At 47.4% G+C, this 285154-nt stretch overlaps 2 protein-coding genes and 1 pseudogene across 4 annotated transcripts; 2 read left to right on the top strand and 1 right to left on the bottom strand.

The window, feature by feature from the left end:
• Nucleotides 1–6676: 6676 nt before the first annotated feature.
• LOC116983744 lies at nucleotides 6677–6827 on the top strand (annotated as a pseudogene).
• A 62160-nt stretch (nucleotides 6828–68987) lies between these two features.
• Nucleotides 68988–135788, bottom strand: LOC116989093 (disintegrin and metalloproteinase domain-containing protein 12-like). Its single transcript, XM_033046303.1, has 12 exons — nucleotides 135696–135788; nucleotides 133059–133124; nucleotides 130201–130278; nucleotides 129035–129204; nucleotides 124372–124456; nucleotides 121631–121773; nucleotides 107541–107718; nucleotides 100020–100112; nucleotides 94171–94366; nucleotides 93221–93329; nucleotides 75234–75423; nucleotides 68988–69077 (listed from the first exon to the last, which is right to left on the bottom strand). The coding sequence occupies exons 1-12, from the start codon at nucleotides 135786–135788 to the stop codon at nucleotides 68988–68990; spliced, it is 1491 nt and encodes a 496-aa protein (XP_032902194.1).
• A 28706-nt stretch (nucleotides 135789–164494) lies between these two features.
• LOC116982817 (disintegrin and metalloproteinase domain-containing protein 12-like) lies at nucleotides 164495–283130 on the top strand. 3 transcript variants are annotated; one of them, XM_033036298.1, is made up of 24 exons: nucleotides 164495–165027; nucleotides 205671–205783; nucleotides 210770–210846; nucleotides 215720–215828; nucleotides 218307–218383; nucleotides 220389–220563; nucleotides 229057–229122; nucleotides 232287–232358; nucleotides 233583–233749; nucleotides 235362–235446; nucleotides 242623–242765; nucleotides 247124–247301; nucleotides 247440–247532; nucleotides 253130–253325; nucleotides 258268–258376; nucleotides 260737–260929; nucleotides 261922–261999; nucleotides 263343–263457; nucleotides 267066–267131; nucleotides 270211–270276; nucleotides 272163–272280; nucleotides 272817–272867; nucleotides 274001–274067; nucleotides 282782–283130. In XM_033036298.1, exons 1-23 carry the CDS (start codon nucleotides 164829–164831, stop codon nucleotides 274056–274058), a joined length of 2604 nt encoding a protein of 867 aa, XP_032892189.1. In that variant the 5' UTR covers nucleotides 164495–164828; the 3' UTR covers nucleotides 274059–274067; nucleotides 282782–283130. The 3 variants fall into 3 exon arrangements, with proteins under 3 accessions (XP_032892189.1, XP_032892198.1, XP_032892207.1); XM_033036307.1 differs by having other exon boundaries at nucleotides 274001–274070; nucleotides 282784–283130; XM_033036316.1 differs by lacking the exon at nucleotides 267066–267131.
• The last annotated feature ends 2024 nt before the right edge of the window (nucleotides 283131–285154 follow it).

Here is a 285154-nt window from a genome sequence, read left to right as displayed (position 1 = left end):
ACCTGGCAACCTGCCCGCCTCCACTCCTTCAAATCCTTCTCCTCCTATTATGGCATACCCACTATATCTTTTTCCATTTATACATCGGGAAGAACCGTCTATAAACCGCCTTTCTCCCTCTACCAGAGGCTGCTCCTCCAAATCCTTCCTGCTCTTGGTCTGTAGTTCTATAACTTCGCTACAGTAGTGTTCTGGTCTCTGCCCTTCCTGCTCGTCGTCCGCCGAGTATAAAAACTGGGAAGGGTTTAAATTCTTATCGGTCAGAATTGTCAAATCGTCTTTTTACATAAGTATCACTTCGTACTTTAGGATCCTGGAGTCAGTCAACCACCGGTTGGACTTCTGAGTTAGTATTGTCCGGACCGTGTGGGGAGTGGATACTACCAGGTCACCTCCAAATGTCAATTTTCTACTTTCTTCCACTAATATTGCTGTTGCTGCGACCGCTTGAATACATACAGGCCACCCTCGTGATACCGGATCCAAGAGTTTAGAAAGGAATGCGACTGGCTGTCGCTTCCCTCCTCTCTTTTGTGTCAGTACCCCCAACGCAATTCCATTCTCCGCATTATGAAAGAGATGGAATGGTTGATCGATGGACGGGAGGGTCAGTACTGGTGCGGTGATCAGGCTATTCTTTATTTCTCCAAATCTCTGTTCGTCCTCAGAATCCCATTGTGCTTTATCAGTCTCCTCACACAATTTATCATACAAGAACTTGACTTGTCGGGTGTAATTGTCTATCCATAATCTACAGTATCCAATTAACCCGAGAAACTTCCTGATTTCTTTTTTGTTCCTTGGCATCGGCAGCCCGGTGATCCCAGCTATTCTTTCGGGGTTTATTCTCCTTTTCCAGTCACTAATCAGGTGTCCTAGATATTTAACCTCCTGTTCTACAAATTGTAGTTTATTTTTGGACACTCTCAATCCCTTTTCCCCTAAAAAGTTTAAGAGGGTTATGGTTGCATCCCTTACTGGCTCTTCTTCTCCGCCTGAGAGTAACAAATCATCTACGTACTGCAATAATTGTGTCCCATTGGTCCTGGGAACATCCTCTAATACTTGTTCTAATATTTGCCCGAACAGGTTCGGGGATTCAGTAAATCCCTGAGGGAGCACAGTCCATCGATACTGTTGCTTCCTCAGTGTGTCTGGGTTTTCCCACTCGAATGCAAAGAGGTCTCTACTTTCCTCAGCCAGGGGGCAGCTCCAAAAGGCGTCTTTCAGATCTACCACACTGAACCACCTGTGGTTAGGGGGTATACGTCCCATTATGGTATAAGGATTTGGGACTACCGGGTGTCGAGCCCTAACTACCCTATTCAATTATCTTAGGTCCTGGACCAGTCGGAACGTTCCGTCAGTCTTTCTTACAGGGAGTATTGGCGTGTTGTAGGGGTCATACAACTCTCCAATACTCCATCCTTCAGTAAGTTTTCTATAATTAGCTGCAGCCCTTTCCTTCCTTCCATTGAAATCGGATACTGTCTTACTTGTACTACTTCACTTCCTTCTCGCAAGGCTATCCTCAGAGGTGGTATTCTTAGCCCTCCCCTATTTCCCTCTCTTGCCCACACCTGGGGTCCCTGGTTCTCGCCCCCCCTCACGGGAGGAGCAGATGCCCTGACCACGGGGGTTCTTTGGGTTGGGTTCCAACGCCACTTATTTCTCAATCCGACTACTCTTCGGATGTCTCAATAAGCCAGACGCACACCCCCCCCCCCCCCCCCCCCCCCCCTCACCCCATCCGTGCAACATCCGCCCCAATGGACTATCAGGCGGAATGTGCGGCTCTTCACCAGTTTGAGCTTTTTTCCCCGGGCCCTTACTTTGCCCGTTCCGGTTACCCATCCCTGTCAGACCTTTTCCCGTCCAACAGAACCCAATCGCCCGAGTAATACTTAATAGTCAATATTCTTACCTGAGTCCTGTGCACAGAAATAGCTCGATTGATTGATCCCTTTCACCGGATTCCCTCTTGTTTCCAGAGTCTCTTGTCCGAATATCACTCGCTCAAACCGCTGACAGCAAGCAAGGAGATCAGAGACTGCTGAAATCAGCAGGGTGCACCTTCCCTTCCTTTCGTGCCTCCGTCAAGCGGCCGGAGTGGCGATCGCGGACGAGCCCCCAACTTGTGAGATATATTGTTTGTGCTCACAATCACTACTCAGAGACTAAATCGTGGAAACAAGAAATGCTTTATTTGCGAGTCTGCAGAATCGGGTGCCTCTCCAAGTTGAGACACCCCGAGCAAAGGAAAAACGTCTTGTTTTATACAATTCAGTATACAGTCTTTATTGATCGGACGCCTCCCCTTCTGACCCCTTCCAATCAGGGTACCAAGGTTCACAATCTTCCAACCCTCCCCTCCGTGCATCATCAATCATTCCCTCTCCTCCCACATCATACATCGCATGTACATTTAAATTAGGTTCTTTGTCATGAGGGGCGTAAAGTTAATATTCATTTAACTTATTAAGCATGCGCAGTATCTGTGCCCTAACCTAATTAATTGCCTTTGACCTAAAGAATAGCTTCTGTGTTGTCAGCTACATTCCTTACCTCATCTTGTTATTCTACAATGTTATCAACAGCTCTGAAGGTCTGACTGTTTGTTCGAATCACAAGGTTGGTGTTTCCAGTTACTCGGCCCATCACAAGGTCGGTGACTACAACCCTTCGGCCCCTCACAATGGTGGTGGTTTAATCATCTTATCCCTCACACGGGCAACCGGGAGCAGTGCAGCGGCCAATGGGCCTCAGCTCCGAGTTTCCGGGAGCAGTAAGCCTGTCACCGTGCCCCAGCCACGAGAGACGGGGAAGCGGCGCACCCAGAAGGGGGTAAAACGAGCACCCCCCCCCCATCGACACCTCGGATTACGACACGGGAAACACAACCCGTTGAGGAGGCCGGGTATCTGAGCCCAGGAAAGGTGAGGAAATTCACCGAAGCGGTGGGCATGAGGGAACAGGAAAATGGCCAGTGACTCTAAAGGACAATGGAGCTCAAACTGGCATCTTTAAACGTGCGCAGTGTGAAGAGCACTGCGCGATGTGTAAATGCCTTACAGTACCTGGCCAAGGTCAAGGCAGATTTGACTTTTCTACAGGAGTGCGGGTTGCCAGACCTCCGCTGCTATCGGAGGTGGTCGCGATGGTGGCCCCACGGACTGTCGGTGTGGTCGGGGGGCAATGATTGTCGTGCTTCCGGCCTGGGGAGCTTGCTGCGGGGAGGGAACTTCGCCATCACTGAGGTCAGGGAGGTGGTTGCGGGGCGTCTCCTCGTGGTGGATGTTATGTACCGTGGTTCTCCGCTCCGGCTGATTAATGTGTATGCCTCACCCGTGCGGAGCGAGCGGCTGGCCGTTCTCCAGCAGCTCCCAGTGCTGTTGGCCACGTCCCGGCAGCTCGTTCTGGCCGGTGACTTCAACTGCATCATTGATGCGGCTGGACGATCCGGCAGTGCCGACAACAGACTGGACAGCACGTCCAAGTTCCTGATGGAAACGGTAAAAGACGCAAAGCTGCACGACGCCTTCAGCGACCCTGCAGGCGGGTCCCAGCCGCGGTTCACCTGGTCGAGATCGGACGGTTTAGCCCGATCCCGGATAGACTTCGTCTTCACGACGAAGGCCGTCACGGTGAGACACACCGACCTCACGCCGGTGTTCTTCTCTGACCACTGCCTCCTTCAGGCTTCCTGTCACCTACAGGAGGACCGGAAGGCAGGCAGAGGGACGTGGAAGTTAAATGTGAAGCTGTTGACCCCAGAGAACGTTGAGGAGCTAAAGAGGGACTACGCACGTTGGAGAACGGTGAGGCCCCTCTTTGACTCCCCGACACTCTGGTGGGAAGCAACCAAGGAGAACATTAAGAGGTTCTTCATAGCCAAAGGGGTTCAGAGAGCAAGACAGAGTCAGAGGGAATTGTGCCAACTCCAGACAGAATTGCAACAACTGCTCCTTCTGCAGTCGAGGGGGGTGGATGTGAGGGAGGAACTTAGAGAGGTGAAGGACCGGCAAGCTCGGCTCTTTACCTCTGAATCCTCCAAGATCATCTTCCGATCCAGGGTCCGCCATGTGGAGCAGGATGAGACGTGCTCACGTTTCTTCTTCCATAAGGTTCACAGGGGGAGCTCTGTGATCAACAGCCTTAGGGAGGAGGACGGCTCGGTAGCATCCTCGCAGACAGACATGATGAGGGTCTGCAAATCCTTTTACTCGGAATTGTATGACCAAAAGGCCACAGACAGCACCGCCTCCCAGAACTTCCTGTCCTCTATCACGGAGGTCTTGGAGGACAGCAAGCAGGAGAGTCTGGACCAACCACTGACCCTAGAGGAGCTGACTGGCTCCATCCGCTCCTTTGACTCAAGTAAAACTCCCGGAAGCGATGGCTTACCGGCCGAGTTGTATTCGGCTCTGTGGGACTGGGTGGGCCTGGACCTGCTGGAAGTGTACAACGACATGCTTCTAGCCGGCAGCATGTCAGACTCCATGAGGAAGGGCAGCATCACCGTAATCTACAAGCAGAAGGGGGAGAGGAAGGATATAAAGAATTGGAGACCCATAACATTGTTGAATGTAGATTACAAGATCCTGTCTAAGGCCATCGCCAACCGGGTTAAGTCTGCTCTGCGACGGGTGATCCACCCGGACCAAACCTGTGCTGTACCTGGCAGGAAAATCTCAGACAGCCTAGCGCTGCTGAGAGATACCATCGCCTACGTGCAGGACAGACGGGTGGATGCCTGCCTAGTCAGCTTGGACCAGGAGAAGGCCTTCGACAGGATATCGCACACGTACATGAGGGACGTGCTCTCCAAAATGGGTTTTGGGGAGGGAATCCGAAATTGGATCAAACTGCTCTACACCAACATCCGTAGTGCAGTCCAAATCAATGGGTGGGAATCAGACAGTTTCCCTGTAAGGTCTGGAGTCAGGCAGGGTTGCCCTCTCTCTCCTGTCTTGTTTGTCTGCTGTATTGAACCTTTTGCCGAGTCCATCAGGAAGGATGCGAGCATAAGAGGAGTGACATTGCCAGGCAGTGGGGGCATTCAGGTCAAAACCTCCCTGTACATGGACGATGTCGCCGTCTTCTGCTCGGATCCAAGGTCGGTCCGCAGATTGATCAGCATCTGCGACCAGTTTGAGTCGGCCACGGGAGCCAGGGTGAACCGCAGGAAGAGCGAGGCCATGCTCTTTGGCAACTGGCCCGACCGATCTTCCATCCCCTTCACCATCAAGCCTGACTTCTTGAAGGTGCTGGGGATCTGGTTCAGGGGGGCTGAGTCGAGTAACAAGAATTGGCTGGAGCGGATAGCCAAGGTGGGGAGGAAGCTGGAGCTGTGGAGGCAACGCTCCCTCTCCATAACCGGGAAAAATTTGGTCATCAGGTGTGAGGTGCTCTCGGGTCTGCTGTACTTGGCACAAGTGTGGCCTGTCCCTCCCTCCTACGCCACGGGGATCACCCGGGCCGTCTTCCAGTTCATCTGGGGGTCGAGGATGGACCGGGTGTGACGGGTCACGATGTACAAGTCGGCAGACAACGGGGGTAAAGCGTGCCCAACGTCGCCCTCATCCTGATGGCCACCTTTGTGTGTGGCTGCATCAGGCGGAGTGTAGAGCCAAGGCACGTGGGCACTAAGTGTCACTACCTGCTGAGGTTCTACCTGTCCCCGGTGTTGCGAAGGATGGGCCTGGCGCAGATGCCACGCAATGTGCCAGTCAGCTGGACATTGCCGCCCCATCTGTCGTCTGTTGAAAGGTTCTTCCGGACCAACACCTTTGACCACAAGTCCATCGGGCAGTGGTCAGCACGGAATGTCCTGCAGACACTGCAGGGAAAGGACTCGATGGATCCGGTGGCGTGGTTCCCAGAGCAGACTGCCCAGCTTGTCTGGCAAAATGCCTCATCGCCAGAACTGACCAACAAGCACCAAGACCTGGCTTGGCTGGCGGTGAGGGGAGCCCTCTCAGTTAGATCCTTCCTGCACCGTCGGAACCTCACTACCAGCACACGCTGCCCCCGGGACGGTTGCTATGGAGAGGAGACGGTTGCCCACCTCTTTGCAGAGTGTGGGTTTGCAAAACGAGTCTGGAGAGGTATGAAAGGGTCCCTGGAACGATTTATCCCGAACAGCTCCGTCACAGAGGACTATGTGATTTACGGACTGTTCCCAGGGACACATTTAGAGACTGACATCGAGTGCTGCTGGAGGGTCATCAACTCGGTGAAAGACGCTCTTTGGTCTGCCCGAGCGTTGCTCACCACCCAGCAGAGCGAGATGTCCGTCAGGGAATGTTGCCGACTGGCCCACTGCAGACTGCAGGAGTACGTGCTAAGGGACTCGCTGAAGCTTGATGCAGCCAACGCCAAGGCTCGGTGTGGGAGTGCCACAGTCTAGGGTCCTTCCGCTGCTGGACATGGGGGGCACAGTATGGTGGAGACGCCGCTCAAATTAAATTAAGGGAAATTTTTGCACTGTGTACACATTGTATATATTTATTACTTGGACAGGGGCCACAGAGTGGCACTGGTGGGGGACTGTTTGGTGAAATTTGACAAATGTAAAAAAATTGTGCTGGAAAAAATTTGTATAGTCTCCGAAAATGTCGGATGAATTTTGTTTGAATGGTTCAGAAATTGTATATATTTTCCAATTGAATAAAGTATATTTTGAAAAAAAAAAAAAAAAAAGGTTCTCCCAGGACGAGGCTATCCCATTGCACTTCGGGTGTGCTGACGCCTGTGATGTCCCCAAATGCGGGATACTCGACTGCAAAATTTGTGGTAGTGGGGGACTGCGTTCGCGCTCTCCCCTGATTTACAAATGAAAAATAGAGTTACTGTGCACCAAAGATACTAGAGGAGCAAGATAGACCACTCCTACGAAATCCAATGGACTGACATGTGGCACGTAATGGTACTTCCGCCACTTTAGGAATAAGACTCCGTTATGCCTCTCGCAGTTTAATCCACATCAGTCCATTGGATTTTGCAGGAGTTTATCTTGGTCTATCTTAGACCATTATGATCTTTGTTTATAATAAATAAGGTGCTTTAAAGAAAAAAGTGAAACTGCTTCTAAAGTGAGTGACTGATTGATTGATTGATTATACCTTTAATAATCCTTTACAGGAAATTACAGTGCCACGATAGCTTCAAGACAGACATAACACCACACATTTCCTCAAATGGCTTCCATACTTAACAAGTTAAAATACAAGTTAAAATACAATTAATTAAAAAAAAGTGCAGTTATTTATGCGCATTATATAACCTTATAGCAGCTGGTAAACAGGACTTCCTATGTCTCTCAGTTTTGCACATTGGTGCAATCAGCCTCTGACTGAAGATGCTGCTCTTGATCACCTTCAGGGCATGGAGTGGGTGAGTGGGGTTGGTCATTATTGAACCCAGTTTGTTCAGAGTTCTGGCCTCTGCCACCTGCTGGACCGTTCGTTGCTCAGCCCCGACCACTGAGCCGGCCTTCCTGATTAGCTTGTCCAGTCTGTTTTTGTCCGCTATGCGGGCGCCATCTCCCCAACAGGCCACAGCAAAAAACAGAGCACTGGCCACCACTGAATGGTAGACACTGCACAGTAGGGGTTGGCAGATGTTAAATGACCTCAGCCTCCTTAAAAAATACAGTCGGTTTTGTCCCTTCCTGTACACCGCCTCCATATGACACTTCCAGTTCAGCTCACTGTCAAGCTGCACCCCAAGGTACCTGTGGTTAGCGACCACCTCCACCTCAGTGCCCTTAATGGTGATTGGTGTTGCTTGAGTCCTCCTCCTCCCCCTCCTGAAGTCCACAACTATCTCCTTGGTCTTTTTGGTGTTAAGATGGAGGTTATTGTGTGCACTCCACTCCACAAAGTTACTTATTATGTCTCTATACGCAATGAAAGGTCTCTGGACCATATGTATGCTATGATCTTTGGTTTAATCAGTGTTGTGGGGGAACGGTATGTGTGTGTTTCTGTGTGTGAGTGGCAAGATAGAGATAATAGATTTCAAAGTTCCTCATGTATCAGAAGCAACTTTGATTTAAAGCAACTCATGATGTACAGCCGTTTTCATGATGTACATAAGCCATAAAGGCAATTATATTTGCCTTTATTTTTTTTGCCTATAAGATATAAGGAACATAAGCCATAAATATTGCCTATATTTATCTATATTACTAAAAGTTTGATCTTGACCGCTTTTGGCCCACTGTGGTGCGATTTCCGAGAGAGCGCCGCCACCTATGGCCGTCATTTTTGGACACCTCGCTCAGAGACCCCCTCCGCCTTCCTGGAACAAAGGATTTTTCCTATCGATGAAAAATCAGAGATATTAATGTTTTTTTTAAAAATCCCCTTTCTCTCTGCTGCCCCTGCTGGCAGCAGGGGGAGGGACTATAAAACCCGGAATTGTCATGCCTCAGTCAGTCTCTGCCAGACCCAGGAAGCGAGAGGGTCACGGCTCTCTGGGCTGCGAATAACACTGAACGCACGGCTACTCCACGGTGAGTCCCCTTGATGCGGCTGTAAAGTTTGTGTTCACAAAATTAATTTTGGTTGTCAGGTGTGGCTGCAGCCCAATTGTTTGCCGCGCCTTTTAAAAACAAGTTTTTTTAATAAATCGAATTTTGGTTGTCAGGTGGCTGCAGCCCAATTGTTTGCTTCGCCATTTAAAAAAGTTTGTGTTCACAAATGAATTTTGGTTGTTAGGTGGCTGCAGCCCAATTGTTTGCCTCGCCTTTTTTCAAAAGTTTGTGTTCACAAAATGAATTTTGGTTGTCAGGTGTGGCTGCAGCCCAATTGTTTGCCTCGCCTTGGCTTTTAAAATCATTGCAACAGTTGGCTGCCAGCCCAAGAATCCATTCGGCGCACAATGTCTATACTAACCCTCTGGAAACTACCTTCTGCCCGCAACACCCATACTATCGCAACAGACAGGCCCCCCCCCCCCCACCCCCACCCACTGGCGAGCAATATTGGAATTGGTGGAATATATATATATATAGAAAATAGGTGCAGGAGTAGGCCATTCGGCCCTTTGAGCCTGCACCGCCATTCAATATGATCATGGCTGATCATCCAACTCAGTATCCCGTACTTGCCTTCTCTCCATGCCCCCTGATCCCTTTAGCCACAAGGGCCACATCTAACTCCCTCTTAAATATAGCCAATTAACTGGCCTCAACTACCTTATGTGGCAGAGAGTTCCAGAGATTCACATCTCTGTGTGGAAAATGTTTTTCTATATATGTATATAAATATATAACACACATATGTATATTTCTCTAGTTTCTTTCTTGTGATCTCCTCTTAATTTTGTTGAACCATTTTGTTCTTTCATTCAACCTCTCAGAAATCCTAATATTGTGAATAAAATATCAATGAACACATACCAAGATATTTTTTTATTCTATATTAGTGTAATGATCTGTAGTGTATACATACCTACATTGATGCAGAAGTGCGAGCTTTAGACACAAATACTGTGTATTGCTACCATAGTTTAGTTTTTAATTTAACATATATTTGAGGAAAATCTAACATATATTTGAGGGAAATGAGTTACTGTATTTCCCGGCAATGAAGACGCACCACCATTTGAGTTTCTAAATTTTGACAAAAGGCTGGCGGGACAGGATCGAGGGTTTGGTTTAGTCCAGGGGTCCGCAGCCTTTTTTACATGGGGGCCAGGACCCTCCGGGACTAGCTGCAGGTCGCCTGCGAGCCCCGGGTTTAGCTGCAGGTCCGCAGTCCGGTCCCGGCGGCCGCTCGCAGCCACCCGAGCTACCAAGTGAGTTTTTAAAAGTGAATATCTCATAACTACACATCTGTGGGTTAGCAGTATATTGCATCAATCCACTCAATTTAAAATAATTCTACATCAAAATTCATAAACAAGGATAATACTTTTTATTTCTGTCATTTATGGTAAGATTTGCATAATTTACATTGTTTTTTGTGTGAGATGTACAGGGTGTTCAGAACAAAGACGGCAGTTTTTTGACAAGTACTCCGTAGTTCAGTGCAGGAGATCTTGTCAACGAGTATTCTGGACCCACTGTTGACATCTGAAATTACAGTAAAATATCATATAGAATTAACTTAAGAATAAATCTGATTATAACTGCATAACTACAGAATGGATGATATGTAGGTATGTTGCAAAGCCTACTTGAAGCGTCGTTGAAAATCTGTCGCTGCAAGTGTGCGCGATTTTGGCGCCGTTTAGAGGGGGCGGGTTTAAAACGCGATTTTCTCTAAGCTGTTCCAATCGAAAATGTTCAGCCTAGTTAATTATTAACGAAAAATCACTGGAAGACCCCGTCGCAAAAGCTATTATTAGGTTTAAAGGCCTTGAATAATAGTTATAGTAGTTTAAAAATCAATCTCTAAACCCGCGACCGCCAGCAACCGCAGGGTCTCATAAAGCAAATAGCAGAAGTTAGGTTGTATATTTTTACATTAAAAAGGGCTTCTAAAGATCCCTTTATACAAAGTTTAATATTGCGAGTAGCTCAATTTGGGCCCATTATATCCCGCAGTATATTTCTGGGCATTTGGGGGCACAAATCTACCGCAATGTGAACGTTCTAAACCAGCGCGTTCCACAGGGACCCACTGGAAAGCTGATTTAAATGGGCATTTATTTACAACAATTAAACACTAAATTCCTTCCATTTGGCCTATAAATTAATGTAAATGAGATTTAAAAATCATGTTTTATTGTGAATTATTTGTGAATATTATTTGGACATTTAGGCTATTTAAAAATGTTAATCATTTATTAAGAAATGGATAGATGTTTAGATCTAGTAATTGAAGTCTGAAATTAGCTACAATTAGGTAACTAACTAATTATATGCTTTAATTTCAGGTCATCCAAGTAAGATTATTTTATATTTGTTTCAGAATGCTTCAATCTATGATAACTGAAAATTTCATTCAGTTCTCTTAATTTTTAAGAAAGTTATGGGCTTTTGACTGTTCACGATCACAGCTTTTTTGTTATGTCCATAGAAAATCAATAGGGAACAAGATGCTCATTTCCCAGTATGAAAATGGCCATAACATTTTAAATACTTGAGATATGAAAGTGAATTAGGTGTCAAATTAAACTTATTTTTATGCTTTATCTGATGGGATAAATTACAGACTTGATTTTTAAAATCTCAAAATTTTGTAACATTGCTATGATATGTCACTTAAATGCAATTGTTTTCAGGGGTGGGGAAAGACATGTATATTGAACATGCATTTTTCCTCTAATAGGTCAATTTATCTTCAATGTAGAAGAGCTTACAATACTATGCATGCCTTACAACAAGAACAAAACCAAAAATGTACAGCAGTGTAAAAATTGATACCTTTATAATTGTTTAAGAAGGAACTGCAGATGCAGGAAAATCAAAGGTATCTTTATTATTGTGGTAAGTCTAGATCTATAAAAGAAGACTTTCTAATTACTTGTTCATGTACCAAAAAATGATGTCTTATATAATATAATACATTATATAATCCCTCCCCCAACTGATCCGCAATTCCGTGCCCCTCACCATCTTCCAGTCCCGCCTCAAGACCCATCTCTTCACCTCTGCCTATTATCGCGCCACGTCCCCCTCCCTTTTCATCTGTGCATTAATTGCCTTATTATTGTGTTTTGTATTGAATTCTGTCTTTACTTTGTGTACTAGTCATGTCTCTACTATTTATTTCATACCCCTTACATGTTTTTCGTCTACCTGCAAAATTTTTGTACGGTGTCCTTGAGACTCTTGAAAGGCGCCCATAAATAAAATTTATTATTATTATTATTATTATTATTATTATTATTATTATTATTATTATTGTCGGGATCATAAGAATAGTATATGTTACAGTCATCATACATTGGGAAGGAAATTAAGGCTTTAATGTGTGCTCCTCGTGGCATGTCTTTGTTCCGAATCACACCATTTATCATGTATTTTAAACACCACTGATCCATATAATCATATAACAATTACAGCACGGAAACAGGCCATCTCGACCCTTCTAGTCCGTGCCGAACACGTATTCTCCCCTAGTCCCATACACCTGCGTTCAGACCATAACCCTCCATTCCTTTCCCGTCCATATAACTATCCAATTTATTTTTAAATTATAAAAACGAACCTGCCTCTACCACCTTCACTGGAAGCTCATTCCACACAGCCACCACTCTCTGAGTAAAGAAGTTCCCCCTCATGTTACCCCTAAACGTCTGTCCCTTAATTCTCAAGTCATGTCCCCTTGTTTGAATCTTCCCTACTCTCAGTGGGAAAAGCTTATCCACATCAACTCTGTCTATCCCTCTCATCATTTTAAAGACCTCTATCAAGTCCCCCCTTAACCTTCTGCGCTCCAAAGAATAAAGACCTAACTTGTTCAACCTTTCTCTGTAACTTAGTTGCTGAAACCCAGGCAACATTCTAGTAAATCTCCTCTGTACTCTCTCTATTTTGTTGACATCCTTCCTATAATTAGGCGACCAAAATTGTACACCATACTCCAGAATTGACCTCACCAATGCCTTGTACAATTTTAACATTACATCCCAACTTCTATACTCAATGCTCTGATTTATAAAGGCCAGCACACCAAAAGCTTTCTTTACCACCCTATCTACATGAGATTCCACTTTCAGGGAACTGTGCACAGTTATTCCCAGATCCCTCTGTTCACCTGCATTCTTCAATTCCCTACCATTTACCATGTACGTCCTATTTTGATTTGTTCTGCCAAGATGTAGCACCTCACACTTATCAGCATTAAACTCCATCTGCCATCTTTCAGCCCACTCTTCCAATTGTTCGAATCCCGCTTGGAGTGCATACTGTCGTTGTGTCCTTGGGCAAGACACTTCACCCACCTTTGCCTGTGTGTGAGTGACTGGTGGTGGTCGGAGGGGACGTAGGCGCAGAATGGCAGCCATGCTTCCGTCAGTCTGCCCCAGGGCAGCTGTGGCTACAGAAGTAGCTTACCACCACCGAGTGTGACTGAGGAGTGAATGAATAATGCGATGTAAAGCGCCTTGAGTATTAGAAAGGCGCTATATAAATCCCATCCATTATTATTATTATTATCTTGGTATCATCTGCATACTTACTAATCCAATTTACCACACCATCATCCAGATCATTGATGTACATGACAAACAACAGTGGACCCAACACAGATCCCTGTGGCACCCCACTAGTCACTGGCCTCGAACCTGACAAACAACCATCCACCATTACTCTCTGGCATCTCCCATTCAGCCACTGTTGAATCCATCTTGCTACTCCACCATTAATACCCTACCATTGAACCTTCTTAACCAACCTTCCATGAGGAACCTTGTCAAAGGCCTTACTGAAGTCCATATATACAACATCCACTGCTTTACCCTCATCAATTTCCCGAGTAACCTCTTCAAAAAATTCAAGAAGATTAGTCAAACATGACCTTCCAGGCACAAATCCATGTTGACTGTTCCTAATCCGACCCTGTTTATCCAGATGCTTATATATATTATCTCTAAGTATCCTTTCCATTAATTTGCCCACCACTGACGTCAAACTAACAGGTCTATAATTGCTAGGTTTACTCTTAGACCCCTTTTTAAACAATGGAACAACATGCGCAGTACGCCAATCCTCCAGCACTATTCCCGTTTTTAATGACATTTGAAATATTTCTGTTATAGCCCCTGCTATTTCTACACTAACTTCCCTCAATGTTCTAGGGAATATCCTGTCCGGACCTGGAGACTTATCCACTTTTATATTTCTCAAAAGTGTCAGTACTTCCTCTTCTTTGATCCTCATGGTTTCCATAGCTACTCTACTTGTTTCCCTTACCTCACATAATTCAATATCCTTCTCCTTGGTGAATACCGAAGAAAATAAATTGTTCAATATCTCCCCCACCTCTTTTGGCTCTGCAGATAGCTGTCCACTCTGACTCTCTAATGGACCAATTTTATCCCTCGTTATCCTTTTGCTATTAATATAGCTGTAGAAACCCTTTGGATTTACTTTCACCTTACTTGCCAAAGCAACCTCATATCTTCCTTTAGCTTTTCTAATTTCTTTCTTAAGATTCTTTTTACATTCTTTATGCTCCTCAAGCACCTCATTTACTCCATAGCCTTTCTCCAATCAAAAATCTCAACCCTAGGTCCAGTTCTGACCCTCTCCATAATTATATTGAAACTAATGGTATTGTGATCACTGGTCCCGAACTGTTCCCCAACGTATACCCCTGCCACCTGACCCGTCTCATTTCCTAACAGGAGGGCCTGCACCGCCCCTTCTCTAGTAGGTACTTCTATGTATTGCTGCAAAAAACTATCCTGCACACATTTTACAAACTCCAACCCATCTACAGAATGTGTTTCCCAGTCTATGTGTGGAAAATTGAAATCTCCCACAATCACTACCTTGTGCTTACTACTAATATCTGCAATCTCCTTACATATTTGCTCTTCCTATTCTCGCTCCCCATTTGGCGGTCTATAATACACCCCTATAAGTGTTGCTACCCCTTTCCCATTTCTCAGTTCCACCCAAATAGCCTCCCTAGACGAGCCCTCTAATCTATCCTGCCAAAGCACTGCTGTAATATCTTCCCTGATAAGCAATGCAACACCTCCACCTCTTGCCCCTCCATTTCTATCACATCTGAAGCAATGAAATCCTGGAATATTTAGTTTCCAATCACAGCCCTCCTGCAACCATGTTTCACTGATCGCCACAACATCATACTTCCAGGTGTCAATCCAGGCTCTAAGTTCATCCACCTTTCTTACAATGCTCCTAGCATTAAAATATACACATTTAAGAAACCCACCATCTATTATTCTCTGTTTATTGTCTTTTTCTTCTCTCTCCCCTACATTTTGGGTCAGAGTGCTACCATTCTCTGCCTCCTGCCTTACACACTGACTGCTAGCTTTCCCAATTCGAGTCCTTCCCCCCAACCATACTAGTTTAAAGTCTCCCCAGTAGCCTTTGCAAATCTCCCCGCCAGGATATTGGTCCCCCTCGAGTTCAAGTGCAACCCGTCCTTTCTGTACAGGTCGCACCTTCCCCAAAAGAGGTCCCAATGATCCAGAAACTTGAATCCATACCCACTGCACCAGTCCCTCATCCCGCATTTATTCTCCACCTCGCTCCATTCCTACTCTCACTGTCGCGTGGCACAGGCAGTAATCCTGAGATTGTTACCTTTGCAGTCCTTTTCCTTAACTCTCTACCTAACTCCCTAAATTCTTCTTTCAGGACCTCTTCTCTTTTTTCACCTATGTCGTTGGTGCCTATATGTACCACAACCTCAGGCTCCTCTCCCTCCCATTTCAGGATTTCTTGGACACGTTCAGACACATCCCTGACACTGGCACCAGGGAGGCAAACTACCATCCGGGACTCCTGTCTGCGTCCACAGATCGCCTATCCGACCCCCTGACTATAGAGTCCCCTATTACAATTGCCCTCCTCTTCTTTTCCTTACCCTTCTGAGCAACAGGACCGGTCTTTGTCCCAGACTGCGGTGTTCTCTGAACCTGTCAGCTGCGTGGGTTTTCTCCAGGTGTGCTGGTTTCTCTCGTTTCCCACACTTTGTGTATAGGTTTGTAGAATAATTTGCTTCTGTGATCCGTGTACATTGTGTATATTTAACATCATTTATCCTGTATTTTAAACACTATATTTGAAACCGGCTTAAACACAAGCCGACTCGGGATCTCCGCGGCTTGAAGGTCCTGAATCGGCCACCTCCTACCGGAGACCGGGGCATCACGATGTTATAGGCCGCGGGCCGACGGTCGGAGCTCTTCTCCGGCGAGCAATCGCAGACAACGCGAGGGAAAGTGCACATTGCCCCCGTGACTAGAGGTTCCACACACCGCGGCTTCAGAATGTTATAGTCCGTGGGTCAGCGATCGGAGCTCTTCATCTGGCGACCCCCGGCTCCGCGATCTGAGCTATAGGAAGAGATCGGCCTCAAGACAAAGTTATAATTTATTTCTTACCATCCGTCCTTAGTGGGGAACCTGAAGAAAGACAAGTCGGGTTGAGCACTTTATAGCAGAACAGCACGCTACGCTTGTAGATGTGGACACCATGACAGACGCCGATTTTAAAAAAATCATATATTTGATTCCCAAAATGGCGCGAAAAAGATGACCCATGACTCCCATGACCAACTACGGCTTTTTTGCCTAATGGTCGATCTTGCTCCTCTAGTATCGTTGATGCACACAAACACCATATATGCTGGAGGATCACTGATGTTGTGATAGAGCTGCTGCCTTACAGCGCCGCACACTCTGATTCCATTCGGACTGCGGTGTTCTCTGAACCTGTCAGCTGCGTGGGTTTTCGCCGGGTGTGCTGGTTTCTCTCGTTTCCCACACTTTGTGTATAGGTTTGTAGAATAATTTGCTTCTGTGAATTGTCCCTTTGTGTGTAGTGGTAGTGCTATCGTACACATACTTGAGCTGGCCGATGATCAATACTTGTGATCATTAGGCTGAATGGTCTTGTAATGGCAATTTCAAAATTTTCAATGTCCAATTTTCTGTTGCCATTACTACATGGGTAATGGGCCTGTCCCACTTCCACGACCTAATTCACGATCTCTGCCGAGTTTCCCTTGACTCATACTTGCAGCATGATCGTCACAAGGACGTAGGTAGTTCATAGCAGGTCGTGATGCTATTCGTAGGTACTCGTGGCATCAAGTAGGCCGGGGCGTTTTTTCAACATGATGAAAAATGTCCACGAGTAAAAAAGTCGGGAATTAGTTTGTGAAAGTGGGACAGGCCCTTAAGTGGGAGTGATGTTATGCAGACGAAAAGAACGGATCTTCCAGTCGTAATTACCAACTTAATTGAAGTGGTTGTACAGACAAAAAGATGAACATACCAGATCCTCTTTATTCTTATACAAATTGTAGCTTTCCGTTCTTACTATCTGGTGAGAACTGTGTTCTCTCCACCCTGTCCAACTCTGATATATGTAACACCCATCTATGTATCAAATACAGGGTTCAAAATAATACTGCTAAAAATATCTAGACAAAATAATATAATATGCCAAGAGTAACTAGGTTAAGCATGAGTGGCTCCTACACACCGACCCCTAATTGTTCTGCATATATAACTAAACAATTACCAATAAACATTAAAAGAAGTTATAAAAGCTTTACATATTATCAAAAACAATAGGATGTATTATGTGTTGGCATTTAATCTTCTTTGATGATTCTTCAATCTTCTCTTCCTTCTTCTTTGGCTTCTTGTAGCAGACATCTTTGTTATCGGTCTTTCCAAGATGTTGCTCTTAGTCTGAAGTCGTACTGTACGCACAAGATCTTGTGCATCTGGTATGGTCTCCAATATTCTGCCCATTAGCCAGCAGCCTCGTGATGCAGTGGAATCAACCACCACAACGATGTCACCTGGAATAAAGTTTCTCCTTCCCTTGATCACCGTTGTCATTCTTGGATTAGAGGCAAATATTCTTGTGTCCACCGTTTCCAAAAGAGATCTGCCATATATTGTATCTGTCTCCATCTGTGTTTAATGTACAAGTCTTCCTTCACAATACTACCAGGTGGTAGTATTGGCTTGGTCTTCAACAGAAAGAGATGGTTTGGTGTAAGTGCTTCCAGGTCCATTGGATCATCAGAATTCTTGGCAATGGGTCGATCATTTAAAATTGCTTCAACTTCACAAAATAAAGTTTTGCAATCCTTCATCGTCCAGAACTTGTCCTTGGTTCTTGCTCCTCCAAAATATTCCAAATTGAATTTAAACTGGAGGTGGCGGAGGGTGGACTTAAGCAAAAAAGGATTCTTGGAGAAGTAGAGCTACCTTAAATTTAGTTACGTCTGGTTGAGTAACTGGTAGGGTGAAGACTATTGTTTAAGAACAGAGCGCAGCACATTTCGAACCATGCGGATCAATCGTTCCCAAACACCGCCGTGATGGGATCCTGCTGGGGGGTTAAAGTACCACTTTATCCCTCGCTGAAGCATGGCATTCTGGATCGTCAACTTCAATAGACAATAGGTGCAGGAGTAGGCCATTCGGCCCTTCGAGCCAGCACCGCCATTCAATGTGATCATGGCTGATCATCCCCAATCAGTACCCCATTCCTGCTTTTTCGCCATATCCCCTGACTCCGCTATCTTTAAGAGCCCTATCTAGCTCTCTCTTGAAAATATCCAGAGAACCAGCCTCCACCGCCCTCTGAGGCAGAGAATTTCACAGACTCACAACTCTCTGCGGGGGAAAAAAAAGTGTTACCTCGTCTCCGTTTTAAATGGCTTACCCCTTATTCTTAAACTGTGGTCCCTGGTTCCGGACTCCCCCAACATCGGGAACATGTTTCCTACCTCCAGCGTGTCCAAACCTATATGTTTCAATAAGATACCCTCTCATCCTTCTAAACTCCAGAGTATACAAGGCCAGCCGCTCCATTCTCTCAGCAAATGACAGTCCCGACATCCCGGGAATTAACCTTGTAAACCTACGCTGCACTCCCTCAATAGCAAGAATGTCCTTCCTCAAATTAGGGGACAAAAACTGCACACAATACTCCAGGTGTGGTCTCACTGGGGCTCTGTACAACTGCAACCTCTTTGCTCCTATACTCGACTCCTCTTGTTATAAAGGCCAACATGCCATTCGCTTTCTTCACTGCCTGCTGTACCTGCATGCTTACTTTCATAGACTGATGAACAAGGACCCCCAGATCCCGTTGTACTTCCCCTTTTCCCAACTCATCGCCATTTAGATAGTAATCTGCCTTCCTGTTTTTGCTACCAAAGTGGATAACCTCACATTTATCCGCATTAAACTTCATCTGCCATGCATCTGCCCACACCCCCAGCCTGTCCAAGTCTCCCTGCAAGTTCAAGTTCAAGTTCACATTTATTTCCACATGCACCAATGATGGTACAGTGGAATTTGACTTACCATGCAGCCATATAATTAAAAAAAGCACAATACACAATAGAATACAACATGAACAACATGAACATCCACCACAGTGGAATCAACATTCTACACTGTGGTGGAATGCAATAACGTTCAGTCAGTCCTCCTCCTTTGTTCATTCGTGGTCGGGGCCATGAACCCTCCGCTGTCGCCTCTACGGATGGTCCGATGTACAGGCGCTCTCGTCGGGATGCCTGAAACTCCGACGTCGGGATGGATGGACACTCTGTGGCTTGGAGGTCCCAAATCGGCCGCTTCCTACCGGAGACCGGGGCTTCATGATGTTGCAGGCCGGCGGTCAGAGCTATTTGCCGGTGATCCACGGCAAGGGATCCCAAACTCTGCGATGGAAAGTCCACGCCGCGCTGCGGCTAGAAACGCGGCTTCAGGATGTTATAGTCTGCGGGCCAGCGATCGGAGCACTTCTTCTGGCGACCCCCGGCAAGGGATCGCCCGGCTCCGTGATGGAAAGTTCGCGCTGCACCCGCTGCTGAAGCTCTAGGCCCCGACTCCGGGCGAGGTCGCTCCAATACAAGCTGTTAGGCCGCGAGGGAGGGCGAAATGCAACGAGGAGAAAAGTCTCATTTCACCAAGGTAAGTGGCAAAAAAAGTTTCCCCCAATTCCTGCCCCTTCACACTAAAACACACTTAAACACACCGGAAGTGGCGGCGCTGCCTTAGCAGCTGCGGCTCGCCTGCAGTCCGTCTTTTTTTTTTTTTTCTTTTCTTGTCCTATTTTAGTTAATTAATTTTAGTTATTAGGTTGTGTATGTGTGGGGGGGTGGGGGAAACTTGTTTTAGTCTCTTCCTTCAGGGGAATGTAACCTTTTCTTGTCATATCCCCCGTCTCCGTCTGCGCTGAGGCCTAATGGCGGAGATGGTGGCCTCCAACTGGGACAGACCCTGAGGCAGAGCCAGCCAGGACTTACCAACGCGAAGCTGGCCGACTTCTGGGCTGTTGCGGCGGCGGCCCAACTTCGGGGCTGTGGCAGCGTTCCGGCGGCGGCGGCCCAACTTCGTGGCTGGGGTGGCGTTCTGGCGGCGGCCCGACTTCGGGGCTGTGGCGGCGTTCCAGCGGCGGCGTCCCGACTTCGTGGCTGGGGTGGCGTTCTGGCGGCGGCCCGACTTCGTGGCTGGGGCGGCGTTCCGGTGGCGGCCCGACTTCGGGGCTGTGGCTTACAGAGAAATTCTGGTCCCTTGATCCATCTCATACAGCTTAAGAAGTGTGCTGACAAACAAAATATATGGTGTTTTCTATGAAGTATGCTTAAGTAAATTATACATGTATGTGTGCTTTTATTGAATTGGTAGATTAATGGTGCTTTCTTTGAAGTATAAACTCTATGCCAAAGGTACATCAAGTGTGTGCTGTTGAGGGAGACTACTTTCTTTCAAGTGTGTGTGAAAACCAAATGACAAACTCAATTGATATAAAAATAACTGTTCTTTCCAAGAAAAATGGGAGAAAAAAATGCTTTATTTCAAGTGTGCTTGTTGATGTCAACATTGTCGAGGCAAATTGAGATATTTTTTTCCAGGCCTTGCAGTGAACTCATAAAAGAGACAAAGGAGACGACAAAATTGCATGATGAAATATTTTAAATGAACATGCATGTAATTTGAGTTTGTTATCATCTTAAAATTACAAAGTGTGCTTTTACTTCCGTGTTTGTGATTCAATGATTTGCCAATTTCTTACAATTTCATTCACGATAAATGCTGATGAGCCAAGTTACTTTTTTGTAAGTGTTGATTGTTCATATATGTCCCATACGAAAGCTCTACTATCTGCACCTACTGTGAGACTACGGATTCATTTAAATTGAAAAGTGCACAACAGGGAATTTCATCAGTTTTGGGGACTTGAATTTCAGAGTTGGTTATTGTAGATTGATGGTGCATGTGAGCCAATCACACACAAGCCAGCACCACTAACTCCACCCCTCCATAACACTTATACTACCGCCCCATTTCCGGCACTTCAGTTCGAGCAGCCAGGATGTATTGATAACCTAAGGTACACAAAAAAGCTGGAGAAACTCAGCGGGTGCAGCAGCATCTATGGAGCGAAGGAAATAGGCAACGTTTCGGGCTGAAACCCTTCTTCAGATGGTTTTGTATTGATAACTTCAGATGTATTGATAACCTGTTGTCCTAAGTGCTTCCAAGTGCTCATTAAAGATGTGTTTAAATCACACAATGACTTTGGCTCATGTTTACATGATGTCAGAAGTGGTCTGACCCTCATTTTCTGTATAACGGTTTTTTAATTTTTATTATTTGGTGAGTTTTGTTTTACTTTTACGATGGCCTCCTCTTGTCGAAAACCTGACCCTCTTGCCTTTGATGCGGATTTGAACTTGATTACCAGGACTACATGAACATTGCACAGCAAAATGAACCAGATGCTGTCAAGGCTTCTCTCCTGCACAACCTTGCGGGTCCAGATGCTAACCCTGGCGAACGGGTAGACTCGTTTATTTCTGAGTTGATGTACCTAGCCCAGCGTGGGAGGTTCGAGCTCATGCCAATTGATCAGCTAACTGATCAGCTAACGAGGGACATTTTAGTGAATGGCATGAGTGATTTAAAGCTCAGATCAGAGCTTCTGAGACGGGCAGATTTGACGCTGGACGAAGCTGTGCACGCGTGCAGAACTGCTGAATTCATCGACCCCATAGACGGCTCGCATGAAACTAAAACCATCAATGAGACGGACCTCACTAGGCAGCGAACAAACACAGATAACAGACGATTTACGACCCAAGCTATTCAAGCAGTTCACAGCGGTCCACAGCAGAGATGTCCCAACTGCAATTACTTATACAACAGACAGTCAGCCTGCCCCGTCCTCAGGAAAGCATGCAATTACTGCAAAAAGTTGAATCACTTTGCTTCAATTTGTAGGGCCTCAATCCGGGCTTGGGGGAGGAATTCGCCAAGCTCCAAGTCTAATCTCAATTTTTTGCAACTAGACAGCAACAGTGTTACTCCCCAATTTCAACTCGAAGCTGCTCCAGACTACAGCCCAATTAATTTCCAAGATGACTCGACTGTTTGCTCTTTACAGCATGTTGTTGCCAAGAACTCAGAACTGACCGTGACGATATCTGTAAATAATGTGGACTTTGGCGCGAAATTAGACACTGGATCTAAAGTAAACACAATGTCAATCAATCTCTTCAACAAGATTAGAACTAACAAGCCTCTTATCAAGGACAAATCCACTCTACATGCTTTCGGAGGGGAGGTATTGGTTCCTCTGGGCAAAACCAACTTGAAATGTGTACTGAAAACATCTACGAGGGATTTAACCTTTTATATCCTGAACTTTGATTCAGCCACCCTGCTTGGCAATCGTGCCTGTCAGCTTGGGCTGATTTCCTTTGACAAAACTGCAAATTTCATTTGACCCGCTGAGTGAATTCCCTGATCTTTTCGACAAGTTTCGACAACCTAGGCAAGTTGCCTGTAACCTACAAGATTATTACTGACCCCAATGTGACGCCCGTCATCCGAACCCCGCACCGATTGTCATTTGCCATGACTGACAGGGTTCACTCTATGCTGAAGGACATGGCCTCCATAGGCGTAATTGAAGCAGTCAGCGACCTCACTGCCTGGGTCTCGACCATGATTGCCACATTCAAGAAGGGAAAGAACGAAATCCGTCTGTGCATCAACCTGAAAGACCTGAACACTGCCATTAAGCGCCCACACCATCTCATGAAGACTGTCGAGGATGTTGCGGCAAAGGTCGGAATACCCACCCTATTTTCTGTCCTTGATGCAAAGAACTCTTTCTGGCAGATCCCGCTGGACAAGAAGTCATCAAACCTCACTACATTTGCCACCCCATTCGGCTGATATAGGTTTCTGAGAATGCCATTCGGAATCAACTCCGCCAGTGAAGTCTTCCAGAGAACCATGGAGCAATTATTCGAGGGCCTACCTTGTGCTATCATTGTTGACGATATCCTCGTATATGGCAAAGACGCAGCAGAACACGATTACAATCTCAGGCTCATCTTGGAGCGCGCTCGCAAGATCAACCTCAAGCTCAATCCTGACAAGTGTAAGTTCCGGGTACCAGCGGTTTCGGCCACTCAGAACTGCTGTAGCTTTGGGAGCAACAACAGCAGCAGCAGCAGGAGGAGATTAGCAAGAGATACGACTGATTGGTTCTAGCCCAAGTGGGAGGAGAGAAGTGAGTCAGTGCTGGGAAAACAGTTGAAAACAGGAATTTGGTTTGTAAATTGGTAAATCAGGCAATTTATCAGTCAATTTAAGTAAGACTGCTCTTAGTGAGCGGCAGTGAGTGAGCGGCCTTGTGAGTGAAGTGCCCTGTGAGAAAAGTGTGAGTCTTTGGCTCGAGAGTCTTCGGAGAGGAGGCTGAGGAGAGGAGACTACGCAAAACACTGCAGAGAGAGAGACGAAAGAAGGAGATGTCAGGCAAGCTGATTCACTGTGATGCTTGCAGTATGTGGGAGGTCAAGGACACCGCTGGTGCCTCTGGCTGCTACAAATGCGAAAAGTGCATCCAGGTAGAGCTCCTGAAGAGCCGTGTTGGGGAACTGGAGAAGCAAGTGGATGACCTCCGGTTCGTCCGAGAAACGGAGTCGTTCCTCGACAAGTCTTACAGTACGATTGTTACACCTAAGGTACTGGAAGAGAGAAGGTGGGTGACAGTGAGAACGGGAGGGAAGCATGGAATGCCAACGTCCCCGGGGGTTGTACCTCTTGTGAACAGGTTCACCCACTTAGAAGCTGTCGGGACAGAAGAGGTGTTTAGACTGGGCGGCGGACTGGCTTGTGATGCGAATAGGGCTGTTGAGCCAAAACCAAAAAGGCCTAAGGCAGGCAACACCATTGTAGTGGGAGACTCCATTGTGAGAGGTACGGACAGGGGTTTCTGCGGCAACAGACGGGATGCGAGGATGGTGTGCTGCCTTCCTGGTGCCAGGATCCAGGATGTCACGGACAGAGTGCAGAAAATCCTCAAGGGCGAAGGTGAACATCCGGAAGTGGTAGTGCATGTCGGCACAAACGATGTCGGAAAGAAGGGGATGAATATTCTGCAGCGTGACTTTAGAGAGCTCGGAAAAATGCTGAAAAGCAGGACCTCCAGGGTTGTTATCTCCGGTTTGCTTCCAGTTCCTCGTTCTGGCGAGAGCAGGAACAGGGAGATACGGGACCTGAACGTGTGGCTGAGGAACTGGTGCACGGGGCAGGGATTTAGATTCTTAGATCACTGGGATCTGTTTTGGGGTAAGGGGGAACTGTACAAAAGGGACGGATTGCATCTTAACAGGTGTGGGACCAGCATTCTGGCAGGCAGGTTTGCCACTGCTACACGGGTGGTTTTAAACTGAATAAGGGGGGTGGGGTGTCGAATGGGCTAGTGGAGGATGGAGTTAAAGGGAAAGGGTTTCTTAAATGTGTAAGCGTAGAGACAGAGGGGTGTAAAATGAGGGTAGAAGCAATAGGTAGCAAGGTGAAAAGTAAAAGTGGCAGGCCGGAAAATCCAGGGCAAAAATCAAAAAGGGCCACTTTTCAACAAAATTGTATAAGGGGTAAGAGTGTTGTAAAAACAAGCCTGAAGGCTTTGTGTCTCAATGCAAGGAGCATTCGTAATAAGGTGGATGAGTTGAATGTGCAGATAGCTATTAATGACTATGATATAGTTGGGATCACGGAGACATGGCTCCAGGGTGACCAAGGCTGGGAGCTGAACATCCAGGGATATTCAATATTCAGGAGGGATAGAGAGAAAGGAAAAGGAGGTGGGGTAGCGTTGCTGATTAGAGAGGAGATTAACGCAATGGAAAGGAAGGACATTAGTTTGCAGGATGTGGAATCGGTATGGGTAGAGCTGCGAAACACTAAGGGGCAGAAAACGCTGGTGGGTGTTGTGAACAGGCCACCTAACAGTAGTAGTGAAGTTGGAGATGGTATCAAACAGGAAATTAGAAATGCGTGCGACAAAGGCAAAACCGTTATAATGGGTGACTTCAATCTACATATAGATTGGGTGAATCAAATTGGCAGGGGTGCTGAGGAAGAGGATTTTTTGGAATGTATGCGGGATAGTTATCTAAATCAACATGTAGAGGAACCAACGAGAGAGCAGGCTATTTTAGACTGGGTATTGAGTAATGAGGAAGGGTTAGTTAACAGTCTTGTTGTACGTGCCCCCTTGGGCAAGAGTGACCATAATATGGATGAGTTCTTCATTAGGATGGAGAGTGACATTGTTAATTCAGAAACAATGGTTCTGAACTTAAAGAAAGGTAACTTTGAGGGTATGAGATGTGAATTGGCCAAGATTGACTGGCAATTAATTCTAAAAGGGTTGACGGTGGATATGCAATGGAAGACATTTAAAGACTGCATGGATGAACTCCAACAATTGTTCATCCCAGTTTGGCAAAAGAATAAATCAGGGAAGGTAGTGCATCCGTGGATAACAAGGGAAATCAGGGATAGTATCAAAGCGAAGGATGATGCGTACAAATTAGCCAGAAAAAGCAGCATACCGGAGGACTGGGAGAAATTCAGAGACCAGCAGAGGAGGACAAAGGGCTTAATTAGGAAAGGAAAAATAGATTATGAAAGAAAACTGGCAGGGAACATAAAAACTGACTGCAAAAGTTTTTATAGATATGTGAAAAGAAAGAGATTAGTTAAAACAAATGTAGGTCCCTTGCAGTCAGAAACGGGTGAGTTGATCATGGGGAACAAGGATATGGCGGACCAATTGAATAACTACTTTGGTTCCGTCTTCACTAAGGAAGACATAAATAATCTGCCGGAAATAGCAGGGGACCGCGGGTCAAAGGAGTTGGAGGAATTGAGTGAAATCCAGGTTAGCCGGGAAGTGGTGTTGGGTAAATTAAATGGATTAAAGGCCGATAAATCCCCAGGGCCAGATAGGCTGCATCCCAGAGTACTTAAGGAAGTAGCTCCAGAAATAGTGGATGCATTAGTAATAATCTTTCAAAACTCTTTAGATTCTGGAGTAGTTCCTGAGGATTGGCGGGTAGCAAACGTAACCCCACTTTTTAAGAAGGGAGGGAAAGAGAAAACGGGGAATTACAGACCAGTTAGTCTAACATCGGTAGTGGGGAAACTGCTAGAGTCAGTTATTAAAGATGGGATAGCAGCACATTTGGAAAGTGGTGAAATCATATGACAAAGTCAGCATGGATTTACAAAAGGTAAATCATGTCTGACGAATCTTATAGAATTTTTCGAGGATGTAACTAGTAGCGTGGATAGGGGAGAACCAGTGGATGTGGTGTATCTGGACTTCCAGAAGGCTTTCGACAAGGTCCCACATAAGAGATTAGTTTACAAACTTAAAGCACACGGCATTGGCGGTTCAGTATTGATGTGGATAGAGAACTGGCTGGCAAACAGGAAGCAAAGAGTAGGAGTAAACGGATCCTTTTCACAATGGCAGGCAGTGACTAGTGGGGTACCGCAAGGCTCAGTGCTGGGACCCCAGCTATTTACAATATATATTAATGATCTGGATGAGGGAATTGAAGGCAATATCTCCAAGTTTGCGGATGACACTAAGCTGGGGGGCAGTGTTAGCTGTGAGGAGGATGCTAGGAGACTGCAAGGTGACTTGGATAGGCTGGGTGAGTGGGCAAATGTTTGGCAGATGCAGTATAATGTGGATAAATGTGAGGTTATCCATTTTGGTGGCAAAAACAGGAAAGCAGACTATTATCTAAATGGTGGCCGACTAGGAAAAGGGGAGATGCAGCGAGACCTGGGTGTCATGGTACACCAGTCATTGAAAGTGGGCATGCAGATGCAACAGGCAGTGAAGAAAGCGAATGGTATGTTAGCTTTCATAGCAAAAGGATTTGAGTATAGGAGCAGGGAGGTTCTAGTGCAGTTGTACAGGGTCTTGGTGAGACCACACCTGGAGTATTGCGTAAATTCTTAAGGGGTTGGACAGCCTAGATGCAGGAAGATTGCTCCCGATGTTGGGGAAGTCCAGGACAAGGGGTCACAGCTTAAGGATAAGGGGGAAATCATTTAAAACCGAGATGAGAAGAACTTTTTTCACACAGAGAGTGGTGAATCTCTGGAACTCCCTGCCACAGAGGGTAGTCGAGGCCAGTTCATTGGCTATATTTAAGAGGGAGTTAGATGTGGCCCTTGTGGCTAAGGGGATCAGAGGGTATGGAGAGAAGGCAGGTACGGGATACTGAGTTGGATGATCAGCCATGATCATATTGAATGGCGGTGCAGGCTCGAAGGGCCGAATGGCCTACTCCTGCACCTAATTTCTATGTTTCTATGTTTCTATCTTTACTCCTGATGGCCTTAAATCCGATCCGAAGAAATCTGCTGCCATCACAGAGATGCCTGCCCCCACAGATGTGAAAGGCCTGCAACGTTTTCTGGGCATGGTAAACTATCTCGGAAAGTTCATTCCAAACCTCAGCGAGTTATGCTCCACACTGCGGCAGCTGACCAAAAAGGACACTGCATGGTCATGGTTCCCGCAACATCAGATTGCCTTTGATGTTTTAAAATCCAAACTGACCAGTGCACCTGAAACGTCCGGTGACGATCACATGCGATGCCTCGAAATTTGGGCTCGGCGCAGCCTGCTTGCAACCATCTGCTCATGGCACCCTACTACCTGTCGCGTATGTCTCTCGCACCATGACCGACACGGAGCAGCACTACGTGCAAATCGAAAAGGAACTGCTGGCTGTCGTTTTTGCCTGCACCAAATTCCGTGATTTCGTCCTTGGCAACACATTCACGGAATCCTGAACAAGCCCCTCCATGACGCGCCTGCTCGCTTGCAGCGCATGATGCTGCAGCTGCAGCGGTATGACTTCACCATTACCTACAAGAAGGGTAAGGACATGCACGTTGCTGACACTCTCTCCCGTGCACCTCGGGCATCTTGCGAACAACACCCCCATGAACAGGAGGATTTCATGGTCCTCGGTGTCGACCTCGTCCCCAGTAAGCAACTGCGCGCCCTGGCCGCGCACACTGCCACTGACGATACGCTTCAAACCCTCTCCTCCATCATCAAAACAGGCTGGCCTGACAAACGATCCGACACGCCAACAGAGGTACAGCCATACTTCCTGGTACGTGATGAACTGGTGGTACAGGATGGTGTTGTGGTTAAGGGTCACAAGGTGGTGATACCCTCGTCACTGCGAGATGAATACTTCAAAGAAGCACACAGGGGTCAACCAGGGACTGATTCTACACTGGCACGCGCTCGTGATCTGTTCTACTGGCCGGGGATGGCCGAGTACATTCGGGACCGCATAGCCTCCTGCCCCACTTGCAACAACCTTGCGCCTCATCAGCAGCGGCAGCCCCTTCTGCAACAACCACCACCAGCACTGCCCTGGACGTCGCTGGCGGCAGACATTTTCGAATGGTGCGGAAAGCACTACCTCGTTCTGGTCGATTCCGTTTCTAACTGTTTTGAACTTGACGAACTGACCTCCCTCACGTCTGAGATGGTCATCAAGAAGCTGCAGGGACACTTCTCCACCTATGGCATTCCTGTTTGCCTGAGAAGTGACAATGGTCGGCAGTTCACCAGCCACATGTTCCAGCTCTTCGCAGACCAATGGAACTTCCAGCACGTCACGAGCAGTCCCGATTATCCACTGATAAGGCTGGAGCGGGCACGCATTTCAAAGTCGGACGTCTACCTCGAGCTCCTGAATCACAGAAACATTGGCAGGGACGGTACCCTGGGATCGCCGGCACAGTGCCTGATGTCAAGATTGACGAGGTCTCCGGTCCCCACCGCACAACAGCAGCTGGTTGCTCGCGCGTTGGAGCCTGCCACTATCCAGAGACTTCTCCAAGAGAGGCAAAACATCCAGAAACGATCATACGACAGCTCCAGCAGACCACTCAAGCCTCTACTGCCAGGCCAGGTCGTCCGTTTACGAACTTCGACTGGACATTCCCGTCTGGGCACTGTTGTCAGCCCGACTAACGAGCCACGATCCTACATGGTGGACTGTGAGGGAGCGGTCTACCGGAGAAGTCGACAACACCTGCTTGCTGTGAGGGAGCCCCGCCCACCGCCTGCTGGTCCCTTAGTTCCGCCGCTCCAGCTCCAGTTGCCTTCTGCGATGTCTCCTACCCGTCCCCGCATGCCTTACACCCCTCCTCATCCCTCGGTCTCCACTAACCACGGGGTCTCACCTACCGCATGTTTCCCCTTTAGGTCCCCGCAAGCCTCTCCCGCGCCTTTCTCGCCTCCTGGAAATCCGCCCATCTTTCAGGAGAGGGAGGGGAGGGTTGGGTCCGCACGCGCTCGGACTGTGTTAGCAGACCACCAGACAGATATGGCGAGTATGTTTAACTCCATGGCATGGGTGCCCTTTCCACACTTAATCCCAAGGGGGAAGGATGTAGATTGATGGTGCATTTGAGCCAATCACACACAAGCCAGCACCACTAACTCCACCCCTCCATAACACTTATACTACCGCCCCATTTCCGGCACTTCAGTTCGAGCAGCCAAGATGTATTGATAACCTGTTGTCCTAAGTGCTGCAAAGTGCTCATTAAAGATGTGTTTAAATCACACAATGACTTTGGCTCGTGTTTACAGTTATCATGTACTCCAGTGGTACAGTGTGACTTAGAATCAGGCATTATTGCCTGACAGCACCAATCACACGCTCCACATGAATGCGTAAATGTGCCGTTTCACGCGTTTTTCCCACATCCAGCGCAGATAGTTGTGCTTTCCCTCGTGTAAATGCAAGAATTTCTGCTTCACAACCATAAAATCCGGCATCATCTTTGATGTCAAAACCGTGATCAGCTAAAATGACAACTAAAATGGTCAAAAAAGTTAGATGAACGTGTGGTTATTTTATTTGTGCCTCAGCCCCCCCCCCCCCCCCACCCCGCCCACCATGCCGCAGATAAAAATGAAACGACTCACATGGGGTTACACCTATCAAATATTTAATGGAGTTATGGTGTTTATAGTTCGACCAAGTCTGGGTGTACGGCTCCAAGCTCCTAGGTCTATTACAAAATACTTTGAAGAAATCTATAATCACTGCCACACACTTTTCAAATGTCTGCCAACCACATTGACGGTATTTTCCAGGTAAGAACGTACGTGTTGCGTGTGTGACGAGTGTATGCCGGAGGCTTGCTTGTCCTCCAGAACGCTTGAGTGACTCTGTGGGTCACCCACTTTGACCTTTTGACCTACCGTGCAATCACTCTATGGAGTCAATAATTTAAATAGATACATTTGTGGATTTGGGCAACCTGCAGTACCATGTGGCCTGCTGACATATTTGTGGATACATTTATTTATAAATCTCATTGAAATGAGATGGGATGGCGGAAGAACTGAAGGAAATCCACATTAGGCAGGAAATGGTGTTGGGTAGACTGATGGGACTGAAGGCTGATAAATCGCCAGGGCCTGATGGTCTGCATCCAGGGTACTTAAGGTAGTGGCTCTAGAAATCGTGGATGCATTGGTGATCATTTTCCAATGTTCTATAGATTCAGGATCAGTTCCTGTGAATTGGAGGGTAGCTAATGTTATCCCAATTTTTAAGAAAGGCGGGAGAGAGAAAACGGAATTATAGACCAGTTAGCCTGACATCGGTGGTGGGGAAGATGCTAGAGTCAATTATAAAAGATGAAATAGCGGCACAATTGGATAGCAGTAACAGGATCGGTTTGAGTCAGCATGGATTTACGAAGAGGAAATCATGCTTGACTAATCTAGAGTTTTTTGAGGATGTAACTAGAAAAATGGACAAGGGAGAACCAGTGGATGTAGTGTACCTGGACTTTCAGAAAGCCTTTAATAAGGTCCCACATAGAAGATTAGTGGGCAAAATTAGAGTGCATGGTATTGGGGGTAGAGTGCTGACATGGATAGAGAAGTGGTTGGCAGACAGGAAAGAAAGAGTAGGGATTGACGGGTCCCTTTCAGAATGGCAGACAGTGACTAGTGGGGTACCGCAAGGCTCGGTGCTGGGACCGCAGCTAGTTACAATATACATTAATAATTTAGATGAAGGGATTCAAAGTAACATTAGCAAATTTGCAGATGACACAAAGCTGGGTGGCAGTGTGAACTGTGAGGAGGATGTTATGAGGATGCTGGGAGACTTGGACAGGTTGGGTGAGTGGGCAGATGCATGGCAGATGAAGTTTAATGTGGATAAATGTGAGGTTATCCACTTTGGTGGCAAGAACAGGAAGGCAGATTATTATCTGAATGGTGTCAGGTTGGCAAAAAGGGAAGTACGACGGGATCTGGGTGTCCTTGTTCATCAGTCACTGAAAGTAAGCATGCAGGTACAGCAGGCAGTGAAGAAAGCATGTTGGCCTTCATAACAAGAGGAGTTGAATATAGGAGCAAATAGGTCCTTCTACAGTTGTACAGGGCCACAGTGAGACCACACCTGGAGTGTACAGCAGCTGGGCTTGTACTTTTGAGTTAAGAAGGATGAGAGGGAATCTCAATAGACAATATGCCAGGAGGTTAGACAGCTGCAGGTCAAATAAGGTTGCTGTAGTAGGGGATTTTAACTTTCCCAATATACTGAGAAAATCATAGCGTGAAGGGTTTAGATGGAGTGCAATTTCTCAAAGGTGTTCAGGAGAGGTTTCTACAGCAATATATAGAGGCCCCCACATGTGAGAGAGCAAGACCTGATCTAGCCTTGGGAAAACTGGGAACGGCAAGTGAATGATGTGTTCGTGGAGGAGCCATTTGGGACCAGTGACCACAGTTTGATTAGGTTTACGTTAGTTATGGATCGGGACGGAGAAGGCCCACGTGTTAAAATACTCAATTGGGGTAAGACCAACGGTATGATAGACTTTTCAGCAAAGCATCCAACAAGGCTTCACATGGTAGGCAGCTCTGGAAGCTTGGATTGCATTGGATCCAAGGACAGATAGTTCAATGGATAGAAAATTAGCTTCATGGAAGAAAGCAGAGGGTGATGGTGGAAGGTTGCTTCTCAGACTGGAGGCCTGTGTGTGTGCCTCAAGGTTCAGTGCTGGGCCCGTTAGTGTTTGTCATCTATATTAATTATTTGGATGAGAATATACAGGGCACAATTAGCAAGTTTGCAAATGATACAAAAGTGAGTGTTTTGCAGATAGTGAAGATGTCTGTGAAAAATTGCAGCAGGATCTGGATCAATTGGCCAGGTGGGCGGAGGAATGGTTGATGGAATTTAATACAGAGAAGTGTGAGGTGTTGCCATTTGGGATGTTGAATAAGGGCAGGACCTACACAATGAATGGTAGAGCTCTGGGTAGTGTTGTAGAGCAGAGGGATATAGGAGTACAGGGGCATGGTTCCATGAAAGTGAAGTCGCAGGTAGATAAGGTGGTCACAAAGGCTTTTGGCACTTTGGTCTTCATCAGTCAGAGTATTGGGTATAGAAGTTGGGAGGTCATGTTGCAGTTGTATAAGACGTTGGTGAGACCGCATTTAGTGTATTGAGTTCAGTTCTAGGCACATTGTTATAGGAAAGATATTGTCAAGCTGGAAAGAGTACAGATAGGATTTACCAGGATGTTACCAGTGCTAGACGGTCTGAGCTATAGGGAGAGGTTGAGTAGGCTGGGTCTCTATTCCATGAAATGCAGGAGGATGAGGGGTAATTTTGAAGTGTATAACATCATGAGAGAAATAGATTGGGTAGATGCACAGAGTGTCTTGCCCAGAGTAGGAGAATCGAGGACCAGAGGACATTGGTTCAAGGTGAAGTGGAAATGATTTATCAGAATGATGCTTGGATTAGGCAGTAATAACTACACGGGAGACTATTCAATTCAATTCAATTCAATTCAATTCAACTTTATTGTCATTGCACAAATACGAGTACAGGTACAACGAAATGCAGTTTAGTGTCTGGTCATAGTGCAAGATAGTAGAAATAAAAATAAAATACTGGTTAACAATGTGTGGACTGTGGATGAATTAAACTGGTACATAGGCAAATAAATGTATACAAATGGGAGAGTCTAAAGATAGCTAGCGACGGGACTGTGAGTTCAGCAGTGTAATGGTGTTATTGAAAAAGCTGTTCCTCAGCCTGCTTGTGCGAGACCTGAGGCTCCTGTACCGCCTCCCTGATGGTAGGAGGGCAAAGTCCATGGTTAGGGTGAGAGGGGTCCTTGATGATTTTCCCGGCCCGTCTCAGACACCGTTTGCGGTGGAGGGCATCCATGGCAGGGAGCGGGGCACCGATGATGTGCTGAGCGTTTTTCACCACCCGTTGCAGTGCCTTCCTGTCAGCTGTGGTGCAGCTGCTGTACCATACCGTGAAGCAGGTGGTCAGGATGCTTTCGATGGTACAGCGTTAGAAGTTGGACAGGATCTGGGGGGACAGGTGAGCTTTCTTAAGCCTCCTCAGAAAGTAAAGGCGCTGCTGCGCCTTTTTGATCAGTTTGGTGGTATTGAGGGACCAGGACAGATCCTCTGAGATGTGTACCCCGAGGAATTTGTAGTTGGAGACGCGCTCCACCTCAGTCCCGTTTATGTGGATGGGGGTATGCCTGCCACCTCTGGTCTTCCTGAAGTCAACGATGATTTCCTTCATCTTCTTAGAGTTGAGGACGAGGTTATTATTGGTACACCAGGCTGCCAGGTTCTGGACCTCCTCCCTATAGGCTGATTTGTTGTTGTCGCTGATCAGTCCCACCACCGTGGTGTCATCGGCAAATTTTATGATGGCGTTGGAGCCATACTTAGGGATGCAGTCATGGGTGAAGAGGGAGTAGAGGAGAGGGCTGAGCACACAGCCATGTGGCACGCCAGTGTTCAGTGTTAGAGTGGAGGAGGTGAGGTTGTTGATCCTAACAGACTGTGGTCTGTTGGTGAGGAAATCCAGTGTCCAATTGCAGAGGGAGGTGGTGATGCCAAGAAGATATAGAAGAATATAAAATTAAGCTAGTCTTCGATTGGATAAACAGTTGGAACCTTTTTCCCAGTATAGCAATATCAAATACCAGAGTGCATGGCTTTAAAGTGAGGGGCTAAGTTTTATTTTACACAGAGACTGGTGAATGCCGGCAACGCATTGCAGGGGTGGTGGTAATGGAGGCAGATATGAAAATGGCATTTAAATGCCTTTTGGATAGGCCTATCCAAATAGTCTTGTAAATACCATCATTTTATTGGCCTTAACCACCACCCCTGGATATGCAGGGAATGTTCATGGATTATACTTATGTGCAGGCAGATAAGAGTTTGGCGGCATCATGTATGGCACTGACATTGTAGGCCAAAGGGTCTCTTCCTGTGCTGTACTGTTCTATATTCTCACTGTATTTGTGTAATTCCCATTATATACAAAACAGTGTCTAGCCTTGCCAAAGAGGTCCCCAGACACGCCCATACATCCAACACCGCGAATATGGAATTCAGTCAAACACTCCATTTAGTCCTGCTTTTGATTACAAACAAAAACAAATGGTTTTATCATTGTTTGGTCACTTTATTGCTCAGTTGTATTTTCCAGGAGTAGCAGTAATACGTCAACGAAAAAGCATAATCATTTGGCATGTTAATATTTACATGGCACAAGAATTATTGTTGAATAAATAATCAGTGTTTACAATCACTATGTGTAAAAATTGCTCATCGTATCACACTGATACTTTCTTGTAAATGTTTGCTTCAGTGGCAGATTGATCAGATTCACCAGGATTGTTTGATCAGCAGCCCTTCCCCAGGTATTCTGGAGTTAAATACAAGGTGATGTGATGCCAGGTGCCACACACTAATCACTTGCTGGAGTTATCTGGTCCATGTCTGAATCTGTGGAGAAAAATTTGTTGTATTAATTGGAAGGTAGACAAAAATGCTGGAGAAACTCAGCGGGTGAGGCAGAAGGAATAGGTGACGTTTCAGCTCGAGACCCTGCTTCAGACTGATGTCGGGGTGGGGGGGGGGGGGGGGGGGCAGGAAGAAGAAAGGAAGTGGCGGAGACAGTAGGCTGTGGGAGAGCTGGGGAGGGGAAGGAGGGAGAAAGCAAGGACTACCTGAAATTGGAGAAGTTGATGTGTAAATAATAATGGGAAAGCAGTTTGGCAAAGAGTGTGAAGAGTGACAACGTCTTTCCCTCTTTTGTGGTTTATTCTTGTGGAGGTTATTAATGAAGAAAGAAATCACTATTGCAGGCACGTTGATCTATTGGGCAGACCCCCCGTCACATTCTCAACGGCAACCTATGACTATTTGAGCAGCTGCAGTTGCAGGAATGTCTGACTTGTACGGACCAGATGTTCATAATTCCACAAAAGATCCAGAAATGACACAATTGTGAAGTTTTAAATAGAAGAATGCTGAACTAAAAACTTTTATTTTAAGTGGAAAGATTTTGGAGATTTTGTCCACGACCACTGCACCAAACATTCCACATATAATAGTTAAGATTGCAGCGTAAATTGGTGCTCATCAACAATACAAGGAATAACACGTACTAGACACAAACTCTGATGCAAGGTTGCGGAAGCATCTTTGGCTGCCACCAGTTAAGACTATTGTCGTGGAAGGAGATATTGTCCAGAAAGAGCAGGCATGGGGCTGAGAACTTGATGCTCTCAGATATTCTGTATCTTCACCATTGGCTGGGAGTCACCAATAACATACAACGTTACAAATAGTATTGCTCATCCGAGCACAAGTTAGAAACATAGAAAATAGGTGCCCTTCGAGCCTGCACCGCCATTCAATATGATCACGGCTGATCATCCAAATCAATATCCCATACCTGCCTTCTCTCCATACCCCCTGATCCCTTTAGCCACAAGGGCCACATCTAACGCCCTCTTAAATCTAGCCAATAAACTGGCCTCAACTACCTTCTGTGGCAGAGAATTCCACAGATTCACCACTCTCTGTGTAAAAAATGATTTTCTCATCTCGGTCCTAAAAGACTTCCCTCTTATCCTTAAACTGTGTCCCCTTGTTTTGGACTTCCCCAACATCGGGAATAATCTTCCTGCATCTAGCCTGTCCAACCCCTTAAGAATTTTGTACGTTTCTATAAGATCCCCCCTCAATCTTCTAAATTCTAGCGTGTACAAGCCGAGTTTATCCGGTCTTTCTTCATATGAAAGTCCTGCCATCCCAGGAATCAGTCTGGTGAACCTTCTCTGTACTCCCTCTATGGCAAGAATGTCTTTCCTCAGATTAGGAGACCAAAACTGTACGCAATGATCCAGGTGTGGCCTCACCAAGACCCTGTACAACTGCAGTAGAACCTCCTTGCTCTTATACTCAAATCCCTTTGCTATGAATGCTAACCTACCATTCGCTTTCTTCACTGCCTGCTGCACCTGCATGCCTACTTTCAATGACTGGTGTACCATGACACCCAGGTCTCGTTGCATCTCCCCTTTTCCTAATCGGCCACCATTCAGATAATAATCTACTTTCCTGTTTTTGCCACCAAAGTGGATAACCTCACATTTATCCACATTATACTGCATCTGCCCACTACATTTGCCCACTCACCCAACCTATCCAAGCCACCTTGCAGCCTCCTAGCATCCTCCTCACAGCTAACACTGCCCCCCAGCTTCGTGTCAACCCCAATACGATGTGCTTCAAGTTTGCATACCAATCTCCTATGTGGGACCTTGTAGAAAGCCCTCTGGAAGTCCAGATATAACACATCCACTGGTTCTCCCTTATCCACTCTACTAGTTACATCCTCGAAAAATTCTGTAAGATTCGTCGGACATGATTTACCTTTCATAAATCCATGCTGACTTTGTCCAATGAATTCACCACTTTCCAAATGTGCTGCTATCCCATCTTTAATAACTGACTCCAGCATTTTTCCCACTACCGATGTCAGACTAATTGGTCTGTAATTCCCTGTTTTCTCTCTCCCTCCCTTTTTAAAAAGTAGGGTTACATTAGCTACCCTCCAATCCTCGAACTACTCCAGAATCTAAAGAGTTTTGAAAAATTATCTCTAATGCATCCACTATTTCTGCGGCTACTTCCTTCAGTACTCTGGGATGCAACTTATCAGACCCTGGGGATTTATCTGGCCATGGCCCTGGCCCCGGTCCCTTACTATTTCCGGCAGATTATTTATGTCTTCCTTAGTGAAGACAGAACCAAAGTAGTTATTCAATTGGTCTGCCATGTCCTTGTTCCTCATGATCAATTCACCTGTTTCTGACGGCAAGGGACCTACATTTGTTTTAACTAATCTTTTCCTCTTCACATATCTATAAAAAATTTTGCAGTCAGTTTTTATGTTCCCTGCCAGTTTTCTTTCATAATCTATTTTCCCTTTCCTAATTAAGCCCTTTGTCCTCCTCTGCTGGACTCTGAATTTCTCCCAGTCCCCTGGTAGGCTGCTTTTTCTGGCTAATTTGTATGCTTCATCTTTTGTTTTGATACTATCCCTTATCCGGAAGTGGCGGCGCTGGTGAACGGCTGCGGCTCGCCTGCAGTCCGTTTGTCTTTACTTTTTTGTGTTGTTTTTTTTCGTTTTGGCTAGTTAAGTTTTTGGTTTTTAGGTTGTGTTTATGTGAAGGGGGGGGGGTGGGGGGTTGAAACGGGGCTTGCTGTCTCTCCCTTCGGGGGAATGCGACTTTTTTGTCATATCCCCCTTCTCTGCCTCCGTCTGCGCTGAGGCCTAATGGCGGAGCTGGCGACCTCGAGGCTCCGGAGGCAGCCAGTCAGGACTCACCCTGGGCTCGCTCCCGTGAGGGCGGCCCAGCTCGGGGCTGGAACGGCGCTCCCGTGAGGGGCTGTGACGCTCCCGTGAGGGCGGCCTGGCGAGGGGCTGAGACTCTCCCGTGAGGGGCTGTGGCGCTCCCGTCGGAGCGGCCCATCCCGAGGGTGGAATGGCGCTCCCGTCGGAGCGGCCCAGCTCGAGGGTGGAATGGCGCTCCCGTCGGAGCGGCCCAGCCCGAGGTGGAATGGCGCTCCCGTCGGAGCGGCCCAGCTTGAGGGAGGAACGGCACTCCCGTCGGAGCGGCCCAGCTCGAGGGAGGAACGGCAGTCACGTGTGGGCGATCCGGCTCGGGGCTGGAACGGTGCTCCGGTGGCTGGGACGGCGTTCTGGCGGCTATGACCTGAGTCCGGGGTTCAGCCGCGGGCTAGCGGCTGCGTCCACTGGACTGGAGGGCGGCAGCTTCGACCACCCCGGGCCGCGGTGTTTGAGCCGGCCCGTTTGCGGGGTTCGGTGAGCCGCGGGACTGTTTGTGCCATCGCCCGGTGGGGTATCGCCTCAGCGCAGAGGGAGAAGAGGAGGGAAGAGACTGCAGCCCTAAGATTTTTGCCTCCACCACAGTGAGGAGGTGCTTGGAGGATACACTGTGGTGGATGTTAATTTGTGTTTAGTGTTGTTTATTATTGTATGATTGTATGTATGACTGCAGGCACGAAATTTCGTTCAGACCGTAAGGTCTGAATGACAATAAAGAAATTCATTCAATTCAATCAATCAATTCAATTTCCCTTGTTATCCACGGATGCACTACCTTCCCTGATTTATTATTTTGCCAAACTGGGATGAACAATTGTTGTGGTTCATCCATGCAGTCTTTAAATGCCTTCCATTGCATATCCACCATCAACCCTTTAAGAATCAATTGCCAGTCTACTTGGCCAATTCACGTCTCATACCCTCAAAGTCACCTTTCTTTAAGTTCAGGAGCCTTGTTTCTGAATTAACAATGTCACTCTCCATCCTAATGAAGAACTCAACCATATTATGGTCACTCTTGCCCAAGGGGCCACGCACAACAAGACTGCTAACTAACCCTTCCTCATTACTCAATACCCAGTCTATAATAGCCTGAATTGTCAGGAAAATGACAAGATAAAGTTTCAATATTTAAACTATATTAACAACAGCAGACAACCACCATATCCATGCCAACGTGACAATAAAAAACCTCAAGTACTTGTCAGTCGTAAAATAATTCAGCATTCGGGCCGCCCATTCCAGCTCATACATAGATTGTCCTTTATGGCTCTTGCTCTTTCTCTTGTAGTATTGGCCTTAATAAACTGATAAAATGCCTTTGGATTTGCCCTAATGGGTGAGATCTTTATGAATACTTCTCATCTGTATATACCATGGAGAGAGAATAGAAACGTGAGCAATGGCTGCCTCGCCAACAGTCTGTCTGTCCCTTCCTTATCTCTTGTTTCTTTAGTATGTGTTAAATGTATATTTTTAGTGTTCTTTAGCTTGTTTTATGTGTGGGGTGGGGGGGAGCTCCAAGCCGCAGGAGCTTCGATCGCCCCGATGCGGGGGCTTCGATCGCCCCGACGGATGGTTCACCTGCCCCGGAGAAAAATGAGGTAAGAAGATTAGACTTTATTACCTCCCATCACAGTGAGGAATGTGGGAATCCACTGTGGTGGATGTTTATGTTAACTTTTATGTAGTTGTGTGTCTTGTTCCTTTTGTTTGTATGGCTGTATGGTAATACGAATATCACTGTACCTTGATTGGTACACGTGACAATATAAAACCTTTGAAACAACAGTGAAATGGTGAAACATGTCAACATGTTGGTGTTGGTTGTCTCAAAGAGCATTAAGGTGGATAAATCCCCATGACCTGACCAGGTGTTTCCTAGCACATTATGGAGAAGATTTCTGGGAACCTGGCAGAGATTTTTGAATATTCATTAGTCAAAGATAAGATACCAGAAAACTATCCCATATTTATATAATTAAAAGTTTCATCTTGACCACTTCCTGTTTGTACTGCGTATTGATTTTAGAAAAAACGCTACCACTTCCGGCTGTGATTTTTGGCCATCTTACTCAGTCCCCCTCCGCTGCGCAGGACAAGAGGATTTTTCCCATCGATGAAAAATAAAAGAGTTATTAGTGTTTAAAAAATGTTGTGATTCTCTCTCCTGCCAATCACTGCCATGATGGCCACGCCCCTTCTGGTGGGAGTGGGAGGGACTATAAAACACGGAAGTGTGGGCGTGGCTCAGTCTCTGCAAGATGGGGGAGGGAGAGGTCGCCTTGGTGGCCTTGCACCCTGCTTGAAATGGTAGAAAACTGCTTTTGAATTTGGTGGCCTTGCACCCTGCTCGAAATGGTAGGAAACAGCTTTTGAATTTGGTGGCCTTGCACCCTGCTTGAAATGGTATGAAACTGCTTTTGAATTTGGTGGCCTTGCACCCTGCTTGAAATGGTAGGAAACTGCATTTGAATTTGGTGGCCTTGCACCTTGCTTGAAATGGTAGGAAACTGCATTTGAATTTGGTGGCCTTGCTCCCTGCTTGAAATGGTAGGAAACTGCATTTGAATTTGGTGACCTTGCACCCTGCTTGAAATGGTAGGAAACTTCATTTGAATTTGGTGGCCTTGCACCCTGCTTGAAGTGGTAGGAAACTGCTTTTGAATTTGGTGGCCTGCACTGCTTGAAATGGAATTTCAAGGAATAGCCGTGAGTCAACTGCCAGCCCACCAGCTGTGAGTGAGTGAGCTGCCAGCACACCAGGCTTGAGTGACTGATCTGCCAGCCCAAGAATCTATTTGGCCCACAATGTCCATACCAGCCCTCTGGAAACCTGTCCCTTCAACCCACAACACCCATACTAGCGCTCCAGAAAGCCCCCCTCACCCCCGCACTGGCCACCAATATTGGAATTGGTGGAGAGGTGGAATATTGCGTTGGGGGACCCGCCCTCCCGTGTGATGCTGGGACCCAACCTCTAAACCTTTCGTATCCATGTACCTATCCAAATGTCTTTTAAATGTTGTTATTGTACCTGCCTCAACAACCTCCTCTGGCAGCTCATTCTAAGTACCCACTGCCCTTTATGTGGGAAAAAGTTGCCCCTCATGGTCCTATTAAATATTTCCCATCTCAGCTTAAACCTGTCCCCTCTGGTTGTTAATACCCCAGCTCTGAGTAAAAGACTGTACATTCCCATTATCTATTCCCCTCTTAATTGTATGCAGATTGATCTTCCCCTGACTCAAGGCAGATTGATTGACTGACTGACTGTATTGCACAAATGGGTTTCTGTGAGAACACATGTCTATTTATATTGATGAAAACATCACTGAAAATTGATCTGTCCCCGTGCTGTGAAAGGCAAATGTATAACATCTCTCAGGACATATCCCTTTCAGGACATCACACTAAATACTACATTCATTATTAAATATCAATATATATATATTTTAAAAGATTTTGTAATGTTTTTAATCATATTAATATGTATATTAAATATACATATTGACAAGCACTGAAGAAGGGTCCTTACCTGAAACATCACATATCCATGTTCTCCAACAATACTACCTGACCCGCTAATTTACTCCAGCATTTTGTGTCTAACTGGTATAAACCTGCAGTTTATTTTTATTACTAAATATTGCATGCTGTTATGGTCACCACAGTAGAATGAAAGTCAGTGCATGAGAGGTGATGCAGGACAGATTTGCCACGATGTTGCCTGTGATGGAATATTTCAGTTATGAGCAGAGACTGGAGAGGCTGGTTGATTTTCATGACAGCGGGGAAGGCTGAGAGGCACCTTAGAGAGGTGTACATAATAAAGTTAATCAATGATTGGAGCAGAATTAGGCCATTCGACATTATCTACTCCGCCATTCATTCATGGCTGATCTATCTTTCCCTCGTAACCCCATTCTCCTGCCTTCTCCCCAAACCCCAAATGATAAGGGCCAAGATGGGATAGATAGTAAGAGCCATCATGTCACAGCACCGAGGCCTAGGTTCAATCTTGACCACTGGTGCGGTCTGTGTCAAATCTGTATGTTTTCCCTATGGCCACCTGGTTTCCTGTGGGTGCCTGTTTCTTTCCCACATCTTAAAGATGTCCAGTTAGGTAAATGTGAAAAGAGTTCAAAGTAAAAGCAGCATTGTAATCGTTAGGCAACTATTAGATTGCATGGGAGCCAAGGAGAGATAGATTAATTTTTAAAGACGTGACCAAAAAGATTGATGAGGGCAGAACTGTAGGTGTTGTGTACATGGACTTCAGTAAGGCGTTCCATAAGGTTCCGCATGGTAGGCTGCTTGTTCTGGATGGTTAGATCTAATGGGATCCAAGGAGAGAGAGCTGAATGGATAGCAAATTGGCTCCATGGAAGGAAGCAGAGGGTAATGGTGGAAGGTTGTTTCACAGACTGGAGGCCTGTGACTAGTGGTGTGCCACAGGGTTCGGTGCTGGGACCATTACTGTTTGTCATCTATATCAATGATTTGGATGGGAATGTACAGGGCAAGATTAGCAAGTTTGCAGATGAGACAAAAGTGAATGGGTTTTAAAGGTAGTGACAATGATTGTGAAAGATTGCAGCAGGATTCTGATGGATTGGCCAGGTGGGCTGAGGAATGGTTGATGGAATTTAATATAGAGAAATGTGAGGTGTTGCATTTTGGGATGTCGAACATGGGCAGGACCTGCAGAGTGAATGATAGGCCTCTGGGTAGTGTTGTAGAGCAGAGGGATCTAGGAGTACAGGTGCATGGTTCCTTGAAGGTCGAGTCACAGGTAGATAAGGTGGTCAAAAAGCTTTTGGCACTTTGGCCTTCATCAGTCAGAGTATTGGGTATAGAGGTTGGGAGGTCATGTTGCAATTGTATAAGACGTTGGTGGGGCAGCATTTAGAGTATTGTGTTCAGTTCTGGGCACCAGGTGATAGGAAAGATGTTGTCAAGCTGGAAAGGGTACAGAGAAGATTAATGAGGATGTTGCGAGGACGAGAGGGTGTGAGCTATAGGGAGAGGTTGAGTAGGCTGGGACTCTATTCCATGGAGCGCAAGAGGATGAAGGGTGATCTTATAGAGGTGTATAAGATCATGAGAGGATAGATTGGTTAGACGTACAGTGTCTTGCCCAGAGTAGGGTAAAGGATCAAGGGCCAAAGGACATAGGTTCAAGGTGAAGGGGAAAAGATAGGAATCTGAGGGGTAACTTTTTCACACACAGGGTGGTGGGTGTATGGAACGAGTTACCAGAGGAGGTAGTTGAGGCTGGGACTATCACAACATTAAAGAAACAGTTAGACAGGTGCATGGATAGGGCAGGTTTGGAGGGATATGGACCAAACACAGACCGGTGGGACTAGTGTAACTGGGGCATGTTGGCCGGTGTGGGAGAGTTGAGCTGAAGGGCCTGTTTCCACACTGTATCACTCTATGACTCTAATAACGTTTAAGTAAACATTCTACAAAATGGAGGATAGCTACATATTATACAAAAAAAAAACTGATTGGGTATTGTGGGACAGCCATTTTTCACCCAGCGGTCTCTCAGAGCCAGGCCTCTTCACAGTACTGCAACAGTCTGATCAGGACTCATAAGGTCATGAAATAGTTATTGTTCTTATTCAGGGACAGAGCCTAGGGCATTCTACAGATGCACCATAGAAAGCATTTTATCGGGATGCATCACAGCTTGGTTTGGAAACAACTCCATCCAAGACTTCAAGAAATTGCAGTGAATTGTGGACGCAGCCCAGACCATCACACAAACCAACTTCCCTTCCATTGTCTCAATTTATACCTCATGCTGCCTTGGCAAGACAAGCAGCATAATCAAGTACGAGTCGCACCCTGGCCACTCCCTCTTCTCCGCTCTCCCATCAGGCAAAAGGTACAGAAGTGTGAAAACGCACACCTCCAGATTCAGGGACACTTTCTCCCAGCTGTTATCAGGCAACTGAACCATCCTACCCCAACCAGAGATCAGCGCTGAACTACTATCTATCTCTTTGGTGACCCTCGGACTATCCTTGATCAGAATTTGCTGGCTTTACCTTGCACTAAACGTTATTCCCTTATCATGTATCTATACACTGTAAATGGCTTGACTGTATTCATGTATTGTCTTTCTGCTGACCAGATAGCACGCCACAAATGCTTCTCACTCTACCTTTTCACGTGACAATCAACTGAACGAACTGCTTCAAATGAGGAAGAGACCAAAGAGTTGTCATTCTTCTGTCCATGAGATGACAGAGCTATGCCATTAGATTTGCAAAACACCTGGTTGGGTAATCCTATAATGTATGTAATCAATTCTTAATATTATTATTTTATATTCACGTTTAAAAGTGATAGGAGCAGAATGAGGCAATCTACTCTACTCTGCCATTCAGTCACGGCTGATCTATCTTTCTCTCTTAACCCCATTCACAAAGTTAACAAGTTAGAGAAGTAGAATTAGACCTTTCAGCCCAACGAGTCTACTCTGCCATTCAATCATGGCTGATCTCTGCCTCCTAATCCAATTTTCCTGCTTTATACCCATAACCCTTGACACCCGTTTTAATCAAGAATTTGTCCATCTCTGCCTTAAAAATATCCACTGACGACCACCACTACAGCCCTCTGTGGCAATGAATTCCACAGATTAAATACCCTCTGAGTAAAGAAGTTAATTCTGAGGCTATGATCTCTGGTCCGTGGCTCTCCCACCAGTGGAAACATCCTTTCCACATCCACTTTATATTTGCCTTTCATTATTCTGTAAGTTTCAAAGAGGTCCCCCTTCAACCTTCTAAACTCCAGCGAGTAAGAGCTCATCATATGTATGTTAACCCACTCATTCCTGGAATCATTCTTGTAAACCTCTTCTGGACCCCCTCTAGAGCCAGCACATCCTCAGAAATGGGGCTCAAATTTGCTCACAGTAATCCAAATGCGGCCTAACCAGCGCCTTATAGACCATTCTCCTGCCTTCTCTCCATATCCCCCGACACCCGTACTAATCAAGAATCTATCTATCTCTGCCTTAAAAATATCCATTGACTTGGCCTCCACAGCCTTCTGTTGCAATTAATTCCACAGATTCAGCACCCTCTGACGAATGAAATTGCTCCTCATCTCCTTCCTAAACGAAAGTCCTCTAATTCTTAGGGTATGACCTCTGGTCCTAGACTCTCCCACTAGTGGAAACATCCTCTCCACATCCACTCTATCCAGGCCTTTCACTGTTTGGTAAGTTTCAATGATGTCTCCACTCATCCTTCTAAACTCCAGTGAGTACAGGCCCAGTGCCGTCAAAAGCTCATCAAATGCAATCTTCCACTCATTCCTGGGATAATTGTCAGTACTCAATACTCTCCATACTCCAAATGCGGTCTGACCCTCGCCTTATAGAGCCCTGTTTTTGTATTTTCGTCCTCCTGAAATAAATGCTAACATTGCGTTTGCTTTATTTACTACTGATTCAACTCAAATGAGCTTTTTGGGAATCCTGCACTATAACTCCCACGTACCTTTTCACTGATTTCTAGATTCTCTCCACATTTAGAACACAGTCTATGCCTTTATTCCTACCACCAAAATGCATGACTCCACACTTTGCTACATTATATTCCATCTGCCACTTCTCAGCCCACTCTCCCAACCTGTCCAAGTCATTCTGCAGAGACCCTGCTTTCTCTACACTACCTGTCATTGTATTTATCTGTCACTCCACCTATCATTGTACCATCTGCAAATCTAGCTACAAAGCCATCAATCCCCTCGTCCAAATCATTAATATACAACGTGAAGAGTAGCGGCCCCAGCACTGATCCCTGTGGAACTCCACTAGTCACTGGCAGCCAACCAGAAAATAAAACCTTTATTGCCACTCTTTGCCTTCTGCCATCCAGCCAACCTGCTATCCATGCTAGTATCTGCCCTTTGATATCAAATTAAACTGGAAACACTTGGAAAATGGTATATTCAGTTCTGTGGAGCTGATTGCCTGAGAATTTTGGCAACTCCCCGAGAATGTTGTATGGAACATAGAACATAGCACAAGCACGAGCCCTTCAGTCCACAATGTTTACCATGTTAAACTGATCTCATCTGGCTGTACATGTTCCATACCCTCTATTCCCTGCACTTACATCTGCTTATCTAAAGCCTCTTAAACGGCACGATGTCTCCTGCCTCCACCACCACCCCTGGCAATGTGTTCCACACACCCACCACTCTGTCCTGCACATCTCTGTATAGTTATTCCCTCTAGTGTTGGACACTTCCACCCCAGGAAAAAAAGTTCTGACTGCCTAGCCTGTCTGTGCCTCATAATTTTATAGACTTTTATCAAATCTCCCCTCAATCTCTGACGTTCCAGAGAAAACAATCCAAGTTGATTCAATCTCTCCTCAGTATCATTTCCACCTCACACATAGACCGATACAGCACAGGCCCTTTGGCCCATGTCAGTGTCGACCATGCTGCCAATTTAAATAAATCCCACCTGCCTGTATGTAGTCTTTATCCCTCCATCCTCTGTGCATTCATGTGCCTGACTGAAACGTTGTTATGTTATTATTATAGCTGCTTCACCACCTCCCTGGCACCCACTACTCTGTAAAATTAAATCTTGCCCCACACATCTCCTTTAAACTCTCCCACTCTTCCATTTGACATTTCCATCCTGGAACAAAGACTATTGACGATCCTACCCCATCTATGTCCTCTCTATTTTTAACAAAAACTGATTCTTCCCAGCTGTTATTAGGCAGCCGGATGGTCGTCTCATCAACTAGAGCAGGGGTTCCCAACCTTTCTCGTTCCGTTTACCCCTGGCAACTTTAATAGCACATAATAATGTTATTTCACTTATTTATGAACAACTAATAATGAACAGATACCGGTATACCAGAACCAAACACAGTCAGTCAATGAGGCAAAATATGTACAAATCCAGAATCAACAAATGTACCCAGGTTGTGAACCCTTGAATTAGAGTGTAGCCCTGACCTCGAACCTACCTCATTGGACACCTTTACTCAGATTTATGAGACTTCAATGTTATATCTTGCACTAAATGTTGCACCTTTACCATGCACAATGGCAGCTTGATTGGATTAATATATAGTCTTTTTGACTGGATAGTGGACAAACAAAAGCTTTTCACTGTACTTTGGTGAAGGTGACAATAATAAATTAAACTGAAATAATCTTGCATCATATATTTCCAATATATTATTTCCAATTTGATTGATTCAATCTATATGAAGATGATAATCAGCCATGGTTTTACCCATCCTCATTAGTTCTTGAGTGCTGAAGATTGCAGTGTGACTTGCTACTCAATGAGCTTGTCTTGGTCCTCATTGTAAAGGTTCAGGAGGCCACAGATCTGTCTGTATACCTTGTAGACTCCATACTGAGTATAGAAAGACAGACAATTCTATAACTCAGATAACCCAATTTCTCTGTGACATTGGCTCAGCTTGGTTTTTTTTGTTCGATTTTCCCTTTTCTTCCCTTGTGTTTCTATCCTGAAGAGGAGGAAGTGCACAACATGAGCAGCTGGGCGGGCCTAACTGATCTACATCTCATAACTCCTGGAGTCTTTGGAGAATGTTCTCACTCTAATAACTGCTTCCATTCACTCATTGATCACATAACCTGGTGTACAGCTTATCCCTGTGCTCACAACCTCTCCTCCCTGCCCACTCGAAAGCTTCACACCCTTTTATATCCATTCCAATTCTGACAAAGTCTTCAAACTAAATGCTCGCATTGTTTCTATTCCCACATATATGGCCTGACCTGCTGAGTATTTCCAGCATTTTCTCTTTGTATTTTTGGTGTTGAGATTGACCAGGCTGGTGAAAGTGTTTAAAAACAAGAGGCAAAAAGCTCCCGGGGGTAGCCATAGAAGCAGATACATTGCAACTTTTAAAAGGCACTAGTCTAAGTGGGACCCGTTGGACCCCGTTCCCCCAATGCAATATTCCACCACTCACCCATAGCACCCAACTGCGCAGGTGCGGCTGATTCCCCTCATCTCCCAGCACTCCCTACCCCTCCTCTTCACCCTCCCTCTTCTTTCCCCTCTCCTCCTCCCATCCCACACTCCCACCCTCACGTTTCGCTCCCTCCCTCCCTACCCCCTCCTCTCCCTGTATCTCCCCACTCCCCCACTTCTCACCTCCCCCATCCCACTTCTCCACTGAACACAATGTTTAAATAACATTAAACAACAATCCTCGCCCTCTTCTTCTCCTCTCCCCCACTCGCTCCCTCCCCTTACAACAATGTAACAAATCTCTCATTGCAATGGGAGTCCTTTCATTTGTTAACATTGAAAAGGGCAGGGCAAGTTTTAAAGTGAATAGTTTGATTTTTTTAAGTGAAAAGTGAATTTTGAACAGTTTAACATGTGAATAACTTGTAAAATATAACATCAATCTGAATGAAACTTGATACAACAAACCACATGACAATGGTGAGTAAGGTGGGCCACAAATTGTAGTGCTATCGTGTACCGTTTTGGTGTAATTTCAGGATCACACTCATCACAGACACGCACACAGACAAACAAACAAGTGGAGAATTTTAGTAATATAATATAGATAGATAGATTTTGACAGCTGTATGGATGGGAAGGATTTAGACTATAGGCCGAATGCAGGCAACTCAAGGGCCTGTTACAGCAGGGCTCTTGCTTAACTTTTTTTCCTTGTTGCCAGCCGGGCAACCTTGGCAGCTTTTTAGGTTGCCAAATAACAATTTAGGTGGTCATTTAAGACGGTTTGCATGAAGCGTGTGATAATGTGCTTGGACGAAGTGCGTAGTTACCAGTTGGAATTATGCTCAATGAAGCATTCACATATTGTGTTCAAGAAGGAACTGCAGATGCTGGAAAATCGAAGGTAGACAAATGTGCTGGAGAAACTCACCGGGTGCAGCAGCATCTATGGAGCAAAGGAAATAGGCAACGTTTCAGGCCGAAACCCATCAGTCTGAAGAAGGGTTTCGGCCCGAAACGTTGCCCATTTCCTTCGCTCCATAGATGCTGCCTCATCCGCTGAGTTTCTCCAGCACTTTTGGCTACATTCACATATTATTTCTGCTTCAAATAAAGTCACAAACTAAACATATTCACCAATCAAGACATTATATATACCGCAATGACATGCAGCAAAATTATAATACAATATCTCAACTCTTTTTACATATTGCAATTGATGCAAGCATGTTTTCTGTGAAGGATCGAAAATGACCATGACATGGCCCTAGCATGGGGCGTTATTGCTATTGGCATAGCAACATTCTCGCTTCCCACATAATTTATCCATAATAAAATATACAGGTTGCAAAGACATTTCTAAAGGCATTTTATGATAATAGCTGTTAAAACCGACTATACCCATCTGACAGGTTAAAAATTACACTAACTGACAAGAGATGGCCAAAGGACTTAACTGCAGCAAATGTTCTTTTGGTAATATGTTTAAAGGTGTCTAAACATATAATAACATTGGGAATTAAAACACATTTGATTGCATTCCGTTATCAAACATAGTCAATGTTCGCTCTGAAGACCATGATGCACAATAGGGTCAGGGTGTGTGTGAATCAGTGCGGGGTGGATAGATGGCGGTGGGGGGTTTGAGAAGGCAATCGGTGCAGAATGGATGGAATGAGGCAGGTGAATTAGTACGTGTTGGTTGGAGTATGTAAAATTGTGAGGGGAGATGTCAGTGGTGTTGAATGGGGGGTCAGTACGGAAGGATGAGGGGGCGGATCAGTACAGGATGAATGGGAGTAGACAAAAATGCTGCAGAAATTCAGTGGGTGAGGCAGCATCTATGGAGCTAAGGGAATATGCAACATTTCGGGTCGAGACCCTTCTTCAAACTGTTCCCCCCATTCTTCTTGAATGGGGGGGATCAGTACAGGATGGATTGGGGGGGGGGGTCAGCACAGGTTGAATGGGGGGGATCAGTACAGGATGAATTGGGGGGGGGGGGTCAGGACAGTGGATCGGAGGGTCTGTGCAGGATGAATGGGAATTCACTACAGGATGAATGAGGGGATCAGTATAGGATGAATGGGGGATCAGTACGGGATGAATGAGGGGATCAGTACAGGATGCATGAGGGGATCAGTACAGGATACATGAGGGGATCACTATAGGATGAATGGGGGGTCAGTAAAAGATGAATGGGGGATCAGTAAAAGATGAATGGGAGGATCACTACAGGATGGATGGGGGGATTGGTGCAGGGTAATTGGAGGGTGGGTCAGTACGGGATGAATGGGAGGATCAGTGCAGTATGAATGGCGGGAGGGGGGGAGGGGCGTGGCAGGAGAATCAATGCGAGGTGGGTAGGGTGATGAATAGATTGGGGGGGGGGTAGATGGGGAGGGGAGCACAGGGGATGTCAGTGAGGACTGAATAGAGGAGGAGGGAATGGGGATCAGTGCGGGATGTAGAGGAGGGGTCCCAGGATAAGGGAGGTGGAGGGGGGCGTACAAGACAGCAGGTGCAGAGGAGGTGGGGAGGAAGGAAGGTCAGCGCTCCTCGGACAACATCGCCCCGCTGCCTTGGCCGTCCCTGTCCAACGCCAAAGTGCCGCCGCCTCCACGCCACTGCCTCCCCTCCTCCGCCAGCTGACAAGGTGCGGCGCCGAGCGGTGCAGCTCAAAGATACTATAGCTATAGGATCTGTCGTGCAGCTGCTTCAGACGGCGGAAGCAGGCCTCTGCCTCCCCCTCACTCTCTCCCTCCTCCCGACCTCGGCCTGTGGGAGGGGTTGTGAAAGCGCCGTTGGCGGATTTGCAAGCAGTGGCCGACATCCCCTCCCGCACGCCGAGGCCGGGTGGAGGGGGAGAGGGAGGTTCCTTTCGCCGGGCGGGGTGCGGGAGGAGGAGGGTCGCTGTCGAGGCCGCTGTTGCCGCTGCTGCTGCTGTTCTTAGCCCGTCATTCGCTCGGATCCTTCGCCACCACGCACCTAGTATTTTTGCCCCACAATCAAAGATACTAGACGAATACAACCGCCGCCGCCGACACGAAATGTCACGTTTCTATTCTCCAGAGATGCTGCCTGACCGGCGGAGTTACTCCAGTTTTTTGTGTCTATCGGTATAAACCAGTATTTGATTGCTTAGCCGGGCAAAATGAGTCGGCATTTAGGTTGACCGGCTGCACTTTGAGTGGTCAATGGCACCCGGGCAACCGTTAATTTCGAGCCCTGCTGTTTCTGTGCTGCACAGCACTATGGCTTGTATGTTTCATGTTCTTTATGGTTGTCATTAGAGTAGATAGAACCACTTGGCTGCACAAGACAATAACATGACCTTTATTGCATTCACTTACCAGCTCAGAGTGTGATGTGGGAGTGGACTTCAGCAGAGACAACCAATGGAGCACTAAATAGAGAGGAAATGTTAATGAATGTGTTACCGACTGCACGGGTTAATTCCCTAAATTGACAATGCTAGGGAGTTGCTGCACCTGGCCCACCTCTGGACATCACCTGGCCAGACGATTCCTGGTCTAGCTGACCCTCCACCACCAAGAGACAGGCTGTGTAACAGAGTGTGGTCATAGCGATGAGTAGTATCAAAACATTTGTCCACTGCCAAAGGCTATTAAAGGATTTAACATTCAACAACCCAACAGTAGAAGTGTGGAAAAGTTCTGAATGTTATGAGAAGTCTGGTTGGGTGTGAGTGGGGGGCCAACAGGGAGACAATGCTGCTAATTTATCAGGCCATGATCAGATCTTCTCTTGACTATGGGTGTTTTGTGTATGGGTCTGCGTCTAAAACTGTTCTGGCTAGGCTAGATGTGTTGCAGGCAAAGGCTTTGAGGCTTTGCTGTGGAGCCTTCAGGACTTCCCCAGTCCCTGCCCTGATTGTTGAAATGGGAGAAATGCCCTTATGGTTAAGGCGCATTAAGCTAGGGTTACATTACTGGGCTAAACTTTGTGGGTGTAATGATACCTTCCCAGCAAGGTGTTTGTTGCAAGAGGTAGATGATGGTAACAAATATAACACATTTTTTGTCATTATAAATCAGTGGGTTAAGAAGCTGGGTTTGGAACAAGGGGGTATTATAGAGCATACAATATGGCTACCTGTGCCCTATTGGGTTCTTCCTGAACTGTTTATTGAGCTTGCTTTTCTTCAGGAAAAAGATAAGCGCGAGGTGACTCCAAGAATAGTGGAATATCTTAATTCAATCAGTGAGAGCACTTTGATTGTTTTTACAGATGGATCTAAAGATCCAGTTAGTGGGAGAGCTGGGTTTGGAGTGTATGTGGAGCAGCTTGGGTTGAAGATTGGCCGGCGCATTTCTGATGGAAGCTCTGTTCTCACGACTGAATTAATGGCAATTCAATGGGCTCTATGGTGGATTGAGGAAGCCAGTTTTAGTGAAGTCATTATCTGTTCTGATTCTGCAGCTGCTCTTGAAACTTTAAGAGTAGGGAAATCTAAAGCACGTCCTGACATTCTAAATGAAATCATGAGTGTGTTTTTTAGAATTGGGTTTGCGTGTAACATCACTTTTTGCTGGGTTCCCGGGCATGCTGGGGTGAGGGGGAATGAGCAGGTGGACCTCATAGCAAAGGAGAGTTTAAGAAGAGAAATAGATATCCATGTATTATTGGGGAGAGTGGAACTGAGAGAAATAATTAAAGAGGGCTTAACAAAAGAATGGCAGAGAGGATGGGAAATGGAAGTCAGGGGTAGACACTACTTTTCTATACAATCTGAAGTTAGGAAAATATGTTTCTGTACATCTTTGTCCCGTAGGGACTCAGTTAAACTGTGTAGATTGAGGTTGGGACACTGTGGGTTAAATTACTATTTGTGCATTGTAGGGAAACATGTTTCTGGCTTGTGTGAATGTGGGAGTAATGAGACAGTTAAGCATGTTTTCCTAGAATGTAAAAAGTACAGGGTAGAAAGAGAAGTATTGTTTGTTAGACTGACAGGACTTGGAGTTGAGGCTTTTTCTGTTTCATCTTTGTTTGGACACAGTGAGAAACATCAACTGATATCCAGGGCTGTTCTTCAATTCCTGCAAGTTACAGGACTGTATGTAAGGATTTAGTTCAAACTTTGACCTGTGGAGCGCAGTAATACGCTTAGCAGCGTCTACACTGCCGGAATCCTACAAGAAGAAGAAGGAGTACCCAACAGTATAAACACTGAATTCTCCAATTTTAGGTAACCTCTAAACCTCTAATCTACCCCCCGCCACGCCCCTCTCCCATCACCTTAAAGGGTAGGCCATTTAGAACGGAGATAAGGAAACACTTTTTCACACAGAGAGTTGTGAGTGTGTGGAATTCTCTGCCTCAGAGGCCGGTTCTCTGGCTGCTTTCAAGAGAGAGCTAGATGGGGCTCTTAAAAATAGCGGAGTCAGGGGATATGGGGAGAAGGCAGGAACGGGGTACTGATTGTGGATGATCAGCCATGATCACATTGAATGGTGGTGCTGGCTCGAAGGGCCGAATGGCCTATTCCTGCACCTATTGTCTATTATGGGCTGAGGACACTATTCCTTTGCTGTGCTGTTGTAAGTTCCATGTGTTAGTGATAAAGACTTATCATTACCATGAGGACTGGAAGAGTTTGATTGAATGACACCAATTCACGTGCGATACAACAGCAACAAGACAACAGGAATAGGTTTGTCCCTTTAACAGCTGGCGAGAATGTTCATGTGAGAGGGGAAAGATTGAACAGGATGCTGAACGGCAACTATTTTTACACAGAAGGTGGTGAGTATATGGAACAAACTGAAACGAGCTGCCAGAGGAGGTTGTTGAGGCAGGTACTAGAACAGCATTTAAAAGACATTTGGACAGGTGCACACATGGATAGGAAGGTTTTAGATGGATATAAGTCAAACATGGGGAGGTGGGACTAGCGTAGCATCTTAGTCGGCATAGGCAAGTTGGACCAAAGGTCCTTTATCCGTGCTGTTTAACTCTGTGACAATAGACAATAGGTGCAGGAGTAGGCCATTTGGCCCTTCGAGCCAGCATCGCCATTCAATGTGATCATGGCTGATCACCCACAATCAGTACCCCGTTCCTGCTTTCTCCCCATATCCCCTGACTCCACTATCTTTAAGAGCCCTATCTAGCTCTCTCTTGAAAGTATCCAGAGAACCGGCCTCCACCGCCCTCTGAGGCAAAGAATTCCACAGACTCACAACTCCCTTAATCCTCTGTTGCTCACACTCTTCATCCTTTACCCTTATATTCCTCCACATTTGTAGCCGTTTCCAGTCAGTATGTTTTAACCTTACCTGGAACTAGCACTTTGAACAGTTTTCACTGCAGCTCTTCCACTTGGTTTAGTCTTCTTCTTAACTTTGCAGTTCCGGAGGGTGTATCCTAAAATTGGCACTCCCAATGCGGGTGCCATGATTATAATGGCCAGGGGAATCAGATTAACCTTTTCTAATGAAACAGAAGAGAGATTATATAGTTAGCAGCCTCCAAGTGCATTCCAATGAGTTGCTTAACATTTGGAATCATTGACCTGAAAGACGGGTGGATCACATTAAATTTTGCCAGTGGATCACAACTGTCAATGGTCAATTATTTAAGTCTGGACATCATGCTGGGAAGTCATGGGCTGACTGAATACTGGACAGCACTAGATCCAGCGCTACTCCTTGTCCACAGATGAGAGTACATGGAGTTATACAATCAAGCCCTTTGCCATCAAGCCCTTTGGCCATCTCGTCTGTGCCAACCAAGATCCTAATCTCTATGCTAATCCCACTTGTCTGCAGTTGACCTATTTCCCTCGAATCCTTTCCAACCCATGTACCTGTCGAAAATTGATTGCCTAGGATCCAGGGGGAGCAAGCCGACTGGATAGAAAATTGGCTTCATGGAAGGAAGCAGAGGGTGATGGTGGAAGGTGCTTTATCAGCGAATATAGTGATGATCACAAAACACAGCAGGATGTTGATCAGTGCGGCAAGTGGGCTGCAAAACAATTCATGGAGTTTCATGCAGGTAAGTGCGAGGTGTTGTATTTTGGAAAGTCAAACCAGGGCAGTACCTTCACAGTGAATGGCGGGACTCTGGTGAGTGTTGTAGAGCAGAGGGATCTCAGAGTGCAGTGACATAGTTCCCAGAAAGTGGCCTCACAGGTAGATAGGTTGGTCGAGAAGGCTTTTGGATCATTGGCCTTCATCGGTCAGAGTGGTGAGTATAGAAATTGGGATGTTATGTTACAGCTGTACATGATGTTATGTTATAGCTGTACAAGATGCCTCCCGTGGTCACTCCAAGACCATGGGCGGCAGACAAGTGGGTCACGGTTAGGAGGGGCAAGGGGCAGAGGCAGAACTAGAGAGTACCCCGGTGGCTGTACACCTTGGCAATAAGTACACCTGTTTGAGTACTATTGGGGGCGACAGCGGCCGGGCCTCCGGCACAGAGACCAGCCCTGTTGCTCAGAAGGGTAGGGAAACGAAGAGGAGGGCAATAGTAATAGGGGACTCTATAGTTAGGGGGTCAGACAGACGATTCTGTGGACGCAGTCAGGGGACCCGGATGGTAGTTTGCCTCCCTGGTGCCAGGGTCTGGGATGTGTCTGAACCAAGATATCCTGAAATGGGAGGGAGCGGAGCCAGAGGTCATGGTACATATAGGTACCAATGTCATAGGTAGAAAAAGAGAAGAGGTCCTGAAAGAAGAATTTAGGGAGTTAGGAAGAGTTAAGGAGAAGTACCGCAAAAGTAACAAACTCAGGATTACTGCCTGTGCCACGCGACAGTGAGAGTAGGAATGGAGTGAGGTGGAAGATAAATGCGTGGCTGAGGGACTGGTGCAGAGGGCAGGGATTCAAATTTCTGGATCATTGGGACCTCTTTTGTGGAAGGTGTGACCTGTACAAAAAGGGCGGGTTGCACTTGAACCCGAGGGGAACCAATATCCTGGCGGGGAGATTTGCAAAGGCTACTGGGGAGACTTTAAACCAGAACGGTTGGGGGGAGGGACTCAAATAGAGAAAGCTAGTAGACAGTGTCTGAGGCAGGAGGCAGAGAAGGGAAGCACTCAGACCCAACATGTAGGGTAGAAAGAAGAAAAAGATAATAAACAGAGAATAAAAGGTTTCTTAAATGGGTATATTTTAATGCTAGGAGCATTGTAAGAAAGGTGGATGAGCTTAGAGCCTGGATTGACACCTGGAAGTATGATGTTGTGGCGATTAGTGAAACATGGTTGCAGGATTGCTGTGATTGGAAACTAAATATTCCAGGATATCGTAACTTCAGGTGTGATAGAATTGGAGGGGCAAGAGGTGGAGGTGTTGCATTGCTTGTCAGGGAAGATATTACAGCAGTGCTTTGGCAGGATAGATTAGAGGGCTCGTCTAGGGAGGCTATTTGGGTGGAACTGAGAAATGGGAAAGGGGTAGCAACACTCATAGGGGTGTATTATAGACCGCCAAATGGGGAGCGACAATTGGAAGAGAAAATATGTAAGGAGATTGCAGATATTAGTAGTAAGCACAAGGTAGTGATTGTGGGAAATTTTAATTTTCCACACATAGACTGGGAAACATTCTGTAAAAGGGCTGGATGGTTTGGAATTTGTAAAATATGTGCAGGATAGTTTTTTGCAACAATACATAGAGGTACCTACTAGAGGAGGGGCAGTGCTGGACCTCCTGTTAGGAAATGAGACAGGTCAGTTGACGGAGGTATGTGTTGGGGAGCACTTCGGGTCCAGTGATCATAATGCCATTAGTTTCAATATAATTATGGAGAAGGTCAGAACTGGACCAAGGGTTGAGATTTTTGATTGGAGAAAGGCTTGAGGAGATGCGAAAGGATTTAAAAGGAGTGAATTGGGACATTTTGTTTTATGGGAAGAATGTAGTAGAGAAATGGAGGACATTTAAAGGTGACATTTTAAGAGTACAGAATCTTTTTGTCCCTGTTCGGTTGAAAGGAAAGAGTAATAATTGGAAAGAGCCATGGTTTTCAAGGGAAATTGGACACTTGGTTCGGAAAAAGAGAGAGATCTTCAATAAATATAGGCAGCATGGAGTAAATTAGGTGCTTGAGGAGTATAAAGAATGTAAAAAGAATCTTAAGAAAGAAATTAGAAAAGCTAAAAGAAGATATGAGGTTGCTTTGGCAAGTAAGGTGAAAGTAAATCTAAAGGCTTTCTACAGCTATATTAATAGCAAAAGGATAACGAGGGATAAAATTGGTCCATTAGAGAGTCAGAGTGGACAGCTATCTGCAGAGCCAAACGGGATGGGGGAGATATTGAACAATTCATTTTCTTCGGTATTCACCAAAGAGAAGGATATTGAATTATGTGAGGTAAGGGAAACAAGTAGAGTAGCTATGGAAACTATGAGGATCAAAGAAGAGGAAGTACTGACACTTTTGAAAAATATAAAAGTGGATAAGTCTCCAGGTCCTGACAGGATATTCCCTAGGACATTGAGGGAAGTTAGGGTAGAAATAGCAGGGGCTATGACAGAAATATTTCAAATGTCATTAGAAACGGGAATGGTGCCGGAGGATTGGCGTACTGCGCATGTTGTCCCATTGTTTAAAAAGGGTTCTAAGAGTAAACCTAGCAATTATAGACCTGTTAGTTTGACGTCAGTGGTGGGCAAATTAATGGAAAGAATACTTAGAGATAATATATATAAGCATCTGGATAAACAGGGTCTAATTAGGAACAGTCAACATGGATTTGTGCCTGGAAGGTCATGTTTGACTAATCTTCTTGAATTTTTTGAAGACGAAATTAGGGAAATTGATGAGGGTAAAGCAGTGGATGTTGTATATATGGACTTCAGTAAGGCCTTTGACAAGGTTCCACATGGAAGGTTGGTTAAGAAGGTTCAATTGTTGGGTATAAATGCAGGAGTGGCAAGATGGATTCAGCAGTGGCTGAATGGGAGATACCAGAGAGTAATGGTGGATGGTTGTTTGTCAGGTTGGAGGCCAGTGACTAGTGGGGTGCCACAGGGATCTGTGTTGGGTCCACTGTTGTTTGTCATGTACATCAATGATCTGGATGATGGTGTGGTAAATTGGATTAGTAAGTATGCAGATGATACTAAGATAGGTGGTGTTGTGGATAATGAAGTAGATTTTCAAAGTCTACAGAGAGATTTAGGCCATTTGGAAGAGTGGGCTGAAAGATAGCAGATGGAGTTTAATGCTGATAAGTGTGAGGTGCTACATCTTGGCAGGACAAATCAAAATAGGACGTAAATGGTAGCGAATTGAGGAATGCAGTTGAACAGAGGGATCTAGGAATAACTGTGCATAGTTCCCTGAAGGTGGAATCTCATGTAGATAGGGTGGTAAAGAAAGCTTTAGGTGTGCTGGCCTTTATAAATCAGAGCATTGAGTATAGAAGTTGGGATGTAATGTTAAAATTGTACAAGGCATTGGTGAGGCCAATTCTGGAGTATGGTGTACAATTCTGGTCGCCAAATTATAGGAAGGATGTCAACAAAATAGAGAGAGAATAGAGGAGATTTACTAGAATGTTGCCTGGGTTTCAGCAACTAAGTTACAGAAAAAGGTTGAACAAGTTAGGTCTTTATTCTTTGGAGCACTGAAGGTTAAGGGGGGACTTGATAGAGGTCTTTAAAATTATGAGTGGGATAGACAGAGTTGACGTGGATAAACTTTTTCCATTGAGAGTAGGGAAGATTCAAACAAGAGGACATGATTTGAGAATTAAGGGACAGATGTTTAGGGGTAACATGAGGGGCAACTTCTTTACTCAGAGAGTGGTAGCTGTGTGGAATGAGCTTCCAGTGGATGTGGTGGAGGCAGGTTCGATTTTATCATTTAAAAATAAATTGGATAGGTATATGGACGGGAAAGGAATGGAGGGTTATGCTCTGAGTGCAGGTAGATGGGACTAGATGAGAGTAAGTGTTCAGTAAGGACTAGAAGGGCCGAGATGTCCTGTTTCCGTGCTGTGATTGTTAGATGGTTATATGTTGATGAGGCTGCATTTGGAGCATTGTAGATGGGCAAAAAATGGCCAACCTACAATATCTTGGCAGGAAAGACAGCATCTCTGGTGAAAAGAAATAGGTGACGCTTCACCCCAACATTGAAAAGACGGACTGCAGAGTTAATGAGTTATGAACCAACTGATTTCTAGTTTAGCGGTTCTTGGTTTCTTGGTTCTTGGTTCTTGGTTTCTTGGTCCTCCAAAATATTCTAACTGGAATTTAAACTGGAGGTGGTGAAGGGAGGGCTTAAGCCAGAAAGGGTTATTGGGAAGAAAGAGCTACTTTAAATTTAGTTGCATCTGGTTGGGTAACTATAGTTGGGTGGAGATTATTCCATGCTTTAATTGTGCGGGGGAAGAAGGAATTGCTGTATACATCTGTCTTTGTAGCTGGGATCACAAATTGGATCGAATGCCCTCATCTGCTCCTAATTGGTTTGGGTTTGGTGTAGGTCTTGTAGTCTATGTCGAGCTGACCATTTAACATTTGTAAAAACAGGTCAAACGGTGAGCTTCACGTCTGTCTTGGAGAGGGTTCCACCCCAGAGAATTCAGAAGTTTGGTAACACTCGCTTCTCTCTCATAGGTGTTAGTAACAAATCGAGCTGCCTGTCTTTGGATACGTTCGATGGAAGAAATGTTTTTATTTGTGTATGGGTCCCATGTTACAACTGCGTAGTGCAAATGAGGTCTAACGAGGGTGAAGTATAGCTTCTCCTTGACAGAAGTTGAACAATGATGAAAGTTGCGCCTCAGAAAGTTTAGGACACCTGTTGCTTTCACCGTTGCATGATGAGTCTAACCATTCCAACGCAGATCATTCTGCAATTTGATGCCAAGATACTTGGTTTGTTTGGATTCTTCAAGGGTGTCACCAAGTATATTATAAGATGTTTCGCCTGGATTCCTCTTTCTGGTGACACGCATAGTTTCACATTTGGAAGGGTTTAACTGCATGCCCCATTGTTGTGACCACTCAACCATAGTATCGAGATCCTTTTGGAGAGCATCTTCATCATCAGCTGACTTAATTGGACGGTACAGCAAACAATCATCAGCGAATAGTCTGGTCGTACTTGCGACTTTTTCATGGATGTCATTTATGTAAAGCAAAAATAGGTGTGGGCCAAGTACTGTGCCCTGGGGTGTACCACTCAACACTGGATGCCAATTGGAGCTCTTTCCGTTCACACACACACGCTGAAGACGTTTTGTCAGGAAACTGGAAATCCATCGTTTCGTGTTGGAACGAATACCATAGAAGTCAAGCTTCCGAAGCAGTCTCTGGTGTGGGATGACATCAAATGCTTTAGAAACAACATGCCTTAAGAACAACAAGGCCACGGGTGCAGATGGGATCCCAACTGGGATCTGAAAGGAAGGTGGACCGGAGCTCCTGTACCACATCCACGCCCTACTCCTCAAGGTCTGGGAAAAAGAAGAACTTCCCTCAGAACTCAGGGATGCTCTAATAGTGACCATTTTCAAGAAGGGGGACAAGGCTGAAAGTGGAACCAACAGGGGCATCTCGCTCCTGTCAACAACAGGCAAAGTCCTTGCTCGTGTGCTCACAAACCGACTTCTACCTCTGTCTGAGGAGATACCCACAGAATCACAGTGTGGCCTCCGCCCATCCAGAGGTACAGCAGACATGATATTCACAGTGCGCCAACTCCAGGAAACATGCCATGAACAACGGCAGCCTTTGTACATGGCCTTCATAGACCCGACAAAGACTTTTCACTCGGTAGACCGCCAGGCTCTTTGGAGCATACTATCAAGGTACGGATGTCATGACAGGTACATCAGAATATTGAGGCTTCTACATGTTGGCATGTCGGTCACAGTGCTCAGCAACTGTGGCTCTGAGTCTGAGCCCTTCACTGTGGAAACGGGGGTCAAACAGAGATGCATCATCGCACCCACCCTGTTTGTCGGCTTAATTGCGGCCATACTTCATCTCATTGGTGAAGAGCTGCCACAGATGATCCCAATCCTCTACAGAACTGACGGTGGGCTCTTCAACCTTAATAGGTTGAAGGCCAAGAGCAAAGTCAGTAACACCCCCATCTTGGAGCTTCAGTACGTGAATGACTGCGCCATTACAGCACACTCTGCAGAAGGCCTGCCAAGGCATACAGAGCCATGGGCCGAACCTTAAACACCAAGAAGACCCAGATCCTACATCAACCTCCACCCAACCAGCCGTTTACCCAGCCCACTATAAAAATGGATGACAACACTCTTGAAAACGTTGACCATTTCCCCTACCTTGGCAATATTCTTTTCCATATGTTATTATAGATGTTATTGTGTATAAAATCATGAGAGGAATAGATCAGGTAGATGCACAGAATCTCTTGCCCAGAGTAGGGGAATCGAGGACCAGAGGACATAGGTTCAAGGTGAAGGGGAAAAGATTTAATTGGAATCTGAGGGGTAACTTTTTCTCACAGAGGGTGGTGAATGTATGGAACAAGCTGCCAGAGGAGGTAGTTGAGGCTGGGACTATCCTAACATTTAAGAAACAGTTAGACAGGTACATGGCTAGGATAGGTTTGGAGGGATATGGACCAAACGCGGGCTGTTGGGACTAGTGTAGCTGGGACATTGTTGGCCAGTGTGGGCGAGTTGGGCTGAAGGGCCTGTTTCCACACTGTATCACTCTATGACTCAAGTGTAGCTCGGACATGTTGGCCAGTGTGGGTAAGTTGGGCCAAAGGGCCTGTTTCCACACTGTATCACTCTATGACTATTGTAAATGGGACATTGTTGGCCGGTGTGGGCAAGTTGGGCCAAAGGGCCTGTTTCCACACTGTATCACTCTATGACTAGTGTAGATGGGACATTGTTGGCCGGTGTGGGCAAGTTGGGCCAAAGGGCCTGTTTCCACACTGCATCACTCTATGACTCTAGTGTGGCTGGGACATTGTTGGCCAGTTTGGGCAGGTTGGGCTGAAGGGCCTGTTTCCACACTGCATCACTCTATATCTCTATGAAGGGCCTGTTTCCACACTGTATCACTCTATGACTATGACACTTCTGCGTTTTCAGTATAATTATCTCTTTTCAGATTTCCACATCTGTAAATGTTTTCCATCTGTCATTTGTTGATCCTTCAGCTTCATTTTACATTCTATCCTTTTGGTAAATGAACAAAGCTGTAAAAACACGACAGGTTCACGATGATGAGAAAGTGATGAGAAACATGGAAGGGAGAAGAATGATGAACTTTCAAGAACCTAACTCGCTGCTTCTTTTTCTTCTTTTGTAGGTGTTTCAGAACCACTTTCCGTACTGCCTCCATGCCCCTTCTTATTGCAAAAGGGAGGAGCCCAGCCTTTTTCACAGTGACAATTGTTATTCTCATTGCAAACCTGAAAGACAATAAAAGCGATTAATATCTCTTCCAGATAGTTACTTAAATAAGCAATAAGTAACACACCTTAAAAGAAGTGAATATTATTGCCGCCACCCTGTGGAAAGTCACAGCAGTGGCGAATGTCAGGGAACTCTGTGGGATAACACCACAGGAAGTGAACTTTATGCTTCAGCATCAGTGCAGGATTGGAAGGTGGTGTTGCCCAATTATTTCAATGCTCAGATCTGCTTCTAGCCCCTTATTGGAAAAACTCTCTACAGTTGGGTCTGAACGCAGGAACAGTCTCCTTGGCTCACGATGTCTGTGCTAAATCAGGATGCTAATTTAAACTAATCCCATTTCCCTACACATGGTCTGTATCCCTCTATTCCCTTCCTGTTCATGGGCATGTCAAAATGCTACTTAAACATAATGTTGTCATTGTCCTAGAGTCATAGTACATAGTCTTAGATGGGACATGTTGGCCAGTGTGGGCAAGTTGGGCCAAACGGCCTGTTTCCACACTGTGAGACTATGAATCTAAGTAGTTTTTACACAGAATAGTATATGCCAAGAATGTGCTGTCGGGGGAGGTGGCATCTACCATTCTGTGTAAAAACTACTCATAGTCTCACAGTGTGGAAACAGGCCGTTTGGCCCAACTTGCCCACACTGGCCAATAGGTCACATCTACACCAGTCCCACCTGCCTGCAATTTGCCTATACCCCTCTATTTGAGTGAGAACGTATATGGCATGATTAGGGAGTTTGCAGATGATAAAACACAGGCTGGTATTGTAGATAGTGAAGATGGTCGTCAAATATTGCAGCATGATCTTGATCAGTTGGCCAGGTGGGTTGAGGAATGGTTGATGGTGTGGCGGCTCTCAAGGGTCGTGCCATCATAGTGTCGAACCCCTCGGCACAGGAGTGGTTCAGTCCGGAGGCGGCCCTTAGCCAGAGGGTTTAAAGGCAGGGGTTTGGATGCCATCTTCCTCTCGTTTGGACTTCCCTACAACCGGGAGGAACATAATAAAAAGTGCCTCTCAAAACACTGTACTTCGTGCTTCCTTTTGAGACCCACGCACCACATTGGTGACCCCCGACACTCCATTGGCGTCATGATGGAGAGAAGAGAAAGCCCTACCTCCTCACAGGCCGGCCCGGCCATGTCTCTGGACGCGGTCTCCGTGAAACTGCCCAATTTCTGGGCCACCCGGCTGCTCATCTGGTTCCAGCAAACGGAGGCCCAGTTCAACCTGCGGGGCATCACGGTCGATGCCACCCGCTTCTATTACCTGGTGGGGGCCCTCGACCAGGACACGGTTGAAGAGGTCACGGACTTCCTCGCAGCCCCCCCGGACACTGATAAATATCTCGGCCTCAAGGAGCTCCTGCTCCAGATTTATGGCCTAAGCAGGATGGAACGTGCTGGTAGGATCCTGCATATGGGGGGCCTGGGCGACCGACGGCCATCTAGCCTCCTAAAGGATATGGTGGCTCTGCTGGACGGGCACACGCCGTGCCTGTTGTTCGAGTATACCTACCTGCATCTGCTGCCGGCCTACGGTCTGCAGCTCACAGACGTCTCCTTTGCCGACCTCAGGGCCCTCGGGAGGCGCGCCGACGCGCTGTGGATGGCGCGCCCTGATGACGTCAGCGCGCTGGCCGTCAGCAGAGACGGGGTCGTGTTGAGGCCGACGCGCCCTGATGACGTCAACACGCTGGCCGTCGGCAGGCGCGCCGATGACGTCACCCCGGCAGCTCCCGATTTCCTCCGGTGGGGCGGGGGAGCTGTGGAAGGAGTGACAGCTCCAGCCCGACGGCCCGCACGATCGCCCCCAGCGGCAGTGAGGGGTACTGCACCTGCAGTCCAGCGCCAGCAAGCTGCAGGCACCACCAGCAGGAGCAGCCAAGCTCCAAGTAGCACCAACACGAGGCGCTGGTGCTAGTACCACCAGCGCTGGGGTGCTGCAGCACGACAATGCCGCCAGCCGTGCACGTTCCCGGGAAACGCCTGGGCCGGCTGCCAATAGTCCCCGCGGCGGCTGGCCAAATTCACCGCCTTTTCGCCTGGGATCGGCGCTCCGGGACCCGCTTCCTCGTGGATACTGGAGCGGAGCTCAGCGTCCTGCCCCCTTCGCTGGCCGACATTCGTTCCGGTAAGCGGGGGCCCGTCCTCACCGCGGCGAATGGCAGCCCCATCCGCACATATGGAGTGCGCATGGTTCCAATCGTGTTCGGCTCCTGCCATTTCTCGTGGTGGTTCACCATTGCCGACGTCTCCCAACCATTGCTCAGGGCCGATTTCCTCCGGGCGCATTCCCTCATGGTGGACATCAGGCGTCAGCGTTTGGTCAACGCCGCTACGATGGAGCCGATCACGTTGCGTTTGGATCAACCGGTGGGACGGCCCCTGGCGTCCGTGGACTCCCGCTTCGCACGGATCTTGGTCGCGTTCCCAGACATTCTGACCCCACAGTTTCGATCATCGACCCCCAGCCACGGAGTGGTGTATTTTATCCTGACTACCGGCCCACCACTCCATGCACGAGCACGCTGACTGCCGCCGGATAAACTGCGTCTGGCACGGCGGGAATTCCGCACAATGGAGACCTTGGGGATCGTCCGTCCTTCGAGCAGCCCACTGGGCGTCCCCACTCCACATGGTCCCTAAGTCGAGCGGGAGCTGGCGACCTTGCGGGGATTACCGACGGCTGAACGCCGCAACAACACCGGATCGATACCCCGTACCCCACATCCAGGACTTCACCGCCCATTTGGCTGGGGCCACAATTTTTTCAAAAGTGGATCTGGTACAGGGTTATAACCAGATCCCGGTTCACCCGGATGACGTACCCAAGACGGCGATCATCACGCTATTCGGACTTTACGAGTTCACTCGGATGCTGTTCGGCCTCAAGAACGCTGCGCAGGCCTTTCAGCGCCTAATGGACGGGGTTTGTCGCGACCTCGATTTCGTGTTTGTGTATCTGGACGACATCCTGGTGGCCAGCCGCTCGCACCAGGAGCACTGCGCCCACCTTCGCAGCCAAGCAAGGCGCGGTTCCCCTGCCTGACAGGGTCGACGCCATCCGTCGGTTTCCCCTCCCACGCACGGTGCGTGGCCTGCAGGAGTTTGTCGGCATGGTGGCGTTTTATCATCGTTTCGTGCCATCCGTGCCCCACATCATGCGGCCTCTGTATCAACTTCTGGCGGGTGGGCAGAACAAGAACGTTGAATGGACCCACGAGGCAGGGGCAGCTTTTGACGGCGCGAAGGAGGCCCTTGCTTGGGCCGTACTGCTGGTGCACCCGCGGGAAGATGCCCCGACTGCTCTCACGGTGGACGCCTCGGAGTCAGCGGTTGGTGCTGTGCTGGAGCAACTGACGGGCGGAGGTTGGCGGCCCCTGACCTTCTTCAGCCGGCACCTCAACCGTGCGCAGACAAAATACAGCGCGTTCGATCGCGAGCTCCTCGCTCTGTACCTGGCAGTGCGCCATTTTCGCTACTTCCTAGAGGGCCGCCCGTTCACCGCCTACACGGACCACAAGCCGCTCACTTGCGCCCTGGCGAAGGTTTCCGACCCCTGGTCCGCACGACAGCAGCGGCAATTGGCCTACATATCGGAGTATACGACATCCATCCGCTACATCGAGGGGAAAGAGAACCGGGTGGCCGACGCATTGTCCCGCCCCGCTATCAACGCCGTGTTCGAGGTGGTGCCCGGAATTGACTATTCTGCTCTGGCAGAGGCACAGCTCACGGACGATGAGGTGCCCGCCTAGTTTGGCTTCCGCCTTGAGGATGTCCCTCTCGGTCCTGGGGGAGTGACAATCCTGTGTGGTGTGTCGTCCGGTCAGCCGCGCCCCATCGTCCCTGCCACCTGGCGCCGGAGGGTGTTCGAGGTGATCCACGGACTGGCTCACCCATCAATCCGGGCGACAACGGCACTAGTGGCCGCTCGTTTCATGTGGCACGGTCTGCGCAAGCAGGTTGGCCATTGGGCTCGCACCTGCATTCCGTGCCAGACGGCAAAAATCCAGCGCCATGTCCGTACGCCTCTCCAGGAGTTTGGTCTACCTCACCGGCGATTCGACCATCTCCACATTGACATTGTAGGGCCTCTCCCGCCGTCCCGGGGCATCACCCACCTCCTTACAATGGTGGACCGCTTCACGCGGTGGCCGGAGGCTATTCCGTTGGCCGATACATCAACGGTTACGTGTGCTCGTGCGTTGTCCGCGCACTGGATTGCTCGCTTCGGGGTGCCGGCGCACATCTCCTCAGACCGGGGGCCACAGTTCACCTCCGAGCTGTGGTCAGCCATGGCTCGCTTGCTGGAGGTGCGGCTACACCACACCACGGCTTACCACCCGCAAGCTAACGGTCTGGTGGAGAGGTTCCACCGGCAGCTAAAGGCAGCACTGAAGGCACGACTCTCCGGCCCGGACTGGATGGACGAGTTGCCGTGGGTCATGCTGGGCATCCGGACTGCTCCCAAAGAGGACTTCGCCTCATCATCAGCGGAGCTCGTGTACGGGTCGCCACTCACGGTGCCCGGGGAGTTCGTGCCGTCGGTGCCGGGGCAGCAGGGAACGCCCTCATCCACCCTAAAGCGCCTTCGCGAGCGAGTTGGCAGGCTCGCACCCGTCCCGACGTCCCGCCATGGGACATTTCGCCCACACGTGCCATCAGCCCTCAGGGACTGCCCTTGCGTCTTCCTGCGCCACTCCATCTGTCCTCCCGCCGGTCCCTCGACCTGTCCCTCCACCTATGCCTCCGCAAGCCCCACGAGCGGCTGACTTCCGCACGCGGGCCGGCCGGGTCGTGCTCCCGCCGGTGCGTTTCGTGCCTCTGGTTCTGGGGGGGGGGGGATCCTGTGGCAGCTCCCAAGGGTCGTGCCATCATAGTGTCGAACCCCTCGGCACAGGAGTGGTTCAGTCCGGAGGCGGCCCTTAGCCAGAGGGTTTAAAGGCAGGGGTTTGGATGCCATCTTCCTCTCGTTTGGACTTCCCTACAACCGGGAGGAACATAATAAAAGGTGCCTCTCAAAACACTGTACTTCGTGCTTCCTTTTGAGACCCACGCACTACAATGGAGTTTAATGCAGAGAAATGTGAGGTGTTTTGGGACGTCTAACATGGGCAGGACCTACACAGTGAATGGATATTCAGGGACTGTTGAATCAATCTGAAGAAGAATGCTGACCCGAAATATTGCCTGTTCACTTCCTCCACAGATGTGTAGGAAGAAACTGCAGATGCTGGTTTACACCGACGATAGACACAAAATGCTGAAGTAACTCAGCAGGACAGGCAGCATCTCTGGGTAAAAGGCATGGGTGACATTTCTGGTCGAGAACTTTCTTCTTTCTGGGGAGTGTTGTAGAGCAGTGGGATCTAGGAGCGCAGAGACATAGTCCCTTGAAAGTGGTGTCACATCTCCATAAGTTCACTACTCAGCCTCCTGCACTCCAAGGAATAAAGTCCTACTTGCCCAGACTTTCCCTGCCTCTCACGCCCTTGAGTTCTTATGAAACAAAAGAAGAGACTGTTTCCATGCTGTATGGCATGGTAACTCTAATGCAAGATTTCATCTCACATCTTTTAAATTATTTAATCTCACATTTTTTAAATTATTTTTTCTGTTCTGCCTCATACTGTGTCATATTCTAGTTTTGCTCACTCATTTAATATCACACTTTACAGACACTGGGTAAAATACTCTGTGCGTGTACCCGATCTATGCCCTTCATACACCTCTATAAAATTAACCCTCAGCCCCATGCACTCCAAGAAATAAAGTCCTAGCCTGTCCAAACTCTCCCAACAGCTCAGTCCCTGGAGTCCTGGCAACATCCTCGTGCAATGTTGTGTAACTGTGTTAAGGTGAGAGGGGAGATATTTGCAGAGGTCGGTCACAGCAAGTTTTTTTATCCAGACAGTGGTGGATGCCAGGAAGTCACTGCCAAGGGTGGTTGTAGAGGCAGATAGCATTTAAAAAGGCCTTTGATAGGCACATGGATATACAGGGAATGGGAGGGATATGGATCGTACTACCAATACTATCTGCGAATAGTTTAACCTGGCACAATGTTCAGCAGAGACATTGTTCCTGTGCTGTTCTGTTTAATGTTCTCTGTTCGTCCAGAACTCTCTGAAACTCAAGTCCATAACACCATGAAAGTGGCAACACATAGATAGAGCGGTAAAGAAGGCAGATGGTATGCTTGCTTTCATTGGTCAGGGCATTGAGTATAAGAGTCATGATGCAACCTTCTACGCCTTGGAGAATTGCGTGCATTTCTGGTCACCCCATTACAGGAAGGGTGCAGAGGAGGTTTACAGAATGATGCCTCGAACACTGTAGGTTCAGGGGAGAGCTGATAGAAGTATATATTCATGAGAGGTATAGATAGGCAATCGGAACATTTTCCCATGATGGAAAATGTAAATACTAAGGGGCAGAGCTTTCAAGTGAGAGGGACAATGTTTAAAGGTGCAGGGCAATCTTTATTCCCCAAAGGATGGCGAGTGCCTGGAACACACTACCGGCGAGATACGTCAGTGGCATTTACAGTCAGAATCACACAGCACAGAAAGCATGTCCATGCGGTCCAAGATGCCCCATCTACATCAGTCCTACCTGCCTGCGTTTGGCCTATATCCCTTTCCTATCCATGTCCCTGATCTTAAGAGGCATTTGGGCAGACACATGGATATGCATGGAACAGCGGGATATGGATTATATGCGCGCAGAGAAGAGTTGCTCTTGGCATTGTGTTCAGTACAAACAGTGTGGGTCTCAGTCTCTGTGTTGTGTTCAGTGTCGTACCCCTTTGTTGTTGCACGTGTCGTGACAGCTTTTGATATTGAACTGCGCTTCATCCTGGCACTTGCGTTCCATACAGGCCTGTGAAACAGAGAATGAAAAGTTAGCGCAGTGTTAATGGAGTGTCATTAGCTTTTACAACTGTTCATCAGGACACAAGCAGCAGCAGGCCTTTTGGCACTGAAGCTTAATCTACACTAACCAATTGTTAACACTAACCAATTGTTCAAGCGCTTTTGTTTGCAACATGCGCCTTTATTTAGTTCAACAAAGAAACTGACAAGTTACTAAAGAACACTAACTATATTCGGGTTGAGACTCTTCTTCAGACTACTGAGCTAGGGTACTGTCAGATTCACATCTACCCCATTGTGGACATTGAACTTTGTCTGTGGAACTGATGCGCTACAACTATATTCTGCACTCTGTATCTCCCCCTTTGTTCTACCAATGAGTTTGACCTGATAGTATTGATCTATAATATTTAATGATCTAATTGAATAGCATACAAAACCAAGCTTTCACCATCCTTGGTACATGTGATAATAATAAACTTAAATCTTCCTATCAACATAATCACTCACTTCAACTGCTTTCCCAAAGATTACGTGTGGTATTGCTCCTCTCTACAGTGGGACTGGGTATATACTTGTTCAAAATGATCTCTAGAATACAGTTCATAGTGTCATAAAACAAGGAAACAAGCCCTTTGACCCATCTTTCCAATGCCAACCAAGATGCCCCGTCTACACTAGACTCACCTGCCCACATTTGGCCCATATCCTCCTAAACCTCTCCTGTTCGTGTGCCTGTCGAAAAGTATTTTAAATGTTGTTATAGTACCTGCACCAGTCCAAGGCCTGCTCAACCTCTCCCTATATATCTGGCCCTCAAGTACTGACAACATCCTTGTAAATCTTCTCTGCACCCATTCCAGCTTGACAACATCTTTCCTGTAACATGGTGTCCAAAACTGAACACAATACTCCAAATGTGGCCTCACCAATGCCTGTACAACTGTAACACAACCTCCCAACATCTATACTCTACTCTGACTGATGACGCCCAATATGCCAAAAGCTTTCTTGACCACCCTATCTACCTGTGATGCCACTTTCAGGGAACTATGTACCTGCACGCTAGATCCCTATGTTCTACAACACTCCCCATAGCCCTGCCGTTCAATGTGTAGGTCCTGCCTAGGTTAGACCTCCTAAAATGCAACAGCTCACACTTATATATTTAAATCCATGATGGCAGGGCTCTTGTGTATTACAAGACGTTGATGAGACCACATTTGAAGTATTGCATTCATTTTTGTTCACCATGCTGCAGGAAAGATGTTGTAAAGCGAAAGGGAAAGATTGAGCAGGCTAGGACTTTATTCCTTGGAGCGTAGGAGGATGAGGGATGATCTTATAGAGGTGAATATGGTCATGAGGTGAATAGAAGGTTAGATGCACAGTCTTTTACCTTGGGTAGTGGAATCAAGAACCAGACGACAGGTTTAAGATGAGAGGATAAAGATTTAGAAATGGAAACATGGCCTTCAGCCCAACTTGCCCATGCTGACCAAGATGCCCCATCTGCACTGGCCCCACCTGCCTGTATTTGGCTCATACCACTTTCAATCCTTCCTATCCATATACCGATCCAAATGTCTTTTAAATGTTATAGACAATAGGTGCAGTGGTGGCTATTCGGCCCTTCGAGCCAGCACCGTCATTCACTGTGTTTATTGGCTGATCATCCACAATCAGTACCCTCTTCCTGCCTTCTCCCCATATCCCTTGACTCCGCTATCTTTAAGAGCCCTATCTAACTCTATCTTGAAAGCCTCGAGAGAATTGGCCTCCACTGCCTTCTGAGGCAGAGAATTCCACAGATTCACAACTCTCTGTGTGAAAAAGATTTTCCTCATCCATTGTTGTGATAATGTAGGCCTCAAAGGTTGCTCTTAGATTCCTATTATATCTGAAGTAGGGTATCTTAGTTGACATGGGCAAGTTGACCAAAGGGCCTGTTTCCATGCTGTGACACCTAGCACAGATGTTAGACTCATTGGCCTGTTGTTCCCAGCCTTTTCCTTGCTGACCTTCCTAAATAGAGGCACAACATTAGCCATCCCGTAGTTTTCCAGTACTTCACCATTTCTAATAATGATTCATATCTCAGCCAAAGCCCCTGCAATTTCTTTTCTCTAGCCTTCCACAATGTCCTTGGATATATCTGATCAGGCCCGGGAGATTTATCTACCTTCATACAGATTGGTATGTCCAGCACATTCTTAACCATAATACAGATCCTCCTCAAGACATGTGTGTAAGAGAGAACTGCAGATGCTGGTTTAAATCGAAGGTCGACACAAAATGCTGGAGTAATTCAGCAGGCGAGGCAGCATCTAAGGAGAGAAGGAATGGGTGATGTTTTGGGTCGAGACCCTTCTTCAGACTGATGTCAGGGGAGGAGGCGGGACAGAGATAGAATGTAGGCAGAGAGGCAGAGGTTCACTTGCATCACCTCCTACCTCATCAACTGTATCCGCTGTTCCACAACTTCTCTACATCGGCGAGACCAAGCGTAGGCTCGGCGATCGTTTCACTGAACACCTCTGCTCAGTCTCTTAACCTACCTGATCTCCTGGTGACTCAGCACTTCAACTCCCCCTCACGTTCCCAATCTGATCTTTCTGTCCTGGGCCTCCATTGTCAAAGTGAGGCCCAGCGCAAATTGGAGGAACAGCACCTCATATTTCGCTCGGGTAGTTTACACCCCAGCAGTATGAACATTGACTTCTCTAACTTCAGATAGCCCTTGCTTTCTCTCTCCCTCCCCTTCCCCTTCTCAGTTCTCCCACTAGTCTTAATGCCTCTACCTACATTCTATCTTTGTCTCGCCCCCTCCCTTGACATCAGTCTGAAGAAGGGTCTTGACCTGAAAAGTCGCCCATTCCTTTTCTCTTGAGATGCTGCCTGACCCGCTGAGTTACTCCAGCATTTTGTCTTGACCTGTCCTCAGTCTCTTGGTCCTTCATGGTAAAATTAGAGGAGAAATATTTGTTGAAGGACCTTGCTCATCTCCTGCGGCTCCACACAGACCTTTCCACTTTGGTTTTGGAACAGGCCCTATAGTCTCTCTCTGGTTATCCTATTTCCTTAATGTACATAAACCTCTTTGGATTTTCCTTAATATTATCTGCCAGAGTTATATCCTGCCCCCTTTTTGGCCTCCTGATTTCCTTCTTAAATCTGTGCCCTAAACTCCTCGAGGGATACTCTTGATCCCATGTGTAGGAAGGAACTGCAGATGCTGGATAGACACAAAATGCTGGAATAACTTAGCAGGACAGGCAGCATCTCAGGAGAGAAGGAATGTGTGACTTTTCGGGGCAAGTCCCTTCTAGTTGAAGAATAGTCTCGACCCGAAACGTCGCCCATTCCTTCTCTCCAGAGATGCTGCCTGTACCGCTGAGTTATTCCAGCATTCCAGGTCGATCTTTAAACCAGTATCTGCAGTTCTTTCTTACAATGCAGATGCTGTTTCAGACCCTACTTCAGGGTCTCGACCTGAAGCGTCCTGAATTTGAGGAAGGACATCCTTGTGATTGGGGCAGTGCAGTGTAGGTTCACAAGATTGATCCCTGGGATGGCGGGACTGTCATATGAGGAAAGATTGAAAAGACTAGGCTTGTATTCACTGGAGTTTAGAAGGATGAGGGAGGTATCTTATAGAAACATATTAAATTATAAAAGGACTGGACAAGCTAGATGCAGGAGAAATGTTCCCAATGTTGGGCGAGTCCAGAACCAGGGGCCACAGTCTTAGAATAAAGGGGAGGTCATTTAAGACAGGTGAGAAAAAACGTTTTCACCCAGAGAGTTGTGAATTTGTGGAATTCCCTGCCACAGAGGGCAGTGGAGGCCAAATCACTGGATGGATTTCAGAGAGAGTTAGATAGAGCTCTAGGGGCTAGTGGAGTCAAGAGATATGGGGAGAAGGCAGGCACGGGTTATTGATTGGGGATGATCAGCCATGATCACAATGAATGGCGGTGCTGGCTTGAAGTGCCGAATGACCTCCTCCTGCACCTATTTTCTATGTTTCTATTCCATTTCTCCAGAGATGCTCTCTGACCCACTGAGTTAGTCCAACTTTTTGCGTCTTTTGTCTTCATCCCAGTTGCCCCCATCTGCCCCATATTGGTGTCTGAACAGGTACACAAGGTTTATTCCCGGGATGGCAGGACTGCCATATGCTGAGAGAATGGAGCGGCTGGGCTTGTATACTCTGGAGTTTAGAAGGATGAGAGGCATTCTTATTGAAACATATAAGATTATTAAGCGTTTGGACACGCTAGAGGCAGGAAACATGTTCCCGATGTTGGGGTAGTCCAGAACCAGGGGCCACAGTTTAAGAATAAGGGGTAAGCCATTTAGAATGGAGATGAGGAAACACTTTTTCACACAGAGAGTTGTGAGTGTGTGGAATTCTCTACCTCAGAGGGCGGTGGAGGCCGATTCTCTGGATACTTTAAAGAGAGAGCTAGATAGGGCTCTTAAGGATAACAGAGTCAGGGGATACAGGGAGAAGGCAGGTACGGGGTACTGATTGGGGATGATCAGCCATTATCACATTTGATGGCGGTGCTGGTACGAAGGGCCGAATGGCCTACTCCTGCACCTATTGTCTATTGTCATATTTAGAATTTTAATTTGTGGGCCTGCCCTGTCTTTATCATAATCATAATCATACTTTATTAGCCAAGGTACTGATTCTGGATGATCAGCCATGATCATATTGAATGGTGGTGCTGGCTCAAAGGGCTGAATGGCCCACTCCTGCACCTATTTTCTATGTTTCCCAAGTTGCTGGAGTAACTCAGCGGGACTAGCAGCGTTTCTGGATAGAGGAATGGGTGACGTTTCGGATGGAGACCCTTCATCAGACTGTAGAAGGGTCTCAACCCGAAATGTCACTCATTCCTTCTATCCAGAGATGCTGCCTGACCCGCTGAGTTACCCCAGCATTTTGTGCATCTTCGGTTTAAACCAGCATCTGCAGTTCCTTCTTACACATTAAGTGTAACTTTCTCTCCCCAGTATTCCCTGAGGTAAACTTCCACTCATTGTTAACCATCCACTCCCCTCAGTAATTGAACGATTTTATTTCTAACAGTTAGTTCCCACTTCCACACGAGATTGATCCCTGGGATGGCGGGACTGTCATATGAGGAAAGATTGAAAAGATTAGGATTGTATTCACTGGAGTTTAGAAGGATGAGGGGGTTCTTATAGAAACATACAAATTATAAAAGGACTGGGCAAGCTAGATGCAGGAAAAATGTTCCCAATGTTGGGCGAGTCCAGAACCAGGGGTCACAGTCTTAGAATAAAGGGGAGGTCATTTAAGACTGAGGTGAGAAAAAACGTTTTCACCCAGAGAGTTGTGAATTTGTGGAATTCCCTGCCACAGATGGCAGTGGAGGCCAAATCACTGGATGGATTTAAGAGAGAGTTAGATAGAGCTCTAGGGGCGAGTGGAGTCAAGGGATATGGGGAGAAGGCATGCACGGGTTATTGATTGGGGATGATCAGCCATGATCACAATGAATGCTGGCTTGAAGGGCCGAATGGGCTCCTCCTGCACCTATTTTCTATGTTTCCACAGAAAACTCAGTGAGCTGAAATTCTGTGTCTCTTTCCACAGATGTTGCTTGATTAGATGAATATCGCCAGCATTTGGAAACTGGGAGTGTAAATTGGGAGCAATGTCACAGAGATTTACAAAAATATCCCTGGATATATTTCTGACCCATTAGCCCAAATCATCCATGCTGACAATAAATAAGAATATGCGGAGTGGGGATGGGATGCAGTCTAATGGGCCTGTCCCACTTAGGCGATTATTTAGGCAACAACAGGTGACTAGTTTGTCGCCACATGTTTGCCGGTGGTCGCCGGGAGTCGTCTCCTCAGTCGCGCAAAAGTCGCAGTGTCTTTCTGGTCGCTGCTAAATTTCAACATGTTGAAACATTTTCGACACCAATGAGCATAGCTTGACTTCTCCTGACGTGGGTGCTGACGTAGGTTGGCGCCAGGATGACGTAGGTTGTCGCCGGTTTTTCGGCGACCTGCTATGACTATGGCAGTTGCCGGCAGTTGCCTAAAAATATCGCCAAGTGGGACAGACCCATTAGACTATGGACAGAAAACTTTAACAATATCCATTTTTGGTTACCTTGTTCGGTGCACACTTGGTGCCTTCTAGTATTAAATTCGGATTACTGGCATCACTTAAGAAAGAATGTGCTGTGCGGCAGACAATGGTTCCACCTTTAGTCATAAGGCTGTTGGTTACCACTTTTGTGTTGAATCCCAGATTTGAAACTGATCCACCCTGACACTGGAGTTTTCCACACAATATATTTCTGTAGGGCAGACAAACAATTTAGATTTCTACTCCAGAAACTTGGCAAATACACAAATGAAAACAGAAATTGTGTTGCTGCAGAACAATCTGTTGGGTGAAGACGGCGTTCGCAGCAAGCTGCCTTCATTGCCAAGAGTATTGAGTACAGGAAAAGACACACAGTGCTGGAGTAACTCGGTAGGTCAGGCAGGATCTCTGGAGAACATGGATCGGAGGGTTTTAACTAGATTGGCTAGGGGATGGGATCTCGCGTAGGATGTGAGAGGCTAGATATTGATATGGGGGGTGGTGTGGGAAAGGTTAGCGGACAGACTAGGCAGGTGAAAGGCAGAGAGAGAAGAAAGAGGATTGGTTTAAACTGCTCGCATTTTCATGCAAGGGGCTTGACGGGTAAGGCAGATGAGCTCAGAGCGTGGTTAGGTACGAGCGACTGGGACGTTGCAGTCATGACTGAATCCTGGTTAAGGGAGGGGCAGGACTGGCAGATCAATGTTCCAGGGTACTGGAGCCTCGCAGGTGTGAGGGAAAAAGAGGAAGGGGGGTTGTATTGTTGGTTAAGGAGGATGTCACGGCTGTGTTCAGAGGTGACATTATGGAAGTTCGTCTAATGAGGCTATATGGGTGGAGCTGAGGAACAAGAAAGGGATGATCACCTTGTTGGGGGTGTACTACAGACCCCCGAATAGTCAATGGGAATTAGAAGAACAAATGTGCCGGGAGATTGCAGACAGCTGCAGGTCAAATAAGGTTGTTGTAGTAGGGGATTTCAACTTTCCCAATATACACTGGGAAAATCATAGCGTGAAGGGTTTAGATGGGGTGCAATTCCTCAAACGTGCTCAGGAGAGTTTTCTTAAACAGTATGTAGAGGCCCCCACACGTGAGAGGGCAACGCTGGATCTAGTGTTGGGAAATTGGGAAGGACAAGTTAATGAAGTGTGTGTGGTGGAGCCTTTTGGGACAAGTGACCACAGTTCGATTAGGTTTAAGATAGTTATGGATCGGGACGGAGAGGGTCCACGTGTTAAAATGCTCAACTGGGGTAAGGCCAACTTTGAGGGTATGAGAGAAGGTCTCGCTCAAGTTGACTGGAGCAGGTTATTAGAGGGGAAAGAAACATTGGCAAAGTGGGATGTTTTTAAAAGTGTACTGAAGAGAGCTCAGGATCTGTACGTCCCCGTTAGAGTGAAGGGCAAAGCAGGCAAATGGAAGGAAGCTTGGCTGACGAGGGAAATTGAGACGTTAGTCAAAAACAAGAAGGATGCATGGGACAGGTATAGGCAGCTGGGATCATGCATTCCCTGAAGGAGTTTCAGGAGCTAAGGAGTAAACTAAAAAAGGAAATCAGAAGGGCAAAAGGGGGCCAGGAGATTGCTCTGGTGGGTACATAAGGGGGAAAAGGATAACTGGAGATAGAGTGGGACCTCTCAGGAATAAACGCGGTCACCTCTATGTGGAGCCACAGGAGATGGGCAAGGTCCTCAATGAGTATTTCTCTGCTGTATTTACCGAGGAGAAAGACAGTAGAACAGAGGAAATTGGAGCAGTTACTGGAAGTGCCTTGAGAGCAGTCAGGGTTACCGTCGAGGAAGTACTGAAGGTACTGTCGTGTTTGAAGGTAGACGAACCTCCAGGGCCTGATCAGATATATCCAAGGACATTGCGGGAAACTAGAGAGGAAATAGCGGGAGCCCTGGTTGAAATTTATGAGTCAGTTATTAAAGATGGGATAGCAGAACATTTGGAAAGTGGTGAAATCATTGGACAAAGTCAGCATGGATTTACGAAAGATAAATCATGTCTGACGAATCTTATAGAATTTTTCGAGGATGTAACTAGTAGAGTGGATAAGGGAGAACCAGTGGATGTGTTATATCTGGACTTTCAGAAGGCTTTTGACAAGGTCCCACATAAGAGATTAGTATACAAACTTAAAGCACACGGTATTGGGGGTTCAGTATTGACGTGGATAGAGAACATGGCTGGCAAACAGGAAGCAAAGAGTAGTAGTAAACGGGTCCTTTTCATAATGGCAGGCAGTGACTAGTGGGGTACCGCAAGGCTCAGTGCTGGGACCCCAGCTATTTACAATATATATTAATGATTTGGACGAGGGAATTGAATGCAACATCTCCAAGTTTGTGGATGACACTAAGCTGGGGGGCAGTGTTAGCTGTGAGGAGGATGCTAGGAGGCTGCAAGGTGACTTGGATAGGCTGAGTGAGTGGGCAAATGTATGGCAGATGCAGTATAATGTGGATAAATGTGAGGTTATCCACATTGGTGCAAAAACAGGAAAGCAGACTATCATCTAAATGGTGGCCGATTAGGGAAAGAGGAGATGCAACGAGACCTGGGTGTCATGGTACACCAGTCATTGAAAGTAGGCATGCAGGTGCAGCAGGCAGTGAACAAAGTGAATGGTATGTTAGCATTCATAGCAAAATGATTTGAGTATAGGAGCAGGGAGGTTCTACTGCAGTTGTACAGGGTCTTGGTGAGACCACACCTGGAGTATTGCGTACAGTTTTGGTCTCCAAATCTGAGGAAGGACATTATTTCCATAGAGGGAGTACAGAGAAGGTTTACCAGACTGATTCCTGGGATGTCAGGACTTTCATATGAAGAAAGACTGGATAGACTTGGCTTGTACTCGCTAGAATTTAGGAGATTGAGGGGGGATCTTATAGAAACTTACAAAATTCTTAAGGGGTTGGACAGGCTAGATGCAGGAAGATTGTTCCCGATGTTGGGGAAGTCCAGGACAAGAGGTCACAGCTTAAGGATAGAGGGGAAATCCTTTAAGACCGAGATGAGAAAACATTTTTCACACAGAGACTGGTGAATCTCTGGAACTCTCTGCCACAGAAGGTAGTTGAGGCCAGTTCATTGGCTATATTTAAGAGGGAGTTACAGTGGCTTGCAAAAGTATTCATACCCCTTGAACATTTCCACATTTTGTCACGTTACGACCACAAACGTAAATGTTTTTTATTGGGATTTTATGTGATAGATTAAAACAAAGTCGTGCATAATTGTGAAGTGGAAGGAAAATGATACATGGTTTTCAAATTTTTTTACAAATAAAAAACTGAAAAGTGTGGCGTGCAAAAGTATTCAGCCCCCTGAGTCAATACTTTGTAGAACCACCTTTCACTGCAATTACAGCTGCAAGTCTTTTGGGGTATGTCTCTATCAGCTTTGCACATCTAGAGACTGAAATTTTTGCCCATTCTTCTTTGCAAAATAGCTCAAGCTCAGTCAGATTGGATGGAGAGCGTCTGTGAACAGCAATTTTCAAGTCTTGCTAGAGATTCTCAATTGGATTTAGGTCTGGACTTTGACTGGGCCATTCTAACACATGAATATGCTTTGGTCTAAACCATTCCATTGTAGCTCTGGCTGTATGTTTAGCGTCGTTGTCCTGCTGGAAGGAGAACCTCCACCCCAGTCTCAAGTCTTTTGCAGACTTTAACAGGTTTTCTTCCAAGATTGCCCTGTATTTGGCTCCATCCATCTTCCCATCAACTCTGACCAGCTTCCCTGTCCCTGCTGAAGAAAAGCATGATGCTGCCACCACCATGTTTCACAGTGGGGATAGTGTGTTCAGGGTGATGTGTAGTGTTAGTTTTCCGCCACACATAGCATTTTGCATTTAGGCCAAAAACTTCAATTTTGGTCTCATCTGACCAGAGCACTTTCCTCCACATGTTTGCTGTGTCCCCCACATGGCTTGTGGCAAACTGCAAACGGGACTTCTTATGGCTTTTTTTCAACAATGGCTTTCTTCTTGCCACTCCTTCATAAGGGCCCGATTTGTGGAGTGCACGACTAATAGTTGTCCTGTGGACAGATTCTCCCACCTGAGCTGTGGATCTCTGTAGCTCTTCTAGAGTTACCATGGGCCTCTTGGCTGCTTCTCTGATCAATGCTCTCCTTGCCCGGCCTGTCAGTTTATGTGGACGGCCATGTCTTGGTAGGTTTGCAGTTGTGCCATACTCTTTCCATTTTCGGATGATGGATTGAACAGTGCTCCGTGAGATGTTCAAAGCTTGGGATATTTTTTATAACCTAACCCTGCTTTAAACTTCTCCACAACTTTATCCCTGACCTGTCTGTGTGTTCCTTGGGCTTCATGATGCTGTTTGTTCACTAATGTTCTCTAACAAACCTCTAAGGCCTTCACAGAACAGCTGTATTTATACTGAGATTAGATTACACACAAGTGGACTCTATTTACTAATTAGGTGACTTCTGAAGGCAATTGGTTGCACTGGATTTTATTTAGGGGTATCAGAGTAAAGGGGGCTGAATACTTTTGCACGCCACACTTTTCAGTTTTTTATTTGTTAAAAAATTTGAAAACCATGTATCATTTTCCTTCCACTTCACAATTATGCGCCACTTTGTGTTGGTCTATCACATAAAATCCCAATAAAATACATTTATGTTTGTGGTTGTAACGTGACAAAATGTGGAAAAGTTCAAGGGGTATGAATACTTTTGCAAGCCACTATAGATGTGGCCCTTGTGGCAAAAGGGATCAGGGGGTATGGAGAGAAGGCAGGTACGGGATACTGAGTTGGATAATCAGCCATAATCATATTGAAGGCTCGAAGGGCCGAATTGCCTACTCCTGCACCTATTTTCTATGTATCTATCTATGTCCTTAAATACAGGAGAGGTGCCGAATGACGAGGGTGGAAAATGTTGTGCCTCTTTTCAAGAAGGGCTGCAGGGAAAATGCTGGGATCTATAGGCCGGTGAGCTTAACATCTGTAGTTGGTAAATTACTGGAGAGTAGATTATGAGGAATAGGATATGCAGGCATTTGGATGGGCAAGTGATAAGGGACAGTCAGCATGGTTTTGTACGCGGGAGGTCGTGTCTCACAAATCTGATTGAGTTTTTTGAAGACGTTACCATAAGATTGATGAGGGCAGAGCTGTAGATGTTGTGTACATGGACTTCAGTAAGGCGTTCGACAAGGTGCCGCATGGTAGGCTGCTCTAGAAGGTTAGATCGCATGGGATCCAAGGAGAGATATCTGAATGGATAGCAAATTGGCTCCATGGAAGGAAGCAGAGGGTGATGGTGGAAGGTTGCTTCTCGGACTGGAGGCCTGTGACTAGTGTTGTGCCTCAGGGTTCGGTGCTGGGCCCGTTACTGTTTGTTATCCACATCAATGATTTGGATGAGAATATACAGGGCAAGATTAGCAAGTTTGCTGATGATACAAAAGTTAGTGGTTTTGCAGATAGTGAAGATGGTTGTGAAAGTTTGCAACAGGATCTGGATCGATTGGCCAGGTGGGCGGAGGAATGATTCATGGTATTTAATACAGAGAAGTGTGAGGTGTTGCATTTTGGGACGTCGAACATGGGCAGGACCTACACAGTAAATGGTAGGCCTCTGGGGAGTATTGTAGAGCAGAGGGATCTAGGAGTACAGGTGCATGGTTCCTTGAAGGTAGATAAGGTCGTCACAAAGGCTTTTGGCATTTTGGCCTTCAACAGTCAGAGTATTGAGTATAGAAGTTGGGAGGTCATGTTGCAGTTGTACAAGACGTTGGTGAGACCGCATTTAGAATATTGTGTTCAGTTCTGGGCACCATATTATCGAAAAGATATTGTCAAGCTTGAAAGGGTTCAGAAAAGATTTACGAGGATGTTGCCAGGACTATAGGGAGAGGTTGAGTAGGCTGGGCCTCTATTCAATGGAGTGCAGGAGGATGAGGGGGGTCTTATAGAGGTGTACAAAATCATGAAAGGAATAGATAACACAGACTCTTGCTCAGAGTAGGGGAATCGAGGACCAGAGGACATAGGTTCAAGGTGTAGTTTAAAAAATTTAATAGGAATCCGAGGGGTATCTTTTTCACACAAAGGGTGGTGGGTGTATGGAACAAGCTGTCAGAGGAGGTAGTTGAGGCTGGGACAATCCCATCATTTAAAAAAAACAGTTAGACAGGTACATGGATAGGACAGGTTTGGAGGGATATGGGCCAAGCGCAGGCAAGTGGGACTAGTGTAGCTGGGACATTGTTGGGCGGTGTGGGCGAGTTGGGCCGAAGAGCCTGTTTCCACACTGTACCACTCTGACTATGGATATGTGATGTTTTGGGTCAGAACCCTTCTGTATATTGGCCATAGCTGATTTACAACTGATTCATCTTCGTAAAGTTATGATGTTAGGAACTGAAATAGAAATTATAAATAAAAATGTAGAGCTAGGGTTAGGATTAGGGTTAGGGTCAGGGTCAGGGTTAGGGTTAGGCATTTTCCTCTCAGTGGAAGAGGGTTAGGGTTAGGGCAGGGGTCGGCAACCTATGGCCCACGGGCCAGATCCTGCCCGTAACCCGAAAACATCCAGCCCGCAGGCGACTTTTTTTTCTGAGGACTTCGGTGACGGAGCCGGCGCTATGGGGGTGCTGAAGGTGGCCCTGAGCCGAGCTGAGCAGCAGGCGGCAAGAGAGGGGGTCAGTCAGTCGGTCGGGCTGTCGGCTGGCCGGTGGGTGCTGTGAAGGGTCGGTCGGGTGGCCGGCGGGTGCTGTGAGAGGTCGGTCGGGCTGTCGGCCGGCCAGTGTTGCAGCGAGCGAGCGGGCGGACAGTCGGAGCTGGCGCTATGGGGGTGCTGCAGGTGTCTCCTCTCCACCATTTCCAATATTGATCGCCAGTGGGGGGGGGGGGGGGGATTTCTGTTGCGCTTGTATGGGTGTTGCGGGCCGAAGGTACTGGTTTCCAGAGGGCTAGTATAGATATTGCGGGCCGAATGAATTCTTGGGCTGGCAGCCAACTGTGGAAACGATTTTAAAAGCCAAGCCAAAGCAAACAATTGGGCAGCAGCCCCCGACAGCCAAAATTCATTATGTGAACACAAACTTTGTTTAAAAGGCGAGGCAAACAATTGGGCAGCAGCCACCCGACAACCAAAATTTATTTTGTGAACACAAAGTTGTTAAAAAGGCAAGGCAAACAATTGGGCAGCAGCCACATTACAGCCGCATCAAGGGGACTCACCGTGGAGTAGATGTGCGTTCAGTGTTATTCGCAGCTCAGAGAGCCGTGACCCTCTCGCTTCCTGGGTCTGGCAGAGACTGATTGAGGGACTACACTTCCGGGTTTTATAGTCCCTCCCCCCTGCCGCCAGCGGGGGCAGCAGGAGAGAATGGCGAAGTTTTTAAAAACATTAATATCTCTCTGATTTTTTATCAATGGGAAAAATCCTCCAGTCCCGAAAGGCGGAGGGTGGCTCTGAGCGAGGTGGCCAAAAGTGACAGCCCTAGGTGGCGGCGTTCTCTCGGAAATCGCAGCACAATGGGCCAAAAGCGGTTAAGATCAAACTTTTAGTAATATTGATAATGGTCTCCACAGGGCTTGTATGGACATTGTGGGCCAAATGGATTCTTCGGGTGGCAGCTCATTCAGGTTCAATTTCCTACCACTTCAAGCATGGTGCAAGGCCATCGAATTCAAGTGCAGTTTCCAACCACTTCAAGCAGGGTGCAAGGCCACCAAATTCAATTGCAGTTTCATACCATTTCAAGGAGGGTGCAAGGCCACCAAAGTCAAATGTAGTTTCATACCATTTCATGCAGAGCAACGACACCACATTCAAATGCAGTTTCATACCAATTCATGCAGGGTGCAAGGCCACCACATTCAAATGCAGTTTCATACTATTTCAACAGGGTGAAACCACCATAAAGCCACACAAAATACCACTTTCACAGTTCAGTAGACATTCAGTGTGTTCAGTTGATTCACAGCTCAGACAGAGTCGTGACCTCTCCATCCCCCATCATGCAGAGACTGAGCCACACCTACACTTCCGGATTTTATAATCCCTCCCCCTCCCACGGAAAAGGTGTGGCCTTCATAGCGTGATTGACAGGAGAGATATTCTCAACATTTTTTAAACACTAAAACACTTTTGTTTTTCATTTATGGGAAGAATCCTCTGCACCTGATGAGCGGAGGGGGACTGAGTAAGATGGCCAAAAATCACAGCCGTGAATGGTAGCGTTTTATTTATTTTTTTTTAATTTTAAATTTATTTATAGAGCACTTTAAAAACAACGACTGTTGCAACAAAGTGCTGTACATGACTAATCATAAACATAAAACAAAACAATAAAAACATTAAAAGACAGTAAAAACAATAGAAACACTAAAACAGGAGCAAAGTCTCATGCAGGGTCGAAAGCCAAGGAATAGAAAAGGGTTTTAAGACTAGTTTTGAAAATGGACAGTGAAGGGGCCTGTCTAATGTGCAAAGGTAGAGTGTTCCATGATGTCGGAGCAGCAACAGAGAAGGCTCTATCCCTCTGAGCTTCCGCTTAGACCTCGGTACCTCCAGGAGCAGCTGATCAGCTGACCTGAGGCACCGAGCAGGAGCGTAGGGATGAAGCAGCTCAGAGAGGTAAGGCGGGGCGAGACCATTTAAAGATTTAAAAACAAATAAAAGAAACTGAAAATGAACTCTAAAGTACACCGGGAGCCAGTGGAGGGAGGCCAGAATAGGCGTTATGTGCTCCCTCTTACGTGTTCCAGTTAAAAGGCGAGCAGCAGCATTCTGAACCAACTGGAGACGTGCAAGGGAAGATTGGCAAACTCCAAAATAAAGTGCGTTACAGTAATCCAGCCGAGATGTAATTAAGGCATGGATCACTGTTTCAAAATGCTGCCGTTCAAGAATGGGCTTCACCTTTACCAGCTGCCTTAAATGAAAGAAGCTGGACTTAACTACCGCGCCTATTTGACGATCTAATTTAAAATCACTGTCCATTTTAAAACCCAAGTTTAAAACTGTTGGCTTCACATACAGTGCCAAGGGACCCAAGTCAACAGGGGGAGGTTCACGGGAGCCATTGGGACCAAACATTATCACTTCTGTTTTATTTTCATTAAAATTTAAAAAGTTTAGGGCCATCCAGGATTTAATGTCATCAAGACATAAAATGAAAATCAATATAGTGCAAACAGGAAGTTGTCAACTTTTGACAAACAACCATTTGCAGGCAGTGCCTTTTCACTTCAACCCAACCGCCCCCCAAGCAACCATTTGCAGGCAGTGCCTTATTACTTCAACCGAACCGCCCTAAGCAACCATTTGCAGGCAGTGCCTTTTTACTTCAAACCAACCATATTTCATTTTCAAACCACATTAAGGGCACTCAAAGTTGAGGGAACATGTGTTCAGTGTTATTCAGAGCTCAGAGAAACATGACCCTCTGGCTTCCTCCATCTTGCAGAGACTGAGTGAGGCACACCACTTCCTGGTTTTATAGTCCCTCCCCCTCCCTCCAGCAGGGACAGCAGAGAGAATGGCAAGTTATTTAAAAACATTAATATCTCTCTGATTTTTAATCGATGGGAAAAATCCTCTGGTCCAGGAAGGCGGAGGGGGGCTCTGAGCGAGGTAGCAAAAATGACGGCCGTACGTGGCGGCGTTCTCTCGGAAATCACACCACAGCGAGACAAAAGCGGTCAAGATCAGACTTTTAGTAATATAGAGATAATTGGTATAATATAAAATTGGTATATTATATATGGTTTAAATAGACCTCTGCACGGAATTAGGCTCCCCATAAAGTAATATGAGAATTAAGCACTAAATGGCGCTGTTACTTTTTCGATTTAATTTTCTAATTAGCTTAATTAATTAATGTGCAAATTTTGACACTGACGAGTTATGAATTCCTTCTCAATTATATTTTATCTAACAAATTTCAAGTAGATACCAGACGCGTCACGAAAGTTAAATTCTAGACACATTTTCTTTCGATGCTCGGCCCACGGCCTAACACTAATATTTAAAAGGCATTTGGACGGATACATGGATAGGAAGGGTTGAGATAAATATGGGCCACATGGAACAAGTCCAGTATGCCTAGTGTGCAGGGTGGACTTATTCGTGGATAAATTATGATGGATTGATAAAATAATTTTCCAGTTTTATTTGAAAACAAAATATAGAAATGACTGTTAGACAATAGACAATAGGTGCAGGAGTAGATCATCCACAATCAGTACCCCGTTCCTGCCTTCTCCCCATATCCCCTGACTCCGCTATTTTTAAGAGCCCTATCTAGCTCTCTCTTGAAAACATCCAGAGAACCTGCCTCCACCACCCTCTGAGGCAGAGATTTCCACAGACTCACCACTCTCTGTGTGAAAAAGTGTTTCCTCGTCTCCGTTCTAAATGGCTTACTCCTTATTCTTAAACTGTGGCCCCTGGTTCAGGACTCCCCCAACATCGGGAACATGTTTCCTGCCTCTAGCGTGTCCAAGCCCTTAACAATCTTATGCGTTTCAATGAGAAACCCTCTCATCCTTCTAAAGTCGAGAGTGTACAAGCCCAGCTGCTCCATTCTCTCAGAATATGACAGTTCTGCCATCCCGGGAATTAACCTTGTAAACCTACGATGCACTCCCTCAATAGCAAGAATGTCCTTTCTTAAATTACGGGACCAAAACTGCAAACAATACTCCAGGTGTGGCTAAAGGCCAACATGGACTTCCGGCGGCGTCATGGAGAATTAACGCGCGGCATTGACCTTCTCCCCCGTAAAAAAATTGTAAAAGCCGTTTTAAGTCAGCACCGATTTTAAAAAAAACTCACCGAAGTCGCCTGGTGTTGTGTAAGGGTGATATCATCAGAAGGTGACGTGAAAATCGAGGAGATTAATGGTGAAATCGGGTGTTTAAATGAGTTTAAATGAGCAGAGATAATCGTTCAAGGGCGCCAGAGAAAAATACTATCAGCCTTCAGCTCGAGGAAGTATTGGATACTCTGCAAACGACAGAAGAAGGTTCAGAAGAAGAAGATTCTTACAGCCAAGGGTCTCTGCTTGAAATGGCAACAAAAGGAGACAAGAAGGAGAAAGAGGTGAAGCAAATGCGTTTAGATATAACTGCTACAATTAACATGACACTGGAGAAGATGGAGAGTAACAAGCAGAGTATGGAGATTACCATGGAGAGTTACAAGCAGAGTATGGAGACTAGCATGGAGAGTAATAAGCAGAGTATGGAGACTAGCATGGAGAGAATTTCTCAAAAAATTGATAATACTTGCAGTGAGTTAAAATAACTCAAAAAGCAGTATAAGGAATTTGATAAGAGATTAAAATCAGAGTGTGTCAGAATTGAAAATGATTACAACAAGAAATTTAAAGGTGTAAAGGATGATATCGGAAAGCTGGATGAGATAATGGAAGAGATGGAGAATGAGATAAAAGAGATTGTCTCGGAAATAAAGAATTTGAAACAATCACAGAAAACTGAAGAGGAAAAACTTGGAAGAATGACTGATAAATGTCTGGACCTGGAATCAAGAACTCGGAGATATAACCTGAGGATTCTCGGAGTAAAGGAAGGACGAGAGGGACATGAATCTCAAACATGTACTTTCGTTACTGACTTACTCAAAGATGTCTTTGAATTGTCAGAAGAACCAAGAATAGACGTCGCTAAACGAGTTGGAAGAGGAACAAATTATTCAAGACAGATAATTGTGAAATTCCGTGACATCTCTTCAGTGGAATTTATATTGAAAAAGATCACTTATGGGAAGAAGCTGACATACCATGGGGATAATGTGCGAATATTTCGCGATTACTCTCCTGAGGTAGTCCAGAAAATGAGATTGTTTACACCGGCAAGACACACTTTGAGGGAAGTCCCGGGAGTAAGATATGGAATTTACTTTCCCGGAAAAATGAAGATATCTTATAACGGCGTTGAACGCTCATTTGCAGATCCTGGAAAAGCTTTAAAGTATGCAGAGGATATCGTTAAGAAAACATCGGGGCAAGCTGCCGACAAGGAAGAAGATTGAACTTTTTACAGAGTTTTGAACTGATTAAAATGGCCGAGCTACCCAGACAATTATAAAGCTTATCTCGTTGGAATGTGTTATTCAGAGAGCTTGGTTATATTCAACCTTGGATGAAAAGCTCAAAGTTTAACCCCTTGGCACCTGCTTGTACGGTAGTTAACCCTTTGGTACCAGCTTGTATGATGTATGGTAGTTATAGAATGGGATATTATGTAAGAATCCTGGGTGGATATATATGGGAAAGTTTAGATTAGATTAAGATTGGATAAATTAGAGGGACATATATACTTATATAATCGTGTATATGTTGTGTTCTATATTTGTTTTGTTTTTTTATTCCTTATGTCTCTTTTTTCTCTCGGCTGTCACTAGCGCTGGTTTGATAAACTCATATAAGAAAAAACAAAATATGAAACGGTATGTAACTTTTTATGAGGATTCTCCAAGGGGGAGGAGCTCAATGTATAACAACATCACGGAGGTCTATACATTTTTTGCCATCGTTGATGGCTATTCGTCCTTAAGGTATCTTCCCTTAGATACCTTAATAGCACCTTTTTTTTTAAAGCACAATCAAGATTTTTATCTGTTTAATTTTTTTGAAAGTAATTGTGTATCACATTCTTTTTTTCTTTTTCTAAGGCACTTTACAAGAAGGAGATGCAATATAAATCTAATAAACCGGGATGACCACCCAAGTCCTAAAATTCTGAGGTATTTGTTTGCACCATATGATTCAGGAATATTACCTTGATTTACAATGCAAGACGATAGACAAATAAAGAATGGAGGAATTACATTTTGTAGTTGGAATATAAGGGGTGCCAACGAACCAATTAAGAGGGGTAAAATTTTTGCCCAACTAAAATCGTTGAAAAGCGACATAATGTTTTTGCAGGAGACACACATGAAACAACAAACACAAATAAGATTAAAGGCGAATTGGATAGGCCAAACATACTACTACTCATTTACTTCTAAATCTAGGGGTACAGCTATTCTTATTAGGAAAGGTATTCCTTTTAAATGAAAGAATACCATATCAGATAAAGAGGGAAGATATATTATAGTTTCGGGTGAAATTTATGCAACCCCACTAACTTTGATAAATATTTATGCTCCGAATTTTGATAACCCCCAATTTTTTGATAAAATGATTGACATAATATCAGAGTTTAATTACCAAAATGTGATAATAGGGGGGGACTTTAACTGTGTTTTAGATTCATATCTAGATAAATCAGCAAAACAAAAGAAGAGTAATTTAAAATCTAAAACTAGCGAACTTCTAAATACATATATAAAAAACACTAATATAATAGATGGAATACTCATTTTACTCTTCGGTGCATAAAACTTATTCAAGAATTGATTATTTTTTAGTGGATATGAAATTAATGCCATATACAAACAACCCAACATACCACATTAGTAGTATCTCAGATCACTCCCCGTTGACATTTTCAGTAAAATTTGAGGGAATGCCGGGTAAAAAAATTTTTTGGAGGTTTAATACACATATTTTAAATGACATGCAAGGCTATCAATATTTAAAACAACAAATGGAACTTTTTTTCGATACAAATGATATACCAGGTACTTTGCCTTCTTTATTATGGGAAACTTTTAAGGCATTTATGAGAGGAATTATAATTTCATATCAAAGTTTTCAAAATAAAAAGAATAAGACAGAACAATTGTTGTTAGAACAAGAAATCAGACAGTTAGAGTTGGATAATGCCAAAGATTCCACGACAGATAAACACAATAAGATAATATTACTGAAATTTAAACTTGATCGAATTTTATCGGCAAGAGTAATAAGACTATTCCAAATTACAAAACAGGAACATTTTGAGTTTGGTGACAAACCACATAAGCTTTTAGCTCGCCAATTGAAAAAACAAGAAAAGGAAAATACTATAACCAAAATTAAATCAGAGAAAGGTGAATTACTAATACTACCTAAAGATATTAATAATAGATTTGCCCAATTTTACCAAAACTTATATACATCTAAAATTAAAATAGAAGATAGTAAAATAAAAAAATTTCTAGATAATTGTAATCTTCCAATACTGGACCTTTTGGAACAAGAGGAATTAGGAGCTCAAATTACAATCAAAGAAATAGGTGAAACAATAAAATCGCTGAAAAATGGTAAGACACCGGGACCAGATGGTTTTAATAATGAATTTTATAAAAAATTTCAGGAGATAACAACCCCTTATTTATTTAATTTATACTCCCATGCTTTTAAAGAAAACAAACTACCTGAAACACTAACAGAATCAACTATTACGCTTATTCCAAAAAAAGATAAAGATTTAGAAGAGCCGGGCTCGTACAGAGCTATATCACTTTTAAATACAGATCAGAAAGTTTTAGCAAAGATTTTAGCAAGAAGATTAAGCAAATATATTAGTAAATTGATAAACCCTGATCAAATGGGGTTTCTACCTAAAAGATACTCATTTAATAATCTGAGACGCCTGTTTAATATAATGTACTCGCATAAAGTAGAGGAAGAAGATATATCAATTATTTCTTTGGATGCAGAGAAAGCATTTGATCAGGTAGAGTGGCAATACTTATATAAAGTACTATAAAAATTTAATATGGGAGAGAATTTTATAACATGGGTAAAATTATTATATGATAAACCGATGGCAAGAATTTTAACTAATAACATGTTATCTCAAAAATTTCAACTATCAAGGGGTAATAGGCAGGGATGTGCACTATCACCCCTGCTATTTGCCCTTATGACAGAACCCCTGGCTGAAAGTATAAGAATTCATCCGAATATTCAGGGCTATAATACCAGGGACTCAAAGAATAAAATCTCATTATATGCAGACGATATACTTTTATATATTACAAAGTCACAAACGAGCATACCAAATTTATTAAACTTAATAGAGGAATTTGGGTCTTTTTCTGGATATAGAATAAACTGGAATAAAAGTGAAATCATGACATTAAAACCTCAAGAACCTACACACTTACTGAAGTTCCCCTTTAAAATCGCAACAGAAAAATTTAAATATTTGGGTATTCAGATTACTAGAAAATATAAAGCATTATTCAATGCTAATTTCATGCCTTTATTAAATAAACTTAATACGTTGATTAAATTTTGGAAAACACTTCCCTTATCATTATTAGGTAGAATAAATGCAATAAAAATGATCTTCCTACCACAATTACTATACCTATTTCAATCTATACCGGTATATATACCAAAATATTTTTTTTTTAAATTAGACTAATATTACTAATTATATTTGGGATTATAGATCACATAGAATCACAAAAAAACACTTATGTAAACCAAAAGAGGTCGGGGGACTTTCACTTCCGAATTTTATGTATTATTACTGGGCAGTGCATATTAAGAATATGATTTATTGGTTGGATAGTTCTACCCAACAGACAGAATGGATAAAAATGGAGAAGGAGGATTGCCATCCTTGTAATATAGGAACGATCCTCTTCTCCCCAAAAAAACTGAATAACACAATATGTAAGAAGAACCCAATTATATATGGTACAATAAGAATTTGGAAACAAATAAAATTATCTTTAAAATTAAGAAATCTATCACTGTTAATGCCAATAGCGAATAACCCTTTATTTAAACCATCTCTTATTGATAAGACATATAACCAATGGGAAAGTCTCGGAATTAGAAGGATCGGGGATATGTACGAAATGGGAAACTTACTATCATTCCAACAACTACAATTAAAATTTAAATTGAAAAACAACCAATATTTTAAATATCTTCAGATTTGCGATTTCGTGAAAAAATATATACAAGGATATCAAAAAGTAACTCCTGACTTATTGGAAGAAGCAATGAATATTGAAGCTGACTCACAAAAATTAATATCATATTTATATAATAGTATTCTAAATATAGACCTACCATCGACAGAGGTACTTAGAGAAGAGTGGGAACGGGAACTAATGATAAAAATTACGAAGGTTAAATGGGAAAAATACCTGATATATATTCACAAATGTTCAATTAATGTAAGACATAATCTAATTCAATTTAAAATTGTACATAGATTATATTATTCAAAAACAAGATTGAACAAATTTTATCCAAATATATCCGCCACTTGTGATAAATGTCTAGCCCAAAAGGCAACTATAACACACTCCTTAGTTTCCTGCATAAAACTTTATAGATTTTGGAATGATATTTTTGAAATATTTACAAAATTATTCAAGACAAGAATGGAACCTAATACTGAAATGATTATATTTGGCGTAATGGAAGATGGGAATAAATTGAACACATCTCAAAATCTATTCCTTAACTATGGTTTAATAATAGCAAAAAAATTAATTCTTAAATTTTGGAAGGGTACATCAATACCAACGCTTAAAATGTGGATTGCAAGTATGTTGGACACCGCTCATCTTGAGGAAATGCGATTCCTCCTAATGGATAAATCAGACCAATTCATAACGAGTTGGTCTCCATTCGTCGTTTTTTTGGAATCATGGTGCAACACAATTGTAAAAAATAACTGTTTCAGGACTGGACGAGGGTTGGTCAAGATTATAAATAATGATCTCCTTTTCTTTTTTATTTTATTTTATTTTCTCTATTCTCTCTCTCAACTTTCTTCATTTACTCGTTTTCTTTTTTCACACACTATATATTTCACATCTTTCTATCCTTTACTATCTAACTTCTTTTTCTTATTCTAATCTTTTTTCAGTGTAACAAAAAAAAAAAAGAAGTTGTACATAAAATGTATTATGAAAATATATATTAGGCACTTTGGTGCCATATGACTGTACTTACTTCTAATAAAATAAAATATAAAAAAAAATAAAAAAAATAAAGGCCAACATGCCATTCGATTTCTTCACTGCCTGCTGTACCTGCATGCTTACTTTCATAGACTGATGTACAAGGACCCCCAGATCCCGTTATACTTCCCCTTTTCCCAACTTGACGCCATTTAGATAGTAATCAGCCTTCCTGTTTTTGCCACCAAAGTGGATAACCTCACATTTGTCCGCCTTAAACTTCATCTGCCATGCATCTGCCCACTCCCCCTACCTGTCCAAGTCACCCTGCATTCTCATAGCATCCTCCTCACAGTTCACACTGCCACCCAGCTTTGTGTCATCTGCAAATTTGCTCATGTTACCTTGAATCCCTTCATCCAAATCATTGATGTATATTGTAAATAGTTGCGGTCCCAGCACCGAGCCTTGCGGTACCCCACTAGTCACTGCCTGCCATTCTGAAAGGGGCCCGTTAATCCCTACACTTTGTTTCCTGTCTGCCAATCACTTCTCTATCCATGTCAGCACTCTACCCCCAATACCATGTGCCCTAATTTTGCCCACTAATCTCCTATGTGGGACCTTCTCAAAGGCTTTCTGAAAGTCCAGGTACACTACATCCACTGGCTCTCCCTTGTCCATTTTCCTAGTTACATCTTCAAAAAATTCCAGAAGATTAGTCAAGCATGATTTCCCTTTTGTAAAACCATACTGACTCGGGCCGATCCTGTTACTGCTATCCAAATGTGCGGCTATCTCAGCTTTTATAATTGTCTCCAGCATCTTTCGCATCACCGATGTCAGGTTAACTGGTCAAGAATTCCCCGTTTTCTCTCTCACGCCTTTCTTAAAAAGTGGGATAACATTAGCTACCCTCCAATCCACAGGAACTGATCCTGAGTCTATGGAACATTGGAAAATTATCACCAATGCATCCACGATTTCTAGAGCCACTTCCTTAAGTACCCTGGGATGCAGACCATCAGGCCCTGGGGATTTATCAGCCTTCATTCCCATCAGTCTATCCAACACCATTTACTGCCTAATGTGGATTTCCTTCAGTTCCTCCGTCACCCCACGTGTCACTTTTCATGTGTCCGCAGGCAGGGAAACAAAACTGGATTCTGTGTCATACATACCCAGCACTGCATTTGACGTATTTGCCATCATTGTCCGTACCACAATGCCCATACTCGGATCCTACCGTATTTGTAACTTCATAGCAAATTTTCACAGCGGACTTGGCATCTGTCAAAGAGAACATGGAAGAGTACAGATCTAAAGCTAGAAGCAGGCTGCACCGACATTGGCAGCATTCATCAGCCTTCTTCCATTCTTTTCTGGAGTGAGACGGACAGTTGGAGAACATGATGCAGGTGACAAGACAGGAAATGTGAAATGGAGGGGATGACAGACTGGCTGAAGGACAGAGAGAAATGAAACCAGCAGCCACTCATCACTCCCATGATCGCACCCCCATGGTATAAGCCTGTGGCCCCACTGCCTTTCCTGGCATATGCCCACAAGTTGCTTTAAATTCTTCACCCGCTCTCTCTGTCAAGCCAAGTCAAGTCACTTTTATTTCTATAGCACATTTAAAAAACAACTCTCATTGGCCAAAGTGCTTTACATTGGTGGAGGTACTAACGTTACACAACAGTGGTTCATAGACTAAGTACATACATAAATACATACATATAGCCCTCCCTCAGAGGATGTCAAGGAAGGCTTGAGAGTAAAGATGAGTTCTAAGTCTCGACTTAAAAGAGTCGATGGAGGGGGCAGTTCTGATTGGAAGAGGGATGCTGTACCACAGTCTAGGAGCTGCAACCGCAAATGCACGGTTGCCCCTGAGCCTATGCCTAGACCGTGGGATGTTCATGTTGAACTAGCTTGCACCAGGCTGGGGCTGACCCAGTGATGGGGATAGGTCACCCCACTCCTGCAGATCAGGACTCACAGCAGATTGAGAGAGCTTTGAGGATCAGCATGTCCACCCAGTCAGGTGCTGACATTGTCCAAAGCCACTGCCATGTGTGGGGAGGGGATCAGTGCTGCCATCTGGTGGCTGCCGGCAGCCTGTACTCACCGTTGCCCCAGATCTCCTGGCATTGCTTGTCTGCAGACTGGCAGAATCCCTGGTTGCAGAAAAAAGTCCCGTTGCTGCAGGTGTAGCCATCTTTCATGTAGTGATTGTTGGGGCAATCTTGGGAGCTTCCCGTGCAGAACTCGGGCAGGTCGCACTCTCCCCGTCTGGGCCTACACACCGTGCCTGCTGGGAGGAACTGAAGGAAAACGGCATCAGAGGATGGCAGGCAGTGGGGGGGGGGGGGGGGGGGGGGGGGGGGGGGGGGGGGGGGGGGGGGGGTGAGGAGCTGAGAGTGAGGTGGAGGATAGGCAGCAGGGGTGTCCCCTGTGAAGTGTGGGGGTACTGTACACACGGGCAGAGGTTGTACAAAATACAAACCGAACATACTACAACCGCTCAGGCAGAATCTGTGTGAGTTTTGCAAGTTCCTTTCCAATACCATCCATGTTGGCCTTGCCTGAATTTAGAACATCACATGTGGACCCACCCTGTCCTTAATCAAAAGTATTTTAAAGCTGATGGAACTGTGCTCACCCACTGACACTTCAGTAATTTGCCCTGCTAATCCCCCCAGAGTAGGTGAAGCATTGCACTCTCCGTTATAGGGTCCTATACATATTGCCTGAAGAAACTCCTCACCACACATGACAAATGACAGCCCATCTATAACAGTCCCAGTCTATATTGGGAAAGTTAAAAACCCACAACCGTATTTGCCTTGCAGCTGTGCAATCTCCTGGCGTTTTTGTTTCGTTAACTGGTGTTGACTATTTGGGAAACTGTAGGACATAGAAACATAGAAAATAGGTGCAGGAGGAGGCCATTCAGTCCTTCGAGCCAGCACCGCCATTCATTGTGATCATGGCTGATCGTCCCCAATCAATAACCCGTGCCTGCCTTCTCCCCATATCCCTTGATTCCACTAGCCCCTAGAGCTCTATCTAACTCTTTCTTAAATCCACCCAGTGACTTGGCCTCCACTGTCCTTTGTGGCAGGGAATTCCACAAATTCACTACTCTCTGGGTGAAAAAGTTTTTTCTCACCTCAGTCTTAAATGGCTTCCCCTTTATTCTAAGACTGGCCCCTGGTTCTGGGCTCTCCCAACATTGGGAACATTTTTACTGCATCTAGCTTGTCCATTCCTTTTATCTATATCTATATTACTAAAACTCTGTTCTTGACCGGTTTTGGCGATCTGTGCTGCGATTTCCGAGAGAACGCTGCCATCTACGGGCGTCGTTTTTGGCCACCTCGCTCAGAGCCTCCCTCCGCCGCATGTGTGCCGAGGATTTTTCCCATCGATGAAATATGACAGAGATATTAATGCTTTTACAAAATTCCCTATTCTCTCTGCTGCCCCTGCTGGAGGGAGGGGGAGGGACTATAAAACCAGGAAGTGGTGTGCCTCAATCAGTCTCTGCAAGTGGTGTGCCTCAATCAGTCTCTGCAAGTGGTGTGCCTCAATCAGAGCTCTGAATGACACTAAACAAATGTCGCCACAGCTGTGAGTACCCATAAAGTGGTTTGAAAATGAATATATGGTTAGTTGGAAGTAAAAAAGCACTGCCTGCAAATGGTTGTTTGGGTTTGGGTTGAAGTAAAAAGGCACTCTCTCTCTCTCTCTCTCTCCCCCTACCTCTCTCTCCCTATCCCTCTCTCTTTCTCTCTCTCTCTCTCTCTCACTCTCCCCTCCTCTCTCTCCCTCCTCTCCCCCCCCCTCTCCTCTCCCCCCCTCCTCTCCCCCCCCCTCTCCTCTCTCTCGTCTCTCTCCCACACCCCTCTCCTCTCCCACACCCCTCTCCTCTCCTCTACCCACCCTCACCTACCCCCCCTCTCCTCTCCCCCCCTCTCCTCTCCTCCCCCCTCCTCTTCCCCCTCTCCTCTTCCCCTTCTCCACTCCCCCTCTCCTCTCCTCTCCTCTCCTCTCCCCCTCTCCTTTCCTCTCCCCTCCCCCTCTCTCTCTCTCCTCTTGTTCTCCCCTCCATCCTCTCCCCCACCCTCCCTCCCTCCCCTAAACCCCCTCCCCTCCCCTCCACACCCCCTACCCTCTTCCCTCCACCCTCCCTCCCCCTGCTCCCCACCTCTCCCCCTCACCCCCCTCTCAGCACGCCCTCTCTCTCCCATTCACTCTCACCCTCTCTCTCTCCTCCCCACCTTTCCCCCCTCACCCACACTGCCTCCTCTTCTCCTCCTCCCCACCCCCCTATCCCTCTTGCCCCTCACGCTGTGTGTCTCTTTCTCCCTGTCTCTGCCCCTTCTCTCTCTGCCCTCACTCTCTTACCCCCCCCCCCTTCCCCTCTCTCTAGATGTGACTGCAAGTTGGGGGCTATGCGCCAGTAGATAGGGTGGTTATGGGGTAAAAGGAGCAAATTAATAATATTAATATAATATCAAGGGGGTAATTAGCATGAGTGCAGGGGGTGGGGGGGGGGGGAGGGATAGCTAATGTGTGTGACGCTGCATGCCGCCTCCCCCCCCCACAACCGCACGTTGGGGGAACAGACCCAACGGGACTGCACTTGGTCTAGTATATCACTAAAAGTCTTGATCTTGACCGCTTTTGGCCCACTGTGCTGCGATTTCCGAGAGAACACCGCCAGAACCACGCTCCGCCTTCCGGGACCGGAGGATTTTTCCCATCGATAAAAAATCAGAGAGATATTTTTTTTTACAAATTCCCCATTCTCTCTGCTGCCCCTGCTGGCGGCAGGAGGGAGGGACTATAAAATCCGGAAGTGTAGTCCCTCAATCAGTCTGCCAAACCCAGGAAGCGAGAGGGTCACGGCTCTCTGAGCTGCGAATAACACTGAACGCACATCTACTCCACGGTGAGTCCCCTCGATGCGGCGGTAATGTGGCTGCTGCCCAATTGTTTGCCTCGTCTTTTTAACAAGTTTGTGTTCACAAAATGGATTTTGTTTCTCAGGTGGCTGCTGCCCAATTGTTTGCCTCGCCTATTTAACAAGTTTGTGTTCACAAAATGAATTTTGGTTGATGGGTGGCTGCTGCTCAATTGTTTGCCTTGCCTTTTTAACAACTTTGTGTTCACAAAAGATTTCCCCCTTATCCTTAAACTGTGACCCCTTGTTCTGGACTTCCCCAACATCGGGAACAATCTTCCTGCATCTAGCCTGTCCAACCCCTTAAGAATTTTGTAAGTTTCTATAAGAAACCCCACTCAATCTTCTAAATTCTAGCGAGTACAAGCCGAGTCTATCGAGTCTTTCTTCATATGAAAGTCCTGACATCCCAGGAATCAGTCTGGTGAACCTTCTCTGTACTCCCTCTATGGCAAGAATGTCTTTCCTCAGATTAGGAGATTGTGGACGATCAACCATGATCGTAATGAATGGCGGTGCTGGCTCGAAGAGGCGAATGTCCTCCTCCTGCACCAATTTTTCTGTTTCTATGTTAACTCTATTGTTAACAGACCTCCAATCAGCAAAACCAACCCCTCCACAACTACTCCTTGTCTCCTTCCTCAAGTCGAAGTACTGACACTTTCGAGAAATATAAAAGTGAATAAATCTCCAGGTCCAGACAGGATATTCCCTAGGACATTGAGGGAAGTTAGTGTAGAAATAGCAGGGGCTATGACAGAAATATTTCAAATGTCATTAGAAACGGCTATAGTGCCGGAGGATTGGCGTACTGCGCATGTTGTTCCATTGTTTATAAAGGGGTCTAAGAGTAAACCTAGCAATTATAGACCTGTTAGTTTGACGTCAGTGGTGGGAAAATTAATGGAAAGGGTACTTAGAGATAATATATATAAGCATCTGGTAAACAGGGTCTGATTAGGAACAGTCAACATGGATTTGTGCCTGGAAGGTCATGTTTGACTAATCTTCTTGAATTTTTTGAAGAGGTTACTCGGGAAATTGATGAGGGTAAAGCAGTGGATGTTGTATATATGGACTTCAGTAAGGCCTTTGACAAGGTTCCTCACGGAAGGTTGGTTAAGAAGGTTCAATTGTTGGGTATTAATGGTGGAATAGCAAGATGGATTCAACAGTTGCTGAATGGGAGATGCCAGAGAGTAATGGTGGATGGTTGTTTGTCAGGTTGGAGGCCAGTGACTAGTGGGGTGCCACAGGGATCTGTGTTGGGTCCACTGTTCTTTGTCATGTACATCAATGATCTGGATGATGGGGTGGTAAATTGGATTAGTAAGTATGCAGATGATACTAAGATAGGTGGGGTTGTGGATAATGAAGTAGATTTTCAAAGTCTTCAGAGAGATTTATGCCAGTTGGAAGAGTGGGCTGAAAGATGGCAGATGGAGTTTAATGCTGATAAATGTGAGGTGCTGCATCTTGGCAGGACAAATCAAAATAGGACGTACATGGTAAACGGTAGGGAATTGAAGAATGCAGTTGAACAAAGGGATCTGGGAATAACTGTGCACAGTTCCCTGAAAGTGGAATCTCATGTAGATAGGGTGGTAAAGAAAGCTTTTGGTGTGCTGGCCTTTATAAATCAGAGCATTGAGTATAGAAGTTGGGATGTAATGTTAAAATTGTACAAGGCATTGGTGAGGCCAATTCTGGAGTATGGTGTACAATTTTGGTCGCCTAATTATAGGAAGGATGTCAACAAAATAGAGAGAGTACAGAGGAGATTTACTAGAATGTTGCCTGTGTTTCAGCAACTAAGTTACAGAGAAAAGTTGAACAGATTAGGGCTTTATTCTTTGGAGCGCAGAAGGTTAAGGGGGGACTTGATAGAGGTATTTAAAATGATGAGAGGGATAGACAGAGTTGACGTGGATAAGCTTTTCCCACTGAGAGTAGGGAAGATTCAAACAAGGGGACATGATTTGAGAATTAAGGGACAGAAGTTTAGGGGTAACATGAGGGGGAACTTCTTTACTCAGAGAGTGGTAGCTGTGTGGAATGAGCTTCCAGTGAAGGTGGTGGAGGCAGGTTCGATTTTATAATTTAAAAATAAATTGGATAGTTATATGGACGGGAAGGAATGGAGGGTTATGGTCTGAGCGTAGGTAGATGGGACTAGGGGAGAATACGTGTTCGGCACGGACTAGAAGGGTCGATATGGCCTGTTTCCGTGCTGTAATTGTTATATGGTTATAATGTTGAATCCAACTGGCCAGCTCACCCTGGATTTCATGCAATCATTAGATTGGTGGGTATGTGGAAACAATTGCCTGGGGACGTGGTGGAGGAAGGTCCAATGACAATATTTAAAAGGTATTTGGATAGGTACATGGATAGAAAAGTACAAACTGGGACTAATGCAGATGGACATCTTTGTTGGCGTGTATGAGTTGGGCCACTGAGTGTGACTACAATCTCAGGGATAATGTGCCTGCTCACCAAAGGATTCCTGTCATGCAAAGTAAAAGAGGCTTCAGGCCCATAGTGTCACTGTGTGGTCAAATCAGCCACATGTCGTTGCGTGGAAGTCATCCACACGGCTGTGAAAATAAACCCTTAAGGGCCTGTCCCACTGAAAGAGGTAATTCAAGAGCTCTCCCGAGGTTAAAAAAAAAATCTAACTCGTGGTAAGCACGTAGAATATACGTAGCAGGTACGTCGGACTCGAGATGACTCTTAGTGGCTTGTAACGCTAACGGAGGTACTCGGGAAACGCTGTAAGCTTGTGAAGGCACGAGATCCCTGAGTACCTGCGAGCGGCCATTACCGTAATTCTCCGAGTTCGAATCAGGAGAAACTCAGGAGAACTCTTGAATTAGCTCGTACAGTGGGACAGGCCTTTTACCTCTTCTGCTGAAATGGAAACTAACGTGTTTAAATCATGAGATCACCTATCTCCCCAAGACCTTGTTTGTGTTCAGACCTCATCTGCATACCATCGAAGCCCTTACTTTGCAATTCTTGCAGCATGGACCAAGAGATGAACATTTTGCTCCACGCTTGAGTTTACAAGATGACGGATTACAGCAGGGGTCCTTACATTGCTGTGGAAAAACATTAAACATACAGGAAGTACCGTTACTGAGGTGACATATATCAACACATAGTGAGGAGATTGCTCAGGAGTTCCCCACAACATGAGTCATTACTGAAAGCAGATTAACGGCAACATGTTGATGGAGTGGTAAAGAAGCATGTGGTATGCTCGCCTTCATGGCTTGCTTGGGGCATTGACTGTACGAGATCGTTTAGTTTATTCTCACGTATACAGAGGTACAGTGAAAAGCTTTTTGTTGCGTGATATCCAGTCAGTGGAAAGACTATACATGATTACAATCAAGCCGTCCAGATAAAGTGATTAACATTTAGTGCAATGTAGATAAAAATGCTGGAGAAACTCAGCGGATGAGGCATCCTGGGTCTCGACCCGAATCGTTACCTATTTCTTCGCTCTATAGATGCTGCTTCACCTGCTGTGTTTCTCCAGCATTTTTTATCTACCTTCGATTTTTCCAGCACCTGCAACATTTAGTGCAATGTAATGTCCAATTAAGATAGTCCGAGGGTCTCCAATGAGGTAGATTGGAGGTCAGGACCACTCTCTACTCGGTTATAGGATGGTTTTGTTGCCTGATAACAGCCGGGAGGAAACTAGAGTTTAGGTCCCTGAATCTAGAGGTGTTTGTTTTCACACTTGTGTACCTCTTGCCTGATGGGAGAGGTGAGAAAAGGGAGTGACTGGGGTGGGATTTGTCCATGATTATGTTGGTGAACTTGCAGTCATCATGCAGCTTTATATAACTTTGTTTAATCCACACTTGGAGAATTGTGTGAAGTACTGGTCACCCCATTATAGAATGAATGTGGCTGCGTGGACAGGGGGCAGAGAAGGTTTAGCAGAATGATGCCTGGCCTACAGTCTACGCTTGTTATTACGGACCTCTTTAAGACCATATGCTGCTGTTTAAACTGCGGAAGGACACTGATATTGGCAAGCAATTGCTTTGATTGACACTTATGCAATCATATTCTATTAAACAATGTAACAAAAAGCCTTTGCTATTTTTTGCAGCAACAAAATACATTATTGGGGTTAAAATGAACTTTGTCTGGTAGTTGTTTCATGTGAACCCCTATTCAGTTATAACGGACAACTGGTGATGATGATAATGATACCTTATTATTGTCTCTTGTGCGTACCACTTCATTTTTGCTTACAAAGTACACAAGAGAGTTGTCACAAAGTTACAAAAAGTACTCATCCCTTTTTTTCGTGCGGGGTCACCCTTGATTCTTGGCGCTTACCCCTCCCCCACGCCAGGTATCCCTTAGTTCTCAACGCCCCCTTCCCCCACCAGGCCAGGTTCCCCTTGGTTCTCAGCACCCCCCCCCCCCACGCAGGGTCCCCTTATTTCTCAGCACTCCTCCCCCCCCACGGCAGGTCCCCCTTGGTTCTCAGTGCCCCCCCCCCCCGCAGGGTCCCCTTATTTCTCAGCACCCCCCCCCCCCCCACGCCAGGTCCCCATTGGTTCTCAGTGCACCCACCACCCCCCCCTACGCCTGTAACGGCTGTAGAGAGTCTGCCTGTTTACTCTGGAACGTTGGAAGTTGAGGGGGAACCTGATAAAATTATGAGCCATAGGCAGGATAAACAAACGGAATATTTTTCCGATCATGGGAAAAACAAATATCAGGAAGGCGTACGGTTTGCCTACGTTTGAGTCATATTCCTCTGGACATTTCCTACCCATGCATATATCCAAATATCTTTTAAATGTTATTTTTAAATTCAATTTAAATTAATTCAATTGATAAAGCGTCTGTGGGCACCTCCCTTTGAGCAATGTCTGTAGTTGCTCCCCCCAACCCAGTGTATTCTGTGGAAGAGTTGCCAGAGTCGGTCTGCCACCTGCTTGTGGACTCCATCATATCAGTCAGCCCCGACTGATTTGTGGCCCGACCACGGGTGAACAAGGAAGAGGACTGGCTGAACTTTGTTGCCTTCCACCACAGTGAAGAATGCTGTTAAAATTTGTGTTACATTTTTGTGTGTTGTGTTTTCTTTTTAAGTATATCGCTGCTGGCAAATCCATTTCACTGCACTTTCAGGTGCATGTGATGAATAAAATGACTGACTTTGGGGTAGCTCTGTTGGTAATGAATGAAATTCAGTCCTTTCAAGGGGTGACATAGAATAAGGAGATGTGGAGTTAGTATGGATAGAAATTAGGAATTGTAAGGGTAAAAAGACCCTAATGGGAGTTATCTACAGGCCTCCAAACAGTAGCCTGGATATAGTTGAATCAAGAGTTAAAATTATAATGTCGCAAATGTAATGCCACTGTGATTATGGGAGATTTCAACGTGCAGGTAGATTGGGAAAATCGGGTTGGTACTGGACCCCAAGAAAGGGAGTTTGTAGAGTGCCTCCATGATGGATTCTTAGAGCAGATTGTACCGGAGCCTACCAGGGAGAAGGCAATTCTGGATTTAGTGTTGTGGAATGAACTGGATTTGATAAGGGAACTCGAGGTAAGGGAGCCTTTAGGAGGTAGTGACCACAATAGTAAGATTAAACGAGAACTTACCAGTTTGAAGTTTGATCTGTATTTTATGAGGAGTTACGATGAGGGATTACGTGAAGACCCCGTCCAGCACGCCGTGCGCGACATACTTCAAAGCAGTGGTGTGGAATCACAGAAATATACAATAATTGAAATATACATAGTAAAGATAAGGAGAACTAAGATAGCAGTTGATCTCTATAATTGAGGGTGGGAGCGGAGGGCACGTAATCCCTCATCGTAACTCCTCGTAAAATACAGATCAAACTTCAAACTGGTAAGTTCTCGTTTAATCTTACTATTTTACTTCGGAGTCACGTGAGTGACTACGTGAAGATTTTAAAGCTCTGTGATTTCAAACCGTGTAACAGTCCATACTTCACTCGCTGCCGAAGTAATCCAAGGGAGGAAGTATGTTATCGTAATCAAACATGAATCTGTTTGTAAAACAATAATGATATTATTTGAAAATAATAACAAAGAAATTAATGCTCCCCCGGGCTTAAATTATATATTTTTTGCAGCGACTAAAATTCTCACTGCAAGTGAAACAGGTTTTATTAATGGCTTGTTGTAGAATGTTTGAACAGTTCTTTCCATGGACCACCCCGTTGTTACCAGGGTAGGTCCAATGGCACGTCCATTCTGTTAGCCGCCGACGTGGATGCTGCCCTGGTGGAGTGAGATGTGTAAATCTCGGTATCCACTCCAGCAGCTCCCAATACCTGTTTGAGCCATCTAGAGATGGTTTGACTCGATACCCGACCATGTGGCTTTTTTGTGGCTGACCCATCGTGCTTTTTGTCTCCCTCTGGAATTTTAGGTTGTGTTGATATATAGTAGAAGGTGAGTCATGACACATAAACGGGGGTCAGGTGGGAATTCCATAATGAGTCCTGAAGTTCCTGGTCTACTCTGTTTTACCAGCTCCTGAATGGTGAATGTTATTTGGTCTGATGTTACGACCATATTGTCCAGTCTGAGTAGGTAAAAGAACTGGACCCTAATGCTGAGATTAAGCCATCAGCATGGCCATATACAGGGTAGCTGTTTCCAGAGTGAGGGATCTGGCTGGTGGCCATCCCTTAGGTATGTCAGGCCAACGCTGACATCCCAGATCTTGGTATATCTAGGTCTAGGGGGTTTTGAATTGAAGGTACCTCTCATTAATTTGGCCACCAGTGGATGAGACCCTATGGCCTGTTTCCCTGGTGCCTGTCTTAGATAGACTGACAGTGCACTTCTAGTACATTTGATAGTGCTATAGCTCAGACCTTCATTGTGGTGAAGGCTGGGCAGGAACTCCGGTACATAGATATGGTGGTTGATTAGTAGGTTGTCCCTGTTCTCGAGCAGTATGTTTCCCATTTTCTTACACTGGAGAGATATTGTTTCTTGGTGGAAGTCGGTGAGATGCTGTCATCGTGTCCATGGTCCTATTTGACAATCCCTGGTCCATCAAAAGGTCTTTTTGGAATCTGCAACCCAGTAGGCTTATTCTGATCATGGCATTGGTGACTTTCACCTGATACAGGGTGGATCAGTAGATCTGGTCTGCTGGGAATGGTCATGGGTTTCAATGACCCTGTCAAGGACCACTGGGAACCATGGCTGTGTAGGCCAGTCGGGTACTACCAAAAGCCCGAAGCAAAGTTCATCTGTATTTTGCGTAGTACCTGACTGATGAGGCAGAAAAGGGGGGAAAACATAGAGATTAGTTCCCCCCAGTTCAGCGAGAATGTATCCATCGCTGCTGCCTCAAGGAATGGTTCCCAAGCGACATACATCGGTACGTGGTGATTCAGTCAGGATGCAAAGAAATCGATATCTGGTGTTCCATATTGCTTTGTAATTTCAGAAAATACTTTGGCGTTTAACATGTATTTAGCTTACCTGGTAGGTAAGTTGCTGATAGGCAAATATGTTTGTCGACACACCATTACCAGATTGTGTTGATCAAATTATCACATGATATCGATTTTATCCCGCCCATATGGTCAATATAGGCCACCACTGTGGTATTGTCAATTTGTAAACGAACATGCAAATGGTGCACATTTGAACAATATGCTTTTAACCCATAGAACGCACCCAACATTTCCAACTAGGTTTTATGTCCAGTGTCTGTAGTAGTGATGATTCTAGATTAGTTCATCTACCCCCTGTTCTGGATATGGGTTATTGATAAATGATGGGACTGGAACTATGCCAAATGTTCACTTTCCATCATTATAAGTCTGAAGATAGGCAATTTCATGGTTCAGTCAAAGTGACCTGTATGTTGTTTAAAACGCTCGCACCTTTGCTCTAATGCAAAGGTCCAAGCTAGGTAGCTGGTAATGCTGCTACTAATTTCCCAATTACTCTTGCCACTTGTCGAATGGTTGGTTGATTGTTAACCATTAATTTGTTACAGGTTTGTGCCAATTCTGCTGACTTTTCTTTTGGCAACATTATAGACATGTGGACTGAGTTAATTGTGAATACTAGATAGTCCATAGTTGTGGATGGTGTCAACGTAGATTTATCTGAATGTATGACAAAGCCCAAGGTTAAATAAGGTTTTAGTGGCTAATGCTGCTGAATTAGCTAATTCCATGGTTTTGTCTATTATTAAAATATCATCGAGATATGCCAATGACAATATGTTTCCTTAATAGTGTCAGGGCTGGTTTTAATATCTCGGTAAACAGTTTTGGCTCATATTAGACCATTAGTCAATAATTTGTACTGCCATAGTAACCCCATCCAGGTAAATTTATAGGTATCTACGATGATCTTTATGAATGGGTACTGAATAGTATGCATCTTTTAAGTCGATGCCTGCCATAAAGTATCCTTAGGAAACCCATTGTTTGGCAGTTACAAATGTTTTCCATTAAAGTGTGTATACCTGACGAAAGTATTCAATGAGGTTAAGTCAATGATGATGCGACATTCACCATCTTTTTTGGTTTTAGTAAATTTAATATGAATTCCAAAGGTTCATGTTTAGATTTCTCTATGATCCCTTTGTATGTAACTTCTCCAGTTCAGCTTGTCCCTCATGTTTTCGTTTTAGTGAGAGGGTAAAACCCCTTTGGGGTGCATGCTGAACTGGTGGCAAGTTTTTTTTTAATGAATTCAATTTTTATCCTTGAATACTTTTTGGTATATAACTACCAAGTGTGATAGTTCTTCATGCTTCCAAAACAGATGCAGTCTCCCCCCTGTTAGCACAATCCCCCCACATTTTATGTGATGGTAGGAACCAGACCCACCTACCTTCACTGTTGTTTGGTGGTGTGTTCATTTCTTCGGTTTCTGGTTCCTTGTCTGTCGTGGGGGTGCTGTTGGGGGGTGGCGCATTTTCCATGGGGCCCGCTCTGGGCCCTGTCCCGAAAGACTTGCGGGGATGGTATGCGGGCCCCGAGCTTTCACCAGTACCATGAAGTAGACGCCTACTGGTGGATGCGTAGAGGTACTGCCGTCTGGGTTTGCGTGGTTTGCTCATTCCAGGTCCTGCCCTCATGAGGCCAAATGCCTTGGATTCTTCGTCCAGATTTTAGGCTTGTTTTGGTCATTCTTTGCCAAATGGCAGGATATGTGGTTCTGAGGCCGGCGTTCTACACAGCCCTGCAAATTTTTGGGGTTGAGGGCAGGTCTTATGACCTCCTTCCGGAGATTGTTAATCACATACTGTGCTGCACAGTAGAGCCAGGGTGTTTTTGCATGTCAACCCTGTCCATGGCATGAGCATATGAAGTGATAGCCGTCGTCAGGGGTATCAACATTTTTTGCAATTTAAGTTTTTGGGTTTTGATACCCTGCTCAATGTACCCCCAGTAAAGGCAGGCACATTGAGCAAATGCAATTTTGGGGAGGCGTGATAAAGTCCAACGCCTCAATGACTACCTGTCTTGGAGAGGTTTAAAGGACAGATAGCAAGTTGGCCGCCAGTTTACGCTGTAACGGCCGTCCCGCTCGTGGTGTTGCCACGTAGCGGTTCACCACACCCAGCAGCTCTTCCTGGTCCTGTACCTCAAGCATACTCCCGGTTTCTTCAGCCAGTGACCCCTGCTCTTGACCAGCCCAGTCCTGGTCGCCAACACTCCCCTCTGTTGAGGGAGATGCGATGGCCAGTGCTATTAGTGCACTGGAGCGGGAGTGTTTGTGCTCCCTTGGCAAGCTTGCTCCAGCTCCCGGAGCAAGTCTCGCTGGAGATTTTGCTCCATGAGCCTGTCCATCAGGCTTGAAACGGTCACCTTTTGCTGCTCTCGGGCAGTGAGTCTACCGTGCCGGGCTCGTCTGAGTGAACCGGCCGGTCCGACTTCCTTTGTGCCTTACATTCAGCCCGCTGCGGTTGTTTGAGCTATGCTAGCGGCGCTGGGCTCGGCTCGGAATGCTGTCGGTGGCTGTGGACCGCAGCGTGTGCGGTTCAGGTGCCGCCGGTCGCCCCCACTGCTGGAACCCTCCTGATCCATTGCAGTCCGACGGGAACGACCTTCCTTGGTGTTTTCCCTGTTCAATTCCTATTTAAAAATGAAACAGAACAAGGTTTCAGAAACACTATGTCCTCTGAGTAAGTTTGCTTACCTGAAGGTCCGTTTTCAAATTGTTGCGAGAGAGGTCGTACTCCCGTCCGTCGCTGTGCACTGCGTGAGACGCTATGTCGCGCATGGTGCTGGACGGGGTCTTCACGTAGTCACTCACATGACTCCGAAGTAAAATATAATGTTTAAATCTGCAATTTGAGAGGGAGAAGGTAAAATCAGAAGTGTCGGCTTCGGGTGCATGTGACGAATAAAATTGACTTGGACTTTGACAGAGAACAGTTTGTTCATCTCCAGATTTCCACACCTCCCACTTTACACCCCGCTCACCTCCCCAGACCACCCCCCCAAAGTTGCACGGCTGGCCCCTACCCACCGCAGGACTGCCACAGTCACACTGTTCGCCCTTCTCCAAGTACATGTTCCCACACTTTGGGCCTCCGACCAGGTTATCCATTATGGGAATGTTGTAGAGACAATGTCCTCCACCCTGCTGCAGGCTTTTCATCATATCGGTCCGGCTGCAGCTGCTGAATTTTGATGGGAATGGTGTGCTGAAAATAAAGATAAATTGATTCTTTCAAATGGATGAAGGGAAGAGTCGGTGAGCCTCACGACAGTGTGAGGGAAGATATAGAGAACACCGGAGGAAGTGGACTTTCAGCCCATAAGTCCTGTGCTGGACATGATTGCCAAGACCAACTCTTAACTACCTCCACATAATCTGTGTCCATCCATTCCCTGTATCCCCGTGTCACTGTGTGAACGTCTCTTAAATGCCACAATCAGAATCTGTCTCAACCACCACTCCAGGCGCCATAACTTTCTGTAGAACAAACCTGCCCTGCACATCATTAACCTTTGCCCCTGTCACCTTAAAGCTATGCACAGGTGTAAAGGGACTGGAGAGTGCTGGTGCAGGATTCCCACAAAGTTCATCTGCAACTCCAACCGGTAGTCAAGAAAGGCTTACATACAAAAACAGGGATGTAATGTTGAGGCTCTATAAGACGTCGGTAAGGCCACTTTTGGAATATTGTAAGCAATTTTGGGCCCCATATCTAGCAATGTTACAAAATTTTGAGATTTAAAAAATCAAGTCTTTAATTTATCCCATCAGATAAAGCATAAAAATAAGTTTAATTTGACACCTAATCCACTTTCATATCTTCAGTATTAAAAATGTTATGGCCATTTTCATACTCGGAAATTGGCATCCTATTGTTCCCTATTGCTTTTTCATTGACTTAACACAAAAGCTGTGATCGAGAACATTTAAAAGCCCATAACTTTCTTAAAATTTAAGAGAACTGAAAGAAATTTTCAGTTATTATAGATTGAAGCATTCTGAAACAAATATAAAACAATCTTACTTAGATGACATGAAATTAAAGCATTTAATTAGTTAGTTACCTAATTGTAGCTAATTACAAAATTCAATTGCTAGATCTAAACATCTATCCATTTCGTAAAAATAGATAAACATTTTTAAATAGCCTAAGTGTCCAAATAACAGTCACACAAGAATTCAGAATATAACATAATTTTTAAATCTCATTGTCATGAGTTTATAGGCCAAATGGAAGGAATTTAATGTTTAATACCTGTAAATTAATGGCAACTTGCCTGTGGGATTTTCTGGAATGTGACCATTTGGAACGTTGAGGTTGCGGTGATTTTAGTCCCCTTATCGGCAGCAAATACACTGCCGGTTCTTCGGGGGGGAAAATCACCGTTTCGCAACTTAAAATGTGAATTAAATGCATCTTAAGAAACTTTTATACATAAAAATAAACTACTTTCTTTTACTTGTCCCCTACATAAAATCCGTTCCCGTTGTCAGCATTGACGGCTTCAGAAGCTGATTTTAAAATCACTACAGCAATTAACTTTCGGGCAAATTAAAAAAACCCACACAGAACGGCCGTCGGAACGATTCTTTAGCAACATCTTGCACTCCAACAGAATATAATCCAGGACCAGGTCGGGAAAAAACGCGTTTTAACCCCACCCCCCCCCCCCCCCAGAGCAATTATGTACTGGCTCTGGAGGGGGCCAGAAGAGGTTTACAAGAATGATCCCAGGAATGAGCGTTTGTCGGCACTGGGCCTGTATTCGCTGGAGTTTAGAAGAATGATGGGGAACCTCATTGAGGCATACAGAATAGTGAAAGGCTTGGATAGAGTGGATGTGGAGAGGATGTTTCCACTAGTGGGAGAGTCTACCACCAGAGGTCATAGTCACAGAATTAAAGGACGTTCTTTTAGGAAGGAGAAATGTCTTGGTCAGAGGGTGGTGAATCTGTGGAACTCATTGCCACAGAAAGCTGTAGAGGCCGTCACTGGATATTTTTATGGCAGACATAGATAGATTCTTGATTAGTACGGGTGTCAAGGGTTGTGGGTAGAAGGCAGGAGAATGGGGTTCGGAGGGAGAGATAGAGTAGATCTGCCAGGATTGAATGGCACAGTAGACTTGATGGGCCGAATGGCCTAATTCTACTTGGATCACATGACCCTCTAGTATTTTTAATTTCCATCTTGGGGAAAAAGGTTTAATTTGTCTACTCTATGTATGCCTTGTAATTTTATATACTTTTATCAGATCTACCCCGTAACCTCCAGTGGTCCAGAGTCTCTCCTTGTAGCCATCAGCACCTAATCAAGGCATGGTAATAAGTTATACAGTACTGAACTAGGCCCTTCTGCCCATGCTAACCACGTTGCCTCATCTACACTAATCCCACTTCCACGTTTGACCCATGTTCCTCTTCCTATCTACATACCTGTTCCAAATGTCTTATAAAGTAAGTAAGTAAGTTTATTGGCCAAGTATTCACATACAAGGAATTTGCCTGGGTGCTCCGCACACAAGTAACAAATCACTAGAAACTATCACGCTATGTTTAACGCCAATTATAGCCCCTTACTTAAGAAACTAAATAATCTAATCAAATTCTGGAAAACGCTCCCGATGTCTTTAATAGGTCGAATAAATGCTATAAAAATGATCTTTTTTACCACAAATCCTATATTTATTTCAATCAATTCCAATATATCTTCCAAAAACGTTTTTCAAAAAACTAGACTCAGACATTACAAATTTTATATGGGATTATAAATCCCACAGAATACAAAGAGCACACCTTAGTAAACCAAAAGAGATGGGTGGTCTAGCGCTCCCTAACTTTATGTACTATAATTGGGCAGTAAATATTAAAAATATGATTCACCTGCTGGACAACTCTGCCCAGCAGGTGGACTGGATTGTAATGGAGAGAGAGGACTGCTCTCCGTGTAATACAGGAGCGACTCTCCTCTCACCAATGAATCTGAATAACAAAAATTATAATAAAAATCCAATGATACATAGCACAATTATAACTTGGAAACAAATTAAACAGAATCTAAAATTAAGAAATCTCTCTCTTTTAATGCCAATAGTCAATAACCCGTCGTTTAAACCTTCAATTATAGATAAATCATTTACACAATGGGAAAGAATGGGAATCAAAACGCTCGGAGACTTGTATGAATTAGGAAAATTATTATCGTTTCAACAATTACAACTGAAATATAATTTGAAAAGTAATCAATATTTTAAATATCTTCAAATCCGTCACTATCTGAAAAAATACACAAAAGACTATCATAACATGCCCCCAGTTATTGGATGAAGCCATGAAGACAAAGGCTGAATCAGCAAATCTAATATCATACTTATACAACATTATTTTAAATATAGAAATACCTACAACCGATGGTATTAGAAGAGACTGGGAACAAGAACTAGCTATAAAAATTTCAAAAGAGAGCTGGGATAAATACTTACTATATGTGCATAAATGCTCGATCAACGTACGACATACTCTAATTCAATATAAAACATTACATAGACTATATTATTCAAAAACTAAAATAAATAAACTTTTCCCCAATGTCTCACCCATTTGTGATAAATGTCAGTCACAAGAAGCTAACATAGCGCATTCTTTTGTTTTTTGTATAAAAATCCAAAAATTCTGGAACTAAATATTTGAAATCTTCACAAAATTATTTAAAATAAAACTTGTACCAAAAGCAGAATGGATAATTTTTGGAATATCGGAAGGTATCCCCGAATTAAACGTGTTTCAAAAGAACTTACTTAATTACGGGCTAATAATGGGGAAAAAAGCTTATGCTCAAATTTTGGAAAAATGCTCCAAAACCAACAATAAAAATTTCAAACATGTTCGAAACACTACACTTGGAAGAGATGAGACTCCTCCTAGCAGGCAAAGCAGACCACTTCCAAAAGACGTGGTCTGCATTTATGGAACTATTACAAGCATAAGGTGCAATAGTAATTTAAAATATAAATGGTACCAGGATCTGGTAACGGGGGGTATAAAATAAACTTTTTTTTAAAAAACATGGTTGGTATATCCTTTTTTGCGGAGTTTTGTGTTACAATAGAGCGATTGTTTTTCCTTTTTTTTCTTTTCTTTCTAGGGTCTTATTTCCTTTCTTTACTTCCTTCAGTAACTTATATAACCATATAACCATATAACAATTACAGCACTGAAACAGGCCATCTCGACCCTTCTAGTCCGTGCCGATCACGTATTCTCCCCTAGTATATCGCCCACATTCGGTGGGCGGCGCGTCTCTCGTCAGCAGCGGCCTCTGCAGTCCGTCTGTGTTTTATTATTTTTTGTCTAGTTTTTATGTAGTTTTTGTTATTTTTTTTGTTGGGGTATGTGTGTGGGAGGGAGGGGGTAACTTTAAAATCTTTCCCCTGCACGGGAGACCCGACCTTTTCTTTGTCGGGTCTCCGTTGTCGTTGGGGTTGCAACGTGGAGCGGCCTCCAACAGGAACGACCTGTGGTTCCAGCTGCGAAGCTGGCGACTACTCACCGTCACGGGGCTGGCCGAGTCCGGAGCGGGTGGAGCTGTGGTGGAGCGCTGCTGCCACCCGACCTCCGGAGTTTCGGAGGCTGCAACTGCGGGTTTGGCGGACGGCGGCACCGGGAGCCCGCGGGTCCCTGCTGGGAGACCGCTTTTCGGGGCTTCCGCAATGGCGATTTCTCCCGCCCAAGTTGCGGGGTTGAAGAGTACCTGAGCGGGGCCTTACAGCACCGCCCTGCGCGGCTTGGAATGGCCGCGGGACTTTGCGAGCGCATGCCGGGGGCTCTAACACCAAGACCCGGTGCGCGACCTTGCATCACCCGGCGTGGCTTTAATGGCCGCGGGACAATCGCCATCGCCAGCCGGGGGCTTTGACTTTGACTCTGACTCTGACATCGGGGGGGAGAGTGCAGTGGAGAGATAAGTTTATTTTTGTCTTCCATCACAACGATGTGATGGATGTTTGTGTAAACTGTGTTGTGTCTCGGGTCTTTTTGTTTTGTAATGTATGGCTGCAGAAACGACATTTCGTGTGGACCTCAAGGGGTCCAAATGACAATAAATTGAATTGTATTGTTTTGTATTGTATAGTCCCATATACCTGCGCTCAGACCATAACCCTCCATTCCTTTCCCGTCCATATAACTATCCAATTTATTTTTAAATTATAAAAACGAACCTGCCTCCACCACCTTCACTGGAAGCTCATTCCACACAGCCACCACTCTCTGAGTAAAGAAGTTCCCCCTCATGTTACCCCTAAACTTCTGTCCCTTAATTCTCAAGTCATGTCCCCTTGTTTGAAACTTCCCTACTCTCAGTGGGAAAAGCTTATCCACGTCAACTCTGTCTATCCCTCTCATCATTTTAAAGACCTCTATCAAGTCCCCCCTTAACCTTCTGCGCTCCAAAGAATAAAGCCCTAACTTGTTCAACCTTTCTCTGTAACTTAGTTGCTGAAACCCAGGCAACATTCTAGTAAATCTCCTCTGTACTCTCTCTATTTTGTTGACATCCTTCCTATAATTAGGCGACCAAAATTGTACACTATACTCCAGAATTGGCCTCACCAATGCCTTGTACAATTTTAACATTACATTCCAACTTCTATACTCAATGCTCTGATTTATAAAGGCCAGCACACCAAAAGCTTTCTTTACCACCCTATCTACATGAGATTCCACTTTCAGGGAACTGTGCACAGTTATTCCAAGATCCCTCTGTTCACCTGCATTCTTCAATTCCCTACCATTTACCATGTACGTCCTATTTTGATTTGTCCTGCCAAGATGTAGCACCTCACACTTATCAGCATTAAACTTCATCTGCCATCTTTCAGCCCGCTCTTCCAACCGGCATAAATCTCTCTGTAGACTTTGAAAATCTACTTCATTATCCACAACCCCACCTATCTTAGTATCATCTGCATACTTACTAATCCAATTTACCACACCATCATCCAGATCATTGATGTACATGACAAACAACAGTGGACCCAACACAGATCCCTGTGGCACCCCGCTAGTCACTGGCCTCCAACCTGACAAACAACCATCCACCATTACTCTCTGGCATCTCCCATTCAGCCACTGTTGAATCCATCTTGCTACTCCACCATTAATACCCAACCATTGAACCTTCTTAACCAACCTTCCGTGAGGAACCTTGTCAAAGGCCTTACTGAAGTCCATATATACAACATCCACGGCTTTACCCTCATCAATTTCCCGAGTAACCTCTTCAAAAAATTCAAGAAGATTAGTCAAACATGACCTTCCAGGCACAAATCCACGTTGACTGTTCCTAATCAGACCCTGTTTATCCAGATGCTTATATATATTATCTCTAAGTATCTTTTCCATTAATTTGCCCACCACTGACGTCAAACTAACAGGTCTATAATTGCTTGGTTTACTCTTAGACCCCTTTTTAAACAATGGAACAACATGCGCAGTAAGTCAATCCTCCGGCACTATTGCCGTTTCTAATGACATTTGAAATATTTCTGTCATAGCCCCTGCTATTTCTACACTAACTTCCCTCAATGTCCTAGGGAATATCCTGTCCGGACCTGGAGACTTATCCACTTTTATATTTCTCAAAAGTGTCAGTACTTCCTCTTCTTTGAATCTCATAGTTTCCATAGCTACTCTACTTGTTTCCCTTACCTCAAATAATTCAATATCCTTCTCCTTGGTGAATACCGAAGAAAAGAAATTGTTCAATATCTCCCCCATCTCTTTTGGCTCTGCAGATAGCTGTCCACTCTGACTCTCTAATGGACCAATTTTATCCCTCGTTATCCTTTTGCTATTAATATAGCTGCAGAAACCCTTTGGATTTACTTTCACCTTACAAGCAACCTCATATCTTCTTTTAGCTTTTCTAATTTCTTTCTTAAGACTCTTTTTACATTCTTTATACTCCTCATTTACTCCATGCTGCCTATAATTATTGTAGATCTCTCTCTTTTTCCGAACCAAGTGTCCAATTTCCCTTGAAAACCATGGCTCTTTCTAATTTTTACTATTTCCTTTCAACCGAACAGGGACATAAAGATTCTGTACTCTTAAAATTTCACCTTTAAATGTCCTCCATTTCTCTTCCACATCTTTCCCATGAAACAAACTGTCCCAATTTACTCCTTTTAAATCCTTTCGCATCTCCTCAAAGTTAGCCTTTCTCCAATCAAAAATCTCAACCCTAGGTCCAGTTCTGACCCTCTCCATAATTATATTGAAACTAATGGTATTGTGATCACTGGTCCCGAACTGTTCCCCAACGCATACCTCTGCCACCTGACCCGTCTCATTTCCTAACAGGAGGTCCAGCACCGCCCCCTCTCTAGTAGGTACGTCTATGTATTGCTGCAAAAAACTATCCTGCACACATTTTACAAACTCCAACCCATCCAGCCCATTTACAGAATGTGTTTCCCAGTCTATGTGTGGAAAATTGAAATCTCCCACAATCATTACCTTGTGCTTACTACTAATATCTGCAATCTCCTTACATATTTGCTCTTCCAATTCTCGCTCCCCATTTAGCGGTCTATAATACACCCCTATAAGTGTTGCTACACCTTTCCCACTTCTCAGTTCCACCCAAATAGCCTCCCTAGACGAGCCCTCTAATCTATCCTTCCAAAGCACTGCTGTAATATCTTCCCTGACAAGCAATGCAACACCTCCACCTCTTGCCCCTCCAATTCTATCACACTTGAAGCAACGAAATCCTGGAATATTTAGTTTCCAATCACAGCCATCCTGCAACCATGTTTCACTGATCGCCACAACATCATACTTCCAGGTGTCAATCCAGGCTCTAAGTTCATCCACCTTTCTTACAATGCTCCTAGCATTAAAATATACACATTTAAGAAACCCACCCTCTCTTATTCTCTGTTTATTGTCTTTTTCTTCTCTATCCCCTACATTTTGGAGCAGAGTGCTACCATTCTCTGCCTCCTGCCTCACACACTGACTGCTAGCTTTCCCAATTTGAGTCCCTCCCCCAAACCATACTAGTTTAAAGTCTCCCCAGTAGCCTTTGCAAATCTCCCTGCCAGGATATTGGTCCCCCTCGAGTTCAAGTGCAACCCATCCTTTCTGTACAGGTCGCACCTTCCCCAAAAGAGGTCCCAATGATCCAGAAACTTGAATCCATACCCACTGCACCAGTCCCTCATCCACTCATTTATCCTCCACCTCGCTCCATTCCTACTCTCACTGTCGCGTGGCACAGGCAGTAATCCTGAGATTGTTACCTTTGCAGTCCTTCTCCTTAACTCTCTACCTAACTCCCTAAATTCTTCTTTCAGGACCTCTTCTCTTTTTTTACCTATGTCGTTGGTACCTATATGTACCACAACCTCAGGCTCCTCTCCCTCCCATTTCAGGATTTCTTGGACACGTTCAGACACATCCCTGACCCTGGCACCAGGGAGGCAAACTACCATCCGGGTCTCCTGTCTGCGTCCATAGAATCGCCTATCCGACCCCCTGACTATAGAGTCCCCTATTACAATTGCCCTCCTCTTCTTTTTCTTACCCTTCTGAGCAACAGGACCGGTCTTTGTGCCAGAGGCCCGGCCGCTGTTGCTGCCCCCAGGTAGGCTGTCTCCCTCCTTCGCTAAGGGGCTTTCTTCTCCCAACACTTTCCTGCACCTTCACGATTCTTGCTCACTTTCCTTACTTCTTTTATTTCTATCTTTTTTAAAGCTCGAAAAACGAAGTGGTACAACAAATATAATAAGATATATCTGATGTGTATTATTGTAATTTACTGTACTTCTAATAAAAATAAAATTAAAAAAAACAAAACAAAAAAAAAACATGACATACAGTGACAGTTACGAATGACTTAGAAAACACTAAACAATAATAATAAAACATTAATGATATAACACCATTGATCAAGCATGTGAACCAACAAAATACCAGGTCAAAGGGAGGCTACAGATTTTTGGCTGTTGAGTAGAGCAACAACTCGTGGATAAAAACTGTTTTTATGTCTGGCTGTGGCAGCTTTGACAGTCCGGAGTCGCCTTCCAGAGGGAAGTGATTCAAAGAGTTTGTGGCCAGGGGGCAGAGATAATCTTGCCCGCTCGCTTCCTGGCACCTTTCCTATGGCAGCATGACCAAATCTGAACGCAATACTCCAAATGCATCTGCACCAACATCTTTCTCCCCACCCCATTCCCCTCCTCCCTGGTTGACTTTCCACTTGATTCTCCCCTTCCCCTACACCTGCATCCCTTCCACTGGCTACACTATTAGCAACTTTCTTAACCACCTTTCACAATTCTCAACTCTTTTGCTTTATTGGGCTCACACTTCTCACACCCGTCTTTTCATCTCTGGCCTTTGTCCAACAATCTGTGTTCACCTATTACCCCATCCATGCTCTGTCCTGCCACCCCCTCTTTATACCAGCTTTCTTTCCGCTCCCTGCAATCAGCCTGAAGAAGGGCCTGTGGCAAAACGTCACCTATCCATGTTCTCCACAGATGCTGCCTGACCCACTGAGTTACTCCAGCACTCTGTGAAACGTCACCTATCCATGTTCTCCACAGATGCTGCCTGACCCACTGAGTTAATCCAGCACTCTGTGAAACGTCACCTATCCATGTTCTTCTCAGATGCTGCCTGACCCGCTGAGTTACTCCAACACTGTGTGACTGTCTATACTCAATGCTCTGACTGATAAAGATGAATGAACCAAAAGCCTTCTTGACCACCCTATCTACAGTATCTGTGATTCCAAATCGAGACACATCAATCCGTTAAACCTCTGTCCCTTTCCAAACTTTCCACATTCTTCCAGTACTGGGCTACCAGAACTGCTTGCATGATTCCATAGAAACATAGAAAATAGGTGCAGGAGGCCATTCGGCCCATCGAGCCCGCACCGCCATTCATTGTGATCATAGATGATTATCCACAATCAGTAACCCGTGCCTGCCTTCTCCGCATACCCCTTGATCCCGCTAGCCCCAAGAGCTCTATCTAACTCTCTTTTAAATTCATCCAGTAATTCAGCCTTCACGGCCTTCTGTGGCAGAGAATTCCACAAATTCACAATTCTCTCACAACTCACCTCCTGTGCTCCAAGGAATAGTCCTAGCCTAATCACCCTCTCCCTACCTAGACCCTCGAGTCCTGGCAACATCTACACAAATCTTCTCTGTAACTTTTCCAGCTTGACAACATCTTTCTTGTAACATGGTGCCCAAAACAGAACAAAATACTCAAAATGCGGCCTCACCAACGTCATGGAAAAGACATGCCACATGACCTCCCAACTTCCACACTCAATGCCATTGACTGATGAAGGTCAATGTTTTAAAAGCCTTTTTGACCACCCTATCTGCCCGTGATGCCACTTTCAAGGAACTATGTACCTCCACTCCTAGATCCCTTTGCTCTACAACTCAAAGAGAAGGGCAGGATTGGGAGCTCAATGTTCCGGGTTACAGGTGCTTCAGGAGAGACAGAAGTGAGGGTAAAAGAGGAGGGGGAATTGTGTTGGTTGAGGAGGAGGTCACATCAGTGGTGACATTATGGATGGTTCGTCTAGTGAGGCTATATAGGTGGAGCTGAGGAACAAGAAAGGGATGATCACCATGTTGGAGGTGTACTACAGATCCTCAAATAGTCAACGGGAATTAGAAGAACAAATGTGTCAGGAGATTGCAGTCAGCTGCAAGTCAAATAAGATTGGCGTAATATGGGATTTAACTTTCCCAATATTGACTGGGAAGGTCATAGAGCGACAGATGTAGATGCTGTGTTATTTGTCAAATGTGTCCAGGATATTTTCCTCCAGTAATATGTGGAAGGCCCTACATGGGAAAGGGCAGCACTTGATGTCGTCTTGGGAAAGTGGGAGGAGCAAGTGGATGATATCTTCAGTTAGGTTTTTGATAATTATGGTTTGGGACAAAGAGGGCCCACGACTCTGCCCACCTGCCCGTCCGATCCAGAACCTGCTGCAATGTTTGACAGCCATCTCCACTATCTACATACCACCCACTTGTGTATCATCTACAAACTTGTTCATCATGCCATGTACATTCTCATGCAAATCATTGATGTAGATGACAAACAGTAATGGGCTCAGCACCGAACCCTGTGGCACACGACTAGTCACAGGCTTCCAATCGGAAAAGCAACCTTTCACCATCACCCTCTGCTTCCTTCCATGAAGCCAATTTCTATCCATTCAGTGATCTCACCTTGGATCTAACCTTCCAGAGCAGCCTACTGTGTGGAACCTTGTTGCATGCCTTTCTTAAATCTATGTAAATCTATGTATATAATGTCTACAGTTCTGCGTTCATCAACCTTTTGGTCACATCTTCAAAAAATTAAATTTGTGAGACACTACCTCCACATGCAAAACCATGCTGATGATGCCTAATCAGCCCTTGTCCATCTAAATGCACGCATCTCCCATCCCTCACAATGCTTTCTAGTAACCTTCTGACCACTGGTGTCCAGCTCACTGGCCTGTCGGCCATCAACGCACCTGCTTCCTGAGAAGATTGTGGAGATTCGGCATCTCATAGAGGGCTCTCTTAAACTTCTACAGGTTTACACTAGAGAGTTTCTGCAGGCGTACAATATTGCATGGGTTGCTTCATGGCCTGTTCAGCATCTTGAACGTCCAAGAGCAAAGACGACTGCAAAAAAAGTCCATCAAGCCTTCTGTCCTCCCCACCGTCAAAGGGATTTACAGAAGATTCAAAAAAGCAGCCTGCATCATCAGAGACCCACACTCATGCCATCTCGAAGAAGGTACAGGAGCCAGAGATACTGTAACATGCAGGTTCACGAACAGCTTCTTTCCCACAGCCATCAAGCTATTAAACACTACAAATAAATACACTCTGAATGACATAGACTTGGGGTCATTGGTTTAGTCTTTTTGCATTTATTATGGTTTTTATACGTGTGTATGTGTGTGTGAATATATAAAGTAAATTATGTGTGTGTGTGCTGTGTGTGTTTGCGTGTGCCTGTGCGTGTATGTGTGCGTGAGTGAGTGTGTGTGTGCTGTGTGTGTTTGCGTGTGCCTGTGCGTGTATGTGTGCGTGAGTGAGTGTGTGTGTGCGTGTGCCTGTGCGTGTATGTGTGCGTGTATGTGTGCGTGAGTGAGTGTGTGTGTGCGTGTGTGTGTGTGCGTGTGCCTGTGCGTGTATGTGTGCGTGTATGTGTGCGTGAGTGAGTGTGTGTGTGCGTGTGTGTGTGTGCGTGTGCCTGTGCGTGTATGTGTGCGTGTATGTGTGCGTGAGTGAGTGTGTGTGTGTGAATATATAAAGTAAATTATGTGTGTGTGTATATATAAAGTAAACTAGACTAAGTGGGAACCGTTGGGTCCCAGCATCACACGGAAGGGCTGGTCACCAACCCAATTTTCCACTTCTCCACCATTTCCAATATTGCTCGCCAGTGGGGGGGGCTGTCTGTTGCGCTAGTATGGGTGTTGCGACCCAAAGGTACTGGTTTCCAGAGGGCTAGTATGGACATTGCGGGCCAAATGAATTATTGGGCTGGCAGCCAAGCCAAGGTAAACAATTGGGCAGCAGCCCCCGACAACCAAAATTCATTTTGTGAACACAAACTTGATAAAAAAGGCGAGGCAAACAACTGGGCAGCAACCACCTGACAACCAAAATTCATTTTGTGAACACAAAGTTGTTAAAAAAGGCGAGGCAAATAATTGGGCAGCAACCACTTTACTGCCGCATCAAGGGGACTCACCCTCGATGTGCGTTCAGTGTTATTCGCAGCTCAGAGAGCCGTGACTCTCCCGCTTCCTGGGTCTGGCAGAGACTGATTGAGGGACTACACTTCTGGGTTTTATAGTCCCTCCCCCCTGCTGCCGGCAGGGGCAGCAGAGAGAATGGGGAATTTAAAAAAAAACATTAATATCTCTGATTTTTTATCGATGGGAAAAATCCTCCGGCCCCGGAAGGCGGAGGGCGGTTCTTAGCGAGGTGGCTAAAGGTGACGGCCGTAGGTGGCGATGTCCTCTCAGAAATCGCAGCACAGTGGGCCAAAAGCAGTCAAGATCAGACTTTTAGGAATATAGATTATGTGTTAGTGTGCGTGTGTGAATATATAAAGTAAATTGTGTGTGTGTGTGTGTGTGTGTGTGTGTGTGTGGTTATATAAAGTAAATTGTGTGTGTGTGTGTGTGTGTGTGTGTGTGTGGTTATATAAAGTAAATTATGTGTGTGTGTGGATATATAAAGTAAATTATGTGTGTGCGTGCGTGCGTGAGTGTGTGTGCATGTGTGCGTGCGTGCGTGAGTGTGTGTGCATGTGTGCGTGCTTGTGTGTGTGTGGATATATAAAGTAAATTATGTGTGTGAGTGTGCATATATAAATTAAATTATGTGTGTATGTGTGTGTGGATATATAAAGTAAATAATTGTGTGTGTGTGTGTGTGTGTGTGCGCGCATGTGTATATTTATACTATAAACAAACACTAAACTTTTATTTTCTTGTTATGTTTATATATTACTTTGTGCAACTGCAAGTATCACACCACAGTGGAGCAGCGGTAGAGTGGCCTACGGCGCCAGAGACCCGGGTTTGATCACGACTACGGGTGCTGTCTGTACGGAGTTTGTACGTTCTCCCCGTGACCGCGTGGGTTTTCTTTGAGATCTTCGGTTTCCTCCCACGTTCCAAAGATGTGCGGGTTTGTAGGTTAATTGGCTTGGTATAAATAGTATGTGGATAGTGCTAGTGTGCGGGGATGGCTGGTCAGCGCGGACTCGGTGGGTCAAAGCCTGTGTCCGCGCTGTATCTCTAAACTAAAGTAAGAATTTCATTGTTCTATCTGGGACATATGACAATAAAATGCTCGACTTGACCCTTGACGAGTTCCCAGAGTTTTTCCTGCTGCCCTTCTTGAAAAGGGGCATAATATTTGCCACCCCCTAAACTACCACACCTCACCTTCATTTAATGACGACTCATCAATTTTATACCCCTGCAATTTCCTCTCTAGCTTCCCACTTCCTCTCGTGTATTTTAACCAGCTGCAAAGTTGAAATATTCCTACCTCAGTTCAGGTTGCATGATGCAGTTAGCCTTCGGGTACGGGCATTTACATTTCCGCTGTTCACTGTCGTGAGACAATCCAAGATTGTGTCCGAGCTCGTGGGAAAGCGTTGCAGAGACTCCCAGAATGTTGTAATCAGTGTCCTGGGAGGAGGCAGAATCGATATCTTTAGTACAATCCAACACTAGTTCTCTGGACATAAGGCATTCTCATTGACTTATTAACACCTACACGAACTCTGCATAAAATAGTAGGCAGTGAAGATGGTTTTCAAGAGTTGCAGTGGGATCTTGATCGAGCTGGACAAATGGGCAGAGGACCGGCAAATAGAGTTTAACTCAGATGTGGAAAGATTGAAAAGACTAGGCTTGTATTCACTAGAGTTTAGAAGGATGAGGGGGTATCTTATAGAAACATATAAAATTATAAAAGGACTAGACAAGCTAGATGCAGGAAAAATGTTCCCAATGTTGGGCGAGTCCAGAACCAGGGGCCACAGTCTTAGAATAAAGGGGAGGTCATTAAGACTGAGGTGAGAAGAAATTTTTTCACCCAGAGAGTTGTGAATTTGTGGAATTCCCTGCCACAGAGGGCAGTGGAGGCCAAGTCACTGGATGGATTTAAGAGAGAGTTAGATAGAGCTCTAGGGGCCAGTGGAATCAAGGGATATGGGGAGAAGGCAGGCACGGGTTATTGATTGGGGACGATCAGCCATGATCGCAATGAATGGCGGTGCTGGCTCGAAGGGCCGATTGGCCTCCTGCACCTATTTTCTGTGTTTCTATGTGGAAGATGTTGCAATTTGGGAAGGTGAACTAGGGCAGGACCTTGAAAGTGGGAGGGTCATTGAGAATGTTGTAGACCAGAGAGATCTAGGAATACAGATACATACTTCCTTGAAAGTGGCATCTCAGTTAGATAGGGTGGTGACTGATGAAGACCATGCTGGTTTTCATCAGTCGGGGAATTGAATATAAACATTGGGATGTAATGTTTTAGTTATACAAGATGTCGGATGTAGATCAGTCACTATTGCTGACTTGTTCCATATCTGGATTTACTATTACCGATCTGATCCATGGACCATGCTGGGTTTCCACTATGCCATCTTGTGGTATGCATTAGCTAATGAGCCTGTCCCACTTAGGCGACTTTTTAGGCGAGTGCAGGAGACTCTGCATTCGCCACATGGTCACCACATGTTCGCTGGTGGTCTCTGGCGAGTCTCCTTCATGGTCGCGAGGAGTTCCCGCATTCTGGGAACTAGTCGCGGCCTCATTATGGTCGCCCCAAATTTTTCAACAGGTTTGGTCGTCATGGAGAAAATGGATAATTCTGTAGTCGTAGGTGTAGCTGTAGTGGGGTCAACATGTAGTTAAGGGTAGCCGCAGTAGTCGTAGGTAGTTTTAGTTAATCGCCTTTGCTGGCCGGTCATTTTCTTTGGCTCATTGGGGAAATAAACGTGAGCAGGAGTTTACAGAACCAAGGATAACTGACCGGTAATGTTAAATGTCCACCGAAGTTCACAGCCGTGTATCTCTGGCTTCTTAAAAGTTGTCTCCACTCCTTCTCCCCCCCTTCCCGCCCTCTCCTCCCTCTCCCCCCCTCACCCCCCTCTCCCCTCTTCTAAAGGACTTACCGTACACTGTGCTAGCAATCTTAATTACAGCGCCAACCTTCCTATTCATGGCGGTGTGTGGCTGTATCACCTTGGCTTTGTACCGTGTGAATTTCAGACAGCGCTCCCCTGCTTGCCCTGGCCCCCGCCTTTGCGATGTGTTTGTGTGTGTGTGTGTGTGTGTTCCACTCTGACAGTCGCTGTTCCAGTTCCCCGTTTTTCAGGCAACTGCCGGAAACTTGACAGTCACCAGCAGTCAGCTGAAAAATCGCCTCAGTGGGACAGGCCCATTAGGGTCAATTACTGTGCAGTACCTGACAGATGCTAATGCTATGGTCTCAACATGTATTCTTAATAAAGTACTTTATAAGAAGTTAAACGACTGAGTGCCATCACACTTCTTTACATTGGTGGGGCTGTATTTGGAGTGTTGTGTTCCAGTTTAGGAATGATACCATTAAGCTGAAAGAAAGAAGTGCAGCATATTGCCAGGGTTCGAGAGACTGAACTATAGGGAGAGGTTAGGCAGGCTAGGAATTTATACCTTGGAGTGGAGGCTGAGTGGTGATCTTATAGTGGTGTACAAAATCATGATGGGAATAGATAGACAGGGGAATCAAGAACCAGGGGACAGAGGTTGAAGGTGAAAGGATAAAGATTTAACAGAATCTTTATCTCTCAGAGTGTGGTGGGTATATGAAATGAGCTGCCAGAGGCTGTAGTTGAGGCAGGTACTGTCACAACATTGAAACACATTTGAAAAGATACATGCATACAAAAGGTTTAGAAGGATATTGGAGAAAACCAGGCAAATGGGACTAGATTAGATGATGCATCTTGAGCTGGAGCAAAGGGCCTGTTGCTGTGCTGCGTGCTCTAACTATTATTATTGAAATCATATTCTATGTCGCTCTTCCAGGGAGATGCTAACTGCATTTCGTTGTCTCTGTACTATACACTGACAATGACAATTAAAGCTGAATCTGAATCTGAATCTGACTGCGCTGGGCTCAGATCCAGTTGATGCGGCTGATCCAGTTGCCATCAATCCAGCACTGGTGGTGTGAGTGGTCTAAGTTGGCCCAGCCCCCGGGACGAGGAAGCAAGAGGAATGGGTGCTCACCAGGTTGACGCCTCCAGATAGTTTGGCAGAACACATGCTCCCAAATGATGCCAGCCCAGCGACTCCGTCAATAAAATAGCCCCCTCTGTAATAAGAGAAAACAAAGTTCAGCACTTGGGATTTCCCTGACAGAACGCGAGCCGGTTAAAAAAAGGCAAGTCACACAGGTTGGCTACTTGGCTAATTAACAGCTGTAGATAAAAGGAACGTATGTCTATGTGAAACAGCCAGAGTGACTACACTCACAGTGAGAGTGGCGAAGCACAGGCAGGTTGGATTAGTGTAGATGGGACATGTTGGTCAGAATGGGCAAGTATTGATGTGGATAGAGAATGGCTGGCAGACAGGAAGCAAAGAGTAGGAATAAACGGGTCATTTTCAGAAAGGCAGGCAGTGACTAGTGGAGTACCGCAAGGCTCAGTGCTGGGACCCCAGCTATTTACAATATATATTAATAATCTGGAACGAGGGAATTGAATGCAACATCTCCAAGAAGTTTGCGGATGACACGAAGCTGGGGGGCAGTGTTAGCTGTGAGGAGGATGCTAGGAGGCTGCAAGGTGGCTTGGATAGGTTGGGTGAGTGGGCAAATGCATGGCAGATGCAGTATAATGTGGATAAATGTGAGGTTATCCACTTTAGTGGCAAAAACAGGAAAGTAGACTTTTATCTGAATGGTGGCCGATTAGGAAAAGGGGAGATGCAGCGAGACCTGGGTGTCATGGTACACCAGTCATTGAAAGTTGGATGCAGATGCAGCAGGCAGTGAAGAAAGTGAATGGTATGTTAGCATTCATAGCAAAAGGATTTGAGTATAGGAGCAGGGAGGTTCTACTGCAGTTGTACAGGGTCTTGGTGAGACCACACCTGTAGTATTGCGTACAGTTTTGGTCTCCTAATCTGAGGAAGGACATTCTTGCCGTTGAGGGAGTACAGAGAAGGTTCACCAGACTGATTCCTGTGATGTCAGGACTTTCATATGAAGAAAGACTGGATAGACTCGGCTTGTACTCACTAGAATTTAGAAGATTGAGGGGGGATCTTATAGAAACTTACAAAATTCTTAAGAGTTTAGACAGGCTAGATGCAGGAAGATTGTTCCCAATGTTGGGGGAGTCCAGAACTTGGGGCTACAGTTTAAGAATAAGGAGTAAGCCATTTAGAACGGAGACGAGGAAACACCGAGGTGAGATAAACATTTTTCACACCAAGAGTGGTGAATCTGTGGAATTCTCTGCCACAGAAGGTAGTTGGGGCCAGTTCATTTAGTTAGATGTGGCCCTTGTGGCTAAAGGATCAGGGGGTAAGGAGAGAAGGCAGGTACAGGATACTGAGTTGGATGATCAGCCATGATCATATCGAAGGGCCGAATGGCCTACTCCTGCACGTATTTTCTATGTTTCTATGTAATAGACAATAGGTGCAGGAGTACGCCATTCGGCCCTTCGAGCCAGCACCGCCATTCAGTATCCCATTCCTGCCTTCACCCCATACCCCCTGACTCCGCTATCTTTAAGAGCCCTATCTAGCTCTCTCTTGAAAGCATCCAGAGAACCTGCTTCCACCGCCCTCTGAGGCAGAGAATTCCACACTCACCACTCCCTGTGAGAAAAAATGTTTCCTCGTCTCCGTTCTAAATGGCTTACCCCTTATTCTTAAACTGTGGCTCCTGGTTCTGGAATTCCTCAACATCGGGAACATGTTTCCTGCCTCTAGCGTGTCCAAGCCCTTAACAATCTTATATGTTTCAATGAGAACCCTCTCATCCTTCTAAACTCTAGAGTGTACAAGCCCAGCTGCTCCATTCTCTCAGCATATGACAGTCCCGCCATCCCGGGAATTAACCTTGTAAACCTACGCTGCACTCCCTCAATAGCAAGAATGTCCTTCCTCAAATTGGGGAACCAAAACAGCACACAATACTCACTAGGGCTCTGTACAACTGCAGAAGGACCTCTTTGCTCCTATACTAGACTCCTTGTTATAAAGGCCAACATGCCATTCGCTTTCTTCACTGCCTGCTGTACCTGCATGCTTATTTTCATAGACTGATGTACAAGGACCCCCCAGATCCCGTTGTACTTCACCTTTTTCCAACTTGACGCCATGTAGATAGTAATCTGCCTTCCTGTTTTTGATACTAAAGTGGATAACCTAACATTTATCCGCATTAAACTTCATCTGCCATCCATCTGCCCACTCCCCCAACCTGTCCAAGTTACCCTGCATTCTCATAGCATCCTCCTCACAGTTCAAGCTGCCGCCTAGCTTTGTGTCATCTGCAAATTTGCTAATGTTACTTTGAATTCCTTCATCCCAGATTGTTAAGGGCTTGGACACGCTAGAGGCATGAAACATGTTCCCGATGTTGGGGGAGTCCAGAACCTGGGGCCACAGTTTAAGAATGAGTAAGCCATTTAGAACGGAGATGAGGAAACACTTTTTCTCACAGAGAGTGGTGAGTCCATATAACCATATAACAATTACAGCACGGAAACAGGCCATCTCGACCCTTCTAGACCGTGCCGAACACGTATTCTCCCCTAGTCCCATATACCTGCGCTCAGACCATACCCCTCCATTCCTTTCCCGTCCATATAACTATCCAATTTATTTTTAAATGATAAAAACAAACCTGCCTCCACCACCTTCACTGGAAGCTCATTCCACACAGCCACCACTCTCTGAGTAAAGAAGTTCCCCCTCATTCTCAAGTCATGTCCCCTTGTTTGAATCTTCCTTACTCTCAGTGGGAAAAGCAGTGGAAGTCTGCGGGAGTCAGTGGGAGTGTGGAATTCTCTGCCTCAGAGGGCGGTGGAGGCAGGTTCTCTGGAAGCTTTCAAGAGAGAGCTAGATAGGGCTCTTAAAAATAGCGGAGTCAGGGGATATGGGGATAAGGCAGGAACGGGATACTGATTGGGGATGATCAGCCATGATCACATTGAATGGCGGTGCTGGCTCGAAGGGCCGAATGGCCTACTCCTGCACCTATTGTCTATGGTCTATTATCATCCAAATCATTGATGTACATTGTAAATAGCTGCGGTCCCAGCACTGAGCCTTGCGGTACCCCACTAGTCACTGCCTGCCGTTCTGAAATGGACCTGTTAATCCCTACTCTTTGTTTCCTGTCTGCCAACCACTTCTCTATCCATGTCAGCACTCTACCCCCAATACCATGTGCCCTAATTTTGCCCACTAATCTCCTATGTGGGACCGTATCAAATGCTATCTGAAAGTCCAGGTACACTACATCCACTGGCTCTCCCTTGTCCATTTCTTCCCAGTTACATCCTCAAAAAATTCCAGAAGATTAGTCAAGCATGATTTCCCCTTCGTAAATCCATGCTGACTCGGACCGGTCCTGATCTTATAGAGGTGTATAAGATCATGAGAGGAATAGATCAGGTAGACGCACAGCATGGGGAATTGAGAAGCAGAGGACATAGGTTTAAGGTGAAGATGAAATGATTCTGATCTTGTGCTGTGGTGCTCCATGTTCTATGTTCGGTGTCTCTCTAATGACTCAACAACCTCCAGAGATACACGGAGAAAGCATTTGATTGGGTTGCATCACAGCTTGGTTTGGAAACTTCACACTGCCTCAAGGAAGCAGTCAAACTAAACAAGGACCTTTATGATCTGAGTCATTCACTCTTCTACCCTCAGTTATCAAATTAATGAACAGTCTTCTAATTAGCTATGGTGTCGTCCAAATCTCCATTATTTGTGACGATGTTGCTGGGATCGAGGGTCTGGGCTACAGGGAGAGGTTGAGGCAGACTAGGACTATTCTTTGTAGGGCAGGAGGCTGAGGGGTGATCTTATAGAGGTGTATAAAATCAGGAGCAAAATAGATAAGGTGAATGCACAGGCTATTTTACCCAGAGTAGGGGAATCATGGATTGGACAGGTTTAGTGGGATATAGACCAAATGCAGGCAGGTGGGACTAGTGTAGGTGGGGAAAATGTTGGTGAGCATGGAGGAGTAGGACAGAAAGGCCTGTGTCGGGGCTGGGTGTGTCTATGATGGGAGCAGGGTGGGTGTGTGTGTGTGTGTACTGGGTGGGACTATGATGGGAGCAGGGTGGGTGTGTGTGTGTGTGTGTACTGGGTGTGACTATGATGGGAGCAGGGTGGGTGTGAGTTGGGGCTGGGTGTGTCTATGATGGGAGCAGGGTGGGTGTGTGTGTGTGTGTACTGGGTGGGACTATGATGGGAGCAGGGTGGGTGTGTGTGTGTACTGGGTGTGACTATGATGGGAGCAGGGTGGGTGTGTGTGTGTGTGTGTACTGGGTGTGACTACGATGGGAGCAGGGTGGGTGTGAGTTGGGGCTGGGTGTGACTATGATGGGAGCAGGGTGGGTGTGTGTGTGTACTGGGTGTGACTATGATGGGAGCAGGGTGGGTGTGAGTTGGGGCTGGGTGTGACTATGATGGTAGCAGGGTGGGTGTGTGTGTGTGTGTACTGGGTGGGACTATGATGGGAGCAGGGTGGGTGTGTGTGTGTGTGTACTGGGTGTGACTATGATGAGGGCAGGGTGGGTGTGAGTCGGGGCTGGGTGTGACTATGATGGGAGCAGGGTGGGTGTGAGTCGGGGCTGGGTGTGACTATGATGGGAGCAGGGTGGGTGTGAGTCGGGGCTGGGTGTGCAACACTCACAAGATGAGGTGGGCGTTGTCATTGTAGAGTCGTGGGAGTAAGACTTTCTCTCTCCAACGTAGGAAACGTGTCTGCATTATCATAGCCTTGTGATCTATCTTGACCTGGTCATAGGTCCACACCTCGGCCCCAACCAGAGCGATGCGGATGTTGAAGAATGTTCTGTAGTACTGTGGGAGCAATGGGGGGGGGGGAGGGGGTTAGAAACCGGTTGTTGGATTTACCTGAAGCTCCAAAACACATTCATTCAACGGAGCAGTGAGGGGGACAGCAACATGGACACTGTTCTCCGCTCCTCCACTGTGTACGTCCCCCACAACCCTCAATCCCCTCACACACACACACACACTCACACATACACCCATGCCCACGCACACACCCACACCCACACTCACACCCACACTCACACCCACGCTCACACTCACGCCCACGTGCACACCCACACTCACACATACACCCATGCCCACGCACACACCCACACCCGCACTCACACCCACACCCACACTCACACCCACACACACACTCACGCTCAACCCACACACTTCACAGCCCACTTGCACCTCCACACTCACATCCACCACTCACACTCAACACAGCACCCCTCACACCCCACATCCCACCCCACCCACACTCACACCCACACACACACTCACGCCCACGCCCACTTGCACACCCACATTCACATCCACACTCACACATAAAAAGACTAATACATACAAACACTAACATACACTAACATGCACACACTCATGAATATGCACACCCCAGGTACACCATGCACACACACTAGGCGTGCCACACACACCCACACAAATATATGTACACATACCCACAAACCAGGTCCACACAAAGGCATACACACACCGACATGCACATACACACCAGGTTCACATATTAACACATATACACACACCTGGTGCACACGTACACACACACCCGGTACACACACACACACATGTGCACACACACACATACATGCACCAGGTGCGCGCACACACCAGGTCTGAACACGCATGCATACATAAGCACACACATAAACACCAGATACTGACACATGCTTACACACATGTACATGTCCATACACGTGCACACATACCACATTAGTTTGCACACATATATACACACAGCAAGTGCACAAACACACACTCATACTCACACACACTCACTCTCACCAGGTCGGCAGTGTTAACGATATTGAGCAGCCGGTCCACCATTTTCTGTTTATTTTCGCCGAATTTCTGGTACTACAGAGGAAGCAGAGGATGGGGTCCGTGAGCAGAATAATGTCTCTGTGGCCCACCGTTCCCACCGTTCCCACCCCCACCCTCACCCACACCCACACCCTCACCCCCACCCCCACCCTCACCCCCACCCACACCCCACCCACACCCTCACCCCCACCCTCACCCCCACCCTCACCCCCACCTCACCCCCACCCCCACCCTAACCCCCACCCTCACCCTCACCCTCACCCCCACCCCCACCCTCACCCACCCTCACCCTCCCTCACCCACACCCCCACCCTCCCTCACCCACACCCCCTCCCCCACCCACACCCACCCCCACCCCCCCCCCCACCCCCCCCCCCCCCCACCCCCCCCCCCCCCCCCCCACCCCCCCCCACACCACCCCACCCTCACCCCCCCCCCCCCCCCCACCCTCACCCCCCCCCCCCCACCCCCCCCCCCCACCCTCCCCTCACCTCACCCCCCCCCCCACCCCTCACCCTCCCCCCCACCCCCCCACACCCCCCCCCTCACCCCCCCCCTCCCCCCCCCCCCCCCCCCCCCTCCCCCCCACCCTCACCCTCACCCTCACCCCCACCCCCACCCCCCACCCCCACCCCCACCCCCACCTCACCCCCACCTCCACCCCCACCCCCACCTCACCCCCACCTCCACCCCCACCCCCACCCTCAGTCCCACACCACCCCACCCTCACCCCCACCCCCCACCCCACCCTCACCCCCCACCTCACCCCCACCCTCAACCCCATCCCCACCCCCAGCCTCACCCCACCCTCACCCTCAGTCCCACGTCACCCCACCCTCACCCCCACCCTCACCCTCACCCCCAGGAGGGTGGGTGTTTGGCAACTATGAGCTTGTTTAGCTCTATGATGCTAACAGTCACATGGTTTGACGATCCAAAAAGCAAAGTGTGTGGTTGGGGTCGGGGTGCAGCTCTTAGTAAAACCAGGGCACAACCTGGGCAGAACCTGAAGCAGCCATTCACCTGTCTGGGACACTGAAGGATGAAACTGGTTCATCAGCCACTCATGGAAGTGAGTTCCAGTCACTCACCATCCTCTATAAAATGGTTGCCTCATGTATCTCCTTTAAACTTCTCCCCCAATCTCTGATGTTCCAGAGAAAACAATCCAAGTCTAGCCAACCATTCCCTGTAGCTGAACCCCTCTAACCCAGACATCTTGGTGAACCACCTCTGCACCCTCTCCAAAGTCTCCATATCCTTCCAGTAATGAGGTGACCAGAACTGCACGCAACGCTTCAAATGTGGCCGAACCAAAGTCCTATAAAGCTGCATCATGACTTCAATGCATCGAACTATGAGAGCAAGCATAACATAGACAGAGGATAAATAAATGTTACAGTGAGGTGGTCACACCTCAGTCACAGGCAGAAAGTAGATGGGTGACCACCAGGAGTAGGAGTAGGCAGTGAAGGTATCCCCTGTGGCCATTCCCCTGTGCATCAGACTGGGACAGCCATCACACATGGGCAGTTCATTGACAATGACGGCACACTGGTACAGCTGGTAGTTCCGTATAACATGGTGACCAAAACTAAACACAATACTCTAAAGGTGGTCTCACTAACATCTTACATAACTAACATGACCTCCAAACGTCTAACCCAATCTACCTGTGACACCATCTTCAAGGAAGTATCTGCGCTCCTAGATCCTTCTGCTCTACAACATTCTCCGGAGTAGCTCCTGCCCTTGTTCCACGTCCCAAAATGCAGCACCTCACATTTCTCCGCATTAAATTCCATCAACCATTCCTCAGCCCACCTGGCCAATTGATCAAGGTCCTGCTGCAATTTATGACGACTATCTTCACTGTCTACTAAACCACCCTCTTTAGTGTCATCTGCCATCTTGCTAATCTTGCCTTGTACGTTCTCATCCAAAGCACGGATATAGATGACAAACAGTCATGGGCCCAGCACCGAACCCTGAGGCACACCACTAGTCACAGGCCTCCAGTGTGAAAAACAACCTTCCACCATCACCCTCTGCTTCCTTCCCGGAAGCCAATATTCTATCCATTCAGAGATAGATACAAAATGCTAGAGTAACTCAGCGGAAGGGTCTCGACATGAAATGTCACCTATTCCTTCTCTTCAGAGTTGCTGCCTATCTCCAGCCTCTCAGCTTCTGTAGTTCCTTTTTACACATTTCTATCCATTCAGCTGTCTCTCCTTGGATCCCGTGCGCTCTTAAGCCCCTGTCCCACTTAGGAAATCTGAGGAGACTTTGCGCCCCACCCAAGGTTTCCGTGTGGTTCCCGGAGGTTGCAGGTGGTTGCCGGAGGTTGCAGGTAGTGGAAGCAGGTAGGGAGATTGATAAAAACCTCCGGGAACCACACGGAAACCTTGGGTGGGGTGCAAAGTCTCCAGAGGTTTCCGTTCAGGTTTCCTAAGTGGGACAGGGGCATAAGTTTCCAAGCAGCCTACCATGTAGAACCTTGTCAAATGCCTTGTTGAAATCCATATATAAGACGGCAGTTCTGCCCTCATCAACCTTTTTGGTTGCTTCTTCAAAAACTCAATCAGATTCGTGAGACACGACCTCGCACGTACAAAAACCATGCTGACTATCCATGAACTAGTGTGAACGTGTGATTGATGTTCGGCATCGACTCGATGGGCCGAAGGGCCTGTTTCTACGCTGACGCTCGAAACTAAGCTAAAGGAAGTACTTCAGTGAAAGGCTGACAATGACGGTCTCCAAGAAGGGATGACGTTCTCACGATGGAGACATGCGGACAAATCACCTACCTCGGCATTGTCTGCAACCAGCACCATTTCGATGTACCGTGCCTCTGCAAACACATCCCTCTTCACCTGAAAGGAAGGGCAATCCTGGTTAGTTGATGTGATCAGTACTGCAACATCTGGCTGGGTCACAGATAGACAATAGACAATAGGTGCAGGAGTAGCCCATTTGGCCCTTCGAGCCAGCACCGCCATTCAATGTGATCATGGCTGATCATCCCCAATCAGTACCCCGTTCCTGCCTTCTCCCCATATCCCCTGACTCCGCTAATTTTAAGAGCCCTATCTAGCTCTCTCTTGAAAGCATTCTGAGAACCTGCCTCCACCGCCCTCTGAGGCAGAGAATTCCACAGACTCACAGCTCTCTGTGAGAAAAAGTGTTTCCTCGTCTCCGTTCTAAATGGCTTACCCCTTATTTTTAAACTGTGGCCCCTGGTTCTGGACTCCCCCAACATCGGGAACATATTTCCTGCCTCTAGCGTGTCTAAACTCCAGAGTGTACAAGAGTACAAGACATGGAAAGTAATACAGTAAAATGAGAGGTGGAGCAGTTTGTGATGTCTAACGTGGACAGGACCTACACTGTGAATAGGGCCGTCAAAGCTGCTTTCAGCACATTGGCCTCCATCAGAGCCATATTATTATCAGATTATACATGTGCAAAGCTTTTTTCTTGCATGCTAACCAGTCAGCAGAAAGTGACATGATTACAATCAAGTCATCCACGGTGTACAGGTACGTGATGAAGGGAATAACATTTAGTGAAAGATAAACTCCAATTAATGATAATCCAAGGGTCTCCAACGAGGTAGTTGCTAACACAGGACTGCTCTCTAGTTGGTGAGAGGATGGTTCAGTTGCCTGATGATAGTTGGAAAGAAGCTGTCCCTGAATCTGGAGGTATATGTTTTCACACTTCAGTACCATTTGCCTGATGGGAGAGTGGAAAGGTGGGCATGACTGGGGTGAGACTGGTCCTTGATGATGTTGCTGGCCTTACTGAGGCAGCGTGAAGTGTAGATGGAGTCAATGGAAGGGAGGTTGGTTTGTGTGATGGTCTGGGCTGTGTCCACAATTCTCTGCAGTTTCTTGCGGTCTTGAATGGAGCTGTTCCCAAACCAAGCTGTGATGCATCCTGATAAAATGCTTTCTATAGCACGTTTGTAGAAGTTGGTGAGAACTGTTGGGGACATGCCAAACCTCCGATGCCTTCAATGTAAGGAGAGACAATGGTGTGCTTTCTTGGCCATTGCTTCGATATGGTCCAGGACAAGTTGTAGGTGATATTTACTCTTAGGTACTTGAAGCTTTAACCATCTCTACTGTATACTGGGGAAGTGTACTGCTTCACTTCCTGAAGTCCATCACTAACATAACAAGAGGAGTTGAGTATAGGAGCAAAGAGGTCCTTCTGCAGTTGTACAGGGTCCTAGTGTGACCACACCTGGAGTATTGTGTTCAGTTTTGGTCTCCAGATTTGAGGAAGGACATTCTTGCTATTGAGGGAGTACAGCGTAGGTTCACAAGGCTAATTCCCGGGATGGCGGGACTGTCGTATGCTGAGAGAATGGAGCGGCTGGGCTTGTATACTCTGGAGTTTAGAAGGATGATAGGATATCTCATTGAAACATATGATTATTAAGGGTTTGGACATGCTAGAGGCAGGAAACATGTTCCCGATGTTGGGGGTGTCCAGAACCAGGGGCCACAGTTTAAGAATAAAACGGAGATGAGGAAACACTTTTTGGCACACAGTTGTGAGTCTGTGGAATTCTCTGCCTCAGAGGGCGGTGGAGGCAGGTTCTCTGGATGCTTTCAAGAGAGAGCTAGATAGGGCTCTTAAAGATAGAGGAGTCAGGGGATATGGGGAGAAGGCAGGAACGGGGTACTGATTGTGGATGCTTAGCCATGACCTCATTGAAGGGCCGAATGGCCTCCTCCTGCACCTATTGTCTATTGTCTATCTCCTTTGTCTTTCTGACATTGAGAGAAAGGTTGTTGTGTTGACACCAGGACACAAGGTTCTCGATCTCCTTCCTGTACTCTGTCTCATCATTATTTGATATCCGGCCCACAATGGTGGTGTCGTGTGTGAATTTGTAAATTGAATTAGATGTGTACATGGCTACACAGTCGTGGGTAGTAGAGAAGGGGGCTGAGAACGCAGCCTTGTGGAGGACCAGTGTTGAGGATCATTGTAGAGGATGATTTGTCCCCTATCCTTACTGATTGGGGTCTGTTGGTCTGGAAGTCGAGGATCCAGTTATAGAGATGAGTGCTGACACCAAGTCCAGCTAGTTTGCTGATGACCATGGATGGTATAATGGTGTTAAAGGCAGAGCTGTCGTCTATGAATGGAAGTCTCTGTTATCCGGGTGTTCCAGGGATGAGTGCAGGGCCAGGGAGATGGCATCAGTCGTGGACCTGGTGTGGAGGTAAAACTGCAATGGGTCAAGGCCGTTGGGGAGAATGGATTGAATGTCTTCCACAACTAGCCTCTGGAAGCAGTTCATGATGGTGGATGTCAAGGCCACTGGACAGTAGTCATTCAGGCATGAGGTCTTCCTTTCTTCGGCACTAGGATGATAGTGGTCTTCTTGAAGCAAATGGGCACCTCAAAGCAGAGTAGTCCATGAATACTCGCGCTAGCTGGTCCACGCAGTTTCTGATGACGTGGCAAAGGACCCTGTCCAGCCAGTTTGTTTCCATGGGTTTACCGTTAGGAAGGCCCATCTAACTTCTGCAAGTGTGACCCTGGGAAGTGGCAGACGAATCTGATGGGATGGATGTCATCTCCCTGTTGGCCTTCTGCTCAAAGTGACCACAGAAAGGAGGTGTAATGGTAGCTGCAGTGGGCCGCTGGATGGCGTGATGTGTTGGTGCAGTGGGTCCAATGCATACTCAGCAGGAGTCGAGGGACTGCCTGGATCAGACACCACTAGAGGCCCCTCAGGCAAGCACATGCATCGGACATGGTCTACAGCAGCAAGGAGTGGGGGCGGAGAACATGGACAACATCTGCAGCCCAGGCCGAACCCTGCAACACCGACACATCCAGAGCCACCGCCAGAACAACAGAGATAAGACAATATTTTTAAAGATTATTAAACTTGGAAGGTACAAGATTGTGCTGGGAACATGGCGACTCCTTGTGGACTGCCTGAGGGAATCTGTGTGTGCACTAGAATCGTTGCATTCTTGTACTGATGTGTGGTTGCTTCTGGTGGCAATGTGGAGCATGGCTGAGGTGGTGCAGGAGGGAGGCTCAATGTCTGAGAGCAAACTGGGCAACAATGTCTGGGACATTCACAATATGAACGAAAACATAGAAACATAGAAATTAGGTGCAGGAGTAGGCCATTCGGCCCTTCGAGCCTGCACCGCCATTCAATATGATCATGGCTGATCATCCAACTCAGTATCCTGTACCTGCCTTCTCTCCATACCCCCTGATCCCTTTAGCCACAAGGGCCACATCTAACTCCCTCTTAAATACAGCCAATGAACTGGCCTCAACTACCTTCTGTGGCAGAGAATTCCAGAGATTCACCACTCTCTGTGTGAAAAATGTTTTTCTCATCTCGGTCCTAAAGGATTTCCCCTTTATCCTTAAACTGTGACCCCTTGTCCTGGACTTCCCCAACATCGGGAACAATCTTCCTGCATCAAGCCTGTTCAACCCCTTAAGAATTTTGTAAGTTTCTATAAGAACCCCCCTCAATCTTCTAAATTCTAGCGTGTACAAGCCGAGTCTATCCAGTCTTTCTTCATATAAAACTCCTGACATCCCAGGAATCAGTCTGGTGAACCTTCTCTGTACAGAAGGCTCGGGACCTAATGAGATGATGAGGAGATAGAGGCGATGATAAAGTCAGTTGGAAAGCAAGGACATGCAGCGACAGGTTCGTGGACATGATGACGGATGAGCTGAAATGTGTTTATTTCAGTGCAAGGAGTATCGTGGGGATAGTGGATGTACTTAGAGCCAGGATCAGTGCCTGGAACTATGATATTGTGGCCATTATGGAGATAAGAGGCAATAGTGTTTTATTGTCATATGTTTCAGACAGAACAATGCAATCTACAGCACAGCACAATATGTAAACACAGTACTCTGTAACCAGTATAATAAACCAGAAAAAAAGTTCAGTGTATGTGTGTATATATATATATGAGTGTGGGGGGTGGAGGGGGTGTGTTGGGGAGGGTGAGTGTTGGGTAGGGGGGGTTGGGGGAGGGGGCTGGTGTGGGGGAGGGGGTTAGGGGAAGGGGGTAGGGGAGGGGGGGGGGTGGAGAGGGGGGGGGGGGTGGAAAGGGGGGTACGTGGGAGGGGGGTGTGGGGGGCGGGGGCTGTGACCAGCGCTCCCAAGTCTTTTTGCACCTCCAATTTCTGCATTCTCTCCCCATTTAGTAAACAGTCTACGACTTTATTCCTACTACCAAAATGCATGATTACACACTTTGCTACACTATATTCCATCTGCCACTTCTCTGCCCACTCTCCCAACCTGATCAAGTCCTTCTGCAGAGTCACTGCTTTCTCTATACTACCTGCCCCTCCACCTATTTTTGTATCATCTGCAAACTTGGCCACAAAGCCTTCAATCCCCTCGTCCAAATCATTAATATACAACGTGAGGAGTAGCGGCCCCAGCACCGACCCCTGTGGAACTCCACTAGTCACTGGCAGCCAACCAGAAAAAGCCCCCTTTATTGCCACTCTGCCTTCTGCCATCCAGCCAACCTGCTATCCATGCTAGTATCTGCCCTTTGATACCGTGGGCTCTCATCTTCCTTAGCAGCCTCACATGTGGCACCTTATCAAAGGCTTTCTGAAAATCTAAGTAAACAACATCTACTGACTCTCCTTTGACTGTCCTGCTATTTAGTTTTTCAATGAATCCCAGCAGATTTGTCAGGCAAGACGTCCCCTTCACAAAGCCATGCTGACTTTGGCCGACTTTATCACTTTTTGATGTCTTCTTCAATCAGGAGGTGGCGAGTTGCCCAACCAGTGTGCAACCAATCAATATGTTTGTTACTGTACATCTGTAGAAATTATCAGAGGGACATGACTAACAGCTCAACCTTCCAAGGTTTCTGTGTTTCAGATGGGAAAGAGATGGAGGAATCACACAACTAATCAGGAAGATTAGTAGCCAGCCATAGGAGGGGGCTTGAAGGGCGAGGCTGTAGCCAATGTTGTCCCTTTGTTGAAGAAGTCAAGTTGAGATCATTCAAGCATTGATAGGCTGACGAGCCTCATGTCAGTGGCAGGGCTGCTATTGGAGAGGAGACTTTGAGATAGCATTTGGAAGATAATGGGTTAAATAAGGATAATCAGCGTGGCTTTGTACACGGCAGCTCGTGTCTTATTGAGGTTTTTTGATGCGGTGACGGAGATGATGGATGAGGAAGGGTGGTGGATGTTGTCTACATGGTGACTTGGATGTTTGCATCCTGACCTAGTGTTGTAGACCTGTGAAGCTGCAACAAGCAAGAATTCATTGTTCTCTTTCATGTCTGGTGCACGGGACAAATGAAGACTGGACCATGTTTGGCCATCACTTCTTGCATCATATCAGTACCTTGATGTTGCTTTAATATTGACACACGTACTGAAATACAGTGTAAAACATTGTGTGCTGTCCAGTCACATTGTGTACCCGACAATAGAACGATACCGTACGTACAGGAACAATGCCGAGAATATCAAGTCCAGCACATAATCCATGTCCCTGCCCTGCATATCCATGTGCCGATCCAAAAGACTATTAAAAGCCACTAACATATCCACTTCAGCACGTTCCAGGCACTCACCAACCTCTGTGTTAAGACACCTTGCCCCGCACATCTCCTTTCACATTGCCCCTTACTTATTTGGTTTCTCAATCGTAGGAAAGAGGTTCTGACTGTCAATCCTCTCATAGTTTTATATACTAACGGAGCTCCCTGCAGCCCTGACGTTCCAGAGAAAAGAATCCAAGTCTATCCAAACTCTCCAATGCAGGCATCATTCAGGCAAACCTCCTGTGCACCCTCTGCAAAGCCTCTGCCCCCGTTTGTGAATGCCCACCCACGGCTGGGTGAAGGGGTCCACTCACCCGGTGCAGTTGCTGCAGTTGCTTGGCCAGGTTGGATGCAGGGGATGTGTTTCTCATTCCACACTGACCCGGCACCCACTTCACATCTTCAGGCCTGTACATCAAATGTTGCCCGTTCACAGATCCCCTCAGATGCTCGATGACGTAGGTCCGGTTACTGAGGACAATCAGGGCGCTGGGAGAGGGAGAGAAGATGCTCACTGTTGACCCAAACTCTGATAAATGTTACGCCCAGCAGTTGGACAGTGAGCATCCCTGGCTCCGCGCTCACAGCCCAGTACGTTACCCAGCGAGCCACCCCCTCTCCACACCCCCGCACCGCCCGCCGGCCATGTGTACCTGAGTCCTGAGCAGGTGCTGGCTGACACGGCAGAGCCCCGCAGGCTTCTGACCGACCCCTCGTAGTAACACAAACCCTGTGAGGAGAGAGTTCAGTGTCAGCGTTACCTTCACCACTCACAGTGGCCCAGAGAGTGCGGCCATTACACGTCCCCCACTGCCAGTTCTCTCCCAACATCATCATCAACATCATCATCAACATCATCATCATCATCAACATCAGCATCATCATCAACATCATCATCAACATCAGCATCATCATCAACATCATCATCAACATCATCATCATCATCAACATCAGCATCATCAACATCAGCATCAACATCAGCATCATCAACATCAACATCAGCATCAACATCAGCATCAACATCATCATCATCATCAACATCAGCATCATCATCATCATCAACATCAACATCATCATCATCAACATCAGCATCATCATCATCATCAACATCAGCATCATCAACATCAGCATCATCATCAACATCAGCATCAACATCATCATCATCATCATCATCATCAACATCATCATCAACATCATCATCAACATCAGCATCATCATCAACATCAACATCAACATCAGCATCAGCACCAGCATCAACATCAGCATCAACACCAACATCAACATCAGCATCAACATCAACACATGTTTGAGGAGGTGACGAGTGTAGGACAATGGATGTTTATTCCTCTATTCCCCCTCCTCCCCCACTCTCCCTCCCTCTCCTTTTCCCAGTTTGTGAAATACATAAGTGACTTGGTTGTAAATATAGGCAGGCTGATTAGTAAGTTTACAGATCAGACTAAAATTCAGACACAACCTGCCCACCTTTGCCTTCCGTATGTTGACCAACTCTCAGCCTGTGTGGGTACTTTACCCCTGGGTAAGTCTACACTACCACAATTGGCCTCATCGGCTCTCATCCCCAGGGAACTCTGGTAGATTAGACACATGTAGCATACCTTTCATAAATCCATGCGATCTCTGCCCAACCCAGCCATTCATGTCAAAGTGATTTGTTATTGCATCTTTCACTGTTGATTCCAGTATAATCCCTACCACTGACATCCGACAATCCAGAGTCCCTTGTTACCTCTGTCCCTCCTTCCAATCCAGTCAGCTCACACTTGCTGCCCTCCAATTCACTCCACATCACTTTTGACTCCCTTACTAATCAAGAACCTAGAAATTTTGAATTCCACAGACTCACCACCCTCTGGCTAAGGAAATTCCCCCCACATCTCCTTTCTAAAGGTATGTCCTTTTATTCTGAGGCTGTAACCTCTGGTCCTTGACTCTCCCACTAGTGGAAACATCCTCTCCACATCCACTCCATCCAGGTCTTTCGTTATGTGGTAAGTTCCAATGAGAACCCCACTCATCCTTCTAAACTTCAGCCCAGAGCTGTCAAAAGGTCATCATACGTTAACCCAATCATTTGTAGTTTAGAGATACAGCACGGAAACAGGCCCTTTGGCCCACTGGGTCCGCTCTGACCAGCGAACCCCGCACATTAACACTATCCTACACACACACGGGACAATTTTTACATTTATCGAGACAATTAACTTACAAACCTGTATGCCTTTGGAGTGTGGGAGGAAACCGAAGATCTCGGAGGAAACCCACGCCGGACACGGGGAGAACGCACAAACTTGGTACACACAGCACCTGTAGTCGGGATCGAACCCGGGTCTCCGGCCCTGCATTCGCTGTGAGGCAGCAACTCTACCGCTGCACCACCGTGACCGCCCTATCATCTCCAGAATCATTCTCTTAAACCTCCGCTGGACCCACTCCCACGCCAACGCATTGTTCCTTAGATATGTGGCCCAATATTGTTCCCTTGAGACCTAGCAACTTCTCGCAAGTCTTCTCTGAACCCTTTCCAGCTTGACAATATCTTTCCTATGACATGGTGCCCAAAACTGAACACAATACTCTAAATGCGGTCTCACCGACGTATTATACAACTGTAACATGACCTCCCAACGTCTGCACTCAATACTCTGACTGATGAAGCCCAAAGTGCCAAAAGCCTTTTTGACCACCTTATCTACCTGTGACTCGACCTTCGGGGTACCATGCACCTGTACTCCTAGATCCCTCTGCTCCACAACACTACCCTACCATTTATTGTGTAGGTCCTGCCCATGTTAGACGTCGCAAAATGCAACACCTCAGACTTCTCTGTATTAAATTCCATCAACCATTCCCCCACCCACCTGGCCAATCGATCCAGATCCTGCTGCAATTTTAGATAACCATCTTCACTATCTGCAATACCACCCACTTTTATGTCATCAGTTAACTTGCTAACCTTGCATTGTACATTTTCTCATACAAATCATTGATGTAGATGACAAACAGTAATGGGCCCAGCACTGAACCCTGAGGCACACCACTAGTCACAGGCCTCCAGTCTGAGAAGCAACCTTCCACCATCACCCTCTGCTTCCTTCCATGGAGCCAATTTGCTATCCATTCAGCCATGTCCCCTTGGATCCCATGAGATCTAACCTTCCAGAGCAGCCTACCATGCGGCACCTTGTCGAATGCCTTACTGAAGTCCATGTACACAACATCTACAGCTCTGCCCTCATCAATCTTATGGTCACGTCTTCAAAAAACTCAATCAGATTTGTGAGACACGACCTCCCACGTACAAAGCCATGCTGACTGTCCCTAATCAGATCTTGCCCATAGTCATAGTCATAGGGTCACAGAGTGATACAGTGTGGAAACAAGCCCTTTGGCCCAACATGCCCACACCGGGCAACAATGTTCCATCTACACCAGTCACAGAGTGATACAGTGTGGAAACAGGCCCTTCAACCCAACTTGCCCACACTGGCCAACATGTCCCATCTACACTACTCTTAGAGTGATACAGTGTGGAAACAGGCCCTTCAACCCAACTTGCCCACACTGGCCAACATGTCCCATCTACACTACTCTTACAGTGATACAGTGTGGAAATAGGCCCTTCGGCCCAACCTGCCCACACCGGCCAACAATGCCCCAGCTACACTAGTTCCACCTGCCTGCATTTGGTCCATATCCCTCCAAACCTGTCCTATCCATGTACCAGTCTAACTGTTTCTTAAATGCATGTATGTCTTATCCCTCTATACTTATCCACCTATACTTTGTTCCTGCCACTAATTTTCTGCAGTTAACATATGAACATGGCACAGCACAGGAACAGGCCCTTCAGCCCACAACATGATACCATATTAACCTAATCCGCTGCCTGCTCGTGATCCATATCCCTCCATTCTCTGCATTTCCACGAGCCTATCTTAAGCCTCATTCATGCCACTATTGTATGAGGCATAGATAAGGTAGACAGCCTGAATCCTTTTATCAAATACTTGGCTCTAATGTGGGAGGAGCAAGGTGCCAAGTGAAAAAGAAACAGGAAATCGGATGAGGGGAGAAGAGGAGGAGTGAAAGGTAAAGCAAGAGGGAAGGATATGATGGAGGGAAACATAGGGCTCAGGGATGGGAGATGACCATACAGAAGAGAGGAAAGAAGCATGTTGACTGGAGTGTTGGGAGATGGTGGGAGAAGTGTATATGGAGTCAGGGAAGCGAGGACCAGGGTAGGTATCTTGGCATTGCAAAATTCAATTGCATCTTGGTGGAACCAGTCTGTTGCTGAAGGTGCTCCTCAGGTTGACCAATGTGTCATGGAGAGGGTGAGCTGTATTGTCCAGGATGCTCCACAGTTTGAGGAGCATCCTCCCCTCCAAGACCAACCTCTGATGAATCCAACTCCGCCCCCAGGATGGAGCCAGCCTTCCTGATGAGTTTGTTGATCCTATTGGCGTCCGCAGCCTTCGCCCTGTTGCCCCAGCACACGGCAGCAAAGAAGATAGCACTGGATACAACCGATTGGTAGAACATCTGCAGCATCTCACTGCAGATGTTGAAGGAGCGGAGCCTTCTCAATATGTACAGCCAACTCTGTCCCTTCTTGTACAGGGCCCCAGCATTCCTGGACTAGTCCAGTTTACTGTCCAGGTACACTCCAAGTTATTTGTACTCCCTGGTAAACTGCACATGCACACCATTGATGGAGACAGGGGACAGGGTGTTCTCCTCCTAACGTCCCTCCATCCCGGGAATTAACCTTGTGAACCTACACTGAATGGCAGGTTGGACTCGAGGGGCTGAATGACCCTGCCTGTTCCCAGCTGTTCTTCACTTTGACTAAACGTCCAGGTGCTAAAACAAATGCAGACCTGCATCTTCTATCCCTGCATGAAGCGAGCAGGTAAACAATGATGGTGTTTGCTGGGCCGACCTGCATCGCTTATTGTTGAAGAGTAACCTGAAGACATTGTCATTCATTGTGAAAGTGGGTGAGGTTTGGAAATGAACGTGACTTGGTACAGCACAGAAAGAGGCCCTTCAGCCCACTGTGTCCATGCTCACCCGGTTGGCATACTGGACTAGTCCCAGTTGTCTGCTTTGGGCCCATTGCCCTGTAAACTCTATCCATGTCTCTGTCCAAATGTTCCTTGTGCGGCCCTGGATGGCAACATCCTTGTGGCTGGGAGTAAATAACTGAAGAGAGGAGAGGACGGAGTGTTATATGGAAGGAAGGCGGGTGTGAGTGTCAGAGTTTGCCGATAATCCTCACCGGCTGCAAGCCCTTCTCCGTCACCAGGGTCCCGTTCGAGTCGTAGTGAGACAGCTGGAACCCCTTTGGCACCAGGAACCTGCGGCACAAAGAGAGAGAGAGGAGGGCTAGGTTTGACCGCACTGTGAACTGTGGAAAGATGGTGGTCTCCAGACTGTCACCACTGCTGCCCCACAAGGATGCCCTCATGCCCCTTACACTCACGACTGAGTGGCCAAACACTGCTCTAACCCATCTACACGTTTGCAGATGACGCTGCTGTGGTGGGCCGGTTCTCAAACAATGACAAGATGGCGGACAGGAAGGAGACGTGTAGTAAGATGGTGTTCAGACTGCAATCTCTCCGTTCATCTCAGCAAGACACAGGAGCTGTTCTTCCCACTTCAGGAACACACACACACCACAGTCGGCTTCAATGGTGCCAAAGTGGAGATCGTCGAGAGCTTCAAGCTCCTAAGTTTAAACATCGCCAACAATCTGTCCTGGTCCAACCACACTGTAGCTAGAGCCGATCTTCCAACCTACCTGATTATAGACCTCGCACTTTTTAATCTGCAGTTTCTCTGTTACTGTGACACTATATTCTGCACTCTGGTATTTTTCACTTTGCACTACATATTGAACTTGTATGCGGTTTGTCTTTTCATCTGGCCTTTGTCCAACCGCCCACCTATCAGACTCCCCCTCACCTGTGTCCACCTATCACTTGCCAGGCTTTATACTGCTCCTCCTCTCTTTCAGTTTTATTCTCCCCCCCCCCCCCCCCACCGACAATCAGTCTGAAGAAGGGCCCTGACACAAAACATCACCTATCCAAGTTCTCCACAGATGCTGCCTGACCCGCTGAGTTACTCCAGCACTCTGTGAAATGTCACATATCCATGTTCTCCACAGATGCTGCCTGAGTTACTGCTACACCTTGTGTTCTTGTGTGTTAACTAGCATCTGTAGCTCCGTGTGTCTAGACTGTAGTCACGTCTGCATGGTTTGACTGGGTAGCCCGCAGACTCGTGCTTTTCACTGTATCTTGGTGCAGGTGACAGTATTAAACCAATATGTACCGGATGGAGACACTTGACCCATCACTTGCTTTACCCTGGTGCAGTTCACAGCCAAGACTCAGGTCTGCACCAACTGTGGTGGCTGGAGTAGTCCACGTATAACTGCACTGAGCTTTTGATTTAAGTTTAGTTTATTGTCACGTGTACGAGCTACAGCGCGTTGGCACGGCCAGTGTGTCCTGGCACACAACCACAGTCACAAGGGGTGGCAAACATTCCCTCGCTCAGTGCCTACAGTGGCTGTGCCGGGCAGACAGTGTGGCCTCTCCAGCCCGTCACATCTTCCTGAGGAGCGTCTGATAGCCGGAGGAGTGTTTACACGCGTGTCACCCGCCCCCTGAACAGCCGTGTTTACACACACGTGCCCGCCCACTGAACAGCCGTGTTTACACACACGTGTGCCCGCCCACTGAACAGCCGTGTTTACACACACGTGCCCACCCACTGAACAGCCGTGTTTACACACACGTGCCCGCCCACTGAACAGCCGTGTTTACACACGTGTGCCCGTCCCCTGAACAGCTGTGTTTACACACATGTGCCCGCCCACTGAACAGCCGTGTTTACACACACGTGCCCGCCCCCTGAACAGCCGTGTTTACACGTGTGTGCCCACCCCCTGAACAGCCGTGTTTACACGTGTGCCCGTCCCCTGAACAGCCGTGTTTACACACATGTGGCCGCCCACTGAACAGCCGTGTTTACACACACGTGCCCGCCCCCTGAACAGCCGTGTTTACATGCGTGTGCCCACCCCCTGAGCAGCCATGTTTACACACGTGTGCCCGCCCACTGAACAGCCGTGTTTACACACGTGCCCGCCCCCTGAACAGCCGTGTTTACACGCGTGCCCGCCCCCTGAACAGCCGTGTTTACACACGTGCCCGCCCCCTGAACAGCCGTGTTTACACGCGTGCCCGCCCCCTGAACAGCCGTGTTTACACACGTGCCCGTCCCCTGAACAGCCGTGTTTACACACGTGTGCCCGCCCCCTGAATAGCCATGTTTACACACGTGCCCGTCCCCTGAACAGCCGTGTTTACACATGTTCCCCACCCGCCTCCTCAGCCGTGTTTACACATGTTCCCCGCCTCCTCAGCCGTGTTTACACATGTCGCCCGCCTCCACAGCCGTGTTCACTCACATGTTGCGACGAAGGTCCAGGATCAGTCGCTCCCCCGGGACCTCCACCATGATGCTGACATGCTCTGGGTGTGTGCCCTGTAACAAAGCAGATGGTCAGTGGCTGCCCTCTCCTCTGTCACCCCCACTGGGCATTGGGTCAAGCAGCTACACGCCGTGTGCAAGGGCCAAGCAGATGGTCAGTGGCTGCCCTCTCCCCGGTCACCCCCACTGGGCAATGGGTCAAGCAGCTACATGCCGTGTGCAAGGGCCAAGCAGATGGCCAGTGGCTGCCCTCTCCCCGGTCACCCCCACTGGGCAATGGGTCAAGCAGCTACACGCCGTGTGCAAGGGCCAAGCAGATGGCCAGTGGCCACGAGGTGGTGGGAGAGCTGTCATTGTGGACACAGGAGAACGTTATCTACGATTGCAACGGGATCTCCATCAACCGGGCAAGTGGGTTGATGAATGGCAGGTAGAGTTTAGTTATTCGTCAGTGTTAGTGTTAGATACAGCATGTAAACAGGCCCTTCAGCCCACCATGTCCACACCGACCAATGGTCAACAGTACACTAGTTCCATGTTATCCCATTTCCCCACACACTCCCACTCACTAGAGGCAATATACAGAAGCCAATTAACCTACAAACCTGCACGTTTTGGAATATGGGAATAAACCAGAGCACCCGGAGGTAACCCACACAGTCGCAGGGAAAACGTGCAAACTCCGTACAGACAGCACCCGTTGTCAGGATTGAACCTGTGCTGAAGCGCTTGAGGCAACAACTTTACCAGTGCGCCACTGTGATGCCCAATGAATTAAACAATGAATTAATTTTAATTTAGATAAATGCAAGCTGTTGCATTTTGGTAAGACAATCTAGGGCTGGACTTACATAGTAAATGGTAGGGCCGTGAGGTGTGTTGTGGAGCAGAGGGATCTGGGAGTACAGGTACATCATTCCCTGATGGTGGGGACACACGTGGACAGGGTGGTAAGGAATGGACAATAGACAATAGGTGCAGGAGTAGGCCATTCAGCCCGAGCCAGCACCGCCATTCAATGTGATCATGGCTGATCATCCCCACTCAGTACCCCGTTCCTGCCTTCTCCCCATACCCCCTGACTCTGCTAACTTTAAGAGCCCTATCTAGCTCTCTCTTGAAAGCATCCAGAGAACCTGCCTCCACCACCCTCTGAGGCAGATAATTCCACAGACTCACCACTCTCTGTGAGAAAAAGTGTTTCCTCGTCTCTGTTCTAAATGTTTTACCCCTGATTCTCAAACTGTGGCCCCTGGTTCTGGGTTGTGAATGGGTTCAGCCCAGCTATCAGGTCAGGGTATTGAGCACAGGAGCTGGGACTTCATGTCACAATTGTAAAATACATTGGTCAGGTCACATTTGGACCTTTGTGCCCAGTTCTGGTCACTCTGTTAAACAGGAAGGATGTCATTAAACTGCAAATAGTTCAGAACAGATAATGAAGATGTTACTGGATTTGGAGGGTTGAGTGGGGTAGGCTGCGATGTTTCTCCCCGCACCATAGAAGATTGAGGGGTGACCTTATAGAGGTTTATAAAGTCACAAGGGACCATTCACAATCTTTCACCCCGGTTGGTGGTTCAAATGGCAGAGGACACGGCTTTAAGGTGAGAGTGGAAAGATTTAATAGGAAGCTGAGGGGCAACATTTTCAGGGTGATGGGTGTATGGAATTAACTGCTAGAAGAGCTTGTTGAGCCAGGTATGATACTAATATTCAAAAGACATTTGGGCAGGTATGTGGATGGGAAAGGTTTTGTGGGATATGGGCCAAACATAGACAAATGGGACTTGCTTGGTTTGGCATCTAGAGTTATATTGGCCAACCTCGCTGTGAAAATGTAGTCAACAGGTCCGTTAAAATCTCTCTCCTCTCACCTAAACCTGTGTCCTCTAGTTTTAGACAGACATGCTCTAGGGAGAGGTCTGGCTAACTATGCCCATTGTGACTTTATACACCTCTATAAGGTCACCCTTCATGAATTTATACACCTCTCTAAGGTCACTTGTCCGTGGATTGTCACCTTGTCGTGGTGGAGAAGCTTGTGTGGACCTGAGATCCTGTGAGCGATGCCATCTGGAGCTATACTCCTGGTAGGGCCAACCATGGCGGTAAGGTCGAGGGGGAGGTCTCTGACAAAGAGCAATCCAACCAAGACCTCAATGGTGGAACAGGCGGAGGACGATGGCTGACCTTAGTGGAGCGTCACAACGGCTGGGAAGGCGGATGAAGGCTGCAGCAGAAAAGGGTCTCCGGTCGTCTTGGACTCCATGCCACTGGATCCTGACCCAGATCTGTCAAGGCCCGTGGGGTGGCTGTCTGTGCACCAGTCTCCCCACGTTAAACAAAGTCACGCACTGGCGTCCTCCATATAGGGAATAGCACCCTGGAGACACTCATGGTCAGCCATGTCCGAAGGGGGTGTAAGAAAATCTCTACATGACTTTATACACCTCTATAAGGTCACTACATTACTTTATACACCTCTATAAGGTCACTATATGACTTTATACACCTCTATAAGGTCACTATATGACTTTATACACCTCTATAAGGTCACTATATGACTTTATACACCTCTATAAGGTCACTATATGACTTTATACACCTCTATAAGGTCACTATATGACATTATACACCTCTATAAGGTCACTATATGACTTTATACACCTCTATAAGGTCACTATATGACATTATACACTATAAGGTCACTATATGACATTATACACCTCTATAAGGTTGCCCTTCTGCCTCCTGTGTTCCAAGGAACACAATCTCAGCCTATCCAGCCTCTCTTTAGAACTCAACCCCTTGGGTCCACATGTCAATCTTTGTGATTTTTTTCTGCACCCTTACACATGCTTTTCACTGTACCTCAGTACACAAGCCAATACTAAACCTAAACCAATCGCATGACGTGCTCCCTGTGTCTGGGCGCCCAGAACTACACACAGTACTCCAAGTGTGGCCTCACCAATGACGTGTGTTAAACCCACCACTGTCTCTGTGCCAGTGGGCCTCCCGTGACTGTGTTGGGGACAGGGGCAGGTGGGCCGCGCCTGTCTCGCCCGTGCCCTCTGACTGTGGAAGCTGACGGAAGAATTACCTGGGGAACAGTGGCTAGACTCCGCTTCCTCTTCCCAGAGACCACGTACGGGAACACAAATGTGTAATCCGTCAACTCGTCCAGAATGCTCTTCCTGTGGAGTCCGTCTGCAGCTTGGGATACAAAGAGAAACAGAGGCCAGTGAGCCTCACGTCAGTAGAACAATAAACAATAGACAATAGGTGCAGGAGTAGGCCATTCGGCCCTTCGAGCCAGCACTGCCATTCAATGTGATCATGGCTGATCATCCCCAATCAGTACCCCGTTCCTGCCTTCTCCCCATATCCCCTGACTCTGCTATCTTTAAGAGTTATTCATTTATTACAGCTCGGCATTTAATACAATCATCCCCTCCAAGCTGGTTACCAAACTCGCAGAACTGGATCTCTGCGCATCCCTCTGCAATTGGATCTTCGAAGTCCTCATTTTCAGACCACAGTCTGTTCGTATTGGTGGAAATGTGTCAGATTCAATAACAATCAGCACAGTAGCACATCAAGGCTGCGTGCTCAGCCCCCTGCTGTACTCACTCTATACCCATGACTGCGCAGCCGGTCATAGTGCGAACTTCATCATCAAGTTCGCTGATGACACCACTGTTGTGGGACGTATCACTGATGGGGATGAGTCTGAGTATAGAAGAGAGATCGAGCAACTGTCCATATGATGCCAGCACAATAACCTGGCCCTCAACACCAGCAAAACCAAGGAACTGATTGTTGAATTTGGAAGGAGTAGGATGGGGACCCACAGCCCCATTTATATCAACGGGTCGATGGTTGAAAGGGTCAAGAGCTTCAAATTCCTGGGCGTGCACATCTCTGAAGATCATTCCTGGTCATAGAACACTGATGCAATTATTAAGAAAGCACATCAGCGCCTCTACTTCCTGAGAAGTTTATGGAGAGTTGGTGTTTCAAGGAGGACTCTCTCTAACTTCTACAGGTGCACAGTAGAGAGCATGCTGACCGGTTGCATCGTGGCTTGGTTCGGCAACTTGAAAGCCCTGGAGAGGAAAAGACAAAAAGTAGTAAACACTGCCCAGTCCATCATCGGCTCTGACCTTCCTTCCATCGAGGGGATTTATCGCAGTCGCTGCCTCAAAAAGGCTGGCAGTATCATCAAGGACCCACACCATCCTGACCACACACTAATCTCCCCACTACCTTCAGGTAGAAGGCACAGGAACCTGAAGACTGCAACGACCAGGTTCAGGAATAGCTACTTCTCCACAGCCAATGTTGTAATAGGGGATAGTATTATTCGGGGGGTAGATAAGGTTCTCTGCGGCCAGCAGAACATGTCCCGAAGGCTGTGTTGCCTACCCGGTGCTAGGGTTAAGGATATCTCTGCGATGCTAGAGAGAAATTTGCAGAGGGAGGGGGAGGATCCAGTGGTCGTGGTCCATGTGGGGACCAATGACATAGGAAGGACGAGGAAGGAGGATCTGCTGAAGGAGTTTGAGCAGTTAGGGAATAAATTAAAAAGCAGAACCTCGAGGGTACTGATCTCCGGATTGCTACCTGAGCCACGGGCCAAATCGGCGAGGGTACGTAAAATTAAAAAGCTGAATGCGTGGCTCAAAGACTGGTGTGGGAAAAATGGGTTTGGTTTCTTGGGCCACTGGCACCAGTACTGGGACAGGGGGGATCTGTTCTGTAAGGACGGACTTCACCTGAACGGTGCTGGGACTGGGGTCCTGGCAAATCATATAACTAGGGCAGTAGAGAGGTCTTTAAACTAAGTAGCGGGGGGGAGGTATCAAGGGGGGTAATAACGGCAGGGGTAGAGGAAATAGAGCAGGGTATCAGTGGGGAAACGGAAAATCAAAATGTGACAGGAGGATCCAGAATGTGTGAAGATAAAGCTCTAGATGTAAAAGGGGCAAAAACGGAAAGGAAGGGTAGTAAAAATCATCTGAAAGTGCTTTATCTAAATGCACGGAGTATTCGAAATAAGATAAATGAATTAACGGTGCAATTAAATATATATAGTTATGATATCGTGGCCATTACGGAGACATGGCTGCAAGGGGATCAGGACTGGGAGTTAAATATAGAGGGGTACTCGACAATTAGAAAAGATAGACAGGAAAGAAAGGAAGGAGGGGTGGCCCTTTTAATAAGGGAGGGAATAACGGCAATAGAGAGGAAGGATATTGCGTTGAAGGATCAGGATAGTGAAACAGCTTGTGTACAGATAGAGAATAACAAGGGGAAAAAAACACTAGTGGGTGTAATTTATAGACCTCCAAATAGTTGTGACGCTGTTAGTCAGAACATAAATCTGCAAATAGTTGACGCATGTAAAAAGGGAACTGCTGTAATCATGGGGGACTTCAATTTTCATATTAATTGGGCAAACCAAACTGGGCAGGGTAGACTAGAGGAAGAGTTTATAGAATGTATTAGAGACGGGTTCCTAGAACAGTATGTCACAGAACCGACAAGGGGGGAGGCAATCTTGGATCTGGTCCTGTGTAATGAAGCAGGATTAATTAAAAATGTCATAGTTAGGGACTCGTTGGGAACAAGTGACCACAATATGGTCGAATTCCATATTCAAATAGAAGGGGAGCAGGTTGAAACTCAGGCTAGGGTACTTAGTCTAAATAAGGGGGATTATGAAGGTATGAGGACTGAGCTGATCAAAGTTGACTGGGATAGCAGACTCAAGAATAAGACGGTACATGAGCAGCAGTGTACGTTTAAGGATCTACTGTATAACCTTCAAGAAAAATTTATTCCTATGAAGAAAAAAAGGGGTAAGGGTAAGAACAGTCAGCCATGGCTCAGTAAAACTATAAAGGATAGTATTCGGCTGAAGGCAAGGGCATATAAGGTAGCCAGAGATAGTGGGAGGGTAGAGGATTGGGAAGCATTTAAAGGTCAGCAAAAAATAACTAAGAGATTAATTAAGACGGGGAAAATAGACTATGAAAGGAATTTAGCGAACAACATAAAAACTAATAGTAAGAGTTTTTATAGCTATATAAAAAGAAAAAGGGTGGCTAAGGTGAACGTTGGTCCATTGGAGGGTGAGACTGGAGAGTTGTTGGTGGGGAACATGGAAATGGCAAAGGCATTAAACGAGTATTTTGTATCAGTCTTCACCATAGAAGACACAAAAAATATTCCAACGCTGGATAAACAGGGGGCGGTAGGAATGGAGGAGCTAAATACTATTAAGATCACCAAGGAGGTGGTATTAGGGAAATTAATGAGACTGAAGGAGGATAAATCCCCTGGGCCTGATGGATTACATCCAAGGGTCTTGAGGGAGATAGCGGTGGGGATTGTGGATGCATTGGTGATAATTTTCCAAAACTCCCTGGAGGCAGGAACGGTCCCAGTGGATTGGAAAATGGCCAATGTAATACCTATATTTAAAAAAGGAAGTAAACAGAAGGCGGGTAACTATAGACCGGTTAGTCTAACATCGGTGGTGGGTAAAATGTTAGAGACAATTATTAAAGAAACACTAACGGGGCACTTGGATAAACATGACTTCATCGGACAGAACCAGCATGGTTTTGTGAAGGGGAAGTACTGTTTAACGAATCTGCTCGAATTCTTTGAGGAAGTAACAACCCGGGTGGATAAAGGGGAACCGGTGGATGTGGTATACTTGGACTTCCAAAAGGCTTTTGACAAGGTGCCACATAAGAGACTATTGCTAAAAATAAAAAATTATGGGATTGGGGGTAATATATTAGCATGGGTAGAGGATTGGCTAACAAATAGGAAGCAGAGAGTGGGGATAAATGGTTCATACTCGGGATGGCAACCGGTAACTAGCGGGGTTCCGCAAGGGTCGGTGCTGGGACCCCAGTTGTTCACAATTTATATAAATGATTTGGAGGAGGGAACCAAGTGTAATATATCAAAATTTGCGGACGATACAAAAATGGGAGGAAAAGTAGGGGATGAGGAGGATAGGAAGAGTCTGCAAAAGGATATAGATAAGCTAGGTGAGTGGGCAACAACTTGGCAGATGAAATTTAATACTAATAAATGTGAAGTCATTCACTTTGGGAAAAAAAATGATAGGGCAAGTTATTTTCTAAATGAGGAGGAGCTGCGTTGTAATGCAACGCAAAGGGATCTAGGGGTAGTAGTACATGAATCACTAAAAGTTAGTATGCAGGTGCAGCAAGCAATCAGGAAGGCCAATGGAGTTTTGGCCTTTATTGCTAGGGGGATTGAGTATAAAAACACGGAGGTCTTGCTGCAGCTGTACACAGTATTAGTGAGACCACATTTGGAATACTGTGTACAGTTCTGGGGTCCATACTTAAGAAAGGATGTACTAGCCCTGGAGGCAGTGCAGCGAAGGTTTACAAGATTAATTCCTGCAATGAGGGGATTGACATATGAGGAAAGGTTAAGTAGGCTGGAACTCTACTCTTTGGAGTTTAGAAGAATGAGAGGCGATCTCATTGAAACATATAAGATCGTGAGGGGCCTTGATCGGGTGGATGCACCGAGGATGTTCCCAATGATCGGGGAAACTAGAACTAGGGGACATAGTTGCAGAATAAGGGGGAGCTCTTTTAAAACTGAGATGAGGAAGAACTTCTTCACCCAGAGGGTGGTTAATTTATGGAATTCACTGCCCCAGGGAGCAGTGGAAGCAGAAACATTAAATATATTTAAGTCTAAAATAGATGTTTTTTTAGCTGCCAAGGGGATAAGGGGCTACGGGGAGAGGGCAGGGATATGGACCTAGGTATGGTTAGTATAGTAAGACCTGAGTGATCTCCTGGACAAGTGTCGATCGCCTGGATTGGGGTCGGAGAGGAATTTCCCGGATTTGTTTCCCAAATTGGGCCTGGGTTTTTATCCGGTTTTTTGCCTCCCCCAGGAGATCACGCGGTTCTTGGGGTGGAGAGGGGTGATAGCGGTATAAAGGGGAGGGTAGTGTCTTGTGTTCTGTGTCTTGTGTCTACTGTTTGTGGGTAAGGGTGTCTGTTTAGTGTTCAGCCATGAGCGAATGGCGGTGCGGGCTCGACGGACCTGGTGGTCTACTCTCGCACCTACTTTCTATGATTCTATGATCAGGCTATTAAACCTGGCTCGTACAAAACTCTGATTATTAATAACCCATTTTCTGTTATTTGCACTTCATGAGTTTATTTATTGATGTGTGTATATATTTATATAATTGTATATGGACACACTGATCTGTTTTGTAGTCAATGCCTTCTATGTTCTGTTGTGCTGAAGCAAAGTAAGAATTTCAGGGACACATGACAATAAACTCTTTTGAACTTGAACTTGAGCCCTATCTAGCTCTCTCCTGAAAGCATCCAGAGAACTGGCCTCCACCGCCCTCTGAGGCAGAGAATTCCACAGACTCACAACTCTCTGTGTGAAAAAGTGTTTCCCTGTCTCCGTTCTAAATGGCTTACTCCTTATTCTTAAACTGTGGCCCCTGGTTCTGGACTCCCCCAACATCGGGAACATGTTTCCTGCCTACGGAAACTACTGGTGAGGATTCTTCAATGTAGCAATTACTCCCATTTGGAGGAGATTGGGTTAAGTAGGGACAGTCAACATGGCTTCGAACATGGCAGGTCGTGTCTTATTAACTTGATCAAGTGTTTTGATGGGGTGACAAAGATGATCGATGAGGTTCAAGATTCAAGACTCAATTTAATTGCCAATTCAGGTACAGTGGAATTTGAGTTTCACAATTACAGCCACACTAAGTAAACAGCAAAAATACACACAGCACATAAACTGAACATAAACATCCACCACAGTGGAATCAACATTCCTCACTGTGATGGAAGTGAATAAAGTTCATTTATCTTCCTCCTTTGTTCACCCGTGGTCGGGGCCTTTGAACAGGGCCGTTGCCTACGGTCCGCTGTTTAAGATCTCGTGTCGGGATGATCTAAACCCCGGCGTCGGGATGGATTGGAACACTCCGCGGCATGGAGCTCCCGAGTTGGCGGCTTCTTACCGGAGACCGCAGCGGCTTCACGGTGTTAAAGTCCACAGGCTCCGCGGTCGGAGCTCCAACACTGGCGATCCTCGCTCCACGATGGTAAGCTCCGGGCCGGTCTCCAGGAAAGGCCGCACCACTCCACGTTGTAGGCCGCAGGAGGGGACAGAGATGCGACACGGAGAAACATCGCATCTCCGTCGAGGTAAGTGACTGGAAAAAGTTTCCCCCGATGCCACCCACATAAAACATACCAAGAAACATTAAAACAAACATTCAAGACATACTTAAAATAATAAAAACTGAGAAGGGACAAGACAGACTGCTGGCGAGACGGACATTATGGGCGCCACCCGGTGGCCACCCGCTGGTACTGCAGTGGGGCAGTGGATGTTGCATGCATGGATTTTAATAAGGCATTTGACTGGTCTAGAAGATTTAAGATGCACAGGATTAGCAGTGACTTGGCGATCTATGCTGTCCCAGGGCTGGGATGTGAACAGCAATCGATGCTGTCTCGGAGAGAAGAGAGAGAGAGAGAGAGAGAGAGAGCGGTGAGAGAGGGAGAGACCGGCTGCCGTACAGATACATAATAAATGATCGTGAATATATTCTTTTTTCCCCAAATCATCCCTCAGGTCGGATTGGGCCCCTTGTGGGCCAGATGCGGCCCGCGGGCCGGTAGATTGACACCCCTGCCAGTTCATTGGCTATATTTAAGAGGGAGTTAGATGTGGCCATTGTGGCTAAAGGGATCAGGGGGTATGGAGAGAAGGCAGGTACAGGATACTGAGTTGGATGATCAGCCATGATCATATTGAATGGCGGTGCAGGCTCGAAGGGCCGAATGGCCTACTCCACCTATTTTCTATGTTTCTATGTTTCTAAACCTTTCCTATCAACGTACCCGACCAAATGTGTGTTAAATGTTGTTACATTACCTGCCTCAACGCCCTCCTCTGACAGCTTGGTCCTTACACCCACCATCTGTGTGAAAAAGTTTCCCCTGGAGTTCCGATTGAATCTTTCACCATAAACCTATGACCCGTGTTTGATGAATCCTCTACTTTGGGTAAAACACTGTGCATTCATCCTATCAATTTCTCTCATGATTTTAAAAACCTCCGTAAATGCAGAACCTCATTGCCACCCCTGGCAGTGCGTTCCAGGCTCCCAGCTCTCTCCGTAAAAACCTGTCCCATATACATCTCCTTTAAACTTTGCCCCTCTAAATATTAATTTCTCTGATAGAAATGATTTGCCTTCAATAGATCCAAGCTGGATCTTTCTAAATCAGTTGACAATTGTTCCATTGAAGGCTGATTCAGTCTCCGCGCTGTAAATATCTGAACATACTTGTAATCTACAAATTCCTCATGTCCTAATTGCTGAGTTTTAGTCGGGTTGCTTGTGTTCAGGTCTATTATTGTCACGTGTACCGAGGGACAGTGAAAAGCATTGTTTTACATATTAGCCAAACACATCAGATAATACTATATATAAATACAATCAGGTCAAACTCCAATCCAATAGGTAGAGCAAAAGGGAAGATACAGAGTGCAGAATATAGTTCTCAGCATTGTAGCGCATCAGTTCCACAGACAAAGTCCAATGTCCGCAATGGAGTAGAGGTGAATCGGACAGTACCCTAGCTTCTGGAAGGACCGTTCAGAAGCCTGATAACACAGGGGAAGAAGCTGTCCCTGAGTCTGGTGGTGCGCGCTTTCAAGCTTCTGTACCTTCTGCCGGACGGGAGCGGGGAGAAGAAGGAATGATTGGGGAGGGACAAGTCTGAGCATCTGACCATTGCCGTACGTACAGTAGTGACTGCCCCAGACTCAGACATTGCCCACAGCGCTGTGTTCTCACCATTACTGAGTGGAGCTGACCACAGATGCCTACCTGAAGCGGGTTGTTGCCGGGTGGAAGCTGCTCCTGTGATGTGGGTTCCTCTGCCCGTTGAGGGTGAGGAGCTGTCAGCGCCGTTACTGGGCACCGTGGGCTCCAATCCATCCACGCTGCCCACCTGTACACCTGCCCCAGAGAGATTCACAAGCTGGCAACAGAACAGCAGCAGCAGCGACACCCAGCACACAGACATGGTGATCACCAGCTCACACACACACACACTGGCACATTCCTCACTCTCTCTGCCCCTCTCCTTTCCCTGTCCTTCACACTCTGGCAAGCTGCCCACAGCCGCATCTGCCCTTCTCCGCCGCTCATTCATGGAGCAAGTCTGTAGCCTCACAAGCTTTCCTATCAGTATTTGTAACCTCGGCATTTGACACAAAGTGCCGGAGGTGACGACTGTTAATACATTGTCCAGGGCTCAAATGTTCCCAAAATGTAACTCGTCACTTGTGGGAGAGCAAATACTTCAAAGGCATAAAAGGATGTGTGGCAAACACAGGCAATGGGACTGGCTGGGCATCTTGGTGGGCATGGAAGAGTTGGGCCGAAGGGCCAGTTTCTGTGCTGTGTGACTCTATGAAGGAGGCTTGGAAGCAGTGGCCAGCTATCGCCCTATAAAGTGGCTTGCAAAAGTTTTCATACCCCTTGAACTTTTCCACATTTTGTCACGTTACAACCACAAACATAAATGTATTTTATTGGGATTTTATGTGATAGACCAACACAAAGTGGCGCATAATTGTGAAGTGGAAGGAAAATCATACATGGTTTTCAAATTTTTTTACAAATGAAAAACTGAAAAGTGTGGCGTGCAAAAGTATTCAGCCCCCTTTACTCTGATACCCCTAAATAAAATCCAGTGCAACCAATTGCCTTCAGAAGTCACCTAATTAGTAAATAGAGTCCACGTGTGTAATCTAATCTCAGTATAAATACAGCTGTTTTGTGAGGGCCTCAGAGGTTTGTTAGAGAACATTAATGAACAAACAGCATCATGAAGCCCAAGGAACACACCAGACAGATCAGGGAGAAAGTTGTGGAGAAGTTTAAAGCAGGGTTAGGTTATAAAAAAATATCCCAAGCATGATAAATATGAGCATCTCACGGAGCACTGTTCAATCCATCATCCGAAAATGGAAAGAGTATGGCACAACTGCAAACCTACCAAGACATGGCCGTCCACCTAAACTGACAGGCCGGGCAAGGAGAGCATTGATCAGAGAAGCAGCCAAGAGGCCCATGGTAACTCTGGAGGAGCTACAGAGATCCACAGCTCAGGTGGGAGAATCTGTCCACAGGACAACTGTTAGTCGTGCACTCCACAAATCGGGCCTTTATGGAAGAGTGGCAAGAAGAAAGCCATTGTTGAAAAAAAGCCATAAGAAGTCCCGTTTGCAGTTTGCAGCGGAAAACTAACACTGCACATCAACCTGAACACACCATCCCCACTGTGAAACATGGTGGTGGCAGCATCATGCTGTGGGGATGCTTTTCTTCAGCAGGGACAGGGAAGCTGGTCAGAGTTGATGGGAAGATGGATGGAGCCAAATACAGGGCAATCTTGGAAGAAAACCTGTTAGAGTCTGCAAAAGACTTGAGACTGGGGCGGAGGTTCACCTTCCAGCAGGACAACGACCCTAAACATACAGCCAGAGCTACAATGGAATGGTTTAGATCAAAGCATATGGCCCAGTCAAAGTCCAGACCTAAATCCAATTTTGAATCTCTGGCAAGACTTGAAAATTGCTGTTCACAGACGCTCTCCATCCAATCTGACTGAGCTTGAGCTATTTTGCAAAGAAGAATGGGCAAAAATTTCAGTCTCTAGATGTGCAAAGCTGGTAGAGACATACCCCAAAAGACTTGCAGCTGTAATTGCAGCGAAAGGTGCTTCTACAAAGTATTGACTCAAGGGGGCTGAATACTTTTGCATGCCACACTTTTCAGTTTTTTATTTGTAAAAAAATTTGAAGACCATGTATCATTTTCCTTCTACTTCACAATTATGCGCCACTTTGTGTTGGTCTATCACATAAAATCCCAATAAAATACATTTACGTTTGTGGTTGTAATGTGACAAAATGTGGAAAAGTTCAAGGGGTATGAAAACTTTTGCAAGCCACTGTATGTGGCACAGCAAGTGTCCGCTGGTAATGCACAGATTGCAGAAGCTGACTGCACTCACACTGAAGGAGTGTCGACCCAGAGACATTTTATCTCTGTATGCTTCGTTGTCACCTTCTCCGAGCCCCATCCCGTTTGATATCTCGTTTTCACACCTTACACTTCCTTATCTCTATGTCTCCCTCTCCCCTCTAAGCCTGAAGAAGGGTCTTGTCCCAAATGTCACCCATTCCTTCTCTCCACAGTAGCTGCCTGTCCCGCTGAGTTACTCCAGCATTTTGTGTCTATCTCCGGTGCACTCAGGCATTTCTGGAGGACAGGAGCCCGAGGCCTGATCTTATAGTAGTGTCTAATGTCATCAGGGGAATAGATAGTGTGAATGCACAAAGTCTTTTATAATAGGGTTGGGAATCAAGAACCAGAGGTCAGAGATTTAAGATGAGAACAGGACCAGGCCCTAGGGACAATTTACATTTATACCAAGCTAATTCATCTCCAAACCCGCGCGTCTTTGGAGTGTGGGACGAAACCAAAGATGTCGGAGAAAACCCACGTGGTCACAGTGAGAACTTACAAACTCCGTACAGACAGCAGCCGTAGTCAGGATCAAACCCGGGTCTCTGGCGCTGTGAGTGGTGAAGGGCAGCAACTCTACCACTGTGCCACCGTGCCGCCCCTGTAGCCTGTCCTCACCCCTTGTCTCTGACCTCTCCCCCTGTCTCTGACCTCTCCCCGTCTCTGACCTCTCCCCGTCTCTGACCTCTCCCCGTCTCTGACCTCTCCCCGTCTCTGACCTCTCCCCCTGTCTCTGACCTCTCCCCCTGTCTCTGACCTCTCCCCCTGTCTCTGACCTCTCCCCCGTCTCTGACCTCTCCCCGTGTCTCTGACCTCTCCCCCTGTCTCTGACCTCTCCCCCGTCTCTGACCTCTCGCCCTGTCTCTGACCTCTCCCCCTGTCTCTGACCTCTCCCCCTGTCTCTGACCTCTCCCCCTGTCTCTGACCTCTCCCCGGTGCGTGCGGTGACCTCTACTGACTGAGACACTGGGGAAGGTGCAGCGTGTGCTGGACATTGTGTGGGGACAACTGGTGTCAGTGAGGAAGTTGCTCCGTGTTCTGGTGACGTTATCTCTGGGTACAATGTGCTGCCTTGTCCCTGACACAGTGAATGTGACCAAGCAATCTCCCCGCTCCCACACGCTGGGCTCCCACACGCTGGGCTCCCACACGCTGGGCTCCCACACGCTGGGCTCACACACGCTGGGCTGGGCTCACACACGCTGGGCCTCCACACGCTGGGCTCACACACGCTGGGCTCACACACGCTGGGCTCACACACGCTGGGCTCACACACACTGGGCTCCCACACGCTGGGCTCACACACGCTGGGCTCACACACACTGGGCTCCCACACGCTGGGCTCACACACGCTGGGCTCACACACACTGGGCTCCCACACGCTGGGCTCCCACACACTGGGCTCCCACACGCTGGGCTCCCACACACTGGGCTCCCACACACTGGGCTCCCACACGCTGGGCTCCCACACGCTGGGCTCCCACACGCTGGGCTCACACACACTGGGCTGGGCTCCCACACGCTGGGCTCACACACGCTGGGCTCCCACACGCTGGGTTCCCACACACTGGGCTCACACACGCTGGGTTCCCACACGCTGGGTTCCCACACGCTGGGCTCACACACACTGGGCTCACACACGCTGGGCTCACACACACTGGGCTCACACACGCTGGGTTCCCACACGCTGGGTTCCCACACGCTGGGTTCCCACACGCTGGGCTCACACACACTGGGCTCACACACGCTGGGCTCACACACACTGGGCTCACACACGCTGGGTTCCCACACGCTGGGTTCCCACACGCTGGGTTCCCACACGCTGGGCTCACACACACTGGGCTCACACACGCTGGGCTCCAGCTGCTTTGGACTCTCGTTACACAAAGCAGGATATTATATCCCCAATCACCATCCGTGCAACCACGGGAGATGCAACACCTCCCCACCCCCTTCCACCGCCCGCAGAGACTGTTCCCCCCCCCCCACAACTCCCTGGTCAACTCGTCCCTTCCTACCCAAACCACCCCTTCCCCAGGTACTTTCTCCTGCAAGCACAGAAGACGCAACACCTGTCCCTATACCTCCCCCCTCACCTCCATCCAGGGACCTCAGCAGACCTTCCAGGTGAGGCAGAGGTTCACCTGAACCTCCTCCAACCTCACCAACTGCATCCACTGATCCCCATGTGGCCTCCTGTACATCGGTGACACCCAGCGTCAGTGCCGGATTTAGATGCCGGACCCCTATCATCCATCACACCACATCTTCTCCATTCTGCCATCTGGGAAGAGGTACAGGAGCATCAGCTGCAGAACCAGCAGGATGCTCCACAGCTTCTTCCCACAGGCAATAAGACTGGTTAACGGACTGTGTCCCCTCCCCATATATCATACACCAACACATCTAACCTCGCCAATACTTTGACAGCTCGGCACCTGTCAAAGCAAAGCCACTGTTCGGTCTGAATGTCTGTTTTTATTTCAATTTTTAGGCCTATTTTGGATATGGTAATTTTAATTTTTAAAGCTATATGTATTTATTCTGTTTTTATTAACCGCACTGATGGGAACTGATTGAGAAACATTTTTTTTGTTTCATCTGTGTATGTAAGTACTCAGTTAAAATGACATTAAAGTAAATACTGAATACTGAGTTTTTTTTAAATGAAGAGAGGCCCTAGGCTAATCCACTTGTGAGGCCCCTCCCAATCCCCCACCCCCACGTTGAACAATTGCCCCCACTTTGTTACTAACCTGACAATGGCAGCCACAGCACTACACAGTAGGTTTCGAGCAACTATTATCAGCTCTACCGCTAGCATTGCTCCTTGCCAACTTCCTAGTTCAAATATCTTTGCACTTTCCTACTTACCCCTGAGTTTTGACTTTTGAAGCCTGCTAGTATCCAAAGTTGTTCCCTGCAACCGCCATCGCTGCTTACTGGAGCACGTGAGAACGTTTGCCGGACCCCGGTCCCACCAGTTTGACATCGATGTGCAGCCGAGCGTGGCCAATGAGATAAGGGGCTGGAAAGCTGCACTTTAAAAAATTGTATTCATTGCCAGAGCTAGTGTCGAGTTATCAGCTTAAAACAGTATTATTCCGAAATGGAGGGCAAGGAAAATTACTGAAGTGTTGTTTAGAGACTACATTGCGTTCTGACAGCATATGTAAGAAAGGCCTATGACAGTGTCAAAAATATTATACACCTTGGCCGCAGGCTGCCTAGATTTTGAGGCCCTAGGCTTCAGCCTATCACGTCTATAGGTAAATCCATCACTGCCCAGCATAGACTCAGCGACTCTTTCACTGAACACTTGCACTCGGTCCACCAAGGCCTGCTGGACAGACAATGGCTGTCACTGGCCAGATTGTGGTCACCACTGTCCAGACAGTGGCTACCACTGGCCAGCCAATGGCTATCACTAGACAGACAGGGGTTGGACAGGCTAGATGCAGGAAGATTGTTCCCGATGTTGGGGAAGTCCAGAACAAGGGGTCACAGTTTAAGGATAAGGGGGAAATCTTTTAGGACCGAGATGAGGAAAACATTTTTCACACAGAGAGTGGTGAATCTCTGGAATTCTCTGCCACAGAAGGTAGTTGAGGCCAGTTCGTTGGCTATATTTAAGAGGGAGTTAGATGTGGCCCTTGTGGCTAAAGGGATCAGGGGGTATGGAGAGAAGGCAGGTACAGGATACTGAGTTGGATGATCAGCCATGATCATATTGAATGGCGGTGCAGGCTCGAAGGGCCGAATGGCCTACTCCTGCACCTATTTTCTATGTTTCTATGTTTCTATGACAGTGGCTACTCCAGCCCTACGGTGGTCCCGTTTGACAGTGGAAAATGCCACTGTGAGGGCACTCTCTGCCTCTGTCTCTCTCTCTGCCTCTGTCTCTGCCTCTGTCTCTGCCTCTGTCTCTGCCTCTGTCTCTCTCTCTGCCTCTGTCTCTGCCTCTGCCTCTGCCTCTGCCTCTGCCTCTGTCTCTCTCTCTGCCTCTGTCTCTCTCTCTGCCTCTGTCTCTGCCTCTGTCTCTGCCTCTGTCTCTCTCTCTGCCTCTGTCTCTGCCTCTGTCTCTGTCTCTGTCTCTGCCTCTGTCTCTGCCTCTGTCTCTGTCTCTCTCTCTGCCTCTGTCTCTGTCTCTGCCTCTGTCTCTGCCTCTGTCTCTCTCTCTGCCTCTGTCTCTCTCTCTGCCTCTGTCTCTGCCTCTGTCTCTGCCTCTGTCTCTCTCTCTGCCTCTGTCTCTGCCTCTGTCTCTGCCTCTGCCTCTGTCTCTGTCTCTGTCTCTGTCTCTGTCTCTGCCTCTGTCCCTGCCTCTGCCTCTGCCTCTCTCTCTGCCCCTGTCTCTGTCTCTGTCTCTGCCTCTGTCTCTGTCTCTGTCTCTGCCTCTGCCTCTGCCTCTGCCTCTGCCTCTGCCTCTGTCTCTGCCTCTGTCTCTGTCTCTGTCTCTGCTCTGCCTGCTCTCTCTGTCTCTGCCTCTGTCTCTGCCTCTGTCTCTGCCTCTGTCTCTGTCTCCTGCCTCTGTCCTCTGCCTCTGCCTCTGCCTCTGCCTCTCTCTCTGCCCCTGTCTCTGTCTCTGTCTCTGTCTCTGTCTCTGTCTCTGTCTCTGTCTCTGCCTCTGCCTCTGCCTCTGCCTCTGCCTCTGCCTCTGTCTCTGTCTCTGTCTCTGTCTCTGTCTCTGCCTCTGTCCCTGCCTCTGCCTCTGCCTCTCTCTCTGCCCCTGTCTCTGTCTCTGTCTCTGCCTCTGTCTCTGTCTCTGTCTCTGCCTCTGTCTCTGTCTCTGTCTCTGCCTCTGTCTCTGCCTCTGCCTCTGCCTCTGCCTCTGCCTGTGTCTCTGTCTGTGTCCCGGTCTCTCTCTCTGCCTCTGTCTCTGTCTCTCTGTCTCTGTCTCTGTCTCTGTCTCTGTCTCTGTCTCTGCCTGTGTCTCTCTCTCTGCCTCTGTCTCTGCCTCTGGCTCTGGGCGTCCCAGTTGAGCGGCAGGTGGGAGTGTTGCTTTGTGTTTACATTCCCGCCCCGTGCCGTCCCGAGCCGTCCTGACCAAACCTGCCTGCTCACAGCTTTCCTCTCTCACTTCCTCCACCCACTTCCTGACTGTGAGAGGAGGCTACAGACTGGCTCCATGAATGAGCTGCGGAGAGGGGCAGATGCGGCTGTGGGCAGCTTGCCAGAGTGTGAAGGACAGGGAAGTGAGAGGGGCAGAGAGAGTGAGGAATGTGCCAGTGTGTGTGTGTGTGAGTGAGTGAGTGTGTGTGTGTGTGTGTGAGCTGGTGATCACCATGTCTGTGTGCTGGGTGTCGCTGGTGTTGCTGTTCTGTTGCCAGCTTGTGAATCTCTCTGGGGCAGGTGTACAGGTGGGCAGCGTGGATGGATTGGAGCCCGCGGTGCCCAGTAACGGCGCTGACAGCTCCTCACCCACAACGGGCAGAGGAACCCACATCACAGGAGCAGCTTCCACCCGGCAACAACCCGCTTCAGGTAGGCATCTGTGGTCAGCTCCACTCAGTAATGGTGAGAACACAGCGCTGTGGGCAGTGTCTGAGTCTGGGGAAGTCACTACTGTACAGCAATGGTCAGACATTGAGACATACAGCACGGAAACAGGCCCTTCGGCCCAGGGCAGTATTGGGAGGTTGCAACGTGGTCAATGTTCAGGTTCGTAGAGATGTACAGCACAGAAGGAGGCCATTCGGCCCATTCTGTCCATGCCTACAGCGAGGCTGTCCTGAACTAGTCCCGTTTGCCTGCGTTTGGCCCGCTTCTGCTCATCCTCGTCTATCCTTGCACCAGTCCGCATGTCCTCTCAGCATCACAACTTGCAGCCCATTCCGTACTTTCACCGCAACTTATCCCTCGGGCCCTAAAGGGCAGCATGGTGGCCCAACACCCAGGTATACATACAGGACAAAATCTGGCCCTTTGGCCCAACCTCATCAATGCTGACCAAGATATCCCATCTCTTCCCCTAAGAATTTTAATTTTAAGAATAAGGGGTAAGCCATTTAGAACGGAGATGAGGAAAAACCTTTTCACCCAGAGAGTTGTGAGTCTGTGGAATTCTCTGCCTCAGAAGGCAGTGGAGGCCAATTAATTGGATGTTTTCAAGAGAGAGTCAGATTTAGCTCTTGGGGCTAAAAGAATCAAGGGATATGGGGAGAAAGCAGGAACGGGGTACTGATTGGGGATGATCAGCCATGATCACATTGAATGGCGGTGCTGGCTCGAAGGGCCAAATGGCCTACTCCTGCACCTATTGTCTATTGTCTATTGTCTATCTACGCTAGTCCTATCTGCCCATATCCCTGTAAACCTTTCATATTCATGTACCTGGCTGAATGTATTTTATATATTATTGTAATACCTGCCTCAACTACTTCCTCTGGCAGTGCAGTTTAAATTACAACCCCCCAGCTCCATCCTTGAGAATATTTCCTACAATAGACAATAGTTGAGTCTGTGGAATTCTCTGCCTCAGAGGGCGGTGGAGGCCGGTTCTCTGGATGCTTTTTTTTTTTTTTTTTTTTTTAATTTATTTATTAGAAGTAGACATATTATACAATGTAATTACATATTATAGTAGAAAAAAAAACTTTTCATATACATCAGTCATACATTATTAAAATTTTCCATTATCAATTACTTCTGCTTCTAGTATTTTTATTTTTTATAGAAAGCGAGAAAAAGAGAGGGTAGAAAGTTACAAATAAAAGAGGAAGCAAAAAAAAAAAAAACACAACAGAAAAACAAGGGAGGTGGAATGGGTTACCTGTAATACGTCAATGGAGATAGGTTCGTAGGTTATAAAGTATAGAGTATAGTTTTTCATCTGTTCCTGGGTTCAAGTTTCAGCTGGGTCCTCGTGCTGTGCCAGTCTATCCCTTCAGATAGTTAATGAATGGAGCCCAAATTTTATGGAAAAGATCTTGTTTGTCCATTAAGACAAGTCTAATTCTTTCTAAGTATAGGGTCTCCGACATTTCCGTAATCCACATTTTGATTGTGGGGGTTGTAGGGCCTTTCCAAAATTTTAATATTAATTTTTTTCCGGTTATTATACTGTAATTGAGGAAGTTTCTTTGGTTTGTTGTGAGTGTTAAGCTTTGTTCTGATATTCCAAGTATTATTAATTTTGTGTCTGGGTCCAGTTTTGTATTAATAACTTTTGAAGTTATTTCAAAAATATCTGTCCAGAAATGTTTAAGTTTTATACAGTTTGCAAAAGTATGTGTTAAATTAGCCTCTAAATGTAGACATTTATCACAAATAGGAGAGATTTGTGGGAAAATTCTATTTAGTTTTATTTTAGAGAAGTGTAGTCTATGTAAGACCTTGAATTGTATTAAAATATGTCTGGCATTTAATGAACATTGATGTATTTGTTGTAAACTTTCGTCCCACATATCTTTCGTGATAGGATGACCTATTTCAATTTCCCATTTGTATCTATGTAGTTCGGTCGGTGGTACCTCGTTATTTAGTAGGGTGTTATAAATATAAGCTATTAGTTTTTCAGTATTAGGATGCTTGTTCAGACACTCATCAAGAATTTCTGATTCCCTATTCTTGTAAACTTGTGTATTAGATTTAACATAATCTCTAATTTGTAGATATCTGAAAAAATTATTTGAGTGCAGTCCATAATTCAGTTGTAACTCTTGAAATGAAAGAAAAGTACCTTTCCCATAAAGATGTCCTATATTTTTGATTCCATGATTTTTCCATTGTGTGAAACCTTTGTCCATAAAGGATGATTTGAACAAAGGATTATTTACAATGGGAAGGCAGAGTGGTATATTATTCAATTTTAAATCTTTTTTTATTTGTTTCCAAATTCGTATTCCACTATGTATTATGGGGTTTTCTTTATAGGTTTTTTTGTGCTGTTTTGTGGGGGCAAATATGATCGGTCCAATTTCAAAAGGTAGACAGTCTTCCTTTTCCATCATTACCCAATCTGGTTGTTGGTCCATTTCTTCCAGCCAAAAATTCATGTTTTTAATATGGACTGCCCAAAAATAAAATAAGAAATTTGGCAAAGCCAGACCTCCATTTATCTTTGATTTACATAAGTGTTTTTTACTTATTCTATGATTCTTATAATCCCAGACAAAACTTGTAACAATGGAGTCGACTTTTTTGAAAAAAGTTTTTGGGATATATATCGGAATTAATTGAAGTAGGTACAGTAGTTGCGGTAAAAAAATCATTTTTATAGCATTAATTCTCCCAAGCATTGAAATGGGGAGTGTTTTCCAGTATTGAATATTCTTATGTAGTTTATTCAGTAAGGGTGGGAAATTTAGTTTAAATAAAGAGGTATATGTCTTAGTTACCCAGATTCCTAAGTATTTAAATTTATCTTTAACTATTTTAAAAGGGGATTGTTGTATTGTATGTAAATTAAATTTTGTTATTGGCATAATTTCGCTTTTATTCCAATTGATTCTATATCCCGAAAACTGACCAAATTGAGTTATTAGATTTAATAGGTTTGGAATACTAGTTTCTAATTTTGTAATATATATTAGTATATCATCTGCATATAAGGAGATTTTATTCCTTGTGTCTCTAGTATTGTATCCAAATATTCCTGGATGGTTTCTAACGCTTTCTGCTAGGGGTTCAATTGCAAGAGCAAATAATAGTGGGGATAGTGAACATCCTTGTCTACAGCCTCTAGAGAGATTAAATTTAGTTGATAACATTTTGTTTGTTAATATTCTAGCTGTTGGGTTAGAATATAACAATTTAACCCATGTACAGTACTTCTCTCCTAGTTGAAATTTTTCCATCACCGAAAATAAATATGGCCATTCTACCTGGTCAAATGCTTTTTCAGCATCTAACGAGATAATTGCTAGCTCTGCGTTGGGGATTCTATTGGAGTATATAATATTAAATAATCTTCTCAGATTAAAAAATGAATACCGTTTGGGGATAAACCCTGTTTGGTCAGGATGTATTAATTTACTGATCACTAAGCTCAATCTATTAGATAGAATCTTAGTTAATATTTTCTGATCAGTATTTAAGAGGGCTATAGCTCTGTATGAACCTGGGTCTTCAAGATCCTTGTCCGTCTCTGGATGCTTTTAAGAGAGAGCTAGATAGGGCTCTTAAAAATAGCGGAGTCAGGGGATATGGGGAGAAGGCAAGAACGGGATCCTGATTGGGGATGATCATCCATGATCACATTGAATGGCGGTGCTAGCTCGAAGGGCTGAATGGTCTACTCCTGCACCTATTGTCTATTGTCTATCCCAAAGACGTGCAGGATTGTGGGGTAATAGGCCCTCTGTAACTTGCCCCTAGCGTGTAGGGAGTGGATGTGAATGTAGAATAACACAGAACTAATGTGAACAGGCAGACGCAAAATGCTGGAGTAACTCAGCGGGGCAGGCAGCATCTGTGGAGAGAAGGATCTCTTCAGACTGGGTGGCGTGGACTCAGTGGGTCAAAGGGCCTGTTTCCATGCTGTATCTGACAGCTGAAACTGAACAATACAGGGATGGTTGTTTACAGCACTGTGCTGGCATGGTTAGCATGCATGTGACGGGCCGAAGGGCCTGTTACTGTTCTCTTTGACTGCACAGTGAGTGCACAGTGCTCTGAGGTTCCACACTGTGATCCAAGCTCATCAAATAGTGAAAGGCTTGGATAGAGCGGATGTACAGAGGATGTTTCCACTAGTGGGAGAGTCTAGGACTAGAGGTCACAGCTGCAGAATTAAAGGATGTTTCTTTAGTAAGGAAATGAGGAGGAATTTCTTTAGTCAGAGTCACAGAGCGATACAGTGTGGAAACAGGCCCTTCAGTCCAACCTGCCCACACCGGCCAACAATGTCCCAGCTACACTAGTCCCACTTGCCTGCGCTTGGTCCATATCCCTCCAAACCTGTTCTATCCATGTACCTGTATAACTGTTTCTTAAATGATGGGATAGTCCCAGCCTCAACTACCTCCTCTGGCAGCTTGTTCCATACACCCACCACCCTATGTGTGAAAAATATACCACTCGGATTCCTATTAAACCTTTTCCCCTTCACCTCGGTGTCCTCTGGTCCTCGATTCCCCTACTCTGGGCAAGAGACTCTGTGCATCTACCCAATCTATTCCTCTCTTGATTTTGTACACCTCTATAAGATACCCCCTCATCCTCCTGCGCTCCATGGAATAGAGACCCAGCCTACTCAACCTCCCCCTCTAGTCCTGGCAACATCCTCGTAAATCTTTTCTGAACCCTTGCAAGCTTGACAATATCTTTCCTGTAACATGGTGCCCAGAACTGAACACAATATTCTAAATGCGGTCTCACCAAAGTCTTACACAACTGCAACATGACCTCCCAACTTCTACACTCAGAAGGGTATAGCCTTATATTTTTAAGACCAAAAGTGATAGGATCAGAATTAGGCCATTCGGCCCATCAAGTCTACTCCGCCATTCAATCATGTCTGATCTATCTCTCCCTCCTAACCCCACTCTCCTGCCTTCTCCCCATAACCTCTGACACCCGTACTAATCAAGAATCTATCTATCTCTGCCTTAAATATATCCACTGACTTGGCCTCCACTGCCGTCTGTGACAAAGAATTCCACAGATTCACCACCCTCTGACTAAAAGAAATTCCTCCTCATCTCCTTCCTAAAAGAACATCCTTTAATTCTGTGACTATGACCTCTAGTGCTAGACTCTCCCACTAGTGGAAACATCCTCTCCACATCCACTCTATCCAAGCCTTTCACTATTCTGTAAGTTTCAATGAGGTTCCCCCCTCAATCTTCTAAACTCTAGCGAGTACAGGCCCAGTGCCGACAAACGCTCTTGATTAGTGCGGGTGTCAGAGGTTATGGGGAGAAGGCAGGAGTCAGGAGAATGGGGTTAGGAGGGAGAGATAGATCAGCCACGATTGAATGGCGGAGTAGACTTGATGGGCCAAATGGCCTAATTCTGCTCCTATCACTTATGATACACACTAAACACAACAACTGATGGGAATGAAGCAACTCCACCAACTTGCTGGTTCATGGTGAGACTCCTGCAAGTTGCTGCAACTCCCAGGACTTCCAAACACAACAAGCTGCTGCTGCTGCTGCTGCAAATGCCAACATTCAGCGGGCCAGGCAGCGTCTGTGGAGAGCAAACGCCGCCAGCCAACACACGTCTGGGGAGAAGCATGCATGCACAGGGAGACAGATGTTCACACTGTTATCTAGAGCTGATGTTCAACTTCAGCCCACGCCATCCCATCTCCATGAGCGAGAGGCCAGGGGCTGTATCGCTACGGTTCTTCCCCACCCCCTCACCCGCTGCTCCTCACCTCCCCCACCCCCACCCCTCTCTCCTCTCCCACCCCCTCACCCTCTTCCTCACCTCCCCCACCCCCAACCCCTCTCTCTCCTCCCCCACCCCGCTCTCTTCCCCACCCCCTCACCCTCTTCCTCACCTCCCCCACCCCCACCCCCACTCTCTCCTCCTCACCTCCACTCTCTCTCCTCTCCACCCACCCCCCCCCCCTCTCTCTCTCTCTCTCTCTCCTCCTCCACCCTCTCCCTCTCTCTCTCCTCTACCATCCCCTCTCTCCTCCCCACCCCCTCACCCTCTTCCTCACCTCGCCCACCCCCACTCCCGTCTCGCTCCCCCTCCACCCCCTCTCTCCTCTCCACCCCCTCATCCCCTCTCTCTCTCCACTCCACCCCCTCTCTCTCCCCTCCTCTAATCCCCCACCCACTCTCTCCTCCCCACCCCCTCACCCTCTCCTCCCCGCCCCCCCCCCCCCTCTCTCTCTCTCCTCCCCCACCCCCTCTCTCCCCCCCCTCTACTCAACTCACCCCCCCTCTACTACCAGAGTGATGCCACACGCAAACTGAAGGAACAACATCTCCAACTCCACTTGTGCAGCCACAGCCTGAATGAACATTGTGTTTAGATAACTAACTTCCACCCCCTACCTGTTTGCCCCCCCCCTGCCCTTCCCTGTGTCCCACCCCCATACACACCCATTTCACCCACAATCCAGGCCCCCTTCCCCATTCCCCGTCTCCTTCCACCTACATCCCTTCTTCTGGGATTCACATTACATGCCTCTTATCTCCTTTTCTCACAGTTTATCTTCTTCCCATCTCTAGCCATTGACAACCCACCTGCCACACAGAACCCCCCCCCCCCCTCGCTGTATCCACCTATCACTTGCCAAGCTTTATCCTGCCTCATCTTCCAGCCCACTCCCCAATCCCCCCACCCCACTCCCACCCCACTGCCACCCACGCAGTCTGAAGAAGGTTCCTGATCCGAAACGACATTTGTCTAATGTCCAAATCTGAGGAAGGACATTCTTGCTATTGAGGGAGTGCAGCGTAGGTTTACAAGGTTAATTCCCGGGATGGCGGGACTGTCATATGCTGAGATAATGGAGCAGCTGGGCTTGTACACTCTGGAGTTTAGAAAGATGAGAGGGGATCTCATTGAAACATATAAGTTTGTTAAGGGTTTGGACACGCTAGATGCAGGAAACATGTTCCCAATGTTGGGGGAGTCCAGAACCAGGGGCTACAGTTTAAGAATAAGGGGTAAGCCATTTAGAACGGAGACGAGGAAACACTTTTTCATACAGAGAGTTGTGAGTCTGTGGAATTCCCTGCCTCAGAGAGCGGTGGAGGCAGGTTCTCTGGATGCTCTCAAGAGAGAGTTAGATAGAGGTCTTAAAGATAGCGGAGTCAGGGGATATGGGGAGAAGGCAGGAACGGGGTACCTTTTTCTATGGTTTGTAATGGAACTTATTATTTAATTTATGTAAAGCACTTTGGTGTCAATGCGAGTTGACTTAAAACGTGCTATATAAATAAAACTTACTACTTACTTACTTACTTACTGATTTGGGATGATCAGCCATGATCACATTGAATGGCGGTGCTGGCTCGAAGGGCCAAATGGCCTACTCCTGCACTATTGTCTATTGTCTATTGCTGACTGGATGGCATGCAACAAAAAAACCTTTTCACTGGACCTCGGTGCACAATAATAAACTAAATAAAACCAAACTTGTCCACGACCTTCACCCTGACACGTTGTTACACCCGCACTTTGTGTCATTTTTGTGCTGGTAGAATTTGTTTCTGAAACTAAAGGAGAAAACGCTGGAAATACTCAGTGGGGCGGGCTGCAGCTGTGGGAAGAGCAACAGTCAAGCTCTAAGAGTTGACATTTCCTGCCATTTCAGCTTCTGTTTGCGATTTCCCAGGCGTTTTTTCGTTGGTTTGTGAGTCCGCATCTGACAGCGTCTGATACCAGAGGCTCATCTTCAATTTCTAGTAGCAGAATTAGACCATTCAGTCCATCGAGTCCACTCCGCCATCCAATCATGGCTGATCTATCTTTCTCTCTCAACCCCATTCTCCTGCCTTCTCTCCGTGACATCAGACGCCCCAGTTGTGTCCCTCCGCAGTCTGGCCGTAGTCACCCATACCTGGATTGGTTTAGAAACATAGAAAAATTGGTGCAGGAGTAGGCCATTCAGCCCTTCGAGTCAGCTAGTGCAAAAAGAGACTTAAACCAAGTACAGGAGGTAGTGTAAGAAAGAACTGCAGATGCTGGTTTAAATCGAAGGTAAACACAAAATGCTGGAGTAGCTCAGCGGGACAGGCAGCATCTCTGGAGAGAAGGAACGGGTGACGTTTCGGGTCAAGACCACTTCAGACTTTTTGGGTCGAGACCCTTCTTCAGACGATAGTGTCACACCTACAGAGGCAGTGCAGGTATGTAAGGTTCACAGCCAGGTTTTGGGAGTATATCTTTAGCATGCTGTACACTAGATGACACCAGAATGATGCCAGGATCAGTGGGTATTAGCTGCAGGCTTGGACAGACGATCGCTGGAGGTTGAGGGGAAGCCTGATAGAAGTGATGTCAAAGTGCCGAAGGTACAGATAGGGTAGACAGTTAGAGTCTTTTTCCCAGGATGGAAATATCAAGTACTAGAGGGCACAGCTTTAAAGTGACAGGGACAAAGTTTAAAGGATGTGTCATAGAGTCATAGAGTGATGATACAGTGTGGAAACAGGCCCTTCAGCCCAACTTGCCCACACCGGCCAACATGCCCCAGCTACACCAGTCACAGAGTGATACAGTGTGGAAACAGGCCCTTCAGCCCAACTTGCCCACACTGGCCAACAATGTCCCAGCTACACTAGTCACAGAGTGATACAGTGTGGAAACAGGCCACTCAGCCCAACTTGCCCACACCGGCCAACATGTCCCAGCTACACTAGTCCCACTTGCCTGTGTTTGGTCCATCTCCCTCCAAACCTGTGCTATCCATGTATCTGTCTAACTGTTTCTTAAATGATGGAATAGTCCCAGCCTCAACTACCTCCTCTGGCAGCTTGTTCCATACACCCACCACCCTTTGTGTGAAAAAGTTACTCCTCAGATTGCTATTAAATCTTTTCCCCTTCACCTTGAACTTATTTCCTCGGGTCCTCGCGAGAGACTCTGTGCATCTACCCAATCTATTCCTCTCATGATTTTGTACACCTCTATAATATACCCCCTCATCCTCCTGCACTCCATGGAATAGAGACCCAGCCTACTCAACCTCTCCCTATAGCTCACTCCCTCTAGTCCTGGCAACATCCTCGTAAAAATGTGTGGGGCAGGTTTTTCACGCAGAGGGTGGTGTGTGCCTGGAACATGCTGCCAGGAGAGGTGGTGGAGGCAGACATGTTAGTGGCGTTTACAAACATTGGATAGGCACAGATTGGTCAGGAGTTGAGTTGAGTTTAGTGTCACGTGTACCGAGGTACAGTGAAAAGCATTTATTGCGTGCTAACCAGCCAATGGAAATACTGTACATGATCATTATCAACCCATTCACAGCGTACAGATACAGGATAAGGGAATAATACTTATTCACATTTAGTATATGATTTCAGTATAGGAGTAAAGAGGTTCTTCTGCAGTTGTATAGGGCTCTGGTGAGACCACATCTGGAGTATTGTGTACAGTTTTGGTCTCCTAATTTGAGGAAGAACATCCTTGTGATTGAGGCAGTGCAGCGTAGGTTCACGAGATTGATCCCTGGGATGGCGGGACTGTCATATGAGGAAAGATTGAAAAGACTAGGCTTGTATTCACTGGAGTTTAGAAGGATGAGGGGGAATCTTATAGAAACAACTATATTACTAAAAGTCTGATCTTGACCGCTTTTGGCCCACTGTGCTGCGATTTCCAAGAGAACGCCGCCACCAACGGCCGTCATTTTTGGCCACCTCGCTCAGAGCCCCCTCCGCCTTCCGGGACCAGAGGACTTTTCCCATCGATGAAAAATCAGAGAAATATTAATGTTTCTAAAAAATTCCCCATTCTCTCTGCTGCCCCCGCTGGCAGCAGGGGGAGGGACTATAAAACCCAGAAGTGTAATGCCTCACTCAGTCTCTGCCAGACCCAGGAAGCGAGAGGGTCACGGCTCTCTGAGCTGCGAATAACACTGAACGCACGTCTACTCCACGTTGAGTCCCCTCAGTGCAGCTCTAAAGTGGCTGCAGCCTAATTGTTTGCCTCGCCTTTTTAACAAGTTTGTGTTCACAAAATGAATTTTGGTTGTCGGGTGGCTGCAGCCCAATTGTTTGCCTCGCCTTTTTAACAAGTTTGTGTTCACAAAATGAATTTTGGTTGTCAGGTGGCTGCAGCCCAATTGTTTGCCTTGGCTTGGCTTTTAAAATCGTTGCAACAATTGAATGCCAGCCCAAGAATCCATTCGGCCCACAATGTCTATACTAGCCCTCTGGAAACTAGTACCTTCGGCCCGCAACACCCATACTAGCGCAACAGACCGCCCGCCCCCCCCCCCCCCCCACTGGCGAGCAATATTGGAATTGGTGGAGAGGTGGAATATTGCGTTGGTTACCAGCCCTCCCGTGTGATGCTGGGACCCAACGGGTCCCACTTAGTCTAGTATAATACTATAAAAGGACTAGACAAACTAGATGCAGAAAAAATGTTCCCAATGTGGGGCGAGTCCAGAACCAGGGGCCACAGTCTTAGAATAAAGGGGAGGTCATTTAAGACTGAGGTGAGAAAAAACTTTTTCACCCAGAGAGTTGTGAATTTATGGAATTCCCTGCCACAGAGGGCAGTGGAGGCCAAGTCACTGGATGATATAAGAGAGAGTTAGAGAGAGCTCTAGGGGCTAGTGGAATCAAGGGATATGGGGAGAAGTCAGGCACGGGTTATTGATAGGGGACAATCTGATATGATCACAATGAATGGCGGTGCTGGCTCGAAGGGCCGAATGGCCTCCTCCTGCACCAATTTTCTATGTTTCTATGTCTATATTTAAGTACAAAATAAACCAGTAAAGTCTGATCATAGATAGGCTGATGGCCTCCAATGAAGTAGTTAGTAGTTAGCACTGCTCTCTGGTTGTGGTAGGATGGTTCAGTTGCCTGATAACAGCTGGGAAGAAACTGTCCCTGAATCTGGAGGTGTGCGTTTTCACACTTCTATACCTTTTGACTGATGGGAGAGCGGAGAAGGGAGTGGCCGGGGTGCGACTCATCCTTGATGATGCTGCTGGTCTTGCTGAGGCAGCGTGAGGTATAAATGGAATCAATTGAAGGCAGGTTGGTTTGTGTGATGGTCTGGGCTGCGTCCACAATTCGCTGCAATTTCCTGCGGTCTTGGATGGAGCTGTTGCCAACAGCTGGGTTACGTGCGGGTGTATAGTTGGCCTTGGCATCATGATGGGCTCAGACATCGTGGGCGTGTGGGCCTGTTCCTGTGCTGTGTCATCATCATCATTGGCGGTCACTCTAAACGAGTATGACTGGCCTCCCTTCTACATAGGGTCATCTACTTGTGGGTCTGCAGATGTCTGTAGAGGCCGATCCACGATCCACACACCTTGGTGCAACGTAGGCAGTGGAGACTGGCGGTGGTTGGTAGTCATCGAGCCCCCTTCTCTCTCTCCTTACGGTGCTGTCACTTTGTCTCTGCGACACGGCGTAGTTCCATTTCTGCTCCTTCCTGCACGGACTTCTGTCCAGCTGTTATACAGGTGCTCCTGGAGGCAATCCTTACTTGATGCAGCACAGCAGAGTATGTGAACAGAGGGAATGCCCGCGGTGTGAGAGGTCCTTGGTTATGTTGGCTCTTTACCCGAGGCAGCGTGAAGTACAGATGGGGAAGCTGGTCTGGGTTGGACTGGGCTGTTCACATCGCTCTGTGGTTTTTTACTTTCACTTCCTGGGGATGTGAGAGTGCCCAGACTCAGGCTGCGGTGTGGGGAGAGGAGCCAGCAGCACTACCCGCTGTGTGCCACACATAGAGTGATACAGTGTGGAAACAGGCCCTTCGGCCCAACTTGCCCACACTGGCCAACAATGTCCCATCTACACTAGTCATAGAGTGATACAGTGTGGAAACAGGCCCTTCGGCCCAACTTGCCCACACTGGCCAACATGTCCCAGCTACACCAGTCATAGAGTGATACAGTGTGGAAACAGGCCCTTCGGCCCAACTTGCCCACACTGGCCAACATGTCCCATCTAAACTAGTCATAGAGTGATACAGTGTGGAAACAGGCCCTTCGGTCCAACTTGCCCACACTGGCCAACAATGTCCCAGCTACACTAGCCTCACTTGCCTGCGTTTGGTCCATATCCCTCCAAACCTGTCCTATCCATGTACCTGTCTAACTGTTTCTTAAACGATGGGATAGTTCCAGCCTCAACTACCTCCTGTGGCAGCTTGTTCCATACACTCACCACCCTTTGTGTGAAACATTTCCTTCTAACTGTGGCCCTCTCACCTTAAACCCATGCCCACCAGTATTTGAATATTTCCAGTCTGCAGCAGGGTCCTGACCCCAAACATTGGCTTCCCTGTGGTGTTTCCCGACCCACTGAGGTTTTACAACAGTGGGATTCAGGCTGAGCAACAGTAGTGGTGGGATTCAGCGAGAGCAGCAAGCTAGATTCAAACATTGGCTGGCACGGTGGTGCAGCGGTAGAGTTGCTGCCTCACAGCGCCAGAGACCCGGGTTCCATCCTGACTACGGGTTCTCCCTGTGACTGTGCGCTCTCCAGGTGCTCCGGTTTCCTCCCACACTCCAAAGACGTACAGTTCAGTTTAAACATAGAAAATAGGTGCAGGAGTAGACCCTTCGAGCCAATATGATCATGGCTGATCATCCAAAATCAATACCCCGTACCTGCTTTCTTCCAATATCCCTTGATTCCTTTAGCCCTGAGAGATAAATCTAATACTCTCTTGAAAACATCCAGTGAATTGGCCTCCACTGCCTTCTGTGGCAGAGAATTCCACCGATTCACAACTGGGTGAAAAAAAAATTCCCCATCTCAGTCTTAAATGGCCTACCCCTTATTCTTAAACTGTGACCTCTGGTTCTGGTCTCCTCCAACATCGGGAACGTTTTTCCTGCATCTAGCCTGTCCAATCCATTAAGAATTTCATATGTTGCTCTAATTCCTAAATTGCAGTGAATACAAGCCCAGCCGCTCCATACTCTCAGCATACGACAGTCCCGCCATCCCGGGAATTAACCTTGTAAACCTACACTGCACTCCCTCAATAGCAAGAATGTCCTTCCTCAAATTAGGGGACCAAAACTGCACACAATACTCCAGGTGTGGTCTCACTAGGGCTCTGTACAACTGCAGAAGGACCTCTTTGCTCCTATATTCGATTCCTCTTGCTTTAGTTTATTGTCATGTGTACCGTGAAACGCTTTTGTTGCGCGCTACCCCTTCCGTAGAAAGACAATACATGATTACAATTGATCCATTTACAGTGTATAGATGTTGTTATTGTTGTTGTTTGTCCTTTGTAGTCGAGGAAGATCATGACTTCAGTGTTTTTGTTTGTGGGTCTGGAGGTGACTGGTGTGACTGATCTAGGCCAGGAAGGCTGGCCCACATACGGGACACAGTTGGGTGGGTGCTGCAGTAGAAGTTGTCGCGGCTCGAGCCTTGTGCTCGGCGCTTTCCCTCTGAGCTTGTGCGGTGGTGCTTGTTCTCGCCTGCACGCGCTCCTGTGGTGATCACTCAGTTGGCCGGTCCAGAGCAAGCCACTCCCAAGTATTTCCAGCATCTGCAGTTCCTTCTTAAACATTTTGTCTACTCCACTGCGAAATCTCCTCAAAGTATCCTCGAAGTTCTCCTGCTCCCTCCGAAGACAGTTTAACAACCTCCTCGCTCACTGCCCCCCCCCCCCTTTTCCTCCAACTCTACAACCACATCCTAACCCAGACCCATTACCACAGCAACGTTTGCTTTCTCGGGACATACCACATCAGTCTGAAGAAGGGTCTCGACCCGAAACGTTGTCTATTTGCTTCGCTCGATAGATGCTGCCGCTCCCGCTGAGTTTCTCCAGCATTTTTGTCTACCTTCAATTTTCCAGCATCTGCAGTTCCTTCTTAAACCCAAGTATTGAGATTGATGCTAAGGTCTTTGAGGGACAGTTTGAGGCCGTCTTTGAAGCGTTTCTTCTGCCCCCCAACTGAGCGCTTGCCCTGACGTAGTTCTCTGTACAGCAGCTGTTTTGGTAGCCCACGGTCTGGCATTCGGAAGACATGGCCAGCCCATCTGGCTTGGGCTTTCTGAAGGAGGCTGGGGATGTCGGCCCCTTGCAGGTCTTCCGTGGCCGGGATTTTGTCCTGCCACCTAATGTGGAGGAGTCTGCGGAGACAGCTGAAGTGAATGTGGTTGAGCTGTTTGGCGTGTCTGCTGCAGACAGTCCAGGTCTCACTGGGACAGAGGAGGGTAGTGAGAGCTACTACACAGTACACCTCATCTTGGTGGGAACGCTGGTACGTGATAAGGGAATAACGTTTGGTGGAAGGTAAAGCCAGTAAAGTCCGATCAAGGATAGTCTGAGGGTCTCCAATGAGGTAGATGGGAGGTCAGGACCACTATCGAGTTGGTGATAGGATCAGCTGGAAAGAAACTGTCCGTGAATGTGTCCTTGAAGAGGAACAGTTTTTTAGCCTGACGTGAGAGGGGAGAGCTGCAAGGAACTGCAGATGCTGATTTACACCACTGGACGCAAAGTGGTGTTAAAGTGTTGCGGGAGGTGTTTGGTTGCTAGGTTACTGAGTTGGGGGCCACACACACACACACACACACACACGTAAGGCTGAGCAGGGCCTCTCCTCCAGCTCTGTTCATGTTCCCGCTCCCCCGTGTTCACAGCCGTGAATCTCCCCTCTCACAACCCTGATTCATACACAAACCACACTCCACTCCTCACATCTCATGCCCTTCCCTGCCAATCCCACATTTCCATATCATTGTCATAAACTATAGAACAGTGCAGGGCAGGAGCGGGCCCTTCAGCCAGTGATGTTTGTGCTGAACGTGGCACAAGGTTCAACTACTAAATCCCTGCACACTAGTTCTGGGACAATTCGATCCATCTCCCTCTTGTCCTCTGACTCCTCATCACCCGTAATTTGACCAACCACTGCGGTGAACTGAAAGACGACATTAAGGCTGTGTGCGGCTACACAGCGATGGGTGTAGCGTGAGCAGAGCATGGCGGTCACAGTGGCGCAGCGGTAGAGTTGCTGCCTTACAGCACTCACTGCGCCAGAGACCCGGGTTCAATCCCCACTACAGGTGCTGTCTGTACGGAGTTTCTATGTTCTCCCCGTGACCTGCGTGGGTTTTCCTAGGGTGCTCCAGTTTCCTCCTACACTCCAAAGACGTACAGATTTTTAGGTTAATTGGCTTGGTGTAAATTAAAAAATGATCCCTACTGTAGGATGTTTAAGAAGGAACTGCAGATGCTGGAAAAATCGAAGGTGGACAATAAATGCTGGAGTAACTCAGCAGGTGAGGCAGCATCTATGGAGAGAAGGAATAGGCGACCTTTTGGGTTGAGACCCTTCTTCAGACTGATTGGATAGTGTTAGTGTTACTGTAGGATAGTGTTAATGTGCGGGGATCGCTGGTCAGTGTTTCCGCGCTGTATCTCTAAACTAAACTTCACTAAGCACTGAGCACACAAACTTTCATGAAATCTGGGTTTTGATGACAAAGCCCTAGTTTCACGTTGACTGATACATGCAGCCGTGACTAGTGGTATTTAAATGCCCAGGTTGCCACTGTGATCAGGCTGGTAGCCCAGTTAATTAATCCTGAATCTGGGGCATGGTAGGAGTTGCCACAAGAGTCCAAACACTTGCCTCATTGTTCCTGCTTCCTGCATTAAGCCATCACATGAGGACCCAGCCAGACACCGGCATGATGATTTCATCAGAGGCTTGTTGCAAGAAGGGCTTGGGAACAGGACACGACACTGGCAACAAGTCACAACTTGTTCTCACAACGTGTGGCAACAAAACGGTAACAGCTCGAGATGTCTTCACTTCCAGTGAACACTCACCCACAGGATGTCAAGGCATTAGCAGGCAAGGTGACGTTAGGTCATCAGCAACTGGGGAGAAAGAAAAGCTCCATCAACCGGAGGTGTGTGTGACCTTCATTCAGAACTGGCCAGAGCACACGTTGGTTTAGAAACATAATAACATAGACAATAGGTGCAGGAGGAGGCCATTCGGCCCTTCGAGCCAGCATTGCGAGTCAATATGATCATGGCTGATCGTCCCCTATCAATAACCCGTGCCTACCTTCTCCCCATATCCCTTGACTCCACTAGCCCCTAGAGCTCTATCTAACTCTCTCGTAAATCCATCCAGTGACTTGGCCTCTACTGCCCTCTGTGGCAGGGAATTCCATAAATTCACAACTCTCTGGGTGGAAAAGTTTTTTCTCACCTCAGTCTTAAATGACCTCCCCTTTATCCTAAGTTGGAGATCCAACGCGGAAGCAAGCCCTTCGGTCCGCAACGACCACGATCACGAGCACGAGCCTGCACAATAGGGACAATTAACTTACAAACCTGTACAAGTCAAGTCAAGTCAAGTTTATTTGTCACATACATATACAAGATGTACAGTGAAATTAAAGTGGCAATGCCTGCGGATTGTGCAAAAACTACAGAACAACAGAACCAGTATTTACATTTTTTTTTAAAAACACATCAGTATTTACGCCCTGGTGAGGTCAGAGTTTAAAGTCCTGATGGCCTGTGGGAAGAAACTCCGTCACATCCTCTCTGTTTTCACAGCATGACAGCGGATACGTTTGCCTGACCGTAGCAGCTGGTACAGTCCGTTGCTTGGGTGGTAGGGGTCCCCCATAATGTTGCTGGCTCTGGATCTGCACCTCCTGGTGCATAGGACCTGCAAAGGGGGGGGGGGGGGGGTGTAGTTCCCATAGTGCGTAGTCACGGGGAGAACGTGCAAACTCCGTACAGACAGCACCTGGAGTCAGTATTGAAACTACATTATAGCAACATATAAAATTATAAAAGGACTGGACAAGCTAGATGCAGCAAAGACGAGTCCAGAACCAGGGGCCACAGTCTTAGAATAAAGGGGAGGTCATTTAAGACTGAGGTGAGATTTAAACTTTTTCACCCAGAGAGTTGTGAATTTGTGGAATTCCCTGCCACAGAGGGCAGTGGAGGCCAAGTCACTGGATGATTTAAGAGAGAGTTAGATAGAGCTCTAGGGGTTAGTGGAGTCAAGGGATATGGGGAGAAGGCAGGCACGGGTTATTGATAGGGGACGATCAGCCATGATCACAATGAATGGCGGTGCTGGCTCGAAGGGCCGAATGGCCTCCTCCTGCACCTATTGTCTATGTTTCTATGAACCCGGGTCTCTGGCGCTGTGAGACAGCAACTCTACTGCTGCGCCACCGTGACGCCTGTGTAAACTGTAGCTGTAAATGCTGGGCATCTGAAGTTGTTGAATTTCATATTCAATCCCAAGGCCGTGACTTGCTCAGTTGGAAATATCTGAGGTTCTCTGAGAGGGTGGTCTCCTGGTGAGGATCTATGCTACTGATCATGCGACAACGTTTCACATGAAGGAATCACCCATTACACAGCCTGGGGAACACAGTCACCCAGCACGGAACCAGGCTCCTTCAGCCCAACTTGCCCATGCCCACCAACATGCCCCATCTAAGCAAGTCCCACATGCCCACGTTTGGCCCATATCCCTCTAAACCTTTCCTAGACTGTGGAACAGCATCCCTCTTCCCATCAGAACTGCCCCCTCCATCGACTCCTTTAAGTCTAGACTTAAAACTCATCTCTACTCCCAAACCTTTCTTGACGTCCTCTGAGTGAGGGCGATATGTAACGTATGTAGTGATGTTTGTATTTAATCTATGAACCAATGTTATATAACATTAGTACCTCCACCAATGTAAAGCACTTTGGCCAACGAGATTTGGCCAACCAGCATTTTTGTGTACCTTTGGCCAACGAGAGTTGTGTTTTAAATGTGCTATAGAAATAAAAGTGACTTGACTTGACTATCCATGTGCCTCTCCAAATGTCTTTTAAATGCTGTTTTACTTCATGTGTGTGACTACGTGAAGGCCGTCAGCCCGCATGCGCGTCATTACGTCTACTGCATGGCGCCACGACTGGCTGGTAGGCGCGTCGCTCCTCCAGCGGTAAGGTTAAAAGACCCGCAGGTAAGTTCTACAACTTATTCTGAGGTTGTGTGTTCGTTAAAACTTGATTGCAGGGTTGCTTCAAGTCCGAACAAGAAATGGACAAAAATGCGAAGGCAAGACTGGCCGCGGGGAGACCTGCTATGGAAGACCGTGGGACCACGAGTAGCGGGCGGCAGTCAACTTCGCCACCCAAGTCGCTGATGATAATTCCAGCGACTACAGACTCGGTGTCTCTGTAGAGCACCGTGGCTACCCCGAGAGGTGGGAAAGCCAAGCAAAAGTCTGTGAGACCTATAGACTCGAATGAGTCAGGCCAGGTGGGTGCACCTCCCACAATGGATAGTGTCTCCGGACGTCTGTCCCGGATGGAGCACCTCATGGAGAGGATGCTCCACCTTGATATACTCCTTAGATCAGAGTCATATCAGCGCGGGTCTCCGAGTGAATCCCCAACAGCGCCTGGTTCAGGGCTGCATGATGTCTCCCCTCTCTGAGGAGGGGAGCATCCAGAGTCAGTTGTGGGTTGGCTCAGAGTTCGGCAGTATGTCCGGGGTACATACCATGATGCGCGGGCTGCGAGGAGCAGACATACCCGCTATAGCATTGAAATTTGGGGAGCCGCTCGAGGAAGAACCGGTGGCTAGCATCAACTATCTGGCTTCACACCAGCTCCAAGAGCAATTGATGGTTGATACGGCCATGTTTTAAATATCTGGGAGTCCACATCTCCGAGGATATGACATGGGCATCACACGCCTCAGCACTCGTGAGTAAGGCAAGGCAGCGCCTTTACCACCTCAGGCAATTGAGGAAATTCAGAGTGTCTCCGAGGATCCTCCAGTGCTTCTACGCAGTGGCGGTGGAAAGCATCTTGTCCGGGAACATTACCATCTAGTTTGGGAATTGCTCTGCCAAGGACAAGAAGGCTCTGCAGAGAGAAGTGCATTCGGCCGAACGCACTATGGGAACTTCACGTGCCCCCCTGCAGGAACTATACATCAGGAGGTGCAACTCCAGAGCCAACACTATCATGAGAGACCCCTTCCACCCCTGCAACGGACTGTTCCAGCTGCTACGGTCAGGCAAACGCCTCCGTTGCCGTGCGGTGAGAACGGAGAGGTTGAGAAAGAGTTTCTTCCCAGAGGCCATTCGGACTGTAAACGCCTATCTCACCAGGGACTAACTCTACTGAACGTTTTTCCTTCCATTATTTATTATGTAAAAGAATATGTGTGTTATGATTGTGTTTATAGTTTGTTTGGTTGTTTGGTTGTTTGTCTTTTGCACAAAAGTCCGCGAGCATTGCCACTTTCATTTCACTGCACATCTCATATGTGTATGTGACAAATAAACTTGACTTGACTTGACTTGACTTGACTTGAGGCACCACACGCCTATCAACTGTGCGTCATTAAGTGTGCCGGCTGTAAACAGCTCAATATGGAATCATATCGGGGGAGGCATCAGGAACCAGGAGGTGAAACTCCAGAAAATTCTGAGCCTGCTGGCTTCAGGCATTACGGCCTCTGCCAGGACGGTGGATGGAGGTCCTCTGTCGAATGGACAACAAGATGCGCTGGCGTTACTATGCAACGCGCATTTTGAAATAAATTGCTACCGCAAGAATGCCATCCGCCCTACCCTGAATCCTAAATTAGCAGGATTATGCAAAGCCAGCAATGTGCAGCCGCCAAATTACTTGTTTGGTGAAGATCCACCCAAGCAGGTCAAAGACCTAGATGACGAGGCAAAAGACGTGGGGCTAATCCGAGCTCCATCAACGAGCAGAGCTTCGTCTTTCCGGCAGCAACACCCCTACGCTTCTACCAGCAGCATTCGATTTCCTGAAGCTGGTAGCAGCATGAAGGCCGAACATTATGGACAAACAAGTCTTTTTTAGGGCATGGCCAAGGCCGGCCCTCCTTCGCGCACTCCAGCAGCTCTACCCCACAAACCTCGGGGGCGGAAATACACACCACGAAGCCACCAATAACCATGGAGGTAGGTGGGTCTGGTTCTTTTTGGGACATGAGGGTGTGCACCACTCATAAGTTGGGGAAAGATAACGCTGGTTTGTGAATAAACATCAGATTCGTATATACTGCACAATATACAACGATTACAAATTGAATTATTTTCTGGCTCATTTCCACCCTCACAGCATACACCAAACCGGTCCTTTATGCATTAAGAGGGTTTGGATATACAAGCTAAAGTTCAGTAAGGGGTAATTGAATCATCCTCGACTTAACTCAACTTAACTCCTATGTGCAGTCTATGTGCAGTATAGACTTTCAAAAAAGGTAAAACTCTGAAAAATAGCTAAATTAGCTATTTCAGCCACCAGACTCTTGTTGAGAGATTGGGGTTTCTTATCCATCCAATTAAATCTAAATTGACACCATCCAGAGTTAATGGTGAGTTGGGATTTACCATCAACTTATTCACACGTCGGTGACTCTGCCCTCAGGCAAGAGATTGGAATTAATAGAAGCTTGTAATTATCTCATTGTAAAACAGCAACCTTCTATTCAACAAGTAGCACGTATAATTGGCAAATTAGAGGCTGCTTTCCAGCTGCAAAGTTTGGACCTTTGCATTATATACTATGTGCAAAGGAGCAGACACCCTAAACCCATGCAGGTCCTTCAATAGACCTATGCATTTACCAGCTGAAGCCATTTCTGAGTTACAATGGTGGACGTCCAATATTTGGCATTACACTCCTTCAGGAGTATTACAACTGTTGTGCTGGCAGATGGAATACGCATGAGTCATCAGTTTCTTCTATGGTATGGCACTAACTGCTTAGAGTTGATGGGAGCACTCTATGGGTTAAAGGCTTATGGCGGGACTATGCATCATCAACTGTTATTGATTACACCACAGCGGTGGCATACGTTAATCACATGGGTGGATTCAAGTCTGTATCTTGTTGGCTAACCTCATTTGGCACTGGTGCATTGTAAGAAATATTTAAATTTCAGCTACCTACCTGCCAGGTAGGCTCAATATGGTGGCGGACATCAGGACACGGAAATTCAATAACGACACAGAATTGATGTTGAATCATAACGTGTTTTATGATATTATCGACCGGTATGGAACACTGGATAACAATTTGTTTGCATCCAGACAAAATCACCAGTCACCAAAGTATGTTGCATGGGAACCAGACCCAAGGGCAGTGGCGATGGATGCATTCCCGCTACATTGGGGAAGAATGTTCTTTTATGCATTTCCCCCATACTTCCTCGTCAGTCGATGCTTGCTGAAGATCAAGCAATACTCTCCCTCAGGCTTCCTGGTAGTGCCTGACTGGCCTACACAGCCATGATTCCCAATCATACTGGGAATGATCAGCCTTTTATGGCCATTCCCAAGGCAGTAATCTGCTAATCCACCCTGTACAGGGGGGGGGGGAAACATCCTCTCCATGACCAAATTAATTTATTGGTTTACAGAGTTTGAGAAGACCGTTCCTGGGGCTCGGACTGTCTGATCGCACAGTGGATATACTCACTGCGGCCTGGAGAGACAGTACATTTCCTATATCAGGAAGTGGGAAGTGTACTGTTCACAATCTAATATTTCATATGACTCAGCACATATAACCAATGTATTAGAGTTTCTCTCAAAATTGTTTTTTGATGAGGTTGCGTTATAGTGCTATAAATTGTGCCAGAAGTGCAATATCGACATATTTGTGGCCGGGATCGGGACACCACTCTGTTGGGTCTCACCCTCTGATGTCCAGGTTCATGAAGGGCATCTTCAACACAAAACTTCCCAGGCCCAGATACACGGAAATATGGGATGTTGGCACAGTACTAGCACTGCTCCGCCGGTGGGCGCCGGCAACATCCCTGTCCCTGGTCCAGCTCACGTACAAAGTAGTGATGCTCATGGCGCTGGTGTCAGCGCAACGGGTCCAGTCGTTGCACAAGCTTCGGCTGGATAGAATGATTATGTCTGCCAACAGTATCACGTTTTACGTGTATGACCTAGTAAAGCAGAGCAGACCAGGCACTACCGGCCTCAAGCTACATTTTGCGGCATACCCCTTGGACCTACGGTTATGTGTGGTTACACACCTACAACAATATATAAAGGTCACTAAGAGCCTCAGGGGCTCGGAACTAGCAGTACTTGTTAGTTTCAAAAACCTCATAAAAAGGTTTCAGTTCAGACCATTTCCAGGTGGTTGAAATAGGTTCTGGCAAATGCAGGAGTAGATACTGACATTTTAAAATCTCACTCCACCAGGGCTGCATCTACGTCAGCAGCGAGGACAATGGACGTCCCGCTAGACCATATCCTAGCGACTGCAGGATGGTCAATAGAATGCACATTTCAGTCGTTCTATAACAAAACTATAGCCAGACCGTGAAGATTTTCCGACACCATTTTAAGTTCTGTTCCGTAGTTTTCCTTGGATGAGAGGTTCTACTATTATTAAGATTTGTCCATTAAAGCATCAGCATGTTTTTAAAATTTGTCATGTCTGAATGCATTATTCTCTCATCCATTGGTCAACCAATACAGTGTATAGCATGGACTTGCATCCACGGCATGAAATCACAGAGCTTTAAAATCTTCACGTAGTCACTCACGTGACTCCGAAGTAAAATAGTAAGATTAAACGAGAACTTACCAGTTTGAAGTTTGATCTTTATTTTATGAGGAGTTACGATGAGCGATTACGTGCCCTCCGCTCCCAACCCTCTTAAAAGATCAGCTGGTAGTTCTAGTCTCTCGAATCTTACTATGTTCAGTTCAACAACTGTTATTCTGTGATTTCACACCGCTGCTTTGAAGGTTGACGCGCATGCGGGCTGACGGCCTTCACGTAATCGCTCATCATAACCCCTCATAAAATAAAGATCAAACTTCAAACTGGTAAGTTCTCGTTTAAGCTTACTATTCAGTTGAGTTTATTGTCACGTGCACCGAGGTGCAGTGAAAAGCTTTTTGTTGTGTGCTATCCAGTCAGCAGAAAGACAATACTGGATTACAATCGATCCATTTACAGTGTATGGATACATGATAAGGGAATCACGTTTAGTGCAAGGTAAAGCCAGCAAAGTCTGATCAAGGATAGTCCGAGGGTCATCAAAGAGGTAGATAGTAGTTCAGCACTGATCTCTGGTTGGGGTAGGATGGTTCAGTTGCCTGATAACAGCTGGGAAGAAGCTGTCCCTGAATCTGGAGGTGTGCGTTTTCACACTTCTGTACTTCTTGCCTGATGGGAGAGGGGATAAGAGGGAGTGGCCCTGCCTCAACTGCTTCTACTAGGTGCTCCTCAACTTTGTGTTGAAAATGTATTTAATACACCTAACCTCCCATTCCCAGAGTGTTCAGGGCTGGAACGCCAGGCGCTTCATTCTCCGGGTTCGTTTGGCGTGTGCTGTTGACGCCAAGCACGAGTGATTCACCTGTCATCTAATCACAGCCCCACCTTATGCGCATCAGTTGTATGCTATATTTTGCCAATTCCTGCCAAAACAGAAAGTTTCAGTGACGTCTGGTGTTCGATCGGTTTGCACAAATATGGATAAACCTGCAAAATAGAAAAGACTGCACAGCTGTAACAAGCAATGGGAAGCAAAAAAGAGGTGGGCTAAGGCCTTCTGTACTTTATGCCGTCGGGAATTTGTCCCTCGTTTTTGACCTTTTCTCCCTTATTTGGCAGTGAGAATGTTGGCAACCCTCGGTCTGAGTCACCTGAAGTGTGTCTGTCAGTCTCTTGTATCTCGTCTTGCCAGCATCTGTCGTTCCTTGTGTCTCCATTGAATGATGTCCCTCAGCTGTTGTGAGAGGAAAATAGGAGCGCGGTGTTAAGGCAAAAGTTGGATCAGCCATGATGTTGTAGATCCAAGAGACTTGGACTGATCTAAGCGTCTCTTAAACGCCGTTATCGTAGCTGCCTCCACCACCCTCTGTGTAAAAATAACTTGCCCCACACATCTCCATTAAACTTCCCCCCTCTCACTTTGAAGCTGTGCCCTCTAGTATTTGATCCCTTATCAAATTGGTCATTTGGTCTCCTAATTTGAGGAAGGACATCCTTGTGATTGAGGCAGTGCAGGGTAGGTTCACGAGATTGATCCCTGGGATGGCGGGACTGTATATATGAGGAAAGATTGAAAAGACTAGGCTTGTATTCACTGGAGTTTAGAAGGATGAGGGGGATCTTATAGAAACATATAAAATTATAAAAGGACTGGCCAAGCTAGATGCAGGAAAAATGTTCCCAATGTTGGACGAGTCCAGAACCAGGGGCCACAGTCTTAGAATAAAGGGGAGGTCATTTAAGGCTGAGGTGAGAAAAAAACGTTTTCACCCAGAGAGTTGTGAATTTGTGGAATTCCCTGCCACAGAGGGCAGTGGAGGCCAAATCACTGGATGGATTTAAGAGAGAGTTAGATAGAGCTCTAGAGGCTAGTGGAGACAAGGGATATGGGGAGAAGGCAGGCACGGGTTATTGATAGGGGATGATCAGCCATGATCACAATGAATGGTGGTGCTGGCTCGAAGGGCCGAATGGCCTCCTGCACCTATTGTCTATGTTTCTATGTTTCTATCTGTGTCTCTCACAGTTGTATATACTGTCAAGTCCCTTAAAGGGACCTCTGATCTTCCGGGGGTAATGTTTAAAAATATTTTAACATTTCCACCCTATGAATAAAGTGGCATCTACAAATGCCTCTCGTTATTATATTAATGATGTTCTTCTCCAGGGTGACTTTCAGAAAAGATCTTGGGATTCATTTAAGAAAGAACTGCAGATGCTGGAAAAATCGAAGGTAGACAAAAATGCTGGAGAAACTCAGCGCGTGAGGCAGCATCTATGGAGCGAAGGAATAGGTAACGTTTCGGGTCGAGACCCTTCGCTCCATAGATGCTGCCTCACCCGCTGAGTTCCTCCAGCATTTTTGTCTACCATTGGATTTATTGGCACGGTCTCACCAACATCTTTAGTACATTTTTCTTCAATTAATTTCATTTAATTCCTCATTCTTGCTAGACGTTATTTCTTGTGAATTCCCAGCTGTTTGTGTGGGCACCACACTGCCCTCTCATAATCCTTCCCCTTTTCACACCACTTCCTATCTTTTTACACGATTTGTATGTTTCTCACAAGGGCAGTATGGTGAGGCGTACGGTAGAGTTGCTGCCTCACAGCGCCAGGCAATAGTAAGATTAAACGAGAACTTACCAGTTTGAAGTTTGATCTTTATTTATGAGGAGTTACGTTGAGGGATTACGTGAAGAACCCGCCAGCCCGCATGCGCGTCAATCTTCAAAGCAGCGGTGTGAAATCACAGATAACAGTTGATGAACTGAGTATAGTAAGATTCGAGAAACTAGAACTACCAGCTGACCTTTATGAGAGAGGGTTGGGAGTGGAGGGCACGTAATCCCTCAACATAACTCCTCATAAAATATAGATCAAACTTCAAACTGGTAAGTTCTCATTTAATCTTACTATTTTTCTCCGGAGTCACGTGAGTGACTACGTGAAGATTTCAAAGCTTTGTGATTTCATGCCGTGGAAACGAGTCCACGCATCACTCACTGCATCAATTGACCAAGGATGAGTGAACGTTAATAATGTATTCAGACATGACATAGATTTAGACATGCTGATGCTTTTTAATGAACAAAAATGACTATAGTACCCCTCTCATCTGGGAGGAAACTATAAACAGAACTAAAAATAGAGTTGGCAAATACCCCCGGTCTGGCAATGGGTTTGTTATAAAATGTTTGGAAAGATCGTTCGTTTGACCATCCTGCAGTCGCTAGGATGTGGTACAGTGGAACGTCCATAACCCTGCTGCTGAAACTGTTGCAGCCCTGGTGGAGTGAGACTTGAAAATGTCAGTGTTCACTCCTGAACAAGCCAGAACCCGTTTAACCACCTGGAGATGGTCTGTACTGATGCCTTCTTATGAGGTTTTATGTAACTAACAAATATTGCTAGATCAGTGCCCCTAAGGCTCTTAGTGACCTTCACGTATTGTAGTAGATGTGACCACACACAACCGAAGGTCCATGGGGTATGCCCAAAATCTAGTTTGAGACCTGATGCCCCTGGCTGCTCTGCTTGACTAAGCCATGAAAATAAATTGTTATTTTGCCTGCAGATGTAACCATTCTGTCTAGTCGCAGCTTATGCAATGGCTGGACCCGTTGCGCTGAACCAGCGCCATGAGCATAACCACTTTGTAAGTGAGTTTGACTAAGGACAGGGATGTAGCTGGAGCCCACCGGCGAAGCGGCGTCAACACAATGTTAACATCCCATATCTCTGTGTACCTGGGCCTGGGAGGTTTGAGTTGAAGATACCCTTCATGAATCTAGATATCAGAGGGTGAGACCCAACAGAGTGGGTCCCGCTCCCTGCAGAAAATATGATGAGAAGGCACGTTTGGCACAGTTAATGGTACTATAACTTAATTTTTGTCAAAGACCCATTCGAAAATGAACTCCCAGACGTCAGTTATTCGTGCGTATATATGTAAATTAGCATTTAAGCAAAATACTTCCCATCACCTGATGACGAAAAGTACTGCTTATCTGGTGTTATCCCTGCAATCTCCAGTGAGCACGTCCATTGTTCGGCCTAACAACCCAAGCCTGCAGGACAGTCTTTTCAGAGTCTGCAAGTCAATGAATTGATTTTATCATGCATGGATGGTTGCCCGAGTCACGGGCTGAAAAAGCAATTCTATGTTAGAAATAACCATATAAGGTTCTATTCTCAATCCCAACATCAGCGGTAACCATGGCTGCATAGGCCAGTCACTACAAAAAATGAATGAAGCGGGATTTTGCTGAATATTTTGCAACCCGACTGATGAGGCAAAATGGAGGAAGACATTCCTCCCCAGTGTAGCGAGAATGCATCTATCGCTTCTGCCATGCCACATATATATATATTTTATTTTTCCTTCTCTTTTTGCAACTGGTGATTGAGCCTGGATGCAAACATCTCGATCTTTAGTGTTCCATGAGTCACCAAGTCATTGATACTTAGTGATCCAACATCCATTCTGCTTTGACATTGATTTTACGTGATGATACACCAGTGCCAAATGAGGTTAGGTAAATTATCACCGGATACTTTGACTTGATTGCACCCATGCGATTAACATATGACACCACTAAAGTGTATCAACTTGGATTTGCGCATGCAGATTATGCATATTTGCACAAAAACCTTTAACCCTTAGAATGCACCTCGTGTCTATAGGTAGTTGATACCATATAACTGAAGAATTGGTAACTCATGCAAATCCCATCACCTCCGTAACTAGAGATGGTATTAGTAAATTCCCATCTTGAGCACTAGAAACATAGAAACATAGAAAATAGGTGCAGGAGTAGGCCATTCGGCCCTTCGAGCCTGCACCGCCATTCAATATGATCATGGCTGATCATCCAACTCAGTATCCCGTACCTGCATTCTCTCCATACCCCCTGATCCCTTTAACCACAAGGGCCACATCTAACTCCCTCTTAAATATAGCCAATGAACTGGCCTCAACTACCTTCTGTGGCAGAGAATTCCAGAGATTCACCACTCTCTGTGTGAAAAATGTTTTTCTCATCTTGGTCCTAAAAGATTTCCCCCTTATCCTTAAACTGTGACCCCTTGTTCTGGACTTCCCCAACATCGGGTACAATCTTCCTGCATCTAGCCTGTCCAACTCCTTAAGAATTTTGTAAGTTTCTATAAGATCCCTCCTCAATCTTCTAAATTCTAGCGAGTACAAGCTGAGTCTATCCAGTCTTTCTTCATATGAAAGTCCCAGGAATCAGTCTGGTGAACCTTCTCTGTACTCCCTCTATGGCAAGAATGTCTTTCCTCAGATTAGGAGACCAAAACTCTACGCAATACTCCAGGTGTGGTCTCACCAAGACCCTGTACAACTGCAGTAGAACCTCCCTGGTCCTATACTCAAATCCTTTTGCTATGAATGCTAACATACCATTCGCTTTCTTCACTGCCTGCTGCACCTGCATGCCTATTTCAATGACTGGTGTACCATGACACCCAGGTCTCGTTGCATCTCCCCTTTTCCTAATCGGCCAGCATTCAGATAACTTCAGTTTGTAATATAACTGAAGATTTTCTGACGAAGGTTAGTGGAGCAATGCTAAATACTGATCGTCCACCATAGTGACTTTCATGGAGGTAAATAACGAGACCTACTTACCAGTGTCTCTAACTCCAGGTCCCTTACCTTTGCTGGAGTTCCAGCGAAATTTCATTCGCAGCCTCTGTCCATGTTGTAATATCCATTAGATAGCTGATGCTGCTGGCAAACTTCACTTGTAGTGGCTAGTCCGTCACCGACGGAGCAGCAATTTTAGAGGCAAAGCATACCACTTCCCCTCATGTGATTGTGCATTATGTATTAAGCATGGGACCCCGGCACACAGTCATATTCGGGTTCCTGTTTGGAGTTAATCCATACTAACCTTAGACACTCGTTTAGAGTGGGAGTAATTGCACCTGAACCAGGTGTCACCATGCATCTCCTCAACTTGTCTGTGCATGCCTGTGTACCAAGCATGTTTTGCGACTCCATCTCCCATGGTCTTATAATATATATGGCTCCATCTTCATCCTTTATACATCCGAATGGGAGGACTTATGCAACCTGAACCAGGTGTGCCTCAGGCATGTGTGCATGTATTTTAGCACCATCTCCATCACTGCGCTCAACCCAGTGGGAGGAATGGCAACCCTGAACCAGGCGTTGCTTCAGGCGCATGTGCATACTCCTGTAGCACTCTCTCTACCACTCTGTCCTTTGAGTGGGAGGAACTTGCAACCCTGAATCAGGAGCTACTGCCTGACGTGCCTTGAGATGGAGCGTTATTCGACTGCGACGAATCGCAGTCTCGCCTGACATAGATGCCCAAGCCTTGGCACTCACTCTGAGTTGAGTTTGTCTGGTTGCTTCCTTCAGCAGCCGCCAGGACTAGCTGTGCAAATCGATGCTCTGTTGGTATCCTCATTCCCCAAACAGGCTGCATGTGCTAGTGACTCTGAATCATAGAATCATAGAATCATAGAAAGTAGGTGCGAGAGTAGACCACCAGGTCCGTCGAGCCCGCACCGCCATTCGCTCATGGCTGAACACTAAACAGACACCCTTACCCACAAACAGTAGACACAAGACACAGAACACAAGACACTACCCTCCCCTTTATACCACTATCACCCCTCTCCACCCTAAGAACCGCGTGATCTCCTGGGGGAGGCAAAAAAACGGATAAAAACCCAGGTCCAATTCGGGAAAAAAATCCGGGAAATTCCTCTCCGACCCCAATCCAGGCGATCGACACTTGTCCAGGAGATCACTCAGGTCTTACTATACTAACCATACCTAGGTCCATATCCCTGCCCTCTCCCCGTAGCCCCTTATCCCCTTGGCAGCTAAAAAACCATCTATTTTAGATTTAAATATATTTAATGTTTCTGCTTCCACTGCTCCCTGGGGCAGTGAATTCCATAAATTAACCACCCTCTGGGTAAAGAAGTTCTTCCTCATCTCAGTTTTAAAAGAGCCCCCCCTTATTCTGCAACTATGTCCCCTAGTTCTAGTTTCCCCGATCATTGGGAACATCCTCGGTGCATCCACCCGATCAAGGCCCCTCACGATCTTATATGTTTCAATGAGATCGCCTCTCATTCTTCTAAACTCCAAAGAGTAGAGTTCCAGCCTACTTAACCTTTCCTCATATGTCAATCCCCTCATTGCAGGAATTAATCTTGTAAACCTTCGCTGCACTGCCTCCAGGGCTAGTACATCCTTTCTTAAGTATGGACCCCAGAACTGTACACAGTATTCCAAATGTGGTCTCACTAATACTGTGTACAGCTGCAGCAAGACCTCCGTGTTTTTATACTCAATCCTCCTAGCAATAAAGGCCAAAACTCCATTGGCCTTCCTGATTGCTTGCTGCACCTGCATACTAACTTTTAGTGATTCATGTACTACTACCCCTAGATCCCTTTGCGTTGCATTACAACGCAGCTCCTCCTCATTTAGAAAATAACTTGCCCTATCATTTTTTTTCCCAAAGTGAATGACTTCACATTTATTAGTATTAAATTTCATCTGCCAAGTTGTTGCCCACTCACCTAACTTATCTATATCCTTTTGCAGACTCTTCCTATCCTCCTCATCCCCTACTTTTCCTCCCATTTTTGTATCGTCCGCAAATTTTGATATATTACACTTGGTTCCCTCCTCCAAATCATTTATATAAATTGTGAACAACTGGGGTCCCAGCACCGACCCTTGCGGAACCCCGCTAGTTACCGGTTGCCATCCCGAGTATGAACCATTTATCCCCACTCTCTGCTTCCTATTTGTTAGCCAATCCTCTACCCATGCTAATATATTACCCCCAATCCCATAATTTTTTATTTTTAGCAATAGTCTCTTATGTGGCACCTTGTCAAAAGCCTTTTGGAAGTCCAAGTATACCACATCCACCGGTTCCCCTTTATCCACCCGGGTTGTTACTTCCTCAAAGAATTCGAGCAGATTCGTTAAACAGGACTTCCCCTTCACAAAACCATGCTGGTTCTGTCCGATGAAGTCATGTTTATCCAAGTGCCCCGTTAGTGTTTCTTTAATAATTGTCTCTAACATTTTACCCACCACCGATGTTAGACTAACCGGTCTATAGTTACCCGCCTTCTGTTTACTTCCTTTTTTAAATATAGGTGTTACATTGGCCATTTTCCAATCCACTGGGACCGTTCCTGTCTCCAGGGAGTTTTGGAAAATTATCACCAATGCATTCACAATCCCCACCGCTATCTCCCTCAAGACCCTTGTATGTAATCCATCAGGCCCAGGGGATTTATCCTCCTTCAGTCTCATTAATTTCCCTAATACCACCTCCTTGGTGATCTTAATAGTATTTAGCTCCTCCATTCCTACCGCCCCCTGTTTATCCAGCGTTGGAATATTTTTTGTGTCTTCTATGGTGAAGACTGATACAAAATACTCGTTTAATGCCTTTGCCATTTCCATGTTCCCCACCAACAACTCTCCAGTCTCACCCTCCAATGGACCAACGTTCACCTTAGCCACCCTTTTTCTTTTTATATAGCTATAAAAACTCTTACTATTAGTTTTTATGTTGTTCGCTAAATTCCTTTCATAGTCTATTTTCACCGTCTTAATTAATCTCTTAGTTATTTTTTGCTGACCTTTAAATGCTTCCCAATCCTCTACCCTCCCACTATCTCTGGCTACCTTGTATGCCCTTGCCTTCAGCCGAATACTATCCTTTATAGTTTTACTGAGCCATGGCTGACTGTTCTTACCCTTACCCCTTTTTTTCTTCATAGGAATAAATGTTTCTTGAAGGTTATACAGTAGATCCTTAAACGTACACCACTGCTCACGTACCGTCTTATTCTTGAGTCTGCTATCCCAGTCAACTTTGATCAGCTCAGTCCTCATACCTTCATAATCCCCCTTATTTAGACTAAGTACCCTAGCCTGAGTTTCAACCTGCTCCCCTTCTATTTTAATATGGAATTCGACCATATTGTGGTCACTTGTTCCCAACGAGTCCCTAACTATGACATTTTTAATTAATCCTACTTCATTACACAGGACCAGATCCAAGATTGCCTCCCCCCTTGTCGGTTCTGTGACATACTGTTCTAGGAACCCGTCTCTAATACATTCTATAAACTCTTCCTCTAGTCTACCCTGCCCAGTTTGGTTTGCCCAATTAATATGAAAATTGAAGTCCCCCATGATTACAGCAGTTCCCTTTTTACATGCGTCAACTATTTGCAGATTTATGTTCTGACTAACAGCGTCACAACTATTTGGAGGTCTATAAATTACACCCACTAGTGTTTTTTTCCCTTTGTTATTCTCTATCTGTACCCAAGCTGTTTCACTATCCTGATCCTTCAACGTAATATCCTTCCTCTCTATTGCCGTTATTCCCTCCCTTATTAAAAGGGCCACCCCTCCTCCCTTTCTTTCCTGTCTATCTTTTCTAATTGTCGAGTACCCCTCTATATTTAACTCCCAGTCCTGATCCCCTTGCAGCCATGTCTCCGTAATGGCCACGATATCATAACTATATATATTTAATTGCACCGTTAATTCATTTATCTTATTTCGAATACTCCGTGCATTTAGATAAAGCACTTTCAGATGATTTTTACTACCCTTCCTTTCTGTTTTTGCCCCTTTTACATCTAGAGCTTTATCTTCACACATTCTGGATCCTCCTGTCACATTTTGATTTTCCGTTTCCCCACTGATACCCTGCTCTATTTCCTCTACCCCTGCCGTTATTACCCCCCTTGATACCTCCCCCCCGCTACTTAGTTTAAAGACCTCTCTACTGCCCTAGTTATATGATTTGCCAGGACCCCAGTCCCAGCACCGTTCAGGTGAAGTCCGTCCTTACAGAACAGATCCCCCCTGTCCCAGTACTGGTGCCAGTGGCCCAAGAAACCAAACCCATTTTTCCCACACCAGTCTTTGAGCCACGCATTCAGCTTTTTAATTTTACGTACCCTCGCCGATTTGGCCCGTGGCTCAGGTAGCAATCCGGAGATCAGTACCCTCGAGGTTCTGCTTTTTAATTTATTCCCTAACTGCTCAAACTCCTTCAGCAGATCCTCCTTCCTCGTCCTTCCTATGTCATTGGTCCCCACATGGACCACGACCACTGGATCCTCCCCCTCCCTCTGCAAATTTCTCTCCAGCATCGCAGAGATATCCTTAACCCTAGCACCGGGTAGGCAACACAGCCTTTGGGACATGTTCTGCTGGCCGCAGAGAACCTTATCTACCCCCCGAATAATACTATCCCCTATTACAACGGCATTTCTAACTCCCCCCTCTTGAATGGCCCCCTGATCCACGGTGCTGCAGCCAGGTTGCTCATCCCTCCCACAGCCCCTGATCCCGTCCTCACATTGAGTAAGAGCCTCGGTCATGCTTGTCAGGGACAAGGGCTGTGGCTCCTGCCGCATCTCCTCCTGGTTCCCCCTACCTGCCTCGCTTATGGCCACACCTTCCTTTCCTTGCTCACTAACTACTGAATTAATTAAACTGGTCGGTGTGACCATCCCCTGGCACAAAACATCCAGGTAATACTCCCCCTCCCTGATGTACCGCAGCGTATGAAGTTGGGTCTCCAGCTCATCAATGCGGAGCTCGAGTTCCGCTAGCCTCAAACACTTACTGCAGCTGTAGGGATCTTCTACATCAATGGTGTCGACAAATTCCCACATCTCACAGTATTGGCACATCTCCTGGCCGCCCATCTTATATAAGTAATTAACTGGTCCTATTTAAGAATCCCCTACCCGGATTACTGTATTGATACACCCCTTATTTATATAATTCTACCTCCTATAAATGGGAAAGTACTCACCCCAGCCGTAAATTACCTACTGGTTTGGCTGTCTAGTGGTAATTCCGTCCGCTCTTCCTGTCTGGTCCACTGCTCCCTTGCAGTGCGTGGCAAACCTCTTAGCCTCTGTTAGCCTCTCGAGTCGCGGCTCCGTCCGTCCTCCCTCGTCGACAGCCCGGGCCTCACCTGTGGCACCGCGGTCGTGACGTCCCTTCCGTTCCTGCAGAGCCTTCCTGTCCTGGGCGGAGTCACACCTCGACGCTTAGCACAGTCCTCTCTCCTTTCCGATGCTAACGCAGTATACAGAGAAGGACTGGAGCGCCTCTGGTCCCCGTACATCCGACATAGTGGGAGAAATGCTGGACACAAACCTGCCAGTTATTTGTCATGGGCGAAGACGTTTACATGAATGAAGACGCCCATCACAGTTAAATCAGAGATTTGATACTTATTGATATGAATAAAGTCGGCGTCTTGGGGCAGAATCTTCCACAGTCCCTTTAATGAGCGGAATTACCATGACGCCACCATGTGTGGCTCGCACAGGTGACTGATCGGTACAGCTCAACAAGGCTTTCCAAGCCAGGGATCTAGACCGCCATGGCAGGTCCGATTATACTCCACAATTTATTGGTGTAAGTGATAATAACATTTATCTTTTGGTTATGATAGTCACAACGTGACCTAATGGGAACTATATAAATGCCCACCCTGTATACCATACTTTAAAAGAATACACTATAACTAGTCCACACAACCCATGTTTCGGAACCCTAGACTCACGTACCTGCATAGTTACCGGTGGTCTTGAGGTAAGCCCAAAGGCCCCTGATGTAGGTTCCATTCCCGTCCTTGATTTTGAGGGTAGGACTGCCGGGGTGCATGGATTATATGTAGTATATTATCCCTGAAGGCAAACTTGGGCCTAGGCCTGAAGACCTCTACAATGCAATACAATACAATACAATACAATTTATTGTCATTTGAGCCTCAGTGAGGCTCAAACGAAATTCTGTTTCCACAGCCATACAAACAAAGACAATTCCTAGACATACACACAATTTGATTCACACAAACATCCATCACAGTGGACCCACTGTGATGGAAGGCAAAGTCTTTTCTCTCCCCTGTTCTCCATGTCTCCCCCAATGTCCAAGCCCCAGGCGGGCGATGATAAGTCCCACGGCTATTTTAGGCCGTGCCAGGCGATTTACGGCCCCGCTCCCGGTCTCGAAGTTGGAGCCCCCGGCGGGCGCTGGAATGTCCCATGGCCATGAAGCCGCGCCAGGCGATGTACGTCCCCACTCCAGGTCGTTCCAACCCCGCGACACGGGCTGGAGAATCGCGTTGCTGGAGCTCCGGGAAGCGGTCTCTCTCTCCCCCCGGACCCGCGAGCTCCCGATGTCCCAGTCCACCGGACCTGCAGCTGCGTTGCTGGAGCCTCCGAGCCCCAGGAGTCGAGTCGCAGCAGCGAGTCACCACCGCTCCCCACGCTCCAAGGCCGGCCAGCCCCACGATGGTGAATAGTCCGCAGTTCCGCAGTCTCCCGAGCCCCCGGGTCGTTCAGGTTGGAGGCCGCTCCACGGTGCTAGGCCCCAACGACAACGGAGACCCGACAGGGAAAAGGTCGGGTCTCCCAGACAGGGAAGAGATTTTGAACAGTTTCCCCCTGCCCCCCCCCCCCCCCCCCCCCCCGCCCCCCACATATACACATTTAAAACCAGTATTAAAAAACACCAAACACTACATTTAACTAGACAAAAAATAAAAAAAAGACAGACAGGCTGTAGGAGCCGCTGCAACGGGTGAGCCGCGCTGCCAACCTATTGCAGATCTGCCTACAGAATCAGTTTTCTGGCTGCTACCAGCTTAGAGAAATGCTACTGCCTTTGGACGTAAGGGTGATGTTGCCGCTAGTAACGTGAGGAGGACTATGGTATTTTATTCATAAATGTAGAATGTGCCCTGGACACACTTCCAGGGTTGGGGTCAGTCACACACTGACCCCTTGCACTGCTTTCCACTGAGGGAAGATTTGTAAGCAGCCCTGAAGACAGGCGCTGCTGTAGTTCCCCGAGGACCTGCGCTGATATGGCCCTGATTCGTGGACCATAACAGGATGGGTTTAACGTCCGAGGATGTACCCTAAAATGACGGAGGGGAACCCTCCTTGTCGGGATCGTCCAGCCCAGGCCTCTCCGACTCCGTATGGTTGCCCTCCTTTTGGGCTGCCGAAGTCGGGGTCGCTGACCGTAGCCAGCATCACCCCGCGGCCTGAATAAAAACCCTCGGGAGTCGCTGACCGCACTGTCAGCGACTCGAGCAGCAAACCCGACGGCCACCGGCTACCCGCATTTCCACGGTCCGTAGCCGGCATCCCCGTGGTCCAATTGGTTTCCCCCTGGTCCGACCGGGTGTCGCCCGTATGTAATATCCAACAGGAAACTCTGCGAGAAGAGATTCCTGCAACAAAGGACAACCTGAAAAGTAAGCTTGAACTTACCTGTAGAACTTACCGCTGGAGGAGCAGCACGCCTGCCAGCCAGTCGTTGTGCTACGCGTCGACGTAATGATGCGCATGCGGACTGGCGGGTTCTTCACGTAGTCACTCACATGACTCCGAAGTAAAATAGACAACAGGTGCAGGAGTAGGCCATTCGGCCCTTCGAGCCAGCACTGCCATTCAATGTGATCATGGCTGATCATCCACAATCAGTACCCCGTTCCTGCCTTCTCCCCATATCCCCTGACTCCGCTATCTAACTCTGTCTTGAAAGTATCCAGAGAACCTGCCTCCACTGCCCTCTGAGGCAGAGAATTCCACAGACTCACAACTCTCTATGAGAAAAAGTGTTTCCTCGTCTCTGTTCTCATTGGCTTACCTCTTATTCTTAAACTGTGGCCCCTGGTTCTGGACTCCCCCAACATCGGGAACATGTTTCTAGCATGTCCAAATCCTTAATAATCTTATATGTTTCAATAAGATCTCCTCTCATCCTTCTAAATTCCAGAGTATACCTGGGTTCGATCCTGACTACGGGTGCTGTCTGTACGGAGTGTGTATGATCTCCCCGTGACCATGTGGGTTTTCTCCGGGTGCTCCGGTTTCCTCCCACACTCCAAAGACGCGAAATTTTGTAGGTTAATTGGCTTCAGTGAGAGGGGAAAGATTTAATAGGAACCTGAGGGGTAACTTTTTCACTGAGGAGATGGTGGGTATATGGAACGAGCTGCCAGAGGAGGTAGTTGTGGCAGGCATTCTAACAATGTTTAAAGGATATATGGACTGGTACATGGATAAGAAAGGGATATGGGCCAAACACAGGCAGGTGGGACTAGCTTACCTGGGGCATTTAGCATGAGTGAGATTTCCACTTGCCAGCATTAGGCAACTTTGTAAGCTTCTGCCCGAGATTCATTGTAATCATTAATTACTCCTGTCAGCTACAGATGAATCAATGTTCCTCTTGGGCATTTGTGCCTTAAAGGAATATTCCCCTTTTGCAAATTACATATTTGCAAATTGCGGGCAGGTGCAAATTATATATTTGTTTAAGTAAGTGCAGGTCCCTGCAGTTTGCCGGTTGTTAAACTGAACCATTTTATTCTAATTCTCTCTTGATTGTAGAGCCAGTGTCCTCTCCCACCTCTCCCATCTCTTCATTGATCTCATCCCTCATTAGCAGTGCTGTCTCACCACCTTCTGTCACAGTCACACAGCACGGAAACTGGCCCTTTGCCCCAAATGTGTAGGAGGAAACTGCAGATGCTGGTTTATACCGAAGATAGACACAAAATGCTGGAGTAACTGAGCGTAACTCAGCGGGACAGGCAGCATCTTTGGATAGAAGGAATGGGTGATGTTTTGGGTTGAGACCCTTTGGCCTAACTTGCCCATGTCAACCAAGATACCCCATCTACACTAGTCCCACCTGCCCGCATTTGACCCATATCTCTCTAAACCTGTCCTATCCATACACCCTTCTGTGTCTTTTAAATGTTGTTATGGTCCCAGCCTCAACTACCTCCTCTGGCAGCTTGTTCCATACACCCACCACCCTCTGCGTGGAAAAAGTTCCTATTAAACCTTTCCCCTCTCGTCTTAAACCCATATCCTCTGGTCGTGTCTTATGAATTATGCATTCCGGCCCATCGCAAGTGCGGAAGAATCCGGAACATTTAGTTCCTGGTTTGTGTGCCTTGTGGCCACGGTTTTGTCACGATCATTTACAATTGTTTTACAGTTTGTTTATTGCCTTAAGGGCCTGTCCCACTTAGGCTAGTTTTTAGGCGACTACAGGTGACTAGGCTGTTGCCACGTGGTCGCCGGGGTGTCGCCCGTATGGTCGTGAGTCGTCTCCTCAGTCGCCCAAAGAGTCGTTGCGTCTTTCTGGTCGCCGCTGGATTTTCAACATGTTCAACAATGTTTTCGGCATCAGTGGGTTTGATGCCAATGAGCATAGTTTGACTTCTGCTGACGTAGGTGCTGTCGTAGTTGTCGCCAGGTTAACTGGCGTAGGCTGCCGCCGGGGTAACTGGCGTAGGCTGCCGCCGGGGTAACTGGCGTAGGCTGCCGCCAGGTTAACTAGCGTAGGCTGCCGCCAGGTTAACTAGCGTAGGCTGTCACCAGGTTAGCTGGCATAGGCTGCCGCCGGGGTAACTGGCGTATGATGCCGCCGGGGTAACTAGCGTAGGCTGCCGCCGGGGTAACTGGCGTAGGCTGCCGCCAGGTTAACTAGCGTAGGCTGTCACCAGGTTAGCTGGCATAGGCTGCCGCCGGGGTAACTGGCGTAGGCTGTCACCAGGTTAGCTGGCATAGGCTGCCGCCAGGTTAACTAGCGTAGGCTGTCACCAGGTTAGCTGGCATAGGCTGCCGCCGGGGTAACTGGCGTATGATGCCGCCGGGGTAACTAGCGTAGGCTGCCGCCGGGGTAACTGGCGTAGGCTGCCGCCGGGGTAACTGGCGTAGGATGCCGCCGGGGTAACTGGCGTAGGCTGCCGCCGGGGTAACTGGCGTAGGCTGCCGCCGGGGTAACTGGCGTAGGCTGCCGCCGGGGTAACTGGCGTAGGCTGCCGCCGGGGTAACTGGCGTAGGCCGTCGCCAGGGGTAACTGGCGTTGTCGCCGGCGCTGACCTCCGTTTTTTTTGATGTTAAAGAAATGATTCTATTTCAAATTTTATGCCAAAGGGGGAGACTAGTCGCCGGTTGTTCGGCGACCTGCTATGACTAAGACAGTCGCCTAAAAATAGCCTAAGTGGGACAGGCCCATTATTAAGTCAAGAATCAAGAGTGTTTTTTAGCGACTGTCGCCGATTCTGCTGGGACCAGGGTTGGGTCTGCTATTGTCACTGGAACCAGTGGTGGGTCTGCTGGGAACAGTGGTGGGCCTGCTGGGACCAGGGTCGGGTCTGCTGGTGTCATTGGGACCAGGGTTGGATCTGCTGGGACCAGGGTTGTGTCTGCTGTGACCAGGGTTGTGTCTGCTGGGACCAGGGTTGTGTCTGCTGGGACCAGGGTTGTGTCTGCTGGGACTAACGGTGGGTCTGCTGTGACCAGGGTTGGGTCTGCTGGGACCAGGGTTGTGTCTGCTGGGACTAACGGTGGGTCTGCTGGGACCAGGGTTGTGTCTGCTGGGACCAGCGGTGGGTCTGCTGGGACCAGCGGTGGGTCTGCTGGGACCAGGGTTGTGTCTGCTGGGACCAGGGTTGGGTCTGTTGGTGTCACTGGGACCAGCGGTGGGTCTGCTGGAGGTGCTGGGACCAGGGTTGGGTCTGCTGGAGGTGCTGGGACCAGTGGTGGGTCTGGTGGAGGTGCTGGGACCCTTTGCTGGAACTTGCTGGAAGGAAGTCACAATACAGCTTTATGGGAGCTTGGTCAGGCTGCATATGGAGTATTGCGTGCAGTTCTGGTCGCCTCCATTACAGGAAGGATGTGGAGGCTTTGGAGAGGGTGCAGAGGAGGTTTACCAGAATGATGCCTGGATTAGACGGTTTCAGCTACAAGCACTTGGATTGTTTTCTCATTACGACAGAAATTGAGGGAAGATTTGATAGAAATATGTAAAATGTTGATATATGGATAGGGTGGACAGAACCTTTTCCCCAGAGCAAAGAAGTCTTTCTGCAGTTGTACAGAGCCTTAGTGAGAACACACCTGGAGTATTGTGTGCAGTTTTGGTCCCCTAATTTGAGGAAGGACATTCTTGCTATTGAGGAAGTGCAGCGTAGGTTTATTCCCGGGATGGCAGGACTGTCATATGCTGAGAGAATGGAGCAGCTGGGCTTGTACACTCTGGAGTTTAGAAGGATGAGAGGGTATCTTATTGAAACATATAAGATTGTTAAGGGTTTGGACACGCTAGAGGTAGCAAACATGTTCCCGATGTTGGGGGAGTCCAGAAACAGGGGCCAGAGTTTAAGAATAAGGAGTAAGCCATTTAGAACGTAGACAAGAAACACTTTTTCACACAGAGAGTGGTGTGTGTGGAATTCTCTGCCTCAAAGGGTGGTGGAGGCAGGTTCTCTGGATACTTTCAAAAGAGAGCTGGATAGGGCTCTTAAAGATAGCGGAGTCAGGGGATATGGGAAGAAGGCAGGAACGGGGTACTGATTGGGGATGTTCAGCCATGATCACATTGAATGGCGGTGCTGGCTCGAAGGGCCGAATGGCCTCCTCCTGCACCTATTGTCTATTGTCTATTTATTGAAATGTCCAACACTAGAGAGCATAACTTTAAAGTGAGAGGAGAAGTTTAACGGAGATGTGTGGGGCAGGTTTTTACACAGAGGGTGATGGGGGCCTGGAACGCTCAGCCAGGGGTGGTGGTGAAGGCAGATATGATAGTGGTGTTAAAGTGGCTTTTAGACAGGCTCATGGATATGCAGGGACTGGAGGGATATGGATCATGTGCAGGCAGAGGAGATCAGTTTTACATGGCGTCAGGTTTAGCACGGACATTGTGGGCCGAAGGGCCTGTTCGTGCGCTGGACTGTTCAGTGTTTGTGTCTCTGTGTTTGACATTTACTCTGCGTGCTATCAGCCGTGGTCCATTCACATCCCAGCCCGGGGACTGTAGAGACCACCCACCAGAGACGTATATTCAGTGACGTGGCCTCTGTTTCTCTTTGTTTCCCAAGCTGCAGACGGACTCCACAGGAAGAGCCTTCTGGACGAGTTGACGGATTACACATTTGTGTTCCCGTACGTGGTCTCTGGGAAGAGGAAGCGGAGTCTAGCCACTGTTCCCCAGGTAATTCCTCCGTCAGCTTCCACAGTCGGAGGGCACGGGCGTGACGGGCTTCGACCCACCTGCCCCTGTCCCCAACACAGTCACGGGAGGCCCACTGGCACAAAGCTCAGTTTAGAGGTCCAGCATGGAAACAGGCCCTTGGACCCACCAAGTCCGCATCGACCAGCGATCCCCGCACGCTAATGAGCCTGTCCCTCTTACACGACTGCCGGCACCCGTCATAGGTCGTTGTAGGTCGCCGAAAAATTTCACCATGTTGAAAATCCAGCGGCGACCAGAACAAGGTACGACTCTTTGGGCGACTACTCACGACCGTACAGGCTTTACCCCGCAACATGTCGACAGGGTGTCTATCGCCTGTATGGTCGTGAGTCTTCTCCTCAGTTGCCCAAAGAGTCGTAGCGTCGTTCTGGTCGCCGCTGGATTTTCAACATGTTGAACATTTTCGGCGACCTGCAAAGACCTATGACGGATGCCGGCAAAAGTCGCGTAAGTGGGACAGGCCCATTACATCAGCGACAATTTTTACACTTATCAAGCCAATTAACCTACAAACCTGTACGTCTTTGGCGTGTGGGAGGAAACCGGAGCACCTGGAGAAAACCCACGCAAGTCACAGGTAGAACGTACAAACTCCGTACAGACAGCACCCATAGTCGGGATGGAACACGGGTCTCCAGCGCTGCATTCGCTGTAAGGCAGCAACTCTACCGCTGCGCCATCGTGACATTAGGCAGAGAGTCACAGCTGAGTGTCGGCACTGGGCCTGTACTCGCTGGAGTTTAGAATAATGAGGGAGGACCTCATTGAAACGTACAGAATAGTGAAAGGCCTGGATAGAGCGGATGTGGAGAGGATGTTTCCACTAGTGGGAGAGTTTAGGTCATAGTCACAGAATTAAAGGACGTCTTTTAGGAAAGAGATGAGGGGGAATTTCTTCAATCAGAGGGTGGTGAATCTGTGGAATTATTTGCCACAGAAGGCTGTGGAGGCCAAGGCAGTGGATATTTTTAAGGCAGAGATAGATAGATTGTTGATTAGTGCGGGTGTCAGGGGTTATGGGGAGAAGGCAGGAGAATGGGGTTAGGAGGGAGAGATAGATCAGCCATGAATGAATCAGTTATGAGCTTAGGGGCACAGTAACAGGCCCTTTGGGCTACACTGCCTCAGCAAGGCCAGCAGCATAGTCAAGGAACAGTCTCACCCTTGGTTACTCTCTCTTCTCCCCATTCCCATCAGGCAAGCGGTACAGAAGTGTGAAAACACACAACTCCAGATTTGGGGGCAGTTTCTTCAAAGCTGTTATCAGGCAACTGAACCATCCTATCAACAACTAGAGAGCGGTCTGGACCTCCCATCCACTTCATTGGAGACCCTCGGACTATCTTAAGTACTCCAGGTGTGGTCTCACCAAGACCCTGTACAACTGCAGTAGAACCTCCCTGCTCCTATACTCAAATCCTTTTGCTATGAATGCTAACATGCCATTCGCCTTCTTCACTGCCTGCTGCACCTGCATGCCTACTTTCAATGACTGGTGTACCATGACATCCATGTCTTGTTGCATCTCCCCTTTTCCTAATCGGCCACCATTCAGATAATAATGGTGACCAACATGTCCCAGCTACACTAGTCCCGCCTGCCTGTGTTTGGCCCTTATCTCTCTAAACCGGTCCCATCCATGTACTAGTCAAGTGGCTTAAATGTTGATATCATTCCCACCTCACCTGCCACCCCTGGCAGGTCATTCTATATATTCACCACTCTTTGTGTGAAAACGTTGACCCTCAGGTTCCTATTTAATCTGTCCCTTCTCACCTTAAATTACAGACCTGTGAGTTTATGTGGTAGGCAAGTTACTGGAGGGTTTCTGTGGTTGAGGATATACATGCATTTAGATAGACAAGGACTGATTAGGGATAGTCAGCATGGTTTTGTACATGGGAGGTCTTGTCCCATAAATCTTATTGTGTTTTTTAAGATATGACCAAAAAGGTCGATGAGGGCAGAGTTGTAGATGTTGTGTACATGGACTTCAGTAAGGCGTTCGACAAGGTTCCACATGGTAGGCTGCTCTGGAAGGTTAACAGCAAGGGTTCCAAGGAGAGATTTATTATATTAAGTAAGTAAGTAAGTAAGTTTATTGGCCACGTATTCACATACAAGGAATTTGCCTTGGTGCTCCGCCCACAAGTAACAACATGACATACAGTGACAGTTACGAATGACTCAGAAAACACTAAACATGAATAATAATAAAATATTCATGATAAAACACCATTGATCAAGCATGTGAACCAACAAAATACCAGATCAAAGGGAGGCTACAGATTTTTGGCTGTTGAGTAGAGCAACTACTCGTGGATAAAAACTGTTTTTATGTCTGGCTGTGGCAGCTTTGACAGTCCGGAGTCGCCTTCCAGAGGGAAGTGACTCAAAGAGTTTGAGGCCAGGGTGAGAGAGGTCAGAGATGATCTTGCCCGCTCGCTTCCTGGCCCTTGCAGTGTACAGTTCATCAATGGAGGGAAGGTTGCAGCCAATAACCTTCTCTGCTGATCGGACGATTCACTGCAGCCTCCAGGTGTCGTGCTTGGTGGCTGCGCCAAACCAGACCATGATGGAGAAGGTGAGAACAGACTCTACAATGGCCGTGTAGAATTGGACCATCATTGCCTGTGGCAGATTGTGCTTCCTCTGCTGCCGTAGGAAGTACATCCTCTGTGGTGCCTTTTTGACTGTGGAGTGAATGGTAGCCCCCCACTTAAGGTCCTTGGAGATGATGGTTCCCAGGAACTTAAAAGACACCACAGATATGACTGTGGTGTTGTTGATGGTGAGTGGGGTGAGGGGAGGGGGAGCTCTCCTAAAATCTACAATCAATTCCACTGTCTTAAGAGCATTGAGCTCTAGGTTGTTGCTACGGCACCAGGACGCCAGCTGTGACACTTCCTGTCTGTAGGCAGATTCCTCCCCATCCTGGATCAGTCCAATCAGGGTTGTGTCGTCCGCAAACTTGAGAAGCTTGACAGGAGTCAGTGGAGGTGCAGTTGTTGATGTAGAGAGAGTAGAGGAGAGGAGAGAGTACGCAGCCTTGCATATTGTATATTAATGATTTGGACGAGGAGATTGAAGGCTTTGTTGTCAAGTTTGCGGATGATACGAAAATAGGTGGAGGGGCAGGTAGTGTAGAGAAAGCAGGGACTCTGCAGAAGGACTTGAACAGGTTGGGAGAGTGGGCAGAGAAGTGGCAGATGGAATATAGTGTAGCAAAGATTCATGCATTTTGGTAGTAGGAATAAAGGCGTAGAATATTTTCTAATTGGGGAGAGAATGCAGAAATTGGAGGTGCAAAGGGACTTGGGAGCTGGTGCAGGATTCATAAAAGGTTAATCTGCAAGTTGAATGGGTAGTAAGAAAGCAAACTCAATGCTAGCATTTATTTCAAGACGGCTTGTATACAAAAACAGATGCAATGCTGAGGCTCTACAAGGCACTGGTCAGGCTGCATTTGGAATATTGTGAGCAATTTTGGGCCCCATATCTGAGGAAGGATGTGCTGGCTCTGGAGAGGGTCCAGAGGAGGTTTGTCGGCACTGGGCCTGTACTCGCTGGAGTTTAGTGAAAGGCTTGGATATAGTCACAGGTAGAACGTACAAACTCCGTACAGACAACACCCGTAGTCGGGATGGAACACGGGTCTCCAGCGCTGCATTCGCTGTAAAGCAGCAACTCTACCGCTGCACCATCGTGACATTAGGCAGAGAGTCACAGCTGAGTGTTTGTCGGCACTGGGCCTGTACTCGCTGGAGTTTTGAATAATGAGGGAGGACCTCATTGAAGCATACAGAATAGTGAAAGGCCTGGATAGAGTGGATGTGGAGAGGCTGTTTCCACTAGTGAGAGAGTCGAGGACTAGAGGTCATAGCCTCAGAATTTAAGAACGTTCCTTTAGGAAGGAGATGAGGAGGAATTTTGCTAACCAGAAAGTGGTGAATCTGTGGAATTTATTGCCACAGAAGGCTATGGAGGCTGTCATTGCAGACATAGATAGATTCTTGATCAGTATGGGTGTCAGGAATTATGGGGAGAAGCCAGGAGAATGGGGTTGAGAGATAAATCAGTCATGATTGAATGATGGAGTAGACTTGATGGGCCGATTGGCCTAATTCTGCTCCTATCACAGGAACTTCTGAAGGTACAGTGAAATTCCTTCTCTGTATACATTATAGTTTCACAGAGTGCTGGAGTAACTCAGCGGGTGGGTCAGGCAGCATCTGTGGAGAACATGGATAGGTGACGTTTCACAGAGTGCTGGACTAACTCAGCGGGTCAGGCAGCATCTGTGGAGAACATGGATAGGTGACGTTTCACCGAGTGCTGGAGTAACTCAGCGGGTCAGGCAGCATCTGTGGAGAACATGGATAGGTGACGTTTCGGTTTGGGACACGTTGTACAAGGTGGATTACACCGAGACAGTTGCCATGTTTCTGGCGCCATCTTGCATCCTTCAAGTTTCAAACTGCTTAAAGTCTCATCTCAGCCTGAAGGCCCGTTGTCCTGGCGACGGCACTGGGTTGGGGTTGCTGGGGTCGGCCTGGCCTGGCCATGTTGTCGATGTTCTCCATCGCACCTTCCCCAGTTACTGCCTCAATAGACAATAGACAATAGGTGCAGGAGTAGGCCATTCGGCCCTTCGAGCCAGCACCGCCATTCACTGTGATCATGGCTGATCATCCACAATCCATACCAATGTTGTGATGGTCTCTGCCCCCACCTCCCCGTCAGGCAGCGAGACCAGGATCCAGCCCTTACCCCCCCCCCCCCCCCCCCCCCCCCCCCCCCCACTACCCCGCACTCCCCACCCCCCTGTGGGGAAAAGTCCTTCAGCTGAGCGGAGCTGAGGGGCTTGTGTGCGGGTTCACCCCCCCAATGCCCAGTGGGGGTGACCGGGGAGAGGGCAGCCACTGACCATCTGCTTTGTTACAGGGCACGTACCCAGAGCATGTCAGCATCATGGTGGAGGTCCCGGGGGAGCGGCTGATCCTGGACCTTCGTCGCAACACGTGAGTGAACACGGCTGTTCAGGGGGTGGGTGACACTGTGTAAACACGGCTGCGGAGGTGGGTGGGGAACACACAGAGATGCTGCCTGTCCCGCTGAGTTACTCCAGCATGTTGTGTCTATCTTTGGTATTTTCAATGTTGTTACATTTCTTGATCAACTACCTCCTCTGGCAGCTTGTTCCATTCACCACGCTCTGTGTGGAAAAAGTTGCCCCTCAGGTTCCTGTTGAATCTCTCCCCCCTACCTTGTCAATCGACAATAGGTGCGGGAGGAGGCCATTCGGCCCTTCGAGCCAGCACCGCCATTCCTCTGGGGTTTTCATTCAGGTCGGGTCGGGGGGGGGGGGGGGGTACCATGTAATCCCATGCTACCTGCTCCATGGTCGGATAGTCGGTGACTAAACCGTCTCCCCCACCTGGTTTGTAGTCGGTGACTAAACCGTCTCCCCCACCTGGTTTGCCAGGTGAGGAGGGGGCTTTGGACCCCCAGCAGGACCAAAAACAAGACCTGTCAAAGGGCGGATGAGCTTCTAGCGAGCCAGCGGCAATCCACACTTCAGTAGAAGTTGCGATCATTGTCATACACAGCATTGTAAGGAACGATGATAAAACACATTCACACCAAAATCCTAGACTTCCAGCGGCAGAAGTCGGCAGGAACTGGAGGACAGAGATGTGTGGTGCGTCCGTCACCGTTCCTGTCGGAAACCAGCACCACTGCGTCGCTAATGTTTTCAACGATGATGAATGAATGTCTGAAGAAGGGTCTCAACCCGAAACGTCACCTATTCCTTCACTGCATAGATGCTGCCTCACCCGCTGAGTTTTTCCAGCATTTTTGTTTACCTATGAATGAACAAATACTCTGGGTAGAAGACTCTGTGCATTCCCATCCTTCCCAACTGGGGATTTACTAGGAACGTTTCGTTCCCAGTTCCCTGTCCTGTGGTCATGCTTCCGTAATGAACATTCCATCACATTTTGTCACAGTCAGTGCTTTGACTTGTTGTAAGTGCTGCTAAATGTTTAATTACAGTGCCATTCACTTTAAACCTGTGTCTCTCCATGACCCTATTTTCAGTAATATCCTCTGCGCATTCACCCTATACACCTCCCCTGGCAGCTTGTTCCATACTTCCACCACCCGCTGTCTGAAAAAGTTGCCCCTCGGGTTCCTTTTCAATCTTTCCCCTCTCACCTTAAACCTATGTCCTCTGGTCCTCGATTCCCCTACTCTGGGTAAAGAGACTCTATGCATCTACCCGATCTATTCCCCTCATGATTTTGTATACCTCTATAAGATCTCCCCTCATCCTCCTGCACTCCAAGTAATCAAGTCCTAGCCTGCCCCAACTTCTCCCTGTAGCTCAGGCCCTCGAGTCCTGGCAACAGCCGCGTAAATCTTCTCTGCACTCTTTCTAGCTTAATGCCATCTTTCTGATAGCAGGCTGAGCTTAGCAGCTTCATGAGAAGATCCAGCCACAAGAGTTCAATAACAACTCCATGGTCAGATGCACAATAGACAATAGACAATAGGTGCAGGAGTGGCCATTCAGCCTTTCGAGCCAGCACCGCCATTCAATGTGATCATGGATGATCATCCACAATCAGTACCCCGTTCCCGCCTTCTCCCCATATCCCCTGACTCCGCTATCTTTAAGAGCCCTATCTAGCTCTCTCTTGAAAGTATCCTGAGAACTGGCCTCCACCGCCCTCTGAGGCAGAGAAATCCACAGGTTCATGTGAAAAAGTGTTTCCTCGTCTCCGTTCTAAATGGCATACCCCTTATTCTTAAACTGTGGCCCCCGGTTCTGGACTCCCCCAACATCGGGAACATGTTTCCTGCCTCTAGCGTATCCAAACCCTTAACAATCTTATATGTTTCAATGAGATTCCCTCTCATCCTTCTAAACTCCTGCCTGTAGTGTGTCCAAACCCTTAATAATCTTATATGTTTCAATAAGATCAAAACTGCACACAATACTCCAGGTGTGGTCTCACTAGGGCTCTGTACAACTGCAGAAGGACCTCTTTGCTCCTATACTCGACTCCTCTTGTTATGAAGGCCATCATGCCATTTGCTTTCTTCACTGCCTGCTGTACCTGCATGCTTACTTTCAGTGACTGATGAACAAGGACCCCCAGATCCCGTTGTACTTCCCCTTTTCCCAACATGACGCCATTTAGATAGTAATCTGATTGGCCTTCTCTGCACACGGGTTATGATTGGTGAGGATGTAGGTAAAAGGGGCTTCCAGAATAAATTTTGCTAGCCCTTGCTGTCTCCTCCCCTTCCTTAACCCTCTAGCTGTCTCCTCCCACCCTCCCACCCGCCCGCCCTCGGGCTCCTCCCCCTCCTCCCCTTTTCCTTCTTTCTCCCACCCCCCATCAGTCTGATGAAGGGTTTCGGCCCGAAACGTCGCCTATTTCCTTCGCTCCATAGATGCTGCTGCACCCGCTGAGTTTCCCCAGCAATTTTGTGTACCTTCCAGAATAAATACCTGATGTCTGCCCCAGCTACGTGTCGTTTGTTCTTTGCTGTCTGTCGTGGGATAAAGTAGATCCTACACTATTATAACATTGTGTACCAACACTATGTCTCACTGTGGTGTTTGTCTCTTTGCACAACCTGTTGGACGTGTGTGTGGCGTGACTGTACTTGTCTCCGCCACAATTTGTCTCCCAATTCTGCCTGTGATTAATGAGCATCTCAAACAACTCTCCTGTCACAGTGATTGGCAGTGATCCCGTCCCCGACAATTCTCTGCATGAAAATAAAATCCCAGAGCTGACATCGTAACTTTGCCAATAATTTAACTCCTTCAAACACGAGCGATTCCCTTCAGGCATCCATTCAGCTCAGTGTTGTTTATTTTGCCCATGTTCAGTGAAAAGCTTTTGTTGCGTGCTAACCTGTCAGCAGAAAGACAAACATAGACACATAGAAACAGAAAATAGGTGCAGGAGGAGGCCATTCGGCCCTTCGAGCCAGCGCCACCATTCATTGTGATCATGGCTGATCATCCCCAATCAATAACCCGTGCCTGCCTTCTCCCCATATCCCTTGACTCCACTAGCCCCTAGAGCTCTATCTAAATCCATCCAGTGACTTGGCCTCCACTGCCCTCTGTGGCAAGGAATTCCATAAATTCACAACTCTCTGGGTGAAAACGTTTTTTCTCACCTCAGTCTTAAATGACCTTCCTTTTATTCTAAGACTGTGGCCCCTGGTTCTGAACTGGCCCAACATTGGGAACATTTTTCATGCATCTAGCTTGTCCAGTCCTTTTATAATTTTATATGGTTCTATAAGATACCCCCTCATCCTTCTAAACTTCAGTGAATACAAGCCTAGTCTTTTCAATCTTTCCTCATATGACAGTCCCGCCATCCCAGGGATCAATCTCGGATGATCACAATCGACCCATTTACAGTGTATAGATACATGATAATGGAATAACGTTTAGTGCAAGGTAAAGCCAGTAAAGTCCGATCAAGGATGGTCCCAGGGTCGTCAACGAGGTAGACAATAGACAATAGACAATAGGAGCAGGTGTAGGCCATTCGGCCCTTCGAGCCAGCACCGCCATTCAATGTGAACATGGCTGATCATCCCCAATCAGTACCCCTATCCTGCCTCTCCCCATATCCCCTGACTCCGCTATCTTTAAGAGCCACAGGGTCAGGGTGGGCAAGTTGGGCCGAAGGGCATGTTTCTAGGTGTATCACTCTATGACTAGTGTAGATGGGGCATTTAAAAAGGAACTGCAGATGCTGGAAAATCGAAGGTACACAAAAAAGCTGGTGAAACTCAGCGGGTGCAGCAGCATCTATGGAGCGAAGGAAATAGGCAACGTTATTATGGGGCATTGTTGGCCGGTGTGGGCAAGTTAGGCTGAAGGGCCTGTTTCCATGTTGTATCACTCTATGACCAGTGTAGCTGGGCTGAAGGTCCTGTTTCCATGTTGTATCACTCTATGACCAGTGTAGCTGGGGCATGTTGGTCAGTGTGGGCCCTCTGCACATCAATGCTATGAAGGGTCTTGCCATTAACTGTGTCCTCTCTCCGTACATTCAACCTCCCAAAGTGCAACACCTCACACTCACACAGATTCAAGGACAGTTTCTTCCCAGCTGTTATCAGGCAACTGAACCATCCCACCACAACCAGAGAGCAGTGCTGGACTACTATCTACCTCATTGATGACCCTCGGACTATCCTTGATCGGACTTTGCTTTATCTTGCACTAAACTTTATTCCCATATCATGTATCTGTACACTGTAAATGAATCGATTATAATCATGTATTGTTTTTCTGCTGACTGGATAGCACGCAACAAAAGCTTCTCAATGATGCCTGGAATGGCAGGCATTGTCTACAGTGTTGGGTAGACTTGCATAGTGTTCTCTGGACTGCCAGAGGTTGAGTGCAGACTTGATAGTATATGAAATTATGACAGGCATAGATAGGGTAGACAGTCAGAATCTTTTTCCCAGGGTGCAAGTATTAAAAACTAGAGCTGCATAGCTTTAAGCTGAGAGGGCAAAATGTTAAAGGAGATGTGCGGGGCAAGTTTTATTTTTCCACAGAGGGTGGTGGGTGCCTGGAACAAGCGCGTGGGTATGTGGGGAATGGGGGGGATATGGATCACGTGCAGGCTGGTAAGAGATGGTCTTGGCATTGTGTGGAGGAGGCAGGAGGCTGGGCCTGAAAGGGAAAAATATGTCAGCCATGATTGAATGGTGGAGCAGATTTGATGGGCCGAATGGCCTAATTCTGCTGCTGTTTGATGTTGGGCACAGACGTTGTGGGCCTGGTCCTTGTCCTGTGGCAGATGTGTGTTGATGTCCACTGTCATGTTTGTGCCGCAGGCTGCTGCTGCCGAAGGGGTTCCAGGTCTCTCACTACGACTCGAGCGGCACCCTGGTGACGGAGACTCTGGTGAACGGGACCTTGGGGACGGAGAAGGACTGGCAGCCGGTGAGGATTATCGACAAACTCTCCCACCCACACTACATTCATTGCAGTCAGCTCTCACCCTGGCCACAAACTCTTTGAATCACTTCCCTCTGGAAGGCGACTCCGGACTGCCACAGCCAGGCATAAAAACAGCTTTTTTCCAAGAGTAGTTGCTCTACTCAACAGCCAAAAATCTGTAGCCTTCTTTTGCTCTGGTATTTTATTTAATTCACATGTTTAATCAATAATGTTTTATTATTTATGCTTCATGTTTTATGTGTCATTCCTAATTGCCAATGTATGTCATGTTGTCACTTGCGGGCGGAGCACCGAAGCAAATTCCTTGTATGTGAATAGTTGGCCAATAAACCTATTCATAAACATTTATTCATTCAGATTGGGTCTCGGCATTGGGACATCATGTTGCACTTGTATAAGATGTCGGTGAGGCTGCGTTTGGAGTATTGTGTTCTGCTTTGCTCACTCTGCTGTGGGAAACATGTGGTTAAGTTGCAAAGAATGCAGAGAAGATTAGTTTAGTTTATTCTTGTCATGTGTGCTGAGGTACAGTGACAAGCTTTGCCAGGACTAGAGGGTGTGAGCTACAGGGAGAGGTTGAGTAGGCTGGGTCTCTATTCCATGGAGCGCAGGAGGATGAGGGGAGATCTTATAGAGGTATACAAAATCATGAGAGGAATAGATCGGGTAAACACACAGAGTCTTTTGCCCAGGGTAGGGGAATTGAGAACCAGAGGTCAGGTTCAAGGTGAAGGGGAAAAGATTTAATAGGAATCTGAGTGGTAACTTTTGCACACAAAGGGTGGTGGGTGTATGGAACATGCTGCCAGAGGAGGTAGTTGAGGCTGGGACTATCCCAACGTTTAAGAAACAGTTGGACAGGTACATGGATAGAACAGGTTTAGAGGGATATGGACCAAGCGTAGGCAAGTGGGACTAGTGTAGCTGGGACATTGTTGGCCGGTGTGGGCAAGTTGGGCTGAAGGGCCTGTTTCCACACTGTATCGCACAATACTCTTAAATCGGCCCCACCAACGTATTGTACAACTGCAACATGACCTCCCAACTTCTACACTCATACTCTGAATGAAGAAGGCCAATGTGCCAGAAGTCTTCCTGACCACCCTATCTACCTGTGACGCCACTTTCAAGGGACTATGTCCCTGTACTCCTAGATCCCTCTACTCTACAACACTCCCCAGAGCCCTGCCATTCGCTGAAGACTCTGCCCTGGGAGGACTTCCCAAAATGCAACCCCTCGCACATCATGCCTTGAGGAGAGACTCCCTGGCCCCTTGCTACTTGTTCAGTTTGCTGCTTGTTAAAACTGGGACAGCACTGCGGCAGCACGGTGGCACAGACCTACCATGGGCAGCACAGTGGCATAGCAGTGGATCTACTGCCTCACAGCGCCAGAGACCCGGGTACCATCCTGACCTCCGCTACTGTCTGTACGGAGTTTGCACATGCAACGGAAATGAGGAAAAACTTTTTCACCCAGAGAGTTATGAATCTGTGGAATTCTCTGGCTCAGGCAGTGGAGGCCAATTCACCGTACGCCTTCAAGAGAGAGTTAAATAGAGCTCTTAAAGATAGCAGAGTCAGGGGATATGGGGAGAAGGCAGGAACAGGGTACCGAATGTGGATGATCAGCCATGATCACATCGAATGGCGGTGCTGGCTCGAAGGGCCGAATGGCCTACTCCTGCACCTATTGTCCATTGTATATTCTCCCTGTGACCGCGTGGGTTTTCTCCGGGTGCTCCGTTTTCCACCCACATTCCAAAGATGTGCAGGTTTGTAGGTTAATTGGCTTCCATAAAATTGTAAATTGTCCCTACTGTTTAGGATCGATTCAGGATTCAAGATTTAATTTAATTGTCACATGTACAAATTAAGGTACAGTGAAATGTCAGTTACCGTACAGCCATAATAAGAGAAAAACAACAAGACACAATTCACAGTTACTGTACGGGGTGATCGATGGTTGGCACAGACTCAGTGGGCTGAAGGGCCTGTTTCCACGCTGCATCTCTAAACAAAACTAAACTATCAAGTATCACTTTGCGACGAGTGACCATAATTCCACTAGTTTTAAATCTTTTCACCGTACCTTGGTATACGTGACAATAACCTGAAGTAAAGCAGCACGTCAACTCCTGGCAGCTTCTCCAGCAGATTGCACTGGTCTGAGCCTTGGGGGACGTGCACTGGGCCACTGTGAGTGGTGAAGGTAACGCTGATGTTGATGTTGATGCTGATATTGGTGTTGTGGTTGATGTGGATGTTGATGTGGATGTTGATGTTGATGTTGATGTTGATGTGGATGTTGATGTTGATGTTGATGTTGATGTTGATGCTGATGCTAATGTTGATGCTGATGTTGGGAGAGAACTGACCGTGGGGGACGTGTAATGGCCGCACTCTCTGGGCTGCTGTGAGTGGTGAAGGTAACGCTGACACTGAACTCTCTCCTCACAGGGTTTGTGTTACTACGAGGGGTCGGTCAGAAACCTGCAGGGCTCTGCGGTGTCAGCCAGCACCTGCTCAGGACTCAGGTACATGTGGTCTCCATGTCCGTGTTCTCCGTGTGTTCTCCATGTCTCACGTGTTCCCGTGTCCGTGGCTCTGTGTATCCGTGGCCCACGATGTGTGGACCAAACACGATGCCAAGACCAGCTCTGATCTACCTGCACGTGATCCATATCCCTCCACTCCCTGAATATCCATGAGGCAATCCATGAGATTGTTCCAGCCTCAACTACCTCCTCTGGCAGCTCATTCCATGCACCCACCTCTCTCTCAGGTTCCTGTTCAACCTTTGTGTAGGTATAGCATCTTTGTATATTTATGTATAGTATTAACTAATCTGATTGGGTGGCATGCAAAACAAAGTGTAGGTAAATGTGACGGTATTAATAATCCTAGACCTGCTTTATCTGTAACCACCACCGCCCCTGGTAGTACATTGATTAGTAGTCAGGGGTTACAGGAAGAAGGCAGGATGAAGGGATTAGGGAGGAGAGATAGTTCAGCCATGATTGAATGGCAGAGTAGACTTGATGGGCCGAACGGCCTAATTAGACACGACAATAGGCGCAGGAGGAGGCCATTCGGCCCTTCGAGCCAGCGTCGCCATTCAATGTGATCATGACTGATCATCCCCAATCAGTACCCCATTCCTGCCTCCTCCCCATATCCCCCGACTCCGCTATCTTTAAGAGCCCTATCTAGCTCTCCCTTGAAAGTATCCAGAGAACCGGCCTCCACCGCCCTTTGTGGCAGAAAATTCCACAGACTCACCACTCTCTGTGAGAAAAAGTGTTTCCTCGTCTCTGTTCTAAATGGCTTACCCCTTATTCTTAAACTGTGGCCCCTGGTTCTGGACTCCCCTAACTTCGGGAACATGTTTCCTGCCTCTAGCGTGTCCAAACCCTTAATAATCTTATATGTTTCAATAAGATGCCCTCTCATCCTTCTAAACTCCAGAGTATACAAGCCCAGCTGCTCCATTCTATCAGCATATGACAGTCCCGCCATCCCGGGAATTAACCTTGTAAACCTACGCTGCACTCCCTCAATAGCAAGAATGTCCTTCCTCAAATTTGGAGACCATAACTGCACACAATACTCTAGGTGTGGTCTCACTAGGGCTCTGTACAACTGCAGAAGGACCTCTTTGCTCCTATATTCAACCCTGCTCCTATCACATGATATGATTCCAGGCACTCACCACTCTGTGTAAAATAACTTGCTGCACACATCTCCGTTAAACTTTGCCTCTTTCATCTTAAAACTATGCTCTCTAGTATTTGATATTCTCACCTTGAGGGTGGGAGGAAACTGAACTGAACTGAGGTTCTGACTGTCCACCCTAACTGTGCCTCTCACTATTTTATACACTTCTATCAGGTCTCCCGTCAACTCTGGAGTTCCAGAGAAAACAATCCAAGTCTGTCCAACCTCTCCTGATAGTTTATACACCTTCCTATCCACATATCTGTTCAAATATATTTTGAAAGATGGACTTGTAAGTGCCTGCGCCATGTCCAATTGTGCGGGCAACATAAGATCGTAAGGAATAGGAGCAGAATTAGGCCATTCGGCCCATCAAGTCTACTCCGCTATTCAATCATGGCTGGTCTATCTCTCCCTCCGAACCCCATTTTCCTGCCTTCTCCCCATAACCCCTGACACCTGTACTAATCAAGAATCTATCTATCTCTGCCTTAAATATACTTAGAAACATAGAAAATAGGTGCAGTAGTAGGCCATTCGGCCCTTTCGAGCCTGCACCGCCATTCGATATGATCATGGCTGATCATCCAACTCAGTATCCTGTACCTGCCTTCTCTCCATACCCCCTGATCCCTTTAGCCACAAGGGCCACATCTAACTCCCTCTTAAATATAGCCAATGAACTGGCCTCAACTACCTTCTGTGGCAGAGAATTCCACATGTTGGGCACGGACATTGTGGGCCGAAGGGCCTGATTCCGTACTGTTCTATGTTGCATTTATCAGAGTTTGGGTCAACAGTGAGCATCTTCTCTCCCTCTCCCAGCGCCCTGATTGTCCTCAGTAACCGGACCTACGTCATCGAGCATCTGGGGGGATCTGTGAACGGGCAACATTTGATGTACAGGCCTGAAGATGTGAAGTGGGTGCCGGGTCAGTGTGGAATGAGAAACACATCCCCTGCATCCAACCTGGCCAAGCAACTGCAGCAACTGCACCGGGTGAGTGGACCCCTTCACCCAGCTGTGGGTGGGCATTCACAAACGGGGGCAGAGGCTTTGCAGAGGGTGCACAGGAGGTTTGCCTGAATGATGCCTGCATTGGAGAGTTTGGATAGACTTGGATTATTTTCTCTGGAACGTCAGGGCTGCAGGGAGCTCCGTTAGTATATAAAACTATGAGAGGATCGACAGTCAGCTATCTTCACCACTATCCGCAGAACCAGACAATTTCCGTCTACCAATACTCCCCTCTGCCTAGCGGAGCTGGTCCTCACCCTCAACAACTTCTCCTTCTCCCACTTCTTCCAAGTCCAAGGCGTAGCTATGGGCACCCGCATGGGCCCCAGCTATGCCTGCCTCTGTGTAGGGTACATCGAACAATCCCTGTTCCAGGCGTACACTGGGCCTATCCCCAAACTCTACCTCCGCTACATTGATGACTGCATCGGTGCTACCTCCTGCACCCATGCAGAGCTCAGGGACTTCATCCACTTCACCACTAACTTCCATCCAGCACTGAAATTCACCTGGACAATCTCCGACATCTCCCTACCGTTTCTTGACCTCACCATCTCCATCACAGGTAACAGACTACTGGCCGACATCCACTACAAACCCACTGACTCCCATGGCTATCTGAACTACACTTCTTCCCACCCTGCTTTCTGTAAGGACTCCATCCCCTACTCCCAATTCTTCCGTCTATGCCGCATCTGCTCCCAGGATGAGGTATTCCAAACCAGGGCATCTGAGATGTCCTCATTCTTTAGGAAATGGGGGTTCCCCTCTTCCATTATAGATGAGGCTTTCACCAGAGTCTCCTCAATATCCCGTAGCTCCGCTCTTACTCCTCATCCCCTACTCGTAACTACGACAGAGTCCCCCCTGTCCTCACCTTCCACCCTACCAGCCGTCGCAGACAGCATATAATCCTCCAACATTTTCGCCACCTCTAACGGGATCCCACCACTGGCCACATCTTCCCATCTCCACCCCTTTCTGCTTTCCGCAGACACCGTCCCCTCCGTAACTCCCTGGTCAACTCGTCCCTTCCCACCCAAACCACCCCCTCCCCAGGTACTTTCCCCTGCAACCGCAGTAGATGCAACACCTGTCTCTATACCTCCCCCCTCGACTCCGTCCAAGGACCCTAGCAGTCTTTCCGGGTGAGGATTGCACCTCCTCCAACCTCATCTACTGCATCCGCTGTTCCAGGTGTGGACTCCTGTATATCGGCGAGACCAAGCGCAGGCTTGGCGATCATTTCACTAAACACCTCCGCTCAGTCCGCCTAAACCTACCTGATCTCCTGGTTGCTCAGTACTTCAACTCCCCTCCCATTCCCACACTGACCTTTCTGTCCTGGGCCTCCTCCACTGTCAGAGTGAGGCCCAGCGCAAATTGGAGGAACAGCATCTCATATTTCACTTGGGTAGCTTACACCCCAGCGGTATGAACATTGACTCCTCTAACTTCAAATATCCCTTGTCTTCCCGCTCTGTCCATCCCCTCCCCTTCCTAGTTCTCCCACTAGCCTTACTGTCTCCACCTACATTCTTTCTTTGTCCAGCCCCCAACATCAGTCTGAAGAAGGGTCTCAACCCAAAACGAACCCATTCCTTCTCTCCATAGATGCTGCCTCACCTGCTGAGTTACTTCAGCATTTTGTGTCTACCTTTGATTTTATCCAGCATCTGCAATTCTTTCTCATTAGCCGTAGATGTAAACGTACAAGGAATTTGATTTGCCATACAGTCACACAAAAAAGCAACAAGATACATAACTACATAAAGATTAAACATAGACTTAAACGGCCCCCACAGTGGCGTGTGAGAACCCCCAGGGCATACAGCATAAGCGGAGATCAACAGCCGATGTCCACATTCAATGTCCAGGCCACACACACGCACTGTCACCATGATGTGACCAGAGTTGTCACTCTCTCTGCAGTCCCTGTCCGCACGAACAGTCTGAAAGCCGTCCGCACTCGCACCTGACTCCGGGATGTCCTCATGGAACCATGTCCCCGCAAACACCGAGGTCACTGCACTCACGGCACTCCCTCCGAGCCCTACCAGTGCAGGCAGCACGTCCATCTTGGTTTTTCGTGACCTCACATTTCCCACTGTAATGGAAGGCAAACAACTTATACCTTCTTTCCTCCTTTTCTCCTGCATCTGGGTGATCGAAGCTCCCGCAATCATAGAAACATAGACAATAGGTGCAGGTGAAGGCCATTCAGCCCTTCGAGCCTGCACCGCCATTCATTGTGATCATGGCTGATCATCTCCAATCAGTACCCCGTTCCTGCCTTCTCCCCATATCCCTCGATTCCTTTAGCCCCAAGAGCGATTTCTAACTCTCTCAATTGTAACAGTTCTTGCAACAGTGTAGGAAGGAACTGCAAATGCTGGTTTGAGGCGGCCAGATCGGAGCGGTGGAAGCTCCTGCGGTTGGAGCTCCCGCAGTCGATCCCTAACAAAGGGGCCGCCATCTCCACGATGTTAGGCCGCAGTGCGGACATAGATACCATGCGGAAAAAGTCACATCTCCGTGGAGGAAAGAGATAAAATAGGTTCCCCCCCACCCCCACATAATACGGAAACTAAAGATACACTAAAACATATAGATAAACACAGTAAACAGACAAAAACAGCTACAGATGATAAAGACGAGACAGGCTGTTGGCGCGGCTGCCATTGACGGTGCCATCCGGTGGTATAATGCATATATATACACACACACACATACATTAATACATGCATGTACAATGGAGGTGTACAATAATAATGCAAAGGCAAGAACAACGCCCCCAAGATGAGGATGAGAACCAGGGGCCACAGTTTAAAAATAAGGGGTAAGCCATTTAGAACGGAGACGAGGAAATACCTTTTCACACAGAGAGTTGTGAGTCTGGAATTCTCTGCCTCAGGGGCAGGTTCTCTGGATGCTTTCAAGAGAGAGAGAGATAGGGCTCTTAAAGATAGCTGAGTCAGGGGATATGGGGAGGAACGGGGTACTGATTGGGGATGATCAGCCGATCACATTGAATGGCGGTGCTGGCTCGAAGGGACAAATGGCCTACTCCTGCACCTATTGTCTATTGTCTATTGCCCATGTAGTTCAGAGCTTGTTTGAGGTTGTTGTGTTTAATAGCTGATGGATGTGGGGAAGCAGCTGTTCCTGATCCTGGACGTTACAGTTTTCAGGCTCCTGTACCTTCTTCCCGATGGCAATGGTGAGGAGGATGCTTGAACTGTGAGGAGGATGCTATGAGAATGCAGGGTGACTTGGATAGGTTGGGGGAGTGGGCAGATGCATGGCAGATGAAGTTTAATGCGGATAAATGTGAGGTTATCCACTTTGGTAGCAAAAACAGGAAGGCAGATTACTATCTAAATGGCGCCAAGTTGGGAAAAGGGGAAGTACAACGGGATCTGGGGGTCCTTGTACATCAGTCTATGAAAGTAAGCATGCAGGTACAGCAGGCAGTGAAGAAAGCGAATGGCATGTTGGCCTTTACAACAAGAAGATTCGAATATAGGAACAAAGAGGTCCTTCTGCAGTTGTACAGAGCCCTAGTGAGACCACACCTGGAGTATTGTGTGCAGTTTTGGTCCCCTAATTTGAGGAAGGACATTCTTGCTATTGAGGGAGTGCAGCGTAGGTTTACAAGGTTAATTCCCGGGATGGCGGGACTGTCATATGTTGAGAGAATGGAGCGGCTGGGGTTGTACACTCTGGAGTTTAGAAGGATGAGAGGGCATCTCATCGAAACATATAAGATTGTTAAGGGCTTGGACACGCTAGAGGCAGGAAACATGTTCCCGATGTTGGGGGAGTCCAGAACCAGGGGCCACAGTTTAAGAATAAACATAGAAACATAGAAATTAGGTGCAGGAGTAGGCCATTCGGCCCTTCGAGCCTGCACCGCCATTCAATATGATCGTGGCTGATCATCCAACTCAGTATCCCGTACCTGCCTTCTCTCCATACCCTCTGATCCCCTTAGCCACAAGGGCCACATAAGGAGTAAGCCATTTAGAACCGAGACGAGGAAACACTTTTTCTCACAAAGAGTGGTGAGTCTGTGGAATTCTCTGCCTCAGAGGGCGGAGTAGGCATGTTCTCTGGATGCTTTCATGAGAGAGCTAGATAGGGCTCTTAAAGATAGCGGAGTCAGGGGATATGGGGAGAAGGCAGGAACGGGGTATTAATTGGGGATGATCAGCCATGATCAAATTGAATGGCGGTGCTGGCTCGAAGGGACAAATGGCCTACTCCTGCACCTATTGTCTATTGTCCATGTGGTTCAGAGCTTATTTGAGGTTGTTGTGTTTAATAACTGTTAGATGTCGGGAAGAAGCTGTTCCTGATCCTGGACGTTACAGTTTTCAGGCTCCTGTACCTTCTTCCCGATGGCAATGGTGAAATGAGTGTGTTGCCAGGCCAGGGTGGTGCGGGTCTCTGATGATGCTGGCTGCCTCCTGCAGATCCCTTTAATGGTGGAGAGGTCAGTACCCATGATGGACCAGGCAGTGTTCACCACTTTTTGCAGTCTCCTTCGTCTCTGAGTTGCCAAATCAGGTTGTGATACAACCAGTCAATACAATACAATACAATACAATTTATTTGTGTCATTTGAACCTCATTGAGGTTCAAACGAAATGTTGTTTCTGCAGTCTACACACAAGAAAAAGACCCAAGACACAACACAATTTACACAAACATCCATCACAGTGCATCTCCTCCTCACTGTGATGGAAGGCAAAGTCTTATCTCTCCCCTGCACTCCTCATTCTCCTCCTGGAGTCAAAGCCCCCGGCGGGCGATGGTAAATAAGTCCCGCAGCCATTAAAGCCGCGCCGGGCGATGCACGGCCACGCTCCGGGTCTTGGTGTTGGAGCCCCCGGCGGGCGCTAACAAGTCCCGCGGCCATTTAAAGCCGCGCCGGGCGATGTAAGGCCCTGCTCCAGGTAATTTTCAACCCCGCAACTCGGGCGGGAGAAGTCGCCGTTGCAGAAGCCCCGAAAAGCGGTCTCCCAGCAGGGACCCGCGGGCTCCCGGTGTTACTGACCACCAGACCTGCGGTAAGCCTCCGAATCCCCAGGGTCGGGTCGCAGCAGCGCGCCACCACAGCTACTCCCGCTCCGAACTCGGCCAGCTCCACGATGGTGAGTCCACTGCTCCGCGACTGGAGCCCCAGGTCGTTCCGGTTGGAGGCCGCTCCACGTTGCTAGGCCCCAACGACAACGGAGACCCGACAGGGAAAAGGTCGGGTTCTCCATGCAGGGGAAAGATTTTAAAAGTTTCCCCCACCCCCCGCCCCCCACACATATACCCAGTTACAAAAAAAAGCACTTTAAACTACATTCAAACATTCAAACGCGACAAAAAAATATATATATATATTTTTAAAAAACGACAGACGGACTGCAGAGGTCATAGAAATAGAAACATAGAAATTAGGTGCAGGAGTAGGCCATTCGGCCCTTCGAGCCTGCACCGCCATTCAATATGATCATGGCTGATCATCCAACTCAGTATCCCGTACCTGCCTTCTCTCCATACCCTCTGATCCCCTTAGCCACAAGGGCCACATCTAACTCCCTCTTAAATATAGCCAATGAACTGGCCTCAACTACCCTCTGTGGCAGGGAGTTCCAGAGATTCACCACTCTCTGTGTGAAAAAAGTTCTTCTCATCTCGGTTTTAAAGGATTACCCCTTATCCTTAAGCTGTGACCCCTTGTCCTGGACTTCCCCAACATCGGGAGCAATCTTCCTGCATCTAGCCTGTCCAACCCCTTAAGAATTTTGTAAGTTTCTATAAGATCCCCTCTCAATCTCCTAAATTCTAGAGAGTATAAACCAAGTCTATCCAGTCTTTCTTCATACGGTCATTGCACGGTCATTGCGACGTGAGTCGCACCGCCCACCCAAGTCACACGTGAGTCGCACCGCCGCCCAAAAACAATACGATAGAGGGAAATTGATCCTCCAGCATTCATCAAACAATCTGCTCTCTACTGTGCACCTGTACAAGTTCAAGGAAGTATTTTTCGACATGCCAATTCTCAAAGGTAGACAAAAATGCTGTAGAATCTCAGTGGGTGAGGCAGCATCAATGGGGCGAAGGAATAGGTGACGATTCGGGTCGAGACCCTTCTTCAGAAGTCTCAATATGCTTAGTTGTGTTTTATTATCAAATGGCCCATGGTGCAGTGAAATTCTTTTTTTGCATTCAGTTCAGTAAATGATTGCCATACATATGTACACAGATGCACAGAGTCTCTTGCCCAGAGTAGGGGAATTGAGGACCAGGGGACATAGGTTCAAGGTGAAGGGGAAAAGATTGAATAGGAATCTAAGGGGTAACTTTTTCACACAAAGGGTGGTGGGTGTACGAAACGAGCTTCCAGAGGAGGTAGTTGAGGCTGGGACTATCCCATAGTTTAAGAAACGGTTAGACAGGTACATGGATAGGACAGGTTTGGTGGGATATGGACCAAGCACAGGCAGGTGGGACTAGTGTAGCTGGGACATTGTTGGCCAGTGTGGGCGAGTTGGGCCGAAGGGCCTGTTTCCACACTATCACCCTATGACTAGTGTAGCTGGGACATTGTTGGCCAGTGTGGGCAAGTTGGGCCGAAGGGCCTGTTTCCACACTGTATGACTAGTGTAGCTGGGACATGTTGGCCGGTGTGGACAAGTTGGGCCGAAGGGCCTGTTTCCACACTGTATCACTCTGTGACTAGTGTAGCTGGGACATTGTTGGCCGGTGTGGGCAAGTTGGGCTGAAGGGCCTGTTTCCACACTGTATCACTCTGTGACTAGTGTAGCTGGGACATTGTTGGCCGGTGTGGGCAAGTTGGGCTGAAGGACCTGTTTCCACACTGTATCACCCTATGACTCTAGGAAGCTGTACAATCCCCAGCTAAGTATCTAATGTGTAGAGCCGGCCCACTGAGTTTACAGGCAAGAGTGGCCATGTTTTGGTGCCAGCTACAGTTGGCCATAAAGGCCGGTTGTAGCCGTCACCTCCGTCTGGATAGTCCCGTGAACTGTTGTCCCTCTCCTCACCCGCCCACCTTCAGCCCTCGTGCCCCGGGGGGAGGGGAGCCCCCCATAGTCCACCTTGAGGGGGCAGATGGTAAAACCCCGGTTATTCGTGGCAGCCCTTCGTTCAGCATCCACAGTTGCCACCGCATCCCCCCCCCCCCCCCCCCCAACCCTCATCTCTGGTCCCCGGCGACGAGCAGGGGCCGCTCAGCAGCTTCCCTCTCCAGGCGGGGTCCCGGTCCCTGCGGTGAGTTCCCGGTCTCTACGTTGAGTTCCCGGTCCCTGCGGTGAGTTCCCGGTATAATAGTGAGTTCCCAGTATATTAGTGAGTTCCCGGTATAGTAGTGAGTTCCCGGTATAATAGTGAGTTCCCGGTATAGTAGTGAGTTCCCGGTATAGTAGTGAGTTCCCGGTATAGTAGTGAGTTTCCGGTATAGTAGTGAGTTCCTGGTATAGTAGTGAGTTCCCGGTATAATAGTGAGTTCCCGGTATAATAGTGAGTTCCCGGTATAGTAGTGAGTTCCCGGTATAGTAGTGAGTTCCCGGTATAGTAGTGAGTTCCCGGTATAATAGTGAGTTCCCGGTATAATAGTGAATTCCCGGTATAGTAGTGAGTTCCCGATATAGTAGTGAGTTCCCGGTATAGTGGTGAGTTCCCGGTCCTGTGGTGAGTTCCCGGTATAGTAGTGAGTTCCTGGTATAGTAGTGAGTTCCTGGTATAGTAGTGAGTTCCCGGTATAATAGTGAGTTCCCGGTATAGTAGTGAGTTCCCGGTATAGTAGTGAGTTCCCGGTATAATAGTGAGTTCCCGGTATAATAGTGAGTTCCCGGTATAGTAGTGAGTTCCCGGTATAGTAGTGAGTTCCCGGTATAATAGTGAGTTCCCGGTATAGTAGTGAGTTCCCGGTATAGTAGTGAGTTCCCGGTATAGTAGTGAGTTCCCGGTATAGTAGTGAGTTCCCGGTATAGTAGTGAGTTCCCGGTATAGTAGTGAGTTCCCGGTATAGTAGTGAGTTCCCGGTATAGTAGTGAGTTCCCGGTATAGTAGTGAGTTCCCGGTATAATAGTGAGTTCCCGGTATAGTAGTGAGTTCCCGGTATAGTAGTGAGTTCCCGGTATAGTGGTGAGTTCCCGGTATAATAGTGAATTCCCGGTATAGTAGTGAGTTCCCGGTATAGTAGTGAGTTCCCGGTATAGTGGTGAGTTCCCGGTATAGTGGTGAGTTCCTGGTATAGTGGTGAGTTTCCAGTATATCCTGAATGGCCTCCTCCTGCACCTGTTGTCTATGTTTCTATATTTTTTCCCAGTTCCCAGTCCCGTGGGCGGGGGAGTCAGGCATGGTGCCGGGGAACACCGATGTTCCTCTGCCGCGCGGAACAAACGGAGATTGAGGCAGTTGTGATCTCACTAACAACTCACTTCCCTGTTCCAGATGAAGAGGGATGTCCTGCAGGAGATGAAGTACATCGAGCTGGTGTTGGTGACCGACAATGCAGAGGTGGGTGTCTCCCCCTGACCCCTGACCCCAGCCCTGTCCACACCCCCCCTCCTCACTGTGCGCGCACGCACGCACGCACGCACGCACGCACACACACCCCCCCCCCCCCCCTTATCTCTGTATCCCCACCACCCTGCCCCACCACCCTGCCCTGTAATGGGGGTGACCAGAATTGCAAGCAATACTCCACATGCGATCGAACCAAAGTCTTATGGGGCTGCATCATGACTTTCTGACTCTGACAGACACACAATGCCCCGACCTATGAAGACAAGCATACCCCACATGCCTTCATTACCACTCTAGCTGCTTGTTGCTACTTTCAGGAGGTTAGTTCATAACTTTCAGGAGCAGCATAAGACCATTCAGCCCATCAAGTCTATGCCACCATACAATCATGGCTGATCTATCTTTTCCTCTCAACCCCATTCTCCTGGATTCTCCTAATAACCCCTGACATCCTTATTAATCAAGAATCTGTCAATCTCCGCCTTAAAAATGTCCACTGACTTGGCCTCCACAGTCGCCTGTGACAATGAATTTCACAGATTCACCACCCTCTGGCCAAACAAATTCTGACTCATCTCCTTGCTAAAGGGAGGTCCTTTAATTCTGATGCTAAGGCCTCTGGTTCTAGTGGAAACATCCTCCCCACATACATTTGTGATTGAGGCAGTGCAGCGTAGGTTCACGAGATTGATCCCTGGGATGGCGGGACTGTCAGATGAGGAAAGATTAAAAAGACTAGGCTTGTGTTCACTGGAGTTTAGAAGGATGAGGGGGATCTTATAGAAACATATAAGATTGTTAATGGCTTGGACACACTAGAGGCAGGAAAAATGTTCCCAATGTTGGGCGAATCCAGAACCTGGGGCCACAGTCTTAGAATAAAGGGGAGGTCATTTAAGACTGAGGTGAGAAAAAACTTTTTCACCCAGAGAGTTGTGAATTTATGGAATTCCCTGCCACAGAGGGCAGTGGAGGCCAAGTCACTGGATGGATTTAAGGGAGAGTTAGATAGAGCTCTAGGGGCTAGTGGAGTCAAGGGATATGGGGAGAAGGCAGGCACGGGTTATTGATAGGGGACGATCAGCCAAGATCACAATGAATGGTGGTGCTGGCTCGAAGGGCCGAATGGCCTCCTTCTTCACCTATTTTCTATGTCTAATGTCTGTCACTCTATCCAAGACTGACTATTCTGTAAGTTTCAATGAGATCCCCCTTATTCTTCTAAACTCCAGCGAGCACAGACCCAGTGCCGACAAACGCTCGTCATATGCTGGGGACTTGGACAACTCCGTACATGAATGCTGTGAAGTGTGTGAAGTGTGGTAATGAGAGACTCAAGCTACACAAAACATAGGGAACATGGAGAGGACCTCAACTCCCCGGGTCTGCTGCGCCTTCTGTACGGCCTCAGCTCGACTTCTCCTTCCCCTCCCATTCCCTCGCCCGGCAATCTGACCTTTAATAGGAATCAAACTTTGTCCACATGGGTGTATGGAACGTTGTGGCAGAGGAGGCGGGGACTATCACAACATTTAAAAGACATTTGGACAGGTACATGGATAGGAAAGGTTTAGAACTGGGTTAAAGGTAGACAAATAGAATGAGCTTAGATGGGGCATGTTGGTTGGCATTGGTATGTTGGGCTGAGGGCCCCATCTCTGGATGCTTTCAAAAGAGAGCTAGATAGGGCTCTTAAAAATAGCGGAGTCAGGGGATATGGAGAGATGGCAGGAACGGGGTACTGATTGGGGATGATCAGCCATGATCACATTGAATGGCGGTGCTGGCTCGAAGGGCCAAATGGTCTACTCCTGCACCTATTGTCTATTGTGTTCAAGAAGGAACTGCAGATGCTGGAAAATCGAAGGTACACAAAAAAAAGCTGGAGAAACTCAGCGGGTGCAGCAGAATCTATGGAGTGAAGGAAATAGGCAACGTTTCGTGCCGTTTCGGGTCTGAAGAAGGGTTTCGGCCCGAAACGTTGCCTATTTCCTTCGCTCCATAGATGCTGCTGCACCCGCTGAGTTTCTCCAGCTTTTTGTTTTGTGTACCGTCTATTGTCTATTGTTTCTGTACTGTATGACTCTGTGAATGTGCATGAAGTTAGTGGATGGTGTGTAGGATCTTACCCACTGGGTAAAGACAAACTACCATATCAATGTCAAGGGGCTACATAATGTTGTTGCACAGTGGAATCGTAAGGTCCAAGGACATCCAAGGACAAGCCGGTGATTAGGGAGACTATTGTGGATACAATTACAACATTTAAAAGACATTTGGACAGATATATGAATAGTTTTTTTTTAGAGTAATGGGCCAAATGGGGCTAGACCAGGGTGGGCCGAAGGGCCTGTTTCTGTGCTGCACATCCCTGACCCCATCTCAAGTCTCTAGGTGGCTCTAAGGGAACGGAAGGCTGCGGGGAGGGGCTCTGTGAAGAGGCCGTTGACATAAAAACAGGTTGTACAGGTTGGGCCTCAGCAGAATGAGAAGAGATAGTCACGGAGCTGTACAGCACGGCAACAGGCCCTTCGGCCCACCTTATCCGTGCCCACCAAGTTGGCATTCTGGGCTAGTCCAATTTGCCTGCATTTGCCCAAACTCCTCCAATGCCTTCCTGTCCATACATCTGTCCAAATGTCTTTTAAAAGTCATCATTGAATGCTCTTCTATAGTTTCCTCTGGCAGCTGTACAGAGTTTGTACGTTCTCCCCGTGACCTGCGTGGGTTTTCTCCGAGATCTTCGGTTTCCTCCCACACTCCAAAACGTACAGGTTTGTAGGTTAATTGGCTTGGTGTATGTAAGCATTGTCCCTAGTGTGTGTAGGATAGTGTTAATGTGCGTGGTTCGCTGGTTGGCGTGGACCTGGTGGGCCGAAGGGCCTGTTTCCACACTTGATCTCTAAACCAAACTAAAGATAGACACAGTGAATGAGGTTGTGGAGCAGTGCAGCCACAGTTGGCTCTGGGGCTCGAGAAGGGGCAGTGGGCTCAGAGTGAGCGATGGGTGGGTAGTGGTGTGCGGGTGTAATTGTGGGCGGTGGGGGCAGTGTGGGGAGGGACGGGGTGGGTAGATTAGATGGTTGGGTTGCCTGGGGGCCACTGTGATTTGGTGTTCTGCCCACTGAATCACCAACCCTATGGTTATTTTCCAGTACCAGTCTTACGGGAGCAACAAAGCGAGGGTGACGCAGAGAATGATCAACGTGGCCAATGCCATTGACCTGGTGAGTGTTGGGGTCAGGGTCCCTTACGCAGATACGCCCACATTACCTCTGCACCTCTCCTCCGTACACAGGTGTGCTCACTCCCTGCCCATGGGTCACCTGTCCGCATTTTACCTGTCCACAGGTGTAGCTACCTGTCCGCAGTTCACCTGGCCACAGGTGTAGTTAGCTGCCCACAGTTCACCTGTCCACAGGTGTATCTACCTGTCCACAGGTGTAGCTACCTGTCCGCATTTCACCTGTCCGCAGTTCACCTGTCCACAGGTGTAGGTACCTGTCCACAGGTGTAGCTACCTGCCCACAGTTCACCTGTCCGCAGTTCACCTGTCCACAGGTGTAGCTACCTGTCTGTATTTTACCTGTCCACAGGTGTAGCTACCTGTCCGCAGTTCACCTGTCCACAGGTGTAGTTAGCTGCCCACATTTCACCTGTCCACAGGTGTAGCTACCTGTCCACAGGTGTAGCTACCTGCCCACAGTTCACCTGTCCGCAGTTCACCTGTCCACAGGTGTAGCTACCTGTCTGCATTTCACCTGTCCACAGGTGTAGTTAGCTGCCCACAGATCACCTATCCACAGGTGTAGCTACCTGTCCACAGGTGTAGCTACCTGTCCACAGGTGTAGCTACCTGTCCACAGGTGTATCTACCTGTCTGCAGTTCACCTGTCCACAGGTGTAGTTAGCTGCCCACAGATCACCTATCCACAGGACACCTGCCCACAGGTGTAGTTAGCTGCCCACAGATCACCTATCCACAGGACACCTGCCCACAGGTCATCCACGGGGCACTTGTCCACAATACTTGACCAATAAACGTATTCATTCACTAACCTCTGTACATCAGCTGCGACCTGTGATGGTCTCTGTACAGTACATCCTGCTGCCACGTGTACATCATGGCCTGGTTACTGAATACCGCTACCAATGATTGTGTCACTGATTATGGTACATCTATTTGTTGTGTTATTGTGGTGAATCTGTGGAATTCATTGCCACAGACGATGGTGGAGGCCAGGTCATAGTGTGTTTTTAAAGCGGAGATGGACAGGTTCTGGGTTAGTAATGGGGTTGAGAAGAAAAATCAGCCATGATGGAATGGTGGAGTAGACCCGATGGGCCGAATGGCCTAATTCTTCTCCTGTGCCTTACGGTCGTATTCATGCAGTAAGTGACAATGAAACACTGGATCTAACCCCCCCTCCCCCCATTGCTCTCACCCGCAGTACTACAGAACATTCAACATCCGCATCGCTCTGATTGGGGTCGAGGTGTGGACCACAGACCAGATCGTGGTGGAAAGGAACGCTCAGATAACGCTGGCACGCTTCCTAAATTGGAGAGAGAAAGTCCTACTCCCACGACTCTACAATGACAACGCCCACCTCATCTTGTGAGTGTTGCACACCCAGCCCCGACTCACACCCACCCTGCCCTCATCATAGACACACCCAGCCCCGACTCACACCCACCCTGCTCCCATCATAGACACACCCAGCCCCGACTCACACCCACCCTGCTCCCATCATAGACACACCCAGCCCCAACTCACACCCACCCTGCTCCCATCATGGTCACACCCAGTACACACACACACCCACCCTGCCCTCATTATAGACACACCCAGTACACACACACACACACCCACCCTGCTCCCATCTTAGACACACCCAGTACACACACACACACACCCTGCTCCGATCATAGACACACAAAGCACCCACACACACACACACCCTGCTCCCATCATAGACACACCCAGTACCCACACACACACACCCTGCTCCCATCATAGTCACTCCCAGCCCCAACTCACACCCACCCTGCTCCCATCATGGTCACACCCAGTACACACACACACCCACCCTGCCCTCATTATAGACACACACACAGCCCTCCAACACACACCCACCCTGCTCCCATCATAGTCACTGACACAGGCCCGTGACTGTTCTGGCTGCTTTCCCCAGGCAGTGTGAAGTAGAGATGGAGTCATACAGCCCCTCGGCCCCACACACAATCCTCCAACATTTTAGTCAACTCCAACGGGATGCCACCACTAGTCACCTCTTCCCATCTCATTCCTGCCTTCTGCAGAGAGACCATTCCCTCCGCAACTCCCTGGTTCACTCACCTTTTCCCACCTGTTCCACCCCCCTCCCCAAGTACTTTCGATGGGGAGGGGATCCCTTCGATGGTGGGGAGGTCAGTACCAGTGATGGACTGGGCAGTCTTCTTCCCTCCTGGACGTTCAAGTTGCCGAACCAGGCCACGATGCAACCAGTCAGCTTTACTGTACTGTTCTCTCTACTGTCCACCTGTAGAAGCTCAATGGTTAACAAACAGACGGGTACATTTAGGTTTGGAGGGATATGGCCAAACACAATAGATAATAGGTGCAGGAGTAGGCCATTCGGCCCTTCAAGTCAGCACCGCCTTTCAATGTGATCATGGCTGATCATCCCCAATCAGTACCCCGTTCCTGCCTTCTCCCCATATCCCCTGACTCCGCTATCTTTAAGAGCCCTATCTAGCTCTCTCTTGAAAGTATCCAGAGAACCGGCCTCCACCGCCCTCTGCGGCAGAGAATTCCACAGACTCACTGCTCTCTGTGTTTCCTCGTCTCTGTTCTAAATGGCTTACTCCTTATTCTTAAACTGTGGCCCCTGGTTCTGGACTCCCCCAACATCGGGAACATGTTTCCTGCCTCTAGCATGTACAAACCCTTAATAATCTTATATGTTTCAATAAATTCAGTAAGGTGGGACTAGTGTAGATGGGGCATGTTGGTCGGTGTGGACAAGTTGCACAAAGGGCCTGTTTCCACACTGTATCACTCTATGACTCTCTCTATTGCTCAAGCCCTCGAGTCCTGGCGACACCCTGGCAAATCTTTGCTGCATTCTTTCCAGCTTAAAGCCATCCTTCCTGTAGCCGGGAATTCTGTGTGGCCTCACCGACGTCTCACAGCTGTAATGTAACGTGCGGCCATCTCTCTTTTGCAGGGGCGGCATTTTTGACAAGGGGACCGGGGGCCTGGCATCTTTTGGCTCCATTTGTTCAACAAGCAATTCCGGAGGAGTAAACCTGGTGAGCACCGACTCCCCGTCTCCACAGATCCATCCCCTGAACCAGACGCTCAAGTGACCCGACCCACAGCACTATCGCACGCACCCACACCAACATTGACCATCATCACCACCCAACTTGTGAAAGCAGTCAACATAATAGAAACATAGAAAATAGGTGCAGGAGGCCTCGCGGGGCCAGTCCCACTTCGATCAGCGGAGGCATATGGAGTTGTGCGGGGCTGGTCCCGACATCGCGCGGGGCTCCGAAAATCTTGCACTGTCCGAAAATCCCGCGTGACAACGGCCTGTCGGCCCGCAGCCGCATTGAGGCCGTACGCAACGTCTCAATGGGCATACGCAGCATCTTGACGTCATGCGCAGCGTCCTGACGTCGTACGCCTAGCGCGTGGCGTTGCGCGATGACGTCACAGCCCGGCATGCCGTTGCGTGATAACGTCACCGCCCGACGCCATGCGACGTCCAAGTTCAGTCGGCCCATCTCCTGCCCAGCTGATTGGTGAGTTTGATGTCGGGACCAGCCCCGCACAACTCCAAACGGCTCCGCGGTTCGAATTGGGACCGGCCCCGCGAGGCTGTACGCCTCAAGCCACCACATTTGGTCGCGCTAGACGCATGCTGGTGGGACAGGCCCTTTACTCTCTCTTAAATCCATCCAGTGACTTGGCCTCCACTGGGAATTCCACAAATTCACAACTCTCTGGGTGAAAAAGTTATTTTCTCACCTCAGTTTTTTCTCATCTCAGTCTTAAATGACCTCCCCTTTATCCTAAGACTGCGGCCCCTGGTTCTGGATTCGCCCAACATTGGGAGCATTTTTCCTACATCTAGATTGTCCAGTCCTTTTATAATTTTATATGTTTCTATAAGATCTCGCCCTCATCGTTCTAAACTCCAATGAATACAAGCCTAGTCTTTTTAATCCTTCCTCATATGACAGTCCCGCCATCCCAGGGATCAATCTCGTGAACCTACGCTGCACTGCCTCAATCACAAGGATGTCCTTCCTCAAATTAGGAGACCAAAACTGTACACAATACTTCTGATGTGGTCTCACCAGAGCCCTTTACAACTGCAGAAAAACCTCTTTACTCCTGTACTGAAATCAGGGGTGGGGGGGCTTTCTGGAGCGCTGGTATGGGTGCTGTTGGCTGCAGGGACTACTGGTCTCCAGAAGGCTAGTCTGGACATTGTGGGCCAAATGGATTCTTGGGGTGGCAGCTCAGTCCCTCAAGCCTGATGTGCTGACAGCTCACTCACGGCTGGTGGGCTGGCAGTTGACTCACGGCTGGTGGGCTGGCAGTTGACTCACGGCTATTCCTTGAAATTCCATTTCAAGCAGAGTGCTAGGCCACCAAATTCAAATCAATTTTCCTACCATTTCAAGCAGGGTGCAAGGCCACCGAATTCAAGTGCAGTTTCTTACCTCATTGAGCAGGGTGCAAGGCCACAAAATTCAAGTGCAGTTTCATACCACTTCAAGCAGGGTGCAAGGCCACCAAATTCAGGTTCAGTTTCATACCACTTCAAGCAGGGCGTAAGGCCACCAAATTCAGGTACAGTTTCCAACCACTTCAAGCAGGGTGCAGGGCCACCAAATTCAAATGCAGTTTCATACCATTTCAAGGAGGGTGCAAGGCCACCAAATTCAAATGCAGTTTCATACCATTTCATGCAGGGTGCAAGGCCATCACATTCAAATGCAGTTTCATACCATTTCAAGCAGGGTAAAACCACCATAAAACCACACAAAACACCACACTCACAGTTCAGCAGACATTCAGTGTGTTCAGTTGATTCACAGCTCAGACAGAGTCGTGACCTCTCCCTCCCCCATCATGCAGAGACTGAGCCACACCCACACCTCCGGGTTTTATAATCCCTCCCCCCGGAAAAGGTGTGGCCTTCATGGCGTGATTCACAGGAGAGAGATTCTCAACATTTTTTAAACACTAATAACACTTTTATTATTCATTGAATCCTTTGCACCTGATGAGCTGAGGGGGACTGAGTAAGATGGTTAAAAATCACAGCCGTAAGTGGTAGCGTTTTATCTAAAATCAATATAGTGCAAACAGAAAGTTGTCAAGTTTAGCCAAACAGCCATTTGCAGTGCATTTCCACTTCAACCCAAAACACCCCACCCAAACAGCCATTTGCAGTGCATTTGTACTTCAAACCAACCATATTTTCATTTTCAAACCACATTAAGGGCACTCACAGTTGAGTAGACATGTGTTTAGTGTTATTCAGAGAGACGTGACCCTGTGGCTTCCTCCATCTTGCAGAGACTGAGTGAGGCACACCACTTCCGGGTTTTATAGTCCCTCCCCCCTCCCACCAGCAGGGGCAGCAGATTTTTCATCGATGGGAAAAATCACGCCACAGCGAGCCAAAAGCGGTCAAGATCAGACTTTTAGTAATATAGATTATCTGATCTTTTTGGATAGCAAGCAGAGCAAAGTTTTTCAATGTACCTCAGTACACATGACAATAATGAACCTAAACCTGACTCTGGAATTCATTGCCACAGATGGCGGTGGAGGCCAAGTCATTGGCTATGTTTAAAGCGGATTGACAGGTTCTTCATTATAGAGTCATAGAGTGAAGATACAGTGTGGAAACAGGCCCTTCGGCCCAACTTGCCCACACTGGCCAACAATGTCCCAGTTACACTAGTCCCACCTACCCGTGTTTGGCCCATATCCATCTAAGCCTGTCCTATCCATGTACCTGTCTAACTGTTTCTTAAATGTTGGGATAGTCCCAGCCTCAACTACCTCCTCTGGCAGCTTGTTCCATACACCCACCACTTTGTGTGAAAAAATTACCCCTCAGATTCCTATTAAATCTTTTCCCCTTCACCTTGAACCTATGTCCTCTGGTCCTCGATTCCCCTACTCTGGGCAAGAGACTCTGTGCATCTACCCGATCTATTCCCCTCTTGATTTTGTACACCTCTATATGATCACCCCTCATCCTCCTGCGCTCCATGGAATAGAGACCCAGCCTACTCAACCTCTCCCTGTAGCTCACACCCTCTAGTCCTGGCAACATCCTCGTAAATCTTCTCTGTACCCTTTCCAGCTTGACAATATCTTTCCTATAACATGGTGCCCAGAACTGAACACACTATTCTAAATGCGGTCTCACCAACGTCTTATACAACTGCAGCATGACCTCCCAACTTCTATACTCAATATTCAATGTGCCAAAAGCCTTTGTGACCACCTTATCTACCTGCGACTCGACCTTCATGGAACCATGCACCTGTACTCCTAGATTCCTCTGCTCTACAACACTACCCAGAGCTCTACCATTCACTATGTAGGTCCTGCCCTTGTTCGACGTCCCAAAATGCAACACCTCACACTTCTCTGTATAAAATTCCATCAACTATTCCTCCGCCCACCTGGCCAATCGATCCAGATCCTGCTGCAATCGTTCACAACCATCTTCACTATCTGCAAAACCACTCACTTTTGTATCATCAACAAACTTGCTCATCTTGCCCTGTATGTTCTCATCCAATTCATTGATGTAGATGACAAACAGTAACGGGCCCAGCGACAAACCCTGAGGCACACCACTAGTTACAGGCCTCCAGTCCGAAAAGCAACTTTCCACTAGGTAGATAGATCGATAGATAGATAGACACATTATTGTCACAAGTACCGTGAAGGTACAGTGAAACTCCTTGTTTTTGCGTACACAGAACAATCGCCACAAGTTGCCAAGAAAGTTACCAAGTATTGGGGCAGCACGTTGGCGCAGCGGTAGAGTCGCTGCCTTACAGCGGCAGAGACCCGGGTTCGATCCTGAATAGGGGTGTCGTCTGTACGTAGTTTGTGCGTTCTCCCTGTGACCTGCGCGAGGTCCTCCATCGAGGGTCTGCGGCGGTGGTGAGCAGGGTCTGCCTGGTGGGACCCTCCTATCAACGTTCCCCCTCGGTCGCCCTGAAGGCCACACGCCCATCGCCCTCTGCTTCCTTCCATGAAATGAGTGTGGGCATCAGGGGTTATGGGGAGATAGATGGCAGGAGAATGGGGTTGAGGGGGAAAGATAGATCAGCCATGATTGAATGGCAGAGTAGCCTCATTGGGCCGAATTGCCTAATTCTGCTCCTATGACTGATGAGCTTCTGTGACTGGCATCAGTGTTGTCCTGCCGGTTCTAATCATTATCATACTTTATGTGAAATGTGATATGAAAGATATGTGAAAAGAAAGAGATTAGTTAAAACAAATGTAGGTCCCTTGCAGTCAGAAACAGGTGAGTTGATCATGGGGAACAAGGATATGGCGGACCAATTGAATAACTACTTTGGTTCCGTCTTCACTTAGGAAGGCATAAATAATCTGCCGGAAATAGCAGGGGACCGCGGGTCAAAGGAGTTGGAGGAATTGAGTGAAATCCAGGTTAGCCGGGAAGTGGTGTTGGGTAAATTAAATGGATTAAAGGCCGATAAATCCCCAGGGCCAGATAGGCTGCATCCCAGAGTACTTAAGGAAGTAGCTCCAGAAATAGTGGATGCATTAGTAATAATCTTTCAAAACTCTTTAGATTCTGGAGTAGTTCCTGAGGATTGGCTGGTAGCAAATGTAACCCAACTTTTTAAGAAGGGAGGGAGAGAGAAAACGGGGAATTACAGACCAGTTAGTCTAACATCGGTAGTGGGGAAACTGCTAGAGTCAGTTATTAAAGATGGGATAGCAGCACATTTGGAAAGTGGTGAAATCATTGGACAAAGTCAGCATGGATTTACAAAAGGTAAATCATGTCTGACGAATCTTATAGAATTTTTCGAGGATGTAACTAGTAGCGTGGATAGGGGAGAACCAGTGGATGTGGTGTATCTGGACTTCCAGAAGGCTTTCGACAAGGTCCCACATAAGAGATTAGTTTACAAACTTAAAGCACACGGCATTGGGGGTTCAGTATTGATGTGGATAGAGAACTGGCTGGCAAACAGGAAGCAAAGAGTAGGAGTAAACGGGTCCTTTTCACAATGGCAGGCAGTGACTAGTGGGGTACCGCAAGGCTCAGTGCTGGGACCCCAGCTATTTACAATATATATTAATGATCTGGATGAGGGAATTGAAGGCAATATCTCCACGTTTGCGGATGACACTAAGCTGGGGGGCAGTGTTAGCTGTGAGGAGGATGCTAGGAGACTGCAAGGTGACTTGGATAGGCTGGGTGATTGGGCAAATGTTTGGCAGATGCAGTATAATGTGGATAAATGTGAGGTTCTCCATTTTGGTGGCAAAAACAGGAAAGCAGACTATTATCTAAATGGTGGCCGACTAGGAAAAGGGGAGATGCAGCGAGACCTGGGTGTCATGGTACACCAGTCATTGAAAGTGGGCATGCAGGTGCAGCAGGCAGTGAAGAAAGCGAATGGTATGTTAGCTTTCACAGCAAAAGGATTTGAGTATAGGAGCAGGGAGGTTCTACTGCAGTTGTACAGGGTCTTGGTGAGACCACACCTGGAGTATTGCGTACAGTTTTGGTCTCCAAATCTGAGGAAGGTCATTATTGCCATAGAGGGAGTGCAGAGAAGGTTCACCAGACTGATTCCTGGGATGTCAGGACTGTCTTATGAAGAAAGACTGGATAGACTTGGTTTATACTCTCTAGAATTTAGGAGATTGAGAGGGGATCTTATAGAAACTTACAAAATTCTTAAGGGGTTGGACAGGCTAGATGCAGGAAGATTGCTCCCGATGTTGGGGAAGTCCAGGACAAGGGGTCACAGCTTAAGGATAAGGGGGAAATCCTTTAAAACCGAGATGAGAAGAACTTTTTTCACACAGAGAGTGGTGAATCTCTGGAACTCCCTGCCACAGAGGGTAGTCGAGGCCAGTTCATTGGCTATATTTAAGAGGGAGTTAGATGTGGCTCTTGTGGCTAAGGGGATCAGAGGGTATGGAGAGAAGGCAGGTACGGGATACTGAGTTGGATGATCAGCCATGATCATATTGAATGGCGGTGCAGGCTCGAAGGGCCGAATGGCCTACTCCTGCACCTAATTTCTATGTTTCTATGTTTATTATCCAAGTATGTTTTCCAACATACAAAGAATTTCATTTGCCATACAGTCATACCAATAAAAAGCAACAGAACACTAAATACATTTTAACATAAACATCCACCACAGTGACTCCTCCACATTCCTCACTATGATGGAAGGCGAGAAAAAGTTCAATCTTTTCTCTTAGACAATAAACAATAGACAATAGGTGCAGGAGTAGGCCATTTGGCCCTTCGAGCCAGCACCGCCATTCAATGTGATCATGGCTGATCATCCCCAATCAGTACCCCGTTCCTGCCTTCTCCCCATATCCCCTGACTCCGCTATCTTTAAGAGCCCTATCTAGCTCTCCCTTGAAAGTATCCAGAGAACCTGCCTCTACCGCCCTCTGAGGCAGAGAATTCCACAGACTCACCACTCTCTGTGTGAAAAAGTGTTTCCTCATCTCCGTTCTAAATGGCTTACTCCTTATTCTTAAACTGTGGCCCCTGGTTCTGGACTCCCCCAACATCGGGAACATGACTCTTCTTTGTTCTCCCGCGGTCGGAGGCCTCGATCCTTCCGTTGATGGGACAATCTTGGCTCCCGTAGCCGCCGGTGTTTAAGCCCCCGGGTCAGAGCGATCAAGCTCCTGCATTGGGGGGGATGTCAGCTCCCCCGCGCCGGCCGATCAAACCCCAGGTCAGGACTAGTCGAACCTCCTGCGTCGTTTGGAGCTTCCCGACATCGGTCTCTACCCGAGACTGCGAGCTCCTCGATGGTGAAATCCACTGGCCGCGGTTGGAGTGTCGATCCCAGGCAAGGGATCGGCTCCGATGGTAAGTCCACGTCCCTGCGGTGGGGCTAAAAGTCAGTTCCAAGCCCGACCTCCAGCTCCACGATGTTAGGCCGCAGAGCGACCGGAGATACGATCCGGAAAACAATCGCATCTCCGGCAAGGTAAGAGATTGGATAAAAGTTTCCCCCTCCCCCACCCCCCCCCCCCACACATAAAACAAACCAGAGAACATTAACACAAACTATTAAAACACACTAAAAATAACACACAAAAAAGATAAAAGACAGACAGACTGTTGGCGAGGCAGCCATCGCTGACGGCGCCCCCCTGGTGGTATCTCAGGCTGTTCTTGCCCTTGTTCCCAGGACATCAACCACAGCTTCCTGATGGTGTCGGCCACCCTGGCCCATGAGCTGGGTCACAACCTGGGACTGACCCACGACACAGCGGAACGCAACTGTTTCTGTGAGAACCGATTCATTGGCTGCATCATGGACACTGCACTGGGGTAGGAACCATGCACCAACTGCGCGCTGCACCGTGGCATTGGGGCATGCCGGTATTAGGGTGGCAGGGTGGGGGAGGGGGTAGAGCCGCTGCCTCCCATCACCAGCGGCCCAGGTTCAATCCCCACCTCTGGTGCTGCCTGTGTGGAGTTTGCACGTTCTCCCTGTGGGGTCCGCGTAGATTTCCCCGAGTACTCAGGTTTCCTCCCTCCGCCCCAAAGGCATGTGGGGTCAGTGGGTTAACTGACCTCTGTAATTTGCCCCCCCTTGTGCGGGCTAGGAGTTGCATCCGGGGGGAAAAGGGGAGAATCAAATGGGATCAGAATCAACAGGGGGCTGGTGGTCAGCACAGACTCAATGGGCCGAAGGGCCTGTTTCCATGTTGTATGACTCTATGAATCTGTGACTGTCACAACTGTGGGGAAGGGCAAGATCGGGTACATGGATGGGAACGGTTTAGAGGAACATGGGCCAAACACAGGCAGGTGGGACCAATGTAAATGGGGCATCTTGGTCAGCATGGGCAAGTTGGGCTGAATGGTCTGTTTCCATGCTAGAGTCATAGAGTGACACAGTGTGGAAACAGGCCCCACGGCCCAATTTGCCCACACCAGCCAACATGTCCCAGCTACACAAGTCCCACCTGCCTGCGCTTGATCCATATCCCTCCACACCTGTCCTATCCATGTACCTGTCTAACTTTTTCTTAAATGTTGGGATAATCCCAGTCTCAACTACCTCCTCTGGCAGCTCGTTCCATACACCCACCACCCTTTGTGCGAAAAAGTTACCCCTCGGATTCCTATTAGACCTTTTCCCCTTCACCTTGAACCCGTGTCCTCTGATCATCGATTCCCCAACTCTGGGCAAGAGACTCTGTGCATCTTCCCGATCTATTCCTGTCATGATCTTATACACCTCTATAAGATCATGAGAGGAATAGATTGGTAGATGCACAAAGATCACCCCTCATCCTCCTGCGCTCCAAGGAATAGAGTCCCAGCCTACTCAACCTCTCCCTATAGTTCACACCTTCTAGTCCTGACAACAGATCCTCTAGTCCTGGCAACTCTATGTATTACTCTATCAGTCATTGACTTCCCATGCTTCAATGACTTGACCATGACCAAAGTGAATACTTATCGTAAGTTGGGAGGTCATATTGCAGTTGTATTTGACGTCGGTGAGGCCGCATTTAGAATATTGTGTTCATTTCTTGGCACTGTGTTATCAGAAAGATGTTGTCAAGCTGGAAAGGGTTCAGAGAAGATTTACAAGGATGTCGCCAGGATTAGAGAGTGTGAGTTATAGGAGGAATGTTTAAGAAGGAACTGCAGAAGCTGGAAAAATCGAAGGTAGACAAAAACGCTGGAGAAACTCAGCGGGTGAGGCAGCATCTATGGAACAAAGGAACATTTTGGGTCGAGACCCTTCTTCAGACAATAGGGAGAGGTTGAGTAGGCTGGGACTATTCCTTGGAGCACAGGAGGATGAGGGCTAATCTTATAGAGGTGTACAAAATCATGAGAGGAATAGATCGGGTCGATGTACAGAGTCTCTTGTCCAGAGTAGGGGAATCGAGAACCAGAGGACATAGGTTTAAACTGAGAGGGGAAAAGATTTAATAGGAACCTGAGGGGCAACTTTTTCACACACGGGGTGTTGGTGAAAATATTCACTGAGATGTGAGGAAGAGAGAAGCAGCAAGTATATTGTGGACAGATGCAAGACCTGTGAGCAGTCAACCCCTCACCCAGATGGATGGGAGATTGCAACCTTCACGTGGTCCGCCCTGTTTCAACGAATGCAATCAACCCGGCGTGCACAATCGAATAAGATCAAATAGAACAAGTTGTCCCACAACTTTAGGCTGTGCACGCCATACGCAAGAAGAAGAAGAACCCCTTAGCAACTCCTGGACCTGTAGTATTGTGTGCAGTTTTGGTCCCCTAATTTGAGGAAGGACATTCTTGCTATTGAGGGAGTGCAGCGTAGGTTTACAAGGTTAATTCCCGGGATGGCGGGACTGTCATATGCTGAGAGAATGGAGCAGCTGGGCTTGTACACTCTGGAGTTGAGAAGTTTAGAAGGATGAGAGGATAGAAACATAGAAACATAGAAATTAGGTGCAGGAGTAGGCCATTTGGCCCTTCGAGCCTGCACCGCCATTCAATATGATCATGGCTGATCATCCAACTCAGTATCCCGTACCTGCCATCTCTCCATACCCTCTGATCCCCTTAGCCACAAGGGCCACATCTAACTCCCTCTTAAATATAGCCAATTAACTGGCCTCGACTACCCTCTGTGGCAGGGAGTTCCAGAGATTCACCACTCTCTGTGTGAAAAAAGTTCTTCTCATCTCGGTTTTAAAGGATTTCCCCCTTATCCTTAAGCTGTGACCCCTTGTCCTGGACTTCCCCAACATCGGGAGCAATCTTCCTGCATCTAGCCTGTTCAACCCCTTAAGAATTTTGTAAGTTTCTATAAGATCCCCTCTCAATCTCCTAAATTCTAGAGTATAAACCAAGTCTATCCAGTCTTTCTTCATAAGACAGTCCTGACATCCCAGGAATCAGTCTGGTGAACCTTCTCTGCACTACCTCTATGGCAATAATGTCCTTCCTCAGATTTGGAGACCAAAACTGTACGCAATACTCCAGGTGTGGTCTCACCAAGACCCTGTACAACTGCAGTAGAACCTCCCTGCTCCTATACTCAAATCCTTTTGCTATGAAAGCTAACATACCATTCGCTTTCTTCACTGCCTGCTGCACCTGCATGCCCACTTTCAATGACTGGTGTACCATGACACCCAGGTCTCGCTGAATCTCCCCTTTTCCTAGTCGGCCACCATTTAGATAATAGTCTGCTTAAGAGGATATCTCATTGAAACATATAAGATTGTTAAGGGCTTGGACGCGCTAGAGGCAGGAAACATTTTCCCGATGTTGGGGTAGTAAGCCATTTAGAACGGAGACGAGGAAACACTTTTTTTCACAGAGAGTGGTGAGTCTGTGGAATTCTCTGCCTCAGAGGGCAGTGGAGGCAGGTTCTCTGGATGCTTTCAAGAGAGAGCTAGATAGGACTCTTAAAAATAGCAGAGTCAGGGGATATGGGGAGAAGGCAGGAATGGGGTACTGATTGGGAACGATCAGCCATGATCACATTGATGGCGGTGCTGGCTCGAAGGGCCAAATGGCCTCCTCCTGCACCTGTTGTCTATTGTCTAATGTCTCCCTCATCGATCACTCCCGTAGTGACTTCTTAGCCAATTAACCCTTCGCAGCTTAATCATGTTTTTCAGTCACTGGCTCAACCGCATGTACATTTTGGCTATTGCAGACGCTCAGCATCTGGCCTGGTGACTTAGCTCTTCACTAGTCACCACTGAGGCATTTAGCCAGCAAGAGTCAAGAGAGTTTTATTGTCACGTGTCCCAGATAGGACAATGAAATTCTTGCTTGCTGCAGCACAACAGAATATGTAAACATAATACAGAACAGGAGATAAAAGTTCAGCGAGCATTTAGCAGTGTCCACATAGTCAAGTATCCCAACATCCTCACTGGTTCCAAAATTTACTTCATCAGAGGCCTGTGGGTGTATGGAACGAGCTGCCAGAGGAGGAAGCTGAGGCAGGGAGTATTCACAGCATTTAAAAGACATTTGTACAGGTACATACAACGGAACTTCATGGTCGGGTCTAGATCCTACAACCACTGGGACTTGAAAGTGGCCCCAAAGTGGTGACTCTGCACACTGTCTCAGTGCGTTACTGCTGTACACTTGTACTGTACCTGAGATGCTGATCTAAGATGTATCTAACTGATACTTGTACCCGCTGAGTTCCTCCACTTTGTGTTCTACCTCTGCCTTCTAGTGGTGGACATGTCTTCCAGGGCAGGTTTCCTATTCTTTTCCATGTCTGTGGCCCTGATAATATTGTCATATCTGTACCACTGCCTCCAGAACCCCTACATGTATAGAGTACAGCATGGAAACAGGCCCTTCCACCCACCTGGTCCATGTCGACTGGGCAGTTTGTATACTGGGCAAGTCCCATTCACCCACATTTGCCCCATATCTCCATAAACCCCTGCAAGCCATGTATGTTATAAAAAGGTTCATATGTTTGAAAGATATGTAGACAGGTACATGGATGGGAAAGGTGATGTGGGCCAAACACAGGCAGGTGGGACTAGTTTCGATGGGGCATCTTGGTTGATATGGACGTTGGGCTGAAGGGCCCGTTTCCATGAGTGTATAACAAGGGTAACGTGAGTGTCGATGTGTGGGTGTGGACGGGAGGGGGTGCTGGAGGGGCCAGGCTGACTCTCTGTCTGCTGTCTGTCCCTCAGCTTTGAGATCCCCACCATGTTCAGCAGCTGCAGCCGAGAGGACCTGGAGAACAGCCTGCGGCACGGGGTGGGGGTCTGCCTGTACAACCTGCCGCCTCTACACTTGCTGGTGGAGGGGCCCGAGTGCGGCAACATGTACCTGGAGGAGGGCGAGGAGTGCGACTGCGGCACGGCTGGGGTAAGGAGGGGCTGAAGGGTCTGTTCCTGTGCTGTTCTATGTAATGCCCCAGCAGGAATCCCGGTTAGAGATACGTGTAAGTAAAGCTTCATTTTGACCCTTCCCCCGTCTTAACTCTCTGCATTGTTTTGTGCTCAGGAATGTTCGGATCGCTGCTGCCATCCTTTGACGTGTAAACTCATCCCAGGGGCTGCGTGCTCATCCACTGGTGCCTGCTGTAAGGACTGCAATGTAAGTAAGATGCTGGGCTTCTGCCTTCACCAGCTGGGCCAGAGTGCACGGTTGAACCAGACCCCCCCCCCCACAAACAATATCAATGGTGCAGATGTGCCAATGGTCGACAGCTACGAGTTCCTTGGTGTAAATATCATAGAAAATAGGTGCAGGAGGAGGCCATTCGGCCCTTCGAGCCAGCACTGCCATTCATTGTGATCATGGCTGATCGTCCCCAATCAATAACCCGTGCCTGCCTTCTCCCCATATCCCTTGACTCCACTAGCCCCTAGAGCTCTATCTAACTCTCTATTAAATCCATCCAGTGACTTGGCCTCCACTGCCCTCTGTGGCAGGGAATTCCATAAATTCACAACTCTCTGGGTGAAAACGTTTTTTCTCACCTCAGTCTTAAATGACCTCCCCTTTATTCTAAGACTGTGGCCCCTGGTTCTGGACTCGCCCAACATTGGGAACATTTTTCCTGCATCTAGCTTGTCCAGTCCTTTTATAATTTTATATGTTTCTATAAGAACCCCCTCATCCTTCTAAACTCCAGTGAATACAAGCCTAGTCTTTTCAATCTTTCCTCATATATACAGTCCCGCCATCCCAGGGATCAATCTCGTGAACCTACGCTGCATTGCCTCAATCACAAGGATGTCCTTCCACAAATTAGGAGACCAAAACTGTACACAATACTCCAGATGTGGTCTCACCAGAGCCCTATACAACCATATTACCAATGATCCGTCACGGACCAACCACGTTGGTGCGACAGCCAGGAAGGGGATATGGGGATAAGGCAGGAATGGGGTACTGATTGTGGATGATCAGCCATGATCACATTGAATGGCGGTGCTGGCTCGAATGGATGAATTAGATTAGATTAGATAGCCTTTATTGTCATTCAGACTGAAGTCTGAACGAAATTGAAGCAGTCATACATACAATACAATACAATAAAAAACAACAATAAACACATATTAACATCCACCACAGTGAGTCCACCCAACATCTCCTCACTGTGCTGGAGGCAAAAGTCATAGGTCTCCAGTCTCTTCCCTCCTCTTCTCCCTCTAGAAATTGTCTATTGTCTTTTGTCTAACTCCTCTACTTCCTCACGAGATTCAGGGAATTTGCCACATATACAATTGATAAAGGATTGGGCAGGCTAGATGCAGGAAAAATGTTCCCGAGGTTTGGGGGGAGTCCAGAACCAGGGGTCACAGTTTAAGAATAAGGAGTGGGCCATTTAGGACTGAGATGAAGAAAAACCTTTACACCCAGTTGTGAATCTGTGGAAATCTCTGCCACAGAAGACAGTGGAGGCCAATTCACTGGATATTATTCAAGAGAGAGTTAGATTTAGCTCTTCAGGCTAAAGGAATTAAGGGATATGGGGAGAAGGCAGGAACGGGGTACTGATTGGGGATGATCAGCCATGATCATATTGAATGGTGGTGCTGGCTCAAAGGGCCGAATGGCCTACTCCTGCACCTATTTTTCTGTGTTTCTATATTTCTATCACTCCAGCGACTTACACACTCGACACTTGCAACATGGAAAGCATAGTTGGGATACATCACAGCTTGGTTTGGGAACAGCTCAACCCAAGACCACAAGTAATTGCAGAGTTGTGGATGTAGCCCAGTCCATCACAAGGACCACACTCCCCACCATCGACTCCATCCACACTTCACGCTGCCTCAGGAAAGCAGCCAACATAATCAAAGACTTGTCCCACCACGGTCATTTTATCTTAGAAACATAGAAAATAGGTGCAGGAGGAGGCCATTCGGCCCTTCAAGCCTGCACCACCATTCATTGTGATCATGGCTGATCGTCCCCTATCAATAGCCCGTGCCTGCATTCTTCCTATATCCCTTGACTCCACTAGCCCCTAGAGCTCTATCTAACTCTCTCTTAAATCCATCCAGTGATTCGGCCTCCACTGCCCTCTGTGGCAGGGAATTCCACAAATTCACAACTCTCTGGGTGAAAAAGTTATTTTCTCACCTCAGTCTTAAATGGCCTCCCCTTTATTCTAAGACTGTGGCCCCTGGTTCTGGACTCGCCCACCATTGGGAACATTTTTCCTGCATCTAGCTTGTCCAGTCCTTTTATAATTTTATATGTTTCTATAAGATCCCCCTCATCCTTCTAAACTCCAGTGAATACAAGCCTAGTCTTTTCAACCTTTCCTCATATGACAGTCCCGCCATCCCAGGGATCAATCTCGTGAACCTACGCTGCACTGCCTCAATCACAAGGATGTCCTTCCTCAAATTGGGAGACCAAAACTGTACACAATACTCCAGATGTGGTCTCACCAGAGCCCTATACAACTGCAGAAGAACCTCTTTACTCCTATACTGAAATCCTCTTGTTATGAAGGCCAACATTCCATTAGCTTTCTTCACTACCTCCTAACATCCTCTTCACAGTTCACACTGCCACCCAGCTTTGTGTCATTGAATTGAATTGAATCCTTTATTTGTCATTCAGACCTTTCGGTCTGAACGAAATGTTGTTGCCTGCAGCCATACATGTAATAATAACAACACACAATAAACACAAATTAACATCCACCACAGTGAGTTCACCAGGCACCTCCTCACTGTGATGGAGGCAAAAGTCTTAGAGTTACTGTCTCTTCCCTCCTCTTCTCCCTCTGCGCTGAGGCGATACCCCACCGGGCGATGGTATCAGTCCCACGGTTCAAGCTCCGCGGCCCGGGGGTGGTCGAAGCTGCCGCCCTCCAGTCTAGCGGACGCAGCTGTTGCAACGGGAGCTCCGGAAAACAGGCACCAGCCTGTGACCTGCGAGCTCCCGACGATGTCGTCCACTGGCCTGCGGCCGAACCCCGGATTCAGGTCGCTGCCACCAGAATGCCGCCTCAGCCACCGGAGCACCGTCTCCGCCCCGCAGCGGGCCGCCCACACGGCAGCGTCTCAGCCCCGCTCCGGGCTGCCCCCACGGGCGCACCTTCCAGCCGGGAGCCGGTCCGCCCACACGGGAGCACCTTCCAGCCGGGAGCCGGTCCGCCCACACCGGAGCAACTTCCAGCCAGGACCCAGGCCGCCCTCACGGGAGCGCCTTCCAGCCGGTAGCCGTGCCGCCCGCACGGGAGTGTCTCAGCCCCGCGCCGTCCGCCCTCACCGGAGCGCCGAGTCGTGCCACTGCCCGAACGTCGCCGCAGCTCGGAGACGGCCAGCCTCGCTGGCTCTACCTCCGGATCCTCGAGGTTGGTCGCAGGTTGGAGGCCGCCAGCTCCGCCATTAGGCCTCAGCTCAGGCGGGGGATACGACAAAAAAGTCGCATTCCCCCGAAGGGAGAGACAGAAAGCCCTGTTTCACCCCCCCCCCCCCACACACATAACACCACCTAATAACCAAAAATTTAACTGAACTAGACAAAAAAAACAACACTAAAAAGTAAAAACAGACAGACTGCAGGCGAGCCGCAGCCGTTTCACAGCGCCGCCACTTCCGGAATCCGCAAACTTGCTAGTGTTGCTCCTAATTCCCTCTTCCAAATCATAAATATATATGGTAAACAGTTGCGGCCCCAACACTGAGCCTTGCGGCACTCCACTTGCCACTGCCTGCCATTCTGAAAAGGACCCGTTCACTCCTACTCTTTGCTTCCGGTCTGCCGACCAATTTTCTATCCATGTCAACACCCTACTCCCAATACCATGTGCTCTAATTTTAGTCACCAGACAGGACAACTTTGGAGGGATATGGGCCAAAAGCAGGCAGATGGGAATAATATAGATGGGACATGTTGGCCGGTGTGGGCAAGTTGGGCCAAAGGGCCTGTTTCCACACTGTATCCCCTACGAGTCTCGGCGGCGGCGGCAGCGGGTGCCTCGACGGTGTTGGAGCCTCAATGGCAATGGGAGCCTCGTTGACAACGGGAGCCTCGGTGGCAACGGGAGCCTCGGTGGCAGTGGGAGCCTCGGTGGACGGCGGTGGTGGGGCCGATGAGCATGAGGGGGGAGGGGAAGACCCGGCATGGAGGTCCCGATGTGAGGGACGGTGGCAACGGGAGCCTCGGTGGAAACGGGAACCTCGTTGGCAACAAGAGCCTCGGTGGCAACGGGGAGCCTCGGTGGCAGTGGGAGCCTCGTTGGCAACGGGAGCCTCGGTGGCAACGGGAGCCTCGGTGGCAACGGGAGCCTCGGTGGCAACGGGAGCCTCGGTGGCAGTGGGAGCCTCGGTGGCAGTGGGAGCCTCGGTGGACGGCGGTGGTGGGGCCTCGCGATCGACCCGCGATCAATGGTCGAGGAGCATGAGGGGGGGAGGAAAAGACCCGGCATGGGGGGACCGCTGTGAGGGATGGTGGGAGAAATAAGGGGGACCCGGTGGGGGTGGCACTAGTTTTAGACTCCTCTGCCCAGGGGATAAACCTGCGTTGGTTTGTTTGTTTGTTCATCTGTTCCGGTGAAGGCGATGTGCTCACGGCAGCCAGACAAGTCGCTTGTCTCTTTTTCTTCTTGTTTACACTTTTAATTTCAAGTTTTTGTGTACCTTGTGTGTTGTGACTGTCGGCAGACCAATTTCCCTCCGGGGATGAATAAAGTTTTATCGTATTGTATCGTGTCGTGTTGTAGAGGCAGAGGAGTGTGCTTGAACCTGGCATCTTCAGTCTCCTGGGGAAGTAGAGGCATTGGTCTGCATCCTTGGCTGAAGCTTCAGTGTGGTCCTTGCCTCAGAGGGCTGTGGATAGAGTTGCCAACTGTCCCGTATTAGCCGGGACATCCCGTATATTGGGCTAAATTGGTTTGTCCCATACAGGACCGCCCTTGTCCTGGATTTGACTGCTACTACTCGGGTCGAGGGGACTGTCGGGTCGGAGTGCGGTGTCCGGCCCCGCCTCACCTGTCCCGACGTACTGCAGCCCATGGAGTGCAGCAGCAGCAGCAGCACCTCACCAGTGGCCCCGTCGGTCGGCAGCCCGGCCAGCTGTCCGACCTTTGGACCTTCGCTTACCGCCGACACCACCAGGGAGGCGGTACAGGAGCCTCAGGTCTCGCACAAGCAGGCTGAGGAACAGCTTTTTCCAAAATACCATTACCCTGCTGAACTCACAGGCCTGACGCTAGCTATCTTTTATACTCTTTTATCTGTATATATTTATTTGCCTATGTACTAGTTTAATTCATCCACATTGTACATATTGTTTTAACCAGTATTTTTACTACTTTGCACTCTGATTAGATGCTAAACTGCATTTTGTTGGACCTGTACTCGTATTTGTGCAATGACAATGAAGTTGAATCTAATCTAATCTAACCACCCCTCCTCATGGCCGATCATCGGTTCGTGAGTTGGACGGGGCACCGGACTTTGTGAGCGATGTCGCGCGGCCAGGGCCAAACCTCCTCAGCCGGCCCGCTGTCTGGGCTTTGTGTACAGTCCAGCACCTGGGCCAACTCATCATTCACCCAGCCACGGCCTAGTCGGCCAACGAAATGCCGTTGGGAATGGGTCCCATATTTTGACCTTTTGTCCCTTATTTGGGAGTTAAAAAATTGGTGACCCTAATCTCAGCCCCCCCCCCCCCCCCCCCCCAACTGCCTGCCATCCTCTGATGCCGTTTTCCTTCAGTTCCTCCCAGCAGGCACGGTGTGTAGGCCCAGACGGGGAGAGTGCGACCAGCCCGAGTTCTGCACGGGAAGCTCCCAAGATTGCCCCAACAATCATTACATGAAAGATGGCTACACCTGCAGCAAAGGGACCTTGTTCTGCAACCAGGGGCTCTGTCAGTCTGCAGACAAGCAATGCCAGGAGATCTGGGGCGATGGTGAGTACAGGCTGCCGGCAGCCACTAGATGGCAGCACTGATCCCCTCCCCACACATGGCAGTGGCTCTGGGAGGTCATGTTGCAGTTGTACAATACGCTGCTGCATACTATACAATACAATACAATACAGTACAGTACAATACAATACAATACTATACAATACAATACTAGTACGAGACAATACAATATTATCGATCAACTACAAGACCGAGACAATACAGACGCGACGAGACAAGACCCTAGAGACGAGACGAGACAAGACGAGACGATACAAGGACAAGACGAGACGAGACTAGACAATGCGAGCGAGACAAGACAAGATCGAGACGAGACGAGGACAATAAGAGTACGAACAAGACAATACAAGTACGAGACGAGACAATCACGAGACAATACGATAAGAGACAAGAGAGACTGATACAATACAATCACGAGTGACTTATACTATACAATACTATACTATACAATACTATACTATACAATACTATACAATACTATACTATACAATACTATACTATACAATACAATACTATACTATACAATACAATACTATACAATACTATACAATACTATACTATACTATACAATACTATACTATACTATACTATACAATACAATACTATACTATACTATACTATACTATACAATACAATACAATACAATACTATACTATACTATACTATACTATACAATACTATACAATACTATACAATACAATACAATACTATACAATACAATTATTAGCCAAGTATGTTTTGCAACATACGAGGAATTTGATTTGGCATGCAGTCATAAAGCAACAGAACACATTTTAACATAAACATCCACCAGAGTGACTCCTCCACATTCCTCACTGTGATGGAAGGTGAAAAAAAAGTTCAATCTCTTCCCTTCTTTGTTCTCCCGCGGTCGGGGGCCGTGCCTCTTACCATCTTACTCCCGTAGCCGGCGGTGTTCGGGCCCTCTGCATCGGGTCGATCAAGCTCCTGCATCGGGGAGGAATTTCAGCTCCCCCACACTAGGTAATCAGACCCCGGGTCAGGGCTGGTCGAACCTTCTGCGTCATTGGAGCTCCCAACATCTACGGTTTCTACCCGAGACTGCGAGCTCTCGATGGTAAAGTCCACAGGCAATCCCAGGCAAGGAATCGCAGGCTCCGATGGTAAGTCCACGTCCCGCGGTGGGGCTAAAAGCCAGTCCCTTCGCGAGGCCTCCAGCTCCACGATGTTAGGCTGCAGAGCGACCGGAGATACGATCCGGAAAACAATCGCATCTCCGGCAAGGTAAGAGGCTGGAAAAAAGTTTCCCCCGACCCCTCCCCCACCCCCCACATATAAAACAAACCAGAGAACATTAACACAAACTTTCAAAACACACTAAAAGTAACAGAAAAAGACGAAAAAACAGACAGACTGTTGGTGAGGCTGCCAATCGTACAATACGTACAGCGCCCGTACAGCGCCCGTATTGTGTTCAGTTCTGCGCACCATGTTGTGAATGATTGTAGCAGGATCTGGATCGATTGGCCAGGTGGGCGGAGGAATAGTTGATGGAATTTAATACAGAGAAGTGTGAGGTGTTGCATTTTGGGATGTCGAACAAGGACAGGACCTACACAGTGAATAGTCGGCCTCTGGGTAGTGTTGTAGAGCAGAGGGATCTAGGAGTGCAGGTGCATTTTTCCTTGAAGGTCGAGTCGCAGGTAGATAAGGTGGTCATAAAGGCTTTTGGCACTTTGGCCTTCATCAGTCAGAGTATTGAGTATAGGGGTTGGGAGGTCATGTTGCAGTTGTATAAGACGTTGGTGAGACCGCATTTAGAATATTGTGTTCAGTTCTGGGCACCATGTTATGGGAAAGATATTGTCAAACTTGAAAGGGGTCAGAAAAGATTTACGAGAATGTTAGACAGGTACATGGATAGGTCAGGTTTGGAGTGATATGGACCAAGCGCAGGCAAGTGGGACTAGTGTAGCTAGGACATGTTGGCCAGTGTGGGCGAGTTGGGCAGAAGGACCTGTTTCCACACTGTATCACTCTATGACTCCATGACTCGAGGAAAGATGTGGTCAAGCTGGAAAGGGTGCAGAGAAACTTTACAAGGATGTTGCCAGGACTCGAGGGTGGGAGCTACAGGGAGAGGTTGAGTAGTCTAGGACCATTCCTTGGAGCACAGAGGATAAGGGGGTGATCTTATAGAGGTGTATAAAATCATGAGTGGAATAGATTGGGTAGATGCACACAGTCTCTTGGGCAGAGGAGGATATTTGAGAACCAGAGGACATAGTCTTAAGGTGAGAGGGAAAGGTTTTGTTGGAACCTGAAGGGTATCTTTTTTACACAGAGGGTGGTGGGTGTATGGAACCAGCAGCCACAGGAGGTAGTTGGGGGCAGGTAATATCCCAATGTTTAAGAAACAGTTAGACGGGTACATGGATAGGACAGGGATATGGATCAAACGCAGGCAGATGGGACTAGTGTAGATGGGACATGCTGGTCGGTGTGGGCAAGTTGGGCCGAAGGGCCTGTTTCCACGCTGTATCACTCTATGGCAGGGTTGGTGTCACACCTCCTCGTCCCTGGTGAAGCAGAGTCACAGTGGCAGGTAGCACGGACACAGGCCCTTCGGCCCAACACATCCATACTGACCAACATGTCCTATCTACACTAGTCCCACCTTTGACCCATATCCCTCTAAACCTCTTCTGAATCACTACTCCTGATTTAGAACATTCTGCCAGGGGTGATGGTGGAGGCAAATACCATAGTGGTGTTTAAGAGACTTTTGGACAGGCGCATAGATATGAATGAATGAATTGGCCAAGTATTCACATACAAAGAATTTGCCTTGGTGCTCCACCCGCAAGTGACAACATGACATACAGTGACAATTAGGAATGACACATAAAAATTAAATATTAATAATAAAACATTATTGATTAAACATGTGAATTGAATAAAATACCAGAGCAAAAGGAGGCTACAGATTTCTGATTATTACTAGTTGTGGAAAAAATCTGTTTTTATGTCTGGCTGTGGCAGCTGTGACAGTCCGGAGTTGCCTTCCAGAGGGAAGTGATTCAAAGAGTTTGTGGCCAGGGTGAGAGGGGTCAGAGATGAACTTACCCGCTCGCTTCCTGGCCCTTGCAGTATGTGCTAGGAGAGAGAAATGTATGCAGGGATTTTGGGCACCATATCTGAGGAAGGATGTGCTGGCTCTGCAGAGGGTCCAGAGGAGGTTTACAAGAATGATCCCAGGAATGAGCAGGCACTGGGCCTGTACTCGCTGGTTTAGAAGAATGAGGGGGGACCTCAATGAAACATACAGAATAGTGAAAGGCCTGGATAGGGTGAATGTGGAGAGGATGTTTCCACTAGTGGGAGAGTCTAGGACTAGAGGTCATAGTCTCAGAATTAAAGGACGTTCTTTTAGGAAGGAGATGAGGAGAAATTTCTTTAGTCAGAGGGTGGTGAATCTGTGGAAATCTTTGTCATAGACGACTGTGGAGGCCAAGTCAGTGGACATTTTTAAGGCAGAGATAGATAGATTCTTGGTTAGTATGGGTGTCAGAGGTTATGGGGAGAAGGCAGGAGAATGGGGTTAGGAGGGAGAGATAGATCAGCCATGATTGAATGGTGGAGAGGACTCGATGGGCTGAATGGCCTAATTCTGCTCCCTATGACCTGATCGATATACAATTATATGGGACTAGGGGAGAATACGTGTTCGGCACGGACTAGAAGGGTCGAGATGGCCTGTTTCCGTGCTGTAATTGTTATATGGTTATATGGTTATTATGAGATGCGTGGATAGTGCAGAGAGTCAGCACCTTTTTCCAGGGTAGAAGGTGTCACCCTGATAGAGGCCAAACACAAACATAGAGTGGGTAATAAGATGTATGATCTGTGTATGAAAGAACTGCAGATGCTGGTTTAAATCGTAGGTAGACACAAAATGCTGGAGTAACTCAACGGGACAGGCAGCATCTCTGGAGAGAAGGAATGGGTGATGTTTCGGTTCGAGACCCTTCTTCAGACAGAAGATGTACAGTATGATGTGCTTGCCTTCATTGGTCAGGGGAATTGAGTATTCGAGTCAGGAAGTCATGCTGCAGTTTATGGGACTGTGGTCAGGCCGCATTCGGAGTCTTGCCTGCAGTTCTGGTCGCCCCCATTTACTGGAATGTATGCAATCTCCCATAACGTAGACGAGGAAACACTTTTTGGCACACAGTTGTGAGTCTGTTGAATTCTCTGCCTCAGAGGGCGGTGGAGGTCGGTTCTCTGGACACTTTCAAGAGAGAGCTAGGTAGGGCTCTTAAAGATAGAGGAGTCAGGGCATATGTAGAGAAGGCAGGAACGGGGTACTGATTGGGTATGATCAGCCATTGAATGGCGGTGCTGGCTCAAAGGGCCGAATGGCCTACTCCTGCACCTATTGGGTATTGGAAGGATGTGGGGGCTTTGCTGCAAAAGAATCCAAGTCTGTCCAACCTCCCCCTGTAGCTAATACCCTTTGATCCAAGCACCAACTCCCCCTGTAGCTAATACCCTTTGATCCAAGCATCAACCTCCCCCTGTAGCTAATACCCTTTGATCCAAGCACCAACCTCCCCCTGTAGCTAATACCCTTTGATCCAAGCACCAACCACCCCCTGCACCCTCTCCAGAGCCTCCACGTCCTTCTTCTGATGGGGTGACCAGAGGTAATACAGAAACAGGCCGTTGGGCCCAGCCGGTCCGTGCCGACCAAGATGCCCATCCGAGCTAGTCCCACTGGCTCATTCCTCAGGGACATGGCAGCTCAGGAACAGGTCCTCCGGGCAGTTCAAACATCTCCCCTCCCTTTCCCGCTCGCTTGGTTGGGATGTGGCCGCACGCAGTTAACAGCACGAGGACGGTGAAGTTACGGCGGGTTAATCTGCCGCCTTCTCTCCCATAGGTGCGATGTCGGCCGAGCAGATCTGCTATGAGGTAACCAACGGAGAAGGAAACCAGTTTGGCAATTGTGGCCAGAACGAAAACAACGAGCATATTCCATGCCGAGATGAGTACGTGCCTAACATCCTGACTTTGCACAAACACGCACCTGACCTAATACAGGGATTTGATCCCGAGAATAACTGACACGTTAGCGCTGTTTCATGACATTTGAATTATAATTTAACAAGTTCATCGCGGGTGGCACATTGTTGCAGCGGTAGAGTTGCTGCCTCACAGCACCCGGGTTCAATCCTGACCACGGGGTGCTGTCTGTGTGGAGTTTGCAGTCCTCCCCGTGACGCATGCCTTTCCTCTGGATGTCACATCCCAGAGACGTGCAAGTTTGTACGTTCATTGGCTTCTGTAAATTGCCCTTAATTTGTAGGATGAAAAAGTGGGAGAACATGGAACTGCTACGCGAGTGATCAGTGGTCAGCATGGACTTGATGGGCCCAATGGCCTGGTTCCACGCTGTATCTATAAACTAAACTGGAGTAACTCAGCGGGTCAGGCAGCACCTCCAGAGAAGGAATGGCTCATGACCCTTCTTCAGACTGAGAGTCAGGGGAAAGGGAAACAAGAGATATAAATGGTGGAAATGGTAAATTCATTGGAGTTGAGAAGGATGAGAGGATATATTATTGAAACATATAAAATTATTAAGGGATTGGACACGCTAGATGCAGGAAACATGTTTCCGACGTTGGGGAGTCCAGAACCAGGGGCCACAGTTTTTGAATAAGGGGAAGTCCATTTAGAATGGAGGTGAGGAAACACTTTTTCACACAGAGAGTTGTGAATTTTTGGAATTCTCTGCCTCAGAGGGCAGTGGAGGCCGATTCACTGGATGCATTCAAAAGAGAGTTAGATAGAGCTATTAGGGCTAGCGGAATCAAGCAGTATGGGGAGAAGGCAGGAACGGGGTACTGATTGGGGATGATCAGCTATGATCACATTGAATGGCGGTGCTGGCTCGAAGGGCCAAATGGCCTCCTCCTGCACCTGTTGTCTATGTATCTATGGTGATATCGAGAGATATGGAACAAACAAAAGATATGCAAAAAGCAACAATCATCAAGGAAAAGTGGAGCCCACAATGGTTCATTGTTGGCTGTGGGCTGGGTGATAACGAGTTATACAGACATTGAAACTCATCAGGACGTCAGTGAGATTAGTACGATGATTAGGATGTCGGCAGGACGGAGAGGGAGAGGGGATGCAAGGGTTACTTGAACTTGGAGAAATCAATATTCATTCCCTTGGCCAAGCAAAATAGATGCTGTTCCTCCAATTGGCGCTGGGCCTCACTATGACAGTGGAGGAGGCCCAGGACAGAAAAGTCAGTGTGGGAATCAGCTAGGCCCAGGCGGACTGAGCGGAGGTATTGATTGTGTTTATATGACAACTGGAGTGGTACATGTCTCGAAATGTATAAAGGGGTATGGGCCAAGTGTGGACAAATGGGACTAGTTTAGATGGGGCAAATCTGTCGGTATGGGAAAGTTGGGCTGAAAGGCCTGTTTTCATGCTGTGTAAATCTATGAGTCCAAGTGATCTTTCCTCATTTAAATCCAAGTCTACACACACACCTCACTCGATGATCTTCTAATATCCTTGCTAAACTCTGCTTAGTTATAAAAGCAACCAGCCCTCCTCTGTTTACGGCAACTCTCTCCTGCCTCTGGTGGGGGTTGGGGTGGGGCGGGGGTTGGGGTGGGGGGGGGGGTTTGGGTTGGGGTGGGGGTTGGGGTGGGGGGGGTGAGGTGGGGGGGGTTGGGGGGTTCCGCTGTGTGGTAAATATTCCATCATTCTATATTTGAGACTTTGTCCAAAACACAATATTACTGATGCACCCCTTGTGTTTATTCTCGGGGTATCATTTTCACCTGAAACATTGTAAAATGCAGCACAGGAACAGGCAGGCAGTGCAGCAGTAGAGTTGCTGCCTCACAGCGCCAGAACCGGGTTCCATCCTAACTACGGGTGCTGTCTGTACGGAGCTTGTACCTTCTCCCCGTGACCTGTGGGGGTTTTCTCCAGGTGCTCCGGTTTCCTCCCACACTCCAAAGATGCACAGGTTTGTAGGTGAATTGGCTTCGGTAAAATTGTAAATTGTCCCTAGTGTGTGTAGGATAGTGTTAGTGCGCGGGGATCGCTGGTCAGCACGGATTCGGTGGGCCGAAGGGCCTGTTTCCGTGCTGTATATCTAAACTAAACTAAACCAGCCCACCCTGTCAGACTTTTGATCAGACTTTAATGGCTTTACCTTGCACTAGACGTTATTCCCTTATCATGTATCTGTACACTGTGAATGGCTCGATTGTAATGGTGTATAGTCTTTCTGCTGACTGGTTAGCAGGTAGCATGTGCATCTTGGAGGGTAGTGGTTGTATGGGGTGAGGCCAGCGTGTGATTGTCACCCCTGCAGGGACGTCCTTTGCGGGAAGATGCAGTGTAAGGGGGGAAGTGTAAAGCCCATCCGTGGAGGCAACGTGCACGTCATCACCAGCTCGCTGCTCTACCGGGGTGTCAAGCACGAGTGCCGGGCCACCTACACCACCTTCGAGGATGCCAGCAGCTCCGACCTCATCCGCCCGGGCACCAAGTGTGGGCACCAGAAGGTAAGCGGGAACAAGGGCTGCTCTGGAGAGAGTGGGGCTGCAACTCCACCCCTCCTGTTGGCTCCACAGTCACGGAGTGGCGTGCAACGTCAAGGCAAAGGAAAGGAAGTTAATTAGGGCCTGTCCCACTTATGCGATTTTTTCACCTTCTGCAGTTGTACAGAGCCCTAGTGAGACCATACCTGGAGTATTGTGTGCAGTTTTGGTCCCCTAATTTGGGGAAGGACATTCTTGCTATTGATGGAGTGCAGCGTAGGTTTACAAGGTTAATTCCCGGGATGGCGGGACTGTCATATGCTGAGAGAATGGAGCAGCTGGGCTTGTACACTCTGGAGTTTAGAAGGATGAGAGGATATCTCATTGAAACATATAAGATTGTTAAAGGGCCTGTCCCATTTGGCCATCATTTGCGCGTAAATTACGCTACATCATTTACGTGTCATGACGCACGATGCACGATGCGACGTGACAGCACGTGATGCGAGCATGGTGCGCGATGACATAGGCAGTGACACGCAGCCGTGTGCGGAGTCGCAGGATTTTGTGATGTACAGGCCCTTAAGGGTTTGGACATGCTAGAGGCAGGAAACATGTTCCCGATGTTGGGGGAGTCCAGAACCAGGGGCCACAGTTTAAGAATAAGGGGTAAGCCATTTAGAACAGAGACAAGGAAACACTTTTCCACCCAGAGAGTTGTGAGTGTGGAATTCTCTGCCTCAGAGGACAGTGGAGGCCGGTTCTCTGGATACTTTCAAGAGAGAGCTAGATAGGGCTCTTGAAGATAGCGGAGTCAGGGGATATGAGGAGAAGGCAGGAACAGGGTACTGATTGGAGATGATCAGCCATGATAATATTGAATGGCGGTGCTGGCTCGGTGCCGAATGGCCCACTCCTGCACCTATTGTCTATTGCCAGTGATATGTTGCTTGGGTAGTGTGCGGGCAATGCCAGTGAGTATGCGATGCACTAACACACTGATCTTTGTTTCACAGGCCTGTATTAATGCCAAGTGCCAGAACGTAGCCCAGTTGCATGTGGGAAGCTGCCACAAGACGTGTAACAACAATGGGGTAGGACATTGATCATCTCAGTCATCGCCACCCAGGATCAACGGGCAGGGGAGGGGCGGCCAACACATTCAATGCCCTTTACATTAGTTTACCCACGGTGTTGCAGACTGAGTCTTCATTAGTTCCCTGTCAACCGTGATGGGGAGAAAGCGGGAGAATGGGGTCCAGAGGGAAAGATAGATCAGCCATGATGGAAGACGGAGTAGACGCGATGGGCCGAATGGCCTAATTCAGCCCACTGAGTCCACGCTGACCATCGATCACCCGTTCACACTAGTTCTCATCCACTCCCCACTCACTAGGTCAATTTACAAATCAACTAATGAGACCACAAACCCGCATCCGCGGTTACAAGGAGACCATTGTGCCGTCCTTGCGTTTGCATGTAGACCTCCATCCAGTGCTGTTTACAAGAGCATTCTCAAAACGCTTGCCGCTGTGTTATATGACAGAAGGTGATTGTGGATTAACCCTTACCATTTATAATCTCCACTACACATATATGTGTCCGCCCATTACATGGTATTACGGTACTACACGGTACTAAACTAACAAGGTCAGCCAGATCCCAGGAGCCACGCCGAGCTGGGTATGAATGGCTGGCAGTTTAAATGTTCTGGATTACTTATGGAATAAAGACTAATCTTTCACTATGCGTTCTCCACAGATGCTGCCTGACCCGCTGAGTTACTCCAGCACTGTGTGAAACGTCACCTATCCATGTTCCCCACAGATGCTGCCTGACCCGCTGAGTTACTCCAGCACTGTGTGAAACGTCACCTATCCATGTTCTCCACAGATGCTGCCTGACCCGCTGAGTTACTCCAGCACTCTGTGTGAAACGTCACCTATCCATGTTCTCCACAGATGCTGCCTGACCCGCTGAGTTACTCCAGCACTCTGTGTGAAACGTCACCTATCCATGTTCTCCACAGATGCTGCCTGACCCGCTGAGTTACTCCAGCACTCTGTGTCTTTTCCTGCAATGACAGGGGGATACAGTTGAGGGGGCAGGTTGGCAGATGGGGGGAGTAAGTGACAAAGGCGGGTTGTGATAAGGAGACAAAAGGGAGTGGGATAAGGAGAGAAGAGGAAGGCGATGTAAAGCTGGATGGAGGGATACGGGTGGAAGGGAAAGAACTGTAATAGCCCCTGCCTCAACTACCACCTCTGGCAGCTCGTTCTATACACCCACCACCCTCTGTGTGAACAGAGCAGTGATTTGGGGAGAGGTTTGTAAATACTCCCTGGAGGTGTGTTGGTTACTCGACCGGCTGTAAGCCTGTGTTTCTATGTAAACCTGTGCTGCACGGCTGCTGACATCAGGTATGTTTTTGTTCCAGGTGTGTAACAATAATGGCAACTGTTTCTGTGATCAGGGCTGGTCTCCTCCTTACTGCAATTCCAGCGGCACGGGCGGCAGCCTCGACAGTGGGCCATTTCTAGCTGAACAACCAGGTACGCAGCACGCTCCAGCACATCCGTCAATGGCCTGTTGTGTCTGTCCGAGTCTATGGTCGTTACTGTCAGTACTGAGTCTATGGTCATCATTGTCTGGACTGAGTGTGGTCATTTCTGTCATATGTCACTGGACAAGCGAGATGCAGGAAAAATGTTCCCAATGTTGGGCGAGTCCAGAACCAGGGGCCACAGTCTTAGAATAAAGGGGAGGTCATTTAAGACTGAGGTGAGAAAAAACTTTTTCACCCAGAGAGTTGTGAATTTATGGAATTCCCTGCCACAGAGGGCAATGGAGGACAAGTCACTGGATGGATTGAAGAGAGAGTTAGATCGAGCTCTAGAAGCTAGTGGAGTCAAGGGATATGGGGAGAAGACAGGCACGGGTTATTGATAGGGGACGATCAGCCATGATCACAATGAATGGCGGTGCTGGCTCAAAGGGCCGAATGGCCTCCGCCTGCACCTATTTTCTATGTTTCTATGTACCAAGGTACAGTGAAAAGCTTTGTTTTGCATGCTGTACAATCAGATCAGATAATACTCTATATAAATACAAACAGGTCAAACTCCAATCTAATAGGTAGAGCAAAAGGGAAGATACAGAGTGCAGAATATAGTTCTCAGCATTATAGCGCATCAGTTCCACAGACTAAGTCCAATGTCCGCAATGCAGTAGAGGTGAATCGGACAGTACCCTAGCTTCTGGAAGGGCCGTTCAGAAGCCCGATAACAGAGTATAAGAAGCTGTTCCTCCAACGGCCCCGATCCATGCCGGGCCGGCAGCACAGAGAGGGATGTAGAATGAGAGGACTCATACAGGAGTGTATTTGAGTCATTCCTCACCCTGCTCAGCCCTTGGTGAGTCCTCCACCAATCCCATAATCCAGTTTCAGAGCGCAGTGGCACACAGCATGGAATCTGTGTGACTTCAAACACGACAGTACCTTCAGATATATCCGAGGACATTGCGGGAAACTAGAGAGGAAATTGCGGGAGCCCTGGTTGAAATTTACGAGTCGACCTTAAATACAGGAGAGGTGCCAGAAGACTGGAGGGGGGCAAATGTTGCACCTCTTTTCAAGAAGGGCTACAGGGAAAATGCTGGGAACTATAGGCTGGTGAGCTTAACATCTGTAGTTGGTAAATTACTGGAGAATATTCTGAGGGATAGGATATACAGGCATTTGGATGGGCAAGATCTGATTAGGGACAGTCAGCATGGTTTTGTGTGTGGGAGGTCGATTCTCACAAATCTAATTGATTTTTTTGAAGACGTGACCATAAGATTGATGAGGGCAGAGATGTTGTGTACATGGACTTCAGTAAGGCGTTTGATAAGGTGCCACATGGTTGGCTGCTCTGGAAGCTTAGATCTCATGGGATTGAGGCAGTGCAGTGTAGGTTCACGAGATTGATCCCTGGGATGGCGGGACTGTCATATGAGGAAAGATTGAAAAGACTAGGCTTGTAATCGCTGGAGTTTAGAAGGATGAGGGGATCTTATAGAACCATATAAAATTATAAAAGGACTGGGCAAGCTAGATGCAGGAAAAATGTTCCCAATGTTGGGCGAGTCCAGAACCAGGGGCCACAGTCTTAGAATAAAGGGGAGGTCATTTAAGACAGACGTGAGAAAAAAATCTTTTCACCCAGAGAGTTGTGAATTTATGGAATTCACAGCCACAGAGGGCAGTGGAGGCCAAGTCACTGGATGGATTTAAGAGAGAGTTAGATAGAGCTCTAGGGGCTAGTGGAGTCAAGGGATATGGGGAGAAGGCAGGCACGGGTTATTGATAGGGGACGATCAGCCATGATCACAATGAATGGCAGTGCTGGCTCGAAGGGGCGAATGGCCTCCTCCTGCACCTATTTTTATGTTTCTTTGTTTCTATGTGATCCAAGGAGAGATAGCAAATTGAATGGATAGCAGATTGGCTCCATGGAAGGAAGCAGAGGGTGATGATGGGCATGTTAAAGACTGACTGATGTTATCTGACATTCCTGATCTGTACAATGTCTAATCCTGCCTTGGTAACACAGAAGTATGACCACCTCTTGAGCGACCAACCACTCATTTGACAATTTGCTCTATTGTCTTGTTTCTAGCACAATCCTGTTCTTTCAACAGTCTTGTACTACTTATGTATAACTCAAGTGTTTGCTCAAACTGGAGGAATGGCCGATCATACTCTGTGTAGGAAGGAACTGCAGATGCTGGTTTACACCAAAGATAGACACAAAGTGCTGGAGTAACTCAGTGGGCAGGCAGCATCTCTGGATGGAAGGAATGGGTGACGTTTCGGGTGGAGACCCTTCTTATAGAAGGAATGCGTGATGTTTCAGAGTGAAGAAAGGTCTCGAGCTGAAACGTCACCCATTCCTTCTATCCACAGATGCTACCCACCCTCATTCTGCTGGGGTAGCTTACAGCCCAACCATATCAATGTTGAATTCTCCAATTTTAGGTAACTTACCACCAAACAACCCCCCACACCCTCTCTTCCTTGTGTCCCACCTGGATACACTCATTTAACCCTACCCCTTCACCCTGCCCCCTTCCACCTACACTCCTTCCTCTGGTTTCATATTTCATGCCTCTTCTCTCCTTATTACACACTTCTTGTCTTTCATCTCTGGTCTTTGTCCACCATCTGCCAATCCCCTCTCATCTGTATCCACCTATCACTCGCCACTTTGCCATGCCCCCTCCTCTCTTCCAGCCTTCTCCCCCTACTACAATCAGTCTGACGAAGGCTCCCGATCCGAAACGTCACCTATCCATGTTCTCCACAGATGCTGCCTGACCTGCTGAGTTACTCCAGCACTCTGTGAAACATCACCTATCCATGTTCTCCACAGATGCTGCCTGACCCGCTGAGTTACTCCAGCACTCTGTGAAATGTCACCTATCCATGTTCTCCACAGATGCTGCCTGACCCGCTGAGTTACTCCAGCATTCTGTGAAACGTCACCTATCCATGTTCTCCACAGATGCTGCCTGACCCGCTGAGTTACTCCAGCATTCTGTGAAACGTCACCTATCCATGTTCTCCACAGATGCTGCCTGACCCGCTGAGTTACTCCAGCTTTTGTGTCTTTTTTTGTAAGGCAGCAATTTTAGTTTAGTTTAGAGATACAGTGTGGAAACAGGCCCTTCGGCCCACCGGGTCCATGCCGACCAGCGTTCCCCGCAAATTAACACTAACGTACACGTTCTATGGACAATTTTTACATTTTCCAAGCCAATTTACCTACAAACCTGTCATCTTTTGAGCGTGGGAGGAAACCGAAGATCTCAGAGAAAACCCACGAGGTCACAGGGAGAACGTACAAACTCCGTCCAGACAGCACCCGTAGTCAGGTTCGAACCTGTGTCTCCGGCGCTCCAAGCGCTGCAAGGCAGCAACTCTACCGCTACGCCATCGTGCCGCCCACTCTGGGGGAGGGGGTTGGGCGGTGTGGCACTGAACTGTCTCTGGCCACTACAGGTGGGCGATGGGGCAGTGTGTGATGGGTGGGGACTGGGACCCTGTGGGCGGGTGCTCCTGAAGGCACGGTGTCCTGGCCTGAGCCTCTGGTTAATACTGGCTGCCTCTCTCCTTTAGTCTCAAACGTGACGGAGATCGTGGACTTGACCAGCACCACACAGCACAGTTCCACACAGTCACCAGGTAAGTCACCACCTCCAGAGTCACACAGCCCGAAAACTGGACCTTCATAGAGCAATAGTACAGTAACAGGCCCTTCGGCCCACAGTGTTTGTGCTCAACATGATGCCATCTCTTACCTGCCTGCACCCGATCCATATCCCTCCAGTCCCTGTATATCCATGAGCCTATACAAAGCCTCAAACACCACGATCGTATCTGCCTTCACCACCACCCCTGGCAGCACCTTCCAGGCACCCACCACCCTCTCCCTGTGATCAGACCTGTGTCTCTGTGTCTGTCCCTGTGATATGACCTGTGTCTGGGTCTTGCTCTGTGATCAGACCTGACTGTGTCTCTCCCCAACTGTGGGTCATAAGGTCATGTGATTGGAGTAGAATTAGGCCATTCGGCCCTTCAAGCCTACTCCACCATTCAATCATCTAGCTTTCAAGAGAGAGCTAGATAGGGCTCTTAAAGATAGCGGAGTCAGGGGATATGGGGAGAAGGCAGGAACGGGGTACTGATTGTGGATGATCAGCCATGATCACATTGAATGGCGGTGCTGGCTCGAAGGGCCATATGGCCTACTCCTGCACCTATTGTCTATTATCTATCTCTCCCTCTTAACCCTATTATTCCCTTAAACCCTGACACCCGTACTAATCAAGAGGCTCTCTCTCTATCTCCCTGTGATCAGAGCTGTGTGTGTCTCTGTGATCAGACCTAGGTGGCAGTGTGAACTGTGAGGAGGATGCTATGAGGATGCAGGGTGATTTGGCAGGTTGGGTGAGTGGGCAGATGCATGGCAGATGAAATTTAATGTGGATAAATGTGAGGTTATCCACTTTGGAGGCAAGAACGGGAATGCAGATTATTATCTGAATAGTGTCAGGTTAGGAAAAGGGGAAGTACAATGAGACCTGGGGGTCCTTGTACATCAGTCACTGAAAGTAAGCAAGCAGGTACAGCAGGCAGTGAAGAAAGTGAATGGCATGTTGGCCTTTATAACAAGAGGAGTTGAGTATAGGAGTAAAGAGGTCCTTCTGCAGTTGTACAGGGCCCTAGTGAAATCACATCTGGAGTATAGTGTGGAGTTTTGGTCTCCAAATTTGAGGAAGGACATTCTTGCTATTGAGGGAGTGCAGCGTAGGTTCACCAGGTTAATTCCCAGGATGACGGGACTGTCGTATGCTGAGAGAATGGAGCGGCTGGGCTTGTATTCACTGTAATTTAGAAGGATGAGAGGATATCTTACTGAAACATATAAGATTATTAAGGGATTGGACAGTCGAGATGCAGGAAACATGTTCCCGATGTTGGGGGAGTCCGGAACAGTGGCCACAGTTTAAGAATAAGGGGTAAGCCATTTAGAACTGAGATGAGGAAACGGTTTTTCACACAGAGAGTTGTGAATCTGTGAAGGTAGACAAAAGTGCTGGTGAAACTCAGCGGGTGCAGCAGCATCTATGGAGCGAAGGAAATAGGCAAAGTTTCGGGCCGAACCCCTTCTTCCTATCTGAGTCTGTGGAATTCTCTGCCAAGTCAAGTCAAGTCAAGTCAAGAGAGTTTATTGTCAGATAAAACTCTCTTTGTCAGATAAAGCCTGGTGGTCTGAAGGCAGAAGGCAGGCAGCAGGCAGTGAAGGCCGATTCACTGGATGTTTCAAAAGAGAGCTAGATAGAGCATTTAGGGCTAGCGGAATCAAGGGGGATGGGGAGAAGGCAGGAACGGGATACTGGGCGGGTGCTCCTGAAGGCACGGTGTCCTGGCCTGAGCCTCTGGTTAATACTGGCTGCCTCTCTCCTTTAGTCTCAAATGTGACGGAGTTCGTGGACTTGACCAGCACCACACAGCACAGTCCCACACAGTCACCAGGTAAGTCACCACCTCCAGAGTCACACAGCCCAAAAACTGGACCTTCATAGAGCAATACACAACAGTAACAGGCCCTTCGGCCCACAGTGTTTGTGCTCAACATGATGCCATCTCTTACCTGCCTGCACCTGATCACCTGTGTCTGGGTCTCTCCCCAACTGTGGGTCATAAGGAGATGTGATAGGAGTAGAATTAGGCCATTTGGCCCATCAAGTCTATTCCACCATGCAATTATGGCTGATCTATCTCTCCCTCTTAATCCTATATAACCCCTGACACCCATACCAATCAAGTCTCTCTATCACCCTGTAATCAGAGATGTGTGTGTCTGTGATCAGCCCTAGGTGGCAGTGTGAACTGTGAAGTGGATGCTATGAGGATGCAGGGTGATTTGGACAGGTTGGGTGAGTGGGCAGATGCATGGCAGATGCAGTTTAATGTGGATAAATGTGAGGTTATCCACTTTGGTGGCAAAAACAGGAAGGCAGATTATTATTGAATGGTGTCAGGTTAGGAAAAGGGGAAGGACAACGGGATCTAGGTGTCCTTGTTCATCAGTCACTGAAAGTAAGCATGCAGGTACAGCAGGCAGTGAAGAAAACGAATGGCATGTTGACCTTCATAAAGCGAGGAGTTGAGTATAGGAGCAAAGAGGTCCTTCTGCAGTTGTACAGAGCCCTAGTGGGACCATGCCTGGAGTATTGTGTGCAGTTTTGGTCCCCTAATTTGAGGAAGGACATTCTTGCTATTGAGGGAGTGCAGCGTAGGTTCACCAGGTTAATTCCCGGGATGGCGGGACTGTCATATGCTAAGAGAATGGAGTGGCTGGGCTTATATTCACTGGAATTTAGAAGGATGAGAGGGTATCTTATTGAAACATATAAGATTATTAAGGGATTTGACAGTCGATATGCAGGAAACATGTCCCTAATGTTGGGGGAGTCCAGAACCAGGGGCCACAGTTTAAGAATAAGGGGTCAGCCATTTAGAACTGAGATGAGGAAACACTTTTTCACCCAGAGTTGTGAATTTGTGGAATTCTCTGCCTCAGAGGGCGATGGAGGCCGATTCACTGGATTCAAGAGAGAGTTAGATAGAGCTCTTAAAGATAGCGGAATCAAGGGGGATGGGGAGAAGGCAGGAACGGGATACTGGGCGGGTGCTCCTGAAGGCATGGTGTCCTGGCCTGAGCCTCTGGTTAATACTGGCTGCCTCTCTCCTTTAGTCTCAAACGTGACGGAGATCGTGGACTTGACCAGCACCACACAGCACAGTCCCACACAGTCACCAGGTAAGTCACCACCTCCAGAGTCACACAGCCCGAAAACTGGACATTCATAGAGCAATACACAACAGTAACAGGTCCTTCGGCCCACAGTGTTTGTGCTCAACATGATGCCATCTCTTACCTGCCTGCACCTGATCCATATCCCTCCAGTCCCTGTATATCCATGAGCCTATACAAAGCCTCAAACACCACGATCGTATCTGCCTTCACCACCACCACTGGCAGCACCTTCCAGGCACCCACCACCCTCTGTGTAAAAAAAACTGTGTCCACCTCTCTCTCTCTCTCCCTGTGATCAAACCTGTGTCTGGGTCTCACCCTGTGATCAGACCTGTGTGTGTGTGTCTCTGTGATCAGATCTAGGTGGCAGTGTGAACTGTGAGGAGGATGCCATGAGGATGCAAAGTGACTTGGACAGGTTGAGGGAGTGGGCAGATGCATGGCAGATGAAGTTTAATGCGGATAAATGTGAGGTTATCCACTTTGGTAACAAAAACAGGAAGGCAGATTACTATCTAAATGGCGTCAAGTTGGGAAAAGGTGAAGTACAACAGGATCTGGGGGTCCTTGTACATCAGTCTATGAAAGTAAGCATGCAGGTACAGCAGGCAGTGAAGAAAGCGAATGGCATGTTGGCCTTTATAAAAAGAGGAATCGAATATAGGAGCAAACAGGTCCTTCTGCAGTTGTACAGAGCCCTAGTGAGACCACACCTGGAGTATTGTGCGCAGTTTTGGTCCCCTAATTTGAGGAAGGACATTCTTGCTATTGAGGGAGTGCAGCATAGGTTCACCAGGTTAATTCCCGGGATGGCAGGACTGTCATATGCTGAGAGAATGGAGCAGCTGGGCTTGTACACTCTGGAGTTTAGAAGGATGAGAGGAGATCGTATTGAAACATATAAGATTATTAAGGGCTTGGACACACTAGAGGCAGGAAACATGTTCCTGATGTTGGGGGAGTCCAGAACCAGGGTCCACAGTTTAAGAATAAGGGGTAAGCCATTTAGAACGGAGACGAGGAAACACTTTTTCACACAGAGAGTGGCGAGTCTGTGGAATTCTCTGCCTCAGAGGGCGGTGGAGGCAGGTTCTCTGGATACTTTTAAGAGAGCTAGATAGGACTCTTAAAGATAGCGGAGTCAGGGGATATGGGGAGAAGGCAGGAACGGGTTACTGATTGTGGATGATCAGCTATGATCACAGTGAATGGCGGTGCTGGTTCGAAGGGCTGAATGGCCTCCTCCTGCACCTATTGTCTGTGTGTTGGTGTGTCTATGTATCTATGTGTCTATGTGTCTGTGTCTACGTATCTATGTGTCTGTGCGTCTGTGTGTCTGTGTATCTATGTATGTGTCTGTGCGTATATGTGTCTGATTGTGCGTGTGTGTGTGTGTCTATGTCTGTCTGTCTGTGTGTCTATGTATCTGTGTGTGCGTGTGTGTGTGTGTGTGTATCTATGTGTCTGTCTGTCTGTGTGTGTCTATGTATCTATGTGTGTGTGTGTGTATCTATGTGTCTGTGTATCTATGTATCTATGTATGTGTCTGTGCGTATATGTGTCTGATTGTCTGTGTGTATCTATGTGTCCATGTGTCTATGTGTCTGTGTATCTATGTATCTATGTGTGTGTGTGTGTATCTATGTGTCTGTGTATCTATGTATCTATGTATGTGTCTGTGCGTATATGTGTCTGATTGTCTGTGTGCGTGTGTGTGTGTCTGTATCTGTGTGTGCGTGTGTGCGTGAGTGTGTATCTATGTGTCCATGTGTCCATGTGTCCATGTGTCCATGTGTCCATGTGTCCATGTGTCCATGTGTCCATGTGTCCATGTGTGTGTGTGTGTGTGTGTATCTATGTATCTATGTGTGCTGCCTCTCGCCCCGCAGGGCCACTGGGCTGGAGAACGCTGCTACCCGCCGTGTTGGTGCCGCTCCTGATCCTGACTGTCGGTGGTCTGATCGCTGGCTGGGTGCTGAGGAAGAAAAAATACATCGGGACCACCAGGTATGGGGGGGGGAGTGGAAACGTGTGGAAACATCTAAAATTCTTAATGGATTGGACAGGCTAGATGCAGGAAAAATGTTTCCAATGTTGGAGGAGTCCAGAACCAGGGGTCACGGTTTAAGAATAAGCGGTCGGCCATTTAGGAAAAAAAATTTCACCCAGAGAGTTGTGAATCTGTGGAATTCTCTGCCACAGAAGGCAGTGGAGGCCAATTCACTGGATGTTTTCAAGAGAGAGTTAGATTTAGCTCTTAGGGCCAAAGGAATCAAGGGATATGGGGGGAAAGCAGGAACAGGGTACTGATTTTGGATGATCAGCCATGATCACATTGAAGGGCCAAATGGACAACTCCTGCACCTATTTTCTAACTACAGGAGACCAGGTACTGAGGGAGGGGTGGGGGTGGGGGTGGGGGGGTAAACTACGGGACACCAGGTACTGCGGGACTGGGGGAAGATGTGGGGAGTAGACTCAGTCTCTACCCGTGGACCAGGTTCACTTCGCTAACCGCACTGACCATTACTTTCTTGTCTCAGGACTGAGAACACCTTTGTGTTTGTGTCTGAGGAGATCGTTCACAAGCACAGGTAGGGCCAACACACCGGCACGTCCCCACCCACACCACTCCACCCTGGGGGGGGGGGGAGGGGCAATACCGGGGAGGGGGCCGTCATGGACAGAGGTGGGTAATGGTGGGGGTTGGGATGGGTGAGGGTCGGAGGGGGCACAGCAGTGGGCGGGCAGGGAGGGGGTTTCAGATGGGTGAGGGACTGGAGGATAGCAGTGGGGGGGCGGGGGGGGGGGAGGGTTGGAGGGGGGATAGCGGTGGGGGGGGGGGGGAGAAGGGATGGTGTCAGGATCAGGAGCGACATCAAATAGCCACACATTTAGACAGCAGTAACAAGATGGGTCCGAGTCAGCATGGATTTACAAAGGGGAAATCATGCTTGACTAATCTTCTGGAATTTTTTGAAGATGTAACTAGGAAAATGGACAAGGGAGAGCCAGTGGATGTAGTGTACCTGGACTTTCAGAAAGCATTTGATAAGGTCCCACATAGGAGATTAGTGGATAAAATTAGGGCACATGGTATTGGGGGTAGAGTGCTGACATGGATAGAGAAGTGGTTGGCAGACAGGAAACAAAGTAGGGATTAACGGGCCCCTTTCAGAATGGCAGACAGTGACTAGTGGGGTACCGCAAGGCTCGGTGCTGGGACCGCTGCTATTTACAATATACTTTAATGATTTGGATGAAGGGATTCAAAGTAACATTAGCAAATTTGTAGATGACACAAAGTTGGGTGGCAGTGTGAACTGTGAGGATGCTATGAGAATGCAGGGTGACTTGGACAGGTTGGGGGAGTGGGCAGATGCATGGCAGATGATGTTTAATGTGGATAAATGTGAGGTTATCCACTTTGGTAGCAAAAACAGGAAGGCAGATTACTATCTAAATGGCGTCAAGTTGGGTAAAGGGGAAGTGATGGGGGGGGGGGGGGGACTGGGGAGAGATGGGGGGCAAGACTGGGGAGTGTAGAGGCGAAGATGGAACAGGGGGGTTGGAATGGAAGGGGTGTGATTGGGGTTTAGGTGTGTCAGTATTATCTGGCCTACACACGAGTTGACCGCTGTATTGATGGCGTGTGGTGTGGGGATGTGCGGTCCTGGCCCAGTGGCCTGGAGTCTGACGTATCTCACTGTCGTCTCTCCTGATGCAGAGCTCACACTCACGGGGTGACGGGGTTACCCGGCCCACTGCCTAACACCATGGTGTGACCCAGAGAGAAGGTGAGTGGACACATCTTCCCGCTGCGAGACCGTTGGCCTGATGGGGGGGGGGTGGGGGGGGGATCGGTACCGACCAGGGACACAGCTCTCACCGGCAGGAGGGGTGCAGAGAAGATTCACGCGGATGTTGCCAGGACTCACAGCCTGAGCTTCAGCGTGAGGCTGGCCAGGGTAGGACTTTATTCCCTGGAGCACAATAGGATGAGGGATGATCTTATAGGTGTGTAAAATCATGAGAGGAATAGATACAGTGAATCCACATTCGTTTACCCAGAGTATGGGGAATCATGAACCAGAGGACATAGATTTAAGGTCAGAGTCATAGAGTGACACAGTGTGGAAACAGGCCCTTCGGTCCAACTCGCCCACACCGGCCAACAATGTCCCAGCTACACTAGTCCCACTTGCCTGCACTTGGTCCATAACCCTCCAAACCTGTCATATCCATTAGTTCATAAGTTCAAAAGTGATAGGAGCAGAATTAGGCCATTCAGCCCATCAAGTCTACTCCGCCATTCAATCATGGCTGATCTATCTTCCCTTCTTAACCCCATTCTCCTGCCTTCTGCCCATAACCCCTAACACCCACTTACAATAGTCACTAGAGAATAGGTGTAGGAGTAGACCATTCAGCCCTTCAAGCCAGCACCGCCATTCAATGTGAGTGTTAGATAGTGATAATTAGCATAGGTGATTAGTGTCTTGTGATATCTTGTGCAAGTACGCATGTGCACGGGGAGACTCAAGGTGGCGTCCTGCAGTAAAGAAGCTTGTAAGATTACTCCCGTGTCCGAGCCTTATTCAAGTCTGTTCCACGCATCCAAATACACAACAATTGGCGATGAGGATAAAAGAACGAAGATTAGAACAAGGCCAGCAAGAAGAATCGAAAACAAGTTTAAAAATAGAAGTATCTGTAGTATTTGGAAACGAAGTATTTGAAAAAGAAAAAAAGGTAGGAATGGGAAGCAATAGCTCAGGGAAGAGCTAGGAAAACAAGCAGGGGCAGTAATGGTCACCGAGCACGGCATCAGCTTACCTGGAAGTATCCAGGGCTGTGCAGCCCACAGCCAAGCCCAAGCAGCAGCCACAGACGTCGGGTGGGGGCCCAGTACCGTGAAGGCCACGGACAGGTCTGGAAAAGCCACCGACTAAATAGGACCGTGTAGCCCACGGCCAGCCACAGTAGCAGCCACAGACGTCGGGTGAGGGCCTCGTACTGTGAAGGCCACGGACAGGTCCAGAGAGCCACCGACAGAGGCTGAGTCTTCAGCCCAACCGGGAACAGTCAGCCCGGTGGGGGGAGAAAGTAAAGAAAGCCCGGTCGGGAACAGAGTCAGCCCGACCGTGAGCAGAAAAGCGAACAGGCCGCGAGAGAAGCGGCGAGAAGCCGAGAACCATGAAAGCCCGGTCGCAAGGGACGGCCGAGAGTGGAGAAAGCTGAGAGACACAGTCCCGACGCTTGGAGCAGCGGGGACCAGCAGCAGAAACGAGCAGCGACTCACCTTCACCTTCCATAGAGTGACCACGGGAGCCAGCGACGAGCCGTGCAGCGGGTCCAGTAGCAGCCAGGTGGGCTGTGGAGACAGCGGGCAGGCAAGTCGGCGGCGCAGTGGTGGAGAGGAAGGTCAGCAGGCAAGCAGGCCAGCAAAGCAGCAACAGCCAGCCCAGGAAGCCAGCAAAAGCCAGCGGAGGCAACAACAACGGCTGAGCCAGCAGCAGCATCGGAGGTCCGGGGTGGCCAGCAGTGTTTAAGAGTAACGGTGAAGCTCGGGGGGAGCCAGCTAAAGCAGCAGTGGAGGTCGAGGATGCACCAGAGTCCACAGGCCGCAAGCTGGAGCAGTGAAATCCTTCACAATAAAACTGTAATGCATTGTCACAGTAAAAGCAGGAATGTTGGATGTGTAATGCATTGGTCACATAATGTAATGCATTAGGAATATGTTTAAAATGTTGTAGTTTGCCTATTAACAGGAAATGTTGGTTAATAGTATAAATCTATTATTATAAGATTAAGTAAGAGACAGTGTTTGTTGCTAAAGCTAATTAATACAGAACTGTGTTATCCAGGGCAGAAGCCAGTGTTTTGTCTGTACAGGAGATATGCGTTTTATTATCTTGAGGTAATCAGTGTTTTGTCTGTACAGGAGCACCAGAATAGGGCACCTGAATAGCAACAGGTAGCATGGCTATTCAAAGGATAGGAAGGTGACCCCAGTTAGATTCTGGGTGCAATTTTGAGAGATGGACTGAAGTCTTGGAGGCTTCGTTCATTTTCAATGATATCACTACTGAGGAGAAGAAGAGAGCATGGTTCATATTAGGCTTAGGAAGAGAGAATTATCACACCCTATGTACGTTACTGCTGCCAGCAAAGCCCACAGAGAAAACGTACGAGGAGTGTAAGGAGGTATTAATGGCTAATTTCTGGCCAAAACCTCCAAGGGCATCCAGAGGCAAGGAGCCTGAACTAAAGAGGGCAGGGAGTCCCTCAAAGGACAAAGGTCAAGTGCAAGAGGACCAAGGTCTAGTGCAAAAGGACCAAGGTCAAATGCAAAAGGACAAAGGTCAAGTGCAAAAGGACAAAAGTCAAGTGCAAAGGGACAAAGGTCAGGTGCAAAGGGACCAAGGTCAGGCACAAAAGGACCAAGGTCAAGTGCAAAGGGACAAAAGTCAAGTGCAGAAGGCAGCAACGGTAATACAAGCAGCATTTAGAATGCATAGAGTATACCGTCAATACAGGGCAATGAGATTGGCAGCTATAATAGTACAAACCCATTATAGGGCACACCTTCAAATGGTAAGTGATCGCAAAACTTACATGAAGATACGCAGCAGTGTTGTACTGCTTCAGGCAGCCTACCGTGGAATGCTTGTTCGAAGGCAACTGCGGGGCATGCATAAATCTGCCAAGGTCATACAGACTTATTATCAGATGCATAAACAGCGTCAGTATTTCAAGAAACTACGCTGGTCTGCCATTGCGGTACAGCAACGAAACAGAGAATGCCAGATAAGAAATGTCCAAGTGAGGCATTATAATAGTTTGAGAGAATCAGTGCTGTGTATTCAGGCCTTATACCGCGGGATCAAAGCCAGAGAATTGGTTGAGAAAGTCAAGGCAGCACGCCGTATTAAGTCATTCATAAGAATGTGCATTACAAGAAAGCATTTCTTGATGCAAAAGGTGGCTGTAGTCACTCTGCAAGCTGCATACTGTGGTTACTGATTACGGGTACGCTACAAAGCTGTGCATCAAGCAGTGATTTCGATCCAGAGATGGTACAAAGCATGCAAAATAGGGCATTCCCAGTTTGTGCAATATCAGTCAATGAGGGATGGAACTATTACCATTCAGACTGCCTACAAGAGTATGGTGGTTAGGCAGTGGGTTAAGCAAAAGAGAGCTACTGTAAAAGTGCAGTCAGTACTCCGTAGGAGTTGGTATAGGAAAGACTTAAAAAGACAAATAAAGGCACAACAGAAAAGGCTGAAACGATACAAAAGGCTTAAACGATATAGGAAAGACTTCCTCAAATGGAAAGATACAACAATTGTAGTGCAGTCTCACTGCCGTGCTTATAAAGCAAGAAAACTAAGCAGAGCACAAATCAAAGCAAAGACAATATAGATCTTACTTGATGAAGAACCAGAGATGTGACTTAATTGGACTGGATGAACAACAAAAAAGGCTTAAACTATATAGGAAAGCCAGTGTTGTATTGCAAAGACAATATAGATCCTACGCCTTGATAAAGAACCAGAAAGGTGACTTAAGAAGACAAGTAGATGAACAACAGAAAAGGCTTGAACGATGCAAGGAAAGGTTGAATAAATGTGTGACAATGAGTAGAAAGCGGCTAATAGAAAAGTCTAAAGAAGAGAGGCTGGTCGGTCAAGACAAAAGTATGCAGGACCGATTACAATTAGGACACTTCAGTATAGTCCAGCATGGAGCCTCCTTCACTGAGCAATGGACAAAGGGTTATGCATTGCAGAATCTCATGAAACAACAAGAGCAGATAAATAATCAGAGAAGGGGAACTGAACAGCAAAGGAAGCTGCTAGAAAACGAAAACTTGCAGCCATGGGTCAGATCCCACCTACAAAGAGGAAAACAAAACAAATACATGAACCAGAAAATGATAACTCATAAAGCAAGGGTTAATGTATTTGGGTTAAGTCTAATACCATTGTGCAACAATGTATTATTCAATGATGGGTAGGAAAAGAGCATATACCGTACAGGTGAAATGGACTTAAAAGGGGAGGAGTGCGGTGTATGTAATAGAAATGGTGTTACCTGCCTCCAAGTTAAAGGGGGAGGAATGTTATGTATATAATAGAAATGGTATTACCGGCCTCCAAATTAAAGGGGGAGGAGTGTTAGGTATGGGATAATTAGCATAGGTGATTAGTGTCTTGTGATATCTTGTGCAAGTACGCATGTGCAGTGGGAGACTCAAGGTGGCGTCCTGCAGTAAAGAAGCTTGTAAGATTACTCCCGTGTCCAAGCCTTATTCAAGTCAGTTCAAAGCATCCAAATACACAACAGTGATCATGGCTGATCATCCCCAATCAGTACCCCGTTCCTGCCTTCTCCCCATATCCCCTGACTCCACTATCTTTAAGAGTCCTATCTAGCTCTCTCTTGAAAGTATCCAGAGAACCTGCCTCCACCGCCCTCTGAGGCAGAGAATTCCACAGACTCACCACTCTCTGTGAGAAAAAGTGTTTCCTCGTGTCCGTTCTAAATGTTTTACCCCTTATTCTCAAACTGTGGCCCCTGGTTCTGGGTTGTGAATGGGTTCAGCCCAGCTGTCAGGTCAGGGTATTGAGCACAGGAGTTGGGACTTCATGTCACAATTGTAAAATACATTGTTCAGGTCACATTTGGACCTTTGTGCCCACTTGTGAATCCATGTACCTGTCCAACTGATTGTTAAATGATGGGATAGTCCCAGCCTCAACTACCTCCTCTGGCAGCTTGTTCCATATATCTGTGTGGAAAAAGTTACCCCTCAGATTCCTATTAAATCTTTTCCCCTTCACCTTGCACCTATGTCCTCTGGTCCTCGATTCCCCTACTCTATGTAAAAGACTCTGTGCATCTACCCGATCTATTCCTCTCATGATTTTGTACACCTCTATAAGATCATCCCTCATCCTCCTGCGCTCCAAGGAATAGAGACCCAGCCTACCCCTATAGCTCACACCCTCTGGTCCTGGCAACATCCTCATAAATCTTTTCTGAACCCTTTCAAGCTTGACAATATCTTTCCTATAACATGGTGCCCAGAACTGAACACAATATTCTAAATGCGGCCTCACCAACGTCTTATACAACTGCAACATGACCTCCCAACTTGTATACCCAATACTCCGACTAATGAAGGTCAAAGTGCCAAAAGCCTTTTTGACCACCTTATCTACCTGCGACTCAACCTTCAAGGAACCATGCACCTGTACTCCTAGATCCCTCTGCTCTACAATACTCCCCAGAGGCCTACCATTCACTGTGTAGGTCCTGCCCTTGTTCGACATCCCAAAATGCAACACCTCACACTTCTCTGTATTAAATTCCGTCAACCATTCCTCCGCCCACCTGGCCAATCGATCCAGATCCTGCTACAATCGTTCACAACCATCTTCACTACCGGTAAAACCACTCACTTTTGTATCATCAACAAACTTGCTAATCTTGCCCTGTATGTCCTCCAACATACCTTCAACCAACCTGGTTGGAGAGGGGAAAGATTCAATGGGATCCTAATGAGCAACTCTTTCACACGGTGGGTGTATGGAACAAGCTGCTGGAGGAGGTTCTTGAGGCAGGGACTATAACAACATTTAAAAGACATTGAGACAGGTACATGGATAGGACCGGTTTAGAGGGATATGGGTCAAAGCATGTGGGATTAGTGTAGATGGGACATATTGGCCAGTATGGATGAGTTGGGCTGAAGGGCCTGTGTCCGTGCTGCCTGTCAGTGTGACTCTGCTTCACGTGGGACGAGGAGATGTGACACCAGCCCTGCAGCTCGGTGCCCAGGGACAGTTCAGCCCCGTCCGCAACTACTCCAGCACAGAGGCAGCACGCACACGCACACGCACATGCACCACGTGGCACACGCCGCCTGTACCAGGTCAAAGCCAGACATTCAGCCTCCGACACTGCCCCACTCAGTGCAGTCCCATTCCCCCACTGACTTCCCACTGGCTCTGTTCTGCTGCAACATGACGGGAAGCTGCCAACCCACTCCAACGATTCCTCCACCAACTCCACCACCTCCACTAACTCCACCAACTCCACCAACATCTCCACCACCTCCACCAACTCCTCCACCACCATCTCCACCACCATCACCACCATCTCCACCACCAACTCCACCGACTCCACCACCAACTCCACCACCATCTCCACCAACTCCACCACCAACTCCACCGACACCACCACCAACTCCACCGACACCACCACCAACTCCACCGACTCCACCACCATCTCCACCACCTCCACCACCGATTCCACCACCAACTCCACCACCATCTCCACCAACTCCACCACCAACTCCACCGACACCACCACCAACTCCACCGACACCACCACCAACTCCACCGACTCCACCACCAACTCCACTAACTCCACCGACTCCACCACCAGCTCCACCAACTCCAGCCATCACCTTCTTTTCCTTGTTCTTCTTGATGGTGATGAAAGAGCAGTCCATTGATCCGATGAATGATTGAAACCCACCTCCGCATCCAATGACTCCGCTCAGGCATGGAAACAAGCCGATAGTTCCTGCCGACCATCCATCACCTGTTCACACTAGTTCCATGTTCTCCCACATTCCCATCCACTCGACACATTAGGGACAGCTTTGGGATGTGAGTGGAAAGCAGAGTACATGGAGGACACTCAACGTAGTTACAAGGAGATCATGTGAACTCCACACAGACAGCAGCCGAGGTCAGGATCTTCCCGGCTGTCTGGTGTTGTGAGGCAGCCCTACCTGCAGCACCAGCAGCCTGCTCTGAACCTAAGCTGGGTAAAGATAGTCTGAAGAACGGTCCCGACCCGAAAGGTCACCCATTCATTCTCTCCAGAGATGTTGCCTCACCCGCTGAGTTACTCCAGCATTTGTCTTCTGGGTAAAGATCACATTGTTTTAGAAGGGAGTGGGGAGGATGGAGGGGGTTTGTTGTTGTCAGGGAGGCTGGAGGGCTATGGGAAGCCCAAGAAAAGTAAAGTTGGGACAGTAAAATTGTGCCAAGATGCGCCTGTTGCATGTTGACTTGGTGGGCTGTTCTGTACATGCTGTACTAATGGGGGTGTTTGTGCTTGTGTACTGGGATAGTTATGCTAAGCTGAATGCAAAACATGTATTTCACTACCTGGTACATGTGACAATAAAGAAACCATTGAACCTCAACCAACTACTGTAGATCAGTGCATGCTCCTTTAACATAGTGACCTCACCACTACTAACCACTCCCCATTGTCTCTTGTATAATTGTAGCTTCCCCACCTCCAGCTCTCTCTCTACTTTGTGTGACAAGCAAGAGATTTTACATGGTGTCAGAAGTGGGATTCCGTCTCCTTGGTCAGTTCCGCCAAGGGTTTTCCCAATCTTATCCAACTCCTCAAAGACCTCCATGTTGAAGCGGTAGGCCTCGTTAGCCTCATCCACAACTACCATCTCAACCATCCCCTCCCATCTCAACCATCCTTGTTCCATCCCGACCATCTCCTCCCATCCCAACCATCTCCTCCTTTCCCAACCATCTCCTCCCATCTCAATCAACTACAAATGTGCTTGCAATAGCGATGTCATGCAGACATACTGTGTAGAAACGGGCCCTTAGGCCCAACTTGCCCATGCCAACCGAGATACCCCATCTACACTATTCCAGCCTGCCTACATTTGGCCCATCTCTCTAAACAATATGTAGCTGTCCAAGTGTCTTGTGAATGTTGCGATATTACCTGCTCAACCTCCTCCTCTGGCAGCTTGTTGCATGTACCCACCGTTCTGTGTGTGAAAAAAACTGCTGTGATTTTTGATGACCATCTTCATTATGTAAGATATCACTCACTTTAGTGTCATCTGTAAACTTACTACACATGCCGTACATTCTCATCCAAATCATTGATATAAAACGCAAACAGTAACGGGCCCAACACCGAACCCTGAGGCGTACCACTAGTCACAGGCCTCCAGTCTGAAAAACAACCTTCCACCATTATCACCCTCTGCTTCCTTCCATGAAGCAATTCTCTATCCAGTCTGCTCTCTTTCCCTGGATCCCATGCAATCTAACCTTCCAGAGCAGCCTACCATGTGGAACCTTGTGAAATGCCTTGCTGTAGTCCACATAGACAATGTCTACACCTTTGCCCTCATCAACCTTTATCTTCCAAAACTTCAATCAGATTTGTAAGACACGATCTCCCACGTACAAAGCTGTGCTGATTATTCCTAATCAGCCCCTATATATTGAAATGCATCTAAATCTATCCCTCCGAATGCTCTCCAGACCTTGCCTGCCACAGACATTTGGCACACTGGTGTACAGTTCCCAGGCTTTCCTTGCTGCCCTTAAATAAATAAGATAACCCCCATGGACAAGATAGTTGTGAGGGAGGAAGAATGAAGCACAAAAGACGTTGTCACTCTGCTTTCCAATTAATACAACACATTTTTCTCCACAGATTCAGACATGGACCAGATAACTCCAGCAAGTGATTAGTGTGTGGCACCTGGCATCACATCACCTTGTATTTAACTCCAGAATACCTGGGGAAGGGCTGCTGATCAAACAATCCTGGTGAATCTGATCAATCTGCCACTGAAGCAAACATTTACAAGAAAGTATCAGTGTGATACGATGAGCAATTGTTACACATAGTGATTGTAAACATCGATTATTTATTCAACAACCACCGAGTCCGCATCCGACCAGCGATCCCCGCAAATTAACACTATCCTACATACCCTAGAGACAATTTACATTTATACCAAGCCAATTAACCTACAAACCTGCACGCTTTGGAGTGTAGGGGGAAACTGAAGATCTCGGAGAAAACCCACATGGTCACAGGGAGAACGTACACACTCCGTACAGACAGCACCCATAGTCCAGATCGAACCCGGGTCTCTGGCGCTGTGAGGCAGCAACTGTACTGCTGCGCCACCGTGCCGCCCTTAAATGCATTTGGAAAGGAAACCAAGAAATAGAAACATAGAAAATAGGTGCAGGAGGAGGACATTCGGCCCTTCGAGCCTGCACCGCCATTCATTGTGATCATGGCTGATCGTCCCCTATCAATAACCCGTGCCTGCCTTCTCCCCATATCCCTTGACTCCACTAGCCCCAAGAGCTCTATCTAACTCTCTCTTAAATCCGTCCAGTGACTTGGTCTCCACTGCCCTAGTGTAAAGTATTGGTAAAATGGTAATTTTCATGTGCGGGCAGTTATGATAACACAATATTATAATTTAGTACATAGGACTATGACTATGACTATGCCTTAGAGATGTAAGGAAACCTCCAAACTATCTCTAAGGTTTTGTGATGGACATTGGTCAGAATTTCTATTTCCATTTACAAGATATCACTAGAAATAGGTTCATGATTTTACACAACGGTTCTAGATCAAGAAGTTGGCAGTGATTCAGGATTTCATTTGAGTTTTCAGACCTAAGATGTAGGCCTCGTTGGCTATCTCGGAATGAACAGCACTCACTCCAAAGGTTTGTAGGTTAGTTAGCTTTGTATAATTGTATTGTACAATTCGTCGGTAAAGATTGTGAATTGGCCCTAGTTGGTGTAGGATAGAGCTAGTATACGTGGATTGCTGGTCGGCACGGACTTGGTGGGCTGAAGGGCCTGTTTCCACGCTGTATCTCTAAACTAGATAACTCTTGTGCCATGTAAATAGTAACGTGCTTTTTCACGGAAGAATTATACTTGAACATAGAACAGTACAGCACAGAGCAGGCCCTTTGGCCCACAATGTCTGTGCCAGGTTAAAGTTGGTTCCTGTACCTGCATCCCTTCATCTCCTCCATCCCATCTCCCTCATCTTATACCGCCATATCTGCCTCCACCACCACCCCCAGCATTAGTCCCTGTGCTGCCAGGACATCTCCGTTAAACGTTGCCCTTCTTATCTTAAAGCGATGCCCTTATTATTTGGAATTTGCACTCTGTCTACCCCATCGTGCCTCTCATAGACATCAAGCTGTACAGCACAGAAACAGGCCCTTTGGCCCATCTTATCCATGCCACCAAGTTGTCATACTGGGCTAGCCCCATTTGCCTGCTCTTGGCCCGTATCCCTCTAAACATTTCCCATTCATATATCCGTCCAAATGTCCTTTATCCGTTGTAATTGTTTCCGCTTCTATAGGTTCCTCTGGCTGAGTGAAAAAGTTGCCCCTGAGATTAACTAACTTTGCTAACTTTCTCACTCCCAAATAAGGGACAAAAGGTCAAAATACGGGACAAATTCCCCACGGCATTTTGTTGACCGACTGGGCCGTGGCTGGGTGAATGATGAGTTGGCCCGGGTGCTGGACTGCACACAAAGCCCAGCCGGCCAGCGGGCCAGCTGAGGAGTTTTGGTCCCGGCACCCAATCTAACTCATGAACCGATGATCGGCCATGAGAAGGAGGGGTGGTGGTGGTGTCGGCGGTATGCGAAGGTCCGAAGGTCGGACAGCTGGCCGGGCTGCTGACCGACCGACGGGGCCATGGGCTAGGTGCTGCTGCTGCTGCTGCACTCCATGGGCTGCACTACGTCGGGATGGTAAGGCGGGGCCGGACGCGGCGCTCCGACCCGACAGTCCCCTCGTCCCGAGTAGTAGCGGTCAAATACGGGACAAGGGCCGTCCTGTATGGGACAAACCAATTTAGCCCAATATACGGGATGTCCCGGCTAATACGGGACAGTTGGCAACCCTACCCAAGGACTATCTTAAATCTCACCCCTCTCATCTTAGGCCTGTGCCCTCTAGTTTTAGAATCCTCCACCCTGGGAGAAAGTCAACAGACAATAGACAATAGACAATAGGTGCAGG

The sequence above is a fragment of the Amblyraja radiata genome, chromosome 1, assembly GCF_010909765.2.
Source record: "Amblyraja radiata isolate CabotCenter1 chromosome 1, sAmbRad1.1.pri, whole genome shotgun sequence".
NCBI lineage: Eukaryota > Metazoa > Chordata > Chondrichthyes > Rajiformes > Rajidae > Amblyraja > Amblyraja radiata.
The sequence above is the reverse complement of the archived record's forward strand: the minus strand, read 5'-3'. Positions and strand labels throughout refer to the sequence as shown.

Excerpts from the sequence above, each read along its gene's own strand:
- LOC116989093 (XM_033046303.1), bottom strand. The coding sequence starts at position 135,788 with ATGGGCCTTCCTAACGGTAAACCCATGGAAACAAACTGGCTGGACAGG. Across the intron at positions 107,719-121,630 it reads ATCATGCAACCTGAACTGAG|CACACCATTCCCATCAAAAT; the intron begins GTAGGAATATTT and ends CTTTATTTTCAG. Across the intron at positions 100,113-107,540 it reads GTGACTGTGGCAGTCCTGCG|CAATGTAAGGACCCCTGCTG; the intron begins GTGGGTAGGGGC and ends GTTTTTCCACAG.
- LOC116982817 (XM_033036298.1), top strand. The coding sequence starts at position 164,829 with ATGTCTGTGTGCTGGGTGTCGCTGGTGTTGCTGTTCTGTTGCCAGCTT. Across the intron at positions 260,930-261,921 it reads CCAAGTGTGGGCACCAGAAG|GCCTGTATTAATGCCAAGTG; the intron begins GTAAGCGGGAAC and ends TTTGTTTCACAG. Across the intron at positions 270,277-272,162 it reads CAGTCCCACACAGTCACCAG|GGCCACTGGGCTGGAGAACG; the intron begins GTAAGTCACCAC and ends CTCGCCCCGCAG.